The sequence below is a fragment of the Thamnophis elegans genome, chromosome Z (assembly GCF_009769535.1).
Source record: "Thamnophis elegans isolate rThaEle1 chromosome Z, rThaEle1.pri, whole genome shotgun sequence".
Lineage (NCBI taxonomy): Eukaryota > Metazoa > Chordata > Lepidosauria > Squamata > Colubridae > Thamnophis > Thamnophis elegans.
In genome coordinates, this window is record NC_045558.1 from 52027734 (window position 1) to 52290698 (window position 262965).

Consider the following 262965-nt stretch of genomic DNA (forward strand, 5'->3'; position numbering starts at 1 on the left):
AAAATAGGGCAAAAATCACTTAACAATTGTCTTGCTATGGTGGCATAGTGGTTAGAATGCAGTACTGCAAGGCTACTTCTGCTGCCTGCCTGCAATGTGGCAGTTCAAATCTCACCAGGCTCAAGGTTGATTCAGGCTTCCATCCTTCCAAGCAATGTTCCCTCTAATTTTTTTTCAGTGTGTGCGGAAAAGTATAGTGTTTGAGCGGCACATTTTCATCCCCGAGCACCTGAATTTTTTTCACAGATGTTTCACAGAGCAATTGATTTATAGGATCCAAATTGAAATGGAGAAAAATGGTTGTTGTTTTGTGTGTGTGTGTGTGTGTGTGTGTGTGTGTGTGTGTTTGAGTGAGCGAGGGATCCGGTAAGGGAACTGCGCCTATTTAGAAAAGGTAAACTATTGCAAATATGATCAGTCGAAGATAAGTATGGGGACAGGTAGGGCAGTAGAGAGAAAGTGATAAAAGAGTGGGAGAGAGGAAGAGAGGAAGAAAAAAGTGGGAAGAGAGACAGAAAGAGACAGAGAAGGAGAGAGAAAGTGACAGAAGAGAGGGAAAGAATGAGAGACAAAGAGAAAGGGTGAAAGACAAAGAGACAAAGAGAGAGAAGGGAGAAGGAGAGAAAGTGACAGAAGAATGAAAAAGAAGACGAAAGAGAAGAGAGACAAAGAGAAAGGATGAGAGAGTCAGAAAGAGACAAAGAGGAGAGAGAAGGGAGAAGGAGAGAGAAAGTGAAGAAAGTATGGAAAAGAAGGAGAAAGAGAAGAGAGACAAAGAGAAAGAGGATGAGAGAGAAGAGAGGAAGAGGAAAGAGGAAGAGAGAATATCTCATTTCAACCCTGAGGTGCAAATATTCTCTTTGATTGGTAATTTTATTTGTCCATTTAATATCCAATACTCTCATTTCTCCTTAAGTTCATCAAGAATTCCCTTCTTTTTATTGCAATTTATCACAATACCTCGAGAACAACTTTTTCAGCATAGCTTTACAGCTATATAGTAATTTAGGTCAGGTTTTCAGAACATTAGTCTATTTATAAGTCACTAAGTGCAAAGAAACAGAATTCAGAAAGTTGGCTTCCCTTTTTGTAATTGCCTATTGTCTGCATACGCCCAATTTCCGCTACCGGTATGGACGTACCAGTGTGGACCGGTAGGAACCCACCACTGGCGCGTGGGCAGGGTTTTGGAAGGCCAAAAATCGCTGTATTCAGTGTATAAGACGCACCCAGATTTTCACCCTCTTTTTGGAGTGAAAAAGGTGTGTCTTATACTCCCAAAAATATGGTAGTTTCATAGTGGAGCACAGGTATTCAGCTAGTATGTTCACTGATGGTGAACGTTTTTCTTACTGCCTGCACCTGTGCCCACTCAATCTCCCCGCCCACCCACGCATATGTACCCACCCCCCGGCTGTAGAGATAGAGGAAAGGTTACGAAGAGACCATGTGCAACACACTGCCATGACTCAGTAACTGTTTACCTCAGATGTTTATGAGTTCACTTAATTAGCACCGCCAGACAGTACCAGGAACCATCTAGATATGTGAGACTCTACCCTGGCTGGGATGTTCTTAGAGATTGACAAGGAGAATATGCCAATAACAATGCTGTTGCTATATATCCTATTTGCTGCTTCTTAAAACTGTATACAAAATCTCAAAGGAAAGGGGTGATTTATTACCTCGTTCCACAGCTGTATAGCTGGCCAATAGAGTTTTATTAATTGCTTGAAGATAAAACTTGGAATGGCCTCAAAACCAAATCTTAATTTGAAGATGCCCCACTCGGCCCCCAGAAGTGCTGGCGCATCGCCCATACCTGGCACAAAGTTGCAGCCTCCGCTCTCTATGCCCCCTACTGGTGATCTACTAAAAAAATAATTTTTTCTGAAGGAACTGAATGAGGCTTTTAACACTCAGACAATTAAGGTGGAAGACAAACTTAAAGATATTAAAGAGGAGATAAAAGAACTTAAAGGGGAGTTGTCTGATAAAATTGATACCCGTGTCTCTAAAATCAGAGATGATATGCTGGGAATTGTAAATGTACTGACAGAACATGTTTCCGGAATTGAAGATAGTCTAGATGATCTTAGTGAAGCCAATATTAATTTGACATCGAAAAGAGGTGGTGCAACAAAAAGTTGAAAATGCTGAAAAAGACATTATTATGATACAGTACAGGCAAATGGAGCTGGCATTAAGAGTAAGGGGGTTGCGTGAAGATAAACAGAAATCCCTGAAAAGCTGTGATTAAGCCTGTGGACAACCAAGCCCAAAACCTTTCACACCAAGATCCTAAAGTATCAATTTTCAAATCAGAGATCAAATTGTGTAAAATATTGAGCTGGTGCTGGATGATTCATGATTCATCTGAAAGATTAAAATAACACATTCCTTCAAAACTTTCACAACCCAAATGCTGACACAGAAGCAAATAATCAATAGCAGCGTGATTTTGTAAAATAACCTTTTGCAAAGCTTGTAACTCATGCTTAATTACTGAAATAGTTAAAGAAGTAGCATTAATTGTTTTTGCCAAATTACAAGCAACAGCGTTAATATTAAGATGAACACAAGTAGCAAGCGCTGGCACACCCGCTATAGATATAGCCAATGCTACGTATTCTGCTTTATTAAGTAAAACTGTCTCAGAGCTACAAGTGCTATCTAACGTGATTCCACGTCGAGAACGGTTTGAATGAATTTGCTGTTTGGAAAGCAAAACAAGAATTAACCGGCTGAGGCAACACTATGCTTCACTAATATTAGCAGGAATATAATGAAAAGTTTCTTGACCACATGTAAAAAACCATCCTTGTGGAAGCCAAACATGGGCAAAATTAAAGGAAGTCTCCTCAAAAGCTGTACAGTTTAAAACAGGTGAACTAATACGAAGACAGTGAGGTTTTTTACTTGAAGATGTACAATTAACTATTTTTGCACGTGTTATATTCTCATGCTACCGGGGTGTGTTAAGCAATTGCGTCAGGGGGTGGATCATAGGCAATCAACCCCCAACTAGATGTAGTCTCATAATTAAAGTTTTCATTTAATAAAAATCTACTCAAGCCAGTGAAGTTTTGAATTACTGCAGGCGGGGTACAAACGGGGACCAATCATGTAGAAAGCAATTTTTCATACATTCAGATAAGCAAAAGACATCACTTTGTGTGATGCTAGCTAGCTGCACCCATAGGTTTTGCTTCATTCTCTGTTCAAGCGAATGTTTAGGTGAGATGACAGGTGCTGTCGCTAGAGGGCAGCAATTAACAATCAAACATAAACAAATGATGGCTAAGGAATTGGCAGTTAAAACCGCAAAAATGGCAGCGGATAAGTTCTTGAGGGTTTGCTTCACTTGTTGCTGTTGCAGCACTGCCTGCGCTTTGGTGGTCAGGTTTTTCATGTCTCCCCACGTCACTGACGGCTGGTCCGACGAGATCGTATTGCTGCGGCATCTGTAGAGTCACATTGGCCATTTCTGGAATCAGATTCGGGGCCTGGTGCCACGACGTCCTTAGCTGGGTGGACACAATGTGCTGGAATCCACAAGGGTCCTGTAGGAGCAAGCACAACAGCATATCCTCGTCCCCAAGTACTCAGCGGGACTAGCCCTAACCATGTCTTTTCTGGTAATGCCCGATGATATACTAGAGGGGGAGGCAAACTTGTTTTCTGTTGAAAATGTCTCTGATAAGTGGTTGAATTTTGAATTGAGACATTCAATTGATTTAAAGTAAATAATACTTTTTTAACCTGTTGTGTTACCCACGACAAATTGGGTACCCGAGAGCCGTCCTTTTTTTATTTGTGAAGACAGCCCTTAAAGGACCGATTAATGCTTTCCAGGATGGCTTGACCTGTGGAATTGTAGGGTAGCCCATGAGTAAGAACAATATTTCAGGTTGTACAAAATTGAAAAAAGGCCTATGAAGAATAGGTCGGGCCATTTATCAGTTTTTAAAGAGGAGGGTTTTCCTAAGGCAGTAATGGCTGAAAAAGGATGAGAAATACCATGATTAGCTGTTTCCCCTCGTTGAGGTGTGGCCCAAAGCACGCCTGAATAGGTAACAATAGATAAATGAATATACTTCCAGGGAGCCAAAGAGGGAACATGGATGACATCCATTTGCCATAGTTGAGTAGAGGCAAAACCACGGGGATTAACTCGTGTGTCCCCTGAGGGGGATACCCCAGAACACTGGGGACACGATGAAACAATCTGCTTGGCTTGGTCAAGTGGAATATGACAAGCTTGTGCCAGCCCCCTGGCATTTTGATGGAAAAAAGAGTGACTGAAGAACGAATCTGAAAACAACATAAGTAAAACATGGACAGTGGCATCAGCTTAACTGTTGCCTTCAGAAAGAGGTCCAGGAAGAGACGAGTGACTGTGTATGTGAGAAACAAAGTATAAATCCTTTTGGTCATGTAGTAGTTGCTGCAAAGTTAAAAACAGAGCCATGAGATTGGGGTCAATTCTGGGTGTGATGTAAGCACCTGGAAGATTAAAAATAAGTTGATACACATAATGAGAGTCAGAGATTAAATTAAAAGGCTGTTGAGAAAAGATATGGAAAGCTAAAATAGTAGCAGACAATTCTGAGTGTTGTGGGGATGACTATTTTGCAGTGTAGGACACCTTTCAGATATCATCATAGAATCCTTATAAGCAATCACTCTTCTCATTCGCCCTCCATCTGAAAAAGCAGTAGAAGCTTGCAAAAATGGAGAAGATGAAAGCAATGAGTGGACAGGAAAAGAAGTCGTCATTAAACACGCAAGCCGAGGATCTTTAGGCAAATGATATGCAATACAGCCCACATAGTCAGTTAACTTATCACTGAAGAGATGTTATTCTGAAAATAAAATTGAAAATCAGATTTTGGAATAGAAAGAACAATATTAATTAAATCGGTCCCATTTCTGCGACAAGCTCAAATGTGTCCTAAAATTATTAGTTCAGCAACAGCCTGGATAAATGGCAAGACATTTTGAGATGGGGTATGAGGTAAGTAAAGCCGTTCAACACAATATACTTTTTTGTCTTCTAATACAGCTAATGCTCCCATAGGCAGCTTACTAGTAAGAAACATCAAAAGAGTTAAGTGACAGTCTCTATGAGGAATATGATCCACAAAGTGAGTGCTCAAAATATCATTAATTTTCTCAACTGTGGCAAGAGCTGCAGAAGGAACCCCATGAGATCTCCAAGCAGTTTCCCATAAATCAAATAAGAGGCTAAGTAAATGTGTCGGAAAGGAAAAATATGGATGAACCCAATTAAGGGTATCCAGCAACTGTTGTAAATCAATCAGGGAAATAACTTGTTGGGTAAGTTTAAGTGAAGAAAAAGATTGCAACACTGTATGCCCCAAATAAAGATAGGGAGAGTGTAGTTGTATTTTTTCCGGAGCAATCTGCAATCCATAGACACCTAAATCATTTTGTATTTCTGAAAGCCAATTAGGTTGTATCTTTGGGGCTCCAATTAAAATATCATCCACATAATGATATACCAAAGCCAATGGATCCTTGCGAAAAGGATTTAATGCTGCAGCAATATAAAGCTGACATAAAGTAGGACTATTTAACATTCCATGTGGCAAAAGACTCCAGTGATAATGTTTATTAGGTTCTGAATGATTCACTGCAGGCACAGTAAATGCAAACTTTTCCTGATCAGGGGGGCAGAGGGGAATATAGAAAAAACAATCCTTTAAGTCAATTACCATTACCTCATGATATTGAGGAATCAAATTAGGTGAACAGACAACATATCAGCAATTTCTTCTATACCCCCCCTTTGCTAATTGTTCTTTTAAAATTTGCCTCATGGGGGTGTACAATGACCATGGAGAAGTGGAAGAATTAACCTCTTCATGAGGTCCAATTGAAGATTATTTAAGGTGAATAATTTTTATTTGATCATAATCAGGTGGAGGTTTTGTGGTCAATTGTTTTCCTGCCAAAGCATCAGAGCCAAGTTTTCCACTCCTTGACAGCATTGAAACCATAGATGTAATATCTGTACTGGAGCCCGGGATTCAAGATGTAAAGTATGCCCTTTGTCCAATCCCATAAACAGAGAGTCCCGCGCTCCGGATACAATATTTCCCTATCTCCGCAACCAGCTTCCTTATGTCTGCCTCAGGTGCTGTAATAACTGACTTTTGTAACAGGAATCGAAGTTCCTGCACATGTTGTTGCTGTTGTTAACATAGATTGCACCCATACTTACCACTGAGGGGGTCGCAGAGGATGAAGGTGCACCTTGGAATCTATTCCAGACGAAGGTAAGTATGTTGGCTGTTGCTTCCCACAGAAGGGTGTCCCTGTTCGGGCACCAGATGTTGGATTCAGAAACCAGTCATAGCAAGGTATCCACAATGTCTGTCTGCTTCCGCAGAGTGCATTATTTTTTATACAGTTTTTTTTCTTATTTTTTTATATTTTTTTATATTTAAGAATATTTTATTTTCATTTCCATAACATATAATCACATGTATATTATTACATAGACAATATCATGTTGTAAGAGAAGACAATATACATGTGCAATCATACTACTTTAAAATCAAAACTGGAATAGTTCCCCCCCCACCCGAGCCCCCCAAGTCCCCACAACCTACCCCCCCGACTTCCCAGAACCCGTACACGGTATAGATATTTAACAACCACAGTCTAAGATATAGTGATAAAAAATAAAAGTAAGAAATTAATAACCTCTTTACATTGAACTTAGCTCCTCCTTGCTAAATTAACTTTAAACAGTTCAAATCATTCCTAGTCTTAAGCATAGGCTATCTGGAATTTCTTAGTTCCATATTTATTTTGTATATAATCGATCCATTTTTTCCAGTCTCGTTTGTATCTCTCATTTGAATGGTCTTTAAGATATGCAGATATTTTCGCCATCTCAGCTAAATTTGTGACTTTCAGTGTCCATTCTTGGATTGTAGGCAAATCTTCCTTCTTCCAGTATTGCGCCACCAGCAGTCTTGCTGCCGTTATTAAATGCAAAATCAGATTAACCTCTAACACTGTAAATCAGTAATGATACCTAACAAAAATAACTGAGGAGTAAATTTTATCCTTTTTTAAAGAATATTTTGTATAATCCACCATATTTTTATCCAAAATGCCTTAACCTTTTGGCAAGTCCACCATATATGAAAATATGTAGCATCAAGAGAACCACATCTCCAACATTTGGGTTGTAAATTCGAATACATCGAGGCCAATTTTTTAGGATCTAAATGCCATCTATAGAACATCTTGTAGAAATTTTCTCTCAGGTTTTGGGCTTGTGTGAATTTCACATTTCTTACCAAAATTCTTTCCCACGTATCCAACATTATTGGTTCTTCAATATTTTGAGCCCACTTTATCATGCAGTCTTTAACTAATTCTGTTTCCGAATCCATCTGTGTTAATACATTATATATCCTCTTTATATGCATTAAGCTTTGATCTCTTATTTGTTTAAATAGATTATCCTCAACTTGGATAAAACCAATTTTTTTATCTATTTTCCACCTGGCCTGTAATTGCCCATACTGGAACCATGTTTGAACTGCCTTCTCCTCTTTTAATACCTCTAAGGATTTTAGTTGTAGAACCCCCCTTTCCAAAATGAGAAGCTGTCTGTAGGTAATTCTATCCTGTTTTTGTGCTATATTCATATTTTCAATTGCATGTCTAGGAATTGCCCACACGGGTATCTTGTCATTTAATTTATGTTGATATTTTTTCCAGACCCGCAATAAGTATAGTACTTTAGTAAAGATTTTATAATCTACATTAAGTAATGAGATAGGTATATAGTTTTTTGGTTGAGTAATATCTTGATCTTCTTTGGGTATCAGAGATATAAAAGCTGTCTTCCAAGATGGAGGCACCTTACCTTCCGTTTGAATCTTATTAAATAATTCTCTAAGAGGTTCTACCATTTCTAACTGTAGATTTTTATAGTAAGCCGCTGTCAAGCCATCTGTGCCTGGTGCCTTCCCTGCCTTTAACTGCTTAATTACCTGTAAAATTTCCCCCGAGGTTATTGGTTGATTCAATTTTTGCCTGTGCTCTTCTTTAACTAAGGGTATTTTCTCTTTATCTAAATATCTCTCTATATCTAGACCGTTAATTTTATCCCCCTTATACAACTCTGTAAAAAATTCTCGGAATGCCTTTTGAATCTCATCCTGTTGAAACACCTCCTTCCCTCTGTAAATCAATTTAGATATGTTTCGAGAATTCCGTTTTTTCCTAATCTGATAAGATAACCATCTGCCAGGTTTATTTGCGTTGCAGAAAGTATTGTGTTTTGCGTATGACAAACTAGTAGCTACCTGATCAGAAATCAGCATATTAAATTGAGCCTTTAATATAGTAATTGCTTCCTTAACCTTTGTATCCCCTGGGTTCAAAGTTAACTCCAGCTCTTTCCTCCTAATTTCATCTTCCAATTCTGTTCGTTTTACGCCTTGTTTATGTCTATGTGATTTATTTATATTTATCAACACTCTTCTCATATACGCTTTGCTTGCATCCCATACGAATTCCATAGGTGTACCCTTATTCATATTAAAAACAAAGTATTCTGTTAGCAATTTTTTACAATCATTGATATACTTTTCATATCTAAATAAGTTTTCATTCAATCTCCAAGACCTTCTTGCCTGTACCCACCCCCAACTCCATCCAAACTGGGTTATGATCCGAAAAAACTCTAGCCGCAATCTTTGTCTTCTTCACCCTGGAAAGCAAATCATTAGTGATTAATATAAAATCAATCCTAGAAAAGGATTGATGCCTATCAGAAAAGAAGGTAAAGTCATATTCTTCTGCATTTTTTTCTCGCCAGATATCTCTCAGTTCAAAGTCATCCATCATACCGAAAAAGGATTTAGGTAACTTTGCTCGCATCTGAGTGTTTGGGCGAGAAACTTTCTTATCTCTCTTAGTATCTATAACACCATTCCAGTCACCCAATAGTATGCAAGACCTATAATCCCACTGTACTAATTTAGCATGAAGATTTCTATAGAATCCATCTTGTTGTTGATTAGGAGCATAAATTCCCAAAATCAATGTCTTTTTCCCTTCTAAGATCAAATCTAACGCGATGTATCTTCCATGGGGATCTGCTTCAATTAATTCAGCTTTCATATCTTTTCTTAAGTATATAACTATACCATTTTTCTTTTCCATAGCAGAAGCTACAAAATGTTGACCAAATCTTGGGTTAATCAAATATTTTTGATTGGTTGATTTAATATGAGTTTATTGCAGACAAATTATATCATTCTTAAACTGTTTAAGATAGTGAGATATTTTCTTTCTCTTCTGTGGAGAGTTCAATCCATTGACATTCCATGTTAGAATCTTAATTGTCATCTTTGGTTTCCTGAAGCTTTTTTAGAGCCTCATGCATAGCCTGTTTAACCTTTGGCCTGGCTCCTCCCACTGCTTCTGGACAGGTTACTGTAGCTTCTTGACCGATAGCAGGTGATTGTTGGAGTTGTTGCGTTTTGGCTTGTTGCTCCATTCGTCTGGTAATCATACAGCTTGGTCTTTGTTCCATAGCTCCTTGCGCTTCTAGGAGAGAGAGATGATCCATCTTGTCTGGTAGTTGTGTGGTTTGCTGTCTATCTTGTCCTTCTTGTGGTCTTTCTCTGGGTCCAGATGGTGCAGGATGTCCAGCCATCAAAATATTGTGGTAAAAATCTTGAGTTTTCCATACTGAGTTGAGAAGGTATCTTTGCCTATCAAATGTGAGTATAATGCCAAATGGTGCGTCCCATCTGTACTGTATCTGATGGTTTCTAAGCTCTTCAACTAAAAAAGCATAATCTTTCCTGGCTCTTAACATTTGAGGTGGTATCTCTTTCAAAACAGTCAAATCCTGACCCCCAATTTGGAGCTTAGTTTTATAAGACTCTTGTAATATCGTATTTCTGAGCACTCTTGTGGTAAAATATATAACAATGTCCCGAGGGAGCTGCTTCTGCTTTGCCAGCCAAGAATTAACGCGATAAACTTTATCAATTTGCCAGTCAAAATTAGCTCCCGGTCTTCCCAACAGACTATCAAAGGCTTCTGAAAAAATCTGTTTCAGGTTGGGTTGTTCTTAGAGATTGACAAGGAGAATATGCCAATAACAATGCTGTTGCTATATAGCCTATTTGCTGCTTCTTAAAAACTGTATAAAAAGCAATAAACTCTGCGGAGGCAGGCAGACATTTTGGATACCTTGCTATGACTGGTTTCTGAATCCATCACCCTGCGCATACAGGTGCAATACCCCAGGTTCTGGAGGCTTTCCTAAAGCCTGGGGAGGGCGAAAACAGCCTCCCCTGGCCCCCCAGAAGCCAGAAATGGATAATTTCTGAACTTCGGGTTGCCGTTTGGGGGGCATTTTGTGCCCTCCCCAGGCTTCAGGAAAGTCACAGGAGTCTGGAGAGGGCGAAAAATGGCTCCAACGGACCAACCGGAAGTTCATTTCTGGGTGGAAAATGGGCCATTTTTCACAAACAATTGAGGCATTTTTGCCTTCCCCCAGCCTCCAGAAGCACTCCGCAGGCTTCAGTAAGGCTGGGGGAAGAAAAAAATGTCTCTGTTTTTGCAAAAAATGGGCCATTTTTCATAAAAATGTAGGCGTTTTTGCCTTTTCCCCAGCTTTCAGAAGCACTCTGCAAGCTTCAGCAGGAGCTCACCGAGCACGGCTTCTCAGAGCAGCATGCCACCCTGATCACGCTCTCTGGGGATAAAAAAAAAAAGACAGCAAAGCGCCCCAGTCTGTCGCCACCCGTCAAAACTTTTTGCTACTGTTTTGGTGGGTATGGCTTGGTGAGAGGGGCACATGATTGAGTGTGTGTGAATGATGAGTTGGCCACACCCACTCAGTCATATGCACACACACCCCATCTAGCCATGCCCACCAAACTGGTAGTAAAAAGTTTTGAAACCCACCCCTGGTCTATTGTTGCTGTACCAGCTTCCCATCTGTATAGCAAAGTCCCTGCCTGAATTGTTAGATTCTGTCACCAGATTGGCAGTGAAATATCTGAGGTTTATTGTTTTTGGGAACTTTAATCTGACCTCAGGAAGCATTCAAGTCTGGTACAGCTCAGGAGTTTATGGACCATCTTTAGTAACTTATTACAGGACACACTTAGGGTTATTATCTGATTTTTGTCTTAAGGCAATTGCAATGTGATTTGAGAGTAGAAATTATAACTCTGCAGCTATTTGTTCATTGTGGGAAATACCATGTCATTCCATTTTTGTGCATAATCTTGTTGCTGTCAACATATATAAAATATCAACACTCCATTTTTGTTTCAATTTTTTTGTCCATTAGGCCTAAAAGAAAAATCTCTGATTTTATTTTTATATTCACTTTAGTATTAAGATGTGAATTCTACTCCAATATTTCTTTGTTTTATTACATATGATAAATGATAAAAAGTTTCTTCTTTACATTTACATTTCCAATATTCATTTGAGATACCTTCATACATTCTTAACAACTTGTCTGGTGTTAGATGCCAATGATACCTCATCTTATAATTTTTTTTATTTAAATTATGTGAATTTAAAACTTTTTGTCCACATATTCTCCCATAGTTCCAGCATTATATCGAAAATTCTTTTCCCACTGAATCATGCTTTACATATTCATTCCCCAAATTGAAATTCAGTAACAATTTATAAATCTTAGCAATAATATGTTGACCATTATCACAGTAGGATATCCAATTCATTTTTCACAAAATCAAATCTATAACTTTTTTTTTTCTAATTTAAATCTTTTTTCAATTGTAAATATATAAGCCAGTGGCAAACACATCCTTCTGGTCCTAACTCTTTAGCTTTGAAGATAGGGTCATGATAGCTGAAAGATATAAGGCTATAAATCCACCAATCTGGCCTCAGCACTATTTGTTTTCTTTAAAAAGCTTCCTGGAGACACTAAAGAGGCATCTTCACAGAGAAGCTTATTTTATATTTATTCCAAATTCTTAGAATTGCATGTTTAACAAAGTGATTATTAAAATCAACATTTATTTTAATCTTATCATATAATAAATATCTGTGCCATCCAAGTCTTAATTCATGGTGTTGGAAGAAATGTCCTTCTGGGTTCAGCTCCAAGTGGGGAAAAAGACACTGGAGACATGAAGGCTGCTTGGAAAGATGGTTTAATGGTGGACAGGAACACATGGCTTGAGTCCTGAACAGAAAAGATGACCACATGCTTCTATGTTGGGTGAAGAAGAGAAGAGAGGCAGAAGGGCTGAAAGTTCCTGGCTTTATATTCTCTGTTCAGCCCCACCTCTCTGTTTCCTGTTCCTGTGTAAGAAGTGTATTTTAATTGGTTGCCAGACTCCCATGGAGCCATGCAGGGGCAACTCTCTAGGCTTTGTTTTGAGTCCAAATTTGGTTGAGTTCTAGATGCCATGTAGTGAGTTGGGTAAAAGGTTAATACTATCATGCCTTAATCCCATCACTCTGAGCTGAAGGGAAGAACTCTTTATTATGTAGAATAGACTGGATTGGGCATTTTAATGGGTCATTAAGAAAAGTGGGGGCTATTAAGAGTGAGTCTGTTTCCTGCCTAAAAACATGTAATGGTTTTCTAGTGGAGGGCTGGATTTCAAACCCAATTCCTGGCTCAGTGAATGGAAGGTCTCCTCTGGAAGCATCTGAATCCTTGTGCTCTGCTCATCTGTGCAGGGCTGGAAGGCATGAGAACAGGGCCCCCTCCCCCACAGAAAAGGCATTGTTGGAGGATTAGAGGTAAGTGGGGGGGTGAGGGGGGAAGATAACTTGCAGGCACAGTTGGAAAAAAACACCACATATCAGTATTGCAGTTACTAAACAGATAAACTGGTAACAATATGGGATTATCACAGATGAGAAATGGGTCTGGATTCACATGCTTCAGGAAAGAGATGAACAGATAAAATTATTTAAAAACACAATAAATGCAAGGGTGAAACACTTCTTGTAAATGAACTTAAAACATTCCCTCATAACCTCGGGTTGGTATTTTAAGATACAGGGAGGGAAGGAATAAAAAATACTTCTCTTCACTCTGTTTTTGTTGGCCAAACAAACGCAAAGTAAAGGCTCCCCCCCCACCTTCACTAAGTTTTCTGGGCCCTACAAATGGAGGGAAAGCAATTTCTGCCAGTTTACTATTTTTTTTCATTGAACAATTTAAAATTCTTGTCTTTTTGGATTGGAGACATTTTATAGTTACAATTACCTCGAGGGTGCACAAAGACTTAGACACACATATACACAAGGACAAAGTGAAAATAAGAGGGGGGGGGAGAACTCTCAGGTTTACACTCCCAAGTCATTTCCAGCACAAATCTGTTAAATTAGGGAAGGCACAAATCTTAACAAACAAACCACATGGTTGCATAGAAATCAAAGAAAGAGACAAACAGATAAAAACGGAACCACCTACATTTTTCCTTTTCTTTTAAGTATCTTTATTTAGCCAAATTGGTTTTCCTGTATCATCCCTCAGCAAAGCCAATTTGCCACACAATTTCCTTGCTCTCTTTTTACTCATGTCAGCCAAAATCCTGCCATCTGAGGAAATATCTGAGGGCACTTCTAGCCACCAGTGAGCTAATGCTTCCCATGACCCTTTACATGTAGGGCTCACTTTGGCCTAGACAGGTGACCACCCGCTGTATGTTTCAGAAAAAAAATATTTTGGGAAGGACTTCGATTCCCCAATGAAGTATTCGGCCCCTTCTCTCAGAGAATCACCTGGGTTTTGAGGATCAAAAAGGTAATCTATGAGGACCTCTGCCCCTCTGCAGTTAGTACCGGCACTCTTTTCCATGTACAATGGGCCTTTGCTTTTTTACTCTCACAGGACAAAAGCAAAAACAACAATAACAACAACAAATTTTCATTCACTTTTCCATCCATTTTCACACACTCTCTCCTTTCCCTAACAAGATTCTGTGCTCTGGCCTGACCATAATACTTTCCAGTCCCTCTCGGTAAAACACCCAGAGGAACCAGGATTCAGCTGTGACTGGAAGAAGGATCCCATCAACTCACACACATGCAGGCATACACACATTTCCCATGCTTTGCCATGCTTTAAAATTTAGAGAATTAAAATTTAGAGGTACTCACCTTCTTTCCAAGCAGCCTTTGAGCTCAAACTCAAAACCCCTTTAAAACCTAGATCCAATGGTTAAGGCCAAGATAAAGTCCACCCACAGACTCAATGGGGTCTGTGCTGGCATGGGAGGCTTACCTGAGCATATCCATTGTTAGGCTAGCTTGGAGTCCCATCTAGGTGCCAATTGTTGGAATAAATGTCCTTCTGGGTTCAACTCCAAGTGGGGAAAAAGACACTGAAGACATGGAGGCTGCTTGGAAAGATGGTTTAATGGTGGACAGAACCACATGGCTTGAGTCCTGAACAGAAAAGGTGATCACATGCTTCAATGTTGGGTGAAGGAGAGAAGAGAGGCAGAAGGGCTGAAAGTTCCTGGCTTTATACTCTCTGTTCAGCCCCATCTCTCTGTTTTCTGTTCCTCTGTAAGAAATGCATTCTGATTGGTTGTCAGACTCCCATGGTGCCATGCAGGGGCAACTCTCTAGGCTTTGCTTTGAGTCCAAGTTTGGTTGAGCTCTCAGATGCTATGTGGTGAGTTGGATAAAAGGTTAATACTATCATGCCTTAATCCCATTACTCTGAGCTGAAGGGGAGAACTCTTTATTATGTAGAATAGACTGGCTTGGGCATCTTAATGGGCCATTAAGAAAAGAGGGGGCTGTTAAGGATGATTCTGTTTCCTGCCTAAAAACATGTTTCTCCATTTCTGATCAAGGGAAATGTAATATTCTGCCTTTTCAATATTTCCTAGGATATTTCATTTTTCTAGCAGAGGGGTGGGTTTTAACTTCCTACAATGGTCCTCTGGTTCGAGTTACCTCTTATTTGTGTAAATATGTTTTATTTTCCATTTTCATTTCGTACAGTCACATATATACTGTGCATAACTGGGGCTATATAACATTAAACAATAATCACAGCCATTCTTCTTGTCAACAATACCCCCCAAAATATAAACCCAATGTACCACTTCGACCCTCCATACACCCTTTCTTTCGGCCCCCTCCAACTTTCCTTCTTCCCTCCAACATTCCCCTCTACCCTACTTCCCCTCCCCCTCTATCACTCCTCTCTCCCAATACACTCCCTCCCTTCCTTCTCACCCTCCCTCCTATCCTCTCTCCGACCCTCTCTACCCCTCTTTCTTCTTTCTCTCTACTCCTCCCTTCAGTGTATTTCTACTATCTATCAATATATTCAGCTTGTCCTATTTTTACACTAGAATTAAAGAGCAACAGTATACAAGTGCAATCGTGTTACTTTAAAATCTAGCACATATTATATTTCCCCCCTCCCCCCTAAGACCCCACCTCCCTTCCCCCCCCCCCCGACTTCCCAGAGCCCGTACACGGTGTAGCTTTTTAACAAACACAGTCTAAAACATATTAAAACAAAGGAAATTAAAAAAAGGGGGGGAAATCAATAAGATCTCTGCATTGAACTCAGCTTCTTGCTGTTGCACAAACTTTAAGCAATTTATGTCTAAACCCTTAATTTTGTCCCCTTTGTACAATTCTATAAAGAATTCCCGAAATGCCTTTTGATTCTCCTCCTGTTGAAACACCTCCTTCCCTCTCTAACACAATTTGAATACATTTCGAATTTTTATTTTTTTCCTAATCTGATAAGCCCACCATCTGCCCGGTTTATTTGCGTTACAAAAAGTGTTGTGTTTTACATATAATAAACTAGTGGCTACCTGGTCAGAGATCAACATATCAAATTGGGATTTTAATATAGTGATTGCTTCCTTAGCCTTTGTATCGCCTGGATTCAATGTTAACTCCAACTCTTTCCCTTTAATTTCCTCTTCCAATTCTTTTCGTTTTTGCCCTTGTTTATGTCTATGTATTTTGTTTATATTCATCAGTACTCCTCTCATATATGCTTTGCTTGCATCCCATACAAATTCCATAGATGTACCCTTATTCATATTCAGAACAAAGTATTCAGATAACAATTTTTTACAATCATTAATGTACTTTTCATATCTAAATAAATTTTCATTCAACCTCCAGGACCTTCTTGCCTGCACTACCCTTCCCAATTCCATCCAAACTGGGTTATGATCCGAAAGGACCCTTGCCGCAATCTTTGTCTTCTTCACCCTAAAAAGTAAATCATTAGTAATTAATATAAAATCAATCCTTGAAAGGGATTGATGTCTACGCTGTTCCAATTACCCAATAGTATACAAAACTTAAAGTCCCACTGTACTAATTTAGCATGAAGATTTCTATAGAATCCGTCTTGCTGTTGATTAGGAGCATAAATTCCCAAAAGTAATGTCTTTTTCCCTTCTAAGATTAGGTCTAGTGCGATATATTTCCAAAGGGATCTGCTTCAATTAGTTCAGCTTTAATGTCTTTTCTTAAGTATACAACTATACCATTTTTCTTTTCCGTAGCAGAGGTCACAAAATGTTGACCAAGTTTGGGGTTAAACAAATATTTTTGATCAGTTGATTGGATATGCGTTTCTTGCAGACAATTTATATCATTCTTGAACTGTTTGAGATAGTGAAATATTTTCTTTCTCTTCTGTGGAGAGTTCAGTCCATTGACATTCCATGTCAAGATCTTAGTTGTCATTTTTGGTTGCCTGAAGCTTTTTTAGAGCCTCCTATGTGGCCTGTTTAACCTTTGGTCTAGTTCCTCCCGTGGCTTCTGAGCTTGTTGCCGTAACTCCTTGATCAATGGTCGGTGAATGTTGAGGTTGTTGCATTGTAGCTTGTTTTTCCATTCGTCTGGTAGTCATACGGCTAGGTCTTTGTTCCATGATCCCTTGCCCTTCCGGGAGGAGGAAATGGTGCGTTTTGTCTGGTAGTTGTGTGGTTTGCTGTTTATCCTGTCCTTCTCGTGGTCTTTCTCCAGATCCAGATGATTCAGGGTGTCCCACCTTCAGGATCTTGTGATAGAAATCTCGAGCTTTCCATACAGAGTTGAGACGATATCTTTGCTTGTCAAATGTAATTATAATACCAAATGGCACATCCCATCTATACTGTATCTGACAGTTTCTGAGTTCTTCCACTAGAAAAGCATAATCTCTCCTGGCTCTTAGCATTTGAGGTGGTATTTCTTTCAAGACAATCAGATCCTGTCCGCCAATTTGAAGCCTGGTGTTATAGGACTCTTGTAGTATCATGTTTCTGAACTCTCTTGTAGCAAAGTATATAATTACATCTCCGGGGAGTTGCTTCTGTTCTGCCGCCCAAGAATTAACGCGATAAATTTTTTCGATCTGCCAATCAAGGTTGGACCCCGGTCTTTCCACCAGACGGTCAAAAGCCTCTGAAAAAATCTGCTTCAAGTTCTCCTGTTTGTCTTCGCGCAGCCCCCTAACTCTTAATGCAAGCTCCATCTATCTGTACTGTATCATAATAATTTGTTTTTCAGCGTTTTCAACTTTTTGTTGCACCACTTCAGTTTTGGATGTCAAATTAGTGTTGGCTTCGTTAAGAACCTCTAGCTTATCTTCCATTTCAGAAACATATTCTGTCAATACAGTTACAAGTCCCAGCATATCATCATTTATTTTGGCAATCCTAGTATCAAGCTTATCATTAAACTCTTTCATCTCGTTCTTTATCTCCTCTCTGAATTCTCTGAAAGTTTCTAAATTCTGCTCTCTAAATTCTCTAAAAGTTTCCAAAAAAAGTTCTTTTGTTAGCAAATCTCCAGTAGGGGGCATAGAGGGTGGAAGCTGCCACTTTGTGCCAGGTATGGGGAATGTACTCCTAGGAGGAAGTTTCCCAGGGTTTAATTTTGATGCCATTATATCTTTTCTTCAAGCAATTAATCAAACTCTACTGGCCTGCTGTGCAGTTTAGGAGAAAAAAAGTATTAGATCAGCCCTTTATTTGTTCTTAGGGGTTTTTCAAAAGGTTTCAGAAAAGGGCGTTGTAACAAAGCAGCTCGGCATATTCAGTGCCATTTTGGACTTCTCTATATCAAAAATATATATTAGCAAAGTTAATAAGAGGAAAGTCTTGTAAACTCTTCAGAGAAGTGAAACTAATTAATAAGATACTGCTAGCCAACTGTTCCTCCCTTTTTGCAGAAAATTTGCAGAAGGTTTCAAAAGATTAGCATTGTAGCAAAACAGTTCAGCATATTCACCTCTGTTTGGAATGTCTCTATATTAGAAAAGAGTCTTTTAAAATTTTTAAAAGTTGATAAGAAAAAAGTCTTGTAAGCTCTTCAGAGAAGTGAAACTAATTAGTAAGAAACTGCTGGCTGGCTGTTCCTTTGATCTTTTTTATCACTGTTCTTTGCCGAAGAGTTAGGAACGTGGCATTGTTACAGTTACGGAGAATGCACAATCGCCATTTTAGGAGCTTATTTTTAAGAAGAAAAAAAAACCAAGTGCACGAAGGAAGCTCTTGTAAAAATGAAGCTAGGATTTTTTTTTTTAAAAAAAGGAGATAAGGTTCTCAGGTACGGACTCTGCTTGTATTAATTTCAGATAAATATCTTAAATATTGTCCTAAGTGGAGGTTCCTTACTTTGCGCCGTTATGAAAACAGCAGAGGTATGATTCAGCCTCGGTTGGCCCCCCTTCCATTCACAGCAAAAAAAAAAAAAAAAAAAAAAAAAGCTGCAAACTTCAAAGAAAAAGCTCTTACCAGCTGGATCTCTCTCTCACTCTTCTTTGCCTGAAGAATGAGGTATCTACCAGGTATTTAGGCAGATAACGCGACCAGAAACCCGGTCGCTGCCGCCATCAGCAAGGTCCCACCCCGGACGAGTTACCTCTTATTTGGAGAGTCACCCAATTTTTTAGCCAGACTTCACAAAAGACATCAAAATACAACTTCAAATCTGGTAATTCTCCTCTTTTCTTGCAATAGTTGGTATCTAATACTTGATTTTCTCTCTCTCTATAAACAGATTTTTTCTGGTCACTTTTTGGCTCATCAGCGTTGTGATACCCCTCAGAGAAGTTGAGTAGCTTTGTTCAATTGGAGACAAAGTTGTCTGCTATGTTTGTCAGGAATCTTCCACTAGGTCCACAATTTGTCTTCCAGCTGAAGTCAAGTAGTAAAAGTCTCCCATTATTATTGTTGTAAGAAACCGATAGAGATAATATTGTTTTTGCAAAGAAAGCAATTTTTAAGAGATGTGGGACATTAGGACATTAAAAGTTAAAGTTAAAGACTAGAAAAGAGGAAGAGTCTGCTATTCCCATAAGTGAGTCAGCTTGGCCAAGCAGATTAGTTAACAGTTTTAACCACACAGTCTAGTAATATAGTGGAGAACATAATTAACCACTTGCCTTAATTTATTATATTTATGCTGCAAGGATGGTAACAAAACAAGAAATATAGGTTAAGAAATAAAAAAGAGACAAAAGGTGATATGGAAAAGGGGAAACTGTGCAAAAGTTGGGAAAACAGATTAAGCATGGGGAACTTAATGGAGAAACAAGCATTCCAGGAAGATTGCAACCCTGTGGTCTTTGTCAAAGGGGGCTGCAGGGAGGGATTTGTGGTGGAGGGAATAAAAAGTTGAAAAAATGTATTCCTTGGTGTGCCTACCTGTTAGCCCCCCACTCTTGCAAGAATGCATTTTACATGTAATAAATTGCTGCTTCACTTTATAACTCTGTCAAATTTCTGACTGGTGAGTCTGTTTCTCACATTGTATTGTGCTTCCTACATACCTTAGTTAATTGACTAGCAAAAGGTTCATATTATATTGCATATTCTATATCTGGAAGAGAACCCTTAATGCAAATATTTTCCAATAGAAAAGCCTGTTTAGTCCTGTATTCTTTTCCTATATTTGCCAACCAGAAACATCTGAGTAGGATGAGTGTGTTAATATCTACCTAACCCTAATCCATTTTGGCTCTGAAAATGCTAAGCAGAATTAAGTCTTATTAGTATCTGGAAGGAAGACTGTCAGAATATCCCAAGTAATGAATTACAGATTACAAAAACAAAACAAATGCAACAAAATACAAAATCCAGAAGGCACTATTAAATCATTCTTATATTGTTGCCAAGAATTGCAAATGTGTGCCTGTAAAATCGCCAGAAGTTGAGTTCCACTTCAATACAGGTAGTCCTTGAGTTATTGTCACAAGTGAACCCCAAATTTAGGTTTGTTAAATGAGTTTTGCTTCATTTTATGACTTTTCTTGCCACAGTTGTTAAGTGAATCATTGTATTTGTTAAATTAGTAATATGGTGACGTGAATCTGGTTTCCCCATTGACAGGTTGCAAAAGCTTATCACATGACCCCAGGACACTGCAACTGTCATATATGACTCATTTGCCAAATATCTTAATTTTGATCATGTGACCATGAGGATGCTGCAAGGGTCATAAGTGAAAAACGACCATAAGTCACTTTTTTCAGTGCCATTTAACTTTGAATGGTCACTCAGTTAACTGTTGTAAATTGGGGACTACCTGGTCAGGTTACACTCTAACTAGCACTGGCTGTCACACAACGTATTTTGAACTGACCAACTTTCTGAGATGATACTGCACCAAATCATGGTGGGCAGGATTATGCAAGAGGCTAAGTCACAGGAAGCTTACCAACATAACATATGTTGTGCAAGCGCATTATATCTTCGTTAAGCCTGCTGTCTGAGTGAACAACTGCGGGGCATACTAATATACAGTGCGTTAATGTACAGACATTGCGATTGATAACCATGAGCTGTCTCATCTCCCCACAAACGTCCTAATCGCATTTTATTTGCAACTAACAGCCGTGAGGATCACCATACCACGTGGACACGATGACCGATTTCTATCTGAGATTACTTGATCATTTAACCGGGAAAAAGATCGCGAACCCTAATGTCCAAAGCGCATTCCTGCAACGGCCTTAGTATGGGGCAACCAATTAGCCCTCAACATTGGCAGCAACTTTTAAATCTGTGGATTTCAATTCCCAGAACACCCCAGTCAACAACCTTATATTTTCCTTCTGGTCCTGCCCATCCAGCGCCGGCTCCGCCTCTTAGCCGTGGAAGAATCATGTCCTCTCCCTGCGTGACGTCTCTGGGCTGAGTACAGCGAGAAGACGCTCGGAACGCGTGATTCCTTTTCCTGTCACCTAACCCGGAAACAAAAGTAGAATCCCATCGGAAGGTGAGGGAGTCCGCACTGATGTGTGTGTGTGTGTGTGTGTTCTTCCTCCATACCTCTGTTTTCTCAAGCCGACGCTTCTGAGGCTGGGCTGTTGAGGTGGCGGTGGAGACCGCGGCTGCCGGGAGTCCTGTGTGTATCTATATCAATATCTGCAAAGGTATTGATAGATCGGTTCCAGCGGCATCAATGGCAGCGGACAAAGGCGGAGGTGAGGACAAAAGAGCGGTCTTGTAGGGCGAGGCAAGGGTTCTCAGTTACCCGCTTCCCCCGATGGTCTTCACTGGAGGATTTTGTGCCACCATTGGTTGGAAGGTGTCTCCCCATATATCTACGCATGTCGAGTGGGTGTCCAAGTTATATGGGGCTAAGGAGCTTCAGGAGACGGGTAGTAGAGCGGCTTCACGTCTGTCTTAAGAGAATGGATGCAGGAGAAGGCTAAAGACGTGGCTTCTTTTTTGCCCTAAAAGAGTTTCGGGCGAACATTTTCTAAAATTTAAAAATGCATAAGTTAGGTTTATAGGTAATCTTATATCATTTTAGGCCAGGTTTTAAATTGCATTCCCTTCTGTGTTATACTGAGATGTTTTGTAAGGTGAACTGATTTTCTCTTGTGCCAGATTTTTAAGAAGCTATAATAAAGTGATATTCTTTCCATGTCTCGCTTGCTTTCCATTGTGGAATTTGTGGTGGTGGACATTGACTTCGTAGACTATCCTGATTTCTTCGACTTCATCTTCATTGTTGTAATGTACACGTAGACTTACAAATATTCATTTAATAACCATTCAGAGTTATAACAACACTGAAAAAAGTGACTTATGACCAGTTCTCACATGCCATTGCAGCATCCCCACAATCAGAAGATGAAATTTCTGGTGCATGGCAACCAGCATGTATTTACAATGGTTACAGTATACAAGGCTGTTTTTGGATTGTGATTTGCAACAATTTGCAGGGAGCTTCTGACAAAATCAATAGGGGATGCCAGATTCGCTTAACAACTTTATGATTCACATAACAATCATAGTGATTCAATTAACAATGACAAAAAGGTGGTAAAATGGGACATGGTTCACTTAAAAACTGCCTTGCTTAGCAACAAATAGCAATAGCAGTTAGACTTATATACCGCTTCATAGGGCTTTCAGCCCTCTCTAAGCGGTTTACAGAGTCAGCATATCGCCCCCACAGTCTGGGTCCTCATTTCACCCACCTCGGAAGGATGGAAGGCTGAGTCAACCTTGAGCCGGTGACTGAACTGCAGATAACAGTCAGCTGAAGTGGCCTGCAGTACTGCACTCTAACCACTGCGCCACCTCGGCTCATAACCTTGGCTCAGTTGTAATTATAAATTGAGGACTACCTGTATATTTTCAGACAGGGCAGTAGGAGTCTCTCAATACATCTCATTGTATTTTGTCTTTTTTCATAAATAGAAAGCTAAAATAAAGAATACAAAAGACTAGTACATTACTTTTGTCTTTCATATTAGTTTTTGTGAGACCAGCTCTCCATAGTGGTCTTTATGAATTAACAGAATACAAATTATTTTCTTCTTGACATTAGTAGCTGCATTCTACCGTTATATCTCATATCTTCCCAATCTCTAACTGCAATACAGAAAGGCTGTTGACTTTATGCTTGCATCATGTATCATAATTTCTGATTGCAGTGATATTAAGTCAATCAGAATATCTATAGACTGAAGTAGATTGTTTTAAAAAAAGAATATTCAGTATAAGTCAAAAAAATATGTAACTGAACATCCAAATGTTTGCTCTACCTCATACACATTATACACAACATATCTTGCAAAGCAAGCTAAAATGAAGATGAGCAATATCAGAAACAATTAACCTATATGTCCTATGAATTTTAAGACTGATGTGAGCAAATACAGCTTGCAGGGTCTATGTTTTTAGAACTCTGAAATTATTATTTAGTAAAAATATTTCAGTACAGAATCAGTTTATTGTGGTTATTAATCCAGTTTTAGTTCTGCCTACAACACAGAAAGGATCTTGGATTGGTTGAAGTCCTAGAAATAAAACAATAGAAAATCTCTTCAAAAATGTTGCCATAAAATCTGAACGAGTTTAGACTGACATAATAAATAAATAAGTAGCTTGAGATTTCTAACTAAATGTTTCTAACACTTATTTTGTAGATCAGGGAACAGAGAAACATGAAGGAGTAGATACTTCTGGAATTACAGATCAAGAGAAAGAGTTATCAAACAGTGCACTACAAGCCTTTTTGGTAAGATAATTCTTGACTTAATATAGATTACTTACTACATTTGAAAGTGAGAGATTCTTTAGCACATTTTTTGCAGATTAAATAAACGTATTGATAGGAAAATCAAAACATGCTATCTAGCTTTTATTTATCAATTTGTTTCTTGTGTTTTAAATTTCTATGTGTGGAAGAAAAATATGATGTGTGAGAAGGACAAAGGGAAAATAAACTATTTGGGAAATAATCATATGATAAGCAGAAGCTTCCAATGGATTAACAGTCAGAGGAAGAAACTTAGGAAGGACTTGCCCTAATTGTTCAGGCAATGAAAAGTAGCTATGGGGAGTTTGTACTTTCAGACTTGCAAAGATAGCCTTACAGTAAAATTAAATTAGTTTATCTATTCATGTTTTCTGTCTGGTTCATCCAGGAAAACTGACAGATGCTGTGTTTCTTGAATTTTGATATGTCTTATTGCAGTAAGTTCTGCCATCTTGTATATAATTTTAATGGAAGCAGGTAAGTTTTTTTTATGGAGCAAGTGTAATATTCATGGCCCCACAATGAATTTAAATCACATTGAAACAAAATTAATTGCAGGCAATGTATATATGTAATTATAAGAAGACATTTAGCATTTCAAATTATTGATTAATTTGTATTAAAACATATCAGTTTATTTCTTATATTCTTAAATTTGATTTTATAGGCTGGAAACTATGATACTTGTCTACAACACCTTAGCTGCTTGCAAGAAATAAACAAGGATGATTACAAAATAGTTTTGAACATAGCAGTAACAGAATTCTGTAAAAGTAATCAAACAACAACTGATAATTTGAAACAAACACTGAATCAACTGAAAAACCAGGTACTGCTTTATTTGCTGAGTTAATCACTTATACTTAACTTTAGTGCTGTTTCTTGTGTTAGGCAAAGTTGTTATTTTTCTTTCTTTTAAAAAAATGTGATTTCTAAAAATTACATTTTTAAAAAACAAGAACAAAAGACAATTTTCTATCACCATTCTCAATTTTTTTATTCAGGGTTGGAAAATATTTAGTTTATTATGCTATCTGGATATATCAAAATAAATGGGTTGCAAATAATAATAATGAGATCCAATGTGATATATTCAACCATTATGGTTGAAGTTACCAGGCTAGAAACAATTAGTTCTAGTCCTGCTCATGCCTTATGCCAGCGATTTCTGAAAATCTTCCAATAAGAATCTTCCAATAAAACTTCAGTTATTTATCCAGGGAATTGCCAGGAGTCAAGACTATCTTGAAGTCACAAAAATAAATAAATGATGCCTAAGACTGAAATCTGTGGAACATTAGAAAATAATCATGAATATGGTGGGCTGCTAGTCTCATTAATGTCTTAAAGGTTCTTAAGCACTTAAGAAAATTATTAAGGGGAATAATTACAAATCATTTTCAGTAATGATTTGTACTTCTCAGGCAATAATAATATTTTTTCTGACATGCTATTCAAAGACTATCTGAAAAATGTGCATGTGTTTGATTCTGCATGATGAATCTTAAGAAGCAAAATTGAGCCTCAAACTTCTTGATCTTTATTTTAAAATATACTTGAATTGTATTCCATTGTATTAGAAATGATTGTCTTAGTTTATTTTCTTGGTCAATCATTACTTTCCCTAAAGAAACAATATTAATATTTTATGATCAAACAGCACTTACCATATGCTAAATGTTTATAGTATTTCAGTTAGTTAAGCAGAGGCTAAAATCATTGTTAACTGTGTCCTGTCCTTACTTTTAAACAGATCTTTTCAGAAGAATTAATGGTTAAGCAATGTTTTAATTATGCAGTTATATTTACAGTATTTGAATCCATTTGTAGTAGAGTCTGTTGTGTGCAACCAAATTGTCACTTGATAATCATTGTTGAAAAATTAGTCAACCGGATATATTTGGATCTCTTTCCTTTTCTTTCCCCCTCTCAACAGGTTCATTCAGCTATTGAGGAGATGGATGGTTTAGATGATGTTGAAAATAGCATGCTCTATTATAATCAAGCTGTTATTTTATATCATTTGCGGCAGTACACTGAAGCCATAATAATTGGGGAAAAACTTTATCAATTTATTGAACCTTTTGGTAAGATTATAACAATTGAAGATGTCTGTTTGTTCATTCATTCATTCAGTTTATATGACTATTGTTCTCCGTCCTTTACTGATATTATAGAAACTGTTATTACAATTAACAAATGCAATTTATTTAGAATTACTGTAATATAAACATATGTTTAGTCAAGAAAAGGTCAGTAATATAGAAGTGTCCTAAACATCTTGGTCTCCGGTTCTTATAAAGATGTCATTTGAGCAGATATTTGACATATAACACTTGTATGAGAAGCCTAAATCTTTGCAAAGGTAATTTGCTAGAAGTATATCCCATATGTTGAAATGTTTGAAATACCTTTTGTATGTTTTTTTAGAGGAAAAATTTGCACAGGCAGTATGTTTTCTACTAGTTGATTTATATCTCCTGACTTGTCAAGCTGAGAAAGCTTTGCATCTTCTTGCTGTCCTGGAAAAAATGGTTTCACAAGGCAACAATAACAAAAATGGGAAAGCTGAGGTATTCATTTTTATTTATTTTATTTATAAGTGCAATTTATATGGACATCTATTTCAACCTGTTAACTTGGTGGCTAATGTTAAAGGCATGAAAGCATAAACAGTGAAAAAACAACTCTGTGTGCATGTGTGTGTGTGTGTGTGTGTGTGTGTGTGTGTGGTTTTTGTGTGTGTGTGTGTGTGTCTGTATAAATCTTTAGCTGAAGTAAAATAATGCATAACACAAATCAGCACAGCCATTACATGGCAACATTAATATCCAAATCCCCAGGTTCAGCGACAGAACAGTTTCTTTATATCCTTACAAAAGTCTGATGAGATCAGGACCAATCTGACCTATGAGAGAAGGTCATTCCGAAGGGCAAGCAGCATCATGACAGAAAAAGGCTCTCTTCCTGAGCCCTGTCGGACAGCACTCCCTAATAGATGAGACTTGTTCACTTAGCTGAATTGTTTACTAACTGTTGCATCTGAATGGTTTTCAGTAGTATTCCCCTGTAGCACACATTTCTGTGACCATTTGTCTGATGATTAAGGCAGTCTTATTTTTAGGAAAACATGCAACATGTCATAATTTAAGCTTCTGAGTAAGACTTATATCCTATTTCTTTAATTATGCAAAAATGAGATATAATAGAAATTCAATTTCAGAAATATAAGGTTAATGTAATAAATACTCATTGGCTTCCAAAATTGGCAACTATTTCATTTTTTGATTTGTAATCAGACAGGTAATAATGCTAGTAAGGAAGCCAATAACAAGATTGAAAGTGGAACTCTAACAGAAGCTGCAAAATCAAAGATACATCAGGTAAAACTAAAGACTGGATTCTGCTTAAATATTTCTTTTAGAAACTTTATACATTTTCAAACTTACCCACAGTTAGTTGGTATATATGAGTTTCTTTTTGTGGATCTCTATGTATAGTAATAGTATGTGGAAGGATCTTGGGAAATGGGGCAGAGATGCTACCAAGGGAATGATCAGATTTAAAAAAATAACATTCACATCTGGATAGTGGGTGAGACAAGAGGTTCATAAGAAGTCCTCCCTAATTTCTCAGGTTTTAAAGGGAACCATGGATGAGGGGGGGAAATATAATTTCAAATTTTCAAGGTTCTGTCAATCTAGCTTTACAGTAAAGTAGAATTAGCTCACCTGGTTTTGATTCCTGTGTTGTTTACAGAAAAGTTGCAATTATTTTGGAAATAATCAATGTTTTGGAGTATGGTAGCTCACAAAGTTTGGGTGCTGGGTTGATGATTATCAGTTGGCATTAACTAATATGCTATTTTAATTATCAGTATTGTGTTGGACATCATCTCTTGAAACCAGTTCTTTTATAGTTATATTGTTTTTTTAGAATAATTTTGAGTTGAGTAGTATATCATATAATTACCGTATTTTTGTAGTATAAGACGCACCAAGGTTTTGAAGAGGCAAATTAAAAAAAAGTAGGTAGGTAGATAAAGGGAGAGAGAGAGAAAAAATAGAGATAGAGAGAGAAATACAGTAGGTGGGGAGAGGGAGAGTAGGTAGATAGGTAGAGGGATAGAGAGAGATACAGTAGATAGGGAGAAAGAGAGTAGATAGGTAGGTAGGTAGAGGGATAGAGAGAGAGAGGGAGAAATACAGTAGGTAGGTAGGGAGAGAGAGGGGATAGGTAGGGAGGGAGGGAGAGGGAAAGAGAAATACAATAGGGAGAGAGGGAGAGAGTAGGTAGGTAGAGGGATAGAGAGAGAGAAAGAGAGAGAGAAATACAGTAGATAGGTAGGGAGAGAGAGGGTAGGTAGGTAGGTAGGTAGGTAGAGGGATAGAGAGAGGGGGTAGAAATACAGTAGGTAGGTAGGTAGATAGGTAGATGTTTCCAGGTGTACTTATCTATGTGCTGGAGAAGGAAATCCCTGACAACCTGCAGCACCTAACTTTGTTTCTGCTGGCACAGTATTTGATCCATGTAATTCTCATCAATCAGTTAAAGAGCTTTCCAAAAGGGAAAAAAAAGTTTTTGCACTTTGCAAACCTCCCCAAAACAGCCTGTTTTTCGTGAAAACAGGCCTGTTTTTTTTTCAAATAAAAGGCATGAATAACCTTGGGGGGGGGGGCTTGCAGAGTGTTCCTGGGGAGGTGGAGGGGCAAAAACAAGCAAAAAAAATGGCCCGTTTTTCGTGAAAATGGGCCCGTTTTTTGTAAAAAAAATTGCATGCATAGCCTTATGGAGGCTTATAGTGCTGCTGGGAGCTGGGCACTGTTTCCTCTAAGGTGCGCGGGTGCGCGCCCACGCAGGAGGCAACAAAACACAGCGCAGTCGTTTCCAACTGCCGCGCAGTGATCTTTAGCATGATGGACTTTAGTCTGCAGGTGGCTAGGAGGCTTCTGTCAGCTGGGCCGGGATACTATAGTACCTGGACACACCCAGAGGAGGGCGGGCCTTTGGCCAACAGAAATGTGGCCGCCTAGGGTTACAATTGGGCTCCCTCTGCCGGCATGTGGCTGATTGACAGGGAGGCCATTCCCTCCTGGATCAAAGTTACTGAGGAGGGAAGCGGTGGCAGCAGCAACGGCAGCAGCCAACTCTCCGCGGGACGTGCAGAGCATGCTTCCGTCGCGGTTTGTCAGCTAAGCTCCCATGGCTGGCTGGGCTCCCCGCAGTTGGTTCTGTTTCCGAGATGCAGGTGTGTGGGAGGCGCTCACTATGCAAGCAAGTGGAAACCCATGCCGGATGTGCACATGTTGTCTGAATCCAGCCTCTGCGTTTGGAGCATTGGGGCTCGAGGTTTTTTCCGCAGGAAGGGGAGCCAAGCTGGTGCTCCGCAGATTTTATTTGATTTTAGAAAAAGAAAATAAAGGCTTCTTGGTCCACCTGGACCGGAAAGTCAAAATCCGGAAAATTAACCTTGTTTAGGAAAGTTTTGCGCTGATGGAAAAATAGTGTTTTCCAGTGAAAGTTTTTTCCCTACTTTTCCTTGTTTGCTTTTTTGGCCTCTATTCCTTCTCTTCTCTCCTTTTTTCTTTCTTTCTTTTTTCTTTCCTTTTTCTTTCCTTCCTTCTTTCTTCCTTTTCTTTTTCTCTCTCTTTTTTCTGCCTCTTTTTCTTATCCTCCCGCCCTCCTCTCCCCTTTCTTTTTCTCTTTCTCCTCTTTCCTTTTTTGTCTCTCTGTCTCTGTCTCCCTCTCCCTTCCTTCCTTCCTTCCTTCCTTCCTTCCTTCCTCCCTCCCTCCCTCCCTCCCTCCCTCCCTCCCTCCCTTCCTTCCTCCCTTCAATCCTCTCCCCTCTTTGTTTGTTTCTTTAAGTGCCCCAATTGCTAATCTACATCAGTTGGTAATTTATTCATAACTTGCTAATATCACTGCAGACTGTTGGATAGTAAGGGGGAAAGTATAGTCCTCAATTTACAACAGTTCACTTAATGACTAAAGCTACATCAGCACTGAAAAAAGTGAATTACAGCTGTTCTTCACACTTATAACCATTGCAGCATCCCCATGGCCACATGATCAAAATTTGGATCTTTGGCAACTGTCTCATATTTATGATGGTTGCAGTGTCCTGGGCTCACCTTTTGCAACCTTCTGCCACGCCAAGTCAGCAGGAAAGTCAAATTGATTTAACAACCAGGTTACTGATTTAACCGCAGTGATTCACTTCACTGTAGCAAGAAAGGTTGTAAAATGGGGCAAAACTCACTTAACAAATGTCTCACTTAGCAATAGAAACTTTGGGCTCAGTTATGTCCGTAGATTGAGGACTACCTGTATAGGGAGATTTCTTTACTTAATGGATATTTACATGGTAGAATTGAGTTTCAAATAACACTAATTTCGTTGTCTTGGGTGACATCTATGAAAAAAATTCAGGTGCTCAGGCATGAAAATGTGCTGCTCAAACACTATACTTTTCCGCTCACACTGAAAAAAAATTAGAGGGAACATTGGAGCTGGGGGGGCAAAATGGTCCATTTTTTGCTCATTTCTGCCCCCCTCCAGCCCCCAGGAGGTCTCTGAAAGCCTCCATAAGGGTATGCACAGCCATTTTGGTGAAGGGGCGGGGCTTCGGGAGGCAAAAAATATATTTGATGTATAAGACGCACCCAGATTTTCAGCCTCTTTTTTGAGGAAAAAAGGTCCGTGTTATACTCTGAAAAATATGGTACACCTAATTTTATATTAGGACCAGTACAGTTTCTCAATAGTAGAATATTTTTAGAGCATAATGAAGTTTTATGTTCATTAAACATAATTATGTTTAAACAACCTTGTTTATATTTTACAGTATAAGGTTCGAGCTTACATTCAAATGAAATCTCTGAAAGCATGCAAGAGGGAAATCAAATCAGTTATGAATACAGCTGGAAATGTAAGTACTTAATGAGTGGAATAGATTCCCCTTCAGATCTTCAGTGAAGTATGGAGGGATCCATTACTTTAATGGATGTTGTTCTATAAGCATAAAATTGGTTTTTGCATTAGGTACATCCTATTATGAAATAGCTGTACAATTAGAGATTAATTGTACAGCTAATTGTTTTGCTTAACTCTCTTGCAGTTTTTATATTGTTATGCTGCTTTTCATGTTTATCATATGTAAAATCTGCTGTTCATTTCAGCCTTGAAAAACAAATTATTTATTAAAATATTGTGGAAAAGAGCGACATGAGCATAATATGGCAAAAGAATCAGAAGTCTGGTTGCAACTTTCCCAATTAACCAACAATTAATTTTAAATACAATTATTTAGTTTGAAAAGGTTCATCCAGATTCCTGATTAATCATTTAATTAATTCTTGTTTATTTAGGTTTATAAACAATAAACTCTCATTGTCATGACCTTTAATGGATGAAACAATGCATCATTGCACCATTTTTAAACCAAGGTATCTCAAATGGCCTAACGTACAAAATGTGTCCAAAATTCGGAACCCATAACCCGAAGGGAGAATGAGAGAAAGTTGTGGCTATTGCAGTAGCTGTTGCTGCGTTGTGTGAGCTTGATTTTCAGGGTTCTGTGAGAGTTTCGTAGCCAATCTTGTAATCCTCACTCCTGTACACAGCAACTACTTAACTACCTGCTGGAAAGAGAAGGGAAAGAAAGGGAAGGGGAGAAGGAAGGAAGGAAGGAAAGAAGCAAAGAAGATTTCCAATGCTTTTGATCATTCTATTCTGTTTAATAAAGAAATATATCTGAAATGATGAATCAATGGGAGTTGTGAAAGGTGTACAAATCTATTGTCTTGTATTTTTTTTTTTCTGTAAATGTGTTTTATTTTCCATTTTCATTTTCGTACAGTCACACATATACTGTACAGAACCGGGGCCATATAACATTAAACAATAAACACAGCCATTCCTCTTGTCAATAATACCCCCCAAAATAGAAACCCAATGTACCTCTTCGACCCTCCATACACCCTTTCTTTCGCCCCCCTCCAACTTTCCATCTTCCCACCATCATTCCCCTCTACCCTACTTCCCCTCCCCCTCTACCACACCTCTCTCCCAATACACTCCCTCCCTTCCTTCTCACCCTCCCTCCAATCCTCTCTGCCACCCTCTCTACCCCTCTTTCTTCTATCCCTCTACTCCTCCCTTCGGTGTATTTCTACTATCTATTAATATATTCAGCTTGTCCTATTTTTACACTGGAATTAAAGAGCAACAGTATACAAGTGCAATCGTGTTACTTTAAAATCTAACACATACTATATATCCCCCCTCCCCCCTAAGATCCCACCTCCCTCCCCCCCGACTTCCCAGAGCCCGTACATGGTGTAGATTTTTAACAAACACAGTCTAAAATATATTAAGACAAAGGAAATAAAAAAAAGAAAGTCAATAACATCTCTGCGTTGAACTCAGCTTCTTCCTGTTGCACAAACTTTAGGCAGTTTAGATTATTCCTAGTCTTAAGCATATTGTCTATTGTCTTGTATTGACTGTAACCTTCAATTGAACAAAATGATGTATCCTGTGGTAACAATTTTTGAATCATGTATTCAAATTGATTACAGAATATACTCATAATGCATGAGCCATGACTCTTGTAGCACTGAAATTTGGCAAACCTGCAGCTACTTTAATGCTACCATAGTCACTGTCATAGTCAGAAATATATATAGTCAGAAAATCATAGTCATGATTGTAATCTCCAATACTCCCTGACAGCTTCTAATAAAGTCAATTGAGAAGCCAGCAGGAGATTGGAAGTTGCTTTTGTTTATACTGCTCTTTTGCCCACCTGTGGTCATTTTGTTTCTCTACTAAGGAAATATTTCTGAAATGATGACTCAATGGTTGTCTAATATTAAATGAACTTTTTTCATAGCTGTTCAGACCACTAGAAATTGTAGATTTTAGTGGTATATTTCTGACAGTCAAAGTTAGACATTTCTGCAGCTTTTGCTTTTCTGGTGTTATTAATTCGGGCTTCCAACCCTGCTCCTTCAAGGCTCCAGTAACTCTTCTTTTTATACCCTTCACAGTCTGCACCTTCACTTTTTCTGAAAAGCAACTTTGAGTATTTAAGGGGCAATTATCGGAAAGCTGTAAAGCTCCTGAACAGCTCAAATATTGCTGAACATCCAGGATTTATGAAGACAGGTACAAATCACTTTATAGTTTAATTTTTTTTCACTGATTTGATATAAAACATTGGCTGAATGTATCTGAGTTTCATATTTTCTGTCTTCCTTGGAAGTGTGTTTATTTCTACTTGCAATATATAAAATATTTTATTGTTGAACATCTTATAAATTCTAAATATTTTATCTGGGAGAGGTATCACTTAATAGACCACTTCCATTGATTTATTAAGCAACAAAATACATCTTTAATTAAGTCTTGTAAATGTGAAAAGGTTTATAGTACAGCCTCAGGAGTCTCACAGTGGTTAAACCAGTAGCTCCAGCTACCTTTTAAAGCCATATGATGTCTGATTAAACTTACAATCTGAACACACAAGTCCTTATTTTTATAAATAATTTTCACTTCATTGTTGAAATTAATTGCATCCAAGTTAAATTTTGTAACACATTGTTGCCTTATCGGTTCAGATTAAAGTACTTCATTAAATCAATATGAATTTAGTTAAACTAAAAATACTTTTTTCTTCGCAAGAAACACAAGAAAACTTTTGAAGAAAAAACAGCATTTGGAGTTTGATTTGAAGAAATAATACTGAGATACTTTCACTGGTCAATGCAGGGCTTAATGTTGTTGAACATGATGAACTGTGACTGCTGGTTTGTAAAAGACCAAGTGAATGTGAAAGAAAATAGAATGAAATGTGTAGTCTTCTTGTAATGTTGAAAATAAATGTACAGGAAATCAAATATTGCCCATCTCCCGTAGAAAGTCCATAATTTCATTTCGGTATTGCTTTTTCTTAGGAGAATGTTTACGGTGCATGTTCTGGAATAATCTTGGTTGCATCCATTTTGCTATGGCAAAACACAACTTAGGGATTTTCTATTTTAAAAAGGCTTTGCAAGAAAATGATAATGCCTGTGCACAGCTTGGGACAGGTGGCACAGACCCAGGTAAAGAAAGCAAGTAATAAATACACTGTAAGAACTAATGAATAGATTAATAAAATACAAAATAAATTCAGAATTTTGACTTTTCTAATTTTTGAAATTGAACTGTTAGGTTTTTTTTAACATGCATGGAATGCCTTAGAATTATTTTTCTAGCTTTGTTTGTGACTAAGGAATAAAATACAAAAAGTAGAATTATACGCAGCATAATATATTAAATTTCTTCAAATGTAAATCTAGATTGATGCATAGATCATATTTTAGGGCAAGTCACAAGATCCCAAGAGCATTTTTGAATTGATTTCATCAGCTGCAAAAATATTTACTAATGGATAAGTTGAGAAAGGCAATAATCATAAACCTCAGGCTTAAAAAAGATAATGTATAATGGTGGCACAATTTTTCTGGATTTAAATTATAAATTTTAGAATGAGCCTTTGTATAGATTAGAATTTTTGAATTGAGTTTATATAATCAGAAAGGACACAAAGTTGAGGTGAATAATAGAAAAAAGGAATAATATGCAATAACTGATGAGCACATTGATACTTTAGGAGAAGGCAGTTTTTCCTAAAAATTGTCCTATCTGAATTTGATAATATTTGAATTTCTACTGAAATAAGAAACTTTCATTTTTAATAAGAAAGGAACTTCTAGGGACCAGGATTTTGAGCTCTATTTCTCATCCTACATTTTTGATCTATAAAAATATGTGATGACTTTCTAAATAAAGCAATCAACCTAAAGGAAATGGTTGAATTATAGTGATTTATCATTACTGATATTTGTTAGCTTCTCTTGAGTAGAGGATAAGTTAATTTGTTCTTATCCAATAAGAATCTGTCCTCTTAAATTGCACAGTTAACGTTCAGTTTTTAATCACAGGTAAAAAGTTCTCAGGACGACCGATGTGTACGTTACTGACCAACAAGCGTTATGAGTTGCTATATAACTGTGGCATTCAGCTTTTACATATTGGGAGGCCACTAGCTGCTTTTGAGTGCCTGATAGAAGCTGTCCAGGTTTATCATTCCAATCCTCGCCTGTGGTTGAGAATAGCTGAATGTTGTATTGCTGCTAATAAAGGGGTAAGATGTTTTTTCCCAGTGGTCTTTTTGTACTGGAAATTAAATTTAAATTTATTGCCTTTTAAAATTAAGCATGGATTTTTAAATAGCTTTTTGATAACCTGCCTTTTACTATTGAAGTTGTTCTTTTTTTAAAAAAAAATCACTTTTTTCCTCTAGTCCTGCATGAACAGGAGTTCAGGAGACTGCAAAGTCTGATTATGAAAAGGGAAATCAAAAGTATATGATTTTCAATTAATTAGGGTTGTTCCTGTCTGAACTATAAAAACTATAAACGAAGAGCTCTGAGTGGAAGGTTGAAGTGAAAGCCTGTCTGATTATCTCCTTAAACTTATGCTGAAGGAGGAGAGAAAAGAACAACTCTTTTGGATCATTATGGACATAGTACTGATCTCTAAAGATTTGGTAATTAAGAGGGTGAAGATGCCTTCCTTTTCCCTTTTGGCCATGCCTCATTTTCTTTCCCCTAAGAAAGAAACACATCTCTGTGGTTTGCTCTAAAGAATCCTCCCATACACTTGCATCTCCCAAATGTATTCATCTGAGAGAGAGGGAGAGAATGACTTACCAACTACTTACAGACATGGACTCTGGCCCCTATGCAGAAGAAGGTTGATTACATCTGCTTTGGTGAATTGCAATATACCTTTACCAAGGAGAGATTTTGAATAATGTAAATTAAAATATAACCATATTTTGTGCTTCAGTAGTCATGAAAAATTGCTGAGGCTTGAGAGTTTATCGAGGATGTCAAGCTTTTATGTTATATATTAGAAATGCACGACCTGATATCAGAGAAAAACCAATCACTCCTCTCACATCCTTCAACTCAAAATTAGAGAGAAGCTGAAAAGGCTTTCTTTGTTTTGGATTTTCTTTTTTCTCTTTGTAATCAGCAGATTACATACTTGTGCACTGATATTTCAATCTGAATCCACTTTGAAAAACTGCATATGTAAAACACCATAATTTGTTGATGACAACACAATAATCAGTTTGTATACCTTTGCATAAGCTAAAGTCAATAGAGTCAATCATTTTATATTAAACACGTAGCAACTCTTGATTGACTTGCCACCATATTAAAACCAGTAAATGATATTATGCAGCCAAGATTAAATTGTGTCTCAGTTCAGAAAATATTAATGACTTGATTTTCAATGTTATAATTTGGGGGGAATTTCCTTATGATCACATGACAGCTATATTTAGATGGTATTTTTGAGGCGAATTAAAGTGGTGATGATGTTGAATGTAAATAACATAAGAAACTCACAGGAACAATTATTGCTCTTTCTTCAGTTGTGTAGGAGTAATACATTGAGCCCCAATTCTAGCCTTATTTGGTGACCTGTGGTTAATATGCAAACTGGCCTTCTTGGAACATCTTGTACCCTGGCCCCAGTAATAACCCTAGCCCTAATAGCAGCCGTAAAGATTCCATGACCAGGACTGGGTAAAATTCTGGATTGGAGCAGGAAGAGTCAGTCTCTTGATATTATCAATGTTTTTTCATAGAGTTTGGAACAAGAAACAAAGGGCCTTCCAAGCAAAAAGGGGATTGTACAGTCCATTGTAGGTCAGGGCTATCATCGTAAAATCGTCTTAGCATCACAGTCCGTGCAGAACATTGTTTATAAGTAAGTACTTTGAGATAATATTTTATTTCATTGTAAATAGAGTAGTTGATTAGAATATTTCTTAACTGTTGTTATATTTTGCTATTTTTGTTTATTTCATCTTAAAAATTTTTTTTAGAGGAAATGCTCAAAATTATGGGTATCTAACTTTTGGCTTGCTTGGGCCACTTTGAGTGAAGAGGAATTTTCCTGGGCCACGTATAACATACATAATAATGTATATACATTACACAATAATGTTAAAAGTTTTCCATCTTGTGGGGCTGCATTATTACCTGTCCAGCGCCATATGTGGCACTTGGATCATAGGTTGGGCATAATTGCTGTAAATGTTTGCAAAAATGAATATGTGGAAAAAACACTTCTTACATGTTTACCACAAGACCTTTGAATATATAAATAGAAAGTATATCAAATTTAGTTATTATTTATAGGATACTCTTTACAATTGACTTTGACTTGGGAAAATTGAATATGTTCTGAATGTGGAATTCATTTATATTATTTAGTAAATTATTTAGTTTAGCTCATTTAAAGTTCTTTTAAAAGAGAGGTTTTCAGGATACAAAATAACGCATTTTTTAATTATTGGTTGATATAAAAAATCCTTTTTCAGTTTCTTTGTAAATTTTCCAATTGACTTGAATGTATTTTTTTTAAAGTAGATGCATTTTGAAACTGTCTTCAAACAGTGTTGTGTAGTAGTTAAGGTGCTTGACTAGGGATACAAATAACCAATTTCTAGTTGTCTCTAGAAGCCACAGGATATGCTTGGGCCGTTCACTTGTGTCTCAACTTTAAAACAATATCAGACTCTCTTACAAACTAGCTGAAGAACAAAATAATGTATTGATGATTGCACTGTATAAAATATACATAATGCAAACAAACTGGATAAAAAAGGGGAGAGAAAATTAATACATTGTTTAATTTCCTTTTCAAGTGATGGCCAATCTTCAGCTATTCCTGTAGCCAGCATGGAGTTTGCAGCAATTTGTCTAAGAAATGCTTTGCTGTTGCTTCCTGAAGATCAGCAGGAGCCAAAGCAAGAAAATGGATCTAAAGCTGGTAATCAGCTAAGTGGAAATGAAGGCAGTGAGAATAATGAAGCTTGCAAGTAAGTGAGACACTATGGTGCTTGTTTGGTAACTAATGTAGATAGAATTTGGGGGGGGGGATTACTTTGCACATAAACAGTAAGCAGAAGTTATCTTGAAATGAATATATTACAACTGTAACACTGAATGGTGACATAGGAAAAATATTTGTGTTCTCACTATGAAAAATAAATGCAGGGTATGCTCAAGAAGCTATTATAAAGGGAATATGTGAACAATTGACAAGCTATTTGCTTTTTTGATCAGTTGTTATTGAAAAAATAATTCTAACTTACATAAAATAAAAGAGAGTGGAAAACATATCCTTGAAGTCACATTCAGCTCCTGGGAGCTTTATAAACACTTTATAAATAGTTTTTTTGGCAGCAATTGAGAAATGGGTTGTTATTGAATTTTCTGGGATGTTTTTCTAATTTCCCAATCTAGTCTACAGCCTGGGATTTCTTAGTGGTTCCCCATTAAAAAAACTCACTGGTTTCAATCTCCCTAATTTTTCAGCAAATGTCTGCTGGTACAACCGCCTAGTCTCAATCAAAGATAACAGATATTTTTCTGATATGAAGAATACAATCTGTTCAATTTTCTTTTCATCGCTAGGGAAACTGCTAGTTGTAATACAGTGCTCTAAATTTGGAAACAAAGTCTTACAACATCAACTTAAAAAAACCCTGAAAAATTGTCATAAAATAATTCTTAAAATATTTTCGTTAAAAAATTCATTTTTCCCAAGCATATTCTCTGTTCTTTCCTTCACATATTGGTATTATGTCACTAGCAAAGTATAGGAATGCTTCAGATTGTATGCATTTTGCTATTTCATAAATGTCATAGCAGTAGTGTAGAATATAATATAATCTTAACAGGACATTTAGTTCCAGGACATATAAATTTTTTAAAAATCTTAAATGATGGTTTGGATATTTTGAACAAAGACATAAAGACTTAAGAAGTTCGGTGTTGATCAACATTGTTTTTATCTCATATTTTCTTTTTTGTTTTGGGAGAAAAAATTGCTGAATGGTTTTTAATATGTTTAAGATACATTTGACATTTTAAAATGTATCCTTTCACTCATCTCAATTTTAAATTGACTTGGTGGCATCTTGCTTTTGACTTCAAAGGAGAAATTCTTCTGTCACATAGAATCATCATTCACTGAAAAATTAAAATATATCTTCTTTATATGATATTTAAAAGTGTGACAGCAACAAAAAATATGAAGAATAATTAATCTATTTTACATCTGTAGAATGTTTTTGAATATGTGTTTCTTGTATATATTTAATTTTTGCTTATTTATATATATTTATACATATTCAAAATTGTATTTTTTTTGTATAGATTTTTTGATGCATATATATATATATATATATATATATATATATATATATATATATATATATATATATATATATATATATATTAGATCTATTCTATTTTAAGGGATTGCAAGGAATATAAATCATCAAATTCCAGTTTTCTACAAAGTGGCTGCTGTGATATTAATATTTAAAATATTTTTTTCTACTAAAATGTATTTTTAAAAGCTTTTTTACTGTCATAATGATTCTAATCCTTTTTATTCCTTTTTAAACATGCTTAATTTGGGTTTCCTTAGTAACTAGAAAGTGCTGAACTTGTTATGTTGATCCTTATGATGCTACTCATGGTGTCTTTATTTCAGTAGTAAAAGTCATGAAGGAGACAAATTTATTCCTGCTCCACCATCTTCTCCATTGAGAAAGCAGGAATTAGAAAACCTAAGGTAAGTTTTTTTCATCCATCCAGAATTAGCTAAAAATCATACAAAAAGTTTCTGATAAATAGTGACAATATGAAGAAGTACCTTTTTAAAAAGAATATGAACATCTATCTTTCATATATTATGAAGAAATGACAAAAAGATAAGTACATTTTAGTTTGTTTTATATTGTATGCTGGTCTTTGTTCAGTGAATAACATAATTGCAGTGAGATTCTTGATTGAAACTAAGCAGGAGGGCAAGTTATGATTTAACTGTACCCATGGTAACTAAATGTTACAGTCCCAATCATCTGAAGACTTGTTTGGAGAATGTTAAATCTGCAGTTAGAAAACCTAGTCACAAACCTCTAGTTTATGGTTTCCTAGTTCTTCTCTTTGATACAGTTCATATTTATTGCTGAAGATCCTTTTTCAGTGTGTTACATGAATAATGACAAACAAAATATCAGTTTAGTATTTTTTTAGTATTTTATTAGGATTTATAGGCCGCCCTTTTCCCTGAGGGGACTCAGGGCGGCTTACAATCATTAGGGAGGGGGTGCAATTCAAAACAAACAATATGTGAACAAAATAAATAAAGTAATAAAAACACAACTTGCATTCAACATTCAACACTCGGGTGGGGCAAATTAGAGACTTATCCCCAGGCCTGTTGGGATAGCCAGGTCTTAAGGGCTGCGCGGAAGGCCTGGGCGGTGGTGAGGGTGCGTATCTCGACGGGGAGATCGTTCCACAGGGTCGGAGCTGCAACAGAAAAGGCTCTCCTCCGTGTAGTCGCCAGTCGACATTGACTGGCGGATGGGATTCGGAGGAGGCCCAGTCTGTGCGATCTTATCGGTCGGAGTTATACTCCAATATCTTAAGATTTTCAGAGATTTTATTCTCATGTATGAGCTTTCCTGTTTGGAAGAATTTAATTCCTCCATAATTTAGTCCCATTGAATACTAATGACTGTTTTCAAAACCCAAAGAAAACCTTTGTGACTAGAAAATTTGCACAAAAGAGAAATATTAATATTTTATCAAATAAATGATATGCTGTATCTTTTTGAGGAAATGCTAATGGTTATTCATTTATAACATTTATGTTTCAATTATCTCCATAGTATCATGCTATGCTTAATAAGCATTATATTAAGTTCTTAGAAGTTTAAAAGTTGTGTCATGGCAACTGGACTTATTTTTTTATTGGTTTTAGATGTTTCACTGCCCATCCAAGCAGCTACTTCGAGAAAATTGGTTAGGGTGAGGAGGCAGAAAGCCATTGGAATATACCAACTGCATTTGTATGGACTCTTGGGGCCTAACATTTGGATTGCAAACAGCCTGTGATTCTATTATTATTTCTGGACAGTGGGAAAGGAAGATTGAGAAAATAATATGTAGCTTGCTACATTTATGTATCTGTTCCTGCAGAATATATCTGGCATAATAATGGGTCTATTGATATTAAAAAAACCACAAAAAGTCTACTAAAAATGTGTATGCATATGAAAATCAGTGTGAACTTGATATGTTTGGAATCAATTCATTGCAAAATCTTTATGGCTTGGTTTCCGTTGAATTTATCTACAGGAATGATTAGCCCCTCATACAAAGCCCATATCCTATTCCTTTGTGTAACTGCAACTGCTGCATGCCTCCTTTCCTTGGCAAGCTTTTCAAGAATGAGATTTGAAATGATATCTGGGTATGGTACAAAGGAAATGGGAAAGTGCAATAGAGAAGCTTCTCATGTTACTCATGTATAATTAAAGAACATGCCTCCCAGGATCCAGAAATAAAGAAACTCCTGATCCTGTCATGAATTAATGTGACTTATTACTGAAGCTAAAGTGGGCTTAAAAACTGCCAAAAGCAGTAATTATCTATCTAGTGGCTAGAGGGTTTAAGCTCTAGAAAACATCAGATTTCTTAGATCAGATCTAATATAAGTGATTTCTATTGCAATTTTTTTAAAATATGCTAAAATGTACTCATCCTGATAGCTATATGTATAGATAAATTAAATATACTTTCTTTTTCTCTGCCAGATGTTCCATACTTGCCTGCAGTGCTTATGTAGCTTTGGCACTGGGAGACAACCTTATGGCTCTGAGTCATGCAGATAAACTTCTTCAGCAGCCCAAACTCTCAGGATCACTTAAGTATGCTTGTCCCTACTGTTACATATTAATAGGATATTTTATTTCTTTATATATAATATAGGCACAGCCTTCAATGTAATCAACAATGGAGAGTGAACAATGCTTTGATAAAAAGCTGTTTTATTACCATTGTAGACAGCGTTTCCAATTCAAAAACAGATAGTATTTTGCACCACATAGGAATAGTCACCTAGCACCATTCTGTATCTTGTTCAGACAGCCACACTTTACCATGATTGCTGTTCGTGTTACCCCTGTTCAGCTGTAGGATGATCGTTAAAAAAGAAATGTTTGGTTAGAGTGGATGTAGGAAAATGCAATGTTTATACATCTACACCTTTTGGGCCTTTAAATCACAATTTTGATTTTTATTTTCTTGTTCTTTCATTTTACCAATAAAGTTAAGTAGAGTTTACAGTGAGGGTAGTGAGAAATACTAGCCACCCTTGGAATTTGAAACCCAGCCATGTATTTAGCCAACAATATTTTGACTGGCAGCTGATCTTTAAGAAAGTGGTCAGTTATTCTAGTCATGAATAGATTTGTAGAAGTAGCTGGAGACCAAGAAACAGTGTGGAACAACTCCTTAAATACATAAGCAATTGTCATTTTATGCAGTTATCGCTTTCTACTGAATTTTATGTCCAAATTAGATACCATGAAGCTTCTATTAAGAGAAGAATCCACATTTCTCTGTTTTTCATTAGTTACAGTAGTTGCCTGTATGAGGTACCTTGTCATTAGGCTGATCTTTTTCACTATGCTTTTGGTGTTTTAGATTCCTTGGCCATTTGTATGCTGCAGTGGCCCTTATTTCTCTGGACAGAATTTCTGATGCTATTACTCACTTGAATCCTGAGAACGTCACTGATGTGTCCCTGGGAATTTCTTCAAATGAGCAGGATCAAGGTTAATGAATATGTAGTTCATTAGAATCAGTTATGTTTTCAATTGACTTTCCATGATATTTACAAGGATTCCTCCTTTTAGTAGTACACTATTATAAAAGACATTGCTTCTTTCTACATATTTTTTAAAGTTAATACAGTCATGTCCATCACTAAAGAATAAATATTGCCTTCTTTAGATTAAGTTCATGTTTGTTAAATTCCAAATGAAATAGAAATCAATGTGACCACCTTGCATTTCTAATGTACGCATTCCATAAAATATATATAAATGTATATACGACTGGAAAATTGATCTGCAATTGCTTCAAATTAGAGATATGCAAAATGTTCCAAATTAGAAATGTTTGTGCTCGTATTTTAAATATGAAATGAATTAGCCACATTGTGAAAGTTTGTTCCAAACATAAGACAAAAAGCAATGATTGGTTGCTTCAAGTTATTTTAGGCATTATTGCTGTTCCTAGTGCTGTGATTGGTATTTTGCAAATGGAAGACATTGCTTTTTTGAGGCCTCTTCCAATCCATCCATGCAAGTAATCCTTGAGTTCCAATCTAGCCAATCAATGCAAGTAGTCCTTGGCTTAATAGTCATTTGTTTAATGATGTCTCAGATTTATAATGGCATTGAAAAAAAAATGACTTATGACTGGTCCTTACAACTAATTTCCACAGCCTCCCCACAGTCATGGGATCAAAATTAATCCTGTATGCATTTACAATAGTTGCTTTATCCTGGAGTTATGTGATTGCCATTTGCGACTGATCAGCTCCCAACAACTAAAGTCAATACGGGAAGTCAGATTCACTTAGCAACTATGTGATTTGCTTAATGATCACATTACAAAAGATTGCAAAGTCAGGCATGATTCACTCAATAATTGCCTTAGCTAATGATGGAAGTTGATGTCTTCAATTCTGCTCTGATCGTAAGTTGAGAATATCAATATAATAACAAGCTGATCATGTCTCTCCTTCTCTTGGATAGAGTACTGGCAGAAAGCAGCACTTATTTAAGCCCTTAGCTCAGGATCTGAAAAGCTGCACTGTGAGCACAATTGTTAAACAAGTTGTATTTTGGAGGATTAATTTGATTATTGAGCCAGTACAGTGCCTCGATCAATCCAAAATGTTAATAAACCTCAAGCCTGAATATTTAAGAAAGTAAAGGCTTTCTTAGGAGAATATCTATATGTTCACAATTATTGGGCAACTATTACTAAGCAGAATAATTATGCAACTAAATGAAAAATAAAAATTTGCCATCTCACTTGTTTATTTGCATCTGTTAAAATGAGACTAATAAACAACTGAAAATCTACCAATAAACATTTCTGATTTTTTTTAAAAAAAATCAGTGACCAATATAGCCACCCTTCTTTTCAATAACAGTCATAAGTCTTCCATTCATGGAGTCTGTCAATTTTTTGATCTGTTAACAATCAACTTTTTGTGCAGCAGCAACCACAGCCTCCCAGACACTGTTCAGAGAGATGTACTGTTTTCCTTCACTGTAAGTCTCCCATTTAAGAATAGCCCATAAATTATCAATAGGGTTTAGGTCAGGCGAGGAAGGGGGCCATGTCGTTATTATTTTATCTTTAAGGCTTTTACAGTGGAGTACATCGGTGCATTCAATGGAGCATTGTCTGGAGTAAAAATCATCATCTTTTTGAAAGATGCAGACTTCTTCCTGTACCATTGCTTGAAGAAAGTGTCTTCTAAAAACTGGCAGTAGTTTTGGGAGTTGATTTTGAGTCCATTTTCAACCTGAAAAGGTCCAACTAGCTCATTTTTAATAATACCAGCCCATACCAGTACCCCACCTCTACCTTGCTGCCATCTTGAGTCAAAGTGGAGCTCTGTGCCCATTACTGCTCATCCATCCATCAAGAGTCACTCTCATCAATCCATAAAACCTCTGAAAATCTATTTCTTGGCCCAGTCTTGCTATTTCAACTTACGTGTTTTGTTCAGTGGTGGTCGGGTTTCAGCCTGCCTTATCTTTGACATGTCTCTGAGCACTGAATACCTTGTAATTCTGGAGGATAATGGGTTTCCGGTAGCTTCACGTTTGATTTTTCTCAAATCTTTGGCAGTTAATGCGTTTTTTTTCCCCCTCAACTTGTTTCTTTCAATCCTGTTGACTATTTGCAACACAACATTTGATGGTTCTGTGATCATACTCCAATATCTTAGCAATTTCAAGAGTGCTGCATTCTTCTGAAATACCTTTTACAATTTTTGACTTTTCAGAGTCAGTTAACTCTTTTTTGTCCCATTTTGCCTGAGGAAAAGAATGCATACCTTGATATAGAGTATTGATCTCCTTAGGCCAGATCCTCCCGCATTATACAAAAACCTGATATACTTATATCCACTAAGCATTCAATTTTATACAGCTTGGAGGTGGGGAAAAGGCATAAAAATAATGATATGATCAAAATACTCATTAGGTATTTGTGCACACACTGTATTTATACTGCAGCAAAGAAAGGACTGCTTCTGATAAATAAGTTTTACTAGAAGGGACATAAGCTGCAGCTGGAACTTCATTGGTGAATATCTGGGTAAATACTTTGGGCAGTCCCTACTCTGCATCTTATTTTAATAGTCATTTATTTATCCTATTTTCATGCTGTTAAATCTCTAAAGGACACACTGCAGTTTAGAACTGATAATTAAAAGATTCACAAAACAAATTCAGTTAAATACATCCATGGTAAATCAATTAATTTACAAATATTATTTAGTTAATTTAAATTAATTCTCACAAGTAAAACTGGGTATATCCTAGTCCTGATAATACTGCACATCTGTTAAATTATTACTGCCTTCTCACTTTAAATCAAATTTTATTTTTAAAGCTTCTTCATGCCCTCTATATTGAAGATTATAGCTAGCTAGATACAACCGTTATCTCATTCCACCAATCATGGCTCTGGAAAGATAGAAGAATCAGAAGACAGCAGCTGTTAAATTGTGTTGTTATCAGCCACTAGTGACCATATAGATGTATATCTTCCATGATGATCTATCCTTAAACTGGCCCTTCAGCTCTTCTAATAGCATCCCCATAGCCACAGTAACCAGAGTGCATTTGATTTAAATCAAGTCAATTTAAATCATGATTTAAATCACTAGTAAAAAGGCTTGATGTAAATCAACTTGATTTAAATCATAATTTTTAAAGAGCAGCTGTCACCTCTGACCCGCTGTTGACTCACTGACAGTCTCATTCACTTTAATGGGATGTTGGTGATGTGGCAATGACACAACAAGGTGAGGAACGTGATGGGCAGCAGATGAGTAGATGCCCACTAACAGGTGCCATAATGGATCTGAAATGACAGGTGCTCTTTAATATCTTCTACCTTTGGTTTCACTTTCATTTTTACTGCTTGCCCTTTCTCCTCACACTTAGAGCCTGGTGGTATAGATATATTTTTCTTCAAACAATCATACAGTTTGTAGTGTACATAGATTTGCAAAACAATCGGATAAAGGAATATTCCTGAACTTTGTTTCATTATTTATCTCATGGTTACTGTGAAATTGTGTGAATGCATCAATGCAGTGCATGTTATCTCAGCTTGCAGAGTTTGGATTTACTGAATGAGTTTACCAAAAATGTAAATATTGCAGAATATACAGCCTCATGTTACATAACTAAGCTCCATTTCATGCTGAATAAACTAAATTATTAATGTATCTTAAATAGAAAACTATCTTTAGATAGATTTTATTCCAAAAGCATTTTATTAAGATAAATTTAATAAAAATAATAAAAAAATCCAATTTAATTTTTTTAAATCTGCTTTTTTAATTTTTAAAAAAATTATCTATTTTTATCCAACCTGACAGTAACTGAATCCTTCCACCTTGCTACTGGTCATCCTCTTTCCTTTCACCTTTTCTAGCATCTTTTTCCTTTATGCATTTGGGTCTTTGCATAATGTGTGCGAAGTAGGATAGTTTGAACTTGGTTGTTTGTGCTTGATTAAATGTATACACACACCCTCTTAATGGATTTGGATATGCATCATCATGTCTTAAATATTATGCATTCTACATGCCTTTGCTTGCTTAAATTTCATCTTTTTCTTCAAATTAATAGTTGGCCCCTCAACCCAGATTACATTTTTGTCAACATTATTTTTTAAATTCTTATTCTGTCTTCTTTGGTTTCTCTTTAGGGTCTGATAAAGGAGAAAATGAAGCCATGGAATCTTGTAAGTTTGTAAACTTCCCATTTATTGCATAATATGAAGTCACTGAAAAATACCTTTGTATCCAGTTTACTTAAAGTGACTACGGATCACAACATTTTATCATTTTATCAATGGGTTTCATAAATCACTTCAGATTTAAACATTCCACCTTTTAAATAGCATTTTGCATTTACAACTGCAATTTAATTAAATGTTTTAAATACTAAAATGAGGTTGAAACTGTTTTTACAAATACAAAACATAAGAATATTTGGACATCTATAGCCCGTACAGATGATCCAAATGTTGAAAGATGTTTCTTCTTCATATTGTTAACATTCACTGAGTGAATCTACGTATCAGCTTAGCTACAGTTTAAAAAGCTATTTGAATTTTTGAGACGCTAATATTTTTTGCTACTCTTCTATTTCTGTTGATTAGTCGGTAGATGTATTTACCTTTCTCACAGAGTTATTTTGTATGAGATGGGAAGTCATATAAATGTGATTAATAAATAAAATACATTTTTACCAACTGTAATTTAACAATGGCATTCTGTATTCATTTTAATATAGCTGGCAAGCAAGTACCCCAATGTTATCCCAGTTCTGTTACATCTGCACGAACCATGATGCTGTTCAATCTTGGAAGTGCCTACTGCTTAAGAAGCGAGTATGACAAAGCACGGAAATGTCTGCATCAGGTTAAAAAAAGGGTTTCTTATTTAATTTTGGGCAAAACTGTTAAAATATGGTCAACTGCAATATTAAAGCAAGATATAGAATCACCTTTGCTGTTTTCACTGGAGCAATATTTGATCCTAACAAGTTGGGAGGCAGGACCCTTTCCTCAACCATGAAAGTTAAGCATTCTCTGCAGATTTCTGCAAATATGTGTTGTCCTCTGTGCAAGTCCCAGAGACCAAACCAAAGAAATACTGTTATAATTTGTAAATTAGAAAGCTTGAACAATGTTTCCTGTTGAACACATTATGTGTTTGGGAAAATCTCATTACATCTTAGAAATGGTCTGTTTAAACATTTTCTTAAAATAACTTAATTTAAAAGATGATTTAGAGGGAAGAGATGTCCAACTGCATCTTTGGGTCAATTTACATAATGATGATATAGATTAATGCAAATGATGTAGTCATATTAATTATCTATCTTGCTTTAACAATTTGTTTGGGGGGATGAAATCTGATATAAAATACTTTTTATTGCATCAGAGACATACTGTATTCTTTTGTTAAAAAGATATTAATTTACCTTTTATTTTCTGTTTGGTATTGATACAAGGCTGCCTCACTGATTCATCCAAAAGAGATTCCACCAGAAGCTATCTTATTGGCTGTATATCTTGAGCTTCAGAACGGTAAACATTTGCTGTTTTTTAATTATATTTTTTATGAAGCATTTTTAAGACATGAAGGAAAGGGGAAAGAGGAAAGACACGCAAAACAGGAACATAATAAAACTAAAACACAGAATGGATAAATAGGGAGTTTACAAGTGTCATGGAATTGGGTTAGGATTTTCAGGGTTTCATTAATTGGGTTTAGATAACTGAATAAACTACAAGTCATTAATAAAATCCAATATATCCAATAATATACGAGTAGCAGTAGTAGCAGTCAACACAGTATATATCATAAAAGGAGATTGAATTATAGTAATTTCTATTCAGATAATTAAAGACTTGATGTCAAGAGAAAGCCATTTTTTTATTTCTACAAATTTGTAAATAGTCTTTTAACCTAAATATGGTGTTCAAGTTGGAATAAATTCTGTATCAGATTTTGAAAAATAATGAAGTTATTTTTGACACCAAGTCTTACAAAGAGATTAATTAGCCATTTTTCTGCAGAAAGAATTCTAAGTATCCTCCAATAGGAAATTGCAGTTAATTACATATAGACTTAGTTCAGTATACTTGGTGAGAATGTTACATGTAGCCATATTTAATATAAAAAGAGTTGGAAAGAAATTCTATTTTTCAAATTTGTTTCTATTGCAAATCCTTTTCCAAATTTGTTGAACGTATATACCAACTAAATATTATTGCTAATGACTGCCTCTGGGTTAAATCAAAATATATTTTGGTCCCATAAGATTGAATCCTCTATTGTAGTTATATTCCCTTAACTGAGGATAAGTCTCACCAAAAGAAATAAAAATTATTTCTGAGTGGATCAGCATAGGCTTGCACTTGGACCTCACAGAAATCAATGGGATCAAAAGTGTATGTCACAGCCAGTTTTATTTGTATATATACATGTTTTTTGTTGTTCGGGAACTAAATCATGTCTGACTCTTCACAACCCCATGGACCAAAGCATGACAGAGTTCTCTGCCCTCCACTGTCTTTCAGAGTTCACCCATATTTATGCTCAATGCATCAATGACACTAACTATCTCATCCTCTGCGGTCCCCTACTGAAATAATATACCAGCTGTCATTTAAATAGATCTAATATTGACTGTATATTTTACAGTATTTTTCTTCATCAAAATTCCTTTATTGCATAACAATTCTTGAATCTAAATTCAGCACCCATTTAATTTAGTCTTAGTCGGTTTCTGGTTCATATTTCACTGTTGTGATATAGTTTTGTGATGAAAAGAATTTACAGTGAATATTGACTTCTTATTCCTTGTTAAAATTCTATCCATTTAAATAATTTGGAACCACAATTCATCTTCTTCAGAGTTGTTAAGCATGAAAGATGATTCCAATTATCAAAAGCTTACACTGCATCAAGAAAGATTATAGTTGTCCTCTCATTTTATCAATAACATTCAAGATACAGCTGACATTATCTGTCATCTATTTCTTTGGAACAAATGCAGTCTGACCAGAAAGTATTAATTCAGTTTTTTAAAAATCCCCTTTTTGCAAGTATTGTGGTCTGTATTCATTAATGAAATACTTCTATACGATTCTGAATAGTTGTCATTTTTTTTCCTTGTAGATCAGAGAAATGAAAGCTTCTTTCCATAACATAGGGAGTTCTTGACTTCATTAATTACCTAGGATAGTGAACTAATCAACATTTCTTGGAAACACTTGTAGTATATTGTGGAAATGTCATCAAATCCGGGAGATTTGTTTAATTTCTGTTTTCTGATTGCTTCCATAGTTTGGTTTGGTTACGTGTTAAGAATTTCATTTTTGTTGATCTATAAATTTTAATATATTCAAGTATTCCTTAATCTTTCTGGATAAAATCTGATTACTATATAATCTTGAATTATATTTTAAAAATTGCCCCATGATATCCATGTCTAGTTTGCATTTCTAATTCAGTACTAAATAGAAGAAATAATTCTTTGGTCTTGTTCATTTCAGTTGGCAAATCAACATTTTCTTGATTAAGTGCTTTTTCCAAAATATTTAGCTTTGATAAAATTTGAGTAGGATTCATATATTAAAGTGCTCATTTAATTCCATTCGAGCTAGTTAATTATGAATCGTTTTAATCCTTTATACTAAATTCACAATTGGATTATAGTTGTGATTTATTTGCTTTAAGCTCATTTAACAATAAATCCTGTTATTGCACTTTTTTTTGCTTGATGCCGGAGAGATACATAGTTCTTTAAAATTCTTTAGTTGAGTCCCTATGCAGAAGATAAAGAATCTTAAATTGATTTTGAAGAAACTTGATATCTCTTGGCACTTCAATTTGAAGCCACTTTGTAATATTAAAAGTTTCTCTAACTTTTAGTCTGGAGGGTCTTCTATTTAATTATTGTTAGAATTATTGTTATTTGCATATGTAGGTCTGTAACTTCTTGTCTAGGAGATTAATGAGTTAGTAATCAAGAACATATCAATTCTAAATTAAGTTTATAAACTGAAGACTAGGTGTATTTTTATCCATGTTTATTTATTCATTTATATTCCACTTTATTATTTTCATAAATAACTCAAAGCATGAACATATATCCCACACACCTTTCTCCTACTTTCCACACAATAACCCCGTGAAGTCTATTTGTATCTCTACAAATTGAAGAGATAATAACAACATATTATTCATATTTTGAGGCAGTGGTTCCTTTTAGATAATGCAGGTGTGTGTATGGAGGAAAAAGGGTTTCCCTCTGCAATTTCAAAAATTTACTGGCAGTTGAATTTTGTGGTGTGCCTGATGTTTCATAGACTTGTCACATATAAGATCTTAATAAATTTTGAAATTGTTTTAGGCAATACTCAACTGGCATTGCAAATCATCAAAAGAAACCAGCTTCTCCCTTCAGTGAAAATGCTCTCTGAAATACGAAAGAAACCTGTATTCCAACCTCCCCACTTGGTTCAACCTATTCAGATGCCAACATTCACCACTGTTCAGAGGAAGTGAACCTCTATAAATAGAATGGTCCTTTTGAGGGAGCACTTAAGATTTGTTTTGTAATGTTGAAAAAATGTTTTAACTACATATATCATACATTAAGGTTTTTTTAATTATAAAATAAAATCTATAGAAAGACTTAAGATTCATTTTATTTTGTTCAAATTGTTACTTATGATGTTTATTGGTACTGTGAATCTCTTATCCATTCAAAATGGTGTGGCATTTTTGCATTGCCTCCAAGAAAATGGCTTGGATTTAATACAATAATAATAAAATAGCAAGAGTTGGAAGGGACCTTGGAGGTTTTCTAGTCCAACCCCCTGCCTAGGCAGGAAGCCCTATACTGTTTCAGACAGATGGCTATCCAACATCTTCTTAAAGACTTCCAGTGTTGGGGCATTCACAACTTCTGGAGGCAAGCTGTTCCACTGATTAATTGTTCTGTCAGGAAATTTCTCCTCAGTTCTAAGTTGCTTCTCTCCTTGATTAGTTTCCACCCATTGCTTCTTGTTCTACCCTTAGGTGCCTTGGAGAATAGTTTGACTCCCTCTTCTTTGTGGCAACCCAAGATATTGGAACACTGCTATCATGTCTCCCCTAGTCCTTCTTTCTATTAAACTAGACAACCGTTCTTCATATGTTTTAGTCTCCAGTCCCCTAATCATCTTTGTTGCTCTTCTCTGCACTCTTTCAATTTTTCTGCGAAAGAATTAAGGTTAGTTTGAGGAAGCCATTGCACAACTGAAGCAAGTAGTTATATTACAGTAAAGATAGTCCTCAATTTACAACCACAATTGGGATTGGATTTTTAGTTACTAAATAGTGCAGTCATTGAATCATCACATGACCAAACCCAATTTTTATAACCATGTTTACTGTGTTCATTAAATGCATCATGTGTAAATCTAGCTTCCCCAATTGACATTACTTGTCAAGCCAGCTAGGAAGATCACAAATAGCAATAATGTGGCTGAAAAACATTGCAACGATGTGTGAGCCAGTTGTCCAGCACCTGAATTGTGATCATATGATTGTGCGGATGGTGCAACAGTTTCGACTAAGAATGGATCACCTTTTCCAACTTTGCACCATTGTTGTTTATCCTTTAAAAATTTGAACCATTGTGTATTGAACAATCATAAATCTAGGGCTACTTATAAGGCAGCAATTCCATGAAAATGAGTTTTTGACTCTTGGTGACTGGCATATAAAAATAACTTTTAATAAAGACGAAAGTTTGGCACTATTAAAAATAACTTGGGATTTTGTAAAAAAAATAATTGATTTTTCATTGAATTGGATCTATCCTTGTCCGAATTGAATCTTCTGCCATGTCATCGAGTAAAAACCAACAGAAATAGCATTCTTGAATTATCTCAGAATCGTAGGAAATCTAAATTTTCTGCTGGTTCATGGAAACAACTTTTGAGGAAACTAAAAATGTTGCCCAAGACAGTGAGCCTTGTTAATTGCGTAGGTCAAGAATGAGGAAAAAACACAGCAACAGCTACATAGGTCTAAGGCGACGAGGGACAAGGGTTGTAGGAGAAAAACATATATTAGGCTTAACCTACCAGTCCATAAAGTGGCAGGTTCTCCTTCACCCAAAACCCAGAACCATAGCTGATCCAAAATGGTTTGGCAAAACTTCCAGAATGTGATGATTCTAGAACTAAAACAGAAAATTTTCTATTTCATTCAACCCTACTGATCTGTTGAAAGTCAGTCTAGTTACATACACTTTTGACTGTTGTCAAAACTTTAAATATGTTACCGATGGTACTTAAGCACATGCTTCTTTGACTCTAAGAAGCAGACATTTGTCACTTTGTCATTACAATGTCATGTAATTACAACTTAACAGTAGAGGTACAAATGGTTCAAATTAAAAAGGGCTGTAATTTGTTGTTATATCAGACAATGTAATATATGAATAAAAGTATTAACAGGGAAAGAAACAGGTGTTACCAATCACACAGATGTGAAAAGATATGGGCAACTGTTTTTGGAGATGGAAAAAAAGACAAACCACATTTGAAGTGAAACTCACATTTATTTAATTAAACAAAAATAAAATAAACTGCATAGAAACATTTTTAAAGTCCATGGAGACCATGACTTTGTTTTAAGGCTGCTAGTAGCTGATACATCGTCTCCTTGCTACATCCTTCAGCCTTCTCCATGGACCACAAAGATACATTCAGAAGCCTCCATTTGAAAAAAAACACAAGTTCTAACATTTTAGCTTGTCCAAATAAAGCTTGTGCCTCACCTTTCTCATATCACTCTGCAATCCAACAGCAATAGTTGGGATGATCAAATTTCAAAAATTATCAGCTTATAATTGAGAAAATAACCTTGGCCAATCCAGCAATAATACATAGAAGGTGGTCTGTAAGAATCTATGTTTTCTTTTAACAAATCTGATGTGTGTTTGGCAATATATGAACCACTAAAAATTCAACTTGCTTTAAAAAATAGTGTATTTTCCAAAGCTAGTCAGAATCTTAAGTAGTTCCCATTTTTTAAAAATGGGATAAAATGGATTTATGTTAAGACAAATCAATGGAATATTTTGTCCGCAGAGTTTCTATGCTGATTTTTAAATTTTTTTTGGTCTTGGACCAACCACAGGGTTTAGGCACAGAAAAATACTGGAAATGCTTTTTTCAAGAAAATAATCCCAAAGGTATGTCATACTACCGCTACTTTAAAAATAAAAAAGCGGGGGAGAGAGGATTAGCACTATATAAACAGATATGCATTAGGTGAGGCACAATACAAGGAATATCACAAAGTAGGAAAAGCCATAAGTTTGTATGAGTGAACACACATTACATAACCTATTTTAAAAATATATGTGTATATATTTATATATATTTATATATATGAAGGGAGGCTACAAACAAGATCTCCCATGGGAAAGAAGCTACATGGAGTTAAGAAATCTATAATGCTACAAAAAGAAGGTACAGATTTGGTGACAAAGAATACTACACCCTACTACATACACTAAACATTCAGTGACCAAAGCTCTGAAGAAAGGAGCTTCCCACAAAAAAAAAAAAATCAACCTGAGTTTGTAAGTTGATACAATCATTGAAGTGGTCTAGGACCATGCAGACACACAAACATTTTTTAAAAACCTTTTTCTTCAAGAATCATTACTTGAAGATTGTGATCGTGGTGTGGAGGAGAGGGAAATTGACCTAATGTTTGTCATGCTGTAAAACCACTTAAAGGAATCCCAAAAAGGCATCTTCCATTCAAACTCAACTAATTCTAAATAGTTTTCTGTGCCCATTTCTCCATCTTCACTTATTAGCAAGATTGAGAAATTGTGATAATCTACAAGGTATTCATAGTGTGCTTTCATTGTATCATTGCAGCATGTGGGAAACGATGGATGAAATAATTCAATTTAAGATGATTTGGATGAGAATCCTTTGTCTCTGCCTAAATAAGCTGCTATATGAAAATTTGTAAAACAAAAAAAAAAATCAATGTAAGACCCCTAAATCTCCTTTCACTGTATGTTGATACAGGAGAAGATTATTATTTCCTTTCATAGACTTTGAACAATTAACCAGGCATTTCCAGATCTCCAGAAGATGGCTTTTCTCTCAACTTGTTATAAATGCAATGTATTTCTTTTTCTCAGAGAGGAGGCCAATAACCTATTGTGATTCTGTAACTAGAGTTACTGTATTTTTCAGACTGTAAGGCGCACCTAGCTTTTGGTGAGGAAAAAAAAATCTGCCTCTGCAGAATTTGCCTCCTAACAGCAAACAGTCTGGTCAGTTTGAGCACAGCCTGATTTAGCATGAGCAGCTGATTGCAGTTGGATTGGCCTCCTGGAATACTGCCTATCAGACGTTCCAGGCTGTGGGGATCACCACTGCCCATTGGTGCCACCTATCCGCATGCCCCATTTTCAGCCTCCATCCGCCCCATTTTCAGTTTTGTTCCCTGCGGCTTACAACAGGCCAAAAATGAGTTGCATGGAGGTTAAAAAATGGGGCATGTAGAGGCTGCAATAGGTGGCAGTGCCGATGGTGGTGCTGGCACTGATGGGCAGTAGAGATCCCCTCAGCCTGGAACAGCTGATTTGTGGTATTCCAGGAGGCAGATCCAACTGCCAATCAGCTGCTCATGTTAAATCAGGCAGTGCTGAAGCTGATCAGACTGTTTGCTGCAATGAGGCAAATTGCTGGGAGGCAGAGGCTGATGGGTAGGGGCTGGCAGGGCTTCAGCAACATTCACTCAATAAGACAGGCACACATTTCCACCCACTTTTTTGTGGGGGGAATGCCTCTCATACACTGAAAAATACAGTAATTCATTATGCAACTAACTAGGCTAAGTATTGAAACAGAGGTAGGTTGTTCCCTAGACATAAGGTCATAGAGAAAGATGATTAATAGATATGCCTAAGGTGTCCATTTTTAGTTCAGATGGCCTAATATTAAAAGAAAACAGTCAGGATGTTATTGCTCTTTGGAGCAGGAACCAAAAAAGCTTACCTGGCTTTCAGGTGGTTTTCTTACCATGCTGAATACCCAATTTTTCCTCTAATGTCTGGAGGCTAACTTTGAGGTAGATGCTGTGCTTATAAAATTAACGGTGAGGTAGGAACTTAAGACATATTTATTCAAGCATCCTGTATCACAGCAAATTGGGCTTGCTGATTTCCCAAAGACACCAGGACTATAAACAGTGCTGTCTTATGTATCAATATTTACTTTTTACACAGCTTAAAACTGTGTCCATAGGTAGGGTGGTGTCTAACTTTTCTTTAAAAAAACAACCACCATTACCTTTTGGCACCATCTGGATATGACCATTAAAAAAAAAGCACTATATAAATGAATCAGAATTTTGAAACAGAAAAAAAATATAAGAATCTCCTAATCTTCAAAAGAAATCAGAGAAGTGAGTAAAATGAAATGGAAGTTTTTCTTCAATAAATTAATTTTGAACTTAATTGCTTAAATGTGACAGGATCAAATCATGCAATTCCAGCTGGACGCCATAAAGAAGTACCTCCTTTAGTATCCGTTCTGATTAATCTTAGGCAGAGTATAATTTATAGTTATCAAATGCCATTAGTTTCCCTGAAATTTATTTAAGAGTACACTGTTCAGTTTACTGTTGAAGTACCTGCTATTTAGCAGCACTTCTTAGCTTCCTTATTGAGTTTTCAAGAAAAGAAAATAATTAGAAAAGTAAATAACCTAACAGCTTATTGATTAGCCAAATTCAAATATTTAAAGCACAACCAGTCCCCAAATATAGGTTAAACTTTATAAATAACAAATATTTTGTAAATGAGATGTATTGGTTTAGTAGCCAAGAGCTAAAGAATAAACACATTTACAAGCTGTTTTCAAACCTTTGCTCACCTAGTGTTAATCTGTATTCAATTTCTGCTCAGGAGCCCAGTAAGTCCATTCCAAATAAAACCAGACCCCTAGAGGGCATTTTAAATTGACAATATTTTTTCTATTATACTATTTAATTCATTGTATTATAAATACTCCCGTGAGAAGTTTCCATTAAACCTTAAAGTGAGATTATGTGTACTTGGCATTATCTATTGCAGTAACTGGATAAAAGTAAATCTGGCAGCCAAGCAGCAGCATATAAAAAATTAAAAACTTAATAATACACAAGGAGGAAAATAGTATGAAGACACTATTTTTCTAAATTGTTTACTTTGTGCCAAAATAGCAGATATACATCTGCAATAGCATAAAATAAAGTATTTGTGGATGAACAAATACACAACACATACCTTCTTCCCCTGATAGGGTTCCTGTCTTTGCAATCTTGTATAGCCCCTTAAATGTAGGCATGTAAGTGTGCAGATATATGTCTTTCAAAAGTAGAACTACCTTAATTATCAGTTTTATGAGGTTAGAAAGAATGGATGGCACAGAAGTTACTGGACAAAAACTTCTAGAAATAGCTTAGTTTACAATAAGCCTAGCAGAAAACAAAGTTGGAATCAATGAAAATAACAGCTTCTATTAGAAGAACATCAAGAATTCTGTTAACAATAAAGCTTTTAACCAGTTATCTTTGGTAGCCATTTGAGAAACTAACATTAGAGTTTAAAGTACAAACTAAAATCTGAAATGCCTTCATAGATTATGCACTGGTCTTACATTAAATTTGGCATCAGGATAGATAAACTTAAATTTCCAGTGACAATGCTCAATGTTCTTTGTCAACTCCAATAACAATTTCTGACAAGCCTAATGTGACTTATATGGGACAAGACTTATATATTTTATATCCTGCCTTTATTAATTATTAAAGGCAGGGGCAATAGAACCCCCCTCCCTTTGAAATAGTATATTTGGTGTCTAAGAGAAGAATATTTTCAAGCATCATGATATGTTATCTTAAAGAATTAATACTACCTCCATCGTATGCTACTGGTATATTGGTTTGCCCATGGTTACGAAGGCAATCCTTAGTTTCAGATAGCCCAGTCTTTTATCCCTTAGCAGTGAAGCTCCTTTGCAACTTAGCTTTATATCAGTTGCAGCAGCATAAAATATTGAAAGTAGCTTATATTTTATCAACTCTACCCCAAGCCTAATTTGAATCCTTGAACTCAGAGATACTGGTGGTGACTAAAAGGAGACCATTTGGTCTGCCCAACTGATTTATATAGCATAAGACATTAGAAATGCTACGATGGTTCAGTGAAGGATTGTAAAAATGTAAGTTGTGAACACCCTGAATCTCTGGGAGAAGGATATAGTAATTAACTATTCCTTTTATAAATGTAGCCATCCAGTTAAAGAATGAATTCAATTTCATCACATCTAGAAAGTAATGCCTTTGGAAATGCAAAAAGTGCAGTCATAACATCTTCTTCTGGTCAAAACATTCAAGGATAGATCTGCCAGTAATGAATATATGGTTGGGTAGGAAGTATTATTTTTCATTAAAGATCATTTCAGTCACTACATGAAATGTTCATATTATCCCCTTCTGATTACTCAGTTCTAAAAAAAGAAGTAATCTATTTGAAAACTCTCAGATTGCTGATTGCTCTATCAATATTTTGAATCTCCAAGCAGGATCGTAAATAAAAGACATCAGACTACCTGACAGACATGACTCCAAGGATAGCCTTAGCACAGAGACTAAGCACCATAGTAACTCAACACACATTTGCTCAAATATTCAGAGTATATAGGGGTTAATGACAAAGCAGGGAAGGAATTACATTCCTATAATTTGATATAAAACTTGAGTTACAGCTTCTTGGAGAAGTATAAATATTCTCAGTATTTTCAGTGCTAAATGTGGCTGATTGAATTCAAGGTATTTACTAGTTTTGGTTTTAGAAATGCACCCCCATTTTACATGGCATTCTTTGGCGCTGGAGCAAATGAGGTAGGATTTAGGGTGGTTCACTTTCCACAGTCTTTATCCCAAAGAGGGAGCTACATGGTTATCCTGTCAGGATGAATTTCCCATGTAGATGTTCCATTTAATAGGGGGGGGGGGGGGGCTTGTTTGAAGAAGGCAGAAAACCGTCCACTCAGATTACATACTATTATCTACTTTCTTTCCTTACTGTTAACTTCTGATATGCACCCTGAAATTCCAAATTTGAACTTCTTGTGATATATATACCTGAAAAATCACATGTCTTGATAATGCTACAACTACAAAAAGCTAATTTCTTCAACACAAACTTTCAAAACAGAAATATCATATCATGCCTAAACATGACTCATTGTAATGGCTATTGCCACGTATTTGTTACACATATATAGACAGATACAGAATACATAAGGGAAGTAACTTAAAAAAAAAAGAACTGGAAGAAAGGTTATGAGAAAAAACACTAGCCTAAGAGGAAATCCTCATTTGCCTTGAACATCCAACTATATCAAAGCTACATTCCAAAAATATCCTTTTGAAGTCAAAAGCTATTAGGGGAGACACATTCTCACCCATTTAGCAGCTCCTTCGTCAACAACAGAGGTAACTTCTGAAGTTTCCAAGTGTAGAGAGCAACTTTGCCTAGCAGATAAAAAAAGTTGTTTCCAGGAGCTCCAGGGCTATTATGTATGGGTGGTTTTGCCCTGCGGCCCTTTGGGCCAAAGTCCAAACTACCAAAATAAGGTTGAACACATCACAACATTTTGTGCATTCTCAAACATTGTTTTGGTGTCGTGAAATTACTGCATTTTTCAAAATACACATGCAGAAAAGTACCAGTGACAAAGAACCTAGCCTTTTTTTTTTGCCTGGTGATTTCCATCCCATTTCAAAAGAAAAGGCCTTCTGAAATAAGATGCTATGTGGAACAGTATGTCAAATGCACTGAGGTATAAAAAAAGAGAACAAAGAAACGATTTCTCTGCTGCAGCAGCATCTAAAAATACAGCTCCCTTCACCTTCTCCAATAAGAAAAACACAGTACAATCTGAATATAAAACAATTAAAAATCTAAAACTACTGATTTTTTCTTCTTTTTCAAGATGAGTGTGCCTCTTTGGCAGAATCTACAAAATTTATCACACAACCAGCTAATGTGCACATAAATAAGCTTGTGCATGAGTGTCCCATTTAGGGAAAAAGAGACTTAATTTTATACTGCACTGTGTATACTGTGGGTATAAAGGAACATAAAGATAATGAGGTAGATTAAGAGTTCATATAATCACAGGTTCAACCCCTGCAGATATAAAGGGAAAATACATTCATCTATAAAAAAATTAAAGATGAGGTAGGTTTGAACTATCATTGGAATATTTGTGTGTTTATGTGGGGCAAGATCTCTTAGAAGGATTTTCCCTGAGACAGTTTCTTCTTAGTACACATATACACAGATTAGAATATGAGGATTCGATTGTTTCCAAAGTCCACCACAACTATCATACCATCTGGGGTGACTGTAATACCTGAAGGACGGTCCATCTGACCAAAGCCACTTCCCTGAGTGCCAAATTTGCATAAAAAGCTACCATTTGGCTCAAAAATCTGTACACGGTGGTTCCTAGAATCTGCGACAATAATACGACCTTCCTGATCCACAGCCACACCTTGTGGGCGCAAAAACTGGCCATTATTTGTGCCTTCAGACCCAAGGAAACGGGCTGACTGACAGTCAGGGCGAATGACTAGAAGTCGATGATTGTTGAAATCAGTCACGACAAGATGGCCCTCGTGATTGAATGTCACACCTCGTGGGGAATCAAAGTGCTTCCAGAGTGCTCCTTCAAAACCATATTTATTCAGGAACACTCCGTCAGGTCCAAACAATTGAACCCGATGATTCCTTGTGTCGGACACCAGGATTTTTCCCTCAGAGTTAACTGCTACATCCCATGGATAATTGAACTGCCCATTCTTGGTTCCCTTCTCCCCAAACTTGAGAATGAACTGGCCATCAAAAGTGAAGATCTGGATGCGATGATTGTCCTTGTCTGCCACAACAATCCTCCGTGAGGAGTCACAGGCAACACCAGCAGGCCTATCAAACTGGCCAGGTCTGGCGCCCAAGGTGCCAAACTTGTGGTGAAAAGCCCCACAAGGTTTAAAGATCTGAATGCGGTTGTTGCTACGATCAGCAACAATGATATAGCCTTCCTTATCTACACTAACACCCCAGGGGCGGCACAGCTTTCCATCACTATCCCCCTCACTAGCAAAACAGAGCCCTGGCAATCCAATGCCAACATAACTACGTCCTGATTTGACCATGACTTTAAATGGGCTGCTTTCTATATGCTGGTTGCACATCATGACTGAGATCAGATGTTCCCCTTCCATCTGTGGCCTGTAATTTACAAGGTAAGTTCCATTCTGCTGGTCACAAATATCAGCACCAAAGAGATTTCCATCTGGCCCCATTACAACAGCTGAAATCATGTCTCCCCCAGAAAGGCGAGGCTCACCATCATGATCATAACCTATCACTGAGAAAGAAGCTACTTTACCTTGCAATGCACGTTTGAGACCCTCCCCAGTGGCTTTGGTCAGAGGAGCAAAGGCCCCACTGCTGACAAACCCCATAGACTTGATGGCCAAATACAGTGCTTGATCAGGAGGAGTAAACATGACCCTGTCATCCTCTTGAGGCTGCAGGAAGCCTCTTACATTCTTCATTTCCTGCATCTGTGCAAGCATCCGATCCCGTGCCAAGAGGATATCCATGTTCCGTCCCTCTTCCAAGACTTGCTGGACTGCGCTGATGGTGTTATCTAGCTTATTAAGATTTTGACGTAATTTTTCAACTTGCAAGTAGAGGGATTTGGCTTTCACTTGGCGGATTTTTTCCACCTAAGATAAGAGCAAGAAAACATATTTGGAATTATCAACTACAAATACTATAGAAAATGGAACAGAATATTTGAATGTGAAAAAGCACACCCTACAAAACTATTAAAATTAATAAAGAATTTTAATACTCCTCCCAATGTAATGTTTACTTATTTTATTTACTGTTAAATCTCTACCTAAATATTATTGGAAAGCCAGACCATAATGATTTCCAACATATTATATAATAAAGTAGCCGACAAAGCTGACATAAATACAAAATAATAGCAATAGCAGTTAGACTTATATACCGCTTCATAGGGCTTTCAGCCCTCTCTAAGCGGTTTACAGAGTCAGCATATTGCCCCCAACAATCCGGGTCCTCATTTTACCCACCTCAGAAGGATGGAAGGCTGAGTCAACCCTGAGCCGGTGAGATTTGAACAGCCAAACTGCAGAACTGCAGTCAGCTGAAGTAGCCTGCAGTGCTGCATTTAACCACTGCGCCACCTTGGTTAATATGTAACAGCTCATATAAAACATTGCTAAAATAGCCATCAAGGAAATTGATAAATTCAAAGAGATAATCACAAAGGAAAGCTAGCTTACATAAGTGTTTTTCAAATCTGACTAGACAAGCAGCCAAGAAGCACTAAGACCTTGGGGGGGAGGGGAATCCATAATATTGGTGTTGCCACTGAGGAAGCCTGGTTGCACCCAATGTTCCCTCTAATTTTTTTTCAGCGTGGGCGGAAAAGTATAGTGTTTGAGCGGCACATTTTCATGCCTGAGCACCTGAATTTTTTTCACAGATGTTTCACAGAGCAATTGATTTATAGGATCCAAATTGGAATGGAGAAAAATGGTTTTGTGCATGAGTGTGTGTATGTGTTTGAGTGAGTGAGGGATCCGGTAAGGGAACTGTGCCTATTTAGGAAAGAAGGTAAATTATTGCAAACATGATCAGTCAAAGATAAGTATGGGGACAGATTGGGCGGTAGAGAGAAATGATAAAAGAGTGGGAAAGAGGAAGAAAAAAAGAGGGAAAAGAGACAGAAAAAGACAGAGGAGAGAGAAAGTGATAGAAGAATGGAAAAAGAGAAAGAGAAGAGAAACAAAGAGAAAGAGGATGAGAGAGACAGAGAGAGAAAGAGGAAAGAGTAAGATAGAACATCTCATTTCAACCCTGAGGTGCAAATATTCTCTTTGATTGGTAATTTTATTTGTCCATTTACTATCCAATACTCTCATTTCTCCTTAAGTTCATCAAGAATTCCCTTCTTTTTATTGAATTTATCACAATACCGTGAGAATAACTTTTTCAGCATAGCTTTACAGCTATTTAAAATACATAGTAATTTAGGTCAGGTTTTCAGAACATTAGTCTATTTATAAGTCACTAAGTGCAAAGAAACAGAATTCAGAAAATTGGCTTCCCTTTTTGTAATTGCCTATTGCCTGCTTAATTTTCTACCTACATTTTTGATAACTGATGTTCTGTTGACCCAAGAAGCCCATCGTAGAAAAAAATCCTCCCTATGAACTTTGTTGGGTTTCCATGGAATAAAGTTTGATCTTTTTCTCAACCATACAGTAGCATATTCTTTCTAAGGAGGATATAATCAAGATAGTTGATAATTGCCTATCAATCTAACAGTATGGCGATTGACAATCACTTTATATTTCAACTAACTCTTTCAGTCTTAAAGGTTTGGGGAGGAGAAATCCAAAAATTCTTTTAAAGAGGAAAAAAAATGCTTGCACAATTGCATCCATGGAGACATGTATATATACACAACACACAGAGAAACAAACTTAACAAAGTGCTAAGCCTGCCCACCAACTATCTCTCTCTCTTTCTTAATGAGAGAGCGAGAAAGAGAGAGGGAGAGGGAGTATCCCTCCTTCCTTCAGCCCAACACTCTCGCTGGCATCCTGGCCAGATGAGAGGGACTGCAGAAGGTCTAGGGCAGCGAGTAATTCGATGGGAAACTTATCTCTTGGAAGGAATGACCTGGCTTGGCTCCCGCTTTCAATCTGCCACCCAACGACTGAACGGAGAAGCGAAGAGGCAGGAGCGACAAAGCGGGAGCCAAGCTGGGTCATTCCTTCCAAGAGGCAACTTTCCCGTCAAATGACTCACTGTCCTAGACTCGAGGAGACCCTCTGCAATCCCTCTCATCTGGCCAGAATGCCAGCGAGAGTGTTGGGCTGAAGGAAGGAGGGATACACACACTCGCATTCTCCCCATACCTCCCTACTCCCCCCCTCTCTCAAATGGCAAATCCGAACAGCCGCTGCTGGGAGCCCGTCCCATGCCTTCTCCCAACCCCCGTGCCCCTTCTCTCAGCTACTTTTTGTCTTGTGATTGCTGTCTCCAGGCTGGCTCTCCTCTCCTATTATCGTGGAAGGCGTCTCACAAAAACCACTGGGCGGCAGTTGGAAACTGCTGCATGGTGTTTTGTTGCCACGTGCGTGGCCGCGCACCCACGCAGCTTAGAGGGAACATTGGTTGCACGCAGGTAGATCTTGTTATATGAATGGAGCTTCCAGATTGTAACGTACTATGGAAGTCCTTCCTTCAGATGGTCAAAAAGATGTTGAAAGAAGCACTTTTCTGTATTTTTCGGACTATAAGATGCACCTAGCTTTTGGGGAGGAAAACAAGAAAAAAGTCTACCTCTGCCTTTGCTTCCCAGAAATTTGCCTCCTTGCAGCAAATAGCCAGTTTCAGTTTCAGCACAGACTGATTAGCACAAGAAAAAAAATATCTGCCTCTGCCTCCCAGCAATTTGCCTCCTTGCAGCAAACAACACGTTTCAGTTTCAGAACAGTCTGATTAGCACAAGCAGCTGATTGTCAGTTAGATCCGCCTCCTGATCATCAGCTGTTTCAGGATGCAGGGATTGCCATAACCTATTGCCGCCTCCACGCGCCCCATTTTACCTTGTGTGCTGAGTGTGTGTGTGTATGTATGATGAGAGAGAATGTTCCCACTTTTTAATTTGATTAATTTTTTATACCATTACTTGTATTTTAATAATTATTGTGGGGTGTGTATGAGGAAAGGGCCTGCTTGTTGTGCATGGTAGGACCGGGTGTGCGACCTGGAGCTCCCTCCACTGAATGCAGACGCAGAAGTGGATGGGGGCCCAGATTCATCCCCAGTCCTGAGATGAATGATGTCCGCGGCCTGTCAGGAAGAATGGGGGCCATGGGAGGGGGGTGGGGGTCTACGGGAACGGGGGAGGGTCAGAGCATACCAGTTATGACCGTGAGGGGCAGATATGATGGGAGCTGTAGGGCTGGCCATTACTGGGGAAGAAGGACTCACTACATCACAGTGATTCCTTGTTCCGGCCCTGCTGGCTCAACTCAAAGGCCTGGTGGCAGGGGAGATCAAGGCCCTGGTCTCAAGTTGCTGCTGCTAAATGCCAGGTCTGTAGTAAACAAAGCTCTCCTCGTCCGGGACTTAATATTAGACGGGGAGGCAGACCTGGGATGTATAACGGAAACCTGGCTGGGCCAAGAGGGAGGAGTCCCCCTCTCAGAAATGTGCCCAGATGGGTTCCAGGTGCTCCACCAACCACAACACCAGAAAAAGGGGTGGGGGAGTAGCAGTTATTATCCGAAGGTCGTTAGCTCCTCGCAGGATCCCTGCCCCAGAGATTGTGCGGTGTGAGTCTCTCCTCCTGAAGTTGGACTTAGGGGTTCAATTGGGCTTGTTTCTGACGTACCTACCTCCCAGCTGTGTCACAACAGCCCTGCCTGCGCTCCTAGAGGCAGTAGCCGGGCTGGCGGTGGAGTTCCCCAGGCTAATGGTACTGGAGGACTTTAACTTGCCATCCCTAGGTGAATACTCTGATGGGGCACAGGAGTTCATGGCTTCCATGACAACCATGGACTTAACCCAAGTAGTTCAGGGTCCAACTCATAGAGCGGGACACACACTCAACCTTGTATTTCTCTCGGGGCAGTGGAGACGTGATCTTGAATTCAGGAGAATAGAGATCTCGCCCTTGTCATGGTCAGATCACTTCCTGCTGAGGCTCAACTTTGGGATGCTACTCCCCCATTTCAGGGAGGTGGAGCCGATTAAGTGGTTCCGCCCCAGGCGCCTGATGGACCCCGAAAGGATTTCAGAAGGAGCTTGGAGAGATACCTGACTCCCTTGCCCGCAATCCGACAGAGTCTTTGGTCGTGGCCTGGAATGCTGCGGCGGCTGAGGCATTAGATCGGATTGCGCCTTTGTGGCCTCTCCGCGGCAGTGGATCCAGGAGGGCACCTTAGTTTACTGAGGAACTCCGGGAGATGAAGTGCCAAGAGACGCCTAGAGCGACACTGGAGGACTAGTAACTCCGAATCTAACCGAACAATATTAAGAGCCTTTATTAGGACTTATATAGTGGCGATAAGGGCGGCAAAATGTGCACATTTTCCCGCTCTTATTACATCCGCAGAATCTCGCCCAGCCATCCTGTTTAGGGTGACCCACTCCCTCCTGAAAGGTGAGGAAGCGGGGGAGCCCTTGCAGAGAAGAGCTGAGGAGTTTGTTCAGTTTCTGTCTGATAAAATCACTCAGATTCGGGCAGACCTGGACTCTACTTGGGCAGCACCAGCTGAGATGCCGAGGGAGCGTCTTAGTCAGATTTGCTGGGATGAGTTCAAGTTTGTTACCCCTGAGGAAGTGGACAAGGCCACGGGAGTGATGAGTGCCTCCACCTGTTTACTGGACCCGTGCCCCTCCTGGCTGGTCTCGACCAGCAGGGAGATAACACGAGGCTGGCTCCAGAGGATTACAAACACATCTTTACAGGAGGGGTCTTTCCCTCAGCCGTTAAAGGAAGCGGTGGTAAGGTCTCTTCTTAAGAAGCCTTCTTTGGACCCAGCTATTCTTAAGAACTATCGTCCTGTCTCCAACCTTCCTTTTTTGGGAAAGGTTGTTGAGAAAGTGGTGACGCTTCAACTCCAACGGACCTTGAATGAAGCAGATTATCTAGACTCCTTTCAGTCTGGTTTCAGGCCTGGGTACAGCACAGAAACAGCTTTGGTTGCACTGACCGATGATCTCTGGCGGGCCAGGGATAGAGGACATTCCTCTATTCTGGTGCTTCTTGACCTCTCAGTGGCCTTCGATACCATCGACCATGGTATCCTTCTGCGACGGTTGGAGGAGGTGGGAATGAGAGGCACCGTTTTACGGTGGTTCTCCTCTTACCTCTTTGACAGGTCGCAGTCGGTGTTGGTCAGGGGACATAGGTCGACCCCTAGGCCCCTTAAATGTGGTGTGCTGCAGGGCTCGGTCTTGTTCCCCCTCCTATTTAACATCTACATGAAGCCGCTGGGCGAGATCATTCGACAGCACAGGGTTAAGTATCATCAGTATTGTACCTCTCTGCCCCGTGCCAGCTCAGTGTAGCGGCGGATGTGATGTGCTGATGCTGGAAGCTGTCAGGATCTGGATGGGGGTAAACAAACTCATACTCAATCCCAACAAGACTGAGTGGCTGTGGATGTTGCCCCTGAAGGACAGTCCAGACAGTCCATCCTTGATCCTGGGGGATGAAAACTTACACCCCTCAGAGAGGGCCCGCAATTTGGGAGTCCTCTTGGATTCACAGCTGACACTGGAACATCATTTGTTGGCTGTGACTTTGACCAGGTTCGCCTGGTGCATCAATTGCACTACTTGGATCAGGAGGCACTCCAAATGGTCACTCTTTTTTTTTTCTGAGTTTATTTATAGGCCGCCCTTTTCCCTGAGGGGACTCAGGGCGGCTAACAACTTGTATGGGAGGGGAAGACATACAATAACATAAAAACACAATATATAATTAAAACCAAGCAACATTCATACAACATTCGGGTGGGGGCGGACTATGGTCTTTGCCCCCAGGCCTGGCGGGATAGCCAGATCTTGAGGGCTGTGCGGAAGGTCTGAAGGATGGTGAGGGTACGAATCTCCACGGGGAGATCGTTCCAGAGGGTCGGAGCTGCTACTGAAAAGGCTCTCACTCACGCCCTAGTCACCTCAAGTCTGGATTACTGCAACGTGCTCTACATGGGGCTACCCTTGAAAAGTGTTCGGAGACTGCATAGTCCAGAAAGCAGCCGCGCAAGCGATATTGGGTGTACCTAGGTACACCCACGTCATACCGATCCTCCGTGAGCTGCACTGACTACCCATTGGTCTCCGGACACAATTCAAGGTGTTGGGTATTACCTTTAAAGCCCTACATGGCTTAGGGCCAGCATACCTGCGAGACCGCCTACTGCCACATTCCTCCCAACGGCTGGTGAGATCCCACAGGGTGGGCCTCCTTCAGATGCCATCAGCCAGACAATGCCGGCTGGCGGCTCCCCGGAGGAGATCCTTCTCTGTGGCTGCTCCGACCCTTTGGAACGAGCTACCTCCAGAAATTTAGACCTTGCCCACTCTCATGGCCTTCAGAAAAGCTGTGAAAACCTGGCTATTCCGGCAGGCCTGGGGCTGTTGACCTCATTGTTGAGGTCCAGCCCCGATCGTAATGAATGTATGTGTGTTGTTTTTAACATGTTTTTATTGTCATTTTTTTATTATTCTTCTTTCTTCGATGTAAGCCGCCCGGAGTCCTCCGGGATTGGGTGGCCTATAAATTGATTTAATAAATAAATAAATAAATTTTCAGCTTCCTCATTATGTTTTCAGCCTCCACTCGTCCCATTTTCTGCCCATTCCGGATGGCGGAGATCAGAATGGGCGGAAAATGAGGCGCATGGAAGCTGAAAATGGGGCATGCAGAGGCAGAAAATGGGATGCAGAAGCCAAAAATGGGGTGCACTGAGGTAATCCCTGCAGCCTGACAGCTGATGATTGGGAAGCCGATCCAAACTGACAATCAGCTGCCTGTGCTAATCATGCTGTGCTGAAGCTGAAACTGAACAGGCTGTTTGCCGTTAGGAGGCAAATTGGTGGGAGGCAGAGGTCAACGGGTGGGGGTCAGTGGGTGGGTGGGGCTAAATTCGGTGTATAAGGCAAATTTTCATCCTCTTTTAGGAGGGGAAAAGTGAGTTTTATACTCTGAAAAATATGGTACTTCAAAAACAATGGTTAGTTATTGAAGTTGAGTTTTATGTCACATATTCCTAAGGAAACCTGAAGGAAGTCTAGGCACTATATCTTGATTTTGCTGCAGCTTCTAGATAATTTTCAAAAGCATGCTGCTCCACCCCAATTTAACACTAAATCAAAACAAACCTGACATTATCTGTGCCAAATGGAAGCATCTGGAATTACTTATCAGTCATTACTTTTACAAGTACCTGTACTTTTTCAATAGGTTCAAAATTATTTTTAATAGGGAATGCGCTATTACCTCTTTTAATGCAAATGGTATTTCTGCAGAGCATGGGTTGTCAAGCTGGTCCCTACCGCCCACTAGTGGGCATTTTGGGATTCCAGGTGGGCAGTAGGGACTTCAGAGGTTAAAATCTCCTTTTGAGTGAGTGGGCAAGCTCGAGCACACACATCAATAAGCCAACGTGTGCGTGCACGCAAACAAGCAAACACATGGGAAGAGGAAGGGGAGGAGTGGAAACTGATAGCAGGGACAGCGGAGCAGAGCAGTTGCAAAATAGGAGAAAGAAAAGTTATAGGCAGGAGAGCATTGTTGTTGGCTAATAATAATAAGTGGGCTAACTAGCTCAGCCTTACTTTTGTACATTGCCCTAAGGAAGGTAAAAAAAAGGGAGATAAAAAGGAAAAGATAAAAAAAATTAACAAAAAAAGGGAAAAAATAGAGAAAAGGGGATAAAATAAAGGGGGAAAGTAAGCAGTGTTTAGTCTGGCTCATAAATTAAGTTTTGTTATGTTATAAAATAAAAGAAAGAAATAAGTAAAGGAAGAAAAAGGAGAAAGTAAAAAAGGGAAAAAGATATCCTTGATATAGTGAAATACTATAAGAAAGATAAAGAAGAAGGCAGGAAAAGGAATTTTGTTTTGATGATGACACTTAATAAAAATTGGCACCTAATACAGCATTGTTTTTGGTGTTTGTAATAAAAGGGAAAAGAGGAGGGAAAAAAGCACTGTGTGGAGTGCAGATCAAAACGTAAGAGTAAAAGTAGTTGTTAAATTGTAAAACAAATTTAGAACCCATGTCTGAAAAAAAGAAATATGCTCATGTTCCTCACTTGCGCAAAAACTGGTGGGCGGTAAGGAAATTTTTCCATCAAGAAAGATCCATTAGTGGGTGGTAAGTAGAAAAAGGTTGACTACCACTGCTGTAGAGAAAAGATGTGGTGAGAGCACAACGTATTTATTAAACATTTCCCAACAAGTTCTAATCAAATGAGAACTATGCTCAGGAGACATAGGCAATACCTACACCTCAGTCAAGCACCCTGTCAATTGTGACAGGTCTATGATAGATATAAACTTCTAAGACCATCCAAGAGATTGGTCACAGCCCAGATGTTGAAGTTTCCGTATGCCAACATCTTAGGGATTCCAACGTTGGATTGAAGACAACTCCAACTACTCAGATACAGAGAACATTGGACTGTGGGCTGCCTGGTACACAAATAAATGCTATCTGAATTCCAGATACACTCACATAGTTCTGTAGCCTGATGCAGGGATGTGCAGTCAGGGGAGGCAGAACCTCATCACTGTCATCATGAAAAGAAAAAAAATGTAAAAGGAAAAAGGCAAGAGCTTAGGTCAGGCTGAGCTAGTTGCTGCCAGAGTCACCATGGATGACTCTGCTTAGTGCTTAACTGTTTAAAAAAGCCTCTAAAAAAGCACCCTGTACAGGAGGTGGCAGGAGAACGACATGCCTCATCTAGTCTGATTTTTTATGATCACTCGAGCAGAGTTAAGCAAGGGTTAAAAGCCGAAAAATTCCTGACGTAGATGACGGTGACTCTGGCAGCAACTAGCTCAGCCTGACCTCAGCTCTTGCATTTTTCCTTTTACATTTTTTTTCTTTTCATGATGACAGGCAAGAGCAGAGTTGAAATCCTCTCTGAAATAGCTGGAAAAGGTATGGAGGGAGGGGGAGGAATTCAAACTTCATCTTCCTGGTGCAACTTTGTGTGTGTGTGTGTGTGTGTGTTTGAGAGAGGGGGAGGGAGGGAGAGAGGGAAGAAGGAGGGGAAGGGAGAAGAAGAAAAAGAAGAAGAAAGAAGGAAAGCTATTTAGCAAAGGAGAAAAACAAATGCTGAACTGAGCATGCCTGGCTGTGGAATTCTGGGAATTGAAATCCACAAGTCTAAAAAAATTGCTGCCTCACTAGCCATAAACCTCACCGCATGTCACTGGCCTGATGAAATTGTGGTTTGTTGCATTGTGGTCTGGAAGAGGAACAGAATCTTTAACAATGAGGGCAGGACCTGACCCCTGCCTTCAACCCTTCAAATCTGGGTTTAGATGACATTACCTAGCTTATCCAATAAAGACTCTATTAGCTTTTCCAAGTTAGCTTTTCAGGCTATACAATCCTCCAAAAAGATGATTTTATTAGCCATCAATAGTAGAAAAAAAGACTTTGAGAAATTATCTGGGTGCTTGTCTGTGCAAAATAGATTGATGACTTGGCTTTGAAAAAGTAACACAACCTGATTAACTTACTCTCTCCTGGAATAGCCTGCTTTAGCTATATTAGAGTAACTCCCTGTACCTTAGGACGTCAACATCAGTTGCACCTTCCCCTGAAAATGTCTGATTCCTAACTAAATTTTTCTAATCTCATTCAGGTTTATTTTCTAAACCCATCTCCAAAAATCTATCTGAGTAAAGCCTTCCCATAAAGACCTAACGCCCATATGCTAACTTGAAGAAATTAATATAGCATCCTAGCTCAAAAACGTAGACTCTACAAGAAAACAATGCTGTAGTATGAGAACAATTCTTCTCAATTGAAGAGGGTGGGGGCAAGCTTTAACCAGTCAGCCCTACGCAAGCATTTATTGCAGCAAAAGACATTGCATAGGTGGGCAATCAAATAGCAATAGAACTTAGACTTATATACTGCTTTACAATGTTTTACAGTCCTCTCTAAGTGGTTTACAGAGTCAGCATATTGCCCACAATAATTGTCATAATCGTCATTTTACCTGCCTCGAAAGTATGAAAGGCTGAATCAACCTTGAGCCTGGTGAGATTTTAACTATGAAAAAAGCAGGCAGCTGGCAGGCAGGAGAAGTAGACTGCAGTACTGCACTCTAACCACTGTGCCACCATGGCTCAATGGTTGTTATAAAGCACCAGTCAGTAGCAATAATGGTAATTAATATTAGCAAATGACCAGCAAGACTCTCAACAGGATATTGGCAATTAGACACTTCAAGATTTAATTAGTGCCATTAAAAAAAACCCTTCCATATAGAGCTAAGTTTAGAGATTTCTCAAACTGTGGGACGAAATCACTTCACTCTTCCTCTAAGCTTTTATAACTAACAAGCCATACAACTCCAGCTGGATCTATTTAGACCTCTGTTCCAAGCAGGAATTCATTGCTTTTTTGTAAAAATGAAATTAAAAGAACTTTTTTTTAATGTATTCTCAATTATAACAACTTTTGTTTAAGAAGACAAACAAAAAATTAATTCAGGATATGACAAAATTACCATCTTTTATAAGCAGCTTTCCTTCCATAGATAATTTTAAAAAAACATAGAAGTATGCCACTGCAGTTCATAAACATATGCATTATCTTTTTACCTTCCACAGCAGCTCACATTCTCTTTCTTCTAAAGCCTTTTTGTGTCTGGAAGTCACAGCCTTCACTTCAGATTGTACCATTTTTGCCTTCATCTCAACTTGTTCTGCTACAGCTTGCGCTTGCTCAATACTCAGCTATAACAATATATATATATATATATATATACATTTTAGTCAATTAATTGTACAATAGAAGACAGAGCATTTATTAAGCTGTTTTAAAAAAAAATAGAACTCAAGCACAAAATAACCAAGTCTACCAAATAGAAATATAACGTACTTAGAGTATATTCAAACCTTGACCAATATAACCTTTCAAAGTGGGCTGGCAATGGCTGATTGACCACTTCCATTATTAGCATGGATCAGAGCACAGCGTTAAAATCTTATGTGAATTAGGAATTGGTAAAACTGATTATTTTTCTCAGAAAGTGATTTATTCAAAATGGTCTGTTTCTGCAGATCTATATCTCTTGTTCAAATAATGCATATACCTTTTCCTGCCATGAATTCTGATTTAATCTACTACACAGAAATCTTCATTCACATATAATAGTAGACCTTGCTTCTTTTAATTCATTCACTGTATGTACAGTTACCACATCAAGTGTGAAAAAGAGAAGCCTTGTACTTGCTATCAAATCATATCTCCACCAGTCTTCCTCATTCAATTCAGTCAATGAACTACTGGAAATATCTGTATTCATCATAATAGCTTGGCCCAGACTCTGCCTGCATCCCACCAGGAGACTTTATAGTAGATTAAATCCAGCCATTCAGGAATTTGAGTGTGTTTTCTTCAATATATGCCTTGCAGTTCTCTGCTCTTAATTTCCACTTGTTCGCCTTCTTCTATGCCCGCTTTCAGTGGCAGTAAGATTTAAAGTAGAAGAATCATGAATAAAAATTCAGCCTTCCCAATTTCTTAATGCAATTGATAATATAATTGATGATCTCATTTAAACATGACTAGCACACGTTGAAAACATTTCAAAATAATTTCATTCTTTACAGCATTGTAGCATCTTATGAATTATCAACATGTTTTCTGGATTTTTTGAATATACCCACAGCCATTTTGCCCTCAATAACTGAAAGCCACCATGAAAAAAATGCTTTTAATATTTTGATAAAAAACAATCTTAATACAGCTGTGAAAATGCATGATTTATTAATTAAGAGAAAAGCAAAAGATATGTATTCTTTCTCCCACAATGTCAAATGATTTCCATGAACGTACACTGTAAATTAGACATCTAATAACTAAAAATAACAGGAAGTTATAGGTCAACAATATTCCCATTTAGCCTAATGTATCCCCAAAAGAATCAAGCTTTAGACTTTGAGACAGATACACATTCTTAAGCACACATTACATAGCTCAAGATTTCCAAGACTATTAACATCACTGTTGAAAATGACCATTGGCTTACCTGAAGGGTCCTTTTCTGTGCACCGCGGAAGAGTCCAAGTCATGGGTTAAATCAGTCTGGTTGCCCTGGGACTGAGGAATCTTTTCCTTGGCCACGCCTCCTGGTGTTACTTGGCGCCAGAATTTTGAGATGGTCTGGAACCATGAAGGCTGAAAGCGTGATGAATCAGGTAAAGAAAGTCCAAGTTGACACGGAGGTCACGAATCCCTGGACTAAGAAACCAGGGTGGGTTGGACTCTCTTGCGGTGCACAGAAAAGGACCCTTCAGGTAAGCCAATTGTCATTCTCCTGTGCACCGCTTGGAGAGTCCAAGCGACGGGACATACCCAAGTTATATGTCACTAGGGCGGGCAGAAGAACAGTCTCGGAATTCAGTTATGGAAACAACCACCTACCGAAAGATGCCTCGGCCGTGGCATACATGTCAAATTTATAGTTCCTGACAAAGGACGATAGTGAGGACCAAGTAGCCACTCTGCAGATGTCTTCAATGGTAGCCTGGGTGTCCCAGGCCATGGTGGTGGCAGCGCTTCGAGTGGAGTGGGCGGTAATGTGCCAGGGTACTGCCCTGGACTGGTGTTCATATGCAGCTGCTACCTACCAACCGTGGAAGATGTTACCTTCTTACCCATGGAGCCAGGCTAGAACAAAACAAAGAGGGCTCTGACCTACGGAAGTCCGCAGAGCGTTTGATGTATATTCACAGAGCCATCTGATGTCCACCTTGTGCCAACCACATTCCCTCGGGTGGTTGGGGCACAGGCAGAAGTTAGGCAGGATTACTTCCTGTGTCCTGTGGAACCAGGTGTTGACCTTCGGGATAAAAGCAGGATCCAAACACAGTACGACCCTGTCCGGGTGGACAACACATAGATCCTCCTGGACCGATAAAGCCGCCAGTTCCGAGATGCGTCTTGCAGATGTTATTGCAACAAGAAAGGCTGTCTTCAAGGTGAAGTGACGAAGAGATATCATACGTAGAGGCTCAAAGGGCAGAGAGGTAAGAGCCTGTAAGATCACTGATAGCTGCCAGGTGGGATAGCGGTGGACCACCGGAGGACGTAAGTTGGAGGCACCCTTAAGGAAACAGCGAACCCTCGAGATCTTGCTGAGGGGCTGGGTTGGGTCGCCGGACCAGACGGTGGATAGTGCCATGACCTGATGAAGGGTATTGTGAGCAAGACCTTTGTCTAGGCCCCCTTGTAGAAAGTCCAGTACGCGGGAAACAGACACAGTGACTGGATCGAGATGGTAGTTGTCACACCACTTGGTGAAAGTGGACCAGGTGGAATCATATATCCTGGTCGTCGATGGTTGTCTGGACACCTGGATGGTACACACAACCTCTTCCGACACGCCTTCACTCCTTAGGAGATCCCCCTCAAGTGCCAGACAGCCAGCTGGAGCCACTGGGGATCTGGGTGTACTATGGCCCCCTGGCTGAGAGAGACTTGGTCCTGAGGAATCCGCCATGGGAATGATACTGACAGGCTGATGAGGTCAGCATATCATGACCTGCGAGGTCAGTGGGGAGCTACGAGCAAGACTTCCACCCTTTCTGTGATGATCTTGCAGATTACCTGTGGTAGAAGTGGAAGCGATGGGAAGGCATACAGAAGACCCTGAGACCATCTGCATCGAAGGGCATCCATCCCCTCCGCCCCTGACAAGTGGAAGCAGGAGAAGAAGTGCTGGAGCTGCGTGTTCTCTCGGGTGGCGAACAGGTTGATCACTGGGGTGCCAAATCTGTGAGACAACTGGTCAAACAGGGCCAGATCCAGACGCCACTCTGCATTGTCTATGATGGTCCTGCTCAACTAGTCCGCCTGCATGTAGTCCACTCCCGAGATGTGGTCAGAGCGAATGGATGCAACGTGACGCTCTGCCCACCTGCCCAGGATCTCCGCCTCCATCATGAGCTTCCTGGACCTTTTTTATATGGGCCTTGGTGGCCACATTGTCCGTCATCAGGAGGACGTGTTGATGAAAAAGTCCCGTTGAAAATGTCGCAGGGTGAGTTTGGCTGCTCGCACCTCTAAGAAGTTGATGTTGCAGGCTGCTTTGGCTGGAGACCACTGGCCTTGAGTTACACAATGTGCCATGTACGCCCCCCAACCGGCAAAGCTGGCATCTGTTGTGATGACTACTCTCGTGGGCTCCTTGAACAGGTGTCCCTTCAGTAGATCTGCTGATTGCCACCACTTGAGAGACCTCTTCACGGTTGGGGGAATCCCCACCTTGATGGATGAGTTGCTCCTGTTGGCTCTTTGATGGGGCATGAGAAGCCACTGCAACTCTCTGGAGTGAAGAGGTGCCCAGGGAACGACTGAGATGCAGGAGATCATCTTCCCCAACAGTTGTGATAGGAGTAGCATGGAGACCTGCCTCAACCCCAGAACCTTGCGGGTCAGGGATACTAAACTGTCTAACGTGTCCTGGGAAAGGAATACTCTGTTCTATCACCGCCCCCAGATGGACGAGTTTGGTAGTTGGGATGAGATGACTCTTTCCAGGTTCAGGGAGAACCCGTGATTCCTGAGGGTCATCATTGTAATGTGGAGGTCCCATAAGGCCTGTTTCATGGACAACAATTGGAGGAGAATGTCATCCAGGTAATATTGAAGCCTTACGGGCCTGTTCCTGAGTTGCACTGCAACCACTGACAGAACTTTTGTGAAGGTCCTGGGTGCCGATGACAGGCCGAATGGAAGGGCCCTGTACTGGTAGTGTTGATCGGCATAGAAAAACCACAGGAACCTCCAGTGTTGTGGCCGAATGGGAATGTGTAGCCAAGGCTCCTTCAAGTTGATGGACATGAGGAGGTCGCCCTGGCGAACCCCCACTAGGATAGTCTGCAGGGATTGCATCTTGAACCTTCTGTATGCTATGTGACGATTGAGGTTCTTGAGGTCCAAGATGGCTCTCCACCCCCCCCCCTGAATTCTTGGCCACCAGGAAGAGAATGGAATAAAATCCCCTCCCCTCCTGGTTGGGTGGAACTTGTTCTACAGCATTGATCTCCAGAAGATGGTAAATTTCCTGAGTTCCCTCTTGAGAGGGCAAAAGGGGGTTGGACAGCGGATGAAGTTCCGAGGGGGTTGGGAGAGAAACTCCAAGGAAAGCCCCTCCCTGACAGTCTGGAGGCATCCCCCGTGGTCAGTGCCCATTGGGGAGTGAACAGCTGGAGTTGGCCCCGAATGGGAAGGGAGCGTTGGTCACTTGGACGTGCGGAAGGGCCTGTTGGAGACCCTGCCGTGGTTGGACCTGAGGTAGTTGAACTGCTGCCTACCCCTGTCCCAACGGCAGCCCTGCCGTTGAATGACATCCATAAAGAGATACGAGACCAGCACCAGTTCTTGCTGAGGTGCCTGAACGTTAAACATGCTAGCATTGGGGTTAACCGGAGCGGAATCTGAAGATCCCTCCCCGGTCTTAGGTTTGGTACCCACTTGGGTGGTGTTCTTAGTCTTGTGTAAGATGGCTTAAATAGACTAGGCTTAAAGAGCCCTGAGAAGGCAGGAGCATCCAGAGGAAGGTCCTCATCCTCCGAGAGCTCCTGCTCCTCTTGATCCAGGTCCTCCAAAACGGAAGCCTTGCTTAGCGCCGAGGACTCCAGAGGTGGGTGATGGACCCGCCTGGCGGTGGAGGGAGCTTCCTGCCTGGGCTGAGAGGAGCTGGGAGCAACAGGTGCTTGGTCATGCCTCTGCATCCCCTGGGCAATGTCCTGGAGATGGCACGGACAACCACGGCCTGCATGTGGGCAGATAACTCAGGTTCCTGAGCTATGGCAGAGTCTGAACCAATGGGGTCCCTGGAAGGAGGAGGAACATACCGGGCAAGGATGGGATCAGCGAGCCCCTCGGGGGTGGGCCCTGACTCAGAAACACACAAAAAAGCAGGAGAACCCGGTTCAGCCAGAGACCTGAGAGGGAGAGGTCCTGGAAGTCCACTTCCTCATCAATTATGGATAGTCGATCCCCCCTTGGGAGTGGTGGAATGACTGTCCCGACAGGAGGGGTAGGCTGAGGGCACTCCCTCACAGCCTGGCGTTAGGCCTTCTCAAATTGTTTGTCGAGAGCTCCCTGCTGCCTCTCTGCATCCCTGGTCGCCGCCATGCAAGGTGCCTTATTGGGATGGCTATCCTAATTGGCCACTCTGCCCTTCCTTACCCCCTTGGCCCTGCCCACAGAAGTTCCCTTGTTAGGGGCTTGAGAGGGTCCTGGTCTACTGTCAGGGGAGTCAGATGGGCCAGGATGCTCCATGGCCTGATGGCACAGACTCCAGACAATAGGCCAACACAGATGAAGGTCAGGAGATGAAGGAGACTCTGGTGGCTGGTGCTGGATCATATGACACGCAGATATTGTGGAAGCAGGAACAGTTTGTGGGGGAAAAAATCCAGAGGAGTAAAACTGGGGCTCTGCAATGAGTCCAATGAATCCAGTCAATCGACAGGAGATGAGAAAATGGAAAAGCAGCCGAGGCTGCAAGACAAGGGAGATAGATCAGGGAGAATCAGTGGATAAAAGGCAAAAAATTTACATAAGAATCCTCCCTGTGCCGGTGTATGACCACCAGGTGGCCAAGACGCCAGCACCACTTGGATAAATGATGGGGGTGGAAGTGACCCAACCGGAGACACAATCAAGGCCAGCTAACCACCCTGAGGCTATCTGCAGAAGCGTGGCTGAACGGAAACACCAATGGGGGAAAAGGCATGAATTCAGGCCCTCCCAATTGGCCGCCACTCTGGTGTGAGGAAAAAGGAGGTAAAGATGGTGGCTACGCAATTTAAAGCGATTGCGCACCCCTCCGCAGCAGGCTACACCCTCCAAAAGGCAAGAAAAACACAAAAGCACAACAATTCCAACTAAAAGGGAAATGCCAGCCGCCGCCGGAATCCTCACCGCTCCTGCTGTGCTTTAAAGCAAAAGCAGCAGCTCTCCGCTGCCGTCCAAAGGCGGTGTGGCAAGTGGAGCACCCACCACCACCACGCCTACCTCCGAGGCTCTAGGAGAAATCAAAACGACATGAAGCAAAAAGGGGGAGACAAATGAACTGCTAATTATAGGAAAAACAAATTAAGGAAAAAGAAAAGGAAATACTAGAAGGAGAGTCCAAGCCTAGATAAATTACACTGGAGCTCACAAATATAAGTCCTGAACGGGCAGAGTGAGGAAAAATTCTGGCGCCAAGTGATACCAGGAGGCGTGGCCAAGGAAAAAGATTCCTCAGTCCCAGGGCAACTAGACTGATTTAACCCATCACTTGGACTCTCCAAGCGATGCACAGGAAAAAGATCAAAAGTTGTGCTTTAACGTATTTTAAATTTAAATCTTAAGATTTATGAATAAAATTTGATTAACACTGATAATGTAGTGTTTCCCCCTTTTCCTCCATTACCAAAAATTACTTATCAGAAAGTCCTTTTTACCCAATTCAGGTAAAGCTGCATTTTAAATGTCTCTGTTGTGACTGAGTAATGGGTTCCAAGAAAATACACTTTTACCAAGTTTTGGATAATTTTCCAGGTTTGGGAAACGCTGACACGAGGAAAAGTAAGGTTAAAAACATATAGATTTATACCCTTGGGTTTCTATTGTGGACGAGTTTTCTAAAATAATTATTTACTGGGATAGCAACAAACCTGTTTCCATTATGGTAGCTGTAAGACACGGATAAGATGTAGAGGTGGGAAGCAGAGATCCTTAACAATGGAACCAACAAGTCCTAAAGGATAGCTCCAGATTTCAGATCATACTATTTCATTGTCTCATTACAAAACACTAATGTTGTAATGTTCATGTAGTATCTCTTGTCCATCAACGCACATGAGCAACATACATTTTATTGTGGGCCCAAGCTAAAATTATTCCTCCAGTTCCAAAAGATAGGGCAACCACTGTTAATCTTTTACTAACATTCAGCAACCATGTAGGCTTTTATAGTAAAAAGTCAAAATCACATGAATTCCTGACTTTCTTTCTATTGTTCCTACCAGGTATAAACAGATTTCTGATTTACTTCTGCCATTAAAAAAAGAAAACCATCTATTTTTTTTCTCTGTAAGTTACCTAATTAAGGCCATGATGGTGAACCTATGGCATGCCAGCTCCGATGTGCATGGACATGCCGGCCAGCTGATTTTTTGCCCTTCCAGAGGGGCAAGGGGCACCTTTTTTGCCCCCCCCCCCCGCAAACTTCAGAAAAGTCTCTAGAGACTTGCGAGGGTGAAAAACAGCTCCAATGGGCCAACCAGAAGTTCGGAAATGATCCATTTCCAGGTTCCAGAGAACCTCTGGGGAAATGTGGGATGCTGTTTTTGCCCTTCCCAGGAAAGCCTCCAGAGCCTGGGGAGGAGTTGCGTGCATGAGCAGAGGATTGCACACGCATGCGCAGGTGGACAGGGAGATTGAATTGGCAAGCGCAAGCACAATTTTTGCACTCTGTAAGAAAAAGGTTTGCCATCACTGTAATAAGGCATAGATGGTTCTCACCTAGCAATCTTAATCGGTATCAAAATAATTGATGGTAGGGTTAGGGAATCTAATTCATGGATCAGACATCACTACTATTTGCTCAGGGTTGCTGTATGAATGGTTAAGGGATGATTACCTGGAATTGGGTTTGATCCAAATGCTTGGTTTTCTGGCAGTAGGAAGCCAATAATTTGTCTGCTCTCAAATATTGTTGCAATCAGAAAAGGAGGAAAAAAGAGGAATCCTAGAAGACTCATGTATTATAAAGACAAACTAATGACGTTGCCCGCTGCTGCCTCCTTTTTTAAAACCCATCTTCTCTCGTGGATATACTTACTGTCACATTTTTTTCCAGATAGACAGACTCATATATAAAAGAAGCAGCAATACTGGAATACCATATCATACAACTACTCAGGGAGTGGGCATAGAGGGGTTCCTGTAAATAAAGATAAGGCTAAATGCTACTCCTAACTATTTGCTTTGTACAAAGCCATGTATGTATTATTATAATAACAAGAAAACTTTAAACTAAGAAAAATTTGCTAGCAGAGGTTTTTTAAACAATGGTTTATCTGTACAGCCCTTCCTTTTTGATCTTTTTGATACCTTTCTTCTTAAAGTTTTTTTTTTTGTCTTAAAATTTCCAGAAAGGTAGTTTTTTAAAAATAGGCTTGGATGCATGGTCTAAATTTGTAACCTCTTTCAAAAATCAATCTGCCATCTGGGGATTTTTCAGAAAGATGTAGGGTATGCTTTTTCTGGATGTGCTTTATTTGAAAGATTCAAAACTGGACAGAATGCCAACAATACAAGAAGTAATGCCTCTGTGACATTCCAGACCAGGAAAAATGTCCATAAGCTTAGTAAAAGAATTTCCTACAAATTTTGATTTTGAAATGAGCTAGACTTGCTTAACTGGTTTAATGGCACTTTGGACAAAATAATTTTTTGAATATTTTTTTTTAAATTGTATTTTTGGAAAAGGTTATCATGCACTGAGACTATTAGATCAAAGCTTTTAAAAAATCACTTTCAAGAAAATACACAGGTAGTAATGTTTTTTTTTACTTTAAGCAGAAATATCAATTTAATTATTTTTCTTTAGATACACTGAGCATATGCACAAAAGACAAATTCCTTGTGTGTTCATTCACACTTGGTCAATAAAGAATTCTATTTTATTTAACTGACCTAGCAATGAGAGCGGCTTTTCCAGAGAGCCTAGGAAACCTTAAAATATGGGATGATAAAAATCAAACAGTCTGATAACATAACAACAACTAAAACTGCAATTTGAAAAATCTCCCTTGTTTTATAGAATGACAGCTTTAAATAATGATACATTGGGAAAAGATATTGAAACTGCCTAAGCAAAAAAAGTTTTAGATAGTTAACTGCCAAAATTTAACAAGTTAAAAGGAATCTTTCCACAGAGATGGTATGATCATAATCGCAGTTGCTGCTTTGTAAATTGTTTGTGCCAGGGTGATCCTCACCCTACTTTCTCTGTGCCTCCCCCTCTCTCTATCACACACACACACACACATACCCCTATATTGATTTTTGTTGTTTTAAATTTCTTCTGTTTTCTTTCTGATGTTAAGGAAAAAAGGGCAAAATAGAATTGTAGATTTTAAAAAACAATGTATTTATAAATACTTCATACACCTCTCAAATATATTTAAAACCTATATTCATGAATCCAAGTATCACACAATAACGTGTGACACGTTTCTACATCATTCAAGAGAGAATGGCATAGCAGAGAATATACAGAAGTGTTCTATAACAATACTGTGTTTAACTCAGTGTTTAGCTCAATACATCAACTTAAGCTGTATTGACAGACTTTTGGAATTCTCCAGCTAGAGTTGAAGTCCACCCATTGCCAAGACTGAAAAACAATGGTTTAGCCTATCAATTATGGTTGTCTCCCAACAGGCTGCTAGATCTCAAAGAATATCAGTCCCTAGTTTAAGCTGCATATTTACCTGAATAGCTTGGCGGCCCTGTTGTGCATCTGCTAGCAGCTGAATAGTAAGAGTTCTGGAGTCCTGCAAAGCTTCTTGGAGGTAGATAAAGCTATGGCCGACATGGCGTCCCATGGTGCATTCCCGACAAATGGGAACAGAACAAGCATCACAGTAGAAATGCAGCACCTGAGACAGAGAGAGTATTGAATAGAAGATGTAAGATTTTTTAAAAGCCATTTCTTAATTGGGCAATTTGTAAAGTACACTGCAAAGGGGACAATAGAAGTTCCTTTTTGTTTTAATTCAAGGTATGAGAATAACATTTTTCTTTTGGTTATATCTTTCTTTATAAACCATTTACTTTGAAGTGCCATTAGATTTATATAATTCCTTCCAGTTAAACTCTTAATTTACTGTTTATTTAGATAAAATGCTAGTTAACTACCCTAAAACAGACTCCAGTGAACTTTCCCAAAATATTGTGTCAAGGGATTAACTGATTTATTCATCAGTGAACTACAAAGCTCTTTTCACATTTCATCCAGCAGAGGGAAGCAACAGAGAGCTGGGAGTGCTTCTCATTTAGGTTTTTTAAAAAAACACAAATCTCAGTGTTTACACCATCTTTTATAGCTCCAGAACAGTTTGATATGTTTATCTTTGTAGAACACAAGTAGTTCAAATTACAAGAAATGTAATACTTTAATTGTGTTCTATAATTATGTAAAATGGTGTGGCATTCATTGTTCTTATTTTCTTAGCATATCTTCATTCATTATTCTGTAAAACTAACCATGATATTAAAATATTCCAATTTAACAACTCAAATCAATGTCTAACAATCAATCAACAAAAATCATGAGTTTCAGCATTAATAAAACTATATATTTTTAATGAATTCCATGAATCTGTAGTCAGAAATAACTATGAGAGTTACTATTACCTGGGATCCCATAATATTCAACATTTGTTCTTTGGCAGAGCATAGCAGCATCATTTTTATTTGCTATCTGATTGCATTTTATTTCCAAATGTAAGTGTGCTCTTAAAAAAAATCCTACACAGAAAAAAAAATCCTAAAAGCATAGAAAGAAGTTCATGTAGGTCACCAGTATAATATCAGTCGTGGTGGTAGTTAGAAACACCAGAAAGAAAATGGTGTCAATATGAGCAAGAACTCTGCTTCAAACTAAACCTACTATTAACCCTCTGAAACAGTTAATGCCAGAAGCAAAGCTAAAAGTCCAGAGAGCAGTGCTGTCATAAAGATCCAGATGCTACTTTCCACAGGGATACAATGTAGGAGTCAGTGTGCACACTAGCCACAAAAGAAAGGAAAAAGTAATGAAAAAAAATTAATAGATCATTAAAGAAAGCCTCTAGCTGAGCTGACTGTAGCTTAAAAATGGCTTGGTAGCAGTGGGAACTACCTAGTGACAAACAAATCATCTTTATTATAGAATATAGAATTGATATGAAAAACATGTTTTTAGTGTTTTGAGAATACAACTGGTTTAACAAGTGAAATTGCAAACATTTTGACCCAAACAGTATGTTGTCAGAAGAATGATTAATGAAATGAAGAGCTACTCTTTCCTCTCACTAGCTGTGCTAACAGATGCTGATGTTAAGATAAGGTGAAGTAAAAGATCATCTTTAGATTGCCTTTGTCATCTTCAAACTGGTTGGTATATTTTTAGTAGCATCTCTCTATTATTAAAGAAAATAATAATATCTCCATCTGTAGTGGTATTCTCTTCTGTTAGTCCTTGAATTACAACTGTAATGGCAGAGGTGGGGAGTTTAGTTTTAGCACCTAATTTTGGAGGAGAGTTTGAGGGAGAAAGAAAGTCTTTCCCTTCCAGCTTTGTTTTCTTTATTGAATAAATATGGTTTTTTGGGAAGGGAGGGGAGTTAAAGGAATGGAAAGCTTTTGGGAAACTCATCCTGAAGCTGCTGCCTTAGCATGCAGAGACTGGTTTTCCAAAGCCTACAAGAGCCAGAGGTTTGCAACTGATCTGGGCAGAAAGCTCTGAAAGCACCCTCCATTTCCTGTACGAAATGACCAAAGCAAATGGTGGCTGCTTCCAGGGGGCATGGGTACCAGGCCCAAGGATTGAGGTTGTGTCATGGTGGGAGAAGAAGAGAGGTGGGGATGCTGCAGCATCTTCATAATGGGTTATATGGGTGAATGACCATAGGAGCGATGCAGCAATTGTAATTTTGAAAGAGGACCATATATGTAGTTTTGAGGTGTCTGTAATAACTTTGAACTAACCTGTCTTATCTACCAATACTACCAATACTGTCCTTTGTCAATATGGCCCTAACCAGTGGGCAGAACCAGTGACATGAGATGATAGGACTTATAGTCCAAAATGTCTGCAAGGTACCAGTTTTACAGTTGTACCTGTCTACAGTGACATAACAAACTTCTGCCCTTTCTTGCCTTTGTTCAATATACTTCCATAGTTGGGTGATGGTAATGGTTGTGTAATAATACTTAATAATACTTAACTACTTATGTTAAAAAGCATGAAATATCTAACTGGCTATTGTCTTATAAAAATGTATCCCATCTATCTGTGGTATAATACTAGTTATTAGTACAATTCTAAGTGCTTGCCAACACTTCTCCCAGCTGTTCCTCGCCATGTCCTCTGACTAAGAATGTGCAGTTCCACATAGACTGACAGCAGCTTTTCATCCACAAAAAGGAATTCTACCTAACTGGCATTTTGTTCTGTCTAACAGCATTCTCTCAACTGGTCACTTTTCCAGTTCGGTTAACCATAGTTTATGAAATAAATTACAACAGTGGATATTTATTCATTATTTAAAATGTGCTATGTGTCAATGGCTAACTGGATTGTACCATCTCTGCAACTGGATTTGTTGCAGAGATGAGCAAACCAAGCTCTATTCACAATACAATATCTTTCCAGCAGAAAACTAATTCTGCATCTTAGAGTATTCCAAGATTATCCAAACATTTGCAAGGAACTTTTAAGAAAATAATGGTAGATTCTGATTAGAAGGTGAATTTACACTCTCATAAGCAATATGCTACTTTTCTATGTCCTGGCCAAACTGTTGTGGTTGTTGTTATTCACAGAAAATAAGATAATAATTAGGTATGACATTTGGTAGCATTTCTGGTGCTAAGTGAGACAGTTGTTAAGTGAGTTTTGCCCCATTTAAAAACTTTTCTTGCCATAGTTAAATGAATCACAGCAGTTATTATGTTAGCAACAAAATTGTAAAGTGGCTTTCCCAGGGACACTGCAACTGTCACAAATATGAAGCAATTGCCAAGCGTCTGAATTTTGATCATATGAGCATGTGAAAAACAGTCATAAGTCAGTTTTTTCAGTGTTGTAACTACAGTCACTATATGAATTGTTGTAAGTCAAGGACTGCCTGTAGCAGTAATCCTATGGCTGTAGAAAAGATTGTCATGTCAAACAAAATCCCCCCCCCCCCAAAAAAAAAGACAACGAGAAACCCATTTGTACTAGATGTCGCCATACTGCTACTAGGAATCAAACTGTTTGGAATGCAAAAGAATGACATTTTTAGGGATAGGTTGTGGGAAAGACATACCGTAATAGTTACATTATAATATCGGGACAGCAGAAAAACAAGAACTGCTACATGCATGAAGCCCACTTATTTGTTTAAAGGCTGGTTTTAACTAAAAACTCCACTTTGCAGGTCATTCATGGAACATTCCTAAACCTGACCCCCAGATGATATTGGTCCATCTAGTCAATGTCTACTTAGTTACTAATGTTAAAAACAACAACAACAACGAAAAGCAAAACTAGACACAGAAATGGAGACCAAAGGCTCAAATCCTAAAATGCAAATATTGGAAATAATCTGGAATTACACTAAAATAGTTAAACAAATAGTTCATTTCATTATGATAGAAAATATATAAAATAGAATAGCATTTCAGATTTCCTGATGCAGATTAAGTATTTCAAAACCAAACGTAGCTTTTTAAAGATCATTATCAGAAGCAGTAATAGGACTTAATGACAAAAAAGTAGTGTGTATTTGTGCTAAGAATTATTTGCAAATGCTAAAGCTATTTGAATTCAAGACTTGCATTAATGCCCATTTCCTCAGCTAGGAGGAAATGTTCTTTGAATTAGTCATGTGCATTCAAACAAACAAACAAACTCTGCCTAAAGGAACCTGCTACTTTTTCCAAAGCCGTAGGTCATATCACATGGGGCTATTCATCTTTTACAGCCGCAGCAGGCAAAGGAGTACCAGAGCAAGGCTATAAAGTTGATTGCTCTAGGATAGGGCTTTACAGTGCATAGTAAAACAAAAAACATGAATGTTCAAGTGTCATACTCTCTTTTTGGCCCATCTGCTTTCAAAGAGCTAGGAGGGGGATGGGTAAGTAAAATGTCTCCAAGGATTGCATAGCAATCAACCAACATCTGATGAATGGCCACTAGAGTTAAACTCTGACCTGAATGGACAATTCCTAAACCGGTTACCCTCCCCCACGTTGTCCCCAATATGCCCCACCTACCTGCCTCCTCTTTACAAATGTTTTAAGTACCAGGCACAATTAACAAAAGCAATGGAATGTGGATGCAGTTTCCACTGAAAGCTGCAATGCAAAAAACAAAAACAACATCCCCCACAAAAAAGCCAGATTCATTGGGAAGCCAATGGAGACTTATAGCTTAATTGTACTACTTTGCCTTATTATTCACATATGGACATAAGAAAAGAAAGGGCTTGATTGTTTTGCTGTGATTAAGATGACAGAACAGAGTATGAATAGTTACTAACACTTCCAAACATGGATTTCAAATGGAATGAAAGACATGAGAATAAATGATAAAAATGTATAATATTGTGTGGACTCATGGCACCACAGAATCTATTTCCTGTATTTTTTTAAAATAGGGATATTAGAATATGTCTTACTTTCCCTTTTCTAGTGAAATATCCAAATCTTTGATATTTCTATATACAAATCTTATTTTGATTGAAATGGACTTTGCCCTCCCTTGGATGTTGCTAAATTTTATAATGCTGGCAGCAATAAAGAATCAACTAACACCTCTACAACTCTGAATGTAGATTTACTTTTTGCCTACTTTTGTCTTAATTTTTGTGTGTCATAATATTAAGTGACCAAGACAAATAATATTCCAATTCTAGCTTGAGAGATCCAGTTTATATTAATAGCTATAGTGGCAATAGTAACTTAATATTCTAACTTTTTAGCTCACATTTCATACCTGACCTTCCTCTTCCTCTTTTACAAAACAAGAGTTCATTGTTTTGATCAAAATAAACTTTGAATTGATTTACTGTACTGAATTGATTCTTTTCCTTTCACTTGAACATATTCAAAAGGGTTTGGGTTTGCTAGGGTTAGGCTTAAAATCTATATAATTCAAAGGAAATACATCTTGCTAAGATAGCTAAAAATAATTGTGGGTACTGTAATGAAGCAATCTCCAAATAAACATTAGAATATGTTTTAATGTGATGTTCAAAACCATACTTAAAAACAAATTTATTTTTCTGCAAGACTAAAATGAAGGTAAACATTTCCCATCTTATTAAATCCTTTCCATTAATAAAATACAATTAGCTTTGAAGTTTCCTTGGAGGCTTGAAAGAGAATAAAGATCTGACTCTGAGGAAAAACTTCTTGCGAGGGGAAAATGCACTTTTTCACAAGTCCCCTGAAACATATTCTGGAAATCACTGCTTTACAGATCCAACAATACTTGACACTGACAGCAGCAAGGGGTTAAGGACTTGAACGAGAACCAGAGAGAACTACAGCTATATATTTCGCTGGGTGACTTTAGGCAACACTCAATCTCCCTCAGCATAAACCCATTACTATAGTTACTGTGAGAATACAATGAAACAAAGTATCTGAGGTGCATCACTTTGAGATGTCAATGAAAAACATTATAAAATAAGTCTAAAAAATAAGATTTAATAATACATTTGCTATGTATATATTTATTTTGTTTTTAATAAATACAAAAGAGAAAGGGCATTGGTCTTACCTGATATGCCTCTTGTCATAAGGTGGATAGCATCCAGGCATGGGTTGATTTCATCTGCTTGCTGATTGGACTGAGTCTGTCAAAGCTGTTAAGACACACCCTTGTTACTAGGATTACCCAGCTTTCTGCAAAGTTGAAGTGACAGACCCGATGTGTCTTATGGTAAAGTCTTGCTCATTTGGAATGAGGACGAGCATCTTATAAGGTGGGGCTAGATACTATCTCCACCTTATGAGAAGAGGATATCAGGTAAGACAAATGCCCTATTTTCCATGGGGGTGGAGATAGCATTCAGGCATGAGATATGCCAAAGCTGGCTTGTCCTTACAGGTGGGCCAACATCTGGTCCGAGAGATCCCCCTCCTGTGTGAACAGCCTGTAGTACCCTTCAGCCAAATGCTGCCTTGGCCGAGGCAAAGCTGTCCAGTTTATAGTTCTTTATGAATGGAGGAGAGGATCATGTGGCTGCTCAGCAGACTTCTTCCAATGACGTCTGCGTCACCCATGCTGCAGTAGTGGCTGCACTTCTGGTTGAGTGAGCGGTGATTCCTCCTGGTAATGGGATGGGCTGCAGTTTATATGCTTTAGCAATGCATGCCCTTAGCCATCTACTGACAGTTGATGAATGACCTTCCTGCCAAGGGAAGCCAGCTGAAAGGACAGGAAAAGAGATTCTGATTGCCTAAAGGCAGAGGTCCTCTTTATATATATCCTGAGAGCCCTCCTCATGTGCAAGGTGTGCCACTTCTTCTCCAAGGGGTGAGAAGGGGCCGGGCAGAAGTTCAGCAAGATCAGTTCCTGGGTCCTGTGGAACCAAGTACAAACCTTGGGGACGAAGGAGGGATCAAGATGTGGCACTACCCTGTTGTGGTGGAAAATACAGATGTCCTCCCTTATGGAGAAGGCCTGCAGCTCTGAGATCCTCCTGGCTGAGGTGATTGCCACGAGGAATGGGTAGATACTCCCTTCAAGAATTGGTGCACCATGGGGTGTTGTGTTAAGGACTGCAGCTCCCCACAGGTCAGCACTGAAGCTAACACTACTACCTGCCTCCTGATGGAATTTGGAGAAGTAGCCCATCCTGGAGGAAATCCAGGATCTGGGGTACTGTTGCTTCTGTGGGAGGCAGGCCTTGCTAGCACATCAGGTACCAAAGGTCCGCCAGATGGAGTTATATATCTGGCCCATGGAGGGTCTCCTAGAGGTCTGGATGGTCTTAATGACCCCGGAGTTTGTCTTCCCTCAGGATGCTCTGCTCAAGTGCCAGGCAGTCAACTGGAGCCACTGTGGTTCTGAATGTACCAGCAACCCGCCTGAGCAAAATCCTGTCCCGAGGGATCCTCCAGGGCTGGTCTACCGACAGGATCCATAGATTGGTGAACAATGGCCACTGGCCCAGTGGGGGGCAAGAAGTAGAACCTCTACCCTTTCCACTATAACCTTCTGATTGACCCATGGGATAAGGGGAAGGGGAGGGAAGGCATAAAGCAGTCAAGGAAGCCAGGAGCACCTGAGAGCATTGACCCCCTCCGCCCTGGTGCTGGGAACCTGGCATAAAACTTTGAAAGGTGTGTTGGCTGGGTTGGTGAAGAGGTCCACAACTGGGAGGCTGAAACAGTCTGAAAGTTCCCAGAATAGTGGAGGATGCAGGTGCCACTTGGCATGGTGCACTAGAGCTAGGCTGAGCCAGTCTGCCTGCACATTTGCCACCCCTGAGATGTGTTCTGCTGTGATGGTTAATAGGAGCCTCTCCGCCCAGAGCCCCAATTGTTTGGCCTTCTGCATGAGGGACCTGGAGCGGGTCCCCACCCTGACGGTTTACATAGGCTTTGGCAGCCACAGTGTCAGTCAGAATGAGCACATGCTTGCCCAAGACAGTCTGTTGGAAGTGACGGAGAGCCAGAGGGACCACTCTTAGTTCCAGTCAATTGATATTGTGAGTTCAGTCACTCTGGTCCCACTGTCCCTGGGCCAACTGTGACTGGAGGTGGGCCCCACCATCCAAAGAGGCTGGTGTCCATTGTCACTGTCAGCTGCTCTGTCTCTTTGAAGCAGCATCCCCTGGCAGTGGCTGGGGACCTCCACCAGTAGAATGATCAGATGACCTCCAAGAAAACAGTGACCCTGGCTAGGGAACTGCTCCTGCACTTTCTCTGAAATGGTAAAAGAAACCATTGGAGGTCTCTGTTGTGTAGGTGTGTCCAGGGATATACCGGATACCAATTTTGCCCAGGAGATGGGAGAGCTTGGCCAAGGATACCGTGGGCTCCCTCTCGACCTGCCCTGCTAACTCCCTAAGGCTGGCTTGTCACTCCTGGGACAGGTACACCCTGCACACCACCATATCAATAAGCACCCCCAAGTGGAGCAGTCAGTTAGTTGGTTCAAGGTGGATCTTTTCTATGTTAATAGAAAACCCATGGGACTGCAATGTCTGGGCAGTGAGACTCAATTCTTCCCTGGCTTGCGTGACAGATGATCATCTAGGCTGTGTTGGACCATTGGGCTGCCAATGCTGCTAGGACTTTAGTGGGTGCTGAGGAAAGGCCGAATGTTAGGGCCCTATACTGAAAGTGGCAGCCCACATAATAAAATCAGAGGTATTGCCAATGAAGGGGCAAGATGGGAATGTGCATATAAGCCTCCATTAAGTCTATTGATGTGAAGAAGTCACCCTCCCATACGCCCCCCAGAATAGTGTGCAACGAGTGCATCTTAAAATGCCTGTAGAGCAGATGGCAGTTTAGGCATTTTAGTCAAGAATCGCTCTCCACCCCTACCCCCCCCCCAAGGCCTTGGGATCACAAATAAAATTCCTAACCATTTTGGTCGTCTGGTACTTGCTATATGGCTCGAATTTTCAGCAGGTGCTGAATCGCAGAGTGTATGAGGGCCTTTTTGACAGAGTTGTTTGATACCAGGCAATAAATGAAAAACCTTGGGGTGTGGAGATAAATTCGAGGGAAAGCCCAGACTTCACCGTGTCTCTGACCCAGATGTCAGAGGTGACTTCATGCCACTGGTGTGCAAAGAGGCCAAGCAGCCTCCGATGGGAGAAATGAATTCTAAGTAATTAGGGGCAATGGAAGAACCAACCCCCTCAGCTATGAAAGGGCCACTTACAGTCTACCTCTAGACAGGAAGTCCACCTGTTGCCATTGCCTAGGGATGTAACACCCCTCCCTCATGGCCTGAAATTAGCAGGTCCAAAGTCTGATCCCCGAAAGGCTGGATGTCTGGAGTAAGGCGTGGGACAAAAGAGACCCCTTCTGGTGGCCGTTGGCAAGACCTTCCTCTTGTCCCTGGTCTCCACTAGAATGGGATCAAGTGATTCTCCAAACAAGGCTCCCACTTCGAAAGGGGTGGAAGCCAAATGCCACTTGTGTTGAACATCCTCCTGCCACTGGCGTAGCCAAAGTAAATGTCACGTCACAACCGAGGACTTGGATATGAATCTGGCACCATTGAGGGTGGCATCTGCCAAAAACTGGATTGCTGCCACCACGTTGTTGATATCCTTTTTTTTTAAATATACTTTTTTTATTTTCCACTTTCATAACATATAATCACATGTATACTATTAAATAGCCAATATCCTATTGTATTAAGTAGTAATTACATCAGTTCCTCTTGTCATCAACGCCCAGAAAGATAAAAACTCATTATTAGCTCTTCTGCTCTCCATACACCTCCTTCTTCTACCTCTCTCCTACCTCCTTTCTTCCCTTCATCATCCTTTTCTGCTCTACTTCCCCTTCCTTTCTCCTTCTCTCTCTTCATTCCACTCCTCCTTATCCTCCTCATCTTCCCCCCTTACCCTCTCTCCTATCCCTCTCTTCCTATCTTTCTTCTCTTCTCTATTTCCCACTCTTCCTCTTATTGGTGTATTTCAGCTTCTGAGCAAACTCCATTCTATGTTGATGGTATTTATGCTTCCATATCAATATACTTAACATATCTTAGTTTTAAATAAAAAATAAGAGAAGACAGTATACATGTGCAGTCATATTACATTAAAATCTAACACCCCTCGTCAATGTTTGTTGAATGTTGTTGAATGTTTATTTCATTTGTATGCCGCCCTTTTCCCCCGAGAGGGACTCAGGGCGGCTCACAACTCAAACAAGGGAAGGGGGATACAGACAATTTGACAACAACACAAAACAATACATAATTTAAAAAGTGCAACAATCATACCATTCAAGATAGGGGCACGGTTCTTTAGCCCCAGGCCTGTCGGAACAGCCAGGTTTTAAGGGCTTTGCGGAAGGCTTGGAGGGTGGTGAGGGTGCGAATCTCCACGGGGAGTTCGTTCCAGAGGGTCGGAGCAGCCACAGAGAAGGCTATCCTCTGGGTAGTCGCCAGTCGACACTGGCCAGCGGATGGAATTCGGAGGAGGCCTAATCTGTGGGATCTAATCGGTCTGGTGGAGGTAATTGGCAGCAGGCGGTCTCTCAAGTACCCAGGTCCAAAACCATGAAGGGCTTTATAAGTGCGACTAGCGCCTTGAAGCGTATCTGGAGACCAATAGGGAGCCAGTGCAGCTCGCGGAGGATAGGTGTTACGTGGGTGAACCGAGGTGCACCCACGATCGCTTGCGCGGCTGCATTCTGGACAAGCTGAAGTCGCCGAATGCTCTTCAAGGGCTGCCCCATGTAGAGCACGTTGCAGTAGTCCAGTCTAGAGGTCACAAGGGCACGAGTGACTGTAGTGAGGGCCTCCCGGTTCAGGTAGGGACGCAACTGGTGCACCAGGTGAACCTGGGCAAATGCCCCCCTGGTCACAGCTGACAAATGGTGTTCAAAAGTCAGCTGTGGGTCCAGGAGGACTCCCAAATTGCGGACCCTGTCTGAGGGGCGTACTGTTTGACCCCCCAGCCTGAGAGATGGAACACTTGGCCAATTAGTAGGAGGGAAACACACCAGCCACTCGGTCTTATCTGGATTGAGTACAAGCTTGTTAGCCCCCATCCAGTCCCTAACAGCCTCGAGGCCCTGGCACATCACGTCCACCGCTTCATTGAGTTGGCACGGGGCGGACAGATACAGCTGCGTATCGTCCGCATACTGGTGGTATTTTATCCCGTGCCGTCGAATGATCTCACCCAGCGGTTTCATGTAGATATTAAACAGGAGGGGGGACAGGATCGAACCCTGCAGTACCCCATACGTCAGGGGCCTAGGGGTCGATCTCTGCCCTCCAACTAACACCGACTACGACCTGTCTGAGAGGTAAGAGGAGAACCACCATAGAACAGTGCCTCCCACCCCCACCTCCCGCAGTCGTCGCAGAAGGATACCATGGTTGATGGTATCGAAAGCCGCTGAGAGGTCAAGGAGCACTAGGACCTCCATCCCTGGCTCTCCAGAGATCATCGATCAATGCAACCACGGTTTCCGTGCTGTAGCCAGGCCTAAATCCCGACTGGAAGGGATCTAGATAATCGGTTTCCTCCAAGGACCGCCGGAGCTGAAAGGCTACCACCTTCTCGACAACCTTCCCCACGAAGGGGAGGTTGGAGACTGGACGATAGTTGTTTAAAACGGCTGGATCCAAAAATGGTTTCTTCAGAAGGGGTCTCACCACCGCCGCCTTTAGAGCGGAGGGAAAGAACCCCTCCCGAAGGGAGGCGGTAACAACCGCCTGGATCCAGCCCCGTGTCACCTCCCTGCTGTTAGCAACCAGCCAGGAGGGGCACGGGTCCAGTACATATGTGGAGGTGCTTACAGCTCCCATGGCCTTGTCCACGTCCTCAGGGGTAACAGCTTGAAAATCAATCCAGTGATGTCCTGCCAGATTCTCCCCTGGTGCCTCAGCTGGTTCTGCGTAATTGGAGTCCAGGTCCGCCCGAAGCCGAGCAACTTTATCCGCGTGGAATTGGACGTAATCCTCATCTCTGCCTTGCAAAGGATCGCTCGTATCCCTCCTCTTTAGGAGGGAAGTCTGTTCCGGAACTTCCAGTTTGCCCATAGTGCCGTTTTTTTCGTGCTCTGGAGGTTTCAGGAAAGCTCCTTAAGGCTCCGGAGGTCCTCCAGGGGGCAGGCAGGCTCTTTTCGCCCTCCCCAGGCTCCTATAAAGCCTCTGGAGCCTGGGGAGGGTGAAAAATAGCTTTTAAAAAAGGCTGAACTCAGCTGGCCAGCGCGCACGTGTGTGCTAGCCAGCTGACAGAGCAATGCCTCGCGTGCCTTGACAAATGGCTCCGCGTGCCACCTGTGGCATACGTGCCACAGGTTCGCCATGTTGGGCATATGGCCTCCAGCACCTAGAAGTTTGGCAACACCATAAGGTTTGGCTGCTGTTCTGCTCCCCCTGGTGACAGCGACAAGGTGTGTCTGCCATGAGATTCCCCTGATTCCCCTCTGGCATGGGAGGCCTGAATCTTTTGGTTGCTAGCTTTGGAGAACAGGCAATCTAAGGTCTTCTCCCTTCTTTTTTAGAATTCAAAGACTGTTTTAGAACCATTCCAGGATTTGCCTAATTTGGGGACAGCCTTTGAGCTTTGTTTGTGCTCAGTGGAAGTAGAGGGCAAAGAGGGAGGCATAGGGGCAACTATAATCAAATCATGGCTTCCCAGGCCCTTGCCTCCTTCACTGGAGCTGGGTGCTGCTGCACCCTCATTTTGAAATCAATTACAGGCAGGCTGTTCTCTCCTGTCAAACTGCAATTTCATGCTCATTTTAATGCTAAGGGCTGGCTGCAGCACTAGCAATGCTTGCAGCTAAAAATTGGCTGTTTAGGCTCTCAAAGGCTTCTAACAACCAAAAAACTCACTCTCGGAGCCCTCCAAGGTATCTGTTGGGAGCACTTATCTTGCTGCTGGTGGCTGGAGAAAGCCGAATCGTCTACCATGTTATAGAGTGCACCATGCCTTACTCTATGGCCTTGGATCCAATCTCATGCAGGGCGCGAAGCTTTTGCTTAAAAGGGGGTGCTGCCTCCTTGTAATTGAAGAGTGCAAAGCTCTCCTCACAAAGTCCAGCATGCCAGCTGCTTTTTTACCACTCCGAGAGAGCATGAAGCTCTACAAATCCAAAGTGCACCAAGTAATGAAGCTACAGCAGAGTGCAGAGCTCTATGAATGGAGCAATCAATCTCCTCTGAATTTTACAGCCTCTTAAGCCAAGTCTTTTAGGGAGCTTGTAAGGCCAGTAATGATAAGCCTGGCTCTCACTGTCAGAAGTCCAGCAGCTGGAGCCTCCGCTCAAGCCACTGAGCCAGCTATAATGCTTATTCTGGCCAAGAGGAGTACTCACAAGTCCAAGATGATAAGATTTAGGAGAAAATTGACAAATAAGCTGTCAGGAGCAAGCGATGACACGATCATCCTTACTGAGGGACTGAGTCAAAAACTGGGTATTTCCTAGCAACAAGGTAGTGCCTTAACAGCTTAACAGTCCGATCAGCGAGCAGACAAAATCAACCCATGCCTGGATTGTATCACCACCTCCATGGAGGAAAAAAAAAAAAAACCAAAGTAAAAAAAAAAAGGAGAATAATTATGGAGTTACATTAGCAAAGATTTTAATTAACAGTAAGAACAGGCAGTAAGAACTTTTTAAAAGGTTTATGTAATATCTGTATGTTCAAGAAATATTTATACAGAATTTTATTATTTATATTTTATTATATATTATATTTCATAAATGTATATACTATAGAAATATATAATTTGCATTATTTTTTTGTAAGTATACATTTACAAATGATATATTTCCAATACAAAATGTTTGTGGAAAGCACGTACTCTTCCTATAGTATGTAAAAATTAACATTTCCAGAAGCCACACAAAACACTAAATGAATTAAATTTAAAATGTAATTAAGTAAAAATAAAGTTTCAGAAATCAAGAAGACAAGAAATTAATTCTCACTAATCTTATTCTCACTGGGGAGGTTCTCTCTTTTTTAATATAGTCTCAGAATACAAGGCTTTGCAATGGAAAAAACTGATACCTCTCAGTATTATCAACACTCCTTGAGATTCCCCTTTCAAATAAATACTGCTGATTCACTAGAGTAATGAAATGACAATTTTAAACAAAGTGAAATAGCATGTGACACAGACTGACCTCAAATAGTTTTACATTTTAGAAAATATCAGTGATTTTGGTAGTGTTATTGTATTCTTATTAATTGAAATTTAGTTTAATGCAAGCAACTTATCTACTTGTAATAACTGTGTAGTAAATATAGATTTCACATAATTTAACAGCCTTAGTTTTGAGAACTAAAGTTAAATTTTTACCTCTTGTTCTCTCACACACTATTATATATCAGAAATGTTTTAGAAGTATTTGTTGTGTAACAGAGACAGCTGTTGAAAAATAATTGAATAGGAGTACGGCAGCCTTCTCCAATGTGATTCCCTTCAGACATTTTCCAATATTATCCAAAAACATCATATAGCTCAATACATGAGGGGGTGGGAACCAGTATAAAGGGTCCTGATACAGATACTTCTCAATTTACAACAGCAATTATAACCAAAGACTCCTTCTGTGTGGGAGATAGACAATTAATAAGTTTGATATGTAAATTAATTGAGACCAGAATTTTCCTCGCTAAGCAAGGCAGTTGTTAAGTGAGTCGGGCCTGATTTCATAACCTTTTTTTGCGAATTGCTGCAATAAGTGAATCACATAGTTGTTAAGCAAATCCAGCTTTATCCATTGACTTTGATTGTCAGAAGCTGGGAAGATTGCAAATACTGGATAGCAATAGCACTTAAGACTTTATACTGCTTCACAGTGTTTTTTACAGCTCTCTCTAAGCAGTTTACAGAGTCAGCATTTTGCACCCAACAATCTGGGTCCTCAATTTATTAACTTGGAAGGCCTGACAAGAAGGCTGAGTCAACCTTGCATCATGTGATCCTGGGTTGCTGTAATCATAAATATATCCCAGTTGCCAAGTACTGGAGTTTTGATCACATGACCATGAAGGATACTGCAAAAGTCATGTGCGAGGACTGGTCACATCATTTTAGTGCCTTTGTAACTTTGAACAATCATTAAACAAATGATTGTAAATTGAGGACTACTTGTGAATATCAAAGCTTTCAATTACAGGTAGTCTTCAATTTACAACCACAGTTAAGTCCAAAATTTTCATTGGCAAGACAGTTGCTAAATGAGTTTTCCCCCATTTCTTCTTGTTACACTTGTTAGGTGAATTGCTGCAACTGTTAAATTGGTAACACATTTGCCAAATGAATCTGACCCCCATTGATTTTGCTAGACAGAAGGTTGCAAAAGGTGATCACATGATCCCAGTATACTGCAAATATCATAAATACATGAAATACATGCCACTTGCCAAGCGTCCAAATTTTGATCACATGATCCCAGGGATGCGGCAATGGTTGCAAATGTGAAAAACCATCATTAAATCACTTTTTTCAGTGCCGTTATAACTTCACTAAATGAATGGTTATGACACAGGATTACCTGTATATATTTATATATAATGGGATGTGGGAAAAAGTATTTCAATTACATTAAAATATACAATAAAAATATTTCAAGAACCTATGAAATACATTGACATTGGGAGCTTTATTATCAGGCAGCAGTGGTAACATGCTTCAAATAATGGATAGTATTTCAAAATAAAAAAATATTGACGATAGAGGGTCATGATTTATAGCTGGGCTGGCATGCTTTTATTTGGGAGTGAAAGAGTAAAGCCCATAAATATTTCTAGAGGCATCAGGTAAGAGGGGCCTTACTAGAAATATTATAGCAATTTTTCTACACAAAAATTCCCAGATGGATATCAATCATGGAAACAATTATCTACCCCAATCTAATAGATTTGAATAGGATATTGACATATAAAGAGTTATTGGATGGGCAAGGAAAACTTAAAACAAATCAGGAGTTAAAATTACAGAGAATTGAATTAGACTGGTGGCCATACCTACAAATTCAAACAAGATACAAAAAGGACTTAGAACAGTATGGATTTCAAAATGAATAGCAAGAATTGGACAAAATAGTAACAGGAACAGAAGAAAAAATGATTACAAAAACATACAATTGTCTCTTAAAATTCAAAATGGAGGAGGAAATTGTGAAGGAAACAATGATAATTTGGGCTAAAAACTTTGGGTATAATATTGAATTGGAGCACTGGGGAAAAGTATGGGAGGGGGAATTATAAATTGACAATGTCAGCATCCTATATGGAAAACATTTACAAAATGTTTTATAGGTGGCATTTACCCCCGGCCAGATTGGCCAAAAAGTTCCCAAATAGATCACCAAATTGTTGGAAATGTAACCACCAGCAGGGGACCTTCTATCATATGTAGTGGACATGTCCGAAAGCCAAAGAATTCTGGATCAAAATTCAAAAATGGTTAGAAGAAATAATAGAACAAAAAATTGACATGAACCCTGAGCTCTTGTCTGACAAACCAATTCTGAGACCCTTTTGGATCAGAACCCCCCCGGGGGGGGGAGTGAAGAAGAGGCAGTGCCTCATCAGATCCAGAGGGAGTGCAACAGGTCTGTCATAGGTCAGAGATTTGCTCTCTGAATCGGAGTCAGGGAGGCAGCACGGCAATATGGCTGCACAAGAAGCTGGCTTCCAGCCAAAGCTACTGAGCAGAAGCGTGCAGGACAAGATGAAAGCCTGGTAAGAAGGTCTAATTAACCCACAGTTATAAATCAGAACTTGGAAAAGGCAAAGAACCTTGAGAGTATAAATAATATTAATGGACAGATCTGGATTTTGGCAAAAAGAAAGAAAGAAGGGGGGAAATGGAGGGTTGAAACACTAACCCAAAAAGAACAATTGGACAGAAAAGGAAAAAGTAGAGAAATGACAAACCCACTCAAATACAAACTCTACATTTGGTTTTGGATTTGAAAAGATTGAGTTTTTAAGAGAGAATAGGAGGTTGAAATGGAAACAAAAACATACCAAGGAGATTTGCTTTGTTCGAATTTCTTCTAACTAACATATCTTAAGCAACTCCAATTAATGAGAGGTGGAATGTAATAAAGGAAAAAAATTAAGAAAAAAGCACTATTTTCTCATTGATAACCTTATCTTGTCTGTGTGCTGAATAGAATGCGAAACTCTGAGCAGGAAGATTTAATTAACCAATTGCAATAAATCAGAACTTAGAAAAACAGGAGGTGAAGAGAAACATAGCAGAGTTTGGATGTATGCAAGTTTGTTCCAATTAAGATATTTTGAGCAACTATAACCAACAAGAGGTGGAAGGTAACAAGAAAAAAATAATAAAATCAAGAACCCAGAAAATACGAAGTTTTTTTTTCTCTGCAAAAGATCAGGATGGCTCCTACTTCTCTTCTTTTTCACATTAGCTGAATTACCTAAATTTAAAGTGGACCAGAACTTTGAAATAAGAACTGTATAATAACTACAACTTTGGAACTGGACATTATGGAAAGGTGGGAATTTGAAGAACTACATGAAATTATAAAAAACATGCATAAGTCATTAAAATCAAGTCTAAATAGAATTTTGAACTCAGAGAAGCAGGAATTGAAGGAAAAAGTTAAGGAAGAAGGGGGAAGGGATAACAAAGAGGTAGAAACAGTGGAAAATAAAAAGCAGACAAAAAACTTCATTGGATTTGATAGTAGTATAGGGAAAATTGAAAAGGGGAATGTGTCCCAACAAAAGGAAATAAAAAGCAGAGAAAAGATCTTATTGAGGTTGACAGTGGCATAGGGAAAATTGAAGAGGGGGGTTATGCCCCAACAAAGAGACATACAAAAGAATTTACTGGGTTTGACAGTGGCTTGGGAAAAATTGAAGAGGGTGGACATGTCAAAACAAAAAAAAAGGAAGAAGACAGGAATAGAGAAGTGGGACAAAAAACTTACTAGGAAAAAATCAGACAATTAGAAATTATTATATGGGGAAATATAAAGCTGAGATATGTGGTTTACTCCTATATATGTTAATAAAATTGAGTTGCTAACTGATTGAATATGATAATGGAAAGATAATTAAATAAAGATTAAAATATATGGAATATGGACAAATATGAATCTATTATGGGGAGAATGTAAAGTAGAGGTATGTGATTCACTTTTATACATGATAATTAAGCTGAGTTGCTAATTGACTGAATATGACAATGGAAGGACAATTAAGTATGGGTTAAAATATATGAAACATGGACATGATGAACAAAGTTAGAGGTGTACCGCTTGTTATTCTAGATCAGGGCTAGTCAACCTTTTTATACCTACTGCCCACTTTTGTATCTCTGTTAGTAGTAAAATTTTCTAACCGCCCACCGATTCCACAGTAATGGTGATTTATAAAGTAGGGAAGTAACTTTACTTTATAAAATGTATAAAGCAGAGTTACAGCAAATCCCTACCGCCCACCATGAAAGCTGGAACGCCCACTAGTGGGCGGTAGGGACCAGGTTGACTACCACTGTTCTAGATAGTAGATTAAGGAAATTGTAATGAACATTGCACATTAAGGATTGTTATTTAAGACAATTAAGGGTAACCTAAGCCAAGATATGGAAAAATGGAGAGGGAACATGAAATATACTTACAATGGGAAATTATTGAGATTATAAAGACAGAATCACAAATTTGGGGTGTGTAAGGATGTATAATTATATAAATATAATGATGAGAATAGCTGGGAACTGTAACAGGTCTACATCTCGGCTAAAAATAGGCTGGGGGTGGTGGTGGTGGTTTAAAAATACAATTACTATATATGTATACTTTTTTCTCTTTCTTAAAAAGGAAGAAGATATATGTTAAAATTAAATATGTATATTGAAAAGGAATTAGCAATACCATCAACATAAAATGGAGCTCACTCAGAGGCTGAAATACATCAAGTAAATGAGGTGAAGAGTATGAAATAGAAGAGATAGGTAAGGGAAGAAGAGAGGGATAGGAGAGAGGGCAGGGGGGAGAAGAGGAGGAGAGAAAGAAGGAGTGGAAAGAGGAGAGGAAGGAGAAGTAGAAGAGAAGGATGACAGAGGGAAGAAAGGAGGTAGGGAGGAGAGAGGGAGAAGAAAGTGATGGATACGGTACAAATATGGTTATGGAGAGCAGGAGAGCCAATAATTGTTTTTGGGAGTTGATGGTAAGATGAATTGATGTAAACATTTAATAATATAATATGATGTTGTTTATGAAATAATATACATGTGGATATATGTTATGAAAATGAAAAATAAAAAAACTTTATACATGTGTGTGTTTGTATGCAATTGAAATCCAGTAAAATCAAGCAGGTGGTTGGACTAGAAAACCTCCAAGGTTCCTTCCAACCCCATGGCTCTCTGTTTTATGGAAAACTCTGGAATGACCAAGAGAAAACCTAGATCTAAATCCTTTTAGATACTTTGAGTTGATTTGACATGTGCTTTGCATGCAAAACAACTCTTCAAATACTGCAGATGAAAAAAAATTCTACATGGAGGGGGGGGGAGTCTCACATTTGTGGTTAAAGATTGGTAGAAAGTTATAAAAAGGGCCAATGGTGTACTTACTTTTTCTACAGAAGGAAATGACAGATCTTTTAATTTTATGTTATTAAATGATTGCAAAGTCAATTTTAAATGCCTATCTTTATATTTAAATACTGTTTGAATGAAGGTAAAATATTGTTATGACCACATATATGTCCACATTTAAAAAAACATAGGTTTTACTTTTTTAGATGACTGTAAGTGAAAAATTAAATTTTCTTCATTACAAAATCTATATAATTAATTGGATTAATACTCATTTATATAATAATTGTTTAAAATATGCTTTGCTTTACAATCAAGCTTGTTTTTAACAACTGCAAAGGCAAGGACACTTAAAAAAAAAATCTGGGTTTAGAACATTTTCTTTGGAATCCCCATAGAGTAGCAGGACCGAAAACTGGAGGATTTTGGAAGGTGTCTGGGATTATAAGAGGCAAAATAAGTGCTTAAGGGCACCAATTTAAATCACCCCAAACTGAGGGCTACCACCAATCAGTATGATGGGTGAATTTGCATTAAACGTCTGCTGAAGGTGAATATGCATAGGATATTCCTTTAAAAAATTGCTCAAGAAACTATGATTAATAAAAAGAAAGACATATATTTTTCTTAAATCAGAAAATTACCAACTTATAGTATTCATAACTAAGTTTATTTCATTTTCAGAAATATAAAAGGATAAGGAAACATGACACTCTCTAAATAACAAACTAGACAGATGAATGATCATGCCAATAGAATTCTGCCTATCAATCCCACACTGGCAGCAATATGTCTATGAATTTGTCCTCTTGCTCAAAAGTGGGAGGGAAAAGAGAAAAATATGAAGGATCTTTTAAATCTAATATAAAAGCAAGCTCAACACTGGCTTCAAAAACACGTATGGGTGAAAAAATACGGAATATTCTTCACAACCTACATAGAACTATTGTCCCTCACAAAGCCCACTCAAGTTTTTTTCAACTATTATTTATCATTTATCTTCCATTGTTCTATAAACAAAGGAAAAGAAGGGAATTCCTGCTTTATATTTTGATAAATCAGCTTGGACTGCAAAAGTCAGTGAGCACGAGATGGCGTAACAGAGCTACTGAAAATTCTATTTGCTATTTTCCATTAGTGGGTTGAATTTTTGGAACCCAACAGCTGAATTTATGCTGCATTATGTTCCTTATTTAATTAATTTGCTTAGAATTACACAGTTTAAAAGCAAGCTTAAGGAAAACTAATGGACAATAAAGAATATTCTCAATATGTACAGTAAGTGTGAGAGCAAGGAGGGCAAGAAAGAGTTGTAATAAATTTAAATATGAAGCTAATAAGCAATTAAATGAATCTATTTTGTTGGTATACTAATTCTATAATTTATTTGAATTCCCAATGAAGACTGAGAATCATAATAGTTCCTGGAATTAATGATCGTTAGTTTACCTGAACGGTCATTTTCTGGGTACTGCGGGAGAGTTCAAGCATGGGTTAACTTTAGTCCATCTGCCCAAGGATTGAGTTCAATTTTTTCTCTAGCTATGCCTCCTGCTCCTAATTGAGGTCAGTTTTAAAACTAAGGCATGAATCCCTGTAGAACGTGATGATGATAATGTGATGTGTCTTGGCTGATGTCAAACCCTGGACTGTTGAAAGACCCCTGGGCAGGGTTGGACTCTCCTGCAATGCCCAGAGAATGACTGTTCAGGTAAGCCAATGGTCATTCTCTTGTGCGCTGCTAGTAGAGTCCAAGCATGGAACTTTTTCCAAACTATGTGGTCCCAGAGTGGGAAGAAGGTCTGTCCAGGGTTTGCGATTCAGAATGAACCCATTGCAGAACGCTTCTTCCAAATGAAGCCTTGGCTACAGCAAATGAGTCCAATTTGAAATTTCGGAGAAGGCGACAACCAGGTCGCCCACCCTGAATATCTCCTCAATGGACACTTGCATTGCCCAAGCTGCCATGGTCATTGCACTCCTGGTGGAATGTGCAGTTATGTGTGCTGGTACCGACCTGGCCTGCTGTTCGTAGGCCAGCTTGATGCAAGCGTGCAACCAGCATCCTATAGTCAAAGATGACACCTTCTGCCCCATGGAGCCAGGCTGGAAGGACATGAGGAACACCTCCGACCTGCGGAAGGAAGCTGTTCTTTTGATATATGTGCGGACTGTGCTACGGATGTCTAGGGTATGCCAGGTGTGTTCCCTCGGATGTCTGGGTCATGGACAAAAATTGGGAGAATTATCTCCTGCACCCTATGAAACCAAGAATTAATTTTTGGAAGGAATGACAGGCCCAAAGAAAGATTGACCCTATCAGGATGCACAATACACAAGTCCTCCCTGACTGAGAATGCTGCCAGCTCTGAAATTGCCGATGTAATGGCAATGAGAAAGGCAGTCTTAATTCTTAAATGCCGGAGATGGATGAGCAGAGTGGCTCGAAGGGAGCAGAACAACTGTAGAACAACTGAGAGATCCCAGGATGAGTATCGATGGACTGTCAGAGGTCGAAGGTTGCTCGCCCCTTTCAGGAAACTATGCACCCTAGGGTGCCGATTGAATGTCTGAGAAGCTTCCCTTCATAAGATGGTGGATGTTCAAGAGTCAGGCAGTCAGATGGAGCCACTGGGCACCGGGTGAACCAGGACTCCCTGCCGCAAGACCATCTCCTCCTGCGGGATCCTCCACAGAGGAGCCACCGACAGCTGGACAAGGTCTGCAAACCAGGGTCTCCTGGGCCAATACGGGGCCACGACTACGACTAGCGCCCCTTCCACTACCACCTACCTGAGGATCCCCGGAATGAGGGGAATGGAAGGAAAAACATAAAGAAGGCCTGGGGGTCACCTGCTCCTGAGAGCGCCCATGCCCTCCGCAGACCGGGACTGAAAATGGGTGAAAAACTTCGGGAGCTGCGAGTTCACCAGCGAGGCGAAGAGATCCACCAGGGGAGTGCCAAACCTCCTACAGATCCTCCGAAACAACGATGGATGGAGCTGCCACTTGCCATTGTCCAGCGTCTCCCAACTCAGCCAGTCCGCCTGGTGATTGGAAAGACCGGAGATATGTTCTGACACCAAAGACAACAGGTGTCTCTCCGCCCAGGCGCCCAGCTTCAGACCCTCCAGCCAGAGAGCTCGAGAGTGAGTCCCCACTGACGATTTATGTGGGACTTGGTGGCCACATTGTCTGTCAGGAGAAGCACGTGACGCCCCTCCACTGAGGTCCGAAAGTGCAGCAGAGCCAGATGGGCTGCCTTCAGCTTCAACCAATATAGATACACTATATTGCCAAAAGTATTCACTCACCCATCCAAATAATTAGATTCAGTTGTGAGCGAATACTTTTGGCAATATAGTGTATTGTGGAACCCTTATGGTACTTCCATAGGCTAATCTTATGAAAGGAACCTAACTTATCGACATTACCCTACAGTAGTTCTGAAAACACTGTGCAACTATTACTCTCAAACCCCAGCCCTATCAGGTTACGTGAATAATCCTGTAATAGCTTTCGTGTTATGTGTTAATCAGGAACCCTGGTAGCGCAGTGGTTAGAATGCAGTACTGCAGGCTACTTCTGCTGACTGCCAGCTACCTGCAATTTGACAGTTTGAATCTCACCAGGCTCAAGGTTGACTCAGCCTTCCATCCTTCTGAGGTGGGTAAAATGAGGACCCTGATTGTTGGGGCAATATGCTGACTCTATTTAGAGAGGGCTGTAAAACACTGTGAAGAGGTATATAAGTCTAAGTGCTATTGCTATCCATCCTTATAATTTTCTCTATCAGCCAACAATGTGGCATTTAATCATAAATATTTATTCTGTTATTACTGTTTTTCAATCTTAGCAATTTTAAGATGTGTGGACATGCTGGCTAGGAGATTCTGGGAGCTGAAGTCCATGCATTTTGAAATTGTTAAGGAAAGAAAACAATTGTGAAGGATAAGAAACTCTCTCTTTATACCCTGTTTTCCTGAAAATAAGACCTCCTCGGATAATATTCCCAATTAGGCTTTTGAGCACATGTGCTAAAAAAGTAAGTCCTCCCCAAAAATATTGTAACACAGACAGCCATGAGGTGACCATGCTTGCTGCCTCCTGCACCTCAAAAATAATAATATCTCCCCAAAATAAGGCCAAGTGCTTATGTCAGGGGATCAAAAGAAAATAAGACCTTGTCTCTGCTTTCTTCCAAATATGTGCCATTTCAAATATTAATTTCTAAAAGTTGAGAAGATTTGATTAGTTTTAACATAGGTATTTATTTGCAGCATCCCAAATGCAAATAGAAAGATGCTGGCTACAATCAGTGTAATAAAAATTACCTGGCACTGATTATCTTTTGCTTTCTCATTCAATTGCCTGGACAAAGAAAGCACATGGTGCAGATGCTGCAGCCGTTGTGCTTCATTGGACAGCTGGGCTTTAGCTGCTGACACGCAACTGTTAGGATAGATTTCATTTTAACTCAATAACTACTGACATACTACTCTGCAGAAATACAATACTTCAGAAAGATATTTTTAAACAGGATTACATTCTGCCACTCTCTTCACACCAAGCTGTTAAAGAAAAGCAACAAATGATTTTATTCCACTCTATATTAAGTTTGCTAAGAGTTTTCAACTGACTTGTTTGTTGAAAATAAATGGCAAACTGATCAAAAGAATGGGAGAAGTTTAGGCAATGTGCACAAAGTTTAGAATTAGATCTGAATCTAACTAGACTTTTTGGTTGAAGTATATGGAATCAAAAAGCCCATCTCTCTTCCATTTTTCCTCATCATAACAGCTTTGGCTTGTTGATCTTTGCATCTCACTCCTCCCCCCCCCCCAACATTCACAGGAGCAACATAATGGGCTGTACTTGACAACCACTGGGATTTATCAGTGCCACTACTTGGTTTCTAAGGAAATGTAACTTCCTGGTTTTCATTTAAAACAGAATTAAGATGGCAGGCTTTTGGAGGTAGAAGTATACGCTACATACCAAAGTGATGCTGGAAGTATAGTTTTTCCACAATTAATAGTCCTAATAATATTGTTCAATACAAGTCTTAAATCACAAAGAAAAAGAAGAAAAATTAACATTGCATATACATCTAGAAGAATATAATAATTAAAATTTGAGTATTTTAGTTTTACAGCAATAAGTATACCGTATATACTCGAGTATAGGCCGACCCGAATATAAGCCGAGGCATCTAATTTTACCACAAAAAACTGGAAAAGTTATTGACTCGAGTATAAGCCTAGGGTGGGAAATGCAGCAGCTACCGGTAAATTTCAAAAATAAAAATAGATACCAATAATGTTTTTGAATATTTATTTCAAAGAAAAACAGTAAACTAGCGGTGTATTCAATGAAATACTTCACTCACCTCATGATGCTGATGTCCCGCTGTGATGATGATGTCCCGTGCAGCCGCGGGAGCGATGTCCCGCCTCCTATGACACACGGCACAGTGATTCCTATCATTGGATCACTGTACCAGAGGAGGTGGGACATCGCTATGTGGCTGCTTGCCATAACAAGGAGGAGGTGGGACATCGTTGCAGAGCGGCAGGAGGGGGAGGAAGGGGAATCGTAAGACAGCCCTGCATTACATTAGAACGTGAGGAGGGGGGATGGTGCGGTGCGCGCTGCGCGGCAAACTGACACAGAGGGAGGGGAAACTCACAGGGGCACTGGGCCATTCACAAGTGTCACCCAGCGGCATGGCCCCGCCCCTTTTTCTCCTCCATTTCGGGCAAATTTTTCACTGACTCGAGTATAAGCCGAGGCGGCTTTTTTCAGCCCAAAAAGTGGGCTGAAAAACTAGGCTTATACTCGAGTATATACAGTACATTAAACAGGAATTATGTCAATCAAGATGGTCTCATTAGGTCATTTGTAAATTTAATAAAAGGTCATGTTACTTTCACAGGATAAGAATATAGATTTCAGTTCAACAACAAGGCTATTTTATTCTTGTTCAAAATGCCCCCAAATTGTTCATTTCTCGTGCAAGAACTTCTATGTGTCATTATAGGAAGAGACTGGAGAAAGTGGCTTGAAAACAATTGAAGTTATTCAATATATGAAATCAAATTTCATATAAGATATTAAACAGGTTACAAACTTAAACAATCATTACTCTTCTTCAAACTCAACTACCACTATATAACTACATTCCCACATATTTTTTTACTACAAACCATTAGACTTTCCCTAAACATAGTAGCAAATAAACATGCTAACTGCTGTAGTCAAAACTGGCACACAAGAAAATGTGCCACAATTTCCAAGATATAACACATGTACTTACACTCTTATTTTATAGTGCAAGTAGGCAAACTACAATAGTGTACAATCTTCATATCCTGCTGCATTTTTTGTATACAAACCTGTGGCACTATTATATTAATAGAGCCAATTCTAATCCATTACTTTGTCTCACAAAGAAGTAGCATGGTGCCAACTCTCTCTGGTTCACTAAAACAAAGCAAGACTAGATTTTTAGTACTAAGTTTGAAAAAACTGTTGAACTCTTATTAAAACTATTATTTATTCTGAGCACTTGCAAAATGCATCATCAGATGTAAAATATGTCTCTGTTTGCACAGCTCAATCAGCTAAGCCCATTTATAGAAGAATATACAAGAAAAAGTCAACAGGGGCACAAATGCTAAATAATCTCATAAATTCATACTCTTAAGTATGTGTGCAAATCCAGCTCCGTGTGTTTAAAAATATTTCAACTAATTCTTTTTAAAACATGAAAGTTATCTCATAGAAACAGTTGGTAGAAATAATTACTTAAATTTGGCACACCAATTAAAATCCAACCTTGCTAATCAATACCAGAGTTAGTAAGTTTGATGAATTTTTAGTTGTAGGTCCTTTTCCTCTCTTCCCTTCCCCACTACAAAGTCATTGTGTTCAAAACTATTTGAGCCTCAGGGAAATGTTTAACTCTCTCATTTTACAATCTCCAGAGTCAAATGGTTACTTTTTCACTAGTGGTGTTTTGATGTGACCATTGGGATCACTTGTTATGATAGCTGGCACCATGCAGTCTGTTGTTCAAACTTTTTCCCAGAGATAGTCAAGCCTTTTAAGTAAACCATTTTTATTATTCAAGTCCTGTGGTACTGGCAAGTGAATTAAAGAAGCACTTTGTAGATGCCCTAAAATATATATACTAGTAACATAGTTACATAATCAAAAATTAACATTACAGGGCTTAAAATATTTGTAACACTGAAAATATGCTTTAAAAAATCCTCAGTTGTGTACATAAAACTCTCTCCCCCTCTCCTCTCCCTCTCCATTGACTATTAATTATGTGTTTAAACTACAAAACTAACAACTAGTTCATGCAATGCAAACCAAGTACAATAAACATCCAACGAAAAAGTTATGGAAGAAGACATTTTCTTCCATCCTACTTAAACAGGAATCTTATCAGAAACCTTAGATCTTTGATATTAGATGGAAATACTAATTCATATAATCTGAAAGTCAGTCAGGCCAGGCAAAACAATTTCTGAAAGCAAAGTAATCAAAACACATCCATCTCCAAAAAAAAGTTAAAGTATCCTATAAGAACATCCATAAGCAAGTTATACTCCATTTCCTTGGTCTTCATTTTTTATGCTCCTGTTTTAACTTCTTAACCCAGTCAACTAATTTTAGATAAACATGTTTGCAACTTGTTTGAAAAGTATATCTCTTATTCAAGGATAATTCTTTACTATAATTATCTAGGAAACACAAAAACAGAAGCAGCAAGTACACATACCAAAGAGAAGACCCACTAGGCTAAGCTCCCCAGAATAACAGAGTTGCAGAAAACAAAAATTAAGGGCAATCATCAAATAGGAAATATGAATACCAATATTTACTCTTTAAGAAATATAACAGTGACCACCAAAATTATAAAAGGCATAGAAACTGCTTCTAATTCCTATAAAAGTTTTCACTTTGTGATATTTAGATGAACAGGTTAAAAAAAATCCCAAGATTAAAATTAAAGTTATGAATAGACTTATTCATTGAGCATAGGATTTACTTCTAAGTAAACAAATGGTTGTAGTGTTCTAGAACACTTTAGATGTACAACATTTTAGAAAATCTCCAAAATATAAACTAGATACTAAGAGTAGCCTTTTTCAACTGGGACTCTCTAAATGCTCTCTCAGAATTCTGGAAGCTACAATCCCAAACCATTCAGGCATTCAATTGGAAAGCACTGGTCCAAAATAGTTTTTTAAAAAAAGTAATGGAAAGAAGCAGCTGAGACCATGTAGTACTCTTGAGAGGATTGCCAGTACAAGTCATAACCAGGTCCATTTTCATGGAATCTCTGGGTTACAAATTAAGTCAGAAATAAGACTGTTGTTGAAATTCCACACTGGTTCAAAGGCTGTCTTCTTCAATAGTGTCAATTTATGGTTGTTATGGCAGCCCTTGGTTTAGAATAGTACACTACTTCAGAGGTTTCTTAATCCTCAATAGAAGCTTTTTAAGGAATCCAGGAGGTTGTAGTATGCTCGCCCTGTGCAAGCAGAAATAATGCAAAGTATCTTTTAGAACACCCCTAATCCATTTCTCCCATAAAAATCTTATAATTAAATGAAAATATTTATTATTTATTCCCTTTACAGAGATTCAAATATTTTTTCCACAACAAATACAAGTTTAATGCACAATTGTTTTTTCATTTGGAATAGTCCCCATTCTATTTGCTATTTATTTCTATTTAGTTATTCCTAAATAAGCATAAGCAAATAGTATTGTATTAAGTGAAGTTGTACTAAGAAGTTACTGATGAACTATTTGTTTCAAAAGAAACTATCATAAACAAAATGCACAAAATGCTTTCTACTATCATAATATGATTTTAAAAAGACACATGTTATATGAAGTTCTGAAGTAATATTTTTAAATGTGGAAAGAAATTAACAAGCATTGCAGAGTACACATTTATGTTTTTCAGTATGAGCATTATTTGAAATGCAAGCATTATGATAAAACTGAATTACAATACTTTGTTCAAAATACAGCCATAAGAACAAAGTATTTCCCCTGAAGAATTCCTATAAAATGAATCTACTAAGTATAGTGAAAACAGAACGAGGAAGAGGGGGTTGAAAGATGTTTTTTGATATAACTTCTTAAGAACAACAGAAATATTCATGCACTTATTTATACTGTCCCTGTAAATAATACACAATTTACTTTTATCATTCTAAATCTTGTATTTGGAGTTCAAACTTTCCTTTAGATTCATAAATATTCCTATTTGTTTGTGGAAAATGCTAAAAAGCTCAGCGTTTTCAGAAAGTGGCAGATAACTAAATGTCAATAAGATGTTTATATTTCCTCCAATTCTTACAAAATTCTAATAAAAATCCCTTTTCTTAAAAAAAGAAGACAAAAATTGACATTCTTTTCCATGTTTGAAATAACTACACAAAATGGCAAAAGTTGATTAGACATAAACAACATTTATTTTCAAAATAGATCATAGTGTACTTTTTCCCAAGCTTCAGAGTATCTAAATAGCATCAACCAACCATTTATTTCCAAAACCTGGTTATCTTTCAGTAATAAGGATCAATCAGGAACTGTAGCATGGAGTAAGCTATCCTCTAACAATGGGGCTAGTGGAAAATTCCACTGTGGTCTATGCAACTAGCAAAAGAAATGGAATGTCGGCTTACAAGTTGAACTTCCAATACATGAATTCAGTACTAGGTCTTTTATTCTTTGGGATTAAAGCAATGAATTTCCGTTAAAATAATTATTTAAAATCTATAAACAACTGGTTTTTTTTAAAAAGAGCAGTACTCTCAGGAAATAACTGCTCTGGACTACTTGACACTCTGGTGTTAAACCTTTTATTAATATATTACTATTTGAGATCATTCAAAATATTAATACCATCAGGTCATTTAATTTCACCAAACACATGCAATCTCAAAGAATAATTATAGAGAGAATTATAATCTGTACACCAGTTCTCAATTCACTTTCTTCCTAAGTTTTCATTTTGCTTCTGCTTTGCTTTATTGATCCTATCTCTTGAAAATAGAAAAAAATCTGCTAGAATAGTTCTTCAGATATTTATTCATGGTCCCTGTCCAATTTTTAAGAAATAGAGATATTATAAACAAATTATCTTGTGTACAAGATGTTCTCTATCAGTTTAGAAACTTTAAACCTAGCACTAAATCCTGTGCAACAAATTAAAGAATGTTTTGTATGCATAAGCAATAACAGAAAGTCAGTTTGCTCTAACCCTAAACCTCTGAATGAGAAGTAATTCAACCAATACTTCACACATGCTCAGAAGCACCAGCATCAACTTCCATAGCTGGCTTAAAGTCAGGCTTCTAGATTCTTCATTCATAATCCATCTTTGGAAAGATACTTATGTTTAACCCAAAATCTATGTTAAAAGTTTGTCAATATCTTACTTCTTCATTTGTAGTAGTCTGTAACTGATCTGTAATCAGCAGCTAAGTCAAACAGAGTGGCAAATATAGCCATCTGTTTATTTAAAAATGTAAACTACATGGGTAGAGAGATCAGGAAATCCTTACTGAGCACTTTGTCCATCTCAAGGACATCTGTAGTCCTGGGAATGGGCACAAATTGGCAGAGGAATGTGGAGCAAAAAACAGGATGATGTCCCAGGAATTAGGATTGCTACTTCTCACATTTACACTTTTTATCTTGGCATCCCTGAAGAAACAATGTATGTACTTATTCTCCAAAGCATTGCAAGAGGAAACATGTTTCCTTGGTCTGCAGCATCAACACTCCCCCCCCCCCCACACACATATACATAGATGATGCTGTTTTTAAATGGCTCCAACTATCTCTGCCCCCTGCAGCACACAGAAAAACTCTGCTGCTTGTAGAGAATTATGATTTACACCAGTTAAGCTTGGACAGCTCCATGTGAACAAAGGCATGGAAGAAAAAGAAGTAGGACTGGAAGATGCAAAGTGTGACCACCTATGCAAAGGAAAAGTATGAAAGGGGAACTATTTTTTTCTTTTTTTAAAAAAAAAAGGAAATTAAAGCCACCAGATGCTTTGAAACCTGAAGGGTATTTCCTGTTAATGTGGAGAAGGAAGAGACTGGTTGACAATCTTATGGAGAGAAAAAGTCATGTGTAGCCTGTCAGAGGAAGTACAATGCAGTTCTAAGGTAAGAAATTTATACTGCATAGCCACAAAATTACAAGTCTCAAAAGCCTCTTGCTTAGTTATCAATTATCCAAATTCAATACAGTAAATTTTAATCCATAGGAGCACAAAATCCCACCCCCACAAGCAATAGGTTCTGGGGAATTTAGCACCTTTGAACAACTTCCAATATGTATAGAACACTATAACCCTATTATTTTGAGACTGATACAGTAAAAAAACTAATATATATGAATGAAAGTCTATCTTGAAATCCTAGTGTACCAGTGCCCCTTTTTCATTTAGCTGTCCCTTAATCCAGATTATCACCGCAGGACTCAATCCCAAAGTCTAAGAGTCACCCCTTAGTACAGAACGTTTTTGTCTATTTGAGAAGAACACTTTCTAATATTTTTTCATTAGGGACTGCCCCCTAACAAAAACTACCTTGCAAACCCATGAAAAACCAACCACTTCTTGGCCATTTAGCGTGGGGTTGAAGACAGAATTCATAGGATTCCCCTTGCTCCCACCTGTTGGCATCTTTTCTGGTCTGGCAAAAGTCAGAGTGCCTCTGACACTGCCCCTCCCCCAAAACGGAGGGAAAGAAGGAAAACGCCACTTCTTTAACTCCCAACGTTTCTCGTGCGCAAGCTGACGAGCTGGGACTCTTTGAGGAAAAGCCACTTAATTTAACCCGTCGGGGCACTCACCTCGTCGTCGTGGTGCTGGCAATAGTTGACTCGGTCCGGGAAGACAGATAGGATGTTGTAAGGCGAGGCGGAATAGGGTGGGTTGAGAGCGAGCTGGGAGGCTGCCGAGGCGGGGCCGGTTCCCGCCGTCGCGGGCGGCCCTGGGCCAAAGCGCTCGATAAAGTGGTCCTTCGTGAGGCGAACGCGCTGGTGGGCGCGCACGCAGTTGTCGCACAGGTGCTCCTGGCAATCGAGGCAGCGGGAGCTGGCGGCGTTGCCTTCGTCGCACGAGCTGCAGCGGGGCTCGCCCTGTCGGCTGTGGGGCCTCCTAAGCAGCAACGCGGAGCCACCGCCTCCCCCGGACGGCGCCGAGCCGGCGGCAGAGCCCGGGGAAGAACCACCCGCAGCGGTGCGGTGCTGCTGTTGCTGTTGAACAGGCTGCTGGCGGGAATGAGGGTGCCGGTTGTTAGTATTGCTGTTGCTCGCCGCTCCGCCGCCGCCTCCTTGGCCGCCGCCGCCCGGACGACCGTTGTTCTTCTGATCTTCGGCAGCGGCGGCGGCCACCACGACCACGTCGAGCAGGTTGCTGAGGAGAAAGTTGGAGGAGGGCAGCGCGTCCATGCCCGACGGCTCCGAGATCACCACCTTCTGGTCGCAGATGGGGCAGCGCAGCTTTAGAGAGTCACCCGCGGTTGGGTGGCGCTGCGCTTCCAGGCACTGGCGGCAGAAAGCGTGCAGGCAGGGCAAGACGTGGAGCCGCCTCGACGGGGTGCAGGATGAAGACACCCCCCCGCCGCCGCCGCCCCCGGAAGAGTTTGAAGTCTGAGAAGAAGAAGACGAAGTGGACGAATTAGAGGAGACAAGAGCCGGCGAGCCGCACATCTCCTTACACAGTGGACAAATCTGGAAATCTGACTCGGGGAACGAAGCCATTGGGAGGGGGAGGGGGAAGCGCAAGAGAGTGCGGCTAGTAAGGAGGCGGCAGCAGTAGCAGCATGAACCGAAGCGAGCGACGACGACCCGCGTTGCAAGCCCTGGTGGGTGGCATCAATTAGTCGCTGTGTGGGGGCGCTGCGACGACTCCTGCTACTCCAAACCACTCTTCGCGGGCTAGGCGAGACGGGAGCAGCTTCAGCCGGCGTTCCTCTCGTCTTCTCCTTCCTTAAGTAGCGTCAGGAGGAAGACGCTCCTCTGATTTGCCCCCTCCCTCGCTCTGCGTTTAAAGCTTCCCACCTGGGACAGCGCCTTCTTCCTTCTCTGCCGCCTCAGCGTTTCTCGGACTACGAGGCGAAAGAATGAGGGTTTCTTTAATAGAAAAGTGCATCGGGCCCTACTCCTTAAAAATCCAGCGTGAACTGGATCCGGTCGCGCGGCTGCCGTTCGCTTCCTTCTAGGGGAAAAACTGAAGGAGGAGGGGGGCGAAATCTTCTCTTTAGTTGGTGTATCAGAAGAGGCGGGTTGATGGCGAGGGAATGAGAAAAGGGCTCGGTTGGTGAAGGAGAGAGAGGTGAAGGAACAGCGGGACCACTTGCTTCACTTCTCCTTTCTTGGGGACTCCGGGAGGTTTCGGGAGACACGAAAGTTGTCCCGGAAGACTCTTCCGGCACCGATCCACCCCTGAGGGCTCCACCACCGCATGTCTTGAAAACGAGAAGCAGAGATGGCGATTCCTCCGGTGTAGCTTTCTGGGCAGGCAGGCTTCCGAAAGAAAGAGTGGGTGGGTGGGTGGTGCGTGTGAATGAATGAACGAGCACGCGTTCTTACTCTCCAGAGATCGTCTTCCTCACGGGTCCACGCCTTTTCCAGGTCTCCAAGCGGATCCCCCGGGAAGCCGAGTGAGCGCATCGATCAGGTCCTTTATTCTTTCTGGGGGTTTCCCGAATTTGCTCCTTTTTTGCTGCTGCCCAAGGGCGGCAGCGACACGCACGCGGTCTCACTCTTTCCTGTAGCTTGGCCGCACACGCGTTTAAACCGGCAAAAGGAGCCGCCTGAGAAAAGGACGGCGGCGGCAGGTTCCGGCCGGCCTTCCTGAATTATTCATGGGGGGGCGTATTAGGTTCGATTGCACAAATTGCAACAGCGGTGTAGCGCTTTCCCCAGGCTGCAATCCGGCAGCAGCCTTCTTTTGCGCCTCGCTCCCTAAGCACTGCGATCACATTTCCTTTGTCATTTCAATTCTTCGCGTGGTCTTCCAAAAATAATTGAAAACGAATTCTTTATTTTGCCCTCCGAAGATGAAAAAATCCCCAACGTGGTTATCAAGAAAATCTATGGGGGGAGGTGGGAGCGCCCGCCGACCGAGGGGTTAAATTAACAACAGTAGTGGCAAGAGCGTGGAGATCCCATCCGATTCCGCTGTAGCCATCGTGCCGGTGAATGGGTGGTTTCGCTCCCCCTACGTTCCCCTCCCCCCTCCCCGACCCGCGATTTAGGTGAGCCGGATTTTTGCAGGGCGCCGAGATGCTCGCATTCCTGGTCGACCTCTTTCGGAACGCCTGTTATTGAAACCGATGGAGCTCGGAATCCTTTTAATCTCCAAAGGAGCGAACTCACTTCCGCCTGAGCTCTGAGGGGGCGGTTAAAGGGAAAGGGGAGGAGGGGAAGAGGAGAACTCAAAAAAGCAAACAGAAAACATTAACCCTTTGGGTACCGCTGTCTTTTGTGCGGGGCTGCGTCTTCTCGAGCTAAGCGTCGCGGTTCTGAAAGTTCCAGCTAGCGAGCGGGCTACAAAGCGGAAGAAGCGACAACTTTCAATGAAATATATGGCGGGTCTTTTTTCAAGATAGCGGCACAGACGTGGGAGATTAAGAGTTAGCGTCGGGGAAACCTGGTTTCTTCAAATTTGCCTTTAAAAGCATTAAGGTCTTTAAAAACCTCAAACTGCTCAGGCTACTCCCAAACACCCAGCATGTTTTGTCTGAAAGAAGCCCAATTCAAGCTTTATTCAGATGTACGCCCGGTTTTCTACTAGAATTCTCTTAAGTAACTTCAATCTTGCAACGTTACAATATTGAAAGAATGTTAGTTTTTAATTAACATTTGAATGGAGAAGGATTAAAACCATGTCGCTAAAACCTGTTTTAAACAGGTACAATTAAAAGGACAGAGTCTTGAACTTTAGTTCACATATTTATTCTTTTTAGAATAAAACATTTACTCTTCAAAGAAGAGTTCATCCAGGTTAATGATCAGGAACCTTAAACAATTACAAAACCACTTTAAGTAGCATTATTAAAGGGTACTTCTAAATCAAATCCTGGAGTGAAGTATTCACAATCTTAATCCTAATTAAAAAAATTAGGGTCTATCTCCGATTAGATCCATGAGATTTTGCAGCTGATTAACCAATGCAGCTGATTAACCAATGTGAATTTGTGAATAAATTCTTCCTGAAGGGAGTGAAAACCCATTTCCTGATTAATAATCTGCATACTTTTTTATAAAGAGATCTCAAGAGGGATAGTCCCACACATGTCAATCAATGCAAAGAATAAAGATTTCATTAAGATGGTGATTTATGTGAATTATTGGATTCAATGTTACTCCATAGAACAGATCTGAATTCTGGATCCAATTATTTTTAAACACTTGTATTTAAAGTAACTTCATAAGCTGCAGTTCAATTAGAAAATAATTGATCTGATAAACATTGAAGCCCAGCCCTACTGATTTTTGGGGATCATTTATGTTTTACCAAATTTTCTTTTTAATGCAGGAAATAATTATGTTGAATGCAGTTTTAAGAATATTTGCTTTCCATAAAATACTTGTAATATAACAACAAATATCAGCAAAGCTGATTACGATGCACTCCTAAACATACTTACAAAGGAATAAGCACCATTGAGAACAGCGCAACTTAATAAAAATGTGCTGATATTTATAGTTTTAGAGTAAAACTTTTAAATTACAATATGTGTAGTTTACTATTCACTGACTATTTTCAAACTATGGCTTTCATGCACTATGTTAGAAAATAAGTCATATGCAATTATTTTATTTCTATGAAGTATACAGAAGTGATTGTTCATTCAGTGGAGCCAGAATAAAAACTGAAATGCTGTGACAGTAAAAATACAAACTTTTGGGGAAAGATCACATCTCAATGATTGGAATATTGGATTTAGAAGCACCAGAAATTTTAACTGCAGATTTTTTTCTTTACTACCTTTTGGCTCTAAAAACAAGATTTTCTATTTCTCATCTTATGATCCAACCATGTGATTGCAGATCCCTAAAAAGAGTTTTGTAAAATTAGTAATCAGATTTATTTTAAGTAATACTTTAATGAGTTGTTGTATAGAACTAAATTTTCCAGAATGGATTGTTTATGCATTAAATATAGATATATTTTAACTAGATATTTTTGGTCAAGAAGTGTTTGTGCAGACCGCTCAGAAAATGCTGTAATTCATTATACTCCAAACATGTTTCAAGCTGCCTTTCTGCTTCTTCAGTGCAACTTTGCTTCTTAGGACTTGATGATGTCCAGGAAACAGTCTTTGGGAAGTAATATAGATTACTTCACTGTAGTCTTCTACTTGGCCTTTCTAATTAAATGGATTACTACCCCATCATCACGAGCTGAGCAGGCTCTTTTGAAAACAATCCAGAAATTTAAGATAGTGCAAAATACAACAGATCTTATATGGAACAAACATGGATATATAATAATATTTGTTTTCCTTTTTATAAACTTGTAATTAATTTCCAGGCTCACATTTTGACTGAAAAGCTGTACCTGGTTAGAAACCTAAAGAAACTCAACTCACAGACTGTGAAATCAAAGCTTGTCTTCATGAGAGAATAGATCATAAATTCATGACTTGTGACTGTTCGTTTTTTAATTTATTATATTGTGAGTCACCTTATATCAACATACACCTTCATTATGAAATGTTTGCTGTAGAGAAGTTTGTCCAACAATTTATTTTTATTTACATTATTTAAGATATCTGAATGTTTCATTTCAGCCAAGTGCTTCATTTTTAATATTTACAGTGATCTTTAGTTCTCAGCTGTGAACTTACTTAGGTTTTTGTTTCCCCACTATTCAAAAATCTCTGCTAGACTTCTATTTTTTTAAGTAACTTATCCTTTACAATCTCAGACTGGCATAATTTTATCCCTTTTTCTTAATAAATTCAGCAAAGCATATTCAGTTTATTTTAGATTTTGAAATGTGTATACCTAAGAAAATGCAAAGGACTGTTTAAAAGATTTAAGTTGAAAATAAAAACATGAGAAACATTCACACTGCTTTACACATTACACATATTGAAACTGCAACACAGTGTATATTTATTGTTCACTTCCTTAACAATCCTAGAGATAACTGCCATAAATAATTTTGCTGAGCAGAACCACTTCTTTTTGTCTTTTTTGTCCTTTATTCATGCAACAAATGAGACAAGCAGTAAAACTTTGCAGGAAAGAATAAGCCAACCAGATTCTTTTCCAGGATGTTTTATTCCAGAATTTGCTTGGTGATCATTGATATTATATGTCATCCCTCTATCCATCTTTCCATACCAATGTAAAGTTTGCTTTTCACACCTGATAAATACAGAGAAGAAATTCACATTTGAAATATATGATGGTCAGGAATTAATTGTGGAATGCTCTTGAGCTTACTCTGCAATTTAGACAGAAATTCCTTTTTTAAAAAGGTAAATTAGTACTATAGATGTAAAGAAGGGGAAATATACGAAGAATCTCTCCTACATCTTCTAACTGATAAAGAAATATGCCTCACCAAAATGGAGATACATTGCCGGACCTTTTTTTTGGCCTTTGTAGCCCTTCCTTGAAAGCAGAGGAATTTATGACATTAGTTAATGCCATGGAAACTCCATGCTCAGAATGGAAGATGAAATTGCTTTCTAAAAGACAAAGGTCTTAAATATTAAAATTGTATTGCTCAGGTAACCCAGCTTTTTGATGATTTCACTTTAATGTTTTGGAGGACAGTGAGATAGAAGTTGGTGCATTGGGACACTGGGTAATAATTGTGTACCCTGCCTTGTAAGTTTCCAATTAAAATAACATATACACACACATATATATATATATACACACATACATACATATACATTTCACTCTGTTCTTGAGCTTATTTTTTCAGCTGTCATGCAATTCACTACTATTTTATTTATAGGGAGGCTAACTTTTCTGACATCAGGGGAAACCCTTTCAGAAGTAACAGCACAGAATGGCTGCAACAAGAAAAGTGTCTTATATTTCTATCAGTTATAATATAGAATAGAATATAAATATATATACAACTGGTACAATATTGTGGATAAATATCATATATATGATGGCTTTAAAGGATATGAGAGGCTGAAATAGTAATATACTGCCAATATAACCTTATGAGAATTATATTGAAAGATATCTTGCCTTCCTGGCTCATTGTTACTTTGACCTTTTGATATGGTGGTGAATGTAGGTATCAGTTAACAACTTTTAAATTCATATTTAAACTTAATTAATACCTAAAGCACAAATTGCACAAGAACAAATTTCATATTTTAAAAAATAAAATTGAAAATGTTGAATTTTTTCACTCTACATATCAGCAAAAAAAAGAAGCAAGCAAAAAGCACGTGCTGTTATATAACAAGGGCCTTCCCAATGTGGTGTGCTAGTTCCCAATCTATTTTGCTGTTTTCTGCCCAAAGGAAAATCTTTAATAGAATACCTGTATTTGCTCAAACCCACCAATCTACCAGTGGGCAAAGGAATCTCTAGCAATCCTACAGGCTTAAAACTTTTTAATGGCATTGGAACACATGAATGTATTTGAATGTATATGAAACAGTTGGCTGGTTTTCTCTTCCCTTTCTATTTCTCCAAGTATTCAAAATTATATAGTGCTTTCTATATTTAATTACATTTAAATCAGTGGATTTAATTTAATTTTCTATTATGTTGTGTCCCTAGAGACAGATTGACACAACATACTAAGCTATTATATGCTTGATTTGGATTTCATTTAGCGTTAAATAAGTTTTTTTGCATTATGTAAGAAACTAATCATATCCTCTGCCATCTTCATAAAAATTGTGCAGAAATCCATGTGAATTATTAGTTACATTTAACTTGTATTAATTTCAATAGATCTGTTCTAAGTTCAACTGTTTAGGAATTGTTCCTTTTTTGTTGTCCTTACATGTGTTTTGGATTAAACTGCTAAAGTTCTTGTTGGTTTTATTTTGTAATGAAATTTAAATCTAAAAATGTCTAGATAGGACTTATTTTTTCTTTTACTTTGCTGATACGTTCCTGCATTTTTGTGAATTTCTATTAGATGACCATTTATAGATAATTTTTCCTATATGGTGCTCAGTTCACACCTGTCATTTTAAGTATTAAAAAAAACATACATCTCTTTCTCCCCTTTTAATTTGCAATTAACCTTATTGTTTACCCATATAATTATTCTTCATGGCATGACAATAATCAAAATGGTGAAAGCTTTCATACAGAAATCATTACCTTTTACTGAAAATGAGGCTGGGAAATCATCAGGTATTTCTAGAGATAATTATGATAGTTCTCAGTATATGCAATGGTGTATTTTTCCTTTGCTCAAAAAGGCAGGGGAAGAGATTTGGGCTAAACATTGCAAATAATGTCTGGATGGTGACACAAAGCTACAACAAAATGCAACCAGAGGGGGTGAGAAATCCTTAAGCAGAGACTGGAGAACTATCTGTTTAGAAATGCCAGAGCTGCACCTATTGCTGATCATGAACTGAATCAGTAACCTTAGATTCTAGTTTTATGTGTTTGGATACAATCATGAGAGTTTCATGTTTTTGTTAAAATTACTTTTTTCAGCTTCCAGCCTCTAATTATATCACTAGTTAAGATGGAACTGATATTTCCAGTTCTTTTAAACTGTGGGATGTTAATATCAATATATGAATATTATTGAAAGTAAAAAGCATAGTCTTCACCATAATGCAGTCAGTTTAATCAACTGACTTGTGCATGATTTAACTGAAAGAAAAATGTGAGAAGGATAATTCATGTTCATCCAATAATAGTCTCATTAACTGGGCAGTAGTGAACTTCAATTGAAAACTCACTAAGGGCTCAACTCTATACCTTATGGGGGCCAAGAAAACCATTGAGGTCCAGTGCTTAGAGCAGGGCTGTCAAACTCACGCCCTGTGGGCAGGTTGAGTCACGCACTAGCCATGGCCATGCCCAGTTTAGCAAAGGGGGGAAAGTCCCAATACATCATGTGACTTGATGACACCCCTGGCTTAGAAGAAAAACTAAAGGGCAAGCAGGGACAATGGTATTAAGGCTTACCTGAATTTAGATTGTATGTTATAAAGACCTTCATATTGGTGCCTTATTTGTATTTCATTTCCCAGCAATTGATAAATTATCCCTTATCAATATAGCAATATCCTTTTTTAAAGGTGCAATTGGCCACAACATCACACTAATAAATGAAAAAGATATGGTGGGAGGAGCCAAAGATAGTGGGTGCTGGTTCCTGACTGCTAGGGTATCTCACTGTTGTAGAAGGTTACACAAAAGAAATTCTTGATAGGAATTAGTTAGAATTTCATCAAAGATGCCCTCCCTCCAGCATAAACATTGTTTCTGAAGTCTGGATATATACTTTTTATTTTTATTTTTTGTTTTTGCATTTAAGAAGCCAATAATAGTTTTCATAATATATGTATATTGCATGCAGTATATAAAATATTTAAAATAATTATATCATTGCCTGTTCCCCCTTCTCTAGCTACTTCTGTGGGTCCAACAGGATTATCCTTAAAATACACAGAGCATATTTGAGCCCTTGGGCATCATAACATTGGAACTCAATGTTAATAGGGCCATGGTTAGCACTCAAGAGTTTGGAAAAGGCTTTTGTATCTAAATGCAAATGTAACTAAAGTGTTAATTACTTTCTGTTATGCCCTTACTTTAGAGTTCTGAAGAACTCAACATTTTGTAAATGTTATTCCACCTGGCAGCATTTTCCTCCAATAATAGCAAAACTAAGCACCCTCTAGAATATAAAATATATGCGCCTGATCTGTGTCCTCTGTGTGTTACTGCTGTCAGTTACATGAGGACCACTATCTTCCCTTCTAGCAGACTGGCTGGAGTAGCAAGAGTAGAATCATTTCACTATTTTGCTGCTTAAATTCATATGAAATTGAAAATTAGGCTACCACATCTTGGTGTAAAAGTGTAGACCACAACTAGAAAGTGTAAACCAAGATGATCAACTAGATATGAGGAAAGACAGAAAAATGTAACTCAATTTCTATTTAGTGTTTAGGCAAAAAAAAGGTCTACAAAACATCGAGAATCTAGCATTAAAGTCTAAATATCTTCAATATCCTGAGATCTTTCTCAAATAAGTTATCTTAGACACAATAATATGTATTCATTAAAATTCTAATATCATACAGGAATTCTTTGTTTCCCACTGCATTGTTTTATACATTTCTATTTCATTCCCTATATGTAATTCAATATAGAATATTGAATCTATTCATATCAAAATTTAGGTATATTTTGAGAAAAATCCAACAATGTGGACTCCAAAATTAACCTGGGAAAACTCAAGTTTGGGTCCCAATTTAGTCACCATAGAGCTTACTAGATAATTTTTGGACCAGCATTTCTACCAGCTTAAAGCAATATGATATATTTCAGACTCCGAACTTCCAAAAGAAACACAGCAAATATATGAAATAAAATAAAATGTTGATTGATAAGCATACTATATTTAATATTTGGATCTGAGATTAATGAAAATACTAAACTGCCTTTTAAAAAATAATTAAATTACAGCATTTTACTGTTAATACCGTATTTATCGGCGTATAACACGCACCGGCGTATAACACGCATCCCCCATTTTAACACAAAAATTTGAGTAAAATTTTTTTTCATTAAAAATAAATGACTTGGAAGCTCGGAACTTAATGTTGGATTAAAATTTATAACATTAGAACATGAATTATAACATTAACTCCTCAACATAAAGTGCCTTCCTTCCTTCCCTCCCTCCCATCCCTTTCTTTATGTTTTCTTCATGCTTTCTTTTCTTTTTCCTCTGCTCTTTTTAAATCCCCCCCCTTCTTCTCCTCCTCTACATTTAGGTTGGATTAGTTTGTACAACGGTCATCAAACTTCTGAAGTAAAAATAAATAAATAAATCATATTTAAGAAGAAGAAGAAAAAGGAAGACGTTTTTAGTTAAGTCAAACGTTTTAATAAAAGTTTCATCTTTTAAGATTTGTCCAACACATCCAATTGTAACCTTAACAGTAAAGAATATCACCCCAGCTGCTAAAGGTTCAACCAGTCTGAGAACCATTGAAAAGACAACAGTGCAAAATCCAAAAGACACAACTTCCTCACCGCCATTGCTTTGGTACCAAATCTTTGAGGAAGGGGCTCCAGAAAGAAGGAGGAGGAGGAGGAGGAGGAGGGGGAGGAGGAGGGAACCAAAGAGAGGCTTTTACCGAGTCTGCGCCCCACAGCCAGGACCGTCCTTGCGCCTCAAGCCGCGTTTCTTCCCCGCAAAGCCCTTCGGGCAACCCGAGAGTTCCTTTTGGCGCCAGAAGGGCTTTGCAGGAAGAAACGCCGCGTTTCTTCCTGCAAAGCCCTTCTGGCGTCAAGCGGAACTCTCGGGTTGCCCGAAGGGCTTTGCAGGAAGAAACGCGGCTGGAGGCGCCAGGACGGTCCTGGCTGTGGGGCGCAGACTCGGTAAAAGCTCTCTTTGGTTCCCTCCTCCTCCCCCTCCTTCCACAGTCTGTGTGACGCTGCCGCCAGGCTGAGAGCTGCCGCTGAAACAAGTTTGGGGAGGTCCTTTGCAGGCAGCCAGTTCTAGCTGCCTGCAAAGGACTTCCCCACGTTTGCTTTGAAAGAAACCTCTGCGCGGGAGTTAGAAACCTCTGCGCCGGGGTTTCTTGCCATGTGCGCGGCCGCGCGGCCGCGCACCTTAGAGGGAACAGTGGACCCGGCGTATAACACGCAGTATCGGCGTATAACACGCAGGCAGGGTTTAAGCTTGCAATTTTAGTTTTAAAACTGCATGTTATACGCCGATAAATACGGTATTTAACATGTCTAGCGGGAAAAATGAATAGAAATATTCAGTTCATTTGATTCAGAGATAAATCATTCTTTTAGCTTTCTTCTAATGCTTTCTTAATATGCAAATGTAATTTATTTAAATGTAATCAATGAATTGAGGAAAAGCAGATGATTAATCAAATTCAGATCTTTATCTGGCAGATCACTCTTGTTGCTACAGTTATTAATTCATGTTCAGATTGTCAAGTGAATCATTATTGCTATAAAATCTATTAATGGAACACAACACAAGAAAATTACTATTTTATACCTAATGCAAGGTTACAGAGAAAAGAAATAACTAGCACTATTCTGAAAAAAATAAAGAGTAACATGAAAACAGAAGAAAAGCCTATCAGGAGGAATAGTTAAATAAAAAAGTACCCTTAGGAAATCTTCCTGAGAGTGATACCCAACTACAGAAGGCTAAAAGGAAGGAAATGAAGGAAACAGATGGGATTAAATAAGACTGGGAGAAAGAAGGCAAACTGAAGGAAGTAACCTGGAGTGAAAAAGCCAAATTCATTTTTCTTCTCCCTCCTTGTTCCTCAATTCTCATAATCAAATGCATGAATAGAAAGAAACCTGTATATTATGGCATTTATTGTAGCAAGAATATAACTTTATCCAGCTAAAAACCATACTGGCCTATGTGAGATATGCAGGAGACTGCATATAAGAAGTTGCTAGGGCCAGAATAAGACTTTTATTATGCAATTTAACTTATATCAGTTAAATACAATTGTCATGGTTTCTACTCCTTATTTTATCATTTCACATTTTTGTTCTGTTAGAAATTAAATTTGGCTTCAAAGCAGTGGCATTTGCCAGGAGTCCAAAAGTTTAAGATGGCATCCATGATTGTGTAGTCAATGTTGCATTTTCATTACCTTGCTCTTTAAAGGGGCCTGTGTGGAACTTCGGATTGCATGATTTCAACCATCTTGACTATTGTAGCCCACCCCCTGTGAACACTCTTCTTTCAGTGATCTTCCAAGGTCACACTACAAATAATGGCATCTCTGATGGAAATGTCAAATCACAGGAGGTAAATCAGTTTGACCTTATTTATGTTCACACACATTGTGCACAATGATTGCACACAAATATTAAGAGATTTTTGGACATTTTCTGCAGCTGCAATTACTGAAGCCAATAATATTTACTTATAGTTAAACAATTGCAGCCTTAGAAGGAGAGAGGCAGGGTTTGCCCACCATATTAGGCTAAAATGTGTTTCACCCATTTGTGTATCTATGGTAACTTAGGCAGTGACATTCAGTTAGTGACATTCAGTTAATCATGCTTCAGTTAACCATGGACTGACATTATGGGAAAATGTAGTCAGATAGAACTGTTGAAGCTTTGGAACTCATCCTATCCATCTATAGACCATAAAACTACCATAATTAATTTTTATTGAAGAATTACTCCAAAGTTTATCACAGTGATAGGAAACCAATCTTCCCCTTGTTTTTCCCCCCTTGTCATTTCTTGCTTACACAACGGCTGATTTTGTACAATAGGTTTCACATACTTGTTGCTTTTGTAAATCTAATGCTAAGTTACCCAGACAACACCTAAATGTCTCCTGTTTTCATTTTGTTACTAAACCTATTTATTAATCCTAATGCATATTTAGAGCTGATTTTTTTCCTAGTAGTTTGAGACCAATTCAAGCTATGACGTGTAATGCCTCTGTTCTCATAGTGTGTTCACCCTGATTATTAAACCTTGATGTCTGTATTTGTACAACACACCAAAATCTAAACAGATCAAACTAGCTATGTTTATACAATGCCCTGGGTTAATATTGGTTGGCTACTTTGTTAATCTATTTTTTGCAAATTTTGTAAAAACTTGGTTTTGGGGTGGATGGGACTTGAATCTGGGAAAAATGTGCTCCCCATACAATTCAATACATGTCTATGCAGAAATAAAATTCATTTTGTTCAGTTGAAGTTCTGCGCAGATGGCAGAAAGCTCCAGAACTCAAATGTAATAGCCCTTGGACTAATTTCAAGTCCATTAACCAAGATTAGTTTAGTTCTTTAAGAATTAATGACAGCACCTATTTAATTTTGACTGTCTTTGACAAAGTTAAATAGATTGTCCTGCTTAGTTTTTGAATAGGGGACAACCAGAAAATCCCACAAGTATGAGCTAAAGTGGGAAATCAAAACAGCATTTCAGAAGAAGGCAAACCATTTCATACTGATAGTGTTTCTTATCTATCTTTCCTTGAAGATTAGGAGAGAGAGAGAGAAGAGAAAGCCAAAAGGTGGGGAATAATTACTACCAAAGAGAGACTAAGTATCCTCATCCACTACTTCTCTTCTGTACACCATTTGCTCTCCCAATAGACTAGGGCTAGAAGGAATATTGCCCTCAACAAATAAGGTCCTCATCTCTGATGCACTATAAACTTCTCTCCAGCGCTATGTTTGTATTGTAATTAACATGCTTTTGATTTTGATTGTCACAAAGCATAATTAACATAGAGAGCAAGGGATTCTGCATGATACTTGGTTCAGGCAATAGTAATTGTCAATAAGAAATTTGAACAAAGCTATGAATTTTCCTTGCTTCTCCTTGGTTTTTTGTAGATAGAATAGGGAATGGCCTTCAAGTAGAGGAGGAAGAATCACTACCAAGTTAGATAAGCAAGGCTTGAGACCCAAACAAGAAACTAATTTGAAAAATTGTTTCAGACAAATCCCCGCTCTAATTTACAGGAAGTTAAAGTGAGGGATGAGGGAAACAAATTCAGTCTTGCAAGATTATGTGACAGTGGCTGTTATAATAAAAGCCGTGCTGATTTATATGGCATTGGTTGGTTGGTCAGAGCCATCTTGTAGGGCTGACATCTGTGTCTGTACATTTCAGGCTTTGGTTGCCCAGTTGTGGCTACCATCTTGAGTTTTGTATCCACATATATACCCCTGTGGATAACCTTGAAATTACAGCTGATCATTTTGGACTGCAATCATGTCTTATCTTAAATTATTTACTCCTGAGTTACTTGCACTATACAAACTAGGGATCTTTATTTACCTAGGCCTTGAAGCCCTTAGGCTGCCATGAAAGTGTTGAACACATCCCCAAAGACTTCCAAAAGGTCATTAATAAACTTTGATTTTAATGAAACAGGAATCATAAATACAAATTAGAATAATCACATTTTAATCAGCTCAAACTGAATATCAAATCAAATCTAACTATAAGTCTAGTTCCTAACAGTAAGGCATGCACATAAATATTAGTATAAGGTAGAACCATCTTCCCTAGAAACTGAGTTTTCAAATGATCTAAGCCATAAGTCATGATTTACAGATGTCTATAGTTGGCTTTGCATGACATACTAACCAAGATCATCTGATTCTGACACACAGTGTGGTTTGTTTCATTTTGCCTTGTCATGATAACAGAGTCATTCTGGATTGTAAACTAAGTGATACATTAGTGATATGTAAGCCAAGCCAATTGTGGGAAACTAAAGAAATATAGCACATATAGGTCAGCTTGCAAAACAAGCAGCATTTGTAGCAAACCATGGTGAAATAAAAAAGATAGTATATCAAAGTACAAAGTTATAGCATTGACATGATGACATCATCACTCTCAGGTCATGCTTTGCCTCCCTTAATTACTCTGCAGTCATCTATCTGTGCACCAGATTGAGCTGTTGGGTTCTGTAAACACCTTGGGGTTTTGCGCCATTTTTAGTAACTGTAACTCCCGTTCCTAGTCTCACCTGGCAAATAAGATTCTCCTACTTGTCTTTATTTGGATATGCAGTAAAAATTGAAATCAATATTCTTTCAAAATTGAAAGTAGCATTTTTATACCTATTTATTTATCTGGTTTTTTTCCAGTCTTAGTCTTCTGTGCTATTGTTCTCTTTGCTTTGTTTCTTTCTTTTTTAATTCCACGTGTTGGGGATAGTATTTGAATCTTATGAACACAAGTCAATAAAAAGGCTTTAAGACTCAAAGGAGGGTCACCTTATCATCCCAGGTTCTTTTCAGAAAAAGAAAAGAAGATAAAAATAGCAAAGATTAACACTGAACTATGTTAAGGAATACTTTCAAGTAGGCATCAACTGAGTGTTTGACTCAAATAGCTAAAGTATGGCCTGATATAGAATGAAAAAATGGTTGGAGTTGTCTGTAAATTACAGTTTCACTCACTTTCTTGGATGTGTGGATGAAAACCTATGTATGGTTTTTAAAGCATGATATATAGCTTAGTGCAGAATGTCAACCAACACAACTGGAATTTAATTAATAAACAGACATTAAGCAAATCCTAGCCAAGCAAATATTCCTTAAGTGCCTTTAAGGAAAGTGAATTGGATCAAATACAATTAAATATATTTCTATTTAACTGAAAACAGTAAAAATTCAGTTGTTACTATAAGTGAATATATTTCTGAGATATTCTATATTCTACTGCAAATCTGGATTCAATTCTATTTTTAAAGTATAATTTTTAAAATCCCAGATTGGTAACTGGTTATAGAATTCAATAAATCTGAATTAACAATTTACCACTACACTTTATTATCTCAAAACCTCAATCCTTCATTAAAGTAAGCTTTATCTCTTAAACCTAGCAACCAGTCATATTAAAATACTTACAACATGTTTCTTTTCTGGGTAATCATAAACTACTGCAAATATTTAATCACTTTAAGCGGAGAGCAAATAATTACAAAACTTACACTTCAAACACACACTCACACACACACACCATTAACATGAAACTGCTGACAATAATATTGTGTATCCTATGTTTAAGTGTTATATGCAATTTAGAAGCTTTTATTTACACTCACTAAGTGGTTTGTGTGGCTTTAGCTTTTCATGTAGCAGGGGCAGGAAACTTAAGCACACACACCTTCCATTTTTTCTTTTCCCCCAAATCCTAAATTGTCTTCCATTTTTTGTGTGTGCTCTGAATATCTTAGGCTGGTTGTAAACCCAACTATTTTACACTGTAAATCATTATTTAGGGCAGTTGCAACATCCAGAGCTAAAGAGAAGCTTACAATACCTGAACTCTTATTTTTGGTCTTCAGAATCATCTTTTAGTCCAATATTTTAAAATCGGCAGGATATTTCACTGTTCTGAAGAAGGAAATGCAAAATCTTGATTAAATCAGAAACCAGATTAAAATAATACAGCAGCAGCAGCAAGACAACTTCCCACAAAATATTGTTCCAGAACTTTGGTGACATTTTCCTATCTCTTTTGAATCTTCATTTTAACTACTGTTGGATATTTGATCTTCTTCATCTCATATGCTTAAGAGTAACCAGAAGACTGGTCAGTCTGGGTTAAGGAAGATGTAAACTTAGTGAATTTACCTATCCCACCAACGGTATTTAAAACCACAACTTATCATGATTATGATGACAATTGATTTAAAAAAAAACAATACACACACACACAAAGACAGCACAAAGAGAAAAGGGATTCCATTCCATCATGTTCTCTATGTGGGGCCCTTCCCAATGTAGAAACATTTACTATATTGACAGGATTCAGCTTTGAAACTTTTATAATGTCTTGACCTGTTTTATAAATTTGAATGGTTTTGATGTTGGAATTTGGTTCATTGAAATGCAAGCAAGCAATATGAGCATATTTAAATTCATGATGCTAGTTTGGACCCTAATAAATTTTAATTAACTATTTAGATTTAGTCATATATTTATTTTGGGCTAATTGAAATGTACCTGAAAGTTTCTCAGATCTTTTTTGTGAGCAACTGGAATATTTTCCTATTTTCTTTCCAACACTGACTTTAATAAAGCATTATTTAATGGACTTACACTCCTGTTTTTTGTTAATTTTAATTTATGATTCCTGGTGTTTCTTTTATCTGGATACACTCTTGATATTTTTAGTGCAAACTAAAAGGACCTACCACATCACTCTGCAAATCTTTGCATTCATGTCTTTTAAGTAACTTAACAACATTGCAATTATTTAGTAAACAATTAAATCTCACTCTGTGAAACAATTTGCATTTGTAAATCCACAGATGAAAACACTCAATTTTACTTTTATTGTCTTCTTCCTGAAGTCACAACTCTGTGTTTCCCTCTCCCTTCCCCCCTTTTTAAAAGTGAGATAGAGTTGAAAAGATTCATTTGAGGCTACTGAAAAACTCAAATCAAGCGATCAATGGAAAATATTGTAAAAGGTCTTTTAACCAAATGGCTATTTTCATAAACCTATATTAATAATTTGGAAGCTTTGATTGAGCTATACTGCAGTTTACACCAACTAATCTGAACCTTTTTTTCCTCTTTCTTTTTCTTCAAAAAACAAACAAGTGGCTACTAGAATCTTTTAATTTAGGATGAAACCCAATTTTATGTGAATTTCAACCAATCAGATGGTTTGCATGAAAATGGAGAATTGGGGCATGGTATGTCAAGTTTATATGTGCTAATGGAAATTCTAGGATTTAATCTGAGCTGACATTCAACTGGGTGTCAAGAATTACTTGTCACAAAGCAAATGCTAATCTAAAAATGTAAGGTAGGGAAGAATGAGCAAGATGAAATAAACCATGGTTTATCTAATGGTCTTTAAACTCATAATTGGCTGAGTGTACTCAGTATCTAAGATTATAAATCATGTGTTTCAAATTATATATTAATTCCTATGGTATGCTAAGCAAAAAATAAAATAAAATAAAGTAGCGGCATTATGGTTTCATATGATGAGTGAATTCAGTGCATATCTCATAAGAAGGTATATGGTCGTTTGGCTTTAGCTAAACATGTTACATGAACTAAACATTTTGAAATCATAATTTATCACAGTTCATTACATCACCTCAACCACTGAGGCTTATTATACAAATCATGATCTAATATCATATTTGATCTATACAGAGGCTTAAGAGCTCTAATTTTCTTTTGCAGCATTGATATTCATAACATCACATGTTTATTTATAACTTAAATTCATTGGTAATTACTTGAGTTTTATCCTGATTAATATTTACAATAGAAACTTCTGAAATAAATGGAGCTTAAGTTATGAGAAATAAATCTTAAATATTTAAATAGATTTATTCTAAGATTTATAACATAAAGATTCGGTGTTCTTTTTACATACAACTACTATCTCGCCATTACTACTACTATGTGTGACTCAGCAAAATCTTAGTTAAGCTAGTTACTCTTTTAGATGGGCAAAACTGAAATTTAGGATTTTGCAAATATACAAAGGATAGTTGCTTTGAGTCTGAGTGACATAGTAAACCTTAAAGTGGGAGAAGACAATATGATAGTGGATGCTTATTATATATATGGTCAATATATTCTTCACTCTTAGACTAGCACATCACACTGGCTCTCATATAGATTATTCACAGTGTTTGGCTTACATGATGCTTTAAACCAGAGGTGGGAGACTATGGCCCCTTTATGACTTGTGCATTTCAACTCCCAGAATTCCTCAACTAGCATAGCTGGCTTAGGAATTCTGAGAGTTGACGTCCACAAATCATAAAAAGGCTACAGTTCCCCACCCCTGCTTTAAACAGTCTTCTAAATAATTTTAGATGTATTAATGGAGAAAGAGAGTAGAACAGAATATTACTGATTGAAATTATAAGTATTCACAAAAATGTAATCTGTAAAATTTAGAATTATTTACCATTACCTTCAAACAGTCATGGTTTTCTATTAGTTTTTTTTTCTTTTACAAAGGAGCCTCTTCTGCTAAACTTTAGAAATCTACTTGATTATTTCTTTGACTTATTTCAGAACATGTTTTTAAATATATTTAGTACACTCAAGGTGGTAAATATCAGATCAATTACATTGTCCTGAAAAATTAAGAAGCATAATGCTATCATTAATTCTAAAATGTGTCATAATTAATGTTGAATAAGTTTTGGCTATCAAATAAGATGGGAAAAACAATAGATATATTGTATGCTAAGATAAAAACTACTGAATGACATAAACTCATGGATATTTATTTTAGAAATATGTCTTGGGAGAGAGCAAAGTTACAGTGGAAAATGTGATATGATATGATATGATATGATATGATATGATATGATATGATATGATATGATATGATATATATATATATATATATATATATATATATATATATATATATATTAGTGTCACAACCCCTGGTAAGCCCCAATTATGGGAGGAAGCTAACTGCTTCCAACATCTGTCAATCGGCTCGTCACAAGAGTCCATCACGACAGAAACCCAATATTTTTACTGTTGCCTTTTGTTATATTTGTGTTTTTTATTTGTGCTGATAAATAAATAAAGGGAGACTAGTATAGATCTATTTCAAGCTATTTAGCTCTCATCAGCTAGCCACACCCTTACTGGGATTCGAACCTGTGCTGTATTGCATCTTAGGCAAACGTCTTAGCCATCAAGCCACAGGTCTCCTCCTTATCAGCTGAAGCCAGGGAAGAAGGTATATATTAGTGTCACAACCCCTGGTAAGCCCCAATTATGGGAGGAAGCTAACTGCTTCCAACATCTGTCAATCGGCTCGTCACAAGAGTCCATCACGACAGAAACCCAATATTTTTACTGTTGCCTTTTGTTATATTTGTGTTTTTTATTTGTGCTGATAAATAAATAAAGGGAGACTAGTATAGATCTATTTCAAGCTATTTAGCTCTCATCAGCTAGCCACACCCTTACTGGGATTCGAACCTGTGCTGTATTGCATCTTAGGCAATATATATATATATATATACACACACACACACATACATACATACATACATACATACATACATACATACACACACATACATACATACATATATACACATATACACACATATACACACATATATACACATATATACACACATATACACATATACAACATATATACAACATATATATACATATATATATATACACATATATATATATATGAAATAGATCTATACTAGTCTCCCTTTATTTATTTATCAGCACAAATAAAAAAAACAAATATAACAAAAGGCAACAGTAAAAATATTGGGTTTCTGTCGTGATGGACTCTTGTGACGAGCCGATTGACAGATGTTGGAAGCAGTTAGCTTCCTCCCATGATTGGGGCTTACCAGGGGTTGTGACACTAATATATATATATATATATATATATATATATATATATATATGTATGTATGTATGTATGTATGTATGTATGTATGTATGTATGTATGCATGCATGCATGCATGCATGCATGCATGCATACATACATACATACATATATATATTCAGCTTTCTAGCGGGCTTGAGAAGGTGTTGGATTTTGACAGACAGATAAATGTCCCAGTCTGGCCATCTACCAAAACTATCAAATGCTGGATTGTTTGCCATCAGCTGACACCAGCAAGGAGGAAAATTCATGGCTTTGCTTATCATAACTTAACATAACTTGTATAATCCCAGAACCCGGATGCCTCTATCCAATAAAAAGTCAGTACATAGGCTATAGAGCAGTGGTGTCAAACTCAATTTTATTGAGGGCCACATCAGCATTATGGTTGCCTTCAAAGGGTTAGTTGCATGTAAGACTATAATGACTCACAGCAACTAGGTGGGTGTGGCTGGATAGGTGTGGCTGGGTGGTAATAGCTGGGACATTGCAACTAGGTGAGTGTTTGGGTGGGTGTGACTGAGTGGACTTGGCCAACTCGATGTCACTCACTGGGCATGGCTGATTCAGGATAGCTGGGTTGGGATGGAACAAGTCGCACTGGCTAACTTGACATGGAGACAATTTGATGCCCCATAAGCTCCTTGCTTCCCCAAACTGCTGGCAGCCAAGCCTCCCCAAACTGCTGGCAGCCAATTGCATGCATGGGCGCATATCAGTGGTGGGTTCCTACCAGTTCAGACCGTTTGGCTGAATCAGTAGTGGTTTGGCAGCCAAGGTTGCTGGAACTGGCAGTGACCCAGGCCTGCCACACCTACAAACCAGTTCTCTATGGCACCACCATCTTGTTTTTTGTTCTATGCATGCACAGAATAATTTTATTGCTCTGTGCATGCACACACATCACGCATCAAGTGCACACATGCTCGTGGCGCATCCATGAGCAAACCCACAGTAGAGACTGATTGAACCCACCCCGGGTGCACATACACACACACCACTTCCAAGTTTGGGGACTTTTATCCACTGAGGAAGGGTGGCCTTCTCTCCAAGCCTAGGCATAATTGGCAATTGCAAGCTCAGATGTGGATAAAAGTCTCCAAGCTTGGAATTTTGTGTGTGTGTATGTGCATGTACATGCATGTGTGCATGTGCATAGCATGCCAAAGGAGATGTTCTTCTCCCAATTTCAGACATCATTGTCATTTCCAGGCCCAATGACTCTTCCCAGCAAAGCAGGAGATGGAGGTTGCTGCTGCTGCTGTGTGTGGAAGCACAGAAGAGAAAGTTTGCAGGAGGCAGTTTCCTCCAAGTCCAACTTGTGCCTTGACAGATCTCTGGAGAGCAAGAGGATGAGGAAGAAGAGCAATACTCCCTGGTCCTGCACAAGGGAGATTGGCCCTTCTCAAAAGCGAATCCTCATTTCCAATCGTGCATGGGAAAGATGCTGGCTTGTTGGGGCAGTCTTTCCTCACCAGCTCTACCCCACCCCCTCTTCCTCTCCAGAGATCTATCAATACCATTTCAGATATGTGGCTGTCTAGTCTTTTTTTTCAAAATCTCAAGCACCTGTTGCTAAAGAATTAGACATTGTATACCTTATCCAATAGATCTCAATGGAAGGTGATACAATAAATAAAATTCAATATGTTAAATCGGTTAGTAAGCATTCAGCAAGCTAAGCATAATTTTCAAGAACAGCTTCTTCCTATACCCGAAGAGAAAACTTTTCAATCAGTGTGTGCTACCTATTCTAATATATGGCAGTAAAACATGGACACTAACCTCACAATCAATACAAAAACGATGAGTTGCGCAAAGAGCCATGAAAAGATACATGTTTGGCATTACAAGACAAAATAGAAAAATCTCACATGGTCTTGAACCATCTAATTGCCAAATATTAACCTCTGTTTGCAGCTTTCATAGACCTCACAGCAACATTTGATATGATAAACAGAATTATTATGAAGCAAATCAACATCTCTTAAAATAGAACCTAGACTGGTGGCTTTGATTAAAGTCCTTTACACAAATACCTGTTTGAGGTATGGGATTAACGGGGCTCTGATTAATAGGATTCACACAAAAATAAAGGGGTAGGGCAAGGGTGTATCCTGGCCCCATTATTATTTAGCTTATATACCAATGACTTGCTAGGGTTAATAAAGGATCCCAATGGTACACATGCCGATGATTCTAAATACTTACTGTAACAGCTTGTTTTATGTTGATGATATGATTTTACTATCATATTCACAAGTAGGATTACATAGGCTATTAAGAAGATTCAGCTCATTGCCAGGATAACTCCCTAATCATCAGTAAATCAAAATAAAAAATAATGGTGTTTGGAACACACCATCAGAGATATAGGTTGCAATTAGATGGTAAACCAATTGAACAGGTTAACACCTTTGTATATTTAGACGTAACTTTTTCAAAGACTAGTTCTTGGGCTTGCCATCATCAACCAAGTATATTTAGAGCAAAAGCCCATTTCAATTTACTGTTTAAGTAAAGAACCATAGTTATCCAGGCTCCCAACCCCATTAATTAAAGTTTGTAAAGCTGATTGCTGGGACTGGGCGGCTGGCCTTTGCTGCTGCCACAGTTCTTCTAGCCCCCCCCCCCTTTTTCTGCTATCTGCCATCTGCTGCTCGCTCAAGAGGACCTTTTTCGACAGCGCTTTTGCTGGGTCGGCGACGAGTGGGGGGGGGGGATGAGGCTGCGAACTTGCCACCTGTTTCAAACTGGCACCTACCCCCCCTGCAACCACTTCAGCTATTTTAGACTCTGGGCCTTTGCCCCCCCCCCCCTTGCATTTCCGGACTGACAAGAGGGGAGAGGGACTGTGGAACTCTCCCTCCTTTTCATCATCATTGGTTCCGACCTCCATTTCTGCACAAATCCACTTGAGTGGAATTTTTTTTTGAGATCTGCGCAATTTTTCTGTGTATGGAGTGTGTATGGTATGATTGTTGATGAATGAACCCACCTAGTTTTTATTATCTTTATTATTATGCTACTGTATTTTTATATGTTTTTAATGGACTATAGTAGGGTATGCATGAGAGAGTGACTGGGAGTACATCTGAGAGGACTGAGGGCGTGGCCTGGTGCCTCCTCCACTGAGTGCATAAGAAGAAGTGGTAGGGGGGCCCAGGCCTACCCCTCGTCCTAGAATGAGTGATAGATGTGGCCTGCCGGGAAGAGCGTGGGCCATGGGGGGGTCTACGGGGATGGGGGCGGGCCGGAGCATCTCAGTCATGATGGGGAGGGGCAGGTACGACGGGAGCTACTGGGCTAGCCATTACTGGGGAAGGAGGGCTCGCTACGTCATAGCGATCCCTCATTCCGGCCCTGTAAGATCAACTCAAGGACCAGGTGGCAAGATAAGCCAGGGCCCTGGTCTCAGGTTGCTGCTGCTAAATGCCAGGTCTGTGATTCATAAAGCTCCCCTCATCCGGGACTTAATACTTGACGAGGGGGCAGACCTGGCATGTATTACTGAAACCTGGTTGGGCCATGAGGGCGGAGTCCCCCTCTCAGAAATGTGCCCGGAAGGGTTCCAGGTGCTCCACTAACCACGAGAGAGTTCCATCACAGGGGTGGGGGAGTGCAATTATTATCCGAGGATCATTAGCTCCTCACAGGAACCCTGCTCCAGAGATTGTGGGGTGTGAGTCCTTTCTTTTGAAGTTGGACCTAGGGGTTCAAGTGGGCTTGCTTCTGACATACCTACCTCCTAGCTGCGTCACAACAGCCCTGCCTGCGCTCCTGGAGTCAGTAGCCGGGTTGGCGGTTGAGTTCCTCAGACTGTTAGTACTGGGGGACTTCAACCTGCTGTCCCTAGGCTAACACTCTGATGGGGCCCAGGAGTTCATGGCCTCGATGACAGCCAGGGACTTGACCCAGGTAATTCAGGGTCCGACTCATAGAGTGGGACACACACTCGACCTAGTGTTTCTCTCGGGGCAGTGGAGATGTGATCTTGAGTTGAGGGGAGTAGAGATCTCGCCCTTGTCATGGTCGGATCACTTCCTGTTGAGGCTTGATTTTTGGAAGCTACTTCCCCACCGCAGGGAGGTGGAACCAATTAAGTGGTTCCGCCCCAGGCACCTGATGGACCCATTGGGATTTCAGAAGGAGCTTGGGGAGATACTTGACTCTCTTGCCCACAATCCGACAGAGTCCTTGGTCGCCGCTTTGGAATACAGCGGCGACTAAGGCGCTAAATCGGATTGCGCCTTTGCGGCCTCTCCGTGGCAGTGGATCCAGGAGGGCACCTTGGTTTACCAAGGAACTCCGGGAGATGAAGCACCAAAAGAGATGCCTAGAGCGACGTTGGAGGGCTAGCAACTCCGAATCTGACCGAACACTACTAAGAGCCTTCACTAGGACTTATATAGTGGCGATCCGGGCAGCAAAATGTGCGCATTTTTCTGCTCTTATTGCATCCGCAGAATCTCACCCAGCCGTCCTGTTTAGGATAACCCATTCCCTCCTGAAAGGGGGGGAAATGGGGGATGCCTTACAGGGATGAGCTGAGGAGTTTGCTCAGTTTTTGTCGGACAAAATCACTCAGATTCAGACAGACCTGGACTCCATTTGGATAGAACCAGCGGAGATGCCGAGAGAGGGTCTTGTTCAGACTTTCTGGAATGAGTTCCAGCTTGTCACTCCTGATGAAGTGGACAAGGCCATGGGAGCGATGAGTACCTCCACCTGTTTACGTGCCCCTCCCGGTAAGGTTTTGATCAGCAGGGAGGTAACACGAGGCTGGCTCCAGAGAATTACAAATGCCTCCTTGCGGGAGGGATCTTTCCCACAACCTCTGAAGGAGGCGGTGGTGAGACCCCTCCTCAAGAAGCCTTCTCTGGACCCAGCTATTCTTAAAAACTATCGTCCAGTCTCCAACCTCCCTTTTTTAGGGAAGGTTGTTGAGAAGGTGGTCGCCCTCCAACTCCGATGGACCTTGGATGAAGCAGATTATCTAGACCCTTTTCAGTCTGGTTTCAGGCCTGGTTACTCCACCGAAACCACTTAGGTCGCACTGACCGATGATCTCTGGCGGGCCAGGGATAGAGGACATTCCTCCATCCTTGTGGTCCTTGACCTCTCAGTGGCCTTCGATACCATCGACCATGGTATCTTTCTGCGACGGCTGGAAGAGGTGGGAGTGGGAGGCACCATTCTACGGTGGTTCTCCTCCTGCCTCTCCGACAGGTCGCAGTCGGTGTTGGTTGGAGGCCAGAGGTCAACTCCTAGGCCCCTCAATTATGGGGTGCCACAGGGGTCGGTCTTGTCCCCCCTCCTATTTAATATCTACATGAAGCCACTGGGTGGGATCATTTGCCAGCACGGGATTAAATACCACCAGTACGCGGACAACACACAGTTGTATCTGTCCGCCCCGTGCCAACTCAGTGTAGCGGTGGAAGTGATGTGCCAGTGCCTGGAAGCTGTTAGGGTCTGGATGGGAATGAACAAACTGGCACTCAATCCGGACAAGACCAAATGGCTGTGGATGCTGCCCCCTAAGGACAGCCCAGCTAGTCCGTCCTTAAGCCTGGGAGGAGAAAATTTGCTCCCCTCAGAGAGGGTCCGCAACTTGGGGGTCCTCCTGGATCCGCAGCTGACTTTGGAACATCACCTGTCGGCTGTGACCAGGGGGGCCTTTGTCCAGGTTCGCCTGGTGCACCAGTTGCGGCCCTATTTGGACCGGGAGGCACTTCAAACAGTCACTCACACCCTCGTTACCTCAAGACTGGATTACTGTAATGCGTTCTACTTGGGGCTGCCCCTGAAAAGTGTTCGGAGACTAGTTAGTCCAGAATGCAGCCATGCGAGCGATACTGGGTGTACCAAGGTACACCCACACACCTATCCTCCACAAGCTGCATTGGCTTTCCATTGGTCTCCGAGCACGATTCAAGGTGCTGGTTATCACCTTTAAAGCCCTACATGGCCTAGGACCCGGATATCTAAAAGACCGTCTTCTGCCGCATACCTCCCTAAGACCGATAAGATCACACAGGATGGGCCTTCTCCGGGTGCCATCAGCTGGACAATGCCGGCTGGCGACGCCTCGGAGTAGGGCCTTCTCTGTTGCCATTCCAGTCCTATGGAATGAGCTACCCTCAGAGATCCGGACCCTACCCACTCTCATGGCCTTCCGTAAAGCTATCAAAACCTGGCTTTTCCGGCAGGCCTGGAGCTGTTGACCTCTTGATTGAGGTCCAGCCCCGCTTAGACTGGCTGCATGTTGTGTTTCTTTTAATTTGTTGTGTCTTATTTGTTTTAATCCTTTTTAATATTTCTTATTTCTGTAAGCCGCCCGGAGTCCTCCAGGATTGGGTGGCCTATAAATTCAATAAATGGAAATAAGGTTACTCCTATGCTCTTGTATGGAGCAGAAGTTTGGGATCTATACTCAACCACATTTCTAGAACAAACACAGTCCCATCACTTGAGATGTATTTTGGGTGTAGACCCAAGAACATCTGTTGCTGAATTGGGAATTCATACAATTCACGCACTATCCAAAAATTAGAGCATTCACATTAAGTTTACAAATCATCCTTATGGTTCCTTGCATTCATCAATAACAAGAAAAACATCAACTCAATATGATGCTGATGTGTGAACCCAGCTAAATCGCTTATTTCTACAAAGGAATCAATCAGCTGAGGAGGACTGAGTACTTTCCTCAAATGAAGACAAAAATGATCTCTCACTTCTGCATTTTTTTTCTTTTTCTTTTTATTCCATTGACAAAAGTTGTGAAGCAGCATGAATACCCAATATACTCCCCGTATGGATTAGGAGACAATCACGTTGAATGTTGGGTGGGAGAAAAAGAACTGTTCTTACTGTAGGACAAAAATGTTTTTGGGAATATTCTCAGTGCTACAAAGTTTATTGGCTAAGATGCCTTTTAGTTTTGTTTATATAAAACAACACTGCCCCTTTGTGGCTATATTTTTAATCACAGGATTATTCTTCTGGCCTTATTATCTAAAATGGAATGGGGATAACGTGGTTTCACCTATGCAGAACCTCCTTTGTTTTTCTCAAATGCCACCCAAATCAAGTTGCAAAAGACCCAGATTTGCAAAGTACATTTATAGAGCCATTAGCAAAAGCTTTGAATGCTTTAGAAGGCTTAAGCAGAGGAAAGAGTAAAAGAGACTAGTTTGAAAAGTGTGGTGGACAATTAGCTTTTTTTATTTTATTTTTATTCACATTCTTAAAGTCCCATAAAATGATGACATTGTGGATATTTTAACAGAAATTAACAGAATAACAGACTTGGAAAGGACCTTGGAGATCCAATTGCCTCATAAAAATCTCCAGTCATGGAACACCCACAACATCTGAAGGCAAGCCATTCTACTGGTTAATTATTCTACTGTTAGGAAATTTCTTAGTCCTTGGCTGGATCTCTCCTTGATTAGTCTCCATCCATTGCTTCTTGTTCTGTCTTCAGGTGCTTTAAATAATAGGTTAACTACCTCTTCTTTGTGGTAGCCCCTCAAATCAGTGGAACACTGCTATTAAGCAATTGAACAGAAGTTGCCTTCAGAAGTTGTGGGAGCTTCATCACTGGATGCTTTCAAGAAGAAACTGGACTGCCATCTGTCAGAAATAATGTAGGGTCTACTGCTTGGGCAAGGGGTTGGACTAGAAGACCTCCAAGGTTCCTTGCAACTGTTAATCATGCCACCCCTACTCCTTCTTTTCACTAGATTAGATCAGGGGTCTGAAACCGTAAACACTCAAAGAGCCATTTGGACCTGTTTCCACAGAAAAGAAACAGCAGGGCCCAATAATTTAACAACCAGTGTGACTGGGTGGGTGTGGCCAACTCAATGTCACTCAGTCACATGACTCTCCAGCCATGCCTACCCAGCCAGTCATTAGGGCAGAGAACTGGTTGTTAAATTATTTGTCCTGCCTGGCCCTGCCTCACCTCTCCCCTCCCAGTCACCTCTTGCCACACCCGGCCTCAGGTGTATTCTTCTTTCTCTCTCTGTCTCTCTCATCTCTCTGTCTGTCTCCCTTTTCTCCCCCCTTCTCTTGCCCTCTATTTTCTTTTTTTCTCTATCTCTCTCATCCCTCCTCCCTTTCTCTCTCTCTCTCTCTTTCTCCTCTCTCCCCCCTCTTCTCTTCTCCACTCCTCTCTCCTTTTTCTCTTTTCTCTCTCTTCTCTCACTCTCTCCCCTCCCTCTTTCTGTCTGTCTCTCTCCTCTCTTTTTTTCTCCTCCCCCATCCCTCTTTCTCTCTTCCTCCCTCTCCCCTCCCTCTCATCTCTTTTTCTCTCTTTCTCTTTCTCCCTCTTTATTCCTCTCTCTTTCTCTCTGTTCTCTGTCTCTTTCTCTCGCACCTCCCTATCTGGCTGTGGCAGGGCTGGAAGGGCTCTCATGAGTGGGGAGACCCTCCTCAAGTAAGCAATCGGGCTCAGCCTCCATGTACATACACTTCCATTAAAGACTATATGCTGAGTGTGATATGTTAGTAATCTGTCTGATGGTAATGCTGTTTATTCCACATTTTTCTAACTTACCCAAAAGTAAGTTGTAGTCTATTTTGTCAAATGCCTTATTAAAATCCAAGTATACTATGTCCACAGCATTTTTCTGGTCCACTAATTTAATCAAATTTAAATTAGTGCCTAGAAGATAATGGGAAAAAATAAATAATTTTTTTTTTCTAAATTAAAAAATGGGATGCTTTTGGATAGCATCTAGGACAGTAAGGGCGAACCTTTTTGGCACTGGTCAAACTGGAATGTGTGTGCATTTATTCTGGAGTGCCGGAAACCTGAAGACCAGCTGGCCAGTGCATGCCTGCCTGTTTTTGCCCGTTTTTCATGCTATTTCAGGGCTGTTTCAGGCTATTTTTGTGCTGTTTTCAAGCTGTTTTCTGGACCATTTTTGGCCCACAAAAGGGCCTGAAAATGGCACAAAAAATGGTCCAGAAAAAGGCTTGGAAAATGGCCAGAAAACAGCCTGGAAAACAGCACAAAATGGCATGAAAAATGGCCCAGAAAATGACCTGAAAAACAGCTTGAGAACAGCCTGAAAAATGCCCCAGAAAACACCCCCAAAATGTCCCAGAAAACAGTCTGGTTTTGGGGCTTTTTTGAGCTGTTTTCTGGTGCTCTGGCACCACGAAGACCAGAAGAGCAACAGTGCGTGCCCACAGAGAGGGATCTGCATGCCACCTCTGGCACATGTGCCATAGGTTCACCATCATAGACCTAGGATCTTCAGAGGTGTGAATCGCATGTACAATACATATTTAAAAGGTATGGAATTTTAATTACATGACTGTCATCACCATCTTGATTTTTTGAAGATTCTTAGCTGATTTAAAGGCCCTCTTCTAGCTCTATGGTTCTATGTTTCTACCTTGAGATAAGAACTCTTCAATGTGCTTAGAAGAGGATTCTTGAGAAATTATATTTTGGTTTTCATCTAATAATATTGTAGTTGGTTGCACAGTCAGCCAGATGTTTAGACTACATGTGGTTTTTTATTTATCTATCAATTAGTTCCTGAGGATATGTCATAGGCATTTGCTGCTGTTTGTTTTTATCAAAGGTATTGTCACAAGATATAAACTGTTCCAAGTAAAGTTACCTATTATATTTGACTGATGCTGACTTTGTCAATGTTGATGTAGTTCAAGTGAGCTCCAGACATTTTAAGATTGCACGATCTTAACACGATCTAATTTCTCTTGGTATATTTTTGATTTCTTTTACCACCATCATTCCACTTCTATTTGCAGGTCTTTGTATTTTGTGATTTTCTACACTTCTTTCTCTTCTCCTCTGCTGTTTCTAGCCATTCCCATATCCCCGATCCAGAATTTTAAAAATCTTTTATGTGGCAGTATAATAATTTATTAAATTTATATGCTGCCTGACTCCCAGCAATGCTATTGGTTACAAATTGTTCAAAATATTAAAATACAAAGAGGAGCAATACAAAAAGTGCAAGCCAAATACAAAGGAATATAGATGGCAAAGAAAATAAACCAGATGGAAACAAAGATAAAGAAGAAAAAAGGTCTTCAATCACACTCACTTAAAAACCCAGGTAAAGAGACAGTCTTCAAGGTCTTTTGAAACTTCATTTAGGGCAAGGGCTGATCAGATCTCAGAGGGAACCTCATTCCAGGAGGAGATGATACAGAGAAGGTGGTCTTTTGGCATTGCTTAACTAAAGGAATCTGGAGTGTGCCAACCTGCCATGTTGGATCAGCTGGGCAGATTCTGTGGTGAGAGGAGGTCCCTCAAGTAAAAATCACTATGCTATGTAGAACTTTATAAGCAACAACCATAACTGACAAGTGTAACTTATGAAGCAAACTGAAGTATTTTCATTATTGTCTGCACTATTGCATTCTGAACCAGGTCCCTGATGGTGAACTTATGACATGCGTGCCAGAGGAGGCGTACAGAGCCCTCTGTGGCATACGTGCCATCACCCCAGCACAGTATGCCATAGGGCGGGTGACAGCAAGCTGCAGGTCTTTTGTCTCTGCTGTGGCTCTGTTGCGTGATCCCGCCACTGGCTGGCCCTGCCCCTTGCCTTCCCCTATGGATGGATGGATGGATGGATGGATGGATGGGACGGGACAGAGAGAGACAGAGAGAAAAATAGAGAGTGAGGTGGAGAGAAAAAGAGAGGGGAGAGAAACAGAGAGACGGAGGGAAGAGGGGGAAAGGGGGAGGGGAGAGAAAGAGAGAGAGGGAGGGAAAGAGAGGGAGGGAAAGAGAAAGACAGAGGGGGGAGGGAAAGACAGAGTGAGAGAAATGGGGGCAGAGAGCGGGAAAGAGAAAAATAGAGGGAGGGAAAGAGGGGGAGGGAGGGAAAGAGAGAAATGATACGACAAAAGTTAGTGATGTGATCTCACTTTGCTGACATTTTGGTTCAAGGCTGCTGTTAGCCAGAGGCAGAAAAGTGAGTAGGTTGAGGAACGATCATCTGGCACCATTCTGATTAAACCACAAAAAAGAAAGAATAAAGCATTTGCTCCAGTCTTTTGCTCTTTCAGTAAACTCCTGCATATCAAGTGCTCCCTGATAAAGACTTAGAGTAGTTAATCAGTATTAACTAAATATACCACACTGATTAGTTAAATTTCTTGTTTATTTTTATTTTTTATCTCGGATATAAAAAAATGAAAGAAATCTTGTGACTTGATTGATTCTCCCCCATTCCATGAACAATATATGAGCATAGAAAACAAAAACAGTAGAATTTTGAAACTCAGCCATGTCTTAGAGTGATTAGAACACTATTCACACTGGTATCGAATGGTGAAGTTCTATTTCAGCATGTTTGGAAGACAAAGATTAGAAGTTTATCTCAATATTAGATCAGAAAGTGTGATTCAAATTCCTACTCAGCTGTTAAGTCTCTTTGTCTCTTTGAGTCAGTTGTGATTTTATAGCCTCGCAGGATTGTCCTGAAATAATTGAAAATGAAATATTTTAATAGGAGCCTCATGTGTTTACATGAAATCATTTAAACTATTTAAGGAATCTATGGAGATTCTCAGTCATCCAGGTCATGGTTGTCCCAAAGGTGCTTTTTCAGGAGGCAACTGGACTTTGTTTTTTTCTTTTGAAGATGTTTTGCTTCTCATCCAAGAAGCTTCTTCAGCTCTGACAGGATAGTGGGGAATGGAAGGATTTATACTCCTTGTAGACAGCTGGTAATCTGCATCCTTTTTGCAGGTCACTGAAGCACTTGGACGTTTTTCTGAGTCCTCAGGGTCACCGGAGTAGTGCTGCTGTTTCCTGTAGTCTGCAATTTGTTCTCTGGAAATCCATTCCTACTCCCACATCATTCAAAGGTTGTTCATCCCAAATTGTATAGCTAAAAGTCTGTAGAGATTCTCAGTCATCCCGGCCAGTGGTCACCAAGTGGTGGTTGTGGACCACTGGTGGTCTGTGAGAAAATTTTGGTGGTCTGCAGAAAAATTATTTGCATTTTTTATATTGCACTAAATACTGTTTATCTTTAAAAAAAAATCATAATAGTGGTCCGCAGGATTTAAAATTATGAATTTAGTGGTCCCTGAGGTTTGAAAGGTTGATGACCCCTGATCTAGGTCATGATTGTCCCAAAGGTGCTTTTTCAAGAGACAACTGGACTTTCTTTTTTGTTTTGAAAAGGAATCCATAAACAATACTGTTACAATGCCTCTGTCAAACTGAGTCTGGATTCTAACACCACATTAACTATGTGCTTTGTCTCTTAGTTTGCTGTTGTGGAGTAAGCCCTGATGTTTACAAAGTAAATTCATGGCTGAATGCATTATGAGGACACAAGACTACTTTGTAGCACATAGTATGGGTAGAAAAACATTACTCCATGTGTGCACCAGATTTGTATGTATTCATGCTTGCATTAATGACTGCATGTATGTATGGAATTATATACTGTATATGTAGTTCAATATTTTACTGTAGGAAACAACCATAAATACAGTCACTATATTTTCTTTGAAATAATAAAGGACAAGCCTAAAATGGGGGCAAATCTGAAAAAAGGTTCATAAAGATAAGAAAATTATTTATTTCTGGTACTTGACTTTGCAAAAGCAAATTTAAGAATGATATCAAGGAAATAAATAATTAAATTATATCATTCTAAACGACAACTTTAGGAAATAAAGAACTGTCCTTTATAGCATAAGATGTTTCATTCACATGATTATATATGCATTATCATGAGCCATAAATAAGCTTTTTACCCATGTATGCAACTTCTTATGATGGGGTAAAGAGTAAAACCTGCTTCAAATTCAGCCAGCATCCCTGTCAGGGCCCACTCCACTCCATAATTAGGAAAGAAGACTAAGAGACTCCATGGGTTGGAAATCCAAAGTACTTTTACTAATTATAAATGGTAAGCGAGCAGTAGTGAAGCAAGATCTGAATAATATGGCGCGAAAGCAATTGATATATAGGGAAACCCGTTCCCCCCCCTAGGATCAAAGCTCCAGTCCAATCATAAGTCCTTCAAATGTCAGGTGTGAGATAACTTCAAACAGACAGGCCGAAGATGGAATGTGTAGGCCGTTGATGCAGGCGGGAAACACGTACGCATGCGTACTCCCAACGACTGGTACATCCTAGAACCTTCCTCCAGCACGTCAATTAAATCCCTCCCACATACACGCCCCCCCCTTCCCGTTTCATGGCAGCTGAAGCAACAGCAAAGCAGAAGCTGACATCCGGCCGTCCCCCGGAAAAAGGCTGTCAGGCCTGGAAGAAAAAACAAACGAAACAGACAAATAAGAAAACAAATGAAAAAGGGAGGGGAGGGAAGTCAAGGCTTGTCGGGATAAGAAGCATAAAATCTCTGGAGTAAGCGGGGCGCACGAACGTGGGACTTATCAACCCATTCCGTGTGAGAGGGGGGGAAATGTTTCCAAGCCACAAGGTATTGGATGCGATTACGGTGCCTACGGGAATCAAGAATTTCACGAATTTCAAAATGATGTTCTCCATCCACAAGTAAGGGAGCAGGTGGAGGGTCATCCGCGGGCCTGAGGTTGGATACCCGAACTGGTTTGATGAGGTTAATGTGGAACACCGGGTGGATACGGTTCAGATGCTTGGGCAATTGCAAACGAACCGAAACAGGATTGATAACTTTAACAATTGGGAAAGGGCCAACATACTTGGGACCCAATTTCTTCGATTTTTGTGTAGTATGCAAGAATTTCGTGGACAAATACACTAAATCTCCAACGTGGTAATCATAGGGCTGAGAGCGTTTCTTATCAGCCTGCTTCTTATGAGCCTTATGGGCAGCGTCCAAGGTGGAAAGAGTCAGGGGCCAAAGGCGACTGAGACGTTCGCTCCAGTCTGCAACGGAAGGAACCTGAGGTTGGGCCGTAGGCAGTTCGGGAATAGGAACAAAATCCTGGCCGTAAACGACCCGGAAAGGGGTGAAGCCCGTACTGGAGTGAACCGAATTGTTATAGGCCACTTCAGCATGTGGTAACAAGTCAACCCAATCGTCCTGTTGATAATTGATGAAACAACGTAAATACTGTTCAAGGACGGAATTAGTACGTTCACAGCCGCCATTAGTCTGAGGATGGTAGGCGGAGCTAAGGCCTTGGGTGGAACCAATGCGTGCAAGGAACTCCTTCCAAAATTTAGATGTGAATTGGACTCCACGATCGGAGATAATACGGTCGGGAACCCCATGCAACCGGTAGATGTGGGAAAGAAACAATTTAGCCAACGCCTTGGCGGAAGGAATTTTGTGGCAAGGGACGAAATGAACTTGCTTGGAAAACAAATCAGTGACTACCCAGACGACGGTGTGGCCCTGGCTTTCGGGGAGCTCAACAATAAAGTCCATAGAAATCTCCTTCCAAGGTGCAACTGGGCGGGCAACAGACTGTAGAAGTCCCTGCGGTTTCCCCGGCGGCTTTTTGGCGGCCGCGCAAACTGGGCAACTGGCCACATAAAGTTCAATGTCCTTTTTTAAAGAAGGCCACCAGAATTGTCTCTTCACGAGGTGCAAAGTCTTGACGAACCCAAAATGACCCACCATCCTGGAGTCATGAGCGCGACGAAGGACGACAAGTCGTAGGGAAGCGGGGACGTATAATTTAGCACCAATCCACGGTAGATCGTCCCTCATGGTGCACTCGTCCCGATGGGTCAGGAACCAGTCGTCTTGATGAAGAGCCGCTTTGAGGTCAGAAAGTAGATCGTGAGGCACTACCTCCTGAGCTTTGGTCTGTTGACGTGTGAGTACCGGAGCTGCCAAGAGCGGTTGGACGATACTCAGTTTGGAACAATTATACTGAGGTAATCGGGACAAAGCATCGGCCATGAAGTTCTTTCCGCCCGGGATATACTTGAGAGTGAAATTGAAACGGTTAAAATATTGGGCCCACCGCATCTGTTTGGGGGAGAGACGACGAGGTGTGCGTAACGCTTCCAAGTTCTTGTGGTCAGTCCACACTTCAAATGGGTGTTTAGAGCCTTCGAGGAAATGGCGCCAAGTAGCGAGGGCCCAACGGACCGCAAAAGCCTCCTTCTCCCAAACCGCCCAGCGCCGCTCTGTGTCAGTGAGTTTACGTGAGGTGTACGCGCAAGGCTGTAAGTTACCTTGGTCATTGGCTTGTAGCAGAACGGCCCCAACAGCGACATCACTGGCATCCGCCTGGACGACGAAAGGCTGGTTGAGATCAGGATGTTTAAGAACTGGTTCAGCGGCAAAAAGGCGTTTAAGTTTTTCGAATGCCGCCTGGCATTCCATGGTCCAGTCCAAAGGCTTATTGGGTTTAGGCTTCGGGTCGCCTTTAGTCTTGAGTAAATTAGTGATAGGGAGAGCAATGTTGGCAAAAGAGGGAATAAATTGACGGTAGAAATTAGCGAAACCCAAAAATTTTTGCAACTGTTTACGAGTTTTGGGAGCGTCCCACTCAGTGACCGCCTTCACTTTTTCAGGGTCCATTTCAACGCCATCCGAGGAGATACGGTAGCCCAGATAGTCAATAGTCGTTTGGTGAAACTCGCACTTAGACAATTTGGCATATAGGTTGGCAGCACGGAGTTTTTTCAAGACAGTGCGCACGAGATTGACGTGGTGGTCGTAAGAGCGAGTATAAATGAGGATATCGTCCAGATAGACGATAACGCCCTTATAGAGATGATCGTGGAGGATCTCATTAATGAATTGCATGAACACAGCAGGAGCCCCCTGTAGGCCAAAAGGCATAACTCGGAACTGGAAACAACCAAGAGGGCAGTTGAATGCGGTCTTCCATTCGTCCCCTTCCTTAATGCGTACTCTATAGTAAGCTTCCCGCAGGTCCAATTTTGTGAAGATGCGGCCCTTCCCCAGTTGCGCTAACAAGTCCTTCATCAATGGTAGTGGGTAGAGGTTTTGAGTACAGATTGCGTTAAGGTTGCGAAAGTCACAGCATAAACGAAGAGACCCATCTTTCTTTTCACGAAATAGGACAGGGGCAGCCACTTTGGGTTGAGCCGGTTCAATGAACCCACGTTTCAAATTTTTGTCAATGAAAGAACGCATCTCCTCCATTTCCCTGGGTGACATGGAGTAAATGCGGGGTTTTGGGAGTTTGACCCCGGGTAAAATGTCAATGGAGCAATCAGTAGGCCTGTGGGGGGGTAGAATGTCCGAAGATCGCTCGCTGAAGACGTCCCTAAGATCCAAATATTCTTTCGGGATTTTTTCCTCTCCTGCAATCCTCTCCTGCCCTCTAGCGGCTACTTCAGGAACGTCAGTGACTTCAGGTTGGTCCGGAGAGCCCTCCCCCACTGGAGGCACCTTCGAGCGAACACGCAAGCGGCCTGTCCGCCAATTTATGTGAGGGTTCCACTTCCGGAGCCATGGGATGCCCAAAATGAGTGGTCTGTCCATGCCAGGCGCGACCACAAAAGAGATTAATTCAGTATGGGTACCCATTTTCATTTCCAAAGGCTCAGTAAAAAAATGGGCGCCCCCCCCCCCCGCAATCGAGCCATCTATTTGGCAAAACACAATCGGGGTTTTCAAAGTGCGCAATTTGATGCCCAATTTTTCTACCATGGCGGGATTGATCATGGATCGGGAACAGCCAGAATCAAGTAAAGCTAGGAGGGTGGCAGGGGTCCCCTCAGGAGGAACTTTTAATTCAATAGGAATGAGAAGGGGCCCCTTGTTTGAACTCACCCAGCGAGGCGATGTGTCGTCATCAGAGTCCTCAGAAGAAGAGGAGTTAGCATCTGCGTCACCCTTTAATGGCTGGGCAAAAGGAGGGGGGTTGGTTTCCCCAGCGAACGCTGTCTCCTTCTTCTTCTTGTCAGAGCCTCTGGCAGGCTTGTCATCACGTCTGGGAGGGGGTTGGGCAGAGAGAGGCAGTTTAGCGCGACATTCGGGGGCGGTGTGCCCAAGCTTGCCACAACGAAAGCATGTTAACGGTCTGGAGGAGCCAGAAGGGGGCCCTCTTGCATCGCCTCGTCGTTTGGAGAACGATTGCGTAGTAGGAGGGGGGAGGGACCTGGCAGCCCTCTCCTTCCGCTTCCTTCTTTCTTCTGTGGCATAACGCAGATGGATCAAGTCAAGCTCGGCGTCTGCAGCATGCTCAAACCACGTGATTAAGCGTCTTGGCAGGTTACGATTGACACACTGTTGATAAATGTCTGCGTTCAACCCTTCGGCAAATCTGTCCAGAAGGGCGTCCTCCCCCCATCCTCTCATGTATTGTGAGAGACACTGAAATTCCTGGATGTATTGGGCGACAGGTCTATCGTCTTGGTCGAAGGTTAAAAACTTCAATTTGTTCCGCTTCTCAGTTAATGGGTCATCAAAACGTTGACGGAAAGCCTCCATAAAACGGTTGAAATTCCCCAAGAGGGGAGACCCAGACATGTGCAAAGCAGTCGACCATGTAGCCGCTTCACCATCCAAAGATAAAAGAATCATTCTGACCCTTAAAGTGTCAGATTCAAAGTCCCGGCCATAAATTTCCATGTAGTTAAACACTTGCATAAGAAAGGAGGGAAGGCTAGTAGAATCCCCCTTAAAACGTACAGGCAAGGGAGGGATTTTAGCCATTCGATGTCTTCGGGGGGGAGGCTGGGGGGGAGGTCCTCTTTGATCAGCGAAACCTCTAGCCGCAGGGGGAGACACGGGCCGAGGGGGGGGGGAGAATCCTGGCGTGGGTAACGTTGCCAGTTTCTCCAGTCTCTTTCCTCCTCCCCCCTTCTCTCTTCCAAAAATGTTTGACCCCAATAATCAGGTAATTCACTCCGCTGGGGTTTTCTCATCGGGCCCCGGTGCTGATAGCCTCTCCATTCTCCTTCATCGCCCCCTCTGCTTTCCCCACAGTACCTTTGGCTCCAATAGTCAGGGACTTCACTCGCCTGAGGTTTTCTCACAGCACCTGGCTCCAGCGAAGTTTGCGGAGGTGGTCTTTGGGTGAGCCCAGCATTCCAGCTTGTCTCTATCTCTCTTTGCCCCGCGGAAATTGACCAACGGGGTGGGGGGGAAGGTTCAGGCTGACTGGAAATTTGCAGTTGAAATAAATCTTCGTGCAAAGGTCGGTCAGACGGGCTGGGCTGGTGTAAAGAAAGATCGGGAGGTCCTAGTTCACTGGAATCCCCTCCAGTTGCGCCCTCCTCCTCTCTGGTCGGAGAAGACATTCTTTCCCTTCTCGGTAGACGTAAATCTCCTGGAAAGGGATATTATTCAGATCTTGCTTCTTGTCAGGGCCCACTCCACTCCATAATTAGGAAAGAAGACTAAGAGACTCCATGGGTTGGAAATCCAAAGTACTTTTACTAATTATAAATGGTAAGCGAGCAGTAGTGAAGCAAGATCTGAATAATATGGCGCGAAAGCAATTGATATATAGGGAAACCCGTTCCCCCCCCTAGGATCAAAGCTCCAGTCCAATCATAAGTCCTTCAAATGTCAGGTGTGAGATAACTTCAAACAGACAGGCCGAAGATGGAATGTGTAGGCCGTTGATGCAGGCGGGAAACACGTACGCATGCGTACTCCCAACGACTGGTACATCCTAGAACCTTCCTCCAGCACGTCAATTAAATCCCTCCCACATACACGCCCCCCCCTTCCCGTTTCATGGCAGCTGAAGCAACAGCAAAGCAGAAGCTGACAATCCCATTCTGTCTGCAGCGGAGAAGGATGCTACCGGTTTGTTTCAGATGTAGTGCGTAAATTGGTAAATTGAGATGGGAAACTGTGGCTAATTAGGGGTTTCCTGGGTTGCTTGCTTCAATCCCACCCCCATCCCCTAGGCAGGAATTAAGGGGCTACACAGCAGGCCAAATATATGTGCATATGTCTTAACTTAAGAATGACCCTCCAGCTATACATTTTGCAATTCTCCTTCTAAAGCTCAAATAAATGGAAGACAATCAGTAGCGGCTCTTCTACAGGAAAGGTGCTTAAGCACAGGTCTCATTATATACTATAGACACATTAAAAACAAACTCAATGAAAGGCTGTACTGAAGCTGAACTTCAGCTTTTGATTAAATGAAAGTAATGGTCATAATAGTTTTTCACTATGAACTGAGCCATCCACTGTTGTAATGTTACATTGTAAGAGGCTCCATAATGTTTGGCACAGCTTTTTTGCACATGGAAGGTATGCATTCTCATTTTAGAAGGCTGCCCAGCCTTTTTTGTCAATTGCTCCACAGCCAACCAGTATCTATATTTCAAACAATGAGTGTGAAATTAGGCTGAATTTACATTTGATAGGATTCACAAGTAAATACAAGGAATATTAATTGAATTCATCAGAGCCAATATGCATTTAATAATTTTCTCCCTTTGTTATTAAGTATTATAGTGGAAGCATTTAAGAGGGTTTTATAACTTGGTTCAAAAACTGCAGTGGAGGAGGCAGATTGCTGGCAATCCTGTGGCTCAAGTTATTCTCCTGTTGTATGGGGCAGCAATGAAAAGAGTTTGATTTTTTGGGGACCAGATACATTTCCAGGAACAACTAGGAACTCAGATTGCTTTTTGTTTTGTTTTTTTAATTCCAATGATCTATTCCTGGAAAGAGAACACAAATTTGCAATTTTTGTCAAACTTCAACAGATATTAATGCAGAATGTGGAAGAAACTCCTGCTAAATGTGGACCAACAAGCCAGATTAATTTTTTGCCTTAATCACTTCCTAGCCATACCTATGATCATATTATAGAAATTTGAATTAAGTGCCTGATCTCAGCTCAGTTCCAGGAACTTGGATTGAACTTTAATGTAGGAACAACCGCAAAATCATCTAGCTTTTTAAAATCTGAGCTCTGCATATTAAAATATATGTGCACGTGCCCACATATATCTTAGAATTAATACTTCTTCTTTCATCCCTTCCGCAACTGTGGGAGTTTGGAGCAATACTTAAACTGAATGTGGAAGTACCACTGGCCCACCAGAAATTGTCCATCTTCAAATTAGCATCAATTCCATCTAGGAGAATGAATAGCCATTTCTACATTTTTTTTCTACAAGCTTATGTTTGTAAATGCAGTTTGTGACAAGGATGAGTTGTCAGAGACAAATATAGGACATTTTCATTAAAGCTTGCAGCAGCTGTTCAAACCAAATGAGAACATAAGTATTGCCACTCACCCACTCAAAGTTATCATGTATCCAAAAGAAGAAATCATTGCAGTTCTTATTCTTGTAGTAGGATACTATGGATAAAGTGAACTCCCTTTCTCTCCCATTTTTACCCCCCCCTCCAATTCAGACAAAAATAATTTGGAGTAAACAAAACATTCTACCAGGAAGATGCCAGGAAATGCTATATATAACATTAAACTTGGACTAGTCATTGTGGCTTTTAAAATTATGTTATTTATTTTTGCTATTATTGGTAAGAAAAAAATATATGGATAACACAAAGCCATTTGTTACTTTTCACATTTTTTCTTTGCTAATTCATGTTCTGGATCTTGTAAGATGTTGTCTACCAATTTATTCTTATGATATAGAAATAACTTCAATACATTTAAACAGTTGCAGTCCAACAGAACAAATGGGCGGCAAATAAGGGAAGGTTGCTATTTATTAGATAGTCAACAAAGTATGGACAAAATATCTGAGGTGTTATTGGACTCTCCTTTGTTCCCAGGAAAAATTGTTTCTGGTACACAAAAAAAGTAAGCAGATTCACAATACTACCTTCTATATTACACATTTTATCCACAAGTTACTAATTGAAATGTAAGTCTAAGTGATAAATCATGCTCAAGTCCAGTTGCCATAGAAACATCTGCATCCCACATCTTGAAACTCAGTTGAAAATGCCGTTCTTTTTCTTCTATAACAGGTTAATGTTTTTTCTTTGATTGGATGGGAACAAAAAGTTCTTGTTAGAGGTTTTTGCACATTTTGAGAAAGATTAAAATTCAAATCCACATTTATCTATCAGAATCTGAACATATAATTAATATTTTGTGGAAAATGTCTAAAGATATGTGAATAAATACTATGGTTAAAAATAACTACATCCAGAGGAGATTCTATTGGAGCCATATTCTAAAGTTATGCCAATTTTAATGTATGAAGATATTTGTTATTATACAACTTCTTACAGGACAGAGTGCACAACTATAGTTTAGTGATTCATTAAAACACCCAAATTATTTTAATCTTGTATTCACAAAAAAAGATCATATTTTAGTATTTTACTGCCCAGTGATTATAATTGTTTTTAATTGGACTTATCCCTAACTGACATGAAGTTGCTTGCTTGTTTATTTATTTGCAACATCTACAGTTTATCACCTGCTAGTAAAGAATTTTGTTATTAAAAGCACCCCTATTAAAGAAGGTTTCAATTGAAATTCTGAAAAGATGTTAACTCCAAGTAAACTTTGTTGAATTCAGTGGGCATTATTTCTGAGGAATCATCATAAGGAGCAAGCTATTAACTGTTCTTTTAAAGTCCCTCTTGCTGTTATATACAATAGCTCTGCTGGATTAGGCCAACCAACACTCATTTTAGTTCAGCATTTTGTTTTTCACAGTAGCCAACAAGATGCTTTTGAGATACTCAGGAATAGAAGATGGAGACAATAACAATTGTTTTTGTATTTTCTCTTACAACCGGTATGCTAAAATTCAAATTGTAAATAGCTTGGGGCAGGGATTAATGATGCCTGCATACTTTCTAAAGTGCTATACAAAGATAATTAGCATTACCTTGAGACATTTTGCTGCCTGAAGAGAAGTCCAAATGGTGCCTCTCCAGAAGGCTAATACTTTCTAAAGCTTCCTGCATCACCCCCACACACTTGTCTTTCTGTTTTCACTGATCCCATGGAACCAGACTGAATTAATCCCAGCATTAATATTGCTACCTAAATAAAGCTCATCTCTCTGTATACACCAGTCTGACTCTGCATTTGAACATGTTGTTGTTGTTGTTGTTGTTGTTCTGGAATAGTGGAGTTTATTGCAATTCCACTGGTGTTATTGCAGAAAGCTGCAATTTATTAGTCTTTTATAAAATTATTGAACATTATTATTATTGTTGTTATTGCTGCTGCTGTTGTTGTTATGTGGCTAATCTTTGGTGAGATTCACAGCCTTTGGGGCTAGTTGGTAGCTCAACAGCTCAAGTCCTAACCAAGGACCTAGGAACTGTCAAATCAACATTGGAGGATATAAGCTGTTCCAGGTAGAATGGTTTTTTGCAGAATCAGAATGTTCAAGTCCAATAAATTTAGAATTTCCAAATAGCGAGCAAGCCCTTTAGGTATTGCTCCAAAGGCTCCAATTACAATTGGAATAACACATGATTTCTTTTTCCACAGTCACTCTACTTCAATTTGCAAGTCATGGTACTTTGTGATTTTTTTCTTGCTGCTTATCTTCAATTTGCACATCACCAGGCTTTTCTGGCAAAGTTTTCAGTGAATGATTTTAGCAACTTGGTCATGGCGTTATAGGTAGTCAGTTTGTGAAATTTTGCTGCACCCACTGATCAAATGGTCAACTGTCTCATCTTTCTCGTTACAGAGGCGGCATTTGCTGTTGGTGGTAACATTCTGAATTTTTGCCTTCATGCAATTTGTGGCCAAGACTTGTTCTTGAGCTACCAAAATAAAGCCTTGTTGTTGTTGTTGTTGTTATTCATTAAACATGAAACTCAGTCAACTGAACATTCAAAAATGCTTCGAAAACATTTAAAACATCCAACAACAACAACAACAACAACAACAACAACTCCGCCGTTGCCGGTCCCAAGCCCGGATGAGAAAGGAGGAGGGTTGGGGTCAGGTTGGCATCTGGTCCCGTAAAAAAAAACCCGCCAACCCATACAATTTGGTGAAAAAAAACAAATAAGAATTCCATACCGCATTGATCGTCGCATGGGTTAACAAGGGCTGCGGCGGATGTTGGGGTCCCTGGACATCCGTCAACAAGTGGGCTACAAGTGGACCAGCCAACAAAACGACAAAAATATAGTGCAGATGAAAACCGTGCCATAATGGCCTGTTACTACAACTCAGAGCCAGAAAAAAGAGGCTATTTAAAGCGAATGTATGAATTATGGAAACAACAATATCCAGATTCAAATGTTAGTGAACAACGACTAGCAGATCAAAGGCGATTTATTATACGGAATAAAGTGTTTAGTGAAGTTGAACATGAGGAAATTCAGGCAAATTGCAAAACCCAAAAAACAATATCACAAGCGGAAATAACTGATATTCAAGACACAACTAAAGACATTATAGTAGAACTCCCAGAAGAAGCTCTCGGGGAGGAAATAACATCACCACCACTAGAACCAGTTATCACTGAACTAACTCAAAAACAAAAAGAATTGAAGGATAAGATCATGGAGCATTTCTGCTTAATGAGGAAAGGCAACATTTACCATCACTAAAAACTGTGCCTAAGAAAATTTTGGCCCCTCATGAAAATGGTTAATGCAGTGTTTTCAACAATTGAACCGGGATCCATCTTGGAAACAAACCAGTTAATGTACAGCGCAGCTGTAATAGTCACTAATGAACTAGGCATTAAAATTAAAGTACCTAGTCACACAACAGAAAAAGCATCAAAGCCAAAGTGGAAAATCCGTTTAGAACAAAAAATCAAAAAATTAAGGGCAGATGCTAGTAAGTTAAAGAACATGCATGAGCAACGGCTTAAAAACAACAAAATCATAGATCGGCTAATCAGAAGATATAGATTGGATACAAGAAACATCAATGAAGCTGTAGAGATTGTAAAACAGCAGATAACAGCAACAGCTAGAAAAATTAAAAGATATGAGGCATGAATCATCCAATATAAACAAAATCAGCAATTTCGATCAGACCAACGGCGTTTTTATCAAAGTCTTAATGTGAATGGTGACACCAAAAGTGAAAAACCAGAAAAACAGGCCACAGTTGAATTCTGGAAAGAATTGTGGGAAAATGCAAAGGACTACAACAATGAAGCAAAGTGGATACATGACTTTGAGAAAAGCATTGGCAACAAACAAATGCAAGTATTAGAAATAACAACTGAGATGGTCAAAAATCGAGTTAAAAAGGTAAAGAATTGGACATCACCTGGAAAGGACCAATTACATGGTTTCTGGCTCAAATATCTGACCAGTTTACATGCAATATTGGCCAGGCAACTGAATGAAATTTTACAAAAGGGCCAAATTGATGAATGGTTGACAACTGGAAAAACATACTTGATTCAGAAAGATGCAACTAAAGGAACAACACCTGAAAACTACAGACCAATAACATGCTTGCCAACAACCTTCAAATTACTCACAGGCATATTGCAGATAACATGATGGATTATTTGAAAACAAACAACATCTTGCCAGTAGAGCAAAAAGGCAACAAAAGAAGGAGTAGGGGCACAAAAGATCAGCTTCTAATTGATAAAATGATATTAGAAAATTGTAAGAACAGAAAAACGAACTTGAATATGGTCTGGATTGATTACAAAAAGGCATTTGACTCACTGCCACATAGTTGGATCATAAAATGCTTAGAAACAACTGGCATTAGCAAAAATATTACATCCTTTACTGAAAAGGCGATGAAACAATGGAGAACTGAGTTGGCAGTAGGGAATGAGATCTACAGAATGGTTAATATCAAGCGAGGAATTTTCCAGGGTGATTCACTTTCACCTCTTCTCTTCATCATCGCAATGATCCCACTATCAGTAATCTTAAAAAAAATGAAATTAGGCTACCAAACAGCCAAAGAAGCTGAAAAAATTTCGCATTTACTATATATGGATGATTTGAAACTCAGAAATAGAAATCCAATCATTGACAAACACAGTCCGAGTATTCAGCACCGATATTTCAATGCAGTTTGGCATGGAAAAATGCGCCACTGTATCCATAAAAAGGGGCAAAATCACTGCATGTGAGGGAATTGAAATGCCCAATGGCCAATTAATTAAATGCAAAGAAAATGAAGCCTACAAATAGGCTACTTAGGCATTCTGCAGTTGGATAACATCAAGCATGGAGAAGTAAAAACTATTGTCAGGCGAGAGTACACCAACAGAGTTAGGAAAATTTTGAAATCTAAATTGAAAGGTGGAAATACAATCAAGGCCATAAATACCTGGGCAATACCAGTTATAAGATACACAGCTGTTATAGTTAACTGGACACAAGCTGATTTGGACCTTTTGGACTGAAAAACCAGGAAACTAATGACAATGCACTACAGTTTACATCCACGTGGTGATACTGATAGACTATATCTGCCCCGAAAATCAGGTGGCAGAGGATTATTACAAGTAAACCAAACAGTTGAAGAAGAAAAACATGCACTGGCTGATTATTTAAAAGAAAGTCAAGAACATCTATTAATCGAAGTAAAGAACAAAAATCTACTGAAGGCCCAACAGACAAAACAAGAATACAGAAAAGATGTGATAAAATCAAGAATGGAGAATTGGCAGAACAAAGCACTGCATGGCCAATTTCTGGAAAAAATAAAAGATAAAGTGGACAGTGAACAAACTTGGTTATGGTTAACAACAGGTACATTAAAGAAAGAAACAGAGTCACTAATCCTGGCTGCGCAAGAACAAGCTATCCGCACAAATGCCATTAAGGCCAAAATCGAAAAATCCTCTGATGATGCCAAATGAAGACTTTGCAAAGAAGCTGATGAAACTGTTGATCACATACTCAGCTGCTGTAAAAAAATCGCGCAGACTGATTATAAATTGGGGCACAATTCAGTAGCACAAATGATCCATTGGAATTTGTGCAAAAATTATAATATTAAAACAGCAACAAACTGGTGGGAACATCAGCCTGAAAAAGTCACCGAAAATCAGATGGTCAAGATCTTGTGGGATTTCCGTATACAAACCGACAAAATACTGGCGCATAATACACCAGACATCACACTGGTTGAGAAAAATAAGGTCACAATCATAGACATCGCAATACCAGGTGATAGTAGGGTCGCCGAGAAAGAACATGAAAAAATCGCAAGATACCAGGACTTAAAAATCGAAATTCAACGACTATGGCACGAACCAGCAGTGATAATTCCAGTGGTAATTGGCACACTGGGTGCTATACCAAAAGCACTGGAATTACATTTAAAACAGTTAAAAATTGACAAAATCACCATCAGTCAAATGCAAAAAGCCGCACTGCTTGGATCTGCACGCATATTACGAAAATATGTTACGACGTCCTAGGCCCCTGGGTGGGGCCTGACTAGTAAACAATGCCAAATCCGGCGAAACAACTGGCCACTGTGATACAATTGTATAATAATAATTTGACAACTATGGCACAAACCAGCAGTGGTAATTCCAGTGGTAACTGGCACACTGGGTGCTATTCCAAAAGCACTGGAATTACATTTAAAACAGTTACAAATTGTCCAAATCACCATCAGTCAAATGCAAAAAGCCGCACTGCTTGGATCTGCACGCATATTACGAAAATACGTTACGACGTCCTAGGTCTCTGGGTGGGGCCCGACTAGTAACCAATGCCAAATCCGACGAAACAACTGGCTGCTATGATAGAATTATATAATAATTTGAAATCTAAATTGAATGGTGGAAATACAATCAAGGCCATAAATACCTGGGCAATACCAGTTATAAGATACACAGCTGGTATAGTTAACTGGACACAAGCTGATTTGGACATTTTGGACTGAAAAACCAGGAAACTAATGACAATGTACTACAGTTTACATCCATGTGGTGACACTGATACTCTACCTGCCCCGAAAATTAGGTGGCAGAGGATTATTACAAGTGAAGCAAACAGTTGAAGAAGAAAAACATGCACTGGCTGATTATTTAAAAGAAAGTCAAGAACATCTATTAATCGAAGTAAAGAACAAAAATCTACTGAAGGCCCAACAGACGAAACAAGAATACGGAAAAGATGTAATAAAATCAAGAATGGAGAGTTGGCAGAACAAAGCACTGCATGGCCAATTTCTGGAAAAAATAAAAGATAAAGTGGACAGTGAACAAACTTGGTTATGGTTAACAACAGGTACATTAAAGAAAGAAACAGAGTCACTAATCCTGGCTGTGCAAGAACAAATGCCAGTAAGGCCAAAATCAAAAAATCCTCTGATGATACCAAATGCAGACTTTGCAAAGAAGCTGATGAAACTGTTGATCACATACTCAGCTGCTATAAAAAAAATTGCGCAGACTGATTATAAATTGCGGCACAATTCAGTAGTACAAATGATCCATTGGAATTTGTGCAAAAATTATAATATTAAAACAGCTGAGGTAGCAGGCTGAACAAAGGTAGACCTCAAACCTGAACCAAACTAGGGTCTCATGATATTAAGCTTTAACTGTTCTTATATAGAAATTGCAAAGATTTGCTTTTAGGACATGGTGCGGTTAGACAAGGGTTAGAGGCACATGAAAACTGCTGAAGCAAAGTCTCTATTTTAATGTATTTGCTGGCTTGACTGTAAATCTGTCTGGAAGACACATTTAACTTCTTCAAAATACGAGCTACTCTGCTCCTTTAGCTGACAATGTATTATAACTTCCTGTAGAAGGGCAAATCTTGAGGGCTGTTTCCAAAACTAACAGATGACTTTATCTGAATGCGATAAACAATAGAAGGGATTTCCTGCCTGTTACTCATGGTTTAGGCCTTTGTCTCTGAACTTGCACAACAAACTATTCCTTCCCTGAAGAGCTGGCTTGTGTGTCTTGTTTTTTCTACAACAGTTTTTGGCGACTCTGCCGGGACGTTAAGCGAGGCGATGTTTCGCTGAGGGCAGCCTGACCCCTTGGACCCTGCAGGGGACCACTTCTGAACATTCTCCAGGTGCTATGGGGGATTGAGCCTCCGGGAGACGGCTGTGGTACCTCGTTGGGGCCAACGGTGCTGAAAGCTAGTTCAAGATCCCTTAAAGGAAGGAAAGTAGGTCTGGACTGTATCCTGGCCAGGAAGGGCCTTTTGTGAAGACGTCTCAGGCGAGTATACGTAACTGGTGTTGTACTCATTTGAAGATAGAAGAGGGGGCCTGATCACCTCCCTGGACTTGGGACGGCGTTCCTAATGAAGTCCGTATAGGTTGTGTGGGTGGTTAAACCAGCGCAGTTCCTGCAGGTGGCCATTGAGTTCCGGCTTCTGGGGCCTCAGGTCGCTGGTAATGTGTTAGGATGGGTGGTAATGGCAGTGTGCCCCGCATGCTGTTGGAATGTATGTTGAAAAGTTTTGCTGATTACTTTAATCATACTGACTATAGGGTGCCATATCCCAAGGTAACTAGGGAGAGACTACAATACCTGTGTCAACAGTAGTGGACCCACATGGGTGTTAGTTGGGCCCCGGAGGGTACATTTAAGTTCCAAATTATTGATGATCTAACTTCTTTGATAGCTGCTAATGAGGAAAAATATCCAAATCAGTTTCAGTATATAGATCAGTGGGGAGATGTGGTGGCAAAACAGTCTGATGAATTGTTGCAATGTCAAGCTAAAGTGGTGTGCCTCGGTGTGGCCAGACCGAAAGGAAAGAGCTTGAAGGTAGTGTCTGAAAGAATTAAAGAAGTGAAGGTGTCTGAGATCAGGGAATGTAAAGGGCAGAAAAAGGTTTTAGTGCAAGATGAGGAAGAACTCCTGAGGCCTCCTCCATATGTGCCTGTGGGGGAAGTGGCTGCTGCAGTTGTGGGAGGATGAAGGGAGGAAGGCATAGCTGGTGAATATGGCAAGCCAGAACAGGATGTGTGATGTAAGGAGAAAAAGCCCACAACGAAACAACTATTTGTTCTGGGTGAGGAGGTTGAGAGTGATGAGGATAAGGGGGCTGTTGAGGGTGATATACCGATTGGAGTAGTGACTAGGGTGACTGCGGCCAGAGCGGAGGCGGTGGCTGTACAGCAGGATTTTTTGTTTGAGCCAGATGGCTACACAGGCTGTAAATGTGCAGGGTGCTAGAGTATAGACTTTGCTTCCAATATGTCCCCAGTTTACTTAACTGAAAACAGCATTATGGACCCCTCTCATTGAAGCCGACTGGGATGGTTGTTTTGTTTCAAACCATAATGCAGACACATAACCCCAATTGGCAAGACATACAGCAGCTGTTGAATACCTTGTTGACACCAGAGGAAAGGGAGAAGTGGAAGGAAGCTGTAAGGATGTGTATGAGAGCTAGACTTCTAAATGTGCAAGATTTAGGACCAAAGTCGGTAGCTAGGGCTCCAGAATGGGATTCAGGGTGGTGTCCTAGGAACCAGGACCAGATGACAGCATTGAAGGAATATCAGAATTTAACAGTGGAAGCTCTTAGGAGAGAGGGGAAATCCCCAGTGAATTTGTCGAAGCCGTCTTTAGTAATACAGGAAGCAGATGACAGCAGATGACCAACGGTTGATTGAAGCTTATGAATTGTACATGCAGGTTGATTAGAGGGCTCCAGAGGATGTGAGGATTATTATTTATTATTATTATTTAATGGATTTATAGGCCGCCCAATCTCAGAGGACTCCGGGCGGCTTACAGAACAAAAGAAAGTAATTAGTAAAAAAAGTAAAAGAAAACAGTTTAAAACATCACCATGCGACTTCTGGTTTGGCGTCGCGCCGGAGCGAGCTGCCGACAGATCCTCTGTTCGGTTTGCCCGGTCTTTGCACGAGCGTGGCCGTAATAGGCAAGGTCCCTTCGAGGTGCGAGGACCTGTGGAGAGGGGAAGCGTCAGAGCAGTGGAGGGAGATAGGCGATCTCCCCCCACGAAGCGAGAGGCTCCCTCAGAGCACGTGCAAAAGAGGTCGGCTGGTTAATGGCCGACCAGAAGACGTGACTGCCAGCCTTCAAAAAGGAAGGGAAGGACAGCTGCAGGGAACGTTGCGGATTGAAAGACGGCAAACATAAGAACTTGACCCAAAAGCCTAAATTTGAAGGGACTAATAACTTAACTGTAATGAGCATAGATTCGTGTGCGGGTGCATCTAGTTGAAGCGGCCAGCAAAGACGGACAGGGAAGATCTAAGAGAGCCGAGTGACGGAGCGGAAAGAAAAAGACTGAGTCTTTGGAATAGCTAAACCTGGAGGATTAACAGAGGACGAGACGGAGAAGAGAAAGATAGTCGGTTGGATCTGCCCCCTTCGTGGGAAAAAGGGGAAAAAACTGGTGAGTCGTGAGGGCTTGAGCCAGCTTTAAAACTTTGAGAAGGCAGCGCCATATTACGGATAGAGGCAACAGAAGGACAACATTATATTGACAACAGGAAGTGATTGATGGGTGAGCTCTAAAATACTGTCAGAAACTCTGGTCTCTCCTGTCTCTTGTCTCTTCACACTGAAACATTTTCCCCCTAGCTAGTAAACGCCTCCCAGATATTGCAGTATTAACTGATTCTATGCTGTATAGCTCTGCTCTAGTTTAACTGACTTGCATGTCCTCCGGGCACTGTATAATTACTCAAGCAGCAACCAGAAGGTATCAAATTTACAGCTTAAAGGGGAAGAACTGAATTAACGTAAGTGGCAACGAGAACAGTAACTTTAACCAAAGGGAGTAAAAAGCAAACGCCTCTATCTACCCCGGTGAGGGAAAAGTCGCCTGAGGGCAGGCAAATGGGAGACAAGGCAGCCCCAACTCCACAAGGCCAGGAGGTAACAATGGACTCTTTACAGGAGGCAATACTGAAGATGAGCGAAAATGTCACCAAAGGTCTGGAGGGAGTAAAGAATGAAATGCATGAAGTTAAAAATAATATGGGAAAGATTGAGGAGCGTATAGGGGCGATACAAGCAGCGCTGTCGAAAAATGAACAGGAAATTCAAAATGTAAAGGAGAGAACAGGAGTAGCGGAAAAAAGAATAGACAAAGTAGAGGATAAACTGGAATCTATAAACTCAAACCTGGAGGAGGCAATCCTTCACCTAGAATTAGAGCGATCAGCATACTATCTGAGACTACAAAACGTGGAGGAAGCAAGAGACGAAGACCTCCGGGAGCTGATTGGAGAAATTCTGGGGCTAGTCCTTGACAGGCCGAAAAATGAGGTCATTAATGAACTGGACGAAGTCTATAGAATCAATACAAGCTTCGCGAGACGCCATCGACTTCCGAGGGAGATACATGTGAGGGTGTTGAGAAGACAACTAAGAGAGGACATTCTAAGCACAATAAGAGGGGACTCACTAACGTATAAGGGTAAAGAAATCCTTATTTTAAAGCAGATTCCCCGGAGAGTCAGAGAGAAGAGAAGGAAATACAACTTCCTCTCCTCACAATTAAACAGACACAGAATCCAGTTCCGATGGCTTCTTCCAGAAGGATTGTTAATAACATGGAGGGAAAAGAAGTACCGGATAGATACTTTGGAGAAAGCTCAAGAATTCCAGGAGCTCTTACTAGCAGATGAAGAGAGGTTTAACAAAGAAGGAACCTTAAGACAGGAGGACACTATAACTGCAACTCAGCGGGAGGGGCGAGAGACGGGAGAGGTCAGGGAGCGAGAGAGATATGGCAGAGAAGATTCAAGAGCAAGGTCACCAATTGAGACAAGATCTAAAAGTGCCAGCAAAGCGAACAATTTGTAAAGGAACGGGGGAATGGGAAACGAATGTACTGTCAGCTAATATAAATGGTCTTAACATAACCTCCAAAAGAAAACGTGTACTGTTGGATCTAGTGAAACAAAAGCTAGATGTAATTTGTCTTCAGGAAACCCACATTAAAGAGAAATATAATAATCTGTTAAATTGTCCAAAATTAGGTAAAACATTTTGCTTGTCAGCACAAACTAGAAAAAGGGGAATTGTGATGTATATAAAGGAATGGTTGAACCCCAAATTAATACATGCAGACAAAGAGGGTAGAGTATTAATGGTGGAGATAACGAATGGTGGGAAATTTTTTTTACTAGTGGGAATTTATGCTCCAAACCAAAAACAAGAAAGATTTTATGTAAATCTATACAAGAGGATAAATGAAATAAAGTGGCAAAATATATGTATTCTAGGGGATTTCAACGCAATAGTAGACGGTAAAATGGATTATAAGGGTATACACAAGAAAAGTACAAGAAGGAAATTACCGACTGCCTATGCAAATATGGTGAAGGAATTAGACCTTTATGATGTCTGGCGAACAATGAATGAAAAGATACAACAGTACACGTTTTATTCTCAACCATATAATTCATGGTCCCGTATCGATATGGTCTGGTCAAACCCGGAACTAATCATGGATACTGTAAACATTGAAATAACAACGAATAAGTGGGCCGACCACCACCCAGTCTTATGGCAATGGAAAGGGAAGTCAAGGACAAAAGCTAGGTGGACATTAAACCAGAACATATTACAAGAGAAGCAATTCGTACAACAAATAGAAAAGGAACTGGGCTATTTTTTCAAAGAAAACGGTAAAGAGCAGACTTCAATACAAAATGTCTGGGACACGATGAAGGCAGTTGTGAGGGGAATATCAATAGCCTATCTAATAAGAAGAAACAAAATGTATAGGGGAAAACTTAATACATTGAACAAAGAATTAAGAGAGACAGAATTGCTGATTCAGAAAGACCCAGACAATAGCAGGTATAGGGAAAAAGGAGAGTTAATCAAACACCAAATAAATTTGATCTCACAAGAGGAAGTAGCACAAAATATTAAGAGAATGAAACAGAACTATTTTGAACATGCAAATAAAACTGGGAGATGGCTGGCCCACAAAATAAGAAAAGAGGAGGTCAAAAGAATTAAACAATTGTGTGATGAGGAGGGGAATCTGAAACAGGAAATAGGGGAAAAGAAAAAAATTGTACAGAATTACTATAAGAAATTATATAAATCGGACGAAATCAACAAACAAGACACTAGAGAATACCTAATAAAGCAGAAACTTCCAGTCTTGCCGGAGGAGATGAGAGAGATGCTGGATAAGGAAATCACACAAGAAGAACTGAAAAAGGCCATTCAAAAACAAAAAAACAACAAAACTCCTGGCCCGGATGGGCTTCCGTCGGAAATATACAAAAAACTTCAAAACGTCGTAGAAGACAAATTACTAGAACTATTCAATGAGGCACTACAAAATGGTAAGATCCCAAAATCATGGGAGGAAGCTTACATCACCCTAATACCAAAGGAAGAGGCGGATAGTAGTAAGATTCAGAACTATAGACCTATATCTCTGTTAAACGCAGATTATAAAATTTTTACATCAATTTTAGCGGAAAGGCTAAAAATAATATTAAACCAAAGTATCCATCCGGATCAAAACGGCTTTCTCCCAAAAAGACACATTCGGTACAATATAAGAACGATAATCAATACCTTGGAATTCTACGAAACAAGATCCGAGAAACAAGTAGCTTTAATTTTTGTCGACGCCCAGAAAGCTTTTGATAACTTAGATTGGAACTTTTTAACCACACAATTAAAAATGATGAAATTTGGCGATAAATTTATTAAGATCATAGAAGCTATATATTCACAGCAATCTGCAAACATCATAATTAATGGAGAATTAACAGAGAGGGTACAAATTGGAAAAGGTTTAGACAAGGGTGTCCGCTCTCCCCATTACTATTTATTATGTCCTTAGAAGTTCTCCTAAGTCGGATAAGATTAAACCAGGAAATTAGGGGGTTGACTATAAAAAAAGAACAATATAAAACACAGGCCTTCGTGGACGACATGGTCTTTATTGTGGAAGACCCACTAATTTCAGGACCGTATTTGATGAAGGACATTGAGAACTTTGGGCGTGTGGCCGGATTAAAAATAAATAAGGAAAAAACTAAAATGATTATAAAGAACCTTCCCAAAAATCAGATTGGAGAACTAGAGAAAATAATGGAAATAAAGGTAACCAAAAAAAATTAAATACTTAGGGATCTGGCTGTCTGCGAAATGCTCTTCCATAAAAGAAGATAACTATGATAAACTATTACAAAATATCCAAAAAGATTTAAAAAACTGGTCGAAACTACAAATATCATTGATGGGAAGAGTCACAGTAATCAAGATGAATGTTTTGCCAAAAATCCTCTACCTATTTCAAACGGCACCGGTCAAATTAGGGGAAAATTTTTATAATGATTTAGACAAAATGGTACGAAATTTTGTATAGAATGGCAAAAAGCCCAGGATAAAATATAAACATCTTCAGGATAAAAGAGCACAAGGGGGAATGGGCCTACCGGAATGGAAAACATATCATCAAGCAGCAACAACTATGTGGACAAAAGAGTGGGTAATGTTAGCCAACAAAAGAATCTTAACGATAGAGGGCCATGACTTGCAATATGGGTGGCACAACTACCTATGGTGCGAGGGAAATAAAGTCCACAATTATTTTAGTAGACACCATTTAAGAGGGGTATTAATCAAGAACTGGCTGGAAATCAGAAGGAAATTTTACACCCAACTTCCCAAATGGATATCTCCGACGGAAGCCCTGATATACCCGAATTTGATAAATTTTGATAAAATTGTTATTTACCAACAGTTGCTAGATGATCAAAATAGACTAAACTCTAGGGAAAATTTGGCTGAAAGGGGAATAAACATTGATTGGTGGCCATACCTTCAAATTCAAAATAAACATAGATTAGACTTAGGACAATTTGGCTTCCAGAACAAGGACCAGGAACTGGATAAAATTTTAATTGGACCAGACGAGAAAGTAATCTCGAAATTATACAACTGCTTCCTGATTCGAAAAATGGAAGCAGAAAGAGTAAAAGAAGTCATGGTAACCTGGGCCCAAAATATTGGCCACACGATAGATCTAGATGATTGGGAAAGGGTCTGGGAGTGGAACTTGAAATTGACAAAATCGACGGCCTATAAAGAAAATATATACAAAATGTTCTACCGCTGGCATCTTCCTCCGACAAGACTGGCAAAAATCTCCTCAAAAGTATCGGCCAAATGCTGGAAATGTAAAACAATGCTGGGCACCTACTACCACATGTGGTGGACGTGTCCGGTTGCCAAAACGTATTGGAAGCAAATACTAAGATGGCTGAACGGAATCTTGTCAATGAAATTATGTCTTAATCCGGAAACCTTCCTATTAGGGATAACAGATCAAAAAATATGTAAAATCAATCAATACCTTCTCGTCCATATTTTGACAGCGGCAAGGATTGCTTACGCACAGTGCTGGAAGAGTAAAAATGTCCCCACTAGCACTATGGTGATGAATAAAATCTTAGAATTAGCAGAAATGAACAAATTGACGATGCGGATTAACGATAAAGAAGATACAGACTTTTATAAAGTCTGGGAGAAATTGTACAAATGGCTTGATGAGACAGTGAAGATTTAGACATAAAAGGAGATAGCTGACTAACTTAACACGATTCAAGCAACAACCCTAACGAACAACATATAAAAACTGAGAGATAAGTGAGAGGAGAAAAGTATTAGAGGTGAGGATTCACCGTTGACCAACTCTGCTAGACCACAACGTTGGAAAAACTTGAAAAGCTGATAGGTAATCCGTTACAACTACCTGCACGAAATTAGCAACCAAGTTTCATTCTAGGTAAGGCGAGATGAGCAATGGGAGATGAAAATAATTTTTCATCTTGCATCCTGTAAAGCTTGCCTTTTTTAAATAAGGAAAGGAAAGAGAACCAGGTCGTCCCCAGTAGAGGAAAATATGTAAATGCAACAAAGGTTAGATTGGAGGGAGGGAGGGGCAGTAGGAAAGACAGGATGGAGAGGAGAAAGGAGAGGAACATGGAAAAGGGAAAGGCAGAAGAAGGGGGGAAGGTTAAAAAGGAGGAAGAGAAAGGAGAGAAGGGGAGAGGTGGAAAGAAGGAAGGAGAGAAGAAAGAGAAGAAAGTGGGATAGGAAGGAGGGAGGGAAGAAGGTAGGGAAGCAAGGAGGGAAAGAGGGAGGGAAGGAAGCAGAGAAGGAGAGTAGAGAGGAAGGAGGGAAGAAAGGAGGGAACTTAAGAGAAGAGAAAGGAAGGAGGGAAGGAGGAAAGGAGGGAGGGAAGGTATGAGAGAAGGAGGGGGGATGAAGAGAGGAAAGGGAAGGGGAAGGAAAGGAGGAAAGGAAAAGGAAGGAGGGAAGGAAGGAGGGAAGGAGGGAAGGAGAGAAGGAGGGAGGGAAGGAAGGGGAGTGGGAAAGAAGAAACAAGGGAAGGAAAGAGGGAGGGAGGGAAGAAGATACCTAACCTTTGATGTCTATGATTTTGACATTATGGGAATGTCTTGAAACGCAGTCAAATGTAAAGCAAAACAGTGGATGTTGTATTGTCTTTTACCAGCTATTGGTTGTTGTATTTTTCTTTTACTAATAAAAATTTAATTTCTAAAAAAAAAAAAAAATCACCATGCACCCAATCTAATCGGGGCTGGACCTCAGTAATGAGGTCAACAGCCCCAGGCCTGCCGGAATAGCCAGGTTTTAACGGCTTTTCGGAAGGCCATGAGGGTAGGTAAAGTCCGGATCTCTGGGGATAGTTCATTCCATAGGGTCAGAGTGGCCACAGAGAAGGCCCTCCTCCGGGGAGGAGCCAGCCGACACTGCCTGGCTGATGGCACCTGAAGGAGGCCCACCCTGTGCGATCTCACCGGCCGTTGGGAGATATGTGGCAGTAGGCGGTCTTGCAGTATCCTGGTCCTAAGCCATGTAGGGCTTTAAAGGTAGTGACCAGCACCTTGAATTGCGATCGGAGACCAATAGGAAGCCAGTGCAGCTCGCGGAGGATAGGTGTAACATGGGTGTATCTTGGTATCACCCAATATCCCTCGCACGGCTGCATTCTGGACTAATTGTAGTCTCCCAACACTTTCAGGGGCAGCCCCATGTAGAGCACATTACAGTAGCCTAGTCTTGAGGTGACGAGGGCGTGAGTAACCGTTTGAAGTGCCTCCCGATCCAAATAGGGCCACAACTGATGCACCAGGCGAACCTGGGCAAAGGACCCCCTGGTCACAGCCGACAGATGGTGTTCCAATGTCAGCTGTGGATCCAGGAGGACCCCCAAGTTGCAGGCCCTCTCTGAGGGGTGTAAATTCTCACCCCTGAGGATTAAGGATGGACTATCTGGACTGTCCTTCGGGGGCAACATCCACAGCCACTCGGTCTTGTCAGGATTGAGTGCAAGTTTGTTCACTCCCATCCAGATCCCGACAGCTTCGAGGCATCGGCACATCATGTCCACCGCTACACTGAGCTGGCACGGGGCAGAGAGATACAACTGAGTATCGTCCGCGTATTGGTGGTATTTAACCCCATGCTGATGAATGATCTCACCCAGCGGCTTCATGTAGATGTTAAATAGGAGGGGGGACAGGACTGAACCCTGCAGCACACCATATTTAAGGGGCCTAGGGGTCGACCTTTGCCCCCCAACCAATACCAACTGCGACCTGTCGGAGAGGTAAGAGGAGAACCACCGTAAAACGGTGCCACCCACTCCCACCTCCTCCAGCCGTCGCAGAAGGATACCATGGTCAATGGTATCGAAGGCCGCTGAGAGGTCAAGGAGCACCAGGATAGAGGAATGTCCCCCATCCCTGGCCCGCCAAAGATCATCGGTCAGTGCGACCAAAGCGGTTTCGGTGTTGTACCCAGGCCTGAAACCAGACTGTAAGGAATCTAGGTAATCTGTTTCATCCAAGGTCTGTCGGAGTTGAAGGGCCACCACCTTCTCAACAACCTTCCCCAAAAAAGGAAGGTTGGAGACAGGACGGTAGTTCTTAAGAATAGCTGGGTCCAGAGAAGGCTTCTTGAGAAGGGGTCTTACCACCGCTTCCTTCAAAGGTTGCGGGAAAGATCCCTCCTGTAGAAGCATTCGTAATCATCTGGAGCCAGCTATTCTGCTCCTTTAGCTGACAATGTATTATAATTTCCTATAGACATAATATTGCTGTAACTCAAGGGCAAATCTTGAGGGGTGTTTCCAATCTAACAGATGACTTTATCTGAATGCGATAAACTATATAAGGGATTTCCTGCCTGTCACTCATGGTTCAGGCCTTTGTCTCTGAACTTGCGCAATAAACTATTCCTTCCCTGAAGAGCTGGCTTGCGTGTCCTGTTTTTTCTACAATACAGCAACAAATTGGTGGGAACATCAGCCTGAAAAAGTCACCGAAAATCAGATGGTCAAGATTTTGTGGGATTTTCGCATACAAACGGACAAAATACTGGCACATAATATACTAGACATCACACTGATTGAGAAAAACAAGGTTACAATCATAGACATCGCAATACCAGGTGATAGTAGGGTCGACGAGAAGGAATAGGAAAAAAACCGCGAAATACCAGGACTTAAAAATTGAAATTCAACGATTATGGCACAAACCAGCAGTGGTAATTCCAGTGGTAATTGGCACACTGGGTGCTATTCCAAAAGCACTGGAATTACATTTAAAACAGTTAAAAATTGACAAAATCACCATCAGTCAAATGCAAATGCTTGGATCTGCACGCATAGTACGAAAATACGTTACGACGTCCTAGGCCCCTGGGTGAGGCCCGACTAGTAATCAATGCCAAATCCGGCAAAACAACTGGCCAGTGTGATACAATTCTGTTGTTGCGAATAATAATAATAATAACAACAATAACAACAATAACAACAACAATAATAAATTTCTTCAATTTGATTCATAGTCTGGGACTGGTAAAAACTTAACAGTTCAAGTCCTAAACAAAGACCTAAGAGCTGTTAAGGTAATGTCTCAGTATATAGGCAGTTCCGAGTAAGATGATTCTTTGTAAAGTCAGAATATTCAGGTCTGATATGTTCAACATTTCCATGTATCTAGGTAAACATTTGGGTATTGCTCCAAGGGCTCCTATTACTATTAGTACAACCATTGATTTCTTCCTCCACAATAGCTCATTTTCAACTCGCAGATCATGTATTTTGTTATTTTTTTCTAGTTGTTTCTCTTCAATTCACCTACTATTGTGATATCAATGAACTAAACTTTTCTGTTCCCCAATGCATGTTCTGTTCCCCAGGCATGTTGTGGGCCAGACATCTATCTATTTGGATGCAAAAATTGCATAAAATCTTGATTTGTTAATTTTCAAGAACTTTGTCAAGTGGGTGTTTCCAGTAATTTTTGCTGCATTTGAACCCAAACGTCCAGCAAAGTTTCCAATGTATCATTTTAGCAACTCACTCATGACATTGTAGATAATCAGTTTGTGTTATTTTGCTGCAGTCATTGATAAGGTGATCCACTGTTTCATCTTTTATATTGCATAAGCAGTATTTGCTGTTGTTACTGACATGTTGAATTTTTGCTTTCATGGAATTTGGGTAGCCAAAATGAAGCCTTCAGTTTCTTTCTTCAGCACCCTTGATCTCAACCATCTCCATGTTAGCTTTGTTTCTACCTTTCTTTCATTGTCCTTCAGGAATTGACTGTGCATAGGCTTCTTTTCCAGATAGAAACTCGATACTCAGTTGTTTCTTTTCTATATTCTGCTTTCAATCTCATTGTTTTCAACAATTGTTCATCTCTTTCAGCAGAAGCTCTTACACTTTTTTAAATGCATGTTTAATGCATGTTTTTCTTGTTCCAGTTTGTTTCACCTGAAAGAGGTCTCTGCCACCCTGAGATCTAGGCAAGTACAATCGATCAATATCACTTTTTGGGTACAGAGCATGGTACATTAATTTTCTTGTCTTTCGATCCAGGTTATCAAGTTGTAGCTGAGTACAATCAATTATTCTAGCTGAGTATTGTATTATATGTACTGCCCAGGTGTTAACTGTCTTTATGATATTTCCTCCATTTATCTTTGATCTAAAGATTTCCCAGACTCGCTTTATGTATTTTGTTGAAGTAGCCTCTTGACTCGCTTAGCGCAACAAGTCAGAGACTTCCAAGACTTGTTTTCTGGTGTTATTGCTTTTATCAACTGTTCATTGTCAAGTTAGAATCTATCATCGTAAACATTTTTTCCTGCCTTAACAGCAACTGTTGCACTTTTGTCAATGCCAAGTGGCATCGCAATATCTCTACTAAACTCCTCAATGCTTTTCAGCAGTGAGCTCAATTCAGCTTTTGTTTTTCCAAACAGTTTTAAATAATCCATGTAGAGCAAATGGGAAAATTTCAACTTTTTTAGTTTGTTTTGTTCATAATGCTTGTTAGTGGTGCCATCGAAAGTAAAAATAACAGGGCTTCCTGGGCGGAGCTTACTGATGGTGGCAGCTTAAAATAGCTGCCCCCGAATTCCTGGTCACGTATCTGTTTAGATGATCATCTACCTGACGTCTAACAGGTTTCTTATCCTTCAGGCAGGAAGGGAAGAAGATATAGTTTTGCTGGCAAATGCCCTTCGATTTTTGCAGCTTTTGTGTCTGCAGAGAGAGGGGGGCCAGCCCAAGGCAGAACGGCGTCCGTGCTGGGAACTTCAAACTGCCTTGCGCAGTACAAAGTAAGATCTCTCCCACTCAGTTCACAGTTTTGATTTATTTGATTTTAATGCGAGCTGAATCCGTTTATGAGGACATTAATTGTTTACCAAGATCCTAGCTTCTTTTTTTTACAATATCTTCTTCTGAAAACCTATTTACTTAGAGGCTTTTAAAATGGCACCGAGCTGGCTGGATTCTCCTATAACAATGATTATTTTCTTAATCTCCTTGTTAAACGCTACAGAACTTTAAAACTTCAAAGGAGACAGGAGTGACTCATCACCCTGCCTCACAATCGGCTAGCAGAAACTTTTTAATTAGTTTCATTTTTACAAGACTTCCTTTCTCTCATTAATTTTGCTTATCTGGAATTTAAATGGTGAAGAATCTGCTGAACTGTCTTGTTACAATGCTTATTTTCTGAAATCCTTGGTAAAGCCTTGCCAAGCCTCAAATTTCAAAACAAAGGGAGAAATTCAGCATCTCTTCCTATAGCTGCACAGTCGGCCAGTAGAGTTTTATTAACTGCTTGAAGATAAAATTTGGAATGGCCTCAAAACCAAATCTTAATTTAAAACCGTCGCCCTCTATTCCCAGGGGCATCCCCAGTGCCTGGCACAAGGTTGCAGCCACCGCTCCCTACGCCCCCTGCTGGAGACTTGTTAACAAAAGAATTCTTCTTGAGTGATTAAGTGTGGCTCTCAACGCTCAGACAATTAAAATGGAAGATAAACTTAGAGATCTTAAAGAGGAGATAAAACAGGAGATAAAACAGGAGGGAAAAGAAGAAACAAAAGAAATAAAAGGGGAAATAAAAGAACTTAAACAGGAGTTGTATGATAAAATTGATGCCAGGGTTGTTAAAATTAAAGATGAAATGCTGGGACTTGTAACTGTATTGACAGAACATGTTTCCGGAATTGAAGATAGTCTAGAGGATCTTAATGAGGCTAATACCAACTTGACATCGAAAACAGAGGTGGTGCAACAAAAAGTTGAAAATGCTGAAAAAGAAATTATTATGATACAGTATAGACAAATGGAACTGGCATTAAGAGCAAGGGGGCTGCATGAGGAGAAACAGGAGCACCTGAAACAGATTCTATCAGAATCCTTTGACAATCTGGTGGGAAGACCAGGGACTAAGCTCAACTGGCAGATCGACAAAGTTTATCGCGTTAACTCCTGGGTGGCAGAGCAGAAACAGCTTCCTCGAGACATCATTATATACTTCACTACAAGAGAGCTCAGAAACATGATACTACAAGAGTCTTATAACACTAAGCTCCAAATTGGCGGTCAAGACCTGATTGTTTTGAAAGAGATACCACCTCAAATGTTAAGAGCCAGGAGAGACTACGCTTTTTTAGTCGAAGAACTCAGAAACCGTCAGATACAGTATAGATGGGACACACCATTTGGTATTATACTGACATTTGATAGGCAAAGATATCGCCTCAACTCCGTATGGAAAGCCCGAGATTTTTACCATAATATTTTGAAGGCTGGACATCCTGCATCATCTGGACCTGGAGAAAGACCACAAGAAGGACAGGACAGACAACAAACTACACAACTATCAGATAAGATGGAGCATCTCTCTCTCTTAGAAGCGCAAGGTGTTATGGAACAAAGACCTAGCCGTATGATTACTAGACGAATGGAGAAACAAGCTAAAAGGCAACAACCTCAACAATCACCGGCCATCGATCAAGGAGCTACAGTAACAAGTCTGGAAGCAGTGGGAGGAGCTAGGCCTAAGGTTAAACAGGCCATGCAGGAAGCTCTAAAAAAGCTTCAGCCAACCAAAGATGACAACTAAGATCTTAACATGGAATGTCAATGGATTGAATTCTCCACAGAAGAGAAAGAAAATACTTCATTACCTTAAACAGTTTAAGAATGACATAATTTGTTTGCAAGAAACTCATATCAAATCAACTGATCAAAAATATCTGATTAACTCAAAACTTGGTCAACATTTTGTAGCTTCTGCTATGGAAAAGAAAAATGGTATAGTTGTATACTTAAGAAAAGACATGAAAGCTGAATTAATTGAAGCAGATCCCTTCGGAAGATATATCGCGTTAGATCTAATCCTAGAAGGGAAAAAGACATTACTTTTGGGAATTTATGCTCCTAATCAACAGCAAGACGGATTCTATAGAAATCTTCATGCCAAATTAGTACAGTGGGACTATAGGTCCTGTATACTATTGGGTGATTGGAATGGTGTGATAGACACTAAAAGAGATAAGAAGACTTCTCGCCCAAATACTAAGATGCGAGCAAAGCTACCCAAACCTTTTTTTTGACATGATGGACGACTTTGAATTGAGAGATATTTGGCGAGAAAGAAACGTAGAGGAATATGATTTCACTTTCTTCTCTGATAGACATCAATCCCTTTCAAGGATTGATTTTATACTAATCACTAATGATTTGCTTTCTAGGGTCAAGAAGACAAAGATTGCGGCTAGGGTCCTTTCGGATCATAACCCAGTTTGGATGGAATTGGGAAGGGTAGTGCAGGCAAGAAGGTCTTGGAGATTGAATGAAAACTTATTTAGATATGAAAAGTATATTAATGATTGTAAAAAATTGTTATCTGAATATTTTGTTTTGAATATGAATAAGGGTACATCTATGGAATTTGTATGGGATGCAAGCAAAGCGTATATGAGAGGAGTGCTGATGAATATAAATAATACACATAGATATAAACAAGGGCTAAAACGAACAGAATTGGAAGAGGAAATTAACAGAAAAGAGTTGGAGTTAACAATGAATCCAGGTGATACAAAGGTTAAGGAAGCTATCACCATATTAAAATCTCAATTTGACATGTTGATTTCTGACCAGGTAGCCACTAATTTATTATATGCAATAGCAGTAGACTTATATACCGCTTCATAGGCCTTTCAGGCCTCTCTAAGCGGTTTACAGAGAGTCAGCATATTGCCCCCAACAATCTGGGTCCTCATTTTACCCACCTCGGAAGGATGGAAGGCTGAGTCAACCCTGAGCCGGTGAGATTTGAACCGCTGACCTGCTGATCTAGCAGTAGCCTGCAGTGCTGCATTTAACCACTGCGCCACCTTGGCTCTTGGCTCATATGCAAAAGACAATACTTTTTGTAATGCAAACAAACCTGGCAGATGGTTAGCTTATCAGACTAGGAAAAAAAGGAAAACTCGAAATATATCTAAACTGATTTACAGAGGGAAGGAGGTGTTTCAACAGGAAGAGATTCAAAAGGCATTTTGGGAATTTTTTACAGAATTGTATAAAGGGGATAAAATTAATGGTTTAGATATAGACAAATATTTAGATAAAGAGAAAATGCCCTCAGTTAGAGAAGAGCACAGGCAAAAATTGAATCAACCAATAACCTCGGGGGAAATTTTGCAGGTAATTAAGCAATTAAAGTTAGGGAAAGCACCAGGTACAGACAGTTTGACAGCGGTTTACTATAAAAATTTACAGTTAGAAATGGTAGAACCTCTTAGAGAATTATTTAATAAGATTCAAACGGAAGGTAAAGTGCCTCCATCTTGGAAGACAGCGCTTATATCTTTGATACCCAAAGAAGATCAAGATACTACCCAACCAAAAAATTATAGACCTATCTCATTACTTAATGTAGATTATAAAATTTTTACTAAAATACTAGCAAATAGGTTAATGCTGGTTATTCAACAATTGATATACACCGACCAAACAGGTTTTATACAGGGGAGACAGATGAAAAGTAATGTCAGATTAATTATTAATGCATTAGAATATTTGGGAAAGAACAACCAAATCCCTGCTGCGTTTATATTTTTGGATGCTGAGAAGGCCTTTGATCGAGTTAATTGGCAATTTCTGTTGAAGATATTGCAAAAAATGCAGATAGGAGATAATTTTTTACAATCAATTAAAGCAATATACCAACAGCAAACAGCACAAATCATAGTCAATGGAAGTTTAACAGACTCTTTTCAAATTGGAAAAAGTACAAGACAGGGCTGTCCTTTGTCCCCATTATTGTTTATTATAACTTTGGAAGTATTGTTGAATAAAATACAGGGCTTGGATGGTCTAAAAGGGATCAAGATTAGGCAGCAAGAATACAGAGTGCGCGCTTTTGCGGATGATTTGGTCATAATATTGGAACAACTGCAGGAATCCAGTATGGTTTTAATGAATACGATTAATCAATATGGTCAAGTGTCTGGTTTTAAAATAAATTTAGGAAAAACAAAAATATTAGCTATAAATATGAATACTAAACAAAAGGAAGAACTAGGAGTGATGCTAGAATGTGAGGTAGTTAAAAAAGTCAAATATCTTGGAGTTAACATCTTAACTTCAAATGGGAAACTATATAAGCATAATTATGAACCACTTTGGCATAGTATACAGACAGAGATGAAAAAATGGGAGAAATTGCACTTATCTTTGTTGGGTAGGATAGCGGCAGTGAAAATGAACATCTTACCAAAATTTTTATTTCTCTTGCAAATGTTACCTATACTTAAAAAAGATGCGAATCTTTTAGAATGGCAGAAGGGTATCAACAAATTTGTATGGGCAGGAAAGAAGCCAAGGGTAAAGATGAAAATAATGCAAGATGTACGCGAGAGAGGAGGCTTGAAATTACCTAATCTAAAACTATATTATGATGCAGTGGCGCTATCTGTAATTAGTGATTGGACTCATTTAACTAATGATAGAATACTGAATATCGAGGGACACGATCTGGTATATGGTTGGCATCCTTATCTATTATTCAACAAAAAATTGGATAAGAATTTTAAAAGTCATATTTTAAAAAATGCTTTACTGCGGGTCTGGAAAAAATACCAATATAAATTAAATGACAAGATACCCATGTGGGCAATTCCCAGACACGCAATTGAAAATGCTCTACATGGGGCTGCCCTTGAAGAGCATCCGGCGACTTCAGCTAGTCCAGAATGCGGCCGCGCGAGCGATTGTGGGTGCACCTCGGTTCACCCACATAACACCTATCCTCCGCGAGCTGCGCTGGCTACCTGTCGATCTCCGGGTGCTCTTCAAGGTGCCACTTGCCACCTATAAAGCCCTTCATGGTAGTGAATCTGGATACTTGAGAGACCGCCTCCTGCCAGTTACCTCCTCGCAACCAATTAGATCACATAGATTAGGCCTCCTCCGGATTCCATCTGCCAGTCAGTGTCGACTGGCAACCACGCGGAGGAGAGCCTTCTCGGTTGTAGCTCCGACCCTTTGGAACGATCTCCCCGTGGAGATTCGTACCCTCACCACCCTCCAGACCTTCCGCGCAGCCCTTAAAATCTGGCTATCCCGTCAGGCCTGGGGCTAAAGATTGTAATCCATCCCCACCCGAATGATATGAATGTTGTGTTCTTTTTAATTATGTATTGTGCTTATGTGTCATTGTTTGTATCCCCTTTCCCTATGAGTTGTAAGCCGCCCTGAGTCCCCCCAGGAAAAAGGGCGGCCTATAAATAAACTTTTCCAATTCCAATTCCAATTCCAATTCCAATATGAATATAGCACAAAAACAGGATAGAATTACCTACAGACAGCTTCTTATCTTGGAAAGGGGGGTACTACAATTAAAATCCTTAGAGGTATTAAAAGAGGAGAAGGTAGTTCAAACATGGTTCCAGTATGGACAATTGCAGGCTAGGTGGAAAATAGATCAAAAAAATGGTTTTATTCAAGTTGAGGATAATCTGTTTAAACAAATAAGAGATCAAAGCTTAATGCATATAAAGAGGATATATAATGTATTAATACAGATGGATTCAGAAACAGAATTAGTTAAAGATTGTATGATAAAGTGGGCTCAAAACATTGAAGAACCAATAATGCTGGATACATGGGAAAGAATCTGGGTAAGAAATGTGAAATTTACACAAGCTCAAAACCTGAGAGAAAATTTTTATAAGATGTTCTATAGATGGCATTTAGATCCTAAAAACCTGGCTTCTATGTATCCAAATTTACAGCCTAAATGTTGAAGATGTGGCTCTCCTGATGCTACATATTTTCATATATGGTGGACCTGCCAAAAGGTTAAGGCATTTTGGATAAAAATATGGTGGATTATGCAAAATATCTTTAAAAGAAGGATAAAGTTTACTCCTCAGTTATTTTTACTAGGTATAAGTATTGACTTTACAGTGATAGAGACTAACTTGATTCTGCACCTAATAACGGCAGCAAGACTGTTGGTGCGCAATACTGGAAGAAGGAAGACTTGCCTACAATTCAAGAATGGACATTGAAAGTCACAAACTTAGCCGAGATGGCTAAAATATCGGCATATCTTAAAGATCACTCAAATGAGAGATATAAACGAGACTGGAAAAAATGGATTGACTATATACAAAATAAATACGGGACCAAGAAATTCCAGTTAGCCTATGCTTAAGATCAGAAATGATTTAAATTGATTAAAGTTAGCTCAGCAAGAAGAAGCTAAGATCAATGTAGAGATGTCATTAATTTCTTTATTTCTTTTTTCTCAATAGATTTTAGACTGTGTTTGTTAAAAATCCATACCATGTAGGGGTTCTGGGAAGTCGGGGGGGGGGGAGGAGGAGGGGGGTTGGTGGGGTGGAGGGAGGGGTATACATTAGGCTAGACAAGAATTTGGTGGTAAACTAGAACTATTTTGACACACAAAAAAATTGTACTCCGATGTCTCACTGATTGAGGAATGATGAAATGTTTGTTTTAAAAGAAATAAAACTTTTGAAATTTGAAAAAAAAAAAAAGAAAGTAAAAATAACAGAGGTGATAATGAGTCTCCTTGGAAGATTCCTTGTTTGATTTCAACTTCATCAAGTTCTTCTCCACAGGCAGCTGTGTGCCACAGCTTCATAGAAGTCTTCAAAAATTTCTGGATGTTGCTGCTAATTCCAAAAATATCTAAGCATTTCTCAATCCAGCTGTGTGGAACAGAATCAGATGCTTTCTTATAAATAATTCAGGCCAAGTACATATTTGTTTGTCTTTTCTTTGAATTCTTCAAAACCAGTTTATTAATCATCAGTTGGTCGTTGGTTCGTCTTGAATTTTTGCAGCACCCTTTCTGTTATAAAGGCAGCAAATCTTTGTTTTCTAGATATCCATAAATTCTGGTTTGCAATAATGCCTGTAATTTATTTATTATTATTGTTATTGTTTAGTTTAAGATTGCTTATTACTTGTATTAATGTCTGGTCATATAAACATATTGTCACCAGAAAATCATCACTGATAACATCTCTAATAAACTGTTCTAAGGTGAAATAATGACTCATACATGACCTCCTCAGACAAATTCGATACCTGCATCATGATGTCTACTTGCCAAAGATGCCGATGAGGATGAGGATGATGACATGGCTTCAGTGTCACCTATACTTACAAAAGAGAATTCTTGTTGGAATTTCCCAGTTACACAAACAATGTATCTTTAGTAGTTATAATTAGTTTATTAGTTGAATATTCTCAAACTTCCATAGAGTTCTTAAAAGTTGGTTACGGATTTGCTTATGCAGGGACACAAGTTGATGTTTGCCTAATCACAAAAACACATGCTGATTGAAGAAAGGAGATATCACATATAGTCTATATGATAATGTAGTTTATCAGAACTGGGAGGCACAGATGGAAAGCAATGTACAGTAGAAGACAGGATTCCTTCCTGCATCCTTAAAGATGAGGAAAAATATGCTTTATATTCAAATTTTAAAAAGTACATAATGTACACCCCAAAAGTACACCCAGTTCAACATTGTTATGAGCAACAAAGCAATGGAAAATTGTGGCCAATGGTAGCATTTAGCTAGTCAAAGTTACTTAATTCAATATTCAAGCCCTTTATGCATTCCATCTGCAAAATATAGCATAACAGGTTGTTGATTTTTTTGAGTGTTGGTCTGAAAGCTGTTAAGATGAAATCACTAGCATCCAGTTACTGAGGGAAATTCAGGAAACTCTTCTGCTTTGAGACACTAAGAACATTTGACACCCCTTGAATGAACATATCTGGAAAATGTACAATTTTGCTTCCTCATCCTTGCTTCCAATTATTACTTGTCATCACGTCATTTAATTTGATCCAAGCCTGTAGATAAATATTATAGTCAAGGGATAGGCCTTGCAGGAAAGGTGCTAGCTTTGACCTATACAATATCTAATGATCCTTTGTTGCTGAGAAAGGAATTTAACCCTGTAACTCTACAACATTCATGGGTGACAAAGGACTGTTACTCAGGGAACCACCGAAGTAATGCAAGCATCTAGTTTAATGTTACCTAGCAACTGCTAAAAGTGGGGAGGGGGGAGCAGGGAAAGCTTTACTGCAAGTTGAGATGATATTGACAGGATCTTCCTTTCAGGAAGATACAAAGACATAAAAAACTGGGATTCTCATTTTAACAATAGTTTTACATGGTTAATAATTGGTGCTAACCCTTACCCTATTCTACTCTCTTCATGAGTGAAGATCACATGATAAACTCTTTACAGAGAGAAATGTGTTTGGTTTATGTGAGGATGTGCAGGGTGGGGAGTGGGAATATAGGTTGTGCCCAGCCACAAGCTAAGCAGCAGCTTGCTTTTCTCTTAGGATGTAGGCAGGTCCAGACTTGCTATAATTCTAACCAACTCTATTGTTAGAAATCTCTTGACTGTTCCATACACATTTAAAGAACAAGATGCCAAATGGAATGCATGAAACTGGACCTAGTGCTTATAGCTATTCTTTTAGGCCATCTAAAATCTCAAGGAACTATTCTTTAGTTAAAATCTTCAGGCTTTTCTACATGTCTAGAAGCATCTGACAATTTCATCTGGAAATTAAAAGAGTGAATTTGTCTGGAATTATTTCTTGAAAGTAGGTGCCTATTGATTTTGGTGAAATGTGGTTTTGGGCAAGGTGAATTTAAATATCAGGTCTGAAAACTTAATGTAATACTGAATAGTCAAGAAGACTGGGGAGGCAGCTGCGAAATTAGCAGTGTTCGTGCTATTCCACAGTCTTTTAGGTATGCTATTGAGCTTGGAGGTGTCCTGGCTTCTTTATCTCATGGAAAGATTTTACATTCAGTTAAATTATTCCATTGCTTCTTTCACAGGTTCTATATTTCTGTATGAGAAAGTTAAGCTCCATAAAAGTTTTAACAAACTGAATACTTTGTCTGAAAATTCTTTTGAACTGTCTGTACTTGCCATTTTAGGGTACATTATTCTAATATAGAATAATGCTGTTGTTTATCATGTGTATGGGGAAAACATCTGGGCTGCAAAATCCAGATGATTACTGTAGAAACATGAGTTTTCTGAATATCCTTTTTGAAGAGATCTTCAGGATTTTTCCCAGGCTTGGCAGGCTTATTATATATAAGAAGCCTGATACTTAGATTTAAAGTGTCACAAAAAAACTTTATGAGAAATTTTGCTCAGAAGATGAAGATCAGGAAACAAGAAATTGTTTGGATAGCATTTTCAAATTGTTTTCAGTTATAAGGAATCTTTGTAAAAAGACAAAGATTGTAAAAAAAAAAAAAAAAGCCAGCATGGATCATTATGTTTTTAATTTTACCTAGTAACTCAGGACAAAAATAGGTGAAGCATGATCTAATTTCCTCTGTCTGTTTTCCTAACAGATTGAATATTGGGAATTTAATAACAAAACTTAAAACTTTATTTTATTTGTTTCCTAAAATTGGATTATATTATTATCAATAAGAATGAATAAGTAGGTCTATTCAAACCAATTAAATACAACATTTAAGAAAAAAATGCAGACATTCTTCAGCAGGAGAAATTACATAGTGATTGGATTGTTGTATATGCATTTTTCCCTAGTGTTAATCCAAGTGTTTCATATACTTAGACCAGGCAGCATGTGTTCATGCCACTAAACACTCACTTCTGTATCAAGGTTGGGTTAAAGATCTGACAGAGCTAAAACTATGGAAGAAATCTGTTTTCAGCATCAAACTATAACCAGGATACAGGGACAAACCTGGATTACATTACATGACTTGAATGAGACATAATGATCAGAAAGTACTCTTATACTCTATCCTATTCAGGAAGATCAAGTGATTAGATTGGATGAGTAGAAATAAATCCAGAACTTGACTATAATTCATGGAGAAGCTGCAATCAGCAACTCAATAGCCCTTACATTAAAAAATCCATATTCAGCAGTACCTGATAATCAGGGGAAATAAGCGAGAGGCTCTTTCTTCCCATATAGAAGTATACAATTTACAGAATTTAATGCAAAACATAAAATTATTAAATAAAACACAGTATTAAAAGGACTTCATACATTAAAAAGGTAAAGGTAAAGGTTCCCCTTGCACGTATGTGCTAGTCGTTCCCGACTCATCTCCATTTCAAAGCCGAAGAGCCAGTGCTGTCCAAAAATGTCTCTGTGGTCATGTGGCCGGCATGACTAAATGCTGAAGGCACACAGAATGCTGTTACCTTCCCATCAAAGGTGGTCCCTATTTTTCTACTTGCATTTTTACATGCTTTCAAACTGCTAGGTTGGCAGAAGCTGGGACAAGTAACGGGAACTCACTCCGTTATGTGGCACTAGGGATTTGAACTGCCAAACTGCTGACCTTTCTGATCAATAAGCTCAGCATCTTAGCCACTGAGCCACCATGTCCCTGCATACATGATTAAACTATGGTAAAAATAACAATGGTAAGGATTTCTTAAACAGAAGAATAGGAACAAAACAAATGTTTCTTTTCAAGGAGCCACCATTTAACCTGATTTTAACTTTGATGCCAAAAGGACCAAAGAATTGCAGTCTTAAAGAGGGTGCCTAATGTGCACGCAGATTAGATTCTTGGACCCTGATCCTAGTACAGATTTACATCACCACAAGTAGAATATTCCTCAAAGCAATATTGCAAAAATTAAACATACCAGTTTGCATGTGAGGTAGTTGGCCCTTAAAATATCCTTATCTCAAGCCATATGCAGAAGTTAGGATAAAATCAAGTGCTGAAATTTAGTATGTTCAGTGGCAAAACTATAGCATTTTATGTTTGTGGAGGGATTAAGGTGCAATTTAATCACCCTTGTAACAACTTTTATATGAAAATGGTAACTATCAAGGATTTAAAGCCATACATACAAGCATCATTTCTGGTTTACAATACTGTGCACGAAGACTGAATTCCACATCCAGCTCTGAAAGCAGCAATTGTGGCTCTTTTGATTGATTTTGTGGTCTAATCAAAGACGCTCAATAATGCTAAATAAAACTATTCCTCAACTGGAATAATAAAAAAGGAGTCAAGAGCATCAAGTGAAAAGATGGGTGGGGAGCAAATCAGGAATTGACAATGATCATAATAATTAGCTCCAAGCATAGGCCATGGAGAGGGATTCAGCATCTACAAAGGGCAATTGCTGCTGCTGGAAGAGGCCCAGTTAAGGAAAAAAGGGGTTGGAGAGAAAAGCTGTGTTGGAATAGAGTTGAGGTCATGACATTTGACCTTTCCATTCCTTTCCCTCTTTGAAACCTGATTATCTCTATTTTTAGGCCCATGGATGGGGGAGGAGCAAGGAAGCAAGGGCAGCTGACCTTGGTATGCTAGGCTCACTCAAATTTTCTAGCCCACTGTAACCCCATTGTTCACAGAATACTGTGATCCAGGCTCCTTCAAACAAGCTCCAGCTGCTGCAGAACATATAGCCTCAGTTTAATGCCATAGGTTAGCTCCTTGGAGCCTGTCTTTATGGTAATCTTTTGCAGTTCAAAATAAAGGAGTAAATAAGTCTCAACATTTGATACTTGTAGTGTTATGATCCTAAACTTGCCCTTTCCAATAACTTTAGGAATTATACTCCTAAATTTCCTGCAGAAGACAAAACTGTAAGAAAAGAAAAAAATGGTCACATTAGGACAAATCTTCACAAAATAGAGATCAAGAGGTCCCTGATACATGAAAGCCTGAATGCTATTATTGGATACATTTCCCAGTAATAGATGTGGAAGTTAGACAAACAAAACATCTCTTTATTTTTATTATGACAGAATCATAGGAGTTTTTCTTTTTTCATGAAAAGTGAAGATACGTAGCCTACTTCTCATGAAAAGTAAGACTAGTCATTCATTCAGATGGCTCCTACTACTCTTTAAGTATAGACTCATAGGACTGGAAGGGATTTTGAAGATCTTCTATCCGCCCTCTTGTTCAAGGTAGAAATCCTTATAACATCCCAATCTATTCTTGAAGATCTTCAGTGAAGGAATACCCACAACTCAGGGAGGCAAGTTGTTCCACTAATAATTCACTAATTATTCTCACTGTCAGGAAATTTCTTCTTAGTTCCAGGTTGAATTTACCTCTGACTAGCTTCTACCCATTGCTTCTGCCCCCAGGTGCTTTAGGAATAAATTGACCCTCTCTTCCCTATGATAGTCTTTTGAGTATTGGAAGGTGACTATCATGTCATGCCTAAGCCTTTTCCTTCTTAGTCTAAAACATGTCTAGTTCTCTTAAACATTTATCTTATGGTTCAGCCTCCTTATCATCTTTGCTGCCCTTCTCTGCACTCTTTCTAGGACCTGACCATCATTTTTGCATCATGGGTTCCAAATGTGATCTTATTAATGCAGTTTAAGCGGTACTATCACTTCTTGTGATCTTGATCCTATTCTTCTGCTAATGCAACCTAGGAATGCATTAATTTTTTTGGCAGCTGCATCTCATTGCTAGTTTATATTTAAGCAATAGCCCACCAAGACACTTAGATCCCTCTTACAATTACTATTATTGAGCTAGGAACTGTCTATTCTGTATCTATGCATTTGTTTTTTTTTCTTACCTAGGTGCAGGACCTTGCTTTTCTCACCACTGAATTGCATCTTGTTAGATAGAACACAAAACTAAAGTCTGTCAAGATTCTTCTGAATCTAGAGTCTTCCAAAGTGTTAGCAATCTCCACCACCTTGGTATCATCAGCAGATTTGATGAGGGCCCTCTAAGGATCACAACAGTATAAGACTCCACTCTTAGAACATTCTCTGAACGTACGATGTGGAACAGAAATTTCCCTACTCAGAATTTCCTATCATGCTTTTGCCATTGTCATATGCCTGTTGCTTGTCCCAATGTCCTTTTTATGTGTAAATGCAGGTCTATCATAGCTTACACATGATGCTGCTGCAGAAAGCTGTCAAGCCTTTTAAATATGGAGCTAGTTCTCCCCCTGTTGTATATTCTGGATAGTGCCTGAGCAAACTAACAGTGTGGTCTCCTAGCTTATGCAACGTCACAATATACTAAATAAATATAATCTATATCTATTTATTATCTATCATCTTTCTTTTTTTCTTTCTTTCCTTCCTTTGTTCCCTCTCTCTCATCTATCCATTTATATATTTGTAAAATTTATATGCCAGCCCATCTCATCCAAAATTATTCTTGGTGGTGTACAACAAAACCAAGAATTAAAATATTTTGTAAACCCTTTAAAACAATAAACAGTTGAAACAAAGAGATGGAAGGTGTTCATATGTAGCATAATCAGCATGCAGGATCCCTATTGCTAGGAGATTCTTGTTGGAAAACAAATTGCTCACATTTGGAGAGATTTGAAATTAAAATTAATATTTTGTTACCAATTGGAATTATTTCCACTACAGGAAGTTCTTGGGTTACAGCTGTTTGTTCAGTGACCATTTGAAGTTACAATGGTTCTGAATGAATGGTACTTATGACAGTTTCTTAGCTTAACAGCTGTCCCAACATCCCCATATGATTATTATTCTTGAGTTCCCTGTCAGCTTTTCACAAGCTAAATCAATGGGGAAGCCAGCAGTGTTGGAAGTTGCAATCATGTGAGGTCTTCACTTAGAGACCCATGTGATCGTCGCACGGTTGTCACTGGGATAAAAGTTATTTGCAGATTTTATGTATATGGACAAAACTATCATTATTTTTTTTGTAATGTTTTGGTTTATTATTATTTTTATAACAGGAAATTAGGTTTAGGTTTAGGTTTATTCGATTTATATGCTGCCCTGCTCCCAAGGACTCAGGGCGGCGTACAACATTAAAAGAAACATATAATACAAAAGTTAAGAAGAAATTAAACAGGATATCCCAAACCCAATTAAAATTGACAATGACACATTTTTTTAAAAGAATTAAAATTAACAGTAATCAATAATTTGATTTGTTTTGTTCAGGCCAGGCTGGCTTGCTGGAAAAGCCAACTTTTTAGGGTCCGTCGGAAGGACCGGAGGTCAGGGATTATACGAAGCTCTGGGGGCAGCTTATTCCAGAGGGAAGGTGCTCCCACAGAGAAGGCTCTCCCCCTGGGGGTCATTAGCCGACACTGCCTGGCTGACGGCACCCTGAGGACGCCAACTCTGTGGGATCGCACTGGACGATGGGAGGCTACCGGTGGCAGTAGGTAGTCGCTTTAAAGGTCATAATTAGTACCTTGAATCACACCCGGAAGACAATCGACAACCCGCATAGCTGCATTCTGGACCAGTTGAAGCTTCCGGGTGCTCTTCAAGGGCAGCCCCATGTAGAGAGCATTACAGTAGTCCAGGTGAGAAAGGACGAGGGCATGAGTGACTGTGCACAGAGCATCCCGATCCAGAAAGGGGCGCAACTGACGTACCAGCGAACCTGGTAAAAGGCCCTCCTGGTCACGGCCGTCAGGTGTTCTTCTAAACTAAGCCACGTATCCAGGAGGATGCCCAGATTGCGGGCCCTCTCTGAGGGGGCGAAAATTTCTCCCCCTATCATCAAAGATGGAACAAGATGCACAAATCGGGATGACGGAAACCACAGCCACTCCTTTTGGAGGGATTGAGCTTGAGCCTGTTCCTCCCCATCCAGATCCGCACAGCCTCCAGGCATTGGGACATCACGTCAAGGGCATCGTTTGGGTGGTTTGGGGTAGAGATGAAAAGTTAGATATCATCAGCATATTGATGATACCATACCCCAAAACCACGGATGATCTCACCAAGTAGTTTCATATATATGTTGAACAGGCGGGGCGAGAGAAACGACCCCTGGGGCACCCCACAACTGACGTGCCTCGGGGTCAATCCCTGCCTTCCAGTCAACACATACTGCAATCGATCCGACAGGTAGGAGGAGAACCACCATAAAACGGTGCCCCCCACTCCCAACCCCTCAAGTCGTCGCAGTAGAATACCATGGTCGATGGTATCGAAAGCCACTGAGAGGTCTAATAGGACCAGGACAGAGGAACAGTCCCTATCCCGGGCCTGCCAGAGATCATCGACCAATGCGACCAATGCCGTCTCTGTGCTGTATTCGGGCCTGAAATTTGACTGAAACGGATTGTCCATCCTACAAAGCGAAGATTGGAGACCGGATGATAGTTGGCTAAAGAAGCTGGGTCCAGGGAAGGCTTCTTAAGGAAGGGCCTCACCACCACCTACTTCAAGGCAGTGGGAAAGAACCCCTCTCAACGAAGCATTGGTAATCGCCTGGAACCAGGCTCGAGTCACCTCCTGGGAAGCCAAGCCTAATCAAGAGGGACACGGGTCCAGCACACAAGTGGCAGCACTGAGTCTCCCCATAATCCTGTCCATCCCTTCGAGGGTTACAGGATCAAACTCATCCCAGATGGTCTCCACAAGATTCATCCCCATCGACTCGCCCAAATCTACCCAGTCAGAGTCCAAGCCTGTCCGGATCTGAGCGATTTTATCCTGCAGACACTGAAGAAATTCTTCAGCCCTACCCTGCAAGGGGTCTTTCCCAGCTCCTTGGTTAAGTAAGGAGCGGGCCACCCTAAACAGGGCAGCTGGACATTTATCTGCGGACGCGATAAGAGCGGAAAAATGTTGCCGTTTTGCCGCTTTTATCGCCACTAAGTAAGATTTAATATGAATTCTTACTAGTGTTCGATCAGATTCGGACCGGCTGGCCCTCCAACCACTCTCTAGGCGTCTTTTCCGGCGTTTAATCTCCCGGAGCTCCTGGATAAACCAGGGAGCTACACGGGATTGACACTGGATCAAAAGCTGCAAAGGCACAACACGATCCAAAGCCCCAGTGGCCGCCCTATCCCAGGCTTCCACTAGGGCTTCAGTTGAGTTGTGAGCAAGGGATTCAGGAAAAGTCCCAAGCTCCATCAGGAACCTTTGAGGGTCCATCAGGCGTCTGGGGCGGAACCATCTAGTCGGTTCCACCTCCCTACGGTGAGGGGTAGCAGTATGGAAGTCAAACCCGATGAGGAAATGATCCGACCATGGTTGGATAGAAATATCCCCTAAATCTAGATCATTCATCCACTGCCCAGAGACAAAAATCCGGTCGAGCGTGTGTCCCCCCTTATGAGTGAGGTCTTGAATTAACTGAGTTAGGTCCATAGCCATCATGGAAGCCATGAACTCCCGAGCTGACTCAGTTGTCTCGCCAATGGAAGGCAGATTGAAATCCCCCAGGATCATAAGCCTGGGGAAATCAACCGCCAATCCAGCTAACACATCCAGCAGCTCTGGCAGGGCCAATGAAACGTAGCAGGGAGACAGGTACGTAACAAAAAGGCTCACCTGAACTCCAAGGCCCCATTTCACAAAAAGGGACTCAGACAATAACAATTTTTCAATACAGTTTTGATGGAATTATTGGCTTTTTGTTCATTATGTGCTTTTGAACTTGTCCAGTTTGTCCTTGCAATAGGAGTTATTACATGGATTCCAGATTTTGTTCATCAGCTTTTTAGTTATTTCAGTTTCGGTCCATTTTCAAAGAGCTGCATGGCTTTATATTCTTATTTTTATAGCTGCATGCTTGTATTAACCAGATAATTAAACAGTGGCATTTTAAAAGCCCATATAACCTCTTAATAATAGTGATATCTCAGTACTCATTGTACTCAGTTCTCCGGGAGGTGCAATTAGTACCAAAAACAATGAGTACCAAACAAATTTTTCTCGTAAAAAATAATATAGTGAGTCACAAGGCAGCCAACACCAACAAATTCTAACTTTTGCATTGAGTACCAAGCAAACAATGAACATTGAGACAAAATTTTCACATCAAAATGCATTGAGTACCAAGTTCAATTATTTTCAAACCAATCAAGTGTCAAAATACCACTGTGTATACTACTAAAATATTTGTGTAATGTCTGAATTCCTCCTGCTTCTAAATGTAGCTCTATTCGACCTTCTTTTTTTCTGCGAGACATGGTTGAATTTATCCTTTCCAGACTCCCTTATTACAGTGACTATCATGTTCTCCAATCTGACCGTGAAAACCGTAGGGGTGTTGTTGTTGCTATCTTCTATAAAAAATTCCTAGGTCTGAGACCATTGTCTGAGAACTGTACCTAAATACCACATTTTGTTTCTTACTGTTATAGAGCCCCTGATTACAACCTTGGTCATATGAACAAACTAACTGCACTACTAACGTGGGTAGCTTCCTGCCCGCACCCCCTTATCTTTCTTGGTGGCCTCACTGCCTTTTATCAATTGAACCCTAAATGAATGTACAACCAAACTTATACATGCAACCTTGTACAATGCTGTCATGACTGGGGCTGGAGCAGTTGGTAATGAACAGCACTAGCCTCAACAATTGGTTAGATCTCATATTCTGCAACATCTTAAACTCAATTTATGACCTACAAGAAAGAACCTTTTTCCAACAGTAATCAAAGATGGGACTCCAAATTAGAACTTTAAAGAACTATGATCTCATAGCTGCCGACCTCGCATCACTTGATTGGCATCTTCTGTTTACAGGTTGTAATACTGCAGATGACCATTATAACACTTTTTTTTTGCTTAAAATCAATAGAGTTATTAACCTACACATACCAATAATAACCCCTAAAGCAAAAAAAAATATTTTCCCATAACAATAAGAAAGTTACAATCCAAGAAAAAATCTCTTTGGCAAGAAAACAAAACTGGCTGCATAGCTAATTTTAAAAACCGCTACAAAGCCTTATGTCGCCAGATAAAGGCAGACTGTACCAATCACTAGTGCAAACAGGAGGAAGAGCTGCTAAACTCGAAATCCACTCAAGCCTTCTATAATTTCATAAACGCCAAACTTACTCGAAAACTATCCCACCCCTAAAAGGGCCTAACAGGTAAGACTGTAACAATAAAACTGTTATGGCCAATGTTCAATATGTTCTTCAGTTCAGTCTTTGTTGACAGCAATGGCTGCTGCCTCCCATTTCCTAGTCATTCCATAACAAATTGTAATGATTTACTATATATTGATTTTACAGTAGATAACGTTGAAATGGCACTACGTAACCTAAAGCCATCTTTATCTATTGGCCCTGATGGATTATGTGCTACTTCTTGAAAAAGCTTGCCACTGCCCTAGCCAAACCTCTATGCACAATCTATGATGTATCTTTCAGAACCAGCTCTTTGCCTGACCTATGATCATTAACCATGGTCATACCTATTTTAAAAAATGGAGACCTAGTCTAGTAGAAAATTATAGACCAATCTCACTATGTTGCATCACCTGTAAAGTCATGGAAACAATTATAAACCAATCCATCATCCTCCACTTAGAAACAAGCAACCTGTTTTCTAACAATCAGTTTGGTTTTTAAAAAAATGTGTCTTATAATCTGCAACATTTGCAACTGCAGAAACATTTGGACCACACATCTTGATCAAGATAAAGCAATAGATGCAATTTACATAGACTTTTGCAAAGCCTTTGATTCAGTGGTGCACGACAAACTACTGTTGAAACTAAATTCTCAAGGTAAACCACTTCAAACTCAATTGCAGAAAATACAACTTCAGCAGCAGTGGTCAATGACTGGAATGCTCTAGCCGGCTCTGTTGTTATGGCCTCAAACCCACACAGCTTCAATCTCAAACTGCCTACCATGGACCTCACCCAATTCTTAAGAGGTCCGTAAAGGGGGTATGCATAAGAGCAACAGTGTGCCTATTGTCCCTGTTTTACTGTCGCCATTTATCTGTATTTATTTCCGCTGTTCATGTTTATGTTCATATTTGCTATCTTGTACATGTTTGACAAGCAAACAAACAAATAAAATTTGGGGAAATTATGGCTGCTTCAATGCATCTGCCACATTGCTACAGTTCTAAATTTCAATGTTTCCTGACAGCTTCCTAATCACTCATGCAATCTTTTGCCTCCTCCCCCATCCAGCATCAATCACTTATCTTCTGGGAAGGGGAAGGGAAGGGAAATGGGAGAAAGGAAAGGAAGAGGGAGGGGGAGAGAAGGATCACAAGCAAGGAAGAAAACTTGGAAGGAAGAGGAAGGACGGAAGGCAGGAAGATGAAGGAGAGAAGAAGAAAGAAAAGAAAGGGAGGGAGAATGGAAGGGAGGGAAGGAAGGAGAAGGGATAGAAAGGGAAGGAAGAGGAAGAATAGAATAGAATAGAATTTTATTATTTGTATGCCGCCCTTCTCCGGGAGGACTCAGGGCGGCGAACAATTCAAAGGGGAAAAAGGGGAACATAAAAACGAAATACAATAATAAAAGTAAGCAACAGTTGCACAACCATACATGTCGAGAGGGGAGGGAACTCATCACCCCCAGGCCTGCCGGCAAAGCCAGGTTTTGACGGCTTTTCAGAAGGCCTGGAGAGAGGTGAGGGTCCGAATCCCTGCGGGGAGTTCATTCCAGAGGGCCGGAGCTGCCACAGAGAAGGCCCTCCCCCAGGTAATAGCCAGATGGCATTGGCTGGTAGATGGCACCCGGAGGAGGCCAACCCTGTGAGATCTAATGGGTCTGTGGGAGGTAATTGGCAGCAGGCGGTCTCTCAAGTACCCAGATCCAATACCATGAAGGGCTTTATAAGTTACGACTAGCACCTTGAAGCGTATCCAGAGACTGATCGGTAACCAGTGCAGCTCGCGGAGAATAGGTGTAACATGGGTGTACCGGGGTGCACCCACAATCGCTCGCGTGGCTGCGTTCTGGACGAGTTGAAGTCTCCGAATACTCTTCAAGGGCTGGCCCATGTAGAGCGCATTGCAGAAAAAGGAAGGGAAAGAGGAAGGAAGGAACAACAAAAGGAAGGAAAGATGGAATGAAAGAGAAAAGGAAGAAAAATGAAGGAAGAGAGAGGGAAGAAGGAAGGAAAGAGGGAAGGGGGGAAATAAAGAGTACGAAAAGGAGGATAGAGGAAAAATGGAGAAAGAAAAGAATAAATGAAGAGGGAGAAAAGAAAGGAAGGAGGGAGGAAAGACCGTTGGCTTACCTGAACGGTCGTTCTCAGGGCACTGCGAGGAGAGTCCAAGCGTGGGTTAACACAGCCTAACTGCCCTTGGACTGAGTGATGTTTTTTCTTGACCACGCCCCCCCTTGCCTCTGTATATTCAGTTTAAAAACGAAAGGACGACAGTCAGATAAATGTCCACAATCAATAATACAGACACAGAATGTCAGAAAAACACCCCGGGTGGGTTTGGACTCTTCTCGCAGTGCCCCAAGAACGACAGTTCAGGTAAGCCACCGGTCTTTCTCCAGTGCACTGCTTGGAGAGTCCAAGCGTGGGACGTGCCCAAGCTATTGAGTCCCAGGGTGGGGAAGAACCGGCGCCTCTGGAATTTCAGCTACTCTTTGTAATACTCTTCTTCCGAAGGAGGCTGAGGCTGAGGCAAAGGTGTCAATTCTATAGTCTTTAATGAAGGCAGTGGGGGAAGCCCACGTGGCCGCCCTGCAAATGTCCAGAATAGATGCCTGGGTTGCCCAGGCCGCTGTCGCACTTCTAGTAGAATGTGCGGTGACCCGGCACGGAGCCGTCTTGCCCTGATGCTCATACGCTAGCTTGATGTAAGCACGCAGCCAACGACCAACGGTGTGCAATAAGACCTTGCGGCCGAGGGACCCAGGGAGGAAGGAGATGAAAAACGCCTCTGAACGACGGAATTCCTTAGTTCTCTTTACATAAATATGGATGGCATGCCTCACGTCCAACTTATGCCATTCATGCTCCCTGGGGTGAGAAGGCCTAGGGCAAAAGTTAGGCAATATAATCTCTTCTGACCTATGGAACAGAGAGTTAATTTTTTGGGTAAATGAGGGGTTGAGTCTCAGTATAACCCTGTCAGGGTGAACCACGCACAAGTCCTCCCTGACAGAAAGAGGCGCCAGTTTGGACACCCTGCATGCAGAAGTGATAGCCACCAGAAAGTCAGTCTTGATTGTTAGGTGGCGTAGAGTAGCCGTGCGTAGGGGCTCAAATGGAGGGCCCATCAGAGCCTTTAAAACAAACAGGAGGTCCCATGAAGGGTACCGGTGGACTGTCGGAGGACTGATGTTTGCTGCGTCCTTGAGAAAACTCTTAATCTGAGGGTGTTGACTCAGAGAACAAGAGGATCCCCTGGCTAGTATGGTAGACAGTGCTGCCACCTGACGTCTAAGTGTACTGGTTGCCAGACCTTTATCTAGACCCTCCTGCAGGAAGTCCAGGGTCTGAGGGATCAAGGCTGAAAAGTCCACAATGCCTCTAGCTTTGCACCATGCTGAGAAGACAGCCCAGGTGGCATCGTAGATCCTGGTAGTGGAGGGCCTCCTGGACGCTTGTATCGTTCATATGACCTTGTCAGAGATGTTCTGCTTGCTCAGGAGTTCCCCCTCAAGTGCCAGACGGCTAGTTGCAGCCACTGGGGGTCCAGATGACTGATGGCCCCTTGGCTGAGGAAGACTTGGTCCTGAGGAATGTGCCACGGTCTCTGAATGGAAAGACTCACAAGATCTGTGTACCAGGGCCTCCTGGGCCAGAACGGTGCCACCAGAAGAATTTCGGCCTGTTCGGTCAGCAGTTTGGCCACTATCTGAGGAATGAGGGGCAGAGGAGGGAACGCGTATAACACTCGGACCTCAGTGCGTTCATCCCTTCCGCCAACAGTGAGTGGTAACGGCTGAAGAATCATGGCAGTTGTGTGTTGGAATGTGTGGCAAAGAGGGCTACTTGCGGTTTGCCAAATCTCCGCACGATCTATTGGAACAGGTCCGGGCATAGGCGCCACTCCGAGTGGTTGATGCGCTGTCGGTTCAGCCAGTCTGCCTCCAGGTTGCTGGTTCCGGAGATGTGATCTGCACTGAGATAAGCCAGATGTCGTTCCGCCCAATTGCCCAGAGCCTCTGCCTTGAGCATGAGACCCTTTGAATGGGTGCCCCCCTGCCTGTTTATATGGGCTTTTGTTGCCACATTGTCTGTCATTAACAGTACATGAGTCCCTTTTATTAGTCCTGCAAACCTCCGAAGCGCGAGTCGGGCTGCCCTCAGCTCTAGCCAGTTGATGCTGTTGGCAGCCTCCCTCTGAGAGCACTGGCCCTGGGCAAGTTGACCTTGACAGTGGGCGCCCCACCCCAGAAGGCTGGCGTCTGTGGTCACGACGACCCTTTCTGGCTCCTTGAATAGACAGCCCTTTGTGACTGCCTTGGAGCTCCACCAGGCCAAGGATCGGGTCACCTTCCGGGGGAGGCGTACTCGCCTGTGCGAATTGCTGACTTTCGCTCTCTGCATTGGAAGGAGAAACCATTGCAGTTCCCTGGCATGCAGTCGGGCCCAAGGAACCACCTTCAAGCAGGAGATCATGATCCCCAAGAGCTGGGACAGCTGGACGATGGGCACCGACCTGGACTGACAGCAGTGCTTCACTCTGCTCCTCAGGTTGGTCAGGCGGTCTAGGGACAAAAATACCTGGTAGGAGTTGGAATCGATGATTGCACCCAGATGTTGTATGCGGGTGGATGTTGACAAAAAAGCCATGTTGTTGCAGCGTCTGCACAGTCAGTGTGACATCGCGTCGAACCTGTTCTGGTGTGACAGAATGAATAATTATATCATCCAAATAACATTCCAGACGGATAGTTTGGCTGCAGAGATAGGCCGCTATCACTGCCAGGATCTTGGTAAATGTTCTGGGTGCTGACGATAGCCCGAAGGGGAGCGCCTTGTATTGATAGTGCTTCCCTTCGGAACAAAACCTCAGGAACTCCTGTGGGCAGCATGGATGGGGACATGCAGGTAGGCCTCTTTTAAATCTATCGAGGTCAATAGATCCCCCTTCCTCATGCAATCTAGGATGGAGTGGAGAGACTGCATTTTGAACCTCTTGTAAGCCAGATGCTGATTCAGGCTTTTGAGGTCTAAGATGGCCCTCCACCCCCCTGAGCTCTTTGGGATCAGGAAGAGGATGGAATAGAAGCCCCTCCCCTCCTGGTCCCTTGGAACTGGCTCTATGGCCTCTATCTGCAGAAGATGGAGGATCTCCACCCGCATGAGGTCCCTCTTTTCTAGGTTCTTGGAGGTAGGGCAGCGGATGAACTTCCTCTGAGGGAAGGTCAGAAAGTCTAGGACAAGCCCCTTCCTGATGGTGTTGAGGACCCACCTGTCCGATGTTATCTCCTCCCACCTGTCGGCATACAGTTGCAACCGACCCCCTATGGGAGGAACCCTGTGACCGTCACTTCCCCCTGCAAAAGGAGCGAGAGTTGTTGTTGTGGTGGTTGCCCCATGAAATGGCTTCCAAAAAGAAGACCGAGTTTGCCTGGCATGAGACCCGAAGGAGGACCTATCTTGGTGTCTATCCCCCCTCTGCTGGAAAGATCTCTGGTAGGAGGATGAAGGAGTAGCTTGGCCTGCCTCCTGGCTCTGAAAGGGTTGCTTACGGAAAGAGTCAGAGCCCTTACAGTCATTTCTTTTCAAGGTGGCTGGGAGGACCTTTCGTTTGTCTTTGGTTTCGATGACAATTTGAATTTGAATTTACTTTATTTGTATGCCGCCCTTTTCCCTGAGAGGGACTCAGGGCGGCTCACAATTCAAGAGAGGGGAAAAAAACAAACAAAGTTACAAAACATAAAGACCATACACAGCTAAAAAACACAACAATCATACCATTCGAAGTGGGGCTGCAAATCTTTAGCCCCAGGCCTGTTGGAACAGCCAGGTTTTAAGGGCTATGCGGAAGGCCTGGAGGGTGGTGAGGGTACGAATCTCCACGGGGAGTTCGTTCCACAGGGTCAGAGCAGCCACAGAGAAGGCCCTCCTCTGGGTAGTCGCCAGTCGATACTGGGCGGCTGATGGAATTCGGAGGAGGCCTAGTCTGTGGGATCTTATTGGTCTAGTGGAGGTAACTGGCAGTAGGCGGTTTCTCAAGTACCCAGATCCAATACCATGAAGGGCTTTGTAGGTGACAACTAGCACCTTGAAGCGAATCTGGAGATCAACAGGCAGCCAGTGCAGCTCGCGGAGGATAGGTGTTATGTGGGTGAATCGAGGCGCACCCACGATTGCTCGCGCGGCTGCATTCTGGACAAGCTGAAGTCGCCGAATACTCTTCAAGGGCAGCCCCATGTAGAGCACGTTGCAGTATTCCAGCCTAGAGATCACAAGGGCACGAGTGACTGTTGTGAGAGCCTCCCGGTTCAGGTAGGGACGCAACTGGTGCACCAGGCGAACCTGGGCAAATGCCCCCCTGGTCACAGCTGACAAATGGTGTTCAAAAGTCAGCTGTGGGTCCAGGAGGACTCCCAAGTTGCGGACCCTATCTGAGGGGCATAGTATTTGATCCCCCAGCCTGAGAGATGGAACACTTGGCCAATTAGTAGGAGGGAAGCACAACAGCCACTCGGTCTTATCTGGATTGAGTACAAGCTTGTTAACCCCCATCCAGTCCCTAACAGCCTCGAGGCCCTGGCTCATCACGTCCATCGCTTCATTGAGTTGGCACGGGGCGGACAGATACAGCTGTGTATCGTCCGCATACTGGTGGTATTTTATCCCGTGCTGTCAAATGATCTCACCCAGCGGTTTCATGTAGATATTAAAGAGGAGGGGGGACAGGACCGAACCCTGCGGCACCCCATACGTTAGGGGCCTAGGGGTCGATTGCTGCCCTCCAACTAACACCGACTGCGACCTGTCCGAGAGGTAAGAGGAGAACCACCGTAAGACAGTGCCTCCCACCCCCACCTCCCGCAGTCGTCGCAGAAGGATACCATGGTCGATGGTATCGAAAGCCGCAGAGAGGTCAAGGAGTACTAGGATGGAGGCATGACCTCCATCTCTGGCTCTCCAGAGATCATCGATCAACGCGACCAAAGCGGTTTCCGTGCTGTAGCCAGGCCTGAAACCCGACTGGAAGGGATCTAGATAACTGGTTTCCTCCAAGGACCGCTGGAGCTGAAAGGCCAAACTTGTCCAGGGCCTCCCCAAAAAGGTGTCCCCCTTTGAAGGGGGCAGATGCCAACTTCCATTTGGCTTTCATCTCGACCTGCCAGTGGCAAAGCCACAGGAGGCGGCGATAAGTGATATTGGAGGCTAGAGTTCTCGATGCGAACTTCACTGCATTCAGCGAAGCATCTGCTGAGTATTCAATAGCTGTAATAATTTTGGTAAGCTCATGATGCCACCTAGACTTCCTGGGGGGAGGCTTGGATCTGAGTTGTCTCAGCCAGAATAAGGATGCCCTGGTAAATAACGAGGCAGAGGGGGACGCCTTAATGGCCCAGGCGGACGCCATATGTGTCTTGTGGCAAGCCTTTTCCGACCTCTTATCCTTGGCCTTCAGACTTTCTAAAAGATCAGCAGGCAAGTTGGAAGTGGAGGTGAGAGACATCACTGGAGCATCTACCTCTGGAAATTTCAGGGCCTCCTCCATTTTTGCATCCACAGCATAAAGGGTCTTTTTCCCCCCACTGGGGTTGGTTAAGGTGCCAGGCTGGACCCATTGACATTGGACCACGTCCATAAATAGGTCAGGCACCGGAATAAGTTCCTGAGTGGGAACTGCTTCCTTGAAAAGGCCATGTTTATGGTCCTTGGAAGACGATGACCCTTGGCCAGAATCTGATATGGGGATGGAACCTAACTCAGTTGCCGTCATGACCTTGTGCAGAATAGATTTAAATAGCAATGGCTTAAAAAGGCCAGTGAAGGCCGGCTTGTCTGGGGAAAGATCTTCGTCCTCAGAGAATACGAAACCTTCGCCCCCTTCCTCCTCGGAATTAGAGGAGTCAGACTCAGAAGAGGATGAGGGAGAGGCTAGCTCCTTAGATGTGGAGGCCTTGGCCTGATGCTTGATTTTGGTTTGTGTTTTATGAGAATCCCTCTGCTTGATGCCCTCTGCTATGCCCTGGGAGATAGCTAGAGAGATCACCTCCCTCATTTCTGCAGACAGTGCTGGGCTTTTGCCCTCCTTCAGGCGACTGTTGCTGGTGTGCCTATGGCGCCTAGTCCTGCCTGAGCTGGAATCCCCTTCCCCAGGTAAGGTGTCCTGGAAGGAGTCCCGCTCTTCCCTGATAGAAGAGCTGGATGAATCAGGGTAGCCCAGGAGGCCTCCGGTGAAGGATCTCTGGACTCAGACCCATCCATAGAGGGAGACCTACTGCTCCTTGGAGATTGGTCCCCGTAATTTGGAGAAGGAGACTCCTGTGGTGGTGAGGAACTGAGGGCTATGCCACCTTGTGGGGTCGAGAGGTCTCACTGGTCACGTCAGGATGCCCTGAAGATTTCTGGGGTGACCTATTACTGGTGCCCTTACTCCCTTTCCCCTTTTTGGGGATTGTATCCAACCTGCTTCGCTTGCTGGAGGGCCCTGCCACCTCCTCTTATACCTCCCTGCATTCCTCAGCCATACTGCCTGGGTGAGAGGTAATGGCGATGTTGCAAGGACGGGCACCCACGCTGGCCAGCCAGCTCAAGTGTGATCGCAGAGATTGCGGGAGAGAGAGGGCCGCCTGATGGACGGATTCCTCCGCCCCACCACCCTTGGCTCCCCGAGAATTAACTGAAGGAGGGGGAAAGGCTAGCTGGCGCCCCGGAGTAGCCCCGTGCCCTCGGCGGTACTCTGTGGCTGAGAGCAAGGTCGGAAAGTCCGTTCGCGGCCTGATTCTTCGTTCTTTGCTTCTCAGAGCTCCCGAACGTCCACACGTGACGACAGGCCCTTTTGAGTAATTTAAAATGGCAGCGGATGTGCGTGCAGCTTCCTCCCAAGTCCACAGTCACTTGACAAAAAGGCGCCAAAACGGTGGAAAACTGTTGGCGCTGTTGCCAGGCAGATGAGAGGGCTGCGAAGCCAGCGGCAAATGCCCGCAAGGCCTTGGTCGAAATACGGTCAGGGGAATCAATTACGGAACACAGACATGCTCCCCACCCCCCCTCACTCGCCAGCGGCTGCGGGACAAGCAATCTCTGCGCCCTGAGCCGCTTGTGACCAGCGGAAGGCAGGGCCAGCCCGGAAAGCCTCTCAGCGATTCACTCAAACCTTCATTGCAAATACTTCTGATCTTCGACAGTTAGGATGAAAGGTGGTCAAAACGGGATCAAATACCCTAGTCTATCTGTCCTTGGATTGGAGCACTCCCAAAACAGTCCCAACGGGCGGACTGAGTTTTTAAACTGAATATGAAGAGGCAAAGGGAGGCGTGGTCAAGAAAAAACATCACTCAGTCCAAGGGCAGATAGGCTGTGTTAACCCACGCTTGGACTCTCCGAGCAGTGCACTGGAGAAAGGAGGAAGGAATGAAGATTTCTGATGCTCACTGCCTCCTTCTCACAAGAAAAATCTGTTGGGAAGCTCCTGCTCACATACATTTTTTTGCTATGTTCATTCTGTTTATTTGTTTAGGTAAGGAAATATCTCTAAAACAATAACCCAAAGGGGCCCCAGTTGTTTAATCTCTCCTATAATTGCAACATTGTATTTGGGGCAGTGCTCCTGTGGATATACAATGGTGCTTTTTCCAAATCATGTTTAGATCGTATTTATAAAGAAATATTTAAAATTCAAAAGAATTCACAAATTTTTAAGCACTATATAAATGCACTTATGCTCTTTAAATTTTATTTTACTTTTCCCTGTACAACAATATATACTGCTATGTAACACTTCGTTGCGTTGTGAGCCCAAAATATAGAGCATTATGTTAAAATATGATCAACTGCAACATTTCCAGAGCGCGAAAAACGGCCCTATGGGCAAACCAGAAATTTGGGAATGGACTTCCGGTTTCTCCCTAGGGCTGTTTTTCGTGCTCCGGAGGCTGAGGTGGCGCAGTGGTTAGGGTGCAGTACTGCAGGCCACTTCAACTGACTGTTATCTGCAGTTCGGCGGTTCTAATCTCACCTGCTCAAGGTTGACTCAGCCTTCCATCCTTCCGAGGTGGGTGAAATGAGGACCCAGACTGTGGGGGCGATATGCTGACTCTGTAAACCGCTTAGAGAGGGCTGAAAGCCCTATGAAGCGGTATATAAGTCTAACTGCTAACTGCTATTCAGGGAAACCTCCTGAGGGCCTTGGGGGGGGTGGTTTTGCCCTCCCCAGGCACCTAGAAAGCCTCTGGAGTCTGGGGAGTGAAAAACAGATCCATCACGGGCCAAAAGCAGGAGGTCACGCGCATAGCATTATGGGTGTGGGCATGCCCATGCACGACCCCCTTTTGTTCCCCCCGCTTTTGGCACGCAATGGGAAAAAGGTTAGCCATCACTGCTATAGGGCATTGCAAGTCAGAACAACCAGACACAAGGAGTTTCCCCATGTCATAACTCTGCTGAACAACTAATACCCACAACACTATTTAGAAAGACAGTATTACCATCATTTTTCTCATCTTCCCTATTACCTATTACCGTATCTTCTTATGGCTATAACTTCTGCTTATATCTTATGATTTAAATTTTAATTAGTATTCTAATATGATTTATGTTGATTGCTTATTTAGTATCCATGGCTATCAAGTGCTGTATCTAGTGTTTTATGATGTATTTTTTCCAAGGACTATGATAATGATCTATTACTATTGTTGTATGTATACTGAAAGCCTATGCACCGGAGACATATTCCTTGTGTGTCTAATCACACTTGGCCAATAAAGAATTCTAAGATACTAAAGTTCTGGATAATAACATAAATAATAAACTGAGAATGCCTATATCCTCACATCTAATTTTGTTTTCCCTAGAGCATCTAGGCTCAGCTTTGTAATAAAAGCTCTCTAGGAAGTCTCTCCCAGTAATACTTTCCATTTTCTTTGCTGTGAATCACCAAATCAGCAGGGTATTTGTTTACCGCATCCTTGCTTTACATTATGTATGAATTCTTCTACCTTTGAGATCGCTAAAAGACTATTTGAGACAATTGTTTTCCATATGAACTTAATGACTAGAATGCTACAACATAATACAATCTACAGGCCATAGAAAAATTAGGTTTTGACTTTTTAGCTTTGATAATCTGAAGCTGTAAAATAAAATCATTTTAGGAAACATTGATAGGCATTTAAATAATACACACTTATCTTTTTTGAAGTTTTAGCAGCACTAAGAACACAACAATTTAAAATATGGTTAATGTAAAATCTCCTCCTGAAAATGGCACTATCAGCAATATCGTTTTCTAAAAAAATTAGATATTATATCAATACCTTAAGGTTGATTTTCAGAAGATGAGGCAGCAAGAAACTTGGCACAAGAATACAGAAAGGAGGACTGGACTCCACCTATGACTTTTTCCTAGCCAGGTCTCTACTTTGCAATGTTAGTCCTACCTGGGATTTCTTCCAGTATTCTTTTGGAAAGTTCGCCTTCTTCTGATAAGGTCAGGAATAACATAACAGACTCCTTAAACCAGTTGGGTCTTCACAAGCTTTCTTAGCTTGTGAAGATGGAAGTCCACATTATTATCTTCCTGTTCTAATACACTACAGCATGATTTCTGAGATCATAATGACCGGTCATTATGAAATTATAATTTCCCATAATGCAACCCAGAAATTATATACCATTATATTTCAAAGTGTCTAACAAATCGTCTTCTTTCTTTCTGCAATTTTGTTATTGTTGCCAGCCTGGAACATTGCAAACAAAATAGTTACTCAGCCTCTGCTAGGAAACAAGCATAGTGTGGCAGACTGCACAATGAAGACTTTTATAATCTATCTTTACTAGAAGAATTCAGCCATAAAAATGTAACATACTCACTCATAATTGTAAGGTTCTGCTTTATGTTTAGAATACACAGATCTCATTATGAGTCAGATAAACATTTTGGCAAAGGTCTGTAAAGACTCAGATTATAACACCAAGTAACAGTAAAAGCTGTATCCTGAAGTTTAGGATTGTTTTTTGAGAATCTGCGAGATCAACAGCCTTACTTAGGACGAAGGCTCTCCATCATTTGTAGGAATTAATACTAACATCTGTCTTTTTTCTGTCTTTATTCAGCGTTTTCATCAAGATAGTCATCCTTTTTAAACAACTTGTAAATGCATATTTATGAAAGTTATTGAGAAGATTAAAATTAAAACAACTTTAACATTTTAGTTCAATAATATTTAAAATAGTGTGGTCTATTCAAATACTGTTTGTATGCAGACTTTTATCAAAGCCTCTCTTTTTTAGGTAAGTCATACATAAACTCAGATAAGAAGAAATATGTCACAATCTCTTAGCAAACAATTGCTGTTGGTTCTCTTTTCATGCTAGCAAAATCAGTTGGTAAGATTGCTATTGATCTGATACATATCACTATCTAGGAATGAGCAATTTGTGGACTCTGGGCAATGCAGATGTTTATGTCTCTGTTACCCTAGCCAATGTATTTGTACATTGAGGTTGATGCAAGCTGGAATGCAAAAGTCTGCAGGGCCATAATTGGGTTACTTGTGAATTATTCATGTATGTCAGCCTTTCCTAACCTGTGCAAAACTGAGTGGCCTTCAATTTCTGTCAACTTCAGTCAGGATGTTAATTGGGGCTCAGCGTGTCTGAAAAGTAGAGAACTCAATTGGGAAATAGTAATCTATCTAAAGATCATAAAACATGGGCTCAGCATGCTTTTACCTTCCCACAGATTCATCCTAGTTCCAAACACTGGGAACTTCCATGTAAGGTGATTCTCCGCACTAGGTTGCATACCTAGTAGGGGTGCGTTGCTGCCGGCATTGCTGCCGGTTCACTGCCCATGTGCACAGAACATGCCCACCTCTGATGCCTAGCAGGAAAAGACCCCAATTAGCACAAATGGCTTTCTCTTCTGCCATAGGGGATCCTAAAATGTTTTTCTCAAGTATCTTTTACATTGCATCCAATCATTTATGCAGATTATTCTGTAAGGACCTAGTCTAGTGTACATTACTGATGAAGTAGCATGTAAGTATATCAGCGCTGCCCAGAAGGCTTGTCAGGCCTAATCAACCTGGATCAGAAATGAAAAATATATGACTGAATTGCAGCAAGGCTAATAGGTCCTCAGTGGCTGCGCTCTGTAAAGGCATGAGGTAAACTGACCCAAAAGTCCCAAGGAATATCTACTGAAGTGGTTACAAAGAAGCACATATTAATATCTTAATCAAAAGCAGAAATGCTTAAATTCATGTTCAGAAAGAATTGACCATATATAGAGCTACTTTTGTTTACATGAAAAATATAAAATGCAAGATCTAAAAGACAAAGCATTTAAACAAACTTTTATAAAGTTTTCTCAAACAAGGTGTACAATAATTGTGCAAAATAAATACAGTATATCAGTAATATTTACCACTAGGGTGTTGCAGAAATATTTATTTTCAAGAACATTTGCATCACAGAATAATTTCAATTACCATCTTTCAGACTTCTCCAAACACAATTTGTGCATACTGAAATCCATATGTTCATGTATTACATGGGAATATATATATATACATACATACATATATACATACATACATACATATACATATACATTTTATATATATACATATATATATACATATATATATACATATATATATACATATATATATACATATATATATACATATATATATACATATACATATACATACATACATACATACATACATACATACATACATACATATATATATATATATATATATATATATATATATATATTAGCTCTCATCAGCTAGCCATACCCAAGTTTTATTTATTTATCAGCATAAATATAACAAATGTAACAAAAAAGGCAACAGTAAAAAATATTGGGTTTCTGTCTGGATGGACTCTTGTGACGAGCCTAATGACAGAGAGTGGAAGTGTGACCTTCCTCCCATACTTGGGCATACCAGGGGTTGTGACTTTAAGTATATATATATATATATATATATATATTCTCGTAGATTTTCATGGGTGTAGGTATGCTGGTCTTGTTGTATTCGGGTTACACAGGAAAAGACCCGAATACAACAACACCAGTATGTATATATGCATGTATGTATGCATGTATGGATGTATGTATGTATGTATGTATGTACACACATACACACACACGTAAGATTCACATTTGTGTGCTACCTGGATTACATTCAAAGTTTCTATACCTCATTCCCCATTATACAGTTTTATTACAGTCTTGAAACCCAGTCATATGCAACAATGGAGAGATTCAACCCTCTTTAAATATATAGTCTCACACACACGCACAAAAAAAAACAAACCCGCAGACATAATACTTTTCTGAACAGCAGAAAAATCCAAGGAAATGCTATGCATTGCTTCCTAATACTGGCATGGAATTTTTGTTCATAATTTACTTCACAAAATATCCAATTTAGAAATTTATACCAATGCATAAATAACATTTGTTCTCTTTTACATTGAGTATAGCAGCATTTCAGTTTTTCCAGTTCCAAGGGATACAGATATCTCCATCTTGCAGAACAGAAAAGAAATGGGAAATGCAGAGATTCATACCTTGCAAATATGGCAATGATTCTTCTAATAGATTGCTGCATGAATGAATCATCTGTGCACTGGAAACACTGGGTTCTTTATATAGCTGTCGAAGACAAAATTTTTCTGTGGCAGCCTTGATCAGCTTCTTTTCTAGTAGTATGGACCTGAAATTGTAAACACCCCATGTACACCTTAATAATATAAAACACGAGACTTCCGGTGGGCAGAGCCTGACAGGGGGTTGTTATTTTTAACAGCTCTGGAATCTTGGCATCGTTAAACTGTCTAAATAGCAATCTATCAAGCTGTTTAGCAGTTTATTTACCCTCTCTTCGGGCTTAGAAGAGAGAGGTGAGAAGCTATGCATCGGAAGCTCTCCAACTAGCCCTTTCAGCCTAAACGCTGGGAGGAAGGGGGAGGGCACCGGCTGCAGCATGGCAGCTCTGAGCCAGGATTCATTCTGCCTTTTGTTGCAGAACGAAGGTTTTCGCTCATCCTCAGCACAAATGATTTACTATAGTCTTCAAGCCGAGCTGAATCAATATTGGTGAACATCTAATTATATGTATAAATCCTTAGTTCCATCTGCAAAGAATTCCTTCTGCTAATTACTTGCTGAAAGTTCTATGAAAAATGGCGCCGAGCTGTGTAGGAGGGGCGTGACTCAGATAGAATTTTTGCGAAGCCTAAAAGTGATATATTACCAAGAAGTGATTTATTATCAAACCAAATAGCAATTACTGCATAATTGGACTGCTTGGACTTTTTAACTGACTAAAGAAGATTAAACTTGAGATGGCTTCTAAGCAAAAATCCCCCCCTCCTCCCCCCGCATCGAAAAGTGCCGGAAATTCACCAGCTCCTTCTGCTAAATTACAATCATTACTCCCCTCTACTTCTGCAGGGGACCCCCTGACAAGGGAAATTCTGCAGAAGGAATTAATCGATGCGTTAAAAAATCATGCTGTTACAATGGAAGCAAAACTTAAGGAAGAGATAGCTGCTTCTAACAAACAGATGTCTGAAGAACTTATGACATGTAACCAAATGATTAGAAGGGACTTTCTGATGACTCTGAATTCGCTAACTAGTTATGCATATGGACTTGAAGAAAAGTTAGAAGATCTTAGTGACTCTAATACGAACTTGGTAATGACGATGGAGGCGGTCCAGCAGAAAATGAAATCATAATGCTACAGTATAGGCAAATGGAATTTGCTTTAAGGATAAGGGGCCTCCCTGAAAATACACAAGAGAACCTGAAACAGACTCTCTCTGAAGCCTTCGACCTGATGGCGGGAAAGTCAGGAGGGAATCTTGATTGGCAAATCGAAAAGGTTTACCGCGTTAATTCCTGGCTGGCAAAACAAAGACAATTACCAAGAGATACAGTAGTCTACTTCACCACTAGAGATGTGAGAAACATGTTATTACAGGAATCCTACAAAAGTAAGCTTCAAATCGGGGGTTGGGAGGTGACTGTCTTGAAGGAGATACCACCTAAAATGCTGAGATCTAGGAAAGACTATGCCTTTGAAGAGCTTAAAAATCGCCAGATATAGTTTAGATGGGACGCACCAGCCGGCATCACATTTAGCTACCTTGGAAAAAGACATCGCCTCAATACAGTATGGAAGGCACAAGATTTCTACACCAATGTACTGAAGGGTGGACAACCCCCTTCCTTTAGATCTAGACAAAGAAAACAAGAAGGATATGATGGAAAGCAAACCACTCAAGTATTAACAAGGGGGGGATCAACTTGTTCTCTCAGAGGTACAAGAAGCTAAAGAACAAAGACAAGACCACGTAGTTACTAGACGAATGGAATAGGAATTAAGAAAGCAACGTACACAAGCCACTGTTCAGGAGCATACAGGTGTTACATCAGAAGCAGTGGGAGGAGCTAGGCCAAAGGTTAAATTCCAAGATGTTCAGATGGCTATTAAAAAGTTTCAGGGGGCTAATGATGGTAACTAAGTCTCTAATATGGAATGTTAAGCAATTGGATCAATTTAGCAGAGGATGGAGTGCTCAGTATTGAAGGGTATGATTTGGTATATGGTTGCTTGTTTGCTGTATAAAGAGGTGGATGAGAATTTTAAAGGTCATGTTCTGGGGAATGCCTTGCTACGGGTTGGGAAAAAACATCAATATAAATTAAATGACATGGTAGACTTATAAAAAGGTTAAGGTATTCTGGACAAAAATATGATGGATTATGCAAAATGTTCTAAAAAAAAAGGATAAAGTTTACCCCCCACCTATTTTTTGCTATGTATAATTACTGACTGTACAGCAGTAGAGATTAACTTGACTTTGCATTTGGTAACTGCAACTAGATTGTTGGTGGTGCAATACTGGAAGAAGGAAGATTTGTCTACTATCCAAGAATGGACATTGAAAATCACAAACTTAGAGATGGCTAAAATATTTGCATATCTCAAGGATAATTCAAATGAGAGATATAAACGAGACTGGGAAAAATGGATTGACTATATTCAAAATAAATATGGGCCTAGGAAATTTCAGATAGCTTATGATTAAGATCAAAAATGATACAAATTGTTTATAGTTAGCATAGCAAGGAGGAGTTAAGCTGAATTCAAAGATGTTATTAACTTTCTACTTTCTCTTTAAGTATATTTTAAACTGTTTTTGTTAAAGATTTATACCTTGTATTGGTTCTGGGAAGTCAGGGGTGGGGGAAGGTTGGAAGGGCTGGGGAGGAGGGGGGAGCGTGGAGTTTACTAAGTTGGAGGAGGGGTGTTGGATGATTGTACATGTAAACTGCTATTTTTTCTTTTTTATGTATATTGAAATGGAATTATAAATACCATCAACACAAAAGGGAGTTTGCTCAGAAGCTGAAATACACCAAGTGAATTAGAGGAAGAGTGGGAAGCAGAGGAGAGAAGAAAGATAGGAAGAGAGGGATAGAAGAGAGGGTGAAGGGGGAAGATGAGGTGTATAAGGAGGAGTGGTAAGGGGAGAGAGGAGAAGGAGAAAGGAAGGGGAAGTAGAGTAGAAAATGATGGAGGGACAGGATGTAGAAAGGGGGAGGAGAGAGGGGGAAGAAAGTGTCGGATAAGGTATAAATATGGTGTATGGAGAGCAGAAGAGCCAATAACTGGGTTTTTCTTTTTTTTTTCCTTTGGTAGTTGATGGTAAGATGAATTGATGTAAGTACTTAATAATACAACATGATATTGACTATGTAATAGTATACATGTGATTATATGTTATGAAAATGGAAAATAAAAACTTTCTATGGAAAAAAATATATAAAACACAAAGGAAAATAGCAAATCAATTCTTAGCTTTTGAAATGACTTTGCATTTTTGGAATTACTAAAAAAAAAATCATATTTAGTTTCCCTTTCTCAAACTGTAAATAACCTGCAACATTCTTTCAAAGGTGAGTTTAAAGAAATATCAAAATATATAGTAGCTGAAGTATTTCTCAATTATCTTCTCAAGTACTTTCTAAAGTGTCTTCTATTCCACATTTTTTCAATTTCAGTTTCAAGGTTTGCTTAAAAACTGGCTGACACTGATTTCAATTACTATATTTCAAGTTTATTATTCCCTTAAATCTGATTTATATATATGTATCGACATAATAAGTACTTATTAATTAATTTATTGTATGTATGTATGTATGTATGTATATATATGTAGGTCTCTAGTTATTCGGGTTTTCTCCCGCGTAGAATTGGAGATGTCTTGGCGACGTTTCGACGAAGTCTCATTCGTCATCTTCAGGTTACTTCAGGCTTGGTGTTTCCAGGAGTAATGTGAGATCTCGGCTGTTTCTTCCTTTTAACTGCCAGTGGGGGTTTGAACTGATTGGGTGGGATCTTGGCTGTGTCCTGATTGGGTGGAGGTGTGTCCTGATTGGGTGGAGGTGTGTTCTGTTCTGATTGTTTGGGGGGTTGTGTTTCATGTAAGTGTAGGAGGGGTTTTAAAGAGGCTAATTGTGCATTTGCAGTCTGGCTTCTGGTTCTGGGTCGTGCCTCCTCATCAGTTTGTGTTTTTGTCTGTTTTCTTTGTGGATGTTTGGTGGTGATATTCTGTGTGGCTCTTGTGAGTGTGGGCCTGGTGTCATTCATCATGTTCGGGACTCGTTTATCAATAAGGGCAGGCTTCCAAAAGGCTGGCAAGCGGGAGGTATCGTCCTGCCTGTTCATGCTGTGTGGGCGTTTTTCTATTTCAATTGCTTCTCTGATTATTCGGTTGTTGAAATGTTCAGCCTTGGTGATAGTTCTAGTCTTATTAAAATCAATTTTATGTCCTGTGGCTTTAAGGTGTTGGACCAGGGAAGAAGTTGGTTCCTCTTTTCTGATTGCGTTTTTGTGTTCTTCAATGCGTGCACTTATTCTTCTGTTGGTTTGTCCGATGTATGTGGTGGGGCAGGTGGTGCATGGGATTTCATATACTCCTTGATTTTCTAACTCAATTTTGTCTTTGGGGTTTCTTAGGATGGTGGATATTTTTCGGTCTGTGCAGAATGCTGTCTTGATGTTGTGTTTGCGGAGGATTTTGCTGATTCTGTCTGTGGTGCCTTTTATGTATGGGAGGAGGGCTTTTCCGTTTTCTTGTTCTCTGTCCTGGACTTTAGTGGGGGTTTCTTTTTGGATTAGGTTGGTGATCTTATTTCTTTGGAATCCATTGGATGTCAGTACGTTAGTGAGAGTGTGTAGTTCGTTTTTTAGGTGTTGTTCATCAGCTAGGCGTTTTGTTCTGGAGATGAGTGTCTTGGCTACGGAATTAATCTGGGCTGGGTGGTGGTGTGAGAGTGCATACAGATAGCGGTTAGTATGTGTTTTCTTCTGGTAGATGGTGTGTCCTAGGGAGCCATTAGATTTCCTGTAGACTAAGACGTCCAGGAAGGGAAGTTGGTTGTTTACTTCTGTTTCCATGGTGAACTGTATTTTGGGGTGTAGGCTGTTGAGCCTACCAACCCTGACGACGCTAACAGAATCAGATCCGAAATCACCAACATCCTCTGCACCAGCAAGCCACCCAAAAGCAACTTACCCAAAGAACAACAGACAGCACTACAACCCCCCAAACAATCAGAACAGAACACACCTCCACCCAATCAGGACACACCTCCACCCAATCAGGACACAGCCAAGCCCCCACCCAATCAGTTCAAACCCCCACTGGCAGTTAAAAGGAAGAAACAGCCGAGATCTCACATTACTCCTGGAAACACCAAGCCTGAAGTAGCCTGAAGATGACGAATGAGACTTCGTCGAAATGTCACCAAGACATCTCCAATTCTACGCGGGAGAAAACCCGAAAAACCTACATACTAATACCCGCGAAAACCTCAGAAAACACACACACACACACACACACGCTACTCTATAAATTAAGACTAAAGAGCGTAAGGAACTGGGTTCAAGAGAATCTTGTGGACTAATATTCATTTTTATTTACATATGTGAAGTGTTGCCTTGGAACCTCTCAAGTTATTAAATACAGACTAGGATGTGTGTTTTGAATAATACTTACTCTTCTTTTATTTTCAGTTTTTCTCTTGCTTGTTGATTTTTGTCCATGATAAACCACTGGAGAGTTACTAGATCACACACTACTGGGATGATGAAGTGACCAAGTTCATGAAGACTTGGTGCATATCTGTCACTGCATAAAGGAAAGAACAAACAAGTTGATGTTGCTATTTGTAGCCAAAATTATGTAACATTCATATCAAAAAGGCTTAATTAAAAATAAAATATGCTTTAGAATTTTTGGGAAATGTGCAATGATTTAACATAATACTACAATATAATCTCCACCCAATTAAATATATTAAGCAAGTTACACCTCTAGTACTTTAGCAGCTTTGATTTCATAATTAGCGGTCTTTTGTAATTATCCTTTAATCTTTCTGACTTCCAAGTCTGCTTTGCAGGATAGAAGACTATAAAGTGGAGGATGTGTATTTTAGGACATGCAGAAAATTGTACGTTTTAGTAATTCTGTAACCCTAACAGAAAGAATGACCTTCTACTAGTTTATTTCTGGAATAAGAGAAAATAATTATACTAGGAAATTTTTATGGCTGATTTAAAGTTCTGTGACCCCTCAATGCCTCTGTGGAGAACATGTGGAATATAGAGAACTCAAGGAAAAGTTTTTGTATTGCTAGCTATTCCAGTCTATGGAATGTGGTTTGAAGAGTGTTGTACAAGAGAGAAGTAGGAAATACATTATTTTAAAATGATTTATAATAATTTTTATTTGTAGCATGTTTTTCCTTCATTTTAAGTGACTACTTTTTGATTGCTCTATTTTTAAGGAAAGATCTGAAGCAGGAAAGACTTTAATTAAAACAATTGTTCAATACATAAAATACTATGTTTTGAAATGATACTTTTTCAGAAGCTTTGCAATAGAAATCCTTATAAAGAAATCTGTAGCTTTATTTATTGGAGACTTTTTCTAAATTCAGTTACAATTGCAGACTTATTACCCAGTGACATTCATTAAATGCACTTTACTGTAGTCTGATAAATGATCTAAACATAGAAAAGAACAGAAACACACACATTTATTATTTAAAAAGCTTCAAGTTTCTAATATTCTGATGATATGTCCAAAACCAATTGAACCATAGTCACAGATATTCCATCCATAATAATAGTTTTGTGATACCCAAAAAGTTAATAATAATTTCCTAAAACTTAACATAACTAGAACTCTGCCAATTTTCAACACATTCATATCTTTCAAGATGTATCTTGTGGTATAGCCATGCCTTTAACATTATATGTCTCCAAACTTGTTAATAATATTAGTCTCTCTATTTGTCCTCAACTACAAAACTGCTTGCTAACATACATTTCTGTTCTGCAAAATCGGGATTTCTTTTTGAAAATGAAAAAGTTGGCTAAATTAATTTATGTGGATTATATGGTAAGTTTTAGAACTTCTTGCTATTTAAGTATTTTCCAAAATATACCACTTTAAAAATATTTTGATATGCTCATAGTCTTCTGAAGAGAGAACCAACATAAAGAATTAAAATGAAATAATATAATGGATATGGAAAATAAAGAAATAGAATATAGAAAATAAAGCAATGGAAACAGATGTAGTCAATTAGGTGAGAAATATGATATTCTAGATTATCTGACCTTATTCATGAATTAAAAAGCTTTACATAAGTTTTAGGTAAAATGGGAATAACAGCAAAGGTCTGCTGTTATTTGAAATGAATGCAAAATATCAAAGTTAGATTAGCACAGAACTGAAGTAATAATAATAGTATGTACATGCATGCAGGTATATGTTGTTTGTGTGACAGAAAGTGAGTGAGAGAGAAAGAGAGAGAAAGAAAATTAGGAAAGAAATTTCCTTCCAATTATAGCTATAGCATTTCACATGAAATATTCTAATAGATGGCGCAGGAATATTTTCCAGTGGAGCTATGTCATGATTAGGCTGCCATTTAAAGAGGGTGAAAGATATGATAGTAACCAACCTTGTCTTGATTCAAAGTTTGTACTAATGTTAAGTTCTGAAGCTTCATTTTACTACAAATAGCTGCATCAAACGGAACAAAAACTTCTGCTGCTTATGTAAAATGATATATTGGGCAGATAAGAAAGAACAATTGGTTCAGTGATCGAAAGTTCTGTCTTCAATCAGAGAGATCTTTGTAATCAGACCAAATCAGTAACCACAATCACAGCATGAAGGATGGATGACAAGCTCATGGGAGGCAAAGAAAGACTGCTCTGCAGCTGAAGACACTGAGTAATAATAGGAAAAGGACAGGTCTGGAAATTCTGGAAACACTTTGGAAGCAAGTAGTAAGGTTTGGATACAAAAACACCTACAAAAGTCAGAAATATTCATTTATCAACACTTTAAAAAAAGTAAAGATAGTAAAGATAGTCCAAGCTTGAAAAAACTGTTGTTACATAAAATATCAAGATATCGTGATAATTTCAATAAAAATATATTTTGCACAGGGAGTGGAATTACACACTGATGGTTGCTGCCTGAATTGTGTAGCATGATAGATCTATGATATGATGTCAGATTCAAGAAAAGGGTTTTGTTCAGTTAGGGAGCTAGTGAACGTGCTACTGTCAAAAGAAATGGCAAGAAATTCAAGAAAGTGATTTGGATTGAAATGGTTCCCCTTGTGCAAATGATCTGTTCATTGCCACTTTACAGAACTGGAGCAACAGAACTATAATGCATGCAGTCAATGAAAAGACGGTTTGGTATAGTGTTTAAAATGCTGGATTAGAATCTGAGAGATTATAGTACATTCTAATCCCATGTTAAGCATGTAAATTAGCTAGGTGACTTTGGCTATGCGTTTTTATCCCTGGTTACTAAGAGTCCCCAGAAATTATAGAAGTCATGTTCAAAAAAATTATCAAGGGAACTGCAGGGACTTGTCACCAAGAATCAGGGAGCAATTATATCAATTGGTGTCTGGGGGGGGGGGGGGGGGAATGACTAAGCACAATTTTTAACACAATAAATTGGGGTAATCTCCTGAATGAAAACAGAACATTGTTATTGTGTTTTTCCCCTACATTATAATTCAGGGCCGGAATTCAGGGCCAGAAATAAATTAGAACACACTATCCCTAGAGCAGCCTGGGGAGTGGACCATTCTTAAAGCATGAGATTCAGCCCTTGCAGTAAATTAAGTGGCTTCCTGCATGGGCTCCTTTTCTGCAACTATATCCAACAGCAGAAACTGAAATATACTTATGTTCAAGTACCTTCTCCTCATTTCCTCACCCCCAGATGTGCTCTGATCTTAGTCAAAATAAGTATTGTAGAAAAACCAACTGACTACAACATAACTATCATTAAAGATAAACCTAGGAAACAATATCTACTTCTTTAGATACACACCTTTCTAGAATCATTTGCAATCCACGCAGACTATTAGGGTGAAATGGAAGTCTCTTATTATGCACTTGATCATAAAAGTTGTCAAGAATAGAGTAATACTCTTCAATTGTCAACATTGGCTGAAGCTCTTCAACATAAGTTATTTGTATGCCTCCCAAAAGTTGGCTAATGCGCTCCTCTAGAAATAGCACTTTTTTTTGCAGTGTAGAGTAACTTGGTAACCTCTCAAAAATCTGCACAAAATGAAAGATTTTCTTAAAAGTTCATGACAGGATTAAACACTCCTCCAATTTTCCAAACTAAGCAGTTTTTAGAAAATAGGTTAGCATTAAATGTAATTTTTAAAAAGGTACACACCAGTTTTTAAATGTTACTATAATGAACATTGTTATATATTCAACACAATTTGCCCAGAATTTGTTGTACAATTTTCACTTCTACCAACTTGTTGAAAAAAGCTGGTGTAATTTTTCAAAAGAAATAATATACACAGGGGACACTGGCATTACTAAATACAATACTCTATTTGCTATTTTTGTACTTCTATTATTTGTGCCCTATATAATATTAATGTGCAGAAACATGAGAAGTCATACTTGCAATTAACTAAAGTGCTGATGCATATGTCAGCTTTCCTTTGAAGCAAAGGAAGAGTTCAAAAGCCAATTGGACAAAAGATGCATCCCAACATTGCCCTCTTTACCAGGGTTAAGAGACATATTGAAACTAACTTTAAACAAAAAAAAAATATTAAATGGTAAATATAGACACTGATTTATCAAACTATATTAAGATTTCTACATAACATTTTTTTGCATCTACTTGGTCAGATTTTTCTTACTTTCTATAAATAAACCAATATTTCAGAGAGCATTCTCTGCAGAGAATGTCATTGGAATGGAACAGTTATCAAGTGTGAAATGGTTGTTTAGAGGTGAGATTATGTTTGAATGATTATTTGACTATGTGACTGTTTTTATGTGTTACTGTGGTTGATAAACTTCAGGTAATAAATAAGTTAGATGACAGATACAGAGGGGGGGAAGGGGGGAAGGGAGGGGGACCCATATGCTGAGTACTAAAAGAAATCCTACTTTGGTCCAATGGTGATGAACATCCATTGTTCCTAGCATAACATAGCCTGTTGCATTCATTCCTGAGCGGTCTGTAAATATCACTGTTTGTCCTGTTGGAAAGAGAAATCATAGTTCAGGGTGGATATGGGAATGGTCATTTCACAAAAAAGGAACAAGTATGCTAGAAAATGAAACTTTCTTGAATACATGGAGATTTTTTCTTCAAAGTGGGTCAAATGTGTACAGCATATATAAATATAATATGGGCTGGTGGGAAGACAGAATAGTATTTCAATCCTCTTTCTCTGTGGAGCAGGAGCAAAAATATATTTTTTATTCTAGGAGATTCCATTGCTCCAAGAGTTAGGGTATTGAATTGAATGATTTTTTTTTACTCTGTTGATTAACTAGAAGAAAACTAATTGACTCATGGTGTTCTCTGTCTATTTCCTAAGTCTGAAAGTTAACAGAAGAGAAAAATAATTAACTGATTAGGAATTAGAAGTGGAAATAGAAAGTACAAATAGTGCCATGTGGAAGTGTTTTAAGTTAGACAAACAGGTTAAGATTATAGTAAGGAAAGGTAAATATACTTAGTTATTGGAATTCAAGATAAACTGCTGAGGAAAACTCTGCTTACAGGTGTAGAGAGAGATGGAGTTTCTTTAGGACAAATATATTGCTCTAATTTCTACTTTAAAAAAAGTTTTACTAGGTCTGTGTTAATATGCTTTGTATTAGGCTTAATGTTCTGAATTCTTTTAGTTAATGAAATTACAACTAAAGAAAACTGCAATAGGAAAATGTACCTTTAGCATTCTTAGGTGCTTCTGGATTCTGGTGCACTAAGCGACTTAGGCTATGTAACTGGCTACATCGATGAGCAATACCCCAACTCCTCTGCCACCTAAAAAAACAATTCAAATTTTTATTTAGTTGAAAATTTTACAGCTATACATAATATTGATAGTTGATTGAAAAAACAGTATTTTAAATGTTTCTGCAATATAAATAATTCCAATTTCATACCATGCACTTTCTTTATCAGATTTAAATATTAAAGGGAAAGTTTAAACGATGAGAAAAAATAAGTCAAAATGATTGTTTAGGAAGTTTTCTTCTATTTAAATAGTAACAATGAATTAGACTATATCAGTAGTCTGCATCAGTATAGTTACTACTTATACTACTCCATTTCCCTAAAAAATAAGCCCTATCCCAAAAATAAGCCCTAGCATGTTTTCTGCATGTGCACCCAATATAACCCCTACCCCTAAAATAAGCCCTACTTAAGCACCTGCACGGCTGCCCATTCTGTCTAGTTGCTCACAGTACCTACAGGAGGTGAACTGTGGCGAGGTGGGGGGGTAGAACTGCCACATACATACACCAGCTTACCTCAGGGACCCCGCAGCCAGGCCATCCACACTACAACTGCCTCACAGCAGCAGTACCAGCACCAGCAGCCATGTGCAGGAGGAGCCCATGTGGCAGCCAGCACATTCCAATTCCATCTCCTTGAGTATAGGGTCCCCACAGGGCTGTGTTTTGGGTCCACTACTATTCACCTTGATAATCCACGACTGCTGTGCCAAATCTGCTATGCATCACATGGTGAAGTATGCAGATGACACGGCAGTGGTGGGTCTTATCTGGGATGACAATGAAGATGCTTATAGAGAAGAGGTAAAGGCCTTGGTGCAATAAAAGTAACCTGGTTCTAAATGTTAATAAAACAAAGGAGATCATCATAGATTTTAGAAAGAGCCAGCATAGTCATACTCCACTCAGTATCAAGGATGCAGCTGTAGAAGTGGTCAACAGTATTAAGTATCTGGGGGTACAGATAACTATGTATGTATGTAAGCATGTATCAGTGGTGGGTTGCTACCGGTGTTACTACTCGTTCGGTGAGTGTGCGCCTTGCGTACGCAATTGACCGAAAAATACTGAGAAAAAAAGGAAAAGAGCTGAGGAGCGGCAATTGAAGCTGCTGCCCCAGATTAGCTGGGCTTCAGAAGCTGAAATAAAGGTATGTATACCCCAGGTGCAGGTGGGCGGGTCCACTTTCAAGGGAACATAGAACAAAGGTTTGCTCTCTGTTTGAATGAAGCACTACTGTTCGGGAGAACCGGTCCAAACCGGTAGGAACCCACCACTGGTATGTATGTATGTATGTATGTATGTGACAATCAGCTGTGCCGGGCAATTTATATTCGCTAGAAAACAGGAAATCCTGCTTTCTAGCGAATCTATCGCACAGTACAGCTGCCCTCCCACCCCCACTATTCTACTTACCTTTGTAGACTCAGAAAAGGCTTCTTAGTGCTCTGGTGCACATGTGCACGCAAAGTGAATCAGTAGCAGACTTCAGAGCATTTCACCCCTGATATGTATGCATGTATTTTGTCATGTTTATGTAGTGTATATTGGAGGTGATGACCCATTACTATATGCAATGAAATTTCATTTTAATGTATGCCAATTACTGTACATTCAAAATTACAATAAAGTTATTCTAAGTTCTAAGACCACAATAATGGCTGTTAAAAACCTATAGCTTTATGGAAGAGTGCCCAAACTAAATTGGTCTGAGTCGTACTAAATGCTGGTTGGTTTGTGTAATTTCACAAAAGATAGAAGAAAGTTGTGTGGTAAGATTCAGAAAATGCTGTACAGAAGAAGATACATCATGGGTTTTTTTTTTACTCAATGCGATGGATTTCTCATAAATTAATGATGATTGATGGTAAGATGTTCTGCAATTGAGGTTTTTTTTTAACCTTAATGAATTTTCTTAATAAATCCCTCAAAATACAAAACAGTTACATTATGTCTTTCAGCAAATCCTGTGAACTCACAGAAAAACTGGGTCACAGGCTAATTACAAATTACAAAAAAAATTGCATTTTTGAAATAATGTCCTTTAGAAATAATTGAATTGGTAGTTTATAGAGAAGAATATTCTTATGTTTTAATATTTTTACTAAAATATTAGATGTATAATTCATTTTTATGTAATACATAAAATTAAAATTAAATTAAATTAAAGAGAAACAAAATAATACTTAAAATACTTGGAGGCCCATTATAAGCCTTACATAAAATGTAACCACTACTTTACAGAAAAACTGAGCAAGCAATTATTTCTTGGAAAAGCACTTGTAATACAAATGGGGCATTTTTTGAAAGTAAAAACTATTTTTCCTATACTTTATATATAATTATCTTCAACAGAGCACGTGTTTTAGCATAATTTAAAATGTATTTGCTAGGGCCCGTTTATTTTAGGTGTATTTTTCTATTTATCTTGAAACTTCTACAAAAAGTTTGTTTTTCTCCAAAAAGTTAATGTATTACCTAATATCAGAGAGCTGCAACTGCTGACACAGTTCGTTTTTCAAACGATCTAATTCTTTTCTGAGTGGTAAGCTGTCCTCCAGCTTCTTTGTGGCACTTTTTTCATTATTATCTAACCAGGAGCTACATGGGTAAGAGATGGTAAGAAACAGATACAGATTACCACTGCATTTAAAAATTAGCAGCACAATAGATAAGCAAAACATTATTGTTGGGAGTCTGTTATTTTCTGTTAGAAAGTTAAAAATCATGAGAGAACAGGAGAATATCTAATGGCTATTAGCACTAACAATATATAACTAATATAAAGTTAAGACCCAATACAAAATCCATTTTATGTGTAATTTAAAATTACCTATAGTCTAATTTTATATAATATTGAATTGGAAGTAGGTTTTTTGAGCATACAAGTCAGCGACCCCCTGCCCTGACCCTCCAAGATTCTCTAGTCCCACTGTAGGTGTAAATATGCCTTTAAGATTCTAATGCTAACTACACTTATTGCATATAGAGGGATTATATTTCTTTACAGAATTTTCTCATACAGACTCTTCTCTGTTCATGCGATGTTAAATGGAAACACATTCCTGTTCAATGAATATGTTTTTCAGAAATTTAAATCTAAAAAGCAAATACTTTCATTTCAATATTTGCGGTGAAAATTAGTGGATATAAAATATTTTATGCAGGTGAACACATTTTCTAGAAATCTTGTAGTTTGCTGATATCAAGTTTAAAACATAAAAAGGATGTTGGTACTTACCTGATACACCTCTTCTAATAGTGTGGAGATAGTATCCAGACATGGGTTGACATTGTCCGCTCTCAGATTGGACTGAGTCTGATTATTAATATTTAAGACAAGCCCCTGTAGCTAGCCACACCCAGCTTTCAGTGAAGAAACACACAGACTCATGTGTCATCAATATAAACCAACAAACTTTTAGTAAACAATGAACACTGCCTCGATGAACTATATTACACTAAATATCAAGTAACAGGAATACATAGGTATATGCAGCTATAACCTTCGGACCATCATGTTAAGGATCAATAACACCCCAGGGAGGGGCTGGATGCTATCTCCACAATATTAGAAGAGGTGTATCAGGTTAAGTACCAATGCTCTTTCTCAATAGCTGTGGAGATAGCATCCAGACATGGGACATACCCAAGCTGTACTGTCCTTACGAGTGGAACAAAGACTGATCCAAAGTACCCTTTTCGGCATGAACTGCCTGCAAAACCCTGTGACCAAATGCCACTTCAGCAGATGCAGAATGTCCAACTTATAATTGGCTATGAAAGGAGAGGAAGATGCCCAGGTGGCCATCCAGCAGATCTCCTCTAGGGAGGCCTGCGTTGCCCAAGCAGCCATAGTGGCCGCACTTCTAGTAGAGTGGGCATTGATGCTCCTCGGGTCTGGTTCTTGTATGGAGTCGTATGCTCTGGTTATGTAGCTTCATAACCATCTGCCAATGGTTGAAGCTGAGACCTTCCTACCCATAGGGGTAGGCTGGAAGGAGAAAAATAGTGTCTCCGACCTCCTAAAGGTAGAGGTGCGATTGATATAAATCTTCAGGGCCCTACGTACATCCAACATATGCAATTTTCTCTCTAATGGATGGACTGGGCAGAAATTAGGCAGGATCATCTCCTGGACTCGCTGAAACCATGAACAAAGCTTGAGTACGAATGAGGGATCTAATCTCAACTCCACTCTGTCATCGTGAAAGGTACAGAGATCCTCCCTGACCGACAGAGCCTCCAGCTCTGAAATCTGCCTAGCGGAGGTAATAACTATCAGGAAGGCCACTTTCAAGATCAGAAACTGTAGCGACACTGTTCTGAGGGGCTCAAAGGGTGGAGAGCATTGAGCACTTTTGACAAATCCCAAGTAGGGTAGCGGTGAACTATCGGAGGTCTTAGGTTTGTCGCTCCCTTCAGAAACTGTTGGACAGTGGGGTGTTGTGCCAAGGTCTGACCCCACCCCCCACGACAGGACGGTTGCTAACACTGCCACTGCCTTCGGATTGTATTAGGGGAGAGACCTCTGTCCAGACTTTCCTGCAGAAAATCCAAGACCTGAGGTACAGTTGCAGACGTAGGATATAAGTCTTTGTCCAAACACCAGGCACAGAAAACCCGCCAGCTGGCACTATAAATATGGTATGTAGATGGCCGCCTAGAGGCCTGGATGGTGATAATGATCCTAAAGGAAAAATTGTCCTCCCTCAGAGTGCTCTGCTCAAGCGCCAGGCAGTCAACTGGAACCACTGAGGGTCCGGATGCTCCAGTGACCCCTGACTAAGGGACACTCTGTCCTGCGGGGTCCTCCAGGGTCTGTCCACTGACAAGGTCCATAAGTCTGCAAACCATGGCCGGTGTGGCCAGTGTTGTGTCACCAAGATGACCTCTGCCCTGGTGGTGATGATCCTGCGGATGACGTGGGGAAGCAGGGGAAGTGGGAATGCATAGAGGAGTCCTGGGGGCCAGCGGCGCTGAGAGTTGGTAGGGGTGGCAAAAAGGTCTATGACTGGCCCACTATACCATCACGTGATCTCTTGGTAGAGCTGAGGATGTAGCCGCCACTCGGCTTGGTCTACATGGGTATGAATCAGCCAGTCTTCCTGGACATTGACATGCCCAAGATGTGCACCGCTGAAAGAGAGAGTAGGTGTCTCATTGTCCAGGTTACTAGTCATTTTGCGACTGGCATGAACTGTTTGGATCTGGTCCCACTCTGATGATTTATGTGGGCCTTGGCAGCCATGTTGTGCATCAGGATGAAGACATGCTGCCCTCGATCATATGACTGAAACTGTGCAGGGCCAGGTGGATAGCTCTGAGTTCCAGCCAGTTGATGCTGCGAGCTCTGTCCACCTGGCTCCACTGGCCCTGGGCAATCTGGGACTGCAGATGCGTCCCCCAACTAAATAGGCTGGCATCAGTGGTAATGGTTAGTCTGTTGGTTACCCTGAAGTGGCAACCCAAGGAAATGGCTGGGGATCTCCACCAATGGAGGGAGCACCAAATGTCTGAGGGGATGGCTACCTTTGCCAGGGATGTGCTAATTCGTTTCTTCTGAAATGGTAAACAAAGCCATTGAAGGTCCCTGGTATGCAGTCGTGCCCAGGGAACAATGCCAATGGCTGACATCATTTTACCAAGCAACTGTGACAGTTTGGTTAGGGAGATCCTGTGCTGCCCCTTCACTTTGGTAACTAGCTGTCTTAGGTTAGTCTGTCTGTCCTGAGGATAAACTTGTCCTGCCAGGATATCTATAGATGCCCCCAAATAGGAGAATCTTTGTGGTGGGTTTTAAATGGCTCTTATGCCTATTAATGGAGAACCTGTAGGATTGAAGAACCTGTATTGTGATGGCTAGGTCCTCCCTAGCCCTGGTCCAGGAAGCCAATTGTACCAAGATGTCATCGAGGTAACGTACCCATACGAGAATTGTCTGCAGATGTGCTGCCAATGCTGCCAACACCTTGGTAAATGCCCAGGGGGCAGAAAAGAGATCAATGGATAACACCCGATTTTGGTAGTGATAGTTCCCATAGCAGAATTTCAAAAACTGCCGATGGTCACGTAGGATAGGAATATGCAAGTATGCCTCCGTCAAGCCAATGGACGTGAAGAAGTCATTTTCCTGCACTCCGGCCAAGATGGATTGCAAGAAGTGCAGTTTGAACCTTCTATATTTCAGGTGACAGTTGAGCCATTTTAGGTCCAGAATCACTCTCCACCCCCACCCCCACCCCTACTCTGAGGCTTTAGGGATAACAAATAAAATAGAATAGAAGCCCTGATGAAGTTAATCACCTGGCACCTTCTGGATAGCTTTGATGTGCAAAAGGTGTTGGATTGCAGACCGCATCAGGGTTACGAGACACCGGACAACGGATGAAGAACTGTCGAAGGGTGGAGATAAATTCTAAGGCCAGGCCTGCCTTGACAGTGTTTATAATCCAAGTATCGGAAGTGGTCGCTCCCACTGATCGGAGAAGTGTGCCAAATGCCTCCCAATAGAAAACTGATCCCTGGGTTGATTAGAGTCTGCGGTAATAGCGCCTCCCTCCACACTGAAAGGGACATTTTAACTGATTGCCCTTCTGGGGTCTGTGATACTGCTGTCTTTGCCTCTGACCATAACCACCCTGGTCATAGCTTCCCTGGGACCTGAACCCCAGGTTGGTGTACTCCAAAGTACGAAGGGAATTGCCATAATCATGGGCCTGAAATGGCTGCCTTTTCATATAAGGAGCCGGGCGGGAAAACCGCTTTCTGGAGGCTGATGGTAAGATCTTACATTTGTCTTTGTTTTCAATAAGTAAGGGGTTAAGGGCCTCCCCAAATAGGGAACCCCCTTTGTAGGGCTCAGATGCCAGACGCCACTTGTGTCGCATATCTGCTTGCCATTGTCGCAGCCAAAGCAAACGGTAAGAGGCTATCAAAGATGCCATTGCTCAGGACACAAATCTGGTGGCATGAAGAGTAGCATCCGAAGAAAACTGGACTGATGCGACGATCTTGTTAAGATTTTGATGGGCTCTGGCATCAGTCACCAAAATTCTCTCTTGCAATTGCTGCAGCCAGAAGAGGCTTGACCTGGAAAAAAACGAAGCCACAGTAGACACTCGAACTGCCCATGCAGCCATCTGGTGTCCCCATTGTAGGGTTAGGTCAGCCCTCTTGTCCTCAGGTTTGAGGACCTCCTCCTGCAAGCCTGGCATGGTGGTGTTCATGTATAGTGCCGATTTAGGGCATCTATGGTGGGCGACTGCAGCAGTTTATCAAGGTCCTCCGCCATGTTGTAGAAACGTTTGTCAGTGGAGGAAGGAGCTGGACCAGCTGTTGGGGTAGACTACTGATGCTGCACTACATCCACAAACAGCTGAGGAGCTGGGATGACCTCTGCCTCCTCTTTCTGTTCAGTAAAAATGCAGTGGATGTCAAGGCCTGTGGTGCTGCCACCTGCCCTCCAAGGTCAGCTGCCGTCTTCACCTTGCATAGCTGGAAAGAGGGCTGGAAGAAAGAGGCCAGCAGAGATAGGTGTTTCCGGGACCAAAGTGTTATCACCTGATAGATCAGCTTCCCTGATTTCCCCTTCTTCGGACACAGGTGATTGACTGCATGGAGACTGGTCAAGGGATTGGCCCTTTATCTCAGGAAGGTCAGGTTGCTGTACTAGGGGAACTATAGGGGCCCTCGCTGGTTTCTTTGTGGCTCGTCTTTGCATACCAGCAGCTATGCCCTGCTTGATGGCCTCAGCAATTATATTTTGCAAATTAGGCATGGCCACAGAGGCCAACTGTAAGTCAGGCTGGAGCCCTGCAGCAGTAGGTGTGAAAGAAGCTTCCAGACCTCTGCCTTGACCCACTGTGAAGCTTGAACTGTGAAGGTCAGGTAAAGGCCTGAAGTGTTGATAGGCAACATAGGACTGAAGGGGCCTGGTTCATTACCCAGTCTCAATGGGGACAGGCGTAGAGACTGGCTGTCCAAGGACTGGGCTCGGTCACTTTGGAGGATGAGGAATGTGACCCCTGTATCCCTGACTTGTCCTTATGTCTGGACAACTTAGCGGTTGATTTTGCAGACTTTTTTACCTGGCAGATTTGTCTGATTTCTTATGGCCCTTCGTCCCCTCTCCTCTTTGAGAGGTAAATGACAAGGGTGGTGATACAGGAGATGGTGCTACAGCCAGTAAACTTGTGCCTGACATCTGGCCTTCTCTGTGAGACTTAGGACCGCACCACCTTGGGACGTGGCGCACACAAAATAGCGTTTGCGCCTTCTAAAGGGCTTACTGGCGCCAAAAATGGCAGTTCACACTTTTTTTCTTTTTAGCGAGCTACCGATGTTGCGCCCCTGGAGCTACAAGTGTGGCGCAATCAACAGGAGAGCTCTGCCTTTGATCGGGAGATTAAGCCTGATCACGCAGCAAACTGCTCCCGCGTTCTCCCTGCTGCTGCGAGCTTCCGCGAGGATGAAAGGAGCCGCACCGCTATCACCTCAGTGATGCTTCTGTCAGGCGGTGATTTACTCTGCCGGCACCCTGGCTGTGAAACGGGGATAGGCAAATCTCCGGACTGAAGACAAGGTAAAATACAACCTCTTGCAGCTTCCTTGCCTTGCTACAATGATGGTGGTTTGTAGCTGAGCCAAATTGCAGTCCGTGCTCCCAGGCTACCAACAATGAGCGCTAAGTTCTCTTCCACCCTTTGCCAGCCATTTGATAGTCTTTAATCAGGGGAGAGCCAGTGGGCACAAGGCCCCTTCGGCCCCAGCTGATGTGGCCCCTTGTACTGGCTTTTAGCGGCAGATGGACGCTCAGGAGGAATATATAAAGTACTCACAGATATATATTTTGATGAAAAGTCTAAGTTTTACAGTAATAGTAGTAGTACACCAATTATACAAAGGAAAAGCTTGATGACACGTCCTGTGCTTTTGGAGTGGATTGAGTCGACAGGGGCATATCTTAAATATTAATAATCAGTCCAATCCGAGAGTGGACAATGTCAACCCATGTCTGGATGCTATCTCCACAATTATTGAGAAGTGCATGGTCAAAGAAAGACAATGGGCTCATTGGCTGGGAAAGATCTCTGCCTCAAACAGAATAGTTTGTAAAGAAGTCAACTGAGCACGTTTTTACATAACTACCTCAGGGTGGTTTCCATCCTCTGGGCTTGCTCCAGTTCTTCCTCAGGATCCTTGAATCCAGTAAAAGAATAGTATGTCTTGTCCCATTTAATAGGCCTGTGAAACATTCTTTTGGTTTCCTGAGTATTTACACTGCTGTTCAAGCTTTGGACATGATCCGTAGATAAACTGCAGGAGTTCAAGATATCTAATACTGTGCTTAACAAGTCTCTGGTATGCAAAGTAAAACTCACTGCTCGAAATCCTATGAAATGCACAGAACAAGGCTGTATTTAAGTAAATGCATTTATATTGTTTCTATACTTGCTTTAAAAGACAATGCAAATCAGAGTTGAAGATTAAACTTTTATTGTTAGTTAATCATAATGCTAAGTCTGAGATTGTTATAAAGATCTGATTTTTATTGAGAATACTTGATACAAGTTCTGCTGCATGAATTCAGCAGAATTTGTACCAAGATTGATAGCAATAGATTTTCCTATAAAGAGCTTTACTAATCTTATTGATTATCACTGTATTTGGTCAGACATTTGATCTGCAAGAGCTTGATAAAAATATAAAATTGGATACTATTTTATGTAAACCACACAGTACAATCAGAGTGTGCCAACAAACATACTAAATAAAAAAGCTACTGTCTGTATACAATTACACTGACATTTCAAAATAATTTTCCATTTCAAAATAATTTATCCATTACTATATTTTACAATCTTTTGTAATTTCTAGTCTGTTAAATGGTATACAAATGGAATAAAACAAACGAACAAACTAGACATTATTCATTTACAGCAATCTCACCAACCTGGTGTATTCCAGTTATATTAAGCTGAAACATCCAGCATGAAGGACACCAGATTGGAGAAGAATATCCTAATTTTTCCACCCTGGAGATGATTTTAAATTATGCAATTATTTCCACAATAACATTATTGGAGATTTTTTCCCCCTCTTTAATCATGTCTGATTCTTAGATACAATCTGCATAAATCCTTGCCCTGCAACTTTCCTGGCCAAGTTTTTATTGTCCCTTCCTAGAATTTAGAAAAAGTAACTAGTCCAAAGTTATCCATCTTGCTTTGTGACAAAGGTGGAACTCATGGTCTCCCAGTTTCTAGTGTGATGCCTTGACCAGTATATCAAACTGCCCCTCATAAGGAAAATATTAATAACAGAAAAAAGCTAAGCCCCAATCTACCATTTGAAAATGCAAAATTGCATGTAAATTTTAGTTTAAAATGAATATCCTACCACTAAATCAGGCAAGATATTATGCAGTTTTAGATAGTCCTCGATTTACATTCATAATTGAACCAGAATTTCTATCATTAAGCAAACTGCATAGTTTAGCAATGGCAATACACGCGAGCCTGTTTGACATCATCAACTGAATCCCAAAGTGGCTAAGAAAGGCAAGAAAGGGATGTGGAGGTGGTCAGGAAGGGTGCATGTAGCTGCATGAGAGGTGCCATGCAGATCAGTGAGGGTGTCTAGGGATGCGTAAAGAGGTAATTCAAAAGTTAGGGGGTGCATAAAATAGACACTAAGCAGGTCAGGTATAGTATGCAGGGGTTCATGAGAGCCCTGCATGTGTTTAAGAAGGGTGTATGGTGCCACCCTAGCAACTTGCAACTTTCCCTGTTGGCTTCCCCATTATCTTTCTGGGGAAAACAGCAGAGAAGATAACAAATTGCAATCATGTGATTGCAGATGCTTGGCAATTGGTCATATATACAAATGGGTATCCAAATGCCCAGACTGAAATCATATGATCATGGTGGTCCAAGTGCTTAGACAGGTATATTTCTAAGAACCAACTGTAACCATTGTACATTCAGCACCATTTTAACTTCTAACAATCATTGGATAAATTTAACTCAAGGACTATCAGTACATATTGCATTTATATATTGACAAAAGGAATAGTAAAGTCACTATGGATGCAGAAGGAAATCTGGGATTATTTTAAGAAGATATATTGAAGATTTCCTGGCACATAATTTAAAAAAAAAATCAAACACAAGAGGAATGTCAGTTATCCATAATCTGTCAGTGATTTAGTAAAATTCCAAATGTTAAAAATACCTGCAGCACCAAATGATTCTTGGACACTGGAAGGGCTTTGTTCTCTCTCTCGTACATAAAAAGTGAGTCGAGTTGGTTTAAATGACCTGAAGCCTGGTTTCTGGAGATTCTCCAAATACCCATTTAATCTTTTCAGAGAATTTTCATTGATTTCCTGAAAATAACAAAATACTCAAATGCAGACACAGATTACCTTAAAGCAGATACATTAGAAATAGATTACAACCATCTTGCTTAATAAAATATATTCCAGATGATCAAATATTTTTCTTTAACTGGATTTTTTCAGTTACACTGAAAGATTATATGGCGTGTTGTTTAGAATATTTCTATTAAAAGGTAACACATTATGATTGCTTCAATGATAAATGAAGAAAATTCATCTGTGTCATTTTCTTTGCCAAAGAATCCCAGCAATCACTCAATTAATGAAACATTGCTTACAGATTTTTTACATTTTTATTTTAGTAGAATTATATCCCAATATCAAAACAACTTACCTTATGTGTGGCCAGAATCTGAAAATAACATTTAACACAGCAGAGTACATAAGCAAAATGGTTCCGTTGAGATCAGCATATGTGGGACTAATTGGAGTAGATTGTAGGGGTGATACCGAAATGTAATTTTATAATATTTTATTTATCTATATATTACATTATTTTATTTCATTCCAATTTCATTTTAAGCTGTATTTTATTCCAATTTCATTTTAAATTGTATTCTATTTCAATTTCATTTTAAATTTTATTTTATCCAATTCCATTTTAAATTGTTTTTATCAGATTTTAGTAACAATTTGTGTCTGGAACTCTGCACTTTGATATGGTTAATCAATAAAGTCAACTAACTAACTTGAATTATATGCTAACTCCAATCTATGGGAAGAATGTATACCTAAATAAATATACAGAATTCGAAGAACATATATCTAACAAAAACCATGCAGCTATCATGTGTCTGGGCAGCACAAATCAAATAAAGAAGTTATCCAAATTGCCAAAAAAAAAAAAAAAAAAAAAATGATGTAATTTCCATTTTCCAGTCTGCCCAAAAAATACATCAAGTTTTGATGACTTTTCTAAATCTAAGAAGGTTTGGATTAGCCAAATTCCAGGTGAACATTGTTTTATAGAAGGCTCCAGTTAACTGCATAAATTTTAATTTCTTTATTATAAGTAAGCAATGTTTTTCGGATATTCAAGTTCTTTCTGAGTGTGTGCTCTTTGTATTTTCAGGGCCACTGTCTTTTTCCTAAGGCTGAGAGGAAGTGACTGACTCAATCTAACGCATCTCACTTCATGCATAAATCAGGATCAGAACTCATGGTATTCCAGTTTCTCACAATTTTTAGCCTGATACATTCATTTTTACACTAGTCTGATTTATCCAATCTGTTTTATCTATAAATACATATATATGTTCCGAAAACATGATTAAAAGAATAATCTTTATCTCTTACAAAAGGACGTCTCTTTTAAATAGATAGGCCATAGTTTAATAGTAAACAATTTGCACATGTTTTGTGTGTGGAAAATACTACATTACAATATCGATTTCAGATTAACAATCTACTAGTTGAGCACAGACTTCAGTTAACCTAGAAGTAGTAAATAGTGCAGTCTTAGGTATGTTCAAAATTCAGATTTGTTTAAATACATAGAATTCTATCTCAAAAAAATAGAAGTATTTTACCCTTTCTCTGGGATGCTGACCAAAAAAATCTGGATGTACTGCAAAATAGAATGGTCGCAGAGCATTTATAGCATCAGCCCCAGATAATGCTCTTGCCTGCAATTGTAGTTTCTTGAAATATAACCTTAAACAAACAATCAAGCATTGTTAGCCAACCAAACAGAACACCAAAAGCTTTGCTCAGGGTAATGACATGTTACATGAAGGATGGATAAGTCAATAAAATTAGATTTGATTTTTCTAGGTTACAACAGCATAGAAAAAAGTGATTTATAACTATTTTTCATACTTATGAAAGTTTCAATATCCTCACAGTTACATGATCAAAATTCGGATGCTAGGCAGCCAGTTCTTATTTATGACAGTTGCAGTTGCTGTGATCGTGTGATCATCTTTTGCAACATTTTAAAAAACAAAGTCAATTTAGAAGCCAGTTTCATTTAACATGCATGTTACTAACTTAATAAGTGCAGTGATTCAATTATCTTGCTTAGCAATGGAAATTTTGGCCTCAATTGTGGTCATAAGTCAAGGATTACCTATATTTTCTGCCAAAAAGTACTTGCCTAATATTAAAAAAATATAATTTATAAGATTAAATTATTGAACCAAGTTAAGAATTCTAACTCAATTCACTCTTTATTCAAAGGAATATAACCCTTTAAAATGGTATGTTAAAAACTATAGAAAGAATCACTTTACCTCCTTACTGTCAACCAATGGCAAAACATCTTTGTTTAATCTGGATTCCAAACTGATTCTAAATATCTATAAACAAAGAAAAAATCATTAATATATATTTTCTAGTGTTACTTATATTTCAAGTTACAAAATTTAACTGAAAAATATTTGATATTACATTAAATTATTTTAAGTAATGGAAATTACTGTCTGCTTAACATTGTGGAACAAAAACTTGATAGCTTACAAATTGATGAAAAGAACATGTGTCCTCAAAACAATAAATCCCAATCATTCTGATACAAAAATATTAAAGCTACTTCCCTTGGCATGCACTTCAAAGTTAAGATGAAATGGACCAGAAGGATAAAAGGTACTGAATCAAAATTATTGCTGATGAAAAATGTAAAGCTACTAAAAATTGAACTTGTCATTTTCTTTCAACAATACAGAAATTGTTAGCTAATGTCTTCTTTCAATATGTTTGATTTTCCAATCTAAATTATAGCACTGGGATTTTCTGGAAGCCTCCTATAGAAGGACTGATCAGATCTAAACATGTTTAATTTTTCAATAACAGCAAATGCTATCTAGGTGTTATTTTATTTAAATATATCTACCGATATAGTTACAATATTCATAAAGATTCTTAATTATTAACATTGTAAAAGTTTTTCAGAAGCTTATATAAGGCAATTAATTTCATGTACTTAAAAATGCAGGCAAAATACACTTATTATATAACAGAAAATGGTATACAAATAGACCCATTAAGCTGCATGCCATTCCAAAATCCATTTATGTTTTAACTTCTTTGGGACTGCCTGCCTGGATCGGTATTTAACACATACACACACACACCGAAGGACAACTTGGATTCAAGACGTTCAAGGCCTACGCGAAGGACATCAGCGGAGAGAGTCGTACAACTATCCAGAAAAATGCCCAAAAGGTTTTGAAACATGAAATTATTAAAGCACTGAAAGCAAATCCTTGTTCTTACAACCCAGTCATTAGGCGCTTGGGGTGTTACACCAACAGTTTCCCGTCACAGTAACCGCTCCGCCTGCTGCCGCTCCCCGCCTCAGCTGTTTCTTCAAGGAACAGGGATACCATGGCTTCAACACGGAAAAGCCCCAAGGTGCAGACAGCCTGATACAATCCCTTCACACGGCACCTCCTCCGCCCAAGAAGACCTTTTGAGGTGTAGGAAGGCGCTCCGCCCGCCAACGTATTTCTGCCACCCCCTCGACGTCACCACTGCCGCCCCTAAAGCCCTCCCCCTCCATCGCGTTTTGAAAGGCGGAGCGGCACCGCTCGCAATTCTGCGCCGTTGCTGTTTCAAGAGGCCGCGCCGCTTAGCAGACGAATTTAATTTAAGTCCCTTTATAATATCAGCTGAAAGTCTTCGATTCCTTTAATTGGAACTGGAATTCAGCTCCCCAACCTTGTCTTTATTTGAGGGCTTCGTGGAGCGCATGTACAAGGGCCAGCACTCAACCGGTGGCAGGCACATTCCCTGAAAGCGCTTATAAGTTCATTCATTCTAGACTTCAGAGTAAATATACCATAAGCGGGCGACCATCTGCTGCAGAAAGAATGAAATTCCTAAACAACTATTGGAGGTACTGCACAAACTTTAAGTCACTCAGTGCAGTTATCTTATTAAATCTTCTCCAATTGACTGGCCAGTAGCAGCTATAGGGATCAGAATTCTAGTAACACTTATAAAGTGCATTTTATTTAAAGACATCAGGTTTCCTGAGCTGAAGTTCATTTTATCAAATGTGATGGAGAAAAGGCAGTTCAGGATGCGGTTGATGCCTTTTGATGAAACATGGTAATCTGAAACCTCTGATTTTTAGCCACTATAACACAGCTTTCCTAAATATCTATGGTGATACACAAACACAAGGTGGTTTTTTTTGCCCTCTCTCCTGCAACTTTTACTTCCCAGTTTAATCTATAATCTTGAGATTTCTTGATGGTGTTCTATCAAACGAGTAACAAGTCTGAACAATTGGTCAGCCAGGTGTTATGGTGACATCCAAACATATAACAGTAAATTTATTGTTCAATTAGTTAAGAATTAATTATATTGATTTTTTTTCCAGAAATTGGACATCTTAGAAATGCTTTATGAGTTTTCAAACAGTATAATCTAGATGCAAATGATGGAAGATCTTTGGAATTACATAGGAAAATAAGAGGAATTGAGAATGAATTTTTAGGTTGCCAATCATCTCAGTGATGGAGTTCATTAGAATAAATCACATTATAAACTATATAAAACATAGATCCAAAAGAAAAAGCCTGTACTACTAAAAGTTCTTAATTGAAATGTTTAATATTTAGATTTGCTTACATCTCTTAAGAATTGTGTGTTAAAAGAATAATTATATAACTAATATATATCCAATAGTTGTCCATGCCTTCAAACCTCAAATTTGAAGAAGACAAGTTTGCACCAAAGCTTAATACAAAATGCTATGGCTTGGGTACTGATTCAAATTAGGGTTATGAGTGTGGTATAATCAGCTGGTGTTAATCCAAAAGTTATTTCAAGGCCTGAATATCTGAAGGACTATCTCTTCTTGAATATTCTTGCCTGAGGAATATTTAATTCCCTATATTACTCCCTACATGATAAAGATGTCACAAAAAACAAAAAATAAAGAGTGATAAGTCTTTAAAGGAGAACAGCAACTTTGAGATTAATGTATCAAATCACTTTACTCTGCTGCAAGATTTGGAAGAGATGAACATTATAAACCAAATGTCAATTTGCGAAGCATTCCTGACCTGTTCTCGAGTTGCCATAGGCAGGGGGATGGGAAAACCAAGCCTCACAGTTGCATTGAGGAATTTGCATTTCAAGCAAAACAAAGCACATTTCAGCAGCAACATCAAAATCATCTCTAGGTAGACCCATAATGGCTGGAGGGAGTGACTTCTACAACCCACTTTGCTTTGTTGGGGAATGTGACTGATGACACACCTTGGGGAGAAGGGAAAACATAGTCAGAGGTGGGGCGTGAATTACCATGTTTTTTGGACTATAAGATGCACCTTTTCCTTCCAAAATGGATGCACAGAGGATTTGGGAGGCCTGTAGAGAGCTCCCGGGACCCCGGGAGGGCAAAAATGAGTGAAAAGGGGTCCATTTTTCACAAAAATTGGGTGGTTTTGCCCTCCCAAGTCCCCAGGAACACTCTGCAGACCTTTCAAACTCTGTGCATGTCCCGTTTTTTTGTGAAAAATGGGCATGTTTTCACAAAAAACGGGCCGGTTTTTGCTTGTTTTTGCCCTCTCCAATTCCCAGGAGCTCTCTACAGGCCTCCCAAACCCTCTGCATGCCCATTTATCACAAAATGTGCAGAGGGTTTGGGAAATCCGCAGTGTGCTTCTAGGTGCTGGGGAGGGCAAAAACTTTCTTTAAAAATTTACCTCTTCAAAATCTTGGTGCATCTCAGGGACGTGCAGTCACTAGAGGCAGGGGAGGCAGGGCCTCAGCAGTCTCCTCAGGAAAAGGAAAGAATTTAAAAAAAAAATTAAAAAATAATTAAAGCCAAGGTAGTTTCTACCAGATTCCAAGTCACAGTGGCTTGGAGTCTGCTTAGTGTTAACTATAGGAGGAGGCGAGAGAACTAGGGGCCTCCTTTGCATAAGGAATTTTTCGCCTTTTAAAAGTTAAGCAAGGGTTAAAAAGCAAAAAAATTCATATGCAAAGGAGGCACTGATTCTCCCGCCTCCTGATCTGGGAGCAGCGAATCATGCCTTGCACTTGAGCGACTGCGCAATCTAGCAGCAGGAACCTTGCTTGTAAAACGCTCCTGTGTGAGCCGCCAAGAGCAGAACCATCAGAAGACTTAGAGGTCTCTTATTTCCCCATTAACCTGCAACATTTTTAACTAGCTAACATTTAATATACATTTAAATTTGTACTGAAATATTTGTTTTACAAGGGTTTTTTATATATCAATATCTATTTTAGTTTAAATTAATATTTGCAGAGAATGATTTTCAAAGTATTCATACAGCTATGGCTATGGAAAATGATAAGATGTTAGAATGTATTCCAAATAATTGTCCGGCGGGGCACTTTGCATCGCAGGAGCTGCCAAGACCCGGGTCTGCAGCAAAGGTGCTTGGCCCAGCAATGCTGGGCTTCGTGATGGTACAGCTGCCCCTAGCCGCTGAAAACAATGTTGCAGCCATTCAGCTCGCACTTGTAACGCAGGTCGTCATGCTGCTGCTTGTGATGGGGCAGCTCGTTCACTGAGCCAAACAGAGCATAACAGCCCACGGCGATGCACATGTAAGGCAGAGGGTCGATGTGGACTTGTTCGTGCTCCTGCAGGTGGAAGGCAGACATGAAATGCCGCCGGCAGTAGGAGTACTTCTCTCGCTGGTTTTTCATGTCCAAGTAGTGCATTGCGTTGAACACTTAAGTACTTGAACTGCTTGAACACTCTGGAGCAATCCGTGCCCGGGCAGGGGTACAGGTCTCGGTCTTGCAGGTGACAGTTTTCTAGCTTGCTAAATGTTACATAGTCCTGTGGGTCACTTCTGGGCTTTTCACAAAGGATGATTTTGAGAGGGCAGTTTCCATCAAGGGTGATTCTGGAGAGGTTGCTCTGGGCCGCCAGCTGCCGTTTCTTCAGCAGCAATTTCTTCTCTGCCCGGCATTTTCTACTGGGCGGCTTGGCGCCTTTGCTGCAGACCCGGGTCTTGGCGACTCCCGCAATGCAAAGTGCATAATTTTAAGTTTTAAGTTCACCCTTTGCATTTAGTATTTCACATATCTAACTGTTTGTTCCTTTTTATATGTTATTGGATATGAAAATGCTTCAATAGTTGATAACCATACTGAAATTTTTAAATAATGATGCCTTTTAATCTTCTCCCAGTTTAATAACAAAGCCTCACGTATTTAATATCATCTGAAATACCCCTGTGTTTTAATTCCTTTATACCATAAGAAAGCCTGCCATCCCAACAACAAATCATGTCCTTCTAATGTCAATAATCTAGAATTTCTTAGCATTATCCATTCCTTGGTCCACATCAAGCTTGTTGCCTGGTAGTATAACTCCCAGTTAGGCAGACCAAATCCTCCTCTTGTTCTAGCATCTTGCAAAGTTTTAAACTGTGAAACTTCCACAAAAAAAGGACATTAAAATAAAAAAGCACACAATTAAACATAAAATTGAGCTAATGGAAAAGGAGGAACTAGTACAAAAACTTAGAGGTGCTAAACAGAATTATTTCGAAGATGCAAATAAACCAGGTAGATGGTTAGCGTATAAACTGAAAAAATAGAAAGAATCAAGAAAAATAATGCAACTAATAGACGATCAAGGGCAAATTTGCCATGGAAATAGAGAGAAGAAAAAAATTATACAAGATTACTATGGAAAATTGTATGAAGAAGAGAACATAGAGGAGGGAAGAGTTAAACAATACCTGCAGAAAGCGAATCTAACCCAGATATCTAAAGAAATTGAAATGATGCTAGAAGGGAATATAATGATGATGGAGATAACTGAAGGACTTAAAAAACAAAATAATGGAAAGGCTCCAGGTCTGGATGGACTGCCAGCGGAATTTTATAAGACATTACAGGAATCAATGAATCTTCCACTGCTAGAAGTTATGAATGAAGTCATGTTTAAGATGAGGATACCCAAATCGTGGTCAGAAATATATATTACATTTGTGCCAAAGGAGGATGCTGACCCACAATGAATTAAGAACTATACGCCCCTTTCCCTGCTAAATTCAGACTATAAAAACTTTGCTTCAATATTGGCAGAAAGACTTAAAAGATAGTTAAATAATTTTATCCACCCTGATCAAAATGGGTTTCTGTGAAAGAGACAAGTTAAAGATAACATGAGAATAATTCTGGACACTTTGGAATATTATGAGGCACACCCCGAAAAACAAATGGCGTTGATATTTTTAGATGCACAGAAAGCCTTTGACAACGTGAATTGGCGATTTATGATATTACAATTGGAACAGATGGGCTTTGGTAAGAAATTCATTCAAGCCATAGAAGCTATATATTATAAACAAACAGCAAAGATAATGATAAATGGAGAATTGACAGATTCTATTGATATAAGGAAAGGGACAAGACAAGGTTGCCCACTGTCACCTCTGTTGTTTGTGTTAACATTAGGAGTCTTAAATAGTAATATTAGAGAAGAAAAAGATATAAAAGGAATGAAAATTTAAAAATGACTACAAACTACATTCACAGATGATCTGGTTTTCATCTTAGAGGATCCATTAGAAACAGCACTTAAATTGATAGAAAAGATAGAGGAATATAGAATAGTAGCAGGCCTGAAAATAAATAAAGATAAAATGAAGATTTTGACAAAGAATATGTTAGTAAGACAAAAGGAAGAATTGGCGGAAGCTTTGAAGATGCAGATCACAAATAAGGTTAAGTATTTGGCAATGCATTTGACAGCAAGATGCAGTTCACTTAAAGAAAATAATTATCATAAACTCAAACAACAGTGACAGACCTTGCAAAATGGGGAAATTTACAACTATCACTAATAGGGAGAATATCAACAATTAAGATGAATATACTATCTAAGAGACATGAGGAATACAATATTGCAAGAGTCTTACAAAACTAAGCTTCAAATTGGGGGTCAGGAACTGACTGTTTTGAAGGAAATACCACCTAAAATGTTGAGATCGAGAAAAGACTATGCTTTCTTAGTTGATGAGCTCAAAAATCACCAGCTACAGTTCAGATGGGAGGCTCCAGCTGGACTTGCACTCACCTATCAGGGGCAAAAATACTGTCAATTCAGTATGGAAGGCTCGAGATTTTTACAATAATATATTGAAGGCTGGACATCCCCCCCCCCACTCCTGGATCCAGAGAAAGAGAACAAGAAGGACAGGATAGACAGCAAGCCACTCAAGGATCAACAAGGCTGGACCAACTTCCTCTTTCAGAGTTACAAGGAGCCAAGGAACAAAGACAAAGCCGCGTGATCACCAGGCGAATGGAACAAGAATTAAAAAAGCAACAAGCCTCACAACAAACACATGTTACCGTTCAAGAAGCTACAGGTCTTAGTTTAGAAGCAGTGGGTGGAGCCAGGCCGAAAATCAAACTTCAGGATTTCCAGATGCCTCTTAAAAAGCTTCAGGGAGCTAAAGATGACAACTAAGTTCTTAACCTGGAATGTTAATGGTTTAAATTCCCCACAGAAAAGGAAGAAAATAAATCACTATTTGAAACAATTTAAGAATGACATAATTTGCCTGCAAGAGACTCATATTAGATCAACTGATCAGAAATACTTGATTAATACAAGACTTGGACAACACTTTATAGCTTCTGCTCTGGGGAAGAAAAATGGTATAGTTATTTACTTAAGAAAGGACATGAAAGCCGAATTAATTGAAGCAGACTCCCAAGGAAGATTTTCACATTTCACATTTCACATTTTATTGAGATTTATAGGCCGCCCTTCTCCCTGAGGGGACTCAGGGTGGCTTACAATCACAAGGGGAGGGGGTGCAATACCAAGAGACAAACAATAGTGAACAAAATAAAATGGTAAACCACAACATGCATTCAACAGACAAAGATATATTGCAATAGAACTGGCATTAGAAGGAAAAGGATACTTCTATTGGAAATATATGCTCCCAATCAACAACAAGATAAATTTTATAAAATGCTTCAGACTAAGTTAGTACATTGGGACTATAGATCTTGCATATTACTGGGCGACTGGAATGGCGTTATGGATACCAAGAAAGACAAGAAGGCTTTTCAGCAAAATATCCAAATGCGAGCGAAACTACCTAAGTCCTTTTTCGACATGATGGACGATTTTGAATTGAGAGATATCTGGCAAGAAAGGAATGCAGAAGAATACGACTTCATATTTTTTTCTGATAGACACCAATCCTTTTCGAGGATTGACTTCATATTAACAACCAATGATTTGCTTTCTAGGGTAAAGAAGATGAAGATATGTTCCAGAGTCTTATCAGATCATAATCCAGTTTGGATGGAGTTGGAATTTGGGATGCAAGAAAGAAGGACTTGGAGATTGAACGAAAAGTTATTTAGATATGAGAAAAATATTAATGAATGTAAAAAATTGTTAAGAGAATTCTTTGTTTTAATATGAATAAGGGTACATCTATGGAAATGGTATGGGACGCATGTAAAGCGTACATGAGAGGAGTTCTGATAAATTTAAATAGACTACATAGACGTAAACAGGGGAAAAGAGAATTGAACTTAAAGAAGAAATTAGGAAGAGAGAGCAGGAGTTAATACTAAAACCAGGAGACAAAAAGATTAAAGAAACAATTACCTTATTAAGAGAGCAATTTAATATGCTGATGTCAGACCAGGTAGCTACTAATTTGCTATATGCAAAACAACACTTTTTGTAATGCAAATAAATCTGGTAGATGGTTAGCATATTTGATTAGGAAAAAACAGAAATCTCGCAATATATCAAAATTACATTATAAAGGGAAGGAAGTGCATCAACAGGATGAGATCCAAAAGGCCTTTCGTGAATTTTTTACAGGATTTTATATGAATGATAAAATACAAGGTTTAGATATAGATAGATACCTGGATAAAGAAAAAATACCTATAGTTAAAGATGAGCAGAGGGAGAGATTGAATCAACCAATAACTTCGGGGGAAATTCTCCAGGTAATCAAACAGCTAAAGGTAGGGAAAGCACCGGGTACAGACGGCCTGACATCAGCTTATTACAAAAATTTACAATTAGAAATGCTAGAACCTCTCAAGGAATTATTCAATAAGATTCAAATGGAAGGGAAGGTACCCCCATCTTGGAAGACAGCTTTTATATCCCTGATACCAAAAGAGGATCAAGATCTTACTCACCAAAAATTATAGACCTATATCATAACTCAATATAGATTACAAAATTTTTACTAAAATACTAGCGAATAGGTTAATGTTGGTTATTCAGCAATTGATTCATAATGATCAAACAGATTTTATCCAAGGGAGACAAATGAGAAGTAATGTAAGACCAATTGTTAATACATTGGAATATATGGGAAAGAATAACTAAATCCCTGCTGCACTTATATTTTTAGATGCTGAGAAAGCCTTTGATTGAGTGAATTGGCAATTTTTACTGAAAATATTGCAAAAAATGCAAATAGGAGAGCATTTTTTACACTCAAAGCAATATATTAGGAACAAACAGCTCAAATCATAGTTAATGGAAGTTTAACAGACTCATTTAAAATCGAGAAAGGTACAAGGCAGGCTTGTCCTTATCCCCATTATTGTTTATCATAACTTTGGAACTATTGTGGAATAAAATACGGGGTTCAGATGATTACAGGAAATCAAGATTAGGCATCAAGAATATAAAGTACGTGCTTTTGCGGATGACTTGGCTATAACATTAACCCAACCACAGGAATCTAGTAAGGTTTTAATGAATATGATTAATCAATATGGCCAAGTATCAGGATTTAAAATAAATTTAGGGAAAACAAAGATGCTAGTTACAAATATGAACACTAAACAAAGGGAAGAATTAGAAGGAATGACAGGATGTGAAATAGTTAAAAAGGTCAAATATTTAGGAGTTTATATTTCAACCTCAAATGGGAAGCTATATAAGTATAATTATGAACCACTATGGCATAGCATACAGACAGAGATGAAAAATTGGGAGAAATTACAATTATCTTTGCTGGGAAGAATAGCAGCAGGGAAAAGATTTTATATTTGTTCCAGACAATTACAATTAGATTAGGGAAAGATTATTTTGAAGATCTAAATAAAATAGTGTTGAGGTATATTTGGCAGGGAAAGAAAGCAAGAATAAAATTAAAACTGGATTTCTTTGAAGCTTGACTTGATACTCATGATTTAATTAGGACATCAGTTGGAGCCCTTACAGCAAGCCAACTCTCCTAAAACTAATCAAAATGACCAGGATTCCTGAGTCCCGGGCTTTCTGTTAGCTTCCTGACCCCTGGGTTACATGGAGAGAACTCAGGCTACCATGGCAGAAGACAGACTATCCGAAGGAGCTTGCTCCAGGTGATCCAGAATAGGGCAGGAATTGCCCCCACTCAGAAAATGCCAGGAGCCAGCAGCCCAATCAGAACCAAACTGCAGGTCTCTCTGGACATCAAAGCCGAGACAGCTCAGACACCCACCCCAGTGACCCAAATGAAAAGGGATGAGTATTGGTGAGGAAAAGTCCCTAAAGTGGCTGAGGTTGTGCTCTCCCACTCTAGGGAGCATTGGGGGGGGGAACCTGAATGAGCTAGGAAGAGTGCAATGGATGAGGGACTGGGAATAGGCCAGACTCCCCAAAACCCTTGGGAGGATCCTTAGAACTGCTGAGGGCGAAATTTGACCAAACCACTATTTGTGATGAGAGGAGTTGTGCTGCCCAAAAGATAGGGGGGTTGAAACTGAGCCCTTTGAAGTGAGGCCACATAGATGGGAATGCAGCAGTGGTAGGTTTCAAAAATGTTCACAGCTGAGTCCACTGCTCTGAGCTGGTGGACGGAGGCACTGCAGGGTGTGACTGGGAGCATGCTAACCTTGTCCTCCCCAAGTGCTGGACTCCATTGTTGCCATCGCCCCTGCCCAGCTCACCCCTGGCTGGCTCCAATGCTAGGAGGCAGCAGCCAGTTCCCCCTGCCCTCTGGATTGCCAACATGAGCATGGCTCTCTAGGAACTGCAATGGTGGTGGCTTCATCCTGGTGGGGAGGGGGCTTTCCAGCCCAGCAAGCTTCATAGCCACATTCCCATCCCTGCAATGGCTGCAATGGCAGCGACTTTGGGAGATACTGGTTGGTAGAGGGAGGTGGTAGGCTAGCATGAATGCTTACCTGTGTGTAGGCAGGAGGAGGCAGTTCTGTGGATGAACATGGTGAAGGCAAGGAAGGGTGAGTGTCCCAGCAAGTTCAGGAGCATGGCCAGGCTCCGCCCCTACTGGTTCGGCAACCTAGACCCAATTTCCACTACTGGTTCACCTGAACCATTGCGAACTGGTAAGAGACCACCTCTGGAATGCACATCCCCTCTCCACCCAACCGAAGGAGAATGAGGCTGCTGGTGGTGGCTCCTCTGCCCAACAGGCAGGCTGCCCAAGGTGGGCAGCTCCTCCCCTCTACAAACTAGAGCTGAGGGAGACTGCCAAACACACCAAGCACAGGCATATGCAGATTGTTCTCTGAGTTGTTCCGAGTATCCCCAACCCCTTCCACACCAGAAAATGGAAGCGTCACCCATGCAGGAAACCCCACAAAGGCCCCATCAGAACAATTGGCAGCCACCTCTGTCAAAACCTCAGATGTCAAAAAGATCCCCAAAGAATATCAGGACCTTGGGGAAGTGTTCAGCAAGGTGGAGTGTGATGTCCTACCTCCCCACAGATGGATTGTACCATCGAAATCATCCCCAGGGCAAAACTACCCAAACCTAAACTATAGGCCACAATATCACAGGAAATGCAAGAAATGCACAAATATATAGACAAAAACCTATCAAGCAGGTTGCATCCCCAGTCCTATTTAAAGAAAAAAAAAAGATGGAACTATGAGATTATATGTGGACTTTAGAGATATAAACTCTGTGTGTGCACAACCTATATGGAAAAATCTTTACTAAATTAGATCTCAGAGAAGCATACTACTGAGTCCCCATCAAGGAAGGAGATGAATGGAAAACAGCATTCAACTGCCCCCTCAGGAGCTTTGTATTTGTATTTGTATTTATTAATATTTGTATGCCGCCCTTTTCCCCAAGGGGACTCAGGGCGGCTCACAATTCAAGGGAGGGGGAGACAAACCGAGTTACATATAGGACAATACATCATTAAAAGCACAACATTCATACAATTCGGGTACGGTGAAGGTCTTTAGCCCCAGGCCTGTCGGGACAGCCAGGTTTTAAGGCTATGTGGAAGGTCTGGAGGGTGGTGAGGGTACGAATCTCCACGGGGAGTTCGTTCCAGAGGGTCGGAGCTGCCACAGAGAAGGCTCTCCTCCGTGTAGTTGCCAGTCGACATTGACTGGCTGATGGAACTCGGAGGAGGCCTAACCTGTGGGATCTAATTGGTCGAGTGGAGGTAATTGGCAGTAGGCGGTCTCTCAGTACCCAGATCCAATACCATGAAGGGCTTTATAGGTGACAACTAGCACCTTGAAGCGTATCCGGAGATCAACAGGTAGCCAGTGCAGCTCGCGGAGGGATAGGTGTTATGTGGGTGAAACGAGGTGCACCCACAATCGCTCACGCGGGCCGCATTCTGGACTAGCTGAAGTCGCCGAATACTCTTCAAGGGCAGCCCCATGTAGAGCACATTGCAGTATTCCAGCCTAGAGGTCACAAGGGCACAAGTGACTGTTGTGAGAGCCTCCCGGTTCAGGTAGGGATGCAACTGGTGCACCAGGCGAACCTGGGCAAATTCCCCCCTGGTCACAGCTGACAAATGGTGTTCAAAAGTCAGCTGTGGGTCCAGGAGGACTCCCAAGTTGCGGACCCTGTCTGAGGGGCGTAGTATTTGACCCCCCAGCCTGAGAGATGGAACACTTGGCCAATTAATGGGAGGGAAGCACAGCAGCCACTCGGTCTTATCCGGATTGAGCACAAGCTTGTTAACCCCCATAGAGTCTCTAACAGCCTCAGGCCCTGACTCATCACGTCCATTACTTCATTGAGTTGGCACGGGGCGGACAGATACAACTGGGTATCATCCGCATACTGGTGGTATTTTATCCCGTGCCGCCGAATGATCTCGCCCAGCGGTTTCATGTAGATATTAAAGAGTAGGGGGGACAGGACCGAGCCCTGTGGCACCCCATATGTTAGGGGCCTAGGGGTCGATCTCTGCCCTCCGACTAACACCGACTGCGACCTGTCTGAGAGGTAAGAGGAGAACCACCGTAGAACAGTGCCTCCACCCCCCACCTCCCGCAGTCGTCGCAGAAGGATACCATGGTCGATGGTATTGAAAGCCTCCGAGAGGTCCAGGAGTACCAGGATGGAGGCATGGCCTCCATCCCTGGCTCTCCAGAGATCATCGGTCAATGCGACCAAAGCGGATTCTGTGCTGTAGCCGGGCCTGAAGCCAGATTGGAATGGATCAAGATAACTAGCTTCCTCCAAGGACCACTGGAGCTGAAAGGCCACCACCTTCTCAACAACCTTCCCCACAAAGGGGAGGTTGGAGACTGGATGATAGTTGTTTAAAACGGCTGGATCCAAGGATGGTTTCTTCAGGAGAGGTCTCACCACTGCCGCCTTAAGAGTGGGGGGGAAAGACCCCCTCCCGAAGGGAGGCGGTAACAACTGCCTGGATCCAGCCCGTGTCACCTCCCTGCTGTTGACAGCCAGCCAGGAGGGACACGGGTCCAGCACGCATGTGGAGGTACCTACAGCTCTCATGGCCTTGTCCACATCCTCAGGGGTAACAGCCTGAAACTCAATCCAGCGATGATCTACCAGATTATCCCCTAGTGCCTCGGCTGGTTCTGCAGGGTTGGAGTCCAAGTCCGCCTGAAACCGAGCAACTTTGTCCACGAGAAACTGGACGTAGTCCTCAGCCCTGCCCTGCAAAGGATCACCCACATCCCTCCTATTTAGGAGGGAGCGGGTTATCCTGAAACAGGGCGGCTGGGCGCGACTCAGCGGAAGCAATCAGAGTGGCAATGTAAGTTCTTTTTGACGTCCTGATTGCCCTGATGTATTCTCTGATGCAAGATGTTAAAAGTGCTTGGTTCGATTCGGATTTATTGGATCTCCATTGGTGCTCTAGGCGTCTCTTCCGGCGCTTCCTCTCCCGGAGTTCCTCGGTAAACCAAGGGGCCCTCCTGGATCCACTGCCTCAGAGTGGGCGTAGAGGCGCAATCCGGTTAAGAGACTCTGTCGCTGCCAAGCAGCAACCAGAGTCTCCGCCGAACTGCGGGCGAGAGTATCAGGAATAACCCCAAGCTCCGTCTGGAACCTCAAAGGGTCCATATGTCGCCTGGGGCGGAACTACCTGGTCGGTTCCTCCTCCCTACAGTGGGGGTTTGGTCTCCGAAAGTCAAGCCTCAGTAGGCAGTGGTCTGACCACGACAGGGGTACGATCTCGCTACCCCTCAGACCAAGATCACAAGTCCACTGCTCCGAGAGAATACGAGGTCGAGCGTGTGACCCGCCGAGTGGGTTGGGCCCCGAATTACTTGGGTCAAGCCCATGGCTGTCATGGAAGCCATGAACTCCTGCGCTCCATCAGAGTGTTCACTGAACGAAGGCAGATTGAAATCCCCCAGAACCATAAGCCTGGGGAACTCAATTGCCAGCTCGGCTACCGACTCGAGAAGTGAGGGAGGGCTGCGCAACGCTGTTGGGAGGCAGGTACGTTAACAGCAGACCCACTTGACCCTTGAGGTCCAACTTCACCAGCAGGGACTCACACCCGACAAGCTCCGGAGCAGGGATCCTACGTGGTACTAGAGACTCTCGGATAACGATAGCCACACCCCCACCCCTTCCCTGGGATCTCGGCTGATGGAGCACCTGAAAGCCCTCTGGGCACATCTCTACGAGGGGGACTCCTCCCTCCGGGCCCAGGCAGGTTTCAGTAATACATGCCAGGTCTGCCCTCTCGTCTAAAAATTAAGTCCCGACGAGGGGAGCCTTGTGAACAACAGACCTGCATTTAGCGACAACAGCCTGTGACCAGGGTCCTGGTTACTCGCGCCATCTGGCCTTGGAGTGGGACTCATAGGGCCGGAAGGAGGGATCTTTGTAACGTAGCGAGCCCTCCTTCCCCGGTAATGGCCAGCCCTAAAGTCCCCGCCATATCTGACCCTCCCTGTTACGACCATGATGCTCCAGCCACTCCCGTGTCCATGGTCCCCCCAAACCACCCCAATGACCCCCGCATTCCTCGACAGGTCCTCCGAATCAAACATACTCATTCATTCACCCAGGCAATCCCCACGTAGTAATTAAAAACACAAAAAATACAGCAACAATAGGTAATAAAAGTGGGATCATTCACTCAATCACGTGCATATCACATGCATATCCCATACAAAAGAGGGAAGGAAGAAAAGACAAGAAAAAGAGAGGAAAAAAAGATTACGCAGCTGTTAAAAGTGCAAGTTCAAGTCAGCATTTGAGATGGTTGAAATAACTGAAGTCCAGCTAATGATGGCCAAAGCAACTAGGATAGCTGAAATAACAAGTTCAGACTCCCTGGGGTTGTGGTTAGGTAAAATTTGATGTTTAGAGGCCCAGCTGAAAAAGGCCAGATGACCAATGGGGGAGATAGACAGAGGCTCCACAATGTTAATGACAAGCAATGGAATAAACTCTCCAAGTCCACCAAGGGAAAAAGTCCAGACAAACAGGACTCTGAAGAAGGCGAGAGTAATGTTAATGCAGAGGCTGAGCCACAGGGGAAGGGGGGAGGAGGGCACCCGGAGGGGGTATGGCGGCAGCAATTGCAATCAGCCACCCAAATCATCCAAGTCACCCAGTCTTTACGGGTGCCCAAATCGTCTCCACCTCCTCCGGAATGATGGTAATCCAGGAAAGTCCCCAAGAGTTCAACGAGCCGGGCGGATATAATCACAAGATGTTGCAGGCGCCCCAAGGTGGAGGAGAACGCCACCATCATCCGCCCTCCGCCTACAGTGGAGCAGCGAGCAGAGAGGGATCCGCACGAGAGAGAAAGGGGGGGGAGAAAAGGTGGCCCAAGGAAAACTGTAGTGGCACGGCAGAAGCCAGCCTTCCAGCCCGGCCACTTCAACATTGGAATCCAGCCACCCCTTCCTCAGAGAGAGACGCAGCACAGCTGTTGGGGGGAGGGGGAAGGCTGCAGCGGCGATGGCAAGCCAGCCACTCGATTCGCCCAACTCTGGTAACAGCCCAGCACAGCAGCCTCCTCTCCAGGTGAAGGCAGTCAGAGAAAACCCCCAGAGGCTCACCCCAACGAGCAGACAAGGCAGGAAGACAAAGCAGCCGCCGGAATCGCCGAAAAAACGCCGCTGTTGTCAATGTGGCGCCGCCATCTTCGTCGCCAAGCAGCAGAGGCAATGTAAAAACCGCTGAAGGTTGCATGGTCCGGGGCCGCCCCAAAGTGGCGGCCCCTCCAGATGTCCGGTCTCCTCGGGTCCCCTGGATCTTGGTCATTCCCAGGGGCCCTTTTTTTGGCTGGTAGGAGTTGTTTCTCAAAGTGTTTTCAGCGTTTTTCGCCTGATTAATTCAGGACAAAAAAGCCTAGCAGCCATCTCATCTTGCACATGCGCAGTATTTCTGACCCCCAGAGGGCCTCCAGAGCCTGGGGAGGCAGTTTTCGCCCTCTTGAAGGCTCAAGGAAAAAAAAAGCTTCCAATTCGAAGTAGTACCTTTCGGACTGCACGCCCCCCAGCAGTTAATGCAGTTAATAAACAAGGTGTTGCATAAGCATCTCTATAAGGGGATCCTTGTCTACCTGAACAATATCCTCATCTATACTGACACCATGGAGGACCACATACCTCTAGTCCACCAGGCATTGGAAGAACTTCTAGCAGCAAATCTGTACATCAAGCTGTCAAAATGCAAATTTCACCATGTATGGCTAGGCTGCCTGGGCTACTGAGTGTCAAATGAGGGCATAGAGATGGACCCAGTCAAAGTAAAAGCCTTCCTAGGCTGACAGCCCCCTTGCATCCACAGATAGGCTACAAAGCTTCCTAGGATTCACAAACCTTTACAGGCAATTCATCCCCTCCCTCACAAAGATTGCAAAACCCCATGACAGATCTCCTAAGACAGGGGGTCCAAGGACGAAGCTCCACCTGGGACAACCCTACAGTGAGACCTTACGTGCCAAAAGGCATGCAAAACGCTAAAAGAACATTTTGCAAAGGAACCGGTGCTGAAGCATCCTGACACCAAATAACCCTTTGTCATCCAAGCAGTTGACAGCAACGTGGCAGTGGGAGCAATGCTACTCCAAAGAAATAGCCAAGGAAAATTACAGCCCTGCACCTACACCTCCCACAAATCACAGACACAGAGAGGCGATGGGCGGCATGGGAGAAAGAGGCTTTTGCAGTAAGATTGGCACTGCTAACCTGGTGCCACCTGCTGGAAGGGGAGAGAACAGTTTGAAGTCTGGACTAACCACAAAAATCTGGAGGCCCTTAGGACCACACATAAGCTATTGCCCAAACTAGTCTGCTGGGCTCAACACTTCACTGATTCAATTTTTTACTAAAGTACATGCCAGGAGGGAGGAATTTTCTAGCTGATGCCCCTCTCCCACATGCTCCAGTACAAATATGAATGGGAGGAGGTAGTAGATACAATCATCCCCCCTACCCAAAAAGCAGCCCAAGTAACCACCAGACAACAACGCTGCAACCGGCAAGACTGACCCCAAGCAATCTAACCAGGAAACTCAAAACCAAAGTGCTAATAGACCTCTGGTTCCATGACAACCAACATATCTTGACAAAAAGGGAGGACCTAGCATGTAAAGAGTTATGGTTACCCTACATCCCAGAGTCCCTTTGCACGTTATCCTCCAGAGGAGCAACGATGTCAAATTGGCAGGCCACTTTGGGTTCCTAAAGACTTTACACTTAGCACAGATGCAATTCTGGTGCCCTAGCATGAAGAAAAATGTGGACAGTTATGAAAAGTTGCACCATCTGTGCCACTATGAAAAAGCAATCAGGAAAACCTGGACTACTGCAACCAGTGGCAGAGCCAACGAGGCCATGGGAGGAAATTGCAATGGATTTTATAGTGGAGTTTGCCAAAGAGCAGGGGGACACTGTGATCTGAATTGTGATTGACTTTCTCCAAGCAGGCACACTTCATACCCTGAAGTGGACTACCCTCAGCCCACCAGCTAGCCAAAAGTTCCTGAAGTACAACTACCACTACCGCCTTCATGGAGTGCCATGAAGAATCGTCTGACAGAGGGGTCCAGTTCATGGCAAAGTTCTGAAGGGAGTTCATGCAGTCCATTGGGTCCCCTCAGGGCCTTAGCTCAGCTTTCATCTGCCTACTATTGGGGGGGGCAGAATGTCTGAACGCCATGGTAGAGCAGTACCTGAGGTATTATGGGAATTATCAGCAGTCCAATTGGGCGGACCTCCTGCCTTTCACTGAGGTTGCATACAATAATGTTGTTCACAGTAGCACGGGACTAATTCCATTCAAAGTAGTGAGCACATGGACTTCGTCCCAATGCCAGAATACCTATGGGATCTCCTCTGCTCAGTCAGTTAGACAGAGTGACTGTGAATGCTAAAAAACAGCATGGTAAAATGTCATGAAAACACTAGCTAATTGGTACAGACCTATAAGAAACAGGCAGATAAACACCGAGCCTCACAACTGCCATTCAGCTGGGGAAAAAGGCCTACCTCACCACAAAATACTCGATATTAAAACTCCCCAGCAAGAATCTGGGACCCAAGTTCATGGGGCCATTTCCTATAGTGAAGATTAAATTTGCAATGCAATTAAAATTGCCCTGATGGGAAGATACACCCATTATTCCATAGCAGCCTCTTAAAACCCATGTTTGGGTCAACCCTGAAACTACTATCTCATGAGCTCCTGGACCCAGAGGTCATAGGAGTCTAGCCCATTATGAGGTGCAACGGATCCTCGACTCGAGGTGCCACAGGAAACAGTTCCAATACCTAATCAAGTGGAAGGGCTACTCCTTAGAGAGGCATCTTGGTAAAGAGCACAGAAACACAAACTGACCACCTCATGGCTAAATTCTATTAAGGAAAACCCAACAAGCCCTGGGGCGGGTTGCACCGCTAAAATCTATGCCTGTACTCAAACAGTTTTTGCTTTGCACAGGTCGCCTTCAGGAACTGAGGGGAAGCCGAAGGTCAACTCATGAAGCATTCCTGAACTGCTCTCAAGTTGCCATAGGCAAAGGGGTGGGAAAACTGAAAACTCACAGCTGCATTGAGGAATTTGCATTTCAGTCAAAATAAAGTACATTCCAGCGGCAACATCATCTCCAGCGGCAACATCATCTCCATGACCACAGTGCCAGAAGGAGTGACTTCTACAACCCACAAAATTGCTTCATTGGGGAATGTGACTGATGACACACCTTGGGGAGGGGGAAACCAGGGGGTGAATTAAGCGAGGTCAGAGTTGGCTTCACTTGGATCATGCTGACATGAAGTTTTTAATAAATAACTGGATTCTTTTGAAGCTTGGCTTGAGGCTCATGATTCAACATTGGTTGGAACCTTACACCAAAATGAACAAATAGTCAAAACATCCTTGAATTTTTAAATCTATAGCACCACTAGAAAAACACTTTGTACAGTCAAACATTTGATGAAACTATTCATTTAATGAAAAACAATGGACAATGAAGAATACCAGAAGTTTCACTAATAAACTGAAATATGTCAAATTTTGCAAGACTATAAGAAAATGTATCCAAGAGAAACACATACGTTTAACATGTGAAAAGGGCAATTAAAGAAAACAAAGGGATTACGGTAGTAAGCAAAACACAAGCTTATAATTAGAAGAAGATTTTTGAACTAAAATGTGAAGATGGCTCAGTATGTAGAACAATACAAAAATGTTAGAAATAATTGAAAAAATCTATTCAGAGCTGTCCAAAGACCAGGATCACTCAAAATCACTCAAAATAACAACAGCCACAAAGAGGAAGTGCCAGTTATCCTAATGGAGGAAATATCAAGTGCCATAAAATCAATGAAAAATGTTAAAGCTTCAGGAAATGTCATTATGATTGAAATGCTGAAAGCTGGTGCTCTTATAGTAACAAAACTATTCTCAAGATGCCTCAGAGAAGAAAAAATACCCAATACATGGGAAAATGATGAAGTGATTCTTGTACACAAGAAAGGGACCTAAAATGATTTTTAAACATATTGCCAATAAGTCTTCTTTCATTCTACAAGGCTTTCACCAAGATAATAGCAAAAAATATTGAGAACATTAAATAATGCACAGCCAAAAGAGCAGGCAAGAAATGGTTACAGCACAATGGATCAAATCCAGGTTGTTCAGCAAGTCATTGAAAGGCACAAGGTGTACACATGATTCTGTGCATGACTTTCATTACAAAAAAGCTTTTAACTCAATATTCCAATAAGGAATAAGGTATCAACCAAGGCATTGACAACTTACATAAACTTAATACAATCAATATATGAAAAAACAATGGCAATAACTTCCTGAATGATTTTAAAGTGGAAATCAACATAGAATGAGGTGTACAACAAGATGATACACTTATGTATCACTTATCCTTTTCTCATTCTGCCTTGAAGAAATATTTACAAACCTGACTGGGCAAAAGATGGAATAAAAATCACTGGCATCTATTTAAATCACTTAAGAGTTGCAGATGATGTTATCTTCTCACAAGGCTCAAAAGATGCATGCAAGAGCTACACATGGAAAGATACATGCTGGCATTACAAGGCAAGATAGTAAGGGACATAATAATTAGAATCAGTAGCATTAGTTTAACTACTCTTTCACTGCTGTAAGAATTGCTTCGCTTCTGTAAGAATTAGAATTGCCTCTGCCATTTGCTTCTGATCAGTAATTAACTCCTGCTATCTTGTTTTTCTGTATGACCCTATGCCTGGTGCATATCTCAAACAAGAAGTGAGGTGTGTCTGCCTGGAAGGGTTCAGACATTGGGCAATACCTGTGTTGCTAACTACCCACCCCCCACCCCCCGTTCCTTGCTGCACTGGCGAAGGAGAGAACAGACATGCAGGGCTACAAGGCATGGGCCATGGGCCAGAATTGGGTACCCAAACATTGTCTCTGATTGGTTACCTGCAGATATAAGATGTTCATCACACTCTCCTAGGTGTAGCTTTATGCTTACATGCTGGCTGGCTGTATGTTGTGGGAAATAATCCACCCAGTTCTTTCTTTGTATAAATAAAAGTTCTTTTTTTCCAAGCATCTTCTTGAGCCTCTCTTTGGTATTCTGGTGACTCAAGTGCATTTTTGAATATTACAATAGAAATACCTGAACACAGGGACTTCTGTGCTGATGTCGCAGTGGAATGGTTGTGGCGAGCAGAGCTCTGCAAAGCCCAGCCAATTTCTGCCTGCCTGGAGGCTCTTTGGGGCAAAGAGATATACCAGAACTGTATTAACACCCACCCACCCCCAGTAACCTGCAACGCTGGTACAAATTAGTAGATGTGGAGATCGACCTAGCCAGGGAAAGTAACACGAAAACGTGAGAAAGAGTCAAATCCCCTTCCCACCTTCCAAAGAACCTCCAAAGGGAGGGAAAAGTTGGTCTGCAAGCAAGCCCCGATCTACCGCTTGTTTCTGCTGTGGAAGGGGGGGGGGAATGGGCAGCAAATTGCCCCTCCAAAATTGGTCCAAAACCCCCTGCCACTGGGGAGAGGAAGCCAGACAAACAACCTGGGAAACAAAAGGACACCGCTATGAAAGGGAGGGAACCAGTTGCAGAATTCCCTTCCCATTCTGAGGAAAGAAGAACCCTCCTCTCCATCAGGGGAAAGTGAAACCGATTCTGATGATGACCATCTGGTAAGTTCCCGATTGGGCCCCATGACCATCCCAGTAGAACTTAAAGTGCTCTCTACTGCGCCAAGCAAAAATGCTGGCCCTTTTAGACTCCTATTGGCACACATTGCATAATTAGCCCAGAAGTAGTGGAAAAAATGGCTTAAGACTGAGACCTTTGAAAGTCCCCATTGCTTTTGCCAGTTGGATGGATCAGTAGCTGTGGGGGGGGGGGGGCCTCCTGCCCATTTTGTGACTGAACCAATAGATAAGTGGATGGAGGATCACCAAGAAACTTTAAGTTTCATTGTTGCACCTGGGGTGGATCGGCCCCTCATACTGGGCTTACCCTGATTACGGAGATGGAACCCACACATCAACTGGAGGAAAGGGTGGTTGTGCATCTGATCTGCTAAAACTCCAGATGGAAAGGGGAGGGTCTCCCACATAGCCAATGCTGAACCTAACCTGGTGGCTGTGGTGCAGGAAAAAAATTGAGGGGAAAGAGAAAATCCCAAAAGAATATTGGGACCTAAAAAACGTTTTCAGTGAAAAAATCTTCTGATAAGTGGAAGACATAAACCTCTTTTGAGAACCTGGGAAAAGATGTTGGGGCTAGTTTGATATCTTGGATTATTGGAGTACTAAAGGCTGGGAGACTCAGTGGGCCTTGTGGTTACAAATACTAATTGACAGGAGACCAGATAGAATAACAGATGTTCCTAAGGACACCACTTTCTTTTTTTTAAAAAAATGTCTTTTGATTCCCTTCACAAAGACTGTCTGAGTAGATTTACTTTCGAGATTATAAATTAACTGACTAAAACATGAAGATTGGTTGAATTTTAAGGGACTGGACTTGTGATTTGGTCATTTTTTTAAAAAAAATGACATGTGGGTATTAAAGTGTTGGGGAGCTGCCTGTAGATAGCTTCTGGCTGTTAGTGGGGCTGGTGGGTGTAGCTTCTGGCTAGTTGGGGAAGAAGGGAAGCAAGGTATTAATATTGACTGCTGATTCCAAATTTAACTAAATAGGGAAGAAAGTGTCTTCAACACCAGCCTTTCGGACCTCAGGAACCATTAAATTCATAATTTTAAATCCCACAGACTTCTAAGGATCTGCCTGATGGCCATCTGGGTGGCTGTGGCAAGTGGTCATGTGATTGGGTGGGCATGGCCAACTCGATGTCATTCACATCAAGGGGTGCCTTGCAAGCTTCTATTCACCACTCCTCGCCTGCCCATCTGGCCTCCTTAGGGCCCCCAGCAGGATAGCAGTTGTTGGAGCTAAGCAGCCACCATGAGAAAGTGTTGGCAAAATAGCTGGCTCAGTTCAAATTGGATCTGACTGAGAAGTATGGGTCACCAGAAGCACCACACTGAGGACCATGAGCATAAGCTTTCCAAGCAGAGGGAAGATCTGCAGGAGTGCAAGGCCAGGTGCCAGCATCTGGACACTAGGCAGCTGAGATGGTCAGCCAGTTCCAGACCATGATGCAGTCCCACTAAAACAAGGCTCTCCTATTCTTCACCACCAGTGCACTTCCTTCCAGCCTTTGCCCAAGCCCCACACCAGAGGCTGAAACAGACCCAAATTGGAATTTCTGCCTCTTTCTGACCTTCCCAAAAAATTCCCAAAACAGGAGTCTCTCTGCAGCAGCACAAACATTCATTGCACATATCCAGCTAGGGGCCATAGTTTGAGGATCCCTGATTTAGTGCAAAATAAAAAATGCAAATAATTTTTCCGCAGACCACCAAAATTTTCTCATGGATCATCAGTTGGTGACCGCTGTTCTACACCATCATCGTCCCCCTCAAGCCCAATCAGAGGTAATTATAAAGCATGTTTCAGCAAGATAAATCAATATATTTAAAAGGAAATGCAAGTGATGTTTCAGTATTACAGGAGGCCATGACAAAATATCATAATGAGATAAAAACATAAGGAAAGTGAGAAATATGGGAAGATGAAAAGAAAATATAAAATATGGATAAAAATTTGAGAACTTTCAGCAAATGATAAAAAACAAATAATTCAGAAAATAGAGGAGAAATCAGATGAAGCAAAAAAAAAAGTTGATGAAATAAATCAAAGATGACACAAGCAAATAAAGAGCTAGAAAATACAGTGATAATGTTGGAAACAGAAATAGCAGTCCACTATTTAAGATTCAGAATAGAAGAGGAAAAAGGGGAAGACCTACCAGACATAATGAAATAACTGTTGGCAATGCATTAGGATTGATAGTGGGAGATAGAGGCAGACATAGATGAAACTTTTAGAATACATACAAGCTATGTGAGGAGATACAAACCTCCTAGAGGAGTACACATGAATTTGTGAAAAAGTCGACAGATGAAATACTTAATAAGACAAGAGACAAACCATTACAATATAAGGAGAAACAATTGGTGGTCTTGAAACAGATCTCTAGAAGAGTAAGAGACCTGAACTCCTCCACAAATTGGCCAAGTGTTCCATCTCTCAGGCTGGGGGTCAAATTTTACGCCCCTCAGACAGGGTTCGCAACTTGGGAGTCCTCCTGGACCCACAGCTGACCTTCGAACATCATTTGTCAGCTGTGACCAGGGGGCATTTGCCCATGTTCGCCTGTAACGCCAGTTGCGTCCCTACCTGAACCGGGAGGCCCTCACAACAGTCACTCGTGCCCTTGTGACCTCTAGGCTGGAATATTGCAATGTGCTCTACATGGGGCTGCCTTGAAGAGCATTCGGCGACTTCAGCTAGTCCAGAATGCGGCCCGCGCGAGCGATTGTGGTGCACCTCGCTTCACCCACGTAACACCTACCCTCCGCGAGCTGCACTGGCTGCCTGTTGATCTCCGGGTGCGCTTCAAGGTGTTACTTATCACCTACAAAGCCCTTCATGGTAGTGGGCCTGGGTACGTGAGAGACCGCCTACTCCATTACCTCCACTAGACCCATACGATCGCATCGATTAGGCTCCTCCGAATTCCATCTTCCAGCCAGTGCAGACTGGCAACTACCCAGAGGAGAGCCTTCTTGGTGGCTGCTCCGACCCTCTGGAACGAACTCCCCGTGGAGATTCGGACCCTCCCACCCTCCAATCCTTCCACGCCGCTTTAAAGATCTGGCTGTCCCGGCTGGCCTGGGTTAAGACTCTAACCCCACCCGAATTGTGTGACTGTTGTGCTCTCTTTTTACTATGTTGTATTGTCTCCTTTTGGAATATTGTTTGTCTCCCCCCCCCTTTTTGAACTGTGAGCCGCCCTGAGTCCCCCCAGGATAAAGGGCGGCATACAATAAAGGGAAAACTAAACTAAAACTAACTAAACTAGAGAAACAATACCAATTATGACTATAATGTTGATTACATATATGCAATCTTCAGATGACTGATATCTGAGAGAATACTAGTTACTTGGCATGAAAAAAAGATACAGATTGAACTCACTGGATAAGGGTAATGGAATTTTATATCACCCTTTAATATGGATGAGGGGGCAGGAAAATAAAAGGAGAAATAGTACATAAAGATCAAGTAGTGTCAACTACAGAAGAAAAGTATATATGAGGAAAGCAAAATTGAGAAAAAAAGAATGAGCAGAGCCAGAAGGAGCGAGAGCAAAGGAACAGAGAGCAACTGGGAGAATAAGACCTAGATACAAGTGAAGCAATGCAAGAAGAAATAAAGATGCTGTCAATTAACATAAATGGATTGAATTCCCCCATGAAAGAAAAAAATATATTCACAAAAATACAAAGACTAAGATTAGATATAACATCATTACAGAAGTACATATTAAATAGCAATAGCAATAGCAGTAGACTTATATACCGCTTCATAGGCCTTTCAGGCCTCTCTAAGCGGTTTACAGAGATTCAGCATATTGCCCCCAACAATCTGGGTCCTCATTTTACCCACCTCGGAAGGATGGAAGGCTGAGTCAACCCTGAGCCGGTGAGATTTGAAACCGCTGACCTGCTGATCTAGCAGTAGCCTGCAGTGCTGCATTTAACCACTGCGCCAACCAATGCACCATAATAAATTATTGGAGTATCCTAAATTGGGGGAAACTGTACTCTTTGTTATCACAACAAAAGAAGAGGGGTGTTATTATATATTAAAGAAACAATACATGCTAAATAAATCTTTAAAGATGAAGAAGGAGAATGTTGGTAGTGAAAATGACATTAAGAGCTGCGGTGATGCAGTGATTAGAGTGCAGTATTGCAGCTACTTCTGCTGATCACTGGCTGCCTGCAGTTCAGCAGATCAAATCTTACTAGGCTCAAGGTTGACTCAGTCATCCATCCTTCCAAGGTTGGTAAAATGAGTACCCATATTGTTGGGGGCAATATGCTGACTCTGTAAACATAGAACTTAGAAGGGGCTGTAAAGCACTGTGAAGCGGTATATAAGTGCTATTGCTATTAAATCAAAAACAGATACTTTAGTTGCATATATGTGCCGAATAATGTACAGGAAGAATTTTTAAAAAAACTTTGTGAGAAGATATTTGAAACAGAGTATAAAAATATTTGTCTCATAGGAGACTTTAATGCAATAGCTGATACAAAATTTTGATTATAAAGGTAGTAAAATAAGGAAAAAAACAAGAAAGACTTACCTAGAACCCTTTTAAAATGGCAGAAGAACTATGTATACAGGATATTTGGAGAGAAATAAGCCCAGGGGAAAATCAATATATATTTTACTGTAACAGACATCAATCTTGTCTAGAATAGATATGATTTGGATGTCAGCGTAATTAAGCACAAGTGTGCAAAAGATAGAAATAGAAACAAATATATGAGCTGATCAAAATCCATAAAAATCAGATGGAAGGAACAAAGAGAAGAGTAAGATGGGCTTTGAATCAATCTATATTAAAAGGCAAAGGATTTAGACAAATGATGAAAAAGGAAATGGGATTTTTAAAAAAAAGAAATCGGAAAGGGGAGACTTCATTACAAACATTTGGGATACAGCAAAAGCATATATTAGGGGATTAGCTATAACCTATATAGGAGGAAAACAAGAGAAAGAAACAATACCAAAAGACACTAGAAGAGCACACAAGACTTGAACTAGAACTACAAAAAGAATCACAAAAGGTGAATTAAAAAAAAACGAAATGGAAATAATTAAACATAAGCTAAATATATAGAAAAAGAACTGGCAGAAAAAATTAGAAAAAAATAATAAACCAGGAAGATGGTTAGCCTATAAACTGAAGAAGAAAGAGAAGAAATTGATAAGTAACTACAAGATGAGGAAGGTACATTATATTTCCAAATGGAAAATAAAAAGAATATAATTCAGGAGTTCTACAAGAAACTATATGATGATGATTTGTTTACATATATAAATAAAAATACTATAGAAAAAAAGAAAGACCTGCACATGGATTAGAGAACAAACAAATAAACTAGCTGGAGGGCTAGTAACTTCGAATCTGACCAAACATTATTAAGAGCCTTCATCAGGACTTATTTAGTGGCGATACAGATGGCAAAATGTGTACATTTTCCGCTCTTATTGCATCCGCGGAATCTCGCCCAGCCGTCCTGTTTAGGGTAAGTCGCTCCCGCTTGAAAGGTGAGGATGCGGGGGAACCCCTACAGGGAAGAGCTGAGGAGTTCGTGCAGTTTCTGTCGGACAAAATCACTCAGATTCGGACAGACCTGGACTCCACTTGGCAGTACCAGTGGAGATGCCGAGGGAGAGTCTTGATCAGACTTCCTGGAATGAGTTTGAGCTTGTCACTCCTGAGGAAGTGGACAAGGCCATGGGAGCGATGAGTGCCTCCACCTATTTACTGGACCCGTGCCCTTCCTGGCTGGTTTCAACCAGCAGAGAGGTAACACGAGGCTGGCTCCAGACGATTATGAACATGTCTTTACAGGAGGGATCTTTCCTGCAACCTTGAAGGAAGCAGTGGTAGACCCCTCCTCAGAAGCCTTTTCTGGACCCAGCTATTCTTAAGAACTACCGTCCTGTCTCCAACCTTCCTTTTTTGGGGAAGGTTGTCGAGAAGGTGGTGGCACTCCAATTCTGACCACTTTGGTCGCCCTTACCGATGATCTCTGGGGGGCCAGGGATAGGGGACATTCCTCTATCCTAGTGCTCCTTGACCTCTCAGCAGCCTTCGATACCATCGACCATGGTATCCTTCTGCAACGGCTGGAAGAGGTGTGAGTGGGAGGCAACCGTTTTACGGTGATTCTCCTCTTACCTCTCCGACAGGTCGCAGTCGGTGTTGGTTGGGAGGCAAAGGTCGACCCCTAGGCCCCTTAAATGTGGTGTTCCGCAGGGGTCGGTCTTGTCCCCTCTTCTATTTAACATCTACATGAAGCCGCTGGGTGAGATCATTCGACAGCACGGGGTTAAATACCATCAATATGCGGATGATACGCAATTGTATCTCTCTGCCCTGTGCCAGCTCAGTATAGTGGCGGACGTGATGTGCCGATGCCTGGAAGCTGTCGGGATCTGAATGGGAGTGAACAAACATGCACTCAATCCTGACAAGACTGAGTGGCTGTGGATGCTGCCCCGAAGGACAGTCCAGATAGTCCATCCTTGATCCTGAGGGGTGAGAATTTACACCCCTCAGAGAGGGCCCGCAACTTGGGGGTCCTCCTGGATCCACAGCTGACATTGGAACACTATCTGTCGGCTGTGACCAGGGGAGCCTTTGCCCAGGTTCACCTGGTGCATCAGTTGCAGCCCTATTTGGATCGGGAGGCACTTCAAATGGTCACTCACGCCCTTGTCACCTCAAGGCTTGACTATTGTAATACACTCTACATGACGCTGCCCCTGAAAAGCATTCGGAGACTGCAACTAGTCCAGAACGCAGCCGCGCAAGCGATATTGGGTGTACCAAGGTACACCCACGTTACACCTATCCTCCGCGAGTTGCACTGGCTTCCTATTGGTCTCCGGATGCAATTCAAGGTGCTGGTTATCACCTTTAAAGCCCTACATGGCTTAGGACCAGAGTACCTGCAAGACCGCCTGCTGCCACATACCTCCCAATGGCCGGTGAGATCCCACAGAGTGGGCCTCCTTCAGATGCCGTCAGCCAGACAATGTCGGCTGGTGGCTCCCCAGAGGAGGACCTTCTCTGTGGTTGCTCTGACCCTTTGGAATGAGCTACCCCCAGAGATTCGGACCTTGCCCACTTTCATGGCCTTCCAAAAATCTGTTAAAACCTGGCTGTTCCGGCAGGCCTGGGGCTGTTGACCTCATTGCTGGGGTCCAGCCCCAATCAGATTGGGTCCATGTGTGATGTTTTTAAATTGTTTTCCTTATTTTTTATTAATTTCTCTTCTTTTTGCTTTGTAAGCCGCCTGGAGTCCTTCGGGATTGGGCGGCCTATAAATTTACTAAATAAGTAAATAAACAAACAAACAAACAAACAATATACAATATCATCAAGAGAGTAAAAGAATTGAAATGGAAATGGGCTGGTTCACATAGCAAGAACTGATGCCAGGTGAACAAGGCAGTGATAGAATGGATCCCAATTTTTTCTTTTTTTAGAATATTAGGCTTGATCTAGAAATGGCACAAAATCTGGCAACACCAGAATATTGCTAGCTGAGAAGCAGATTCAACAGGGAAATAAAGCATATGAAAACTACTCCTTTACTGCTGCCAAAAGAAAAACCTATATAGGGACATGTCTGTCACTAGAGCTGAACTCAACTCAAAAGATGTTATATTTTATTTCTGTTTAATGATTTCAATATTTTGAAGCTTCTGCTTATGGTTAGTTTCTTTTTTAAAACTTAGCTTGTTTACTTTGAAAAGTGGATTTTTATTATATACTATCCTCAGAGCTATCAAATCATGGTTTCTATGGCAATAGTCTTTTTTAAAGATTATGAAGCCTCAAAATTTTAAACATAAATTAGAAACCCAATTTAATATAGGAAATGTTTTTATCAAGAACTTCTTGTCATCACAAGAAACAAAATATAGATGAGAAATGATAACTAAACATAAATGGTTAAGCTGTACTGATTTATTGGAATTTTTCCAACAAAATTTCAAAATAAAATCATATGATATATACTGTATGTCAATTATTTTCTTTTTTAAAAGAATTTTATTTATTTTTGAACAAAGACAAACAAACATAAAAATAAAAAACTATCTTCCATTACAAATTATAGAAAGTGTGTCAGTTGGTTACAGTATTTCCATGCATCTCTTCCATAGTCATCACCTGCTTTTCATATCTAATCACCTATTTTAAATTCACATATATTCATGTGTATCATGAATTATTATATCTCAACCTAATTGACTATAACTGTTTTTACAATCCTTTTATATATAATATTCAAAATCTAGAATAGGATTATATGATAACATTCTATTAAATTCTATTAAATCATCCAATCACAATACATCTTTATAACATATTCTAGATAAAGCGTTTTAAACTCTCATATTCTCCATGTGTTGTTTTTATATAAAATTTCATATTATCAAACTAATATATCTATATGTATTGTTATCATTATTAATCATTATTTAACTATAGCTATTGTCACTTCATTTCATACATAGTACTAGAAAACTAAATTTAGCTTAGCTATTATATATTTTCATTGCATCAAGCTGTATCTTTCCAGTAAAAGTGTAGTCTTATATCTCTCATCACCTCACCACTGTCATCATGAAAAGGAAAAAAATGTAAAAGGAAAAAGGCTGAGCAAGTTGCTGCCAGAGTCACAGTGGATGACTCTACTTAGCCTCTAAAAAGTGCCCTCTACAGGAGGAGGTGGGAGAATGAGGTGCCTCATCTAGTCTGACTTTATGATCACTCAAGCAGAGCTAAGCAAGGGTTAAAAGCCGAAAAAATCCTGACGTAATGAGGCACATCGTTCTCCTGCCTCCTGTAGAGGGTGTTTTTTAAGAGGCTTTTTTAAAAGTTAAGCACTAAGCAGAGTCATCTGGCAGCAACTAGCTCAGCCTGACCTCAGCTCTTGCCTTTTTCCTTTTATATTTTTTTTCTTTCATGGTGGCAGGCAAGAGCAGAGTTGAAATCCTCTCTGAAACAGCTGGAAAAGGTCGGAGGGAGGGGAAGGAATTCAAACTTCATCCTCAAGTGTAGATCCCTCCCCAAGTGTAGTTTGATTGCATGCAGAACTACGTTGCCTTTTCAAACACAAACACACCTGATAAAAGTATATAAGCCCAGCTTCACTGATTACAAGTTGAAAAGGCAATGTTGCTCCACCTGCAATCAAAGGCTTGGATCGGAAGGCAGCAGGGGAATGCGGGGGGGGGTATGGCAGAGGAGCTGCTTTCAAGGAATTGGAAAATATATCCATCCAACTTCTGTGTTTGTGTTTGTTTGAGATTGAGTGAATGAGAGAGGGATCCAACTTCTCTGTGTGCGTGTGTCTGTTTGAGAGAGGGGGGAGGGAGGGAGGGAGGGAGGGAGGGAGGAAGGAGGGGGATGGAAAAGAAAAGAATGAAGGAAAACCTTTTCGCAAAGGAGAAAAGCAAATGTTGCTTTAAATCGGAACTGAGCATGCCTGGCCTGTGGAATTCTGGGAGTTGAAGTTCACAAGTCTAAAAAAATTTGAAACCCGTGTCAGTGCCTCACCAGCCATAAACCTCACCGCACGTCACTGTTCTTTTCATATCTCATAAAAGCTCAAAACCCAGCATCTGCTCTTTCCATCAGCTTATCTTTGGTTATCACTTGTGCTTTTGTCAAGATTTCTCATCTCCATCAATTTTTTTCTCTTTTCTTCTTCTGTGCTTTGATGTCTGGGGTAGAGTTCCAATCATCTATCTGCCCTTTCCATATTCCACTCTTGGCATTACTACCACGGTCACTTTGTTGTCAGTATCCAGAGTTTTTTTATTTCTTTGCTCATTTTTCCCTTCCATTTTTTGAACTCTGTCTTCTACATTCTTCATTTGAAAAACATCCTCAGTTTTTCCATCAAATCTTTCTGTTTTATATTCCATATTCTCCAATCTCTTTTCAATTCTCTGTCACAACTAATAGATTTTGAATTTCAAACATAATCATTTGCAATGTTAGTTTCTTTTTCCTGCTGCGCCATTCTTCCAATTTTGCAGGTACTGCCACCATAGGATTCAAGGCTATTTTAATAAACTTCAAATAGGTTCATTTATTATGTTTCAAGTCAAAATGTTGTCTTCCTTCCAATAGCTAGTGATAGAACTCCCAAAAAGCACGTGTATAGACAACTTGTGCTCTTCCTACTATCATTGTCAGTAAACAAACTGAAAGAACCTTGAATCTCAAGTGATCAAAGAGAAAGAAGAAAAAACAATGTATCCAGCCTACAGCATAT

At 40.2% G+C, this 262965-nt stretch overlaps 3 protein-coding genes and 2 long non-coding RNA genes across 10 annotated transcripts; 2 read left to right on the forward strand and 3 right to left on the reverse strand.

Moving 5' to 3' along the window:
* Positions 1 to 1415: 1415 nt before the first annotated feature.
* Positions 1416 to 21182, reverse strand: LOC116521019. The gene is made up of 3 exons (XR_004256876.1): positions 21099 to 21182; positions 6248 to 6341; positions 1416 to 3563 (listed from the first exon to the last, which is right to left on the reverse strand). It is a non-coding gene; the product is annotated as an uncharacterized LOC116521019 (long non-coding RNA).
* An 87-nt stretch (positions 21183 to 21269) lies between these two features.
* Positions 21270 to 51027, forward strand: CNOT10 (CCR4-NOT transcription complex subunit 10). The gene is made up of 19 exons (XM_032235615.1): positions 21270 to 21484; positions 23444 to 23535; positions 24224 to 24385; positions 25493 to 25643; positions 25987 to 26129; positions 26856 to 26939; positions 30401 to 30484; positions 32607 to 32724; positions 33513 to 33662; positions 34545 to 34747; positions 36266 to 36387; positions 37331 to 37504; positions 39190 to 39270; positions 41303 to 41416; positions 42195 to 42325; positions 46521 to 46556; positions 47111 to 47238; positions 47834 to 47909; positions 50744 to 51027. Exons 1-19 carry the CDS (start codon positions 21463 to 21465, stop codon positions 50896 to 50898), a joined length of 2226 nt encoding a protein of 741 aa, XP_032091506.1. The 5' UTR covers positions 21270 to 21462; the 3' UTR covers positions 50899 to 51027.
* A 5011-nt stretch (positions 51028 to 56038) lies between these two features.
* TRIM71 (tripartite motif containing 71) lies at positions 56039 to 115742 on the reverse strand. Of its 2 annotated transcripts, XM_032237307.1 has the most exons (4): positions 113214 to 115741; positions 81794 to 81961; positions 71888 to 72022; positions 56039 to 61206 (listed from the first exon to the last, which is right to left on the reverse strand). In XM_032237307.1, exons 1-4 carry the CDS (start codon positions 114123 to 114125, stop codon positions 59755 to 59757), a joined length of 2667 nt encoding a protein of 888 aa, XP_032093198.1. In that variant the 5' UTR covers positions 114126 to 115741; the 3' UTR covers positions 56039 to 59754. The 2 variants fall into 2 exon arrangements, with proteins under 2 accessions (XP_032093198.1, XP_032093199.1); XM_032237308.1 differs by lacking the exon at positions 71888 to 72022 and having other exon boundaries at positions 113214 to 115742.
* Positions 115743 to 116296: 554 nt separating this feature from the next.
* On the reverse strand, positions 116297 to 232274 carry TCAIM (T cell activation inhibitor, mitochondrial). 5 transcript variants are annotated; one of them, XR_004256948.1, is made up of 13 exons: positions 232044 to 232274; positions 231062 to 231127; positions 230360 to 230483; positions 228665 to 228818; positions 226580 to 226823; positions 219908 to 220030; positions 217357 to 217454; positions 216566 to 216657; positions 215472 to 215704; positions 212097 to 212228; positions 206592 to 206737; positions 129372 to 129445; positions 116297 to 118748 (listed from the first exon to the last, which is right to left on the reverse strand). XR_004256948.1 is itself a non-coding variant. In XM_032236919.1 (13 exons), the coding sequence occupies exons 2-13, from the start codon at positions 231088 to 231090 to the stop codon at positions 154271 to 154273; spliced, it is 1539 nt and encodes a 512-aa protein (XP_032092810.1). In that variant the 5' UTR covers positions 231091 to 231127; positions 232047 to 232274; the 3' UTR covers positions 153868 to 154270. The 5 variants fall into 5 exon arrangements, 4 of the variants coding, with proteins under 4 accessions (XP_032092810.1, XP_032092809.1, XP_032092808.1 ...); XM_032236919.1 differs by lacking the exons at positions 116297 to 118748; positions 129372 to 129445 and adding exons at positions 153868 to 154365; positions 181227 to 181295 and having other exon boundaries at positions 232047 to 232274; XM_032236918.1 differs by lacking the exons at positions 116297 to 118748; positions 129372 to 129445 and adding exons at positions 153868 to 154365; positions 181227 to 181295 and having other exon boundaries at positions 231902 to 232274.
* Positions 219963 to 230353, forward strand: LOC116522177. Its single transcript, XR_004256949.1, has 3 exons — positions 219963 to 220048; positions 225761 to 226013; positions 229903 to 230353. It is a non-coding gene; the product is annotated as an uncharacterized LOC116522177 (long non-coding RNA).
* Positions 232275 to 262965: the final 30691 nt, after the last annotated feature.

What these genes read in the sequence shown, in the direction of transcription:
- CNOT10 (XM_032235615.1), top strand. Translation starts at nt 21,463, where the DNA reads ATGGCAGCGGACAAAGGCGGAG. An exon ending in GTGCAGAACATTGTTTATAA is followed by an intron (nt 36,388 to 37,330) that starts GTAAGTACTTTG and finishes TTCCTTTTCAAG; the next exon opens with TGATGGCCAATCTTCAGCTA. An exon ending in AAATGAAGCCATGGAATCTT is followed by an intron (nt 46,557 to 47,110) that starts GTAAGTTTGTAA and finishes ATTTTAATATAG; the next exon opens with CTGGCAAGCAAGTACCCCAA.
- TRIM71 (XM_032237307.1), bottom strand. Translation starts at nt 114,125, where the DNA reads ATGGCTTCGTTCCCCGAGTCAGATTTCCAGATTTGTCCACTGTGTAAG. An exon ending in AGGGCCGCCAAGCTATTCAG is followed by an intron (nt 72,023 to 81,793) that starts GTAAATATGCAG and finishes ATATTGTTATAG; the next exon opens with CTGAGTATTGAGCAAGCGCA. An exon ending in AATGTGAGCTGCTGTGGAAG is followed by an intron (nt 61,207 to 71,887) that starts GTAAAAAGATAA and finishes CTCTTATCTTAG; the next exon opens with GTGGAAAAAATCCGCCAAGT.
- TCAIM (XM_032236919.1), bottom strand. Translation starts at nt 231,090, where the DNA reads ATGTTTTGCCATTGGTTGACAGTAAGGAG. An exon ending in AGGATGGAAACCACCCTGAG is followed by an intron (nt 220,031 to 226,579) that starts GTAGTTATGTAA and finishes TTACCCATGTAG; the next exon opens with CTCCTGGTTAGATAATAATG. An exon ending in AAGTAGACATCATGATGCAG is followed by an intron (nt 154,366 to 181,226) that starts GTATCGAATTTG and finishes ATCCAATCAAAG; the next exon opens with AAAAAACATTAACCTGTTAT.